Genomic DNA, 288,358 nt, shown 5'->3' with positions numbered 1-288,358 from the left:
GGCGGCCTGGCCGCGCTGGCGCCGCACTACAGGAAGTGAGTACTACTCTACACCGAAGCTCGGAAACCGGTTACATTTCCAAACCGTCATTATCTACTTAGGGCCAGTTGCACCGACCACATTTGACAGACCGATCAACGTCAGCCGGTGCGCCCCGGCGCCTTACTATGAAACTTTCCGTACATAAACATTTAGCGAACTCTTTAACGATACGAACATTTTGGTGCAACCGTCCCGACCCGACCCAGAGTAACATCGATCGAAAAAAAAATCGGTATTTTTAAAACTGACTCTGAATCCTCAGACGTTGGCAGGCGTGTCTCACTCCGCGATTTCGTCGCTTTCCACGACGAAATCGCGGACGAAATCGCACGACGCAATTTTGGGGTTTGCCATAAGCCGCGCGTGGCGCTGTCGCCACCTAGCGGCCATATCTGTACTGATCGTAACAGACGCGTTTTGTTAGAGAGTGAGTCCTCGGACTACGGACCTAGGACTATTATTTATTCTGTGACGTTGGTGACATGATTTGTGATACATTTTACTACCTACTGAACTACTTTACACTTTACTACAGTAGAATCCGCTTATAATGACAAAAGGAAGTGACAAACACGTCATACTAAGCGGATGTCATATAAAACATAGTTGTACAACTTCTTATTTTTGTTATGTTTTTCAAAATAATCTCAAATTCCTTTGTGAGACATGAGTTTTATTAAACTTGCTACAAGTATCAACTTGTCACTGAAAATCAAAACTAAAATAACTTACACGCCACGAACGCACCAAACGTCCTCGCAGGGAAAGACGTGGTGACGTGACGACCATGAAAACTAGCGAATGTGTCAGTATAACCTGACATATTTACATAGAAATAGGATTTTTAGGTCATAGTAAGCGATTTATCACAAAAAGCGAAGTCATCTTATCCGAATTTGTCACAAAGAATTTTATATGAAACCCAACTTCACAGTAATGACGTCATAGTAAGCTGTTGGTCAGTATAAGCGGAGTCATAATAAACAAATTCTACTGTACTTCAAAAATCGTGAATATAATTTAAGTTTTTCATACATTCCGGTGGCCGGGATGTCGATGTATTCTATAAAAAAACCTAATTTTTTTTCACAACCTCAGCATTGATCCCAAAATAAAAAAGCACCTCAGCTTAGCGAGCACAATCAAGCCCCGCAATGAATACCCCATAGTGGACAGCACGCTGTATATGTAATAGGTAACTTAAAAATAAGTACAATCTAAAATAAAATAATGTGTATCAAAAATTAACAAAAACCTTTGATTTCTTAACAGATACATACAAAGCGCGACCGGCTGGAACCCAATCTTGGAGTCGTGTGGACTACTAGCGGAAGCGCTAGACCCGGCGAGGACGCCCTACGCGCTCACCACACCCGTAAGTTACTCCTTAAAGTATTCATACAAAGCGCGACCAGCTGGAACCCAATCTTGGAGTCGTGTGGTCTACTAGCGGAGGCGCTTGACCCGGCGAGGACGCCCTACGCGCTCACCACACCCGTAAGTTTTATGACCACCGGTCTGGCCTAGTGGGTAGTGACAGTGACCCTGCCTGTGAAACCGATGACTCTGTGTTGGAATCCCGGTATGGGCATTTAATTGTATGAACACAAATATTTGTTCCCGAGTCATGGGTATATTTTCTATGTAAGTACGTATGTCGTCGCCTGGCAGCCATAATACAAGCTTTGCTTAGTTTGGGGCTAAGTTACATTACATTGCGATTTTAGATCGGTCGCTTGAATTTGACGTAACCAACAGTCCGCAATGTAATGTAACTAAAATCGCATGCGAGTTCACGCGCCGTCTAAATCAGCCCTAAGGCTCACGAGCCGAGATCCTACCTGTAATACTAAGTAATACGTCTGTAATACAGTGTGTATTCGATGTAGTTCCATGAAATTTAAAACTTTATCGTAATCTATAATAATTTATATAGGAATATAGGTCCAATTTTTTGTTTCGTATAATTTTTAAACAAAGTTAAATCAACTCTTGTTTCTACTTAAGTTAGGTTCGAATCTCACTAACAAATTTTGGATAATTTTCTTATATTAATAATGGCTATTATATTTCAGCTAACCCTAAGCTGCGTCTGCGCCCTGATAGAAAAGGCGTCTCTACTCGTCAACACCCCCGAGGCGACATCCAACGAGCGCCAGTGGTACAAATTCCTCAAAACCCTCGCTCGAGCTCTCAAAACCACCACTTTAACTGTCGCTAAACCGGTCACACCACTCCCTGAAAACAAACTACTTTTCCACTTAAAACAATTAGAATCTAGGACTACAATAGAGATCCTACAGAGAGGTAAAAGCGCTGAATTCGCTGATCTATCTAAAGCCGATGTGACAGAGCAGCTGATAAAACATCTCTGCTGATGGTTCGTTTTATCGTGCGTCATAGTTAGCACGTTGACACTGGGAATAAAGATGGAAAGCGCATTGATAAGCTACCGGAAAATAAATTAATATCACGGAATTACAGTCACGGAACAAATAATAAAACATCTCTGATGATGGATCATTGTATCGTACGTCATAGTTAGCACGCTGAAAACACTGCGTCATAGGAATGAAGATGAAAATAGCGTCATATCGCGGACAGAAAACAAGATACTATTCAATTTGAAACTACTAGAGTCTAGGTCTCTAGGACGAATATAGAGGTCCTACTGCTGATAATAGGTGTGTTAGCGTGCGTCACATTTAGCGCGGACGTCATCGATGATAAATAAAAGACTACGTCATGAACGCAAAATGGATAAAAAAATTGTACTGAAAATAGTTTGCGTCATAGTTACCGAACAAAACGAAGCAAAAATTGTCGAACTTACGAAAGTAAGAAATGGGTGTGAAAAGATCTTAATTTAATTATTATTGCAAAACTATACGGCTTTTAAATAACAGGCGATGGTCAAGATCTTAGACGATAGAGCGTCATATGTAGCTAAAATTATTGCTTTACTTTCACATCACGCGAGCAAAGTGAAAGAGTTCAACGACACCTGTGTGTATTGTAATTAGTTTATGCGTCATTTTTAGCTGGAATCTGTTATTTGCGTCATATTTAGCTGACAATACGTAACTTCGACATCGTTACACATTATCACTGTACTGAAATTGAAAAAAAAAAACCTTCGCATCTTAAGGAGAAAAATTTTATTTTTTCAGTGACATGTAGTGACATTTGCCAAATTTACTAGTTTTCACAATATGGGTGTTATGTTGAGATTGTGACACAACGATCTCGATTGTTTTTCTTAACGAAGTAGCCACGGGGTTTTGAATTGACAAAATGCCAACCAACAAACATCCAAACAAAAATAAACCGGACAAGTGCGAGTCGGACTCGCCCTCCGAGAGTTCCGTACTTTTTAGAGTATTTGTTGTTATAGTGGCAATAGAAACACATCATCTGTGAAAATTTCAACTGACTAGCTATCACGGTTCGTGAGATACAGCCTGGTGACAGACGGACGGATGGACAGCGGAGTCTTAGTAATAGGGTCCCGTTTTACCCTTTGGGTACGGAACCCTAAAAACTATTAAAATTACAGATCTTTGCATACTGGCCGACAGACGTGTATATTAGTTTTCACGGCGATATGTTATGTGACATTATGGTATTGCAAGTTTTTCCGGCAGATGCGTTATTTCTAATCGATAAATGTCTTACAATGCAATTTAGTTCGTTTTTGACTAATAGTTTTTACACATTTCATTTTATATCTTGTTAAAAAGACAAACGAATAACAAGACATAATTGATGCACTCATAAATATCTATACACAAATGTTGGTAACCCGGACGATACTTTACGTGCACATAATATTTGCATTTTAAATAAAGTCTGTCAAGCCATTACCGTCAGTAGAAAAAAAGCGGCAAATTTAAAAAAAATAGGCACGAAGAAGGGTAGCTGTCCCATAGAAAATTTGAATTTTGCGCCTCTTTCTACTGACAAAGTTGTTTGACCAGCCGGTCAATGTTACATTTGAGTTCTCGAAAATTAGTATAAGTTAACATTTTGAAATGTTTTTAACTCATTTCGTTTATTGGCTCAGAATAGAAACACATCAGTCCAATAAAAAACTATAATCTCCATACGAAGTTGTATTCCCACAAGTAAGTTTACCTAATTGACAAATCTCAGACCAAAACATTTTATTTAGCAACTTTTAAATTAGTATGAGTTTGGAGGTTATAATTTTTTTTTTATCTTATTCATAAAACTTTACGGGCCTGATTTAGTTAAATTATGTTTTATCCCTTTCTTACAAAAACATAAGTCAAAATGACAGATAAAGACAAACGATTATTAGCTAATTGAGGTTTGTAGCGCGTTTATGAATAAGGGGGTAAATGTTTTGCAAACATTTACAAATGACTATTTTGGTGTTACAATTTTAAAGTCTAATAGAGAGAGACCAAGCTAAGTTGGCAGCGATTTTGCGCATTGACCATATATGGGGCATTCCACGAGACTGTCGCTTACATAACGCAATTCTTCTAATACTTCTGGAAATGCTGAGTAAGCGATATTGGGTCAGGTAATATTTCATGACTTGGCTAACAAATTGGCAGTATATTCTCGAGATTCACGTATTTTATTGATGTAGCTGCCATACAAGGCAAAAGCGTTATGTAAGCGACAGTCTCGTGGAATGCCCCATATGAATCGCCCAATCAGTACACGATAGTTTTTTTATGACGTTATAGGTATATGCTCAATTTTCGCGCAATTTTATCTCTGTAAATCTTTTCCTTATCATGAATTTAGTGATATATGCAGATAATATTGCGCATAAATGATCGTATTTATACGATTCGTATATTGATACGTAGTGTGTGGCTGTACAAAGTACCAACTGTAGTTCCGGGGGATTTTAATTGTCAAAATGCCAATCTATGCTTTGTAGAGCATTACGCCTTGAAAAACAAACATCAAAAGTCAAGTCTTAGAACGTAATCTGTAAAAAATTCAGATCTTTCCTTACTAACAATTTTTATTTCTTATCCTGTATTTCTCATCAGTTGTTTAGGCGCTTTAAGGCTTGGGTTTTAGTGTTCTTCAAAGCGTCATGTACATTCATTTCCAAATGTGAGTGGTTATCATTTGTGTAATTTAAATTCCCCATGGCTACAATACTAAATACCCAATTCGACTAAACAAGAGTCAGATCTTGATCTGATATTTAAGTAATTTTGCAGTAAATATTCATGCTTTGACAAAATAAGTCAGATAAATGTTTCTCACTTAGGCTTAATCGTTGTAAGCCTTCATCCCTCTCTTTCTAACGCGTTAGAGTGAGATGAAAGACCGCTTCGACATTCGAAACGCACTGTCGAGTACGTTACACAAATCGTTACATATATTATGTTATTTAACATTTTTACGTACAATTCATGTCAATTTTCATGTAAAAATCAAGATCAATTCAACCATTTTGCCATCACAAAAAATGATTTTTCTATGTAAAAAAAAAATTGAAAATTGATATGAACAAACAGCCAATATGTAATATTAATATTAAAAAAGCCTTTAAAATCATTTATTCATTTATTTATGTAAATATTAAGAAATAAAGCAGGTAACATTAAACTTAGTTAATACATCTATATAGATCTATTTATTAGCACGGGGATTTAAATAATATTAAACAAAAATAAAAAAAATATCCATTGAATTTACCATTATGGAGGATATATGTTTTTCAGTCCATAAAAATTCATGGATTACAACTGAAATGAGGATTGATTTTTCACATATTTTTTCGCTTCAAAAAAAGGCGACGTATTTTTTTCAAATTCGCTTTTTTCGAAAAAGTCAGTCCTCAACGGCAAAATCACATTACGACATTTGTTTAACTTAATGTGACTAGCTTAAAATTAATGTAAAAAACCTTTTTTTTTTTCATGTAAAGAGCGACTCAAATATTTTAGACTAAAATTAGTCTTTACTTTATTGTATAAACATTTATTGCGATATGTAAAGGAATACCTCAATACTTTCAAAACTTTAATTACATCGCTCGCTAATATGGGGCATTATCTATGAAAAGGGACCTTATTGTCGATGGCGCCTTTCCATAGATAATGCCCCATATAAAGTATACTTACAGCATTTAGTAACTGGAGCCGTCATGGCTGTCACTTTCTGTACGAAACAGTCTGCCGATTTTTGCGGGGGAGGGGACGTCAAATGTATTGCTATTTCTACATGATCTGTACGTAACGTACAAATTCATTCATTCAAAATTCATGTCAGTCCATATAAAAGTTGCACAATTGTGCAATTTTCGCGGCAGAGGCGGGGGGGGGGGAAGCTCTTAAAGGCGACTCCAGTTATTAAATGCTCTTAAGAAAGTGTATAAACCAAATAGTACAATTATAAAATGCCTCCTGAAGGCGCCACTGCCGTGCATATAGCCAATATTATAAAATATACGTAAGTTGGTCAAAATTCTTATCTTTATAACTACTATCAAAGATTATTCGGGTTTGTAACATAATGCAAGCAGTCTAGGCAAGTCCGCCTATCTAGTCTGTATCTTTAGGTATTTAAATAAAAGTAAACAAATTCTACCCTCAAATGGCTCCTAAAGCTAGTTGAGGGTAGATGAAAACATTACACGATCAAATAATGTAGGTTAAAGTCAGGTCGTTCAGTGACAGATCCAGGCGGTTATGTATTTGGTCGGTTAATCAATGTTGTAACTACCCGAAAATGTACAAATTATTTGTTTACTTTTATTTAAGTAAGTACATAAAGATACAGAGTGGGTACAGAATGTTTTATAAATAGTGATAGAAAAACTACATATGCCGTTTGTAAAGCATTGAGGTATTTCGTTAAATTATAATTTTAAAATTGTATATATTATATAAAAAAAAATCAACTGCCAATTCGCGTCATAAGTTTTAAGAACTTTGTTAGAGCGTTTTTAACCAGCCTCCGCTGGGTGGGTAATGTGTTACCAAAGAGAATAGAGTGCATAGAGAGTTACTGTCATGGTAAATTATGTAGCCATAGTACATTTACTGCCATCCTTCGACAGAAGATTAAAACTAATAGAACGCCATTTGACTTTGATCCTTATTCTTTCACTGATATGTGTTGACTTGTTAAATATTAATATTAACGCCATCTACTCGAGCTTAGGCTGAAGGTTATGGCGCCATCGCTCGCCTAGTGTCGAGTAGATGGCGTTAATATTAATATTTAACAAGTTAATACATATCAGTGAAAGAATAAGGATCAAAGTCAAATGGCGTTCTAACAGTTTTAATCTCCTCTCGAAAGATGGCAGTAAATTTACTGTGGCTACATTAATTTACTTTGTCAAGCCGCCTCTATGTCAAATTCTCTTTGGTGTTACTTTACAGCGGGGGAGAGGAGGTGTATTCTTTTTTACTGTTGGTAGTTTTTAGTTTTTTTTTATCCGTGAAATAAATGAATAGAAAATTTGTTTATTGTAACCTGAGTATTATTCCAACTACCCTCCACCCGAACACTAGCACAGAATAAATAATTCCCTATTATATTAGCAGCTGAAGCAGGCGTGGCTCACTCCGTGATTTCGTCGCTTTGCTACAGGTAGCTAAAGGTACATCCGTTCGACCCCAGTTTTGGGGTTTGCCATAAGCCGCGCGTGGCGCTGTCGCCACCTAGCGGCCATATCTGTGCTGATCGTGACAGACCCGTTTTGTTAGAGTGAGTCTTCTGTACCTAGTACTATAGTTCGTTTTTTTTTGCATTAGAAAGAACTCCACAGAAGCAAGCGTGCAGTTTTTGTCAGGCTCTTGAATTGTTAATAATTATTGAATTATCTAATGTAGCATGGTCAATACATATAATTTACTTCAAATTACTACCGCTAAAAGTGCCTGATTTGGAACCATAAGCTTACTTCTGCGAAGTTCTTTCTAATGCTAAAAAAACGGACAATATTATTCATTCTGTGGCTGAAGATGAATTGCTTCCTTGGTATAAACTAGAAATAAACGTGGTTAAAATTTTAAAACATCCTTGTTTTTATTAGTTTTGTACTGATGAAATAAATAAAAAACAATACAATTCATAAAATATATTTCACTTAAACATAATCACGTAAAAATAAAACTTATATTTACAATTCGTTTTGTAATAATAAAATTGTAATAACAACTAAGTACATAGCTAATAACAATATTAGTAGATTAATAATACATAATTTGTGATATTTTGTAAAATCTGATCGTATTAGACTACCATTTTTAGATGTTCATAAATAAAGTTATTAATTAATAATTGTAGAAGATAAATAAGGTTGGAATCACATCTGTCAGCATCGAGCAGCTTTTTATATATGAGAAATCGCTCGTTAGTATGAAGATGCGTACGCATCGGAAAGCTGAAAGCATGCGTGCGTACGCATCTTCATACTAACGAGCAATTTCACATATATAAAATGCGGCTCGATGCTGATAGATGTGATTCCAGCCTAAGGCCAGAAAAAAATCGGCAATATAAAAATTAAATATATTTTTTTGCACTTTCGTATGTAGTTTAAAGAACCCGACTATCGGGTCACTGGCAGCGAATGTGTTACATGAATGTTTATTGTCAGTGCCATTCGACAGGTACTGGAAGGTGAAACGGTAGCCATGCTGTCTCACTCCCGCGCATACTTTATATCAGTGCCAGCCGACAGCGTCGCAGAGTAGCAGGTAACCGGTGGCGACCAGTAGGTTACCCAACATCACAGGGAAACCAATGCGCAGGTACTGGAGAAACGTGAAACGGTAACCATGTTGCTCGGCGACTCCTGCGCATACCACGTTTGCGCTTGCGCCGATTAATGTGCCGTTGCCTGAAAAAAAAATCATGTGCCATATATTTTTTATAGGTATAACATGAAGTAAAGGATATTTATCATTCAAAATCTTAATTAAATATCGCGCAGTACGATACGATATGTTATGTTGTGGTAACCAGGGTAGAGCCATCATTGTTTTCTGACCTCCAACACAGCCAGTGGAGCAAACGGCAGGGCCAGGCCCGAGGGGTCTGGTAAACCTGCCATCACTCCTCTCCTAATCATCATCATATCAGCCCTTTATCGCCCACTGCTGAGCATAGGCCTCTCTTCTAGTACGCCACTTGTCCCGGTCCTGAGCTAATAATCTCATCCAGAAGTGACCCGCAGTTTTCCGGATGTCGTCCACCCAACGAGCACTCGCTCCACTTCTCACCTCCAAGACAGGCTCCGAAGCTGAGGGCCCAGGCCAGTGGGGCCAGCGGCAGGGCCAGACCCGCTGGGTCCGCTAAACCCGCTATGACCCGGACCATCATAGTAGTCAGGGGAATGTTGTCCACAAAGGCTGACGCTAGACCCGACACCTGCAGGAGTAGAAATTTTAGAAAACGATATCAAAATGAATAAGGAATTTTATGAAAATAAATAAATTACTTAAAAAGTATCAGCAGGCGTGGCTCACTCCGCGATTTCGTCGCTTTGCTACAGGTAGCTACAAGAACATCCGTCTCACACCAATTTTGGTGGCTAGCCATAAGCCGCGCGTGGCGCTGTCGCCACCTAGCGGCCATATCTGTCCTGATCGTAACAGACGCGTTTTGTTAGAGTCTTCTGTACCTAGTACTATTCGACTGCGTGGAGTTAGTAATTTGGGTACCTTATTTTTTATCCAATCTGCTTTTTATTGATTTCCCATACAAACTTCCACCCCCCTTAAATGGTGATTTCTGTGATAAAAACTACCCTATCCTTTTGTGTCCTTCCTCGGGACTCAAACTATCTCCATACCAAATTTCAACTAAATCGGTTCAGCGGTTTAAGCGTGAAGAGGTAACAGACAGACAGACAGACAGACAGACACACTTTCGCGTATATAATATTAATCTATATATATAAATGCAAGTGTCCTGACTGACTGACTGATTCATCAACGCAGAGCCGAAACTACAAAAGCCAGAAAGTTGAAATTTGCACACCACATTGCATTTATAAAGTGTACAAGCGAACATCTCGTCTACATGCACACTCGCCCTCCTCTGAGCATCAGTCTAAAGGGAAGTTATCCTCGCCTGCGTGGGATTTTTAGCTCAATAGTGGGACCGGATTTTTGCACTAAAAGTTTTGATAATTCTAAAGTTGAAAAAGTGATACTTATCTGATATAGCTCAATAGTGGGACCGGATTTTTGCACTAAAAGTTTTGATAATTCTAAAGTTGAAAAAGTGATACTTATCTGATATAGGACATATTTTTAAGCATATATGCTATATATGATGAAAAGTTAGAACGAGCGTTAGATATAAATTAGGTATTTATATATTTTTAGTAATGATTTTTTAATATTGAATTAAAGTGCAATGTTTAAGTTCCATTGTTTATAATATGTATGACGCTTTATAATGTAAAATTATTAGAAATTTTTTTAACGTGCTTCTTTGTCAAACTACAATTAGCTTATTATTTTGTCGATATTGAATTAAAGTTTAATAAATCCACAACAACATATCTAAATTTATAAGTTAATAGGCAAGCTAAAAAGCTAGAAGAATAAGATATATGCTTTAGAATTAATGTACGTTTTTTGTCCTATAAGATCTAATATTGAATTAGAGTCTGTAAAAATAAGTCTATTACTATAAAATAATATACGCAGCCATATTATGGAAAGTAAGAAATTTCTGTGTGTAGCTTGCATTGTAATAGTAAAATCTAGTTAAAAAGGCGCGAAATTCATACATACGCCGCGCTGGTCCGTCAGTCGCCGGCGCGGCGCTCGAGAGCCTATCATAGCCTACCTATACCTCGCCCCTCGCTCAGTAACACTGTCTGTCTTTTCTTATCATTCATTTGTTTGTTTACCGTGCACATATATAAATTAGATGCGGACATTACGTGAAATTAAAATATCTTATTAAGTAAAAATATCTACAGCTGGTCAATCAGATCTTGTCAGTAGAAAGAGGCGGCAAATTTGAAAAATGTAGGTGCGAAGGGATATCGTTCCATAGAAAATTTGAATTTCGCGCCTTTTTTTAGTGACAAGATTTGCTTGACCAGCTATATTTCATTATCTTGACTAATATTGTAATAAAAATGTACAAGATATTCACAACTATTTTTTACTATACATAGTTTGTCAAAGGACTGTCTCATTTCAAACATAGACAGGGAGAATCATCATACTATCTTTGACTTACACTAGTACTAGCACCCAAAAGAAAAGGATGAATATAGTTTTTTGTTTTTATTTACTGACAAATTGGTTTGACCAACTATACCTATTTCTGGTTCCTATTGTCATGTCCTGTCCTATTCAACGTCAATATCATAATATGTATATTATAAACCAACTGATCAATATTACACGGTATACATCCTGAATATACAATAAGGTAAGTGGCCTCACTTACCTTATTGTATATTCCGTGTGGGCCGTATATGCCTATATACAGCCCACCTTAAATTAAAATGGTTTTTTTTTTTAATAAACAGGATATGAAGTATGAAAAACTCACTCAAATAGGTTTCTCATTTATTTAAGTTTCTTCATTATACCAAAATAGTTATAAAAATATTACGATACTCTTGGAAAATATACCTTTTATAAAAGTCCTATTATGGGCCTTATTGAACACTACCAGTGTATTACTTAATCCCGCAAAAAATAATCATTTTGACAGTAGGTAATAACAGATTTTATTGTTTTTAACTTAAGACTTATACATATACAAATAACAATATTTGATACTTCATAACAGGAGGATTTATTTATAATAAGTGAAAATAATTATTTTGGGTCTTAATAACTAAAGATATAAAAATTGTCTAGTTTACGCGAAAATAGTAGGTAACTAAACATAAATCTTTATTAGTTACAGTAGTCTCATCTTTTAACATCTGGGGGCACGGCAGTGCCCCCGCCAAGACGAGAAAAGCGCAAGGGCACTATCTACCTTTTCTCGAAGCGCTTCGTCGTTTTTTGGAACCCTCATAACTTGGGGTTGGATTATACCAGATAAACAAAGTTCTCGGACTTATTAAGCATATCAATTGCATAGCTCTTATACTTTAGATTTTATTCATATCTAAAAACTTCGATTTCGTCACTGACTCACTCACTTGATGATCATCAATACCGGGTACTTCCTGAAGTCCTCTAAGAAGCTGAAATTTGGTATATAAGATAGTTTTAGTACACAAACAACAAATAAATTCAAAAAAAATTTATCCCTAAGGGGATGAAGATGGGGTTTAATTTTGTATGGGAAATCAATAATCGCTGAACCGATTTAGTTGAAATTTGGTATGTAGATAGGTATTGTCATGGGGAAGGATATAGAATAGATTTCAACCTCAAAGTTTACCCTTACGGGGTGAAGGCAGATTTCAACCCCAAGGTTTACCCTTACGGGGTGAAGGGTTATATGGGGAATCAGTAAGAAGTACATTGTGTAACAGATGCCCCCAGATACTTATTTCAGGATTTTTAATAGTAAATCACCCCCAACCCTTTAAATTAGGGGATGGAAGATTGTCATAAACAACTTACAAAAAGAAGTGAAATCCCATCAAAAACATTTTGATGTACAATGTTGCCCAAACGAAACCATAAGGCTCGCACTGTCAAAAAGTTATCAGATCTCTTGCCAAGCTTCTAACTCTACAAGCCCTCTAACTTTACTAGCTCTACACCAAAAGTGTGTGGCTTGGCCGTTTCGTTTCTACAAGAACTATTGTATGTAAGTATAATACAAAAACCGCCCAAATGCGAGTCGCACTCGCGTTCCAAGGGTTCTGTACATTACACAATTTTTAACAATATATTTTTTTAAGAGAAAAGTGAGTAGTCTTTAAAAAACCCGTAGGTATCGGAAAACTAGGTACTTAAGTCCGACTCACGCTTGACTGCACATTTCTAATAGGTTTTCCTGTCATCTATAGGAAGAGAGCTAATATGTGTATTTTTTTCATAATTTTAGACCCAGTAGTTTCGGAGATAAGGGGGGAGGGGGAATGGTCATTTTTTGCGTATTTTCTTAAATAACTTCTAAACTATTTATTTTAAAATTATGAAAAAATATATCTGAGATTCTTACAATGAGCCCCTTCGTTTGATATATATATATATATATATTTTTTTTTTAATTTATTGAACAATAAGCTAAATAAAGTACATTATTATTACAAGACCCATCGTGGGCAAAACCTTGAGGAGGTTTGTATGCCGATGGGGAGTTCGAGGAAATAACATGACAATATACATATCTATCTTATACTAATTAAAATTCTAACAAAATTCTCTTATATTAATTCATATTCTAATTCTCTTATATTAATTATAACAAGATATAGTTTTTTTTTCTTCTATTTTTCATTCATCTCAAAAGTGACCCCTTTATTTGAATTTCTATTATTTACTTTACGTGTATGTCCTTGGGCTAGAGACTTACATGTGTATACCAAATTTCAACTTATTGGTGCAGTAGTTGCGGAGCAAATAGGCTGTGACAGACGGACAGCCAGACACACGAGTGATCCTATAAGGGTTCAGTATTTTTCCTTTTGAGGTACGGAACCCTAAAAATAATGAATTTAATAAATTTTTCACCTTATGCCCATGTGGCGGTAGCGAAACAGCCAAGCCACATATTTTGACTAAGGTGTAGAGTTAGTGAAGTTAGGGCTTGTAGAGTTTGAAGCTTGGCTCGACAAGAGATCTGACAACTTTTTGACAGTGCGAGTCTTATGGTTTCGTCTTAGCAACAAAATTTACATGAAAATGTGTTTGGTGGGATATTTTTTTACACTAAAAATATTTGATTCGTAACAGTAAGTATTATCTTTTAACATAATTTTTACAGTACATCTGGTGCTACATTACGACCGGTGCTATAATAAGCACGTTAAAACACTCCCTTTGACCGTGTTTTAAAATTCGTCACTCGTTGCAAAATATCTATTTTTCGCAATTCTATCGTAAAAGAAAAGAAAACTAACGAAGAGGTTTTACGCATACGAGGGCCGCACTGAAAGTTTTGCGTAACTTTTGAATAAAATCATTTATAACCATAATAATACATTTATTGCTTCTCAAAATGTTTCCCTTTACATTCTATGCACATATTCACTCGCTCAGACCATTTTTGGAAGCATGAGGCCCAATCACTTGACTGCATGTTTTCGACGTGGTGATGAAACGTAGTAACTGCCTTATTAAATGTCAAACCCCAAATTAAATCCTTAATTTTGGGAAATAGATAGAAGTCACAGGTGTGATCCTCCACAGCCGGACCACCTCGTCCGATTGCGCTCAGTTTTTAATGGCGAAATGTACCTCTAATGTACTTCATGTACCTCGTCGGAAATTGAACGTACCTCTGTAGTTTGGCAGATATATGCGTTTAAAAGGGGTCCGGCTGGGGAGTAAAATCTGCAGCCGGACCACGCCTGGATCCGATCATATCTGTTATTTTGAGATATAATTTAAATATCAGATGAATGTACCTGTTACGTACCTCCGAAGAAATCGTTTTTTTTTTCGTTTCGTTCATTCAAAGACGCAAATTTAGTGGCGATTGTGACTTCTCTAGGTATATTGGTTATAAAGATATTAATGAATTTAATGTTTTTGGTTTTCATTTTTTTTCTTCCATATTCCGCCGTAGTAGGAGCCCATATTTGTATGACAGCTTCATTTATATGTCTTCTATCCACCCTATTTTTTACAAGACCTAATTCCGTGAAACATTCAAGTAATCATCGAAACACTATATCCGGGTTATCCGGCCGCTAGGGTTGGCACTTCGGTATTTTTATTTATACGCCATTTTCTTGGGGATATCTGGTTTCGACTTCATATGGAAGAAAATGTGATCCCACTGCTTCGAGAACTGATTTAGTAAGTACCTATCAGGCAAGTGAGAGCCGGGTTCGCACACGAAGGGTCTAAAAAAATTTTACCATGTCATACAGTGTACGATGACACGGGTCCTCAATGTGCAACTCCAACTCGTACTTGACCCTAACTTTATTTAATTTAATTTTTAACATTGCATAATTGGAATTTAAATTTAGGGCATTACGTTTCAATAGTGGCACTACTAATGACGGCAATACCGCGAGAACAGTTTTGTCTGACAAACATCGTGAAGCATTTGCAAACATCCTTGGCTTAGAGAAGTGGCTTCTGGACGATCCCCACACAGTTCTAGTTGTATTGTCGAGTGGTCTTCCAATAGACGCAGAGAAGTTTGGCAATTTTTGTAACGAACTAGTCCAAAAATATGTCAATACTTACAAATGGTGTCCTATGACAGTCACCATACATAAAATTTTGGCCCATGGCGCTGCAATCATTCGAAACTCGTCTGTTCCAGTTGGTATGCTTTCCGAGCAAGCAGCAGAGTCACGGAACAAATATTGGCGTCACGATCGAGAACACCATACTCGGAAATCGGATAGGATAAAAACAATGTCTGATTTGTTTCACAGAGCACTAGTCTCATCAGATCCAGTAATTTCCGAACAACAGATGTCACATAGAATATAATATATTAAAACACGTCCCCTACCATCTGCCGCAGTAGCTTTATTGAAAGCACCGCAATCACCACAGGCACAGGAATCTCAGGAGGAAACCCCAACACCAACATCCGAGTTCTGTCCAGACGACAGTTATTACGAGGTGCAAGATGGGGCAGAGAGCCTCGAAGTAGAAAATGATGACCCGACTAAAAACAGATATATACAGCAGTGTTTCACCTTACTGTATGGTAATGAGGTCCAAAAGTGTATACGTCTCTTTGTAGTTGACTGTCATACAGCTAACGACCAAAATGTAAATATTATCTACCCTAATTATAAAGAGGAAGAATTTGTAAGTTATCTATAGCTAATAAATTACTAAATCTTAAAAAAACTTATTATTTCATATGTGTAGGTTTTTATTAACATATTAAAGTTTGTTTTTACCAACCATAAAAGTGCTATACTGTGTATACAGCGTTAATATTATATCCGGCTGAACCCGGATATTGGTAGTGGCAGCCCTGACCGAAAATTTTAATTGGCTTTAAATTCGTATAATCGAAGACGTATAAATGAAGCTGTCATACAAATATGGGCTCCTACTACGGCGGAACATGGAAGAAAAAAAATAAAAACCAAAAACAATAAATTCATTAATATCTTTGTAACCAATATACCTAGAGATGTCACAATTGCCTCTAAATTTGCGTCTTCAAACGGTTTATCCAATAATACTAAACAACGGAAAGTTCATAAAACGATTTGCAATTTTTTTTAAGTTTTTCGTTATATCCGGGTGCCTAAAACACGATTTTCAAAAAATCATTACACAAAAACTACGCAAATTGGACACGCGGGAATTTTAGTCTCGCATTTGTAATGATCTAAACTTCAGTAATTTGCAATAAAATGAGGATGTCACTTTTTTGGCTTCTATAAAACACTGAGACCTACACTTTTTTTCCAACTTGATATACTTTTCTTATTTTTTGATATATCTGGTTAATCATTTTTTAACATTATGTAAAGGATACTCACAGTCATTTGGTATGTATTTTGGACTAATCCATTCAGCCATTTTCAATTTATAGCAGTTCGAAGTCAACTGTGGTTTGTGAAATTTTTGAACGTTTTCTATAATTTGTTAGACCAAGTATTGAAAATGTTACAGTACGTTATATATTTGTACTGCCGACTTTATGACGTCACAGCAATTATCCCCACCACTTTCGCGCTTGTCATCTCATATATTTGGGTTCAAGGCATTACACTGAATGCATTGATACCATATTCACCCATATCCCGGACGACATGAGCGGAAATCGATTTCTAGAACACTTTTCTTTCGCTGGCCGGTCTACTATAAGAATGTCCGTATACTTAATATTTATTTATAAATTACGCACAAAGAGGCAAAGTAAATCACGTTTGTTGCATGGGAGCCCCACGTTAATATTTATTTTATTATTTTTTAGTATTTGTTGTTATAGCGGCAACATCTCTGCGAATTTCAACTGTGTACTGTAAAACGTTGTACAATACACGTGCGAAAAGGTAATTCGCAACTCGTGTCGGTTTAAAACACTCCCTATAACCACCCACATTTGTATCTAGTTGACACGTTAGACGACTTGCCCGAATTGAATACATTTGTTTTCTACTATGTTGCTATTATTTTTTGGCAGGCGCTTACGCGTATACTCAAAAAATGAAATGTATGAAAATTCATTTATGAGACCATTTTTTAAATAAAAGAACGATTTCTTCGGAGGTACGTAACAGGTACATTCATCTGATATTTAAATTATATCTCAAAATAACAGATATGATCGGATCCAGGCGTGGTCCGGCTGCAGATTTTACTCCCCAGCCGGACCCCTTTTAAACGCATATATCTGCCAAACTACAGAGGTACGTTCAATTTCTGACGAGGTACATGAAGTACATTAGAGGTACATTTCGCCATTAAAAACTGAGCGCAATCGGACGAGGTGGTCCGGCTGTGGAGGATCACACAAGTCACAGGGTGCAATGTCTGGATTATAATCCGTATAAGAGACATTTTCCACGTTTTCGTAATTAAAAAATGTTTTTGCCTTTATTGCGGTATCGGTGGACGCATTATTATGACGCAGGAGGATGCGGCTTCTCGGTCGTCTCTTGCGGTCTTTTTCAATGACTGCGGGCACACAAATGGTAGTGTACTACTCAGTATTTAACGTTCTTTTATTATTTAAAAGTACGGTACAAAAAAGTCGCGTTTAAAAAAAACAGACGATCAAAATGTTTGGCAACGCTTTTGGCTTGTTGAATTTCTATGGGCCTCCTGTCACCTTCGAAAGACCCATTGACTGGACTAATGCCTTTTTTCCGGATCGTAGCAGTAAATCCAGATTTCATCTCCTCTAACGATGTTATATACAGCATTTGAACTTTCTTGCTTGTACTTACGCAGCATTTCTCGGCACCAGTCAAAAAGTACCTGTTTTTGGACTGAAGTTAATTCGTGAGGAATCCAAAGACAACAAGGCTTCCCGACTTTTAAATATTCTTGTAAAATCTTTTGTATTTGTCTCATACTTATAATTGTCCTCAAATTTCGTCATAGGTGATTCGTGGGTTTTCTTCAATGAGTCGTCTCACAGTAGCCACGTTTCCTTGAATGATCGCCGTGGACGGTCGACCTTCACGAAAATCATTATCTAGAATAATACTGTCTCTACTAAATTCACCATACCAACGCCTCACGATGCTCAGATGTGGTGCTTCAATCCCAAAAGCATTTTGAAGGCAAGCACTACACTCTTGCGGAGTAAGCGAACTTTTAAAATCATAACAAAATCATAGCTCTAAAAATATTTTCGCGTTATAGCCACGTTCAACGCACTGACTTACTTTGACAAGCCATTAAAAACAAAAGACGATCGATTTGTCGCCAACATTTGTCACATTCCATAATCAAAAGCCTGTATTTTTTTTAAATATACAATTCATAATTTAAATGTTTACCAGTGGCCAGTAGTGCAAAACATTCAGTGTGGCCTATGTAGTAGGAGAGAGGAGGAGTTTGTTAAGAACTATAGACAATAGAAGAGGAAGGATGCTTGGGCACCTGATACGACACGACGAATTTATCAAAAATATCATAGAAGGGAAAGTTGAAGCAAACAGGAAGAGGGGAAGACCAAGGAGAGCGTACATGGATCAAATAAAGGAAAAGATCAAAGTCGTGTCGTATCGGGCTGTCAAAGAGAAGGCGGAGGACCGCCAAACATGGAATTTGCTCCACCGACAAGAGTCATACTCTTAAATATATGATGATGATCGTAAATACCTACCTATGTATTAACAAAAAAAAAGTCACTTGTAATTAGTTACTGCCTTTAAAAAGTATAAGTGCCTCAATGTTATTAGACTTTTTGATTCTTTAAAACGTCTTTAGGTCAATAAAGCAAGTGAAAAATTATTAGAGTTATACCAAGAAAAGTCTGCAGCAATTTTGACAGCCCACGCAGTGCAAGTGTTATTTATAAGTCATAATTTCATAGAAGTTTCTTCAAATCGACCTTATTAATAAGAGATTAAAAATATAGAAAATTATCTTAAAATATTTTAATCTAATATTTCATCTCATACGTTCAATAAGGCCCGGGACTAGACCTTTTTACCTGCACTGACAGTGGGCCTTCTTAGCAACAAGTACAAATTCAGAATAATTGGGAATAATAGGGAGCAACTGCTATTTTTGAATGCTGGGCCTTGTTACCCGCCGGGCCTCATATGCCTGCACCTCATCTACCTTATTTATTTGTTTTACAAGGGGAAAAGTTGTTGATTAACCGCTCGTGCTAATATTGATACCCAAACAAGCGAAACATTTTTTTTTATTAAATAGGAGGCAAACGAGCAGACGGATCATCTAGTGGTTAGCGATTACCGCCGCCCATGGACACCCGCAACACCAGAAGGGTTGCAAGCGCGTTGCCGACCTTTAAGATGGGGTCTTTGAAGGTTTGAAGGTCGTATCGGACAGTTCATTCCACAGTTTGGCTGTTCGAGGCATTCACAAATTCAAACATTCTAAAATTGAACCACGAGCGTAGTAAGTGGTTCGTAAAGTTGAACCTTGAGCGTAGTGAAGGTTTCAAGGGACGAAGGTTAAATAAAATTTTCACCACATCAGCTCGTAAAGGCCCTCTTGATTGTTCGTAACGGATAAGAAAAGTGGCATTTAATTTGATGCAAATTTTGAGTTGTTACCGTAGGTAAATTGGATCAGTTGGTTGGTAATATTGACTTTAAAATGATAAATATTGAATAACGTCAGTTTGAAATTGATTTTATGATAAAGTAAATATTATCGGAGATGATCGCTCTTAAAAAATATATGTCGCTAGTCATTTATAACCTAAAAGCGCCAAATTACGCAAAATTATATTGAAATGACACCTGTGTATTGAATTTGAAGAATACTTTAACAAGGGTAGTTATCTGTATGACAATGCACCTAAAATAATTTTCAAATGTATCTATTATTTCTGTACTTAACACGATAACGAATTCTACGTAAACGAAACCGCGGGCAATCCCTAGTACATATATAAATAAATAAGGGAAGGTAAGTTTCCATTAGTGTACTGTGTAAAATAACTATTTACCATTGATAATAATTTTATAAACGCTTTGCGTATTTTTAAGGGCACCGCGCTAACCGCTAGCCCGCGACCGTCGATCGCTGCCTCCTGCCACGGCGCACAGCGCGGCGCGCGCAAACGCCGCGCGTTTGAAATGTAACTTAATATAAGCTCGGAATGCATACTTACGTATCAGTATTTAGTGTCGCCGTGATTTTATATTTCTAATCTTTTGTGTGAGAAGTAAGATCTTTATTATGACCGTGTAATATTAACTCTACAAACTTTAATTCAATATTGGCTATACTGCTTAACGAGAAATCAATATCTAGACAAGCACATTGTCTACATTTCTAACTTTTTACATGTATACTAAGTTGATAGATAATATCGTAATTTTGCAATATCAGCTACTCTAATTCTGTATTTTCATAATAATTCCTGTTTTTACGTTCACCAGAAAGCAGCTGTTCCAGATTTCTAAAAACCGAATAGTGTGAATAAATTAAAGTGTTATTGAATATGTTAAAGTTTTTTGTAACTTTAATTTTATATTTACATAGTTATTTAGCAAAAATTAAAAATTTAAATATGGCCGAACGCTCCACCTAAAATTTTCTAACTTTTTACATGAATGTTATTTAACATCCTTACAATAACATATCAAAAAAGAAAAAACTTTAATGTTATCAAAACCCATTTTTGTTCCACCGCTGGTCTAAAGGCAGATCTTCGTGCGCTATATGCCGCAATCACTAATATAGATTGGGTAGAAGTACATGACTGCCAGGAGGCTGAACAGGCTACAGAGGTTTTTTACACTAAGTTAACTGAGTGTATGTTAAAGTTTGTTCCGTACAAAAACCAACAAAAAAATCGTGTAGGTAAATACAGTTACCCGGATTGGTACACGCCACAAATCATCTTAAACATACAGCTCAAGTATTACCATCTGAAAAAATTCAAAGAGACTGGTGCTGTATGCAATAAAGAACTGTACAGGTACTACAGGGGGCACGTTAAAACCTTGACTGACCAATCGTATCAACTATACCTTAAAAATATAGAAGACAATATCATGAATGAGCCGACTAAATTCTGGCAATTCGTGAAAAAAAAGCGTAAGGGGAAATTATCGTGTAAAGAATTCTTCTATAAAGATAATCTCGTAACTGGCCAAGATGCAGCTGAAGCCTTTGCCGAATACTTCAGTTCTGTTTTCCAACCAGATATACCGCGACTGGACGCGGACGATGCAGCACAGAGCGTGAAGGGGGTGGGCGGAGTTAGAAGAATCGCTGTCGATGGGGTGGAGGAGTGGGAGCTGCTTCGTGCAACTAAGAGACTAAAACCTCGATCTGCAGCCGGCCCCGATGCCGTTCCCCCATTTCTGGCCATTGACTGCATGTCAGTCCTGAAGGCACCTCTCTTACACATTTTTAACCTGTCTTTGAAACAAGCCTCCTTTCCTAGACGTTGGAAAGTGTCAAGAGTTACACCTGTGCCCAAGGGAGGTTCTGCTTCTTGTTTGGGTCCGGATGTAACAAGTTTCAGGCCAATTGCTGTTTTACCTGTTTTCGGCAAGTTATTCGAGTCGATACTTGATTACCAAATAAGTCGGCAAATAGCTGGACTGCTCGATGACTCGCAGCATGGCTTCCGTACAGGCAGATCTACTACGACTAATCACGTAGCCTTTGTGGAATACGTGCTGGGGGCCATTGATGCGCGTAGGCAAGTCGACGCAGCCTATTTTGACTTTAAAAAGGCTTTTGATTTAGTCGACAACGACATTCTATTGCAAAAGCTTGCCCAACTGGGATTTGTGCCCCAGCTTCTGCGTTTTTTTGCGAATTACCTTGGCAGTCGATCACAGTATGTAGGACTTGCAGGTCACGAATCCCAGCCATTCTATACGCGTTCTGGAGTGAGCCAAGGGAGTACTCTTGGCCCAACGTTGTTCCTCATAATGATCAACGACTTACCAAGAGTCACAAAGTATGCGAGGTGTCTCATGTTTGCCGATGACCTTAAAATATTTTTAAAGGTCGAAAATGTTAGCGACTGTGACAAATTACAGCTAGACATAAACGCTGTTGCTGAGTGGAGTAAGGCTAATCGTCTGCTTTTCAACGAAAGCAAATGTAAAGTCATTACATTCACAAGAGCCAAATCGCCGATTCACTCTTCCTACCATCTAAGTGGCGTCGAGATAGCAAGAGAGCAGGAAATACGTGACCTAGGCATAAATATGGACAGGGAGCTTAATTTCCGTTCGCATATAACTGCCATCTGTAAGCGTGCAACCAAAACTTTGGGTTTTATAATGAGAGTCAGCTCCCAGTTTAAAAGTAGACTCATACCCAAAGTTTTGTACAATGCTTACGTACGTAGCCTATTGGAATTCGGGTCCACGGTATGGGATCCAAGTGAGAAAAAGTACACTCTGATGTTAGAGAGGATCCAAAGGAAATTTGCGAGATTTCTCTACAAGAGGCAGTACGGGTACTATCCCTTTCTGTTTCCTTCTCTTTTCGTGACAGGGATGGTGGGCTTAGATACGCTCGAGTTACGGCGCAAACTCCTACTTGCGGTGCACTACTACCAACTGCTCAATAATAAGGTCGACAATCCAACTGTCTTAGAGCGTATCGGTTTGTTTGTACCGCAGGCGCGACTGATCGCGGAAGACACTGGTGAGGGTGGGGTGCGCAGACGAAGGCCTCTGTTCGCGCGCGGTGCGATTCGTACTCGTCGGGCCCAGAACGCTCCCACTGCTAGAGCTCTGGCACTTTTGAATGACTTTTTTAACATCAAACAAGATGCTGACGTATACTACGATAGTGTCGGTGTCTTCACAAGAAAATTCTTAAATTATATTAATGTGTATTTGACGAATGAATAATGGTATTTTTGTATAATAAGTACACGGCGCGTATATTACGTCGATTCCTCACTCTGCGGCCCTGACCACCGGCAGCTTGGGCCCTACCCCGCTGCCGGCGGCACCCTAGGTTAGTTTTTTTATAATGTGTTTAGTATGTATTTTTTTATTGTTTTTTATGTGCTTTTTTATGTTATAAACAACCTAACTTAAGAAGATAAATAAATAAATGAGAATTATGTATATATGTGTGTAAGTTTAAGTTTGACATCCTATCCTCTGTTGCATTTAATTTAATTTATGTGTAACTAATGTAATGTTTGTGATTTAACCTGACCGTATTTCATTGTTTATGTTTTGTTGTAATGTTTTAATCTCTAGACTGTGTTTGAATCTAATTGTATGTATTGTCCCTACCGCATAAGCGTTTTGGCATCCTTAGCTGTAAGTTTATGCATGTGATTTAAATAAAGAAATAAAATAAAAATGCGAGTTTAGAAAACAAGATATAAGAAGCGATTTTGAGAAATTCAACCCCTAAGGGGGTTAAAAAGGGGATGAAAGTTTGTATGGGGTTAAAGTCTTTTTTTTAAGCTAGGAATTTGAAACTTCGTAAAAAGATATATTATTAAAATACAAGAAAACTAATTTCAGCGTTTTTGAAAATTCATCCCCTAAGGTGGTGAAAAAGGGGTTGAAAGTTTGTATGGATATCAAAAAAAAATTCGAGTGGTGGAGTTGAATCTTTGTATTTAGAGATATTATTAGAAGACAGGAAAAGTGATTTCAGCGTTTTGTAAAATTCATCCCCTAACAGGGTTAAAAAGGGGGTGAAAATTTTAATCCATTACAAATACTTTGAAACTTCTTAGGAAAGCATAATAGCCGATTATAAAAAAAAATGATTGTAACGTTTTTGGAAATTCAACCCCTAAGGGGGTTAAAAAGGGGATGAAAGTTCGTCTTCGGGTGCAAATTTTATTTTAAGCTAGGAACTTGAAACTTTGTAAAAAAGTATCAAATTCAAATACAAGAAAAATAATTTCAGCGTTTTAGAAAATTCATCCCCCAAGGTGGTGAAAAGGGGGTTGAAAGTTTGTATAAATATCAAAAATTTTTTCGAGCGCGAGACTTGAATCTTTGTATTTAGGGATATTATTAGAAGACAATAAAAGTAATTTCAGCGTTTTGTAAAATTCATCCCTTAACAGGGTTAAAAAGGGGATGAAAGTTTGTATGGGGTTAAAGTTTTCTTTTGAGCTAGGAATTTGAAACTTCGTAAAAAGATATATTATTAAAATACAAGAAAACTGATTTCAGCGTTTTTGAAAATTCATCCCCTAAGGTGGTGAAAAAGGGGTTGAAAGTTTGTATGGAAATCAAAAAAAAATCGAGTGGTGGAGTTGAATCTTTGTATTTAGAGATATTATTAGAAAACAGGAAAAGTAATTTCAGCGTTTTGTAAAATTCATCCCCTAACAGGGTTAAAAAGGGGTTGAAAATTTTAATCCATTACAAATGCTTTGAAACTTCTTAGAAAGGCATAATAACCGATTTAAAAAAAAAAGTCATTGCAACGTTTTTGGAAATTCAACCCCTAAGGGGGTTAAAAACGGGATGAAAGTTCGTCTTCGGGTGCAAATTTTATTTTAAGCTAGGAACTTGAAACTTTGTAAAAAGGTATTAAATTAAAATACAAGAAAACTAATTCAAGCATTTTTGTAAATCATCCCCCAAGGTGGTGAGAAAAGGGTTGAAAGTTTGTATGGAAATCAGATATTTTTGTGAGTGCGGAACTTGAATCTTTGTATAAGGGCATATTCTCATAATAGGTATATACCTATTATGAGAATACAAGAAAAGTAATTTCAGCAACCAACATCAACTCAACATTCACTTGACTTAAAACTTCATATATACAACATTGCTAAAAAAGAAAAGTACTTAATTTCAACATTGCTTGGATATGAAAATTATAGGTACTAAAGATGTAGAATGTTGAAGATAAAGATTCCACGCGGACGAAGTCGCGGGCAACAGCTAGTTAATATATATATATAATATTAGTATGGATATATTATATTATATTATAAATATATTATATTAGTATGGGTATATACATTATATTATTAAAATATATATACGAGTACATATAGTAGTGTACCCTATAATGGGCGTGGAACCAGTAATGGGACAAAAAACCACAAATCCTCTAAAATAAGTGTCTAAAAGTAGTTTATAAACACTGCCTGTATATTATCATAAATAAGAGTCCTAGAGCTGTTTCAGTTTGAATTTTTATTAAATTTGGTTGTTTTTTAAGAAATTGGCGTCAACTCAAAAGTTGTCGTGTCACTGAAAAAAAAATACCACTACGAATTCTTAACAACTTCGCTAAGAGAGGTGAGTTAATTTATAAAATTTTAATTAATTAATACTTGAAGAAAACTAGAATGTGTTTTGTTAATTGCATTTACCATGAGATAAGGTATACAACATACTATGTTGTGACTCCACAGATGTAAAAAAATAGTGGTATTTGGCCCAATCCCATTATAGGAGCTGTAAAACTGCATACCTCCTATAATGGGACAATTTACATAATGATGCTTGCCATGCCATCATTTCATGTTTATACAATACAGAAGTAAAATGTAGTTACGAAATATGTCAACTAGGAGGTATGCTCGGACTTCGGATAAATTAATATCGTTTTTCCAAACTTTCATTTAACTTTGCCCTGTTAGTTAGTGTGGGTCAAATCTTGGTAGCTGAATTTGAGCCACTTTCCGATTGAGTTGAAATTTTGTATTTTTTTAATATTTTTTTTTATTTTTTTTTTAATAAAATATTTCTTTATTTGTAGGTTATGTTAGTTACGAAATTATATTTCATATTTAGCAGTGACTTTTCGTATCGTGATTGACGGCGTAATATCGTGAGATGAGAGAACCGGACATATCCCAATAAGGCCTACCTACTTATGCACTATTTTTATTCATATTCATATTTATTATTAATAATGTACACATACATTACAACTATTACAAGTCAAGTTTACAATGGGTGAAATATATCCCAGATAAAATTACAGTTCTATTGCCCAATTTCTACCCGATCTACCCGGTTTAAATAACTGTTGGAATGCACAGATTAGGCAGTACATAAATGAGACTCTATCTTGTTTGGTACTAAAATTACAGTTGTATTGGGCAGATTCTTAACTAGTTTTAGCAGTTTTGTCAATCGCAGTCACTTTTTAGTATCTGAGACATAAAAACAAGTGTCTTTTAAAAAGAAAACTAGTGCCTGCGCTAAATCAGAGGATTGAGTTGACGAGCCGACACCACCATCAGGCTCCGTTTAGTAAGCCGTGGTAAAAAACCGGAACAAAAGGGATTCAAGTATCATGACCTTTAGTGTCGTACTATAATCACGTGACCAGTGTTGTCAGCATAGCAAAAACCATAAAATAGCACTGGCGCGCCCTCGGTATTCGTAACTAAATATGCAAATCGGATGATAATGCAATATTATGATAACATGGACCAGATCTGATGACCTATTTCAATATTTTATACTGATAGAGCAGTGTCCATTACTGGGGGGCCATTACTGGAGCTTTGGTGTCCATGACTGGAGAAAAAAAGCATAGTTTTAATTTGTTAAGTATGTGGAAACTCATCGCAGTATCTTTGATACAACACGCCTGAAACATGAAAGACGGATAGGACTTTCATCTTTTAATACGCTAAGCGGTAGACCATTTACATGTATTAGGGAAATATCACAAATGCTCCAAATTCCCTCTTAAATGTCCCATGACTGGTGCTGGTACTATATACTTAAGTATGGATTTATGAGACTTACCCACAATATGAGCATGATGGCGACCGTCAGACGCGATTCTTCTCCCACTTGTAAGATGAGAGACCCTGTCAGCTTGCCGATCCAGTCGATGAGTCCCAGTTTAGATAACGCCTGAAATTATAACGCCATTATGGAAAAGAATATAATAGAATGGACTAGTAAGCACAAACACATGAGAGAAAATTATACAAAACAGAAAAACATAGGAAGGAGAAAGTGCTACGTAAGGACCACCCCACATCTGGCGTCTTTCGAGCGCCGGCGTCTACAATTCTATGGCCGCTGCTACGCAACGTCGACGCAACTGCGCAGCGACGTCATTTTCCATAGCGCTGAGTGGCGCTGACCAGACGCCGACGCTCGAGGGACGCTAGATGTGGGGTGGCCCTAATGGTCTCATCTCAGCATAGACCATTCAACCCTGGCTAGGATCGGCTCCAGGTCCTGGATGTAGACCAGCAGCAGACAGACGAGAGACAGCTCTGAATACGAGTGCAAGTGTACCTCCATTAGCACGAACAGTGCGGCGAAGAACAGCAGAGTAGACCATTCAACCCTGACCAGGATCGGCTCCAGGTCCTGGATGTAGACCAGCAGCAGACAGACGGGAGACAGCTCTGAACACGAGTGCAAGTGTACCTCCATTAGCACGAACAGTGCTGCGAAGAAGAGCAGACTAGACCATTCAACCCTGGCCAGGATCGGCTCCAAGTCCTGGATGTAGACCAGCAGCAGACAGACGGGAGACAGCTCTGAACACGAGGGCAAGTGTACCTCCATTAGCATGAACAGTGCGGCGAAGAACAGCAGAGTAGACCATTCAACCCTGGCTAGGATCGGCTCCAGGTCCTGGATGTAGACCAGCAGCAGACAGACGAGAGACGGCTCTGATCGCGTGAAGCGCTGGTGGCCTAGGTGAATCGCTGGTGGCCTAGCGGTAAGAGCGTGCGACTTTCAATCCGGAGGTCGCGGGTTCAAATTCAAACCCCGGCTCGTACCAATGAGTTTTTCGGAACTTATGTACCTACGAAATATCATTTGATATTTGCCAGTCGCTTTTTGGTGAAGGAAAACATCGTGAGGAAACCGGACTAATCCCAATAAGGCCTAGTTTCCCCTCTGGGTTGGAAGGTCAGATGGCAGTCGCTTTCGTAAAAACTAGTGCCTACGTCAAATCATGGGATTAGTTGTCAAGCGGACCCCAGGCTCCCATGAGCCGTGGCAAAACGCCGAGATATGGCCAGGAAGAAGAAGAAGAAACAGCTCTGACCACGAGTGGAAGTATACTCGTACCTCCATTAACACGAACAGTGCTGCGAAGAACAGCAGAGTAGACCATTCAACCCTGGCTAGGATCGGCTCCAGGTCCTGGATGTAGACCAGCAGCAGACAGACGGCAGACAGTTCTGAACATGAGTGCAAGTGTACCTCCATTAGCACGAACAGTGCGGCGAAGAACAGCAGAGTAGACCATTCAACCCTGGCCAGGATCGGCTCCAGGTTCTGGATGTAGACCAGCAGCAGACAGACGAGAGACAGCTCTGAACACGAGTGCAAGTGTACCTCCATTAACACGAACAGTGCGGCGAAGAACAGCAGAGTAGACCATTCAACCCTGGCCAGGATCGGCTCCAGGTTCTGGATGTAGACCAGCAGCAGACAGACGAGAGACAGCTCTGAACACGAGTGCAAGTGTACCTCCATTAACACGAACAGTGCGGCGAAGAACAGCAGAGTAGACCATTCAACCCTGGCCAGGATCGGCTCCAGGTTCTGGATGTAGACCAGCAGCAGACAGACGAGAGACAGCTCTGAACACGAGTGCAAGTGTACCTCCATTAACACGAACAGTGCGGCGAAGAACAACAGAGTAGACCATTCAACCCTGGCTAGGATCGGCTCCAGGTCTTGGATGTCAGCCAACAGGAGCAGCAGCAGAGCCCCCAGCAGCGCCGTCCAGCCAAGAGACAGCCGCTCTGGAACACGGGGATAAGTTACATTTCTTTGCACAACGGGGGAACGCGTTGTTCCCGCGGTCTCGGAGAAGACTGGCTAAAGTTGACATCAATATCTTTTATAGTTCGTTTTTTTTAGCATTAGAAAGAACTCCAGAGAAGCAAGCGTGCAGTTTTTGTCAGGCTCTTGAATTGTTAATAATTATTGAATTATCTAATGTAGCATGGTCAATACATATAATCTACTTCAAATTATTACCGCTAAAAGTGCCTGATTTGGAACCATAAGCTTACTTCTGCGAAGTTCTTTCTAATGCTAAAAAAAACGGACTATAGCCGCGCGAGTTTTTCGAACTACCCGCACTTGGTCTTGTTTATCAGTTTGAACGTCTTGCGCACTAGGGATGTTACTCTGTCGACACACAACAGTCAACACTAACGATATTCGATTTATCGACTGTCGATATTCGTTTCCGCTTACATTTAGGTACTAATGACTGGGTTCCATGTGGATGAGATCTTAAAACCCTCGACCCGATTGGAATTGTATTAGTTTATATAAATTATTTATTGTATGTAATATGTGTATTAAGTATATTATATTAATTGTATGTAGTATATGTATACCGGGTGTGGCCTGTAACACGAGCAAATAATTAAAACATAGATTGTACTCCTCAAACGGTGACACTTTTGTTCAACAACTTTTAAAAATTATGAAGTATTTAGACTTCCTATTTTTCATACCAAATAAATATTATCTTCAATAGACGCCATCGCCATGCCATATCATTTGTGATTGACGTTGCTTGTCATGCCTTAAAAATAACAAAATTCGCAATACATTGCGTCTTAGAATAAACTTTAAAGTGTATTAAAAATAAAACCACATGGTATTTTTAAAAGTTGCTGAACAAAAGATGGTCAGTATGAGGAGTACAGCCTACAGTTACACTTTTTGCTCGTATTACAGGCCACACCCGGTATATGTAGGTGTGTTAGATTTTAGATTAGCTTTAGTGATAAGTAGCACCGCCCACAATCTCTCCGCTTTGCCTTAAGGTTGACTGAGAATGCTTTTGGCATTAAGTCCGCCTTTTGTACGATAAGTTTTGTGCAATAAAGTTTAAATAAATAAATAAATAAATTGTAATGTGACATTTCTTTTTATACCACATCCCACTACGCTCCTATGAGGGCAAATTCTGGCAAAATGCTGGGACGAAGCGAGGAAGATGATGACGACTTACGTAGGAACGGGAAGGCGTGTAGGAAGAACACTATCACGACGAAAGATACGCAGACACACGATTTGACGAGGAGAGGCTTGTCTCTGATGCGGTACTGAAACATTCATTATTATTCAAACAGGGCCACTTTGTTATATCTGACCATCATAATATTAATACATATCGTGAAACAATAATTATCAAAGTCAAATGGCGTTCTAACAATTTTAATCTTCTTTCGAAAGATGGTACTAATTTTACATAGTCTATATCAGCGGTCGGCAACCTTTTAGCAGCCAAGGGCCACATAGCAGTTAACGAAGTGGACGCGGGCCGCACTTTGTTAATATTTATGACTTTATCAGACATTGTCAGTTCCGTGACGATCCCCCTCTATCCTCTATCGGCACTTTGGCACAGAATAAATAATACCTAAGTAGTACCAATTAACAAATAGTAACAATTAACAGTTCAATGTATGATTGTAAATTATTTTAATGGCATTTCAAACTGAAGTGTTTGTGAAGTCGTTTTTTTCTGCTAAAGATGTGTAGATTACCTTTTGTTTCATCTGAGCCAGGGTGGAACAGAACTTGGGGTCAGTTTTGTTCACGCCACCGCCCGCCTCTCTCTTCACTAATGCCGCGTTCAACCTTTCTACCTGTTCAAAAAAAAGGTTATGGGCATTAAGCGGGATTTACATTACGAAATTGTTATCATTTAATAACCGGAGTCGCCTTTAAGAGCTTACTCCTCTGCCGAAAACCTTGCACAGTTATGCAAATAGCCGTGTCACATAAACGTCATCAGTCCATACAAAAGTTCGCAATACTGTGTGTTTTCTGTAAAGCCCCCTCCAGACTTTACAGAAAACACACAGTATTGTGCCCCCCCGCGAACGCGAGTGTGGTGTCGATTTCGCTGTCTGCGAAAATCGACTCCACACTCGCGTTCGCGGCTTCGCCCGCGATTCACGCGCATAGTCTGGAGGGGGCTTAACAGGAGCAATAAATTAAACTGTAGGCTGTACATACTCCTCAAACTGACCAACATTTGTTCAGCAACTTTTGAAAATAACTCATGGTTTGATTTTTATTACACTTTAAAGTTTATTCTAAGACGCAATGTATTGCAAATTTTGTTATGTTAAAAGCGTGACAAATAACTTCAAACACACTGATATCAGCGTACATTGAAGGCAATATTTATTTTGTATGACAAAGACGAAGTCTAAAGGACATATAATTTTTAAAAGTTTCTGAACAAATGATGGTCAGTTTGAGGAGTACAGCCTTTAGTTTAATTTATTGCTCATGTTACAGGAAGCAACCTGTATAACTGTGCAAGGTTTTCGGCAGAGGAGTAAGCTCTTAAAGGCGACTCCGGATATTAAATGCTCTAAAGACGTGGCACTTAAAAGCCCATAACACCCCAATAATTATCAGGTATTACCTTCTTTTCTAGAGCTTTCCTCACAATATCCTCATCCCTGGAGTACAGAGACAAGGAGCCAGCTGCTCGCTTCCACACCGCTATTTCTTGACGCATTTCTGTAATTGGTGAACTAATTTATTTACATACAAGCAATATAATATATATACAGTGGTACTAAGTAACTAAACGAAATTCGTAACCAGCTTAAATCTAAAATAGGCCCCTGGGGCATTGTACCAAGGATGCTGGCGGCATTTCCTCGCTGTATCGCAATGCTAATACCTACGTTGTGCGAGGAAGCCAAACACACCCACTTTTGTCAGTAGAAAAAGGAGCAAAATTATTTTTTTCTATAGGATGTTTTTTTTTTATTGAAAATAACATGGAGATATAGAATATATTTTCACCACACCAGCTCGGAAAGGCTTACTTTGCACTTCAAAAACTGATAGCAAAGTTGCACTTAATTCACATGTGAGGCAAAGTAATCAAAAGCAAATTTTGAGTTGTTTTCTTATGTTTGCTGGTAGAATTGACTTTTAAATGATGATTTTGGATGATAAATATTTAATAACATTAATTTGTTTTTGATTTCATTTGATATCTTACAGTTAATATGTGACGTTATCTATGAAAAGGGACATTATTGTCGATGGCGCTTACGTCATTATTAACAATGCTCCGATATAAATACAATATTTAATATTTAATATTTATTTATTTCCTTTGAGTACAATTTTAACCTTACAACATGTTGTTCGTGAGAGTAGGAAACGATTCCTCCGTACTAGTAAAAACTGTATGACGGCAGGAAGCACCACCTCTCCCGGATCACATTTAATCTAACTAAGTCTAGACGCAGTATACATAGCATTTATGCATTACTAAATATAAATATATGTAGCATTATAAAAGATAAAGAAAGAAAAAAAAAACATAACAAATGATAAGGGAAGTAAGTGTTTATGTGTATGTGTGTGTGTGTGTGTGTGTGTGTGTGTGTGTGTGTGTGTGTGTGTGTGTGTGTGTGTGTGTGTTGATGTTATCACCAGTGAGATTCTAAAGACTAAGAAGGATAAATGGATGTATATATGTAATATATGAGGGAAGCACAACGTATATACAAAAATATGAAGTAAAATATATCAAGCGTTGCATGAACTGATGGTTTAAGTTTTAGGAGGAAGATAATATTTTTAAAAGTTTAGGCATTATTCAAGTCAGTGTTTTTCTATTTATGTTTTTTATTTGTAATTAATTAGGTTTAGACAGATATTTTTAGAAGTCGTTCAGTTTCCTCGTAATCATATAATTTCAAAAAAGAGGTAACGGCCACTTTACACCGGTTCACTGTTAGCTGGGTTAGGTTGATCTTTATGGAGATCTTGTTGTACAGAAATGGGCCAAGGAAAAAGGCAAAGTCATGTGCAAAGCTAGTTCTACTAGGTGGATTGATAAAAATCCGATTTCTCCTTCTCTCAGAACTGTCTCAAAACTGTCGCAGATGGCGCTTTCTTGTGTTGTTTTAATATCACGGACTTTATAAATAGTTGTCTTACCGATAGAACATTAAATTCCTTATATATAGCGGTTGTTGAGTATCTGAAATTTTTAAATGTAGCCACCTTAATAACTGCTCTTTGAGCTCTTTCAATTGCAATCATATGAGACTTTTTGGCACCTCCCCAAGCTTCAATACCGTATGATATGATGGACTGGCATAGTGCAAAATACACATTCTTGACAACACCAGGATCCCTTAAATGCCTAATGTTTTTAAATATATGCATTAGTTTTCTTACCCGAGAACATAAAGAATTAATGTGGTAGTTCCATTTTAAGTTTTGATCTATATTCACACCAAGATATTTTACAACATTAGTTGCTTCAAGTGTGTAGCAGTTACAGGGAGCTGTGTAAGTGTCTGGACAAGTGTGGGCTTGGAGACAAAAATTAGAAGGTTGCATGGAGTTCTTTATGCTAAACTTAACATATTTTGTTTTATTTAGATTGAGAGATAGGGAATTATGATTGAGCCAATTCATAACACGACACAGGCCTCTTTCCGCAGTGCACTTAACATCATGCCATGATGGTCCATCAAACATAAGCACAGTATCATCAGCAAAGGTCACAATAGCGGCATTTTGGAGTTTAAGGCGACAGAGGCCATCTATATATATTAAAAATAAAGTAGGGCCAAGAACGCTACCCTGCGGTACCCCGAATTTTACCAGCGTCTCATCACTTTTATGTTCACCTATTTTAACCACTTGAGTTCTGTCAGTAAGATAGTCAGTGAAAAGTTGGTGAGGAGTTCCTCTTATGCCTAGGTTCAGTAGTTTATCAAGAAGGATTGGGATAGAGACAGTGTCGAAGGCCTTGGCTAAGTCAAGGAATACTCCTACGCATTTGGATTTGGAATCGAGTTTATTGACAATATGTCCGACAACGTGGTTAATTGCATCTGTAGTTGAAATATTATTTCGAAAACCATATTGATTACTTGACAGTAAGTTAAAGCTTTGCAGGAAATGTATAAGACGTTTATTTATAACTTTTTCAAGGATTTTAGATACAACAGAAAGTAGTGAGATCGGCCGGTAGTTAGTGACACTGTCTTTATCCCCCGCCTTGTAGATAGGAACAACTACAGACCTTTTAAGCGCTTTGGGGAATACACCATTGGATAAGGCTAAGTTACAAATGTGAGCAATGGGTTTAGCAACGGAGGAAGTTGAGAGCTTGAGAAGTGCAGATGGTATACCATCCCAACCAGTAGAAGAACTATTTTTTAGTGTCATAATTATATTTGTTACTTCAGTTTCATCAGTAGGCAACAATACTAGTGAATTAGCTGGGGTCTCTATACAAGGTTGTTCATTAGGCACATTAGAGGGAGTGTGACAGAGACGTGTAGTAATATTCGCGGCAAGCTCTTGTCCTATATTGGTAAAATATTCGTTAATAAGGTTGACTGACTCTTTAGGATCTGATTTATTTTTAATTAGGCTAAGCGGTTCAGTTTGAGGTTTTTTAATATAACATATCTCTTTTATTACATTCCAGGTCTTTTTTAAGTCATTTTTGTGCTTATTGATCATGTCGCGTTCATAATTTCGCTTTAGTTTATTAAGTATTTGATTACAAGTGTTTCTATACCTCTTATATGAGATCTGCAGGATTTGATCTGTAGGATACTTTCGCGATTTTAAATGAAGTCTGTCTCTGTGTCTCATACAGCGAAGTAAACCAGGCGTTATCCATGGCTTGTGTCTTCTTTTCCTATTTGAAGTCCTAGTAATAGTCGTGTTTTTTTCTATAATGCTGGCGACAGTTGATAGAAAGTTGTTTGTAGACACATTAGCATCACTACAATTTAAAATAGGATTCCAGTCAGTACTTAAGAGATCCTGTGAGGCAGCTTCATAATTAATTTGGGATCTCTTATTCTGTGTCGAAGAGAGAGTATAATTTGTTGTAATGGCCGTTATAACACAGAAGTGGTCTGTTAGACTCGTTTGATACACTAATGTAGTAGTTGGGAGGTTAGTTTTAATAATTGAGTGATCAAGGCAATTGTTTTGCCGGGTAGGGAAATAGTGACTAGGCATAAGTCCATGCATGGCAACCATGTTCAGCAGGTCGGAGCATCTCTGATCAGATGAGTCATGTTTGATATCAATGTTGATATCACCCATTAATACAACATTTTTAAAATTTCGAATCGAATGCATAATTTTATCTAATGTAGTTAAAAATCGGTCAATATACCTATAGCAGGGCGGTCGGTATATACCAAAAATGGCAATATCTTGATCAATTTTAATCAGTAAACAGTTGGCATCTTCAAGGTCAGGTTCACACACTCGGAAGTTTAAGTCGGATTTAATATAAACTACCACACCACTATTTTGGTTAATTCGTTTCAAAGTAGAATAACATGTATAATTGGGTAATATGGGAAGTATCAAGTCATCACTTAACCAACATTCTGTTAAAATGATTATATCGAATTCAATTTCAAAACTAGCTAGAAAAGCCTGGAAATTGTCAAAATTGCATGATATACTTCTTATATTTTGCGTAATTAAAGTTAGGCTACGTTGATTTTTGTTAGTTTGTAATAAATGTTTACATTGGCTGGGGTTTTCGACTAGGAATGATTTACCGGCGGTAATATTTTCATCAATGTCCTCAATAACGTTATTTAGTATCATACCAAAAATAAGTACTAGTTAGATATGCAGAAAACACAGTAAGGAGTGTTTTCTGTGAGAATAGATGTATTATAAAACAAGTGAAAATACTATCGCCGCACGTAAATAATTAAGTTACCCACCCTGCCACTATAAAAAACAATAAGAAATAGTAATACATATGGGGTTTTTAATTCCATATAGGTTATCTTTTTTAGAATCTCTCTGGTGTGGTTTTTTTGGTGTGATTGTGTATAGGTTATGTTTAGCGTGATGCGAGGTCTAGTATTACTTACGACTATAAGTATAAATACGTAGTATGAGCACATATGCATGTTAATTAATAAATAAAAAGAGGCACTAGTATATTCCAAGTATAAAACTAAAAGTATTGACAGTCATGCTTGAGTGTTTTCCAACTGTTTGGAGTCCGTAATTTCAATAGCTGGCTGGCCCTCTTGCTTCCTCACGAACAGTCTTCCTCCGGAGGTCCACGAAGAGTAGAAGTCACCTTTTTTTACGCCGGATCTCGCGAGGAACCGTAGTTGACTACATTTGGGTGTGAGCCGCTCATTTATAAATACTGTGTTTATAGGTTGACAATCAAAGTGACCTGTATTGAATTTATCAGTTTTATTAGCAGCATTAAACTTCTTGTGTCCCATAAGTAGGTTATTTTTTTGTGTCACATTACAAAATTCAACCACTATAGGCCTTGGCTCATTTTGTTTGCCGCGCGCACGAAACAAAGAACGAATAAAACATTTATTATAATCCAAGTTCAGAGCCGTATGTATTTTTTCTACGACGGCGAATGCCTCTTCTGTGTTCTCAGTGGGGATATTACGTATTTCTACACTGGTTTCTAGTAGTTTTCTCTGAAGCGATTCTACTTGGCGGCCCATGTTGTTCACAACCGATGTGGTAGCTTGTTCTTTAATTTCAAGAGTTCCTACACGGTCTTGTAGCTGAGTTTGTTGTGCACGTATATCGTTCAGCATAGAGTATACACTGTCGTTTTGCTCCTTAACTTGTGCGATATTGTTTTCCATCTTAGCGAAGCTCGTAGCTTGTTCTTGTATCAAGTCTTGGAACATTGTAAGTAGTGATTCCATTTGGGAGGCGAGACAATAATCACGATCTTTTCTCTTTCTAGATGTTACACTGGATTCCGACTTTTCAGAGTCCGACATCACAGTAAGATCTGAGTTTGACTGCGTTTCCGACGGCAGGGAATTTTGTGGCGTTCGTGTCAGTCCTGACATGTCCTTCATTTATTTATTGGTTTAGTTGTAATAGTTATAGCGAAGTATGTACTTATTTCGTAGACGATACTAGACGATCGTTGATGGCGTGCGCTGCGTAGCGCCTCGTAGCAATTTCGTAGCAGCGCGTAGCCGATAGCTCCGTTGGGTGATAGTCTAACTGGATATACACTTGTCTCGTTTTGACTGCACTCACGAGGATAGATTGTGACAGGGACACTGCACTTGATAAAGAGTATGTAATTACCGCGACCAATGAGATTTAAGATAACTATTTTAGCATAAATTAAATGTGCGCGGAGTATTGGGACGCGTCCGCTAGCTACGGTATCCGAGAGATGAAGGATGAATGCCGCGCGACGCTGTGCTGCGTAAGCGCCATCGACAATAAGGTCCCTTTTCATAGATAATGCCCCATATTTTCTTCGGGTTGGTGTGGTGATAAATGTTGTGTACTCGGGGGCAAATTTTGTTTAACCCTCGTGCTTTGAAACCCTCGCAACGCTCAAGATTCGAGTTTTGGAACCACTTGCTACGCTTTTCTACTACTACTTTTCTACTGACAAAGTGATTTCCGAATATATTTCCGACGACGATGTATCCATTTAAGTAACTAGAAAGGTACTTTATATAAAAATCTATCAATTTAAAAAATACCTGACATTTTCGTGTTGCCGTCCCCATTCCTGACAAAAGGCCAAAATTCCTGACATGTCAGGAAAATTCCTGTCATCTGGTAACCCTGGGTGTCCCAGAGTATACTTTACCTTGTATCTCCCTGGGCACGTCGTGTCTCAACTTGTTCAGGTCTCGAAAAATGTACCGTAGCTGTAGATATGTCTGCACACACACCAGCAGGATGCCCACACCCATGTGCAGCGTGAACGTCGTGAAGTTTATGTTCTACAACAAAATTGACACTTTTTAAAGGCAAAATTCGGTGTAGAAAAACATCTTGAAGAAACCAAACTACCTAGTCCCCATAAGGCCTTGGGTTGCCGGGTTGGGTTGGAAGGTTCGCCGTCAGTCATTTTCGTAAGAACTACTGTCTGAGACGTCTGAGTGAATTCTTTGAATTGCAATTTTGCTGAGCAGACCCTGAGCTCCTTAAGCAAGGACGGATCCCCTGGGCTCTGGGCTGAATCTAGGACAACAGTAGATATCTTTTCTAAACTGGCGACCCCACCCCCCTGATTTTATTAGTCAGGTGCCCCCTCCCTCCTCACTACAAAACTGGACGAGCGTACCACTCTCAAATCCAATGTTATAGGTGAGACAAAGGCTCACCGTCTTCGCTGGCTCGGCCACGTTTTGAGAATGGAGAAGGATCGCGGCGCTAAAAGGGCATACCTGGGACGACCGGTAGGGCGGAGGCCGATCGGACGTCCCGATATCCCTGGGGCGATGCGGTTGAAGCGGACTTGCGCGATCTCCATGCCGATAACTGGCGGGAGATGGCACAGGATCGAGACAAATGGCGACGTGTACTCGTGTCGGAGGACAAGACTCATTTTGGGTCGCTGCGCGATTAAGTAAGCATTAGAGATGCAACGGATAGTTGTTTGACCGGATGCCGGATACCGGATATTCGGCCTGCTCATCGGCTGAATATCCGGTATCCGGCCGCCGAATATCCGGTATCCGGCCGCCGAATATCCGGTATCCGGCCGCCGAATATTCGGCCGGCGGAACTATACCTACATTTCGGTTTTTCAGGTGCGCATTGTTCAGATTTTGACCTGTTTCGTAGACCTGTAACGTTCGCGCGGACTCATTTCTAGGTTCGAAATGAGTGCGCGTGCATGTCTGTGGAATGTTTAAATTGTTTTAAAATAATAACGAGTACGATTATGACCGTGACCGTTTCTTAAATACAATTTTGTTTACTCCGAAATCAAGCAATGTTACTGGGCCATTTTATTTAAACTTGTCCCCTTCACTTTTTTTTCAAATTTGGGATTTTTTATGTTATTTCTACTCAGAATCACGAGCTCTTTCTATCCTAATAGGAGAAAAAGTGTCCCAAGGTTTTTTCCCATTCCGTTACCATTTTTTCATAGACTTTGTATGGCGGTTTCGGAATGGAAAGATCGAAAAATGTATGGAAATCTTGGGACACTTTTTTTTCCCATTAGGATCAAAAGATTTCATGATTCTGAGTAGAAATAACATAAAAAATCCCAATTTTGAAAAAAAAGGGTAGGGGACAAGTATCCGGTATCCGGCCGTATTTTAATAAGTCACAATCCGGTATCCGGCCGGATATTAAAATAATGGCCGGATACCGGATAGTAACCGAATATCCGGTGCATCTCTAGTAAGTATACCTCTCTGAGCACGGCGGGGTGGCTGGCGATGATGACGTTGGGCGGGTCCCCCACGGGCGTGGCGGCGCCCCCCACGTTGCTAAAGATGACCATCGACATCAGGACCGGCACCGGGTTCAGTTGCATCACTTCGCAGAGCCTGTAGAACGTTTTAAATAAGTTTTTGGCAAAAATTTCATTTTTGGTACAAGCTTTTATCGCTGACTGTACTTTTCTTTCCACAGGCAAGTAATGCTCATCGAGATAATTCTAAAAACCTCAAATACAATTAGGTTTCGTTGTTTTATCACATAGTTCCTATGGCCACCTCCGGTCTCCATCATCAGATCAGCTCGATGACACCATAATATTGCATTGTCACCCGACTTACGTATGTATGCAAAATTTCAGCTCAATCGGAAACTGGGAAGTGGATAAAATGTAACTTGCAAGATTTGATTACACACAGACAGACAGACAACGGTCAGGTGAAACTAAATAAAAGCTTGTAATAAAAAGTAATGAATATTTTCATTCATTCACTCATTTATTTCTCCGTTCAAACCTCCTAAGGCCCAGCCATACAAATGAAAAAACCATAATTTACCACAGAAATTTGAACCTTTAGTGCAGGGAATAGAGTTGATTTTGGTTTTGTTTAAAAATCGAATGAAATAAAACAAATGCGACTCTGATCCAATTGAATATGATTTAAATTTCATCGAACTGAATAAGTACTTTAGGTATGACCTTGGGCCTAAGCAGGTTAAAAGATGGCTCACGTTAAACCGGTTTTCTATGGAAAGTACCACGTGATCACCGATCAGCCGTCATAGAAAATAACATGTCTGATGCCTCGGCCCGGTCAAGCGTGAGTCAACCTTAAAGCGATGGCAGAAGAATATTTTCTAACATTGTTCTATCTACTCTAAGGAGTTTCCTGTAAAATACCAGTTTCCTGTAAAATACACTAGTAATACTTTCTGTTGTTGACTGTACCTGATGGTGACTGTACCTGATGCTGTCTGTACCTGATGGTGACTGTACCTGATGGTGACTGTACCTGATGCTGACTGTACCTGATGGTGACTGTACCTGATGCTGACTGTACCTGATGGTGACTGTACCTGATGCTGACTGTACCTGATGGTAACTGTACCTGATGGTGACTGTACCTGATGGTTTTAATTTTGAACAAGCAGAAACGTCTGCGAACGATGCTATTAAGCTTAGAATAAATTTAAAAGTGGAAAAATTACTGTCTTGGGTGAGACTTGAACTCACGGCCTCTGGATCGATACTCCAGCGCTCTGCCATCTGAGCCACCAAGACCTCATCCCCAGCCAGCAAATCTTTCCACCATATTATAGGTCAAGGGGACCCTTAGCGACATCTACCGTAAGAGTGTTACACTTCTTAAACGGCTACCGGAGTTCCAAGTCATATTGGAAATTCACCAGTTACGATGTGCTACCCATACTAATTTTAATTTTGAACAAGCAGAAACGTCTGCGAACGATGCTATTAAGCTTAGAATAAATTTAAAAGTGGAAAAATTACTGTCTTGGGTGAGACTTGAACTCACGGCCTCTGGATCGATACTCCAGCGCTCTGCCATCTGAGCCACCAAGACCTCATCCCCAGCCAGCAAATCTTTCCACCATATTATAGGTCAAGGGGACCCTTAGCGACATCTACCGTAAGAGTGTTACACTTCTTAAACGGCTACCGGAGTTCCAAGTCATATTGGAAATTCACCAGTTACGATGTGCTACCCATACTAATTTTAATTTTGAACAAGCAGAAACGTCTGCGAACGATGCTATTAAGCTTAGAATAAATTTAAAAGTGGAAAAATTACTGTCTTGGGTGAGACTTGAACTCACGGCCTCTGGATCGATACTCCAGCGCTCTGCCATCTGAGCCACCAAGACCTCATCCCCAGCCAGCAAACACTTTTAAATTTTTTTTTTTCCACTTTTAAATTTATTCTAAGCTTAATAGCATCGTTCGCAGACGTTTCTGCTTGTTCAAAATTAAAATTAGTATGGGTAGCACATCGTAACTGGTGAATTTCCAATATGACTTGGAACTCCGGTAGCCGTTTAAGAAGTGTAACACTCTTACGGTAGATGTCGCTAAGGGTCCCCTTGACCTATAATATGGTGGAAAGATTTGCTGGCTGGGGATGAGGTCTTGGTGGCTCAGATGGCAGAGCGCTGGAGTATCGATCCAGAGGCCGTGAGTTCAAGTCTCACCCAAGACAGTAATTTTTCCACTTTTAAATTTATTCTAAGCTTAATAGCATCGTTCGCAGACGTTTCTGCTTGTTCAAAATTAAAATTAGTATGGGTAGCACATCGTAACTGGTGAATTTCCAATATGACTTGGAACTCCGGTAGCCGTTTAAGAAGTGTAACACTCTTACGGTAGATGTCGCTAAGGGTCCCCTTGACCTATAATATGGTGGAAAGATTTGCTGGCTGGGGATGAGGTCTTGGTGGCTCAGATGGCAGAGCGCTGGAGTATCGATCCAGAGGCCGTGAGTTCAAGTCTCACCCAAGACAGTAATTTTTCCACTTTTAAATGTACCTGATGGTGACTGTACCTGATGGTGACTGTACCTGATGGTGACTGTACCTGATGGTGGCTGTACCTGATGGTGACTGTACCTGATGGTGACTGTACCTGATGGTGACTGTACCTGATGGTGACTGTACCTGATGGTGACTGTACCTGATGGTGACTGTACCTGATGGTGACTGTACCTGATGGTGACTGTACCTGATGGTGACTGTACCTGATGGTGACTGTACCTGATACTGACTGTACCTGATGGTGACTGTACCTGATGGTGACTGTACCTGATACTGACTGTACCTGATGGTGACTGTACCTGATGGTGACTGTACCTAGTGGTGACTGTACCTGATGCTGACTGTACCTGATGCTGACTGTACCTGATGGTGACTGGTGTCATGAGCAGTACGGTGGTCACGTTGTCCAGGAAGGTGGAGAAGACGGCCGTGAAGAGACACAGGCAGTTGATCAGGGGCCACATGCGGCCTCCTGTCACACTGTACCTGATGCTAACTGTACCTGATGGTGACCGGTGTCATGAGCAGCACGGTGGTCACGTTGTCCAGGAAGGTGGAGAAGACGGCCGTGAAGAGACACAGGCAGTTGATCAGGGGCCACGTGCGGCCTCCTGTCACACTGTACCTGATGCTGACTGTACCTGATTGTGACCGGTGTCATGAGCAGCACGGTGGTCACGTTGTCCAGGAAGGTGGAGAAGACGGCCGTGAAGAGACACAGGCAGTTGATCAGGGGCCACGTGCGGCCTCCTGTCACACTGTACCTGATGCTGACTGTACCTGATTGTGACCGGTGTCATGAGCAGCACGGTGGTGACGTTGTCCAGGAAGGTGGAGAAGACGGCCGTGAAGAGACACAGGCAGTTGATCCGCGGCCACGTGCGACCTCCTGTCACACTGCACCTGATGCTGACTGTACCTGATTGTGACCGGTGTCATGAGCAGCACGGTGGTGACGTTGTCCAGGAAGGTGGAGAAGACGGCCGTGAAGAGACACAGGCAGTTGATCAGGGGCCACGTGCGGCCTCCTGTCACACTGTACCTGATGCTGACTGTACCTGATTGTGACCGGTGTCATGAGCAGCACGGTGGTCACGTTGTCCAGGAAGGTGGAGAAGACGGCCGTGAAGAGACACAGGCAGTTGATCAGGGGCCACGTGCGGCTTCCTGTCACCCTGTACCTGATGCTGACTGTACCTGATGGTGACCGGTGTCATGAGCAGCACGGTGGTCACGTTGTCCAGGAAGGTGGAGAAGACGGCCGTGAAGAGACACAGGCAGTTGATCAGGGGCCACGTGCGGCCTCCTGTCACACTGTACCTGATGCTGACTGTACCTGATTGTGACCGGTGTCATGAGCAGCACGGTGGTCACGTTGTCCAGGAAGGTGGAGAAGACGGCCGTGAAGAGACACAGGCAGTTGATCAGGGGCCACGTGCGGCCTCCTGTCACACTGTACCTGATGCTGACTGTACCTGATTGTGACCGGTGTCATGAGCAGCACGGTGGTCACGTTGTCCAGGAAGGTGGAGAAGACGGCCGTGAAGAGACACAGGCAGTTGATCAGGGGCCACGTGCGGCCTCCTGTCACCCTGTACCTGATGCTGACTGTACCTGATGGTGACCGGTGTCATGAGCAGCACGGTGGTCACGTTGTCCAGGAAGGTGGAGAAGACGGCCGTGAAGAGACACAGGCAGTTGATCAGGGGCCACGTGCGGCCTCCTGTCACACTGTACCTGATGCTGACTGTACCTGATTGTGACCGGTGTCATGAGCAGCACGGTGGTCACGTTGTCCAGGAAGGTGGAGAAGACGGCCGTGAAGAGACACAGGCAGTTGATCAGGGGCCACGTGCGGCTTCCTGTCACCCTGTACCTGATGCTGACTGTACCTGATGGTGACCGGTGTCATGAGCAGCACGGTGGTCACGTTGTCCAGGAAGGTGGAGAAGACGGCCGTGAAGAGACACAGGCAGTTGATCAGGGGCCACGTGCGGCCTCCTGTCACACTGTACCTGATGCTGACTGTACCTGATTGTGACCGGTGTCATGAGCAGCACGGTGGTCACGTTGTCCAGGAAGGTGGAGAAGACGGCCGTGAAGAGACACAGGCAGTTGATCAGGGGCCACGTGCGGCCTCCTGTCACACTGTACCTGATGCTGACTGTACCTGATTGTGACCGGTGTCATGAGCAGCACGGTGGTCACGTTGTCCAGGAAGGTGGAGAAGACGGCCGTGAAGAGACACAGGCAGTTGATCAGGGGCCACGTGCGGCCTCCTGTCACCCTGTACCTGATGCTGACTGTACCTGATGGTGACCGGTGTCATGAGCAGCACGGTGGTCACGTTGTCCAGGAAGGTGGAGAAGACGGCCGTGAAGAGACACAGGCAGTTGATCAGGGGCCACGTGCGGCCTCCTGTCACCTGAAACATGGGGAAACATTACTTTAGTTAGACTACGAAATAACGCGCGTTTTGGTAAGAAAACTGTATGGCGTTACCACTCTTTCTTTACTTATATTACTCTATGATTTAGATGTACGTGTATGTGAAGCAAATGGAGTGACGAGAAAGGTATTACAAATGAATGTAGAGGGAATTGACGGGAGAGGAAAACCGAGGAGAAGGTGAATGGACTGTGTGAGATGATAATGATGCCTTGATGAGATAACGGGCGATAGAGAGAAATAGGGAGAACAAAACATGCTGCTCCGATCTCTTAAGTGAATGGGACAAGGCGAACCAAAACGGCGACCAGCGGCATTATATGCTCAGCAACAGCAGTAAGGTCTCCGTGGGATTGAAGAACAAAGCCAAATCCTATATAATAACTGTATCTCGCGAGCCCGAAGGCCCAGAGCCATTATCTTGAGCTCCCAAACGTGTCAACTTTAAGCAATTTAAAGAGAGAAGGCCGAGTGCAGGAGTGCAGTGTTTCCAATGGGATGGTTGTCGATTTGTGGAAAACACCCGGCCAAATTTACTAACTCCACGACCAGCCAGGAGCCGTTGTTTGTCTCACCTCAAAAGCCAGCAAAGCCAAGTAATCCAGCAAGCCGGTCTCAGCCAATATGGCGACCAGCAGCATCATGCTGAGTAGCAGCAGTAAGGTCTCCACGTCCAGCCAGGAGACCAGCTCGGGCAGCGAGGTTCAGGAGCCGATGTCTTACCTCAAAAGCCAGTAAAGCCAGGTAATCCAGCAGGCCGGTCTCAGCCAATATGGCGACCAGCAGCATCATGCTGAGTAGGAGCAGTAGTGTCTCCACATCCAGCCAGGAGACCAGCTCGGGCAGCGAGGGTCGGGAGCCGGTGAGGGCTAGGACGCCCACGGAGAGAGACGAGGAGAGGAGCGCGGCGATTGTGCGGTTTACAATCTGGGAAGATGATGATTAATATTATCAATTAGCGATCCGCACGGGTTATACAAAACCTTTACAAATTATAAATACACTTGAACCTTCCTCAAGAATCCCCTTTCACTCTATCGATAGGTGAAAATTGCATGAGAATCCATTCAGTAGTATTTGAGTTTATCGCGAACAAGGTACAAACAGACAGACGAGGCGGGGGACTTTGTTTTATAAGGTGTAGTGATTGGCTTTATACAATTTATAGGTACTTCAATAGTTACAAATGTTAAAAACTGATCACATTAAAAATACAATACCTACTGCCTCCAAAACTCGAATAACTGACGTAGCTGAGACTGCTGCAAACCAAGCTTAAACAGGCGTGGCTCACTCAGCGATTTCGTCGCTTTGCTACAGGTACCTACAAGCACATCCGTCCCACACCAATTTTGGTGGCTAGCCAATTTTGGCCTGATCGTAAACAGACGCGTTTTGTTAGAGAGTGAGTCTTCGGTACCTAGTACTATTATTTATTTAGTCTGTGGCTCAAATGGGATTGGGCAGGACACGTATGCCTTATGACCTGTGGGTCTAGGGTTTCTGCTCGAGAATTCCCGAGGCGAGAAATCTCGAGAAATTTGTCCTAAGTCGAGACGGGAAAAAAATATTCAATGCCTCGAGAACTCGAGAAATAAATCTCTTGTGATAAGTAAAAAGATAACACGCGTATAACACATGATGTGTCTATAACGTATTTCTTTAGGTAGTTAAATAAATATGAACAATGTTATTTTTAGGTTTTCAGGTAGGAACCTACTTAAAACCTTTATTACCAACCAAATAAAAACTACCTTGATCCGTCCCCTATCCCTAGCTAGAAAGCTTTAACCGATTATCATGTTTTGAAACTTTTGAACTATCATGATTTATGATATTCATGTAATGTCTTTTTATTGAAAAACGGTTTAAAAAAGATTGTAACGAATTATAGGACCATGTAATAAGTTTAATAATAAATATTACCGAACTAAATTACTAATTGATAAATCAAATCATCCCAATATATTCCTATTAGCAAAATATTACAATTTTAGCAGCTTTATTGTTACGTTGAGTAAGTACGAGTAATTAATATTACGTAGTAAAACTTCTGTAAGTTTTGTCACATAGAGTTAAATTTATTGACTTGAATATTGCTGCCTAATAAAATACCATATTGTAGTTTGTTTACATTTTGTTGAATACCTAAAGAAATACACTATAGCATAACATATTGCCGGTGCGCACACCTGCACCTATAGTTTTTTTTTGTTGTTGTATTTTTGATTATTGAGTGCAATTTATGGTGACTAAAAATGTACCATGTTTGATTATTGATCTCACCTACGATTCCTACGAGTCTGATTTGTAAAAAAGCAAAAATAATTAAATAACATGGTGTTTTTCGGAGCTTTCAAAATTTCTCGAGATACTCGAGAAACTCGAGAAATCTTGGTCGAGAATTCCCGTGCCTCGAGAAATTAAAAAGGTCGAGAAACCAGAAACCCTATGTGGGTCAAAACAGCCACCTGTTGAGTCCCACAAATTGTAAGGAGTCGCGGTAGACCGCAGATGACAATTTACCTCAAATATAACGAGGATATACAGGGTACACAGGAGGACGGTTGCGTATATAAGGCCGTCTCTTTCTTCCAAGGGGCTCATGATGTAGCTGACAGTGAGAGGGACTGTGGTGTTGCTGGATGACTGCATTCGGAGGGACAGCACGGAGCCTGGAATAAGCAATATCTTTATTAACTCTTTATAAAGGATGACTGACGCTAGACCGGGCCGTGTCCGGGCCCGAGCTTCCGGCACTTACTTTTCTATGACAGGCGATCACGTGATGCTTTCCATAGAAAACGATGCGCCAGAAGCTCCAGCCCGGACATAGCCCGGTCTAACGTGAGTCATCCTTGAGGCACAATTAGATATTGTGGCGTCTCCTCTAGCTGTCACTGCCAACGTCGTGCCATAATAATCTAACAGATGGCGTTAGGGAGCTTAGAACGCACAAACTACTAAGAATATACTACGTCTAGAACGCAATTAGTATGAGACCTACATCGCGCTTACTGAGTTGTAATGTCAGTTTCTATCTATATAACTTCCGACCAACTCTCAACGGACTTCGGCCCCCAGGCATAACACCCGCCTGGAGAGAGTACTCTCTATTGCCTCTCTACCTTCTATAATATTATATGGCATATGGCACTATGAGAAGCGCTGGTGGCCTAACGGTTAAAAGCGTGCCACTTCCTATTCGGAGGTCGCGGGTTCACACCCCGGCTCGTACCAATGAGTTTTTCGGAACTTATCTATCTGATATTTACCTGGTGCTTTTCGGTGAAGGAAAACATCCACATTGTGAGGAAACCATACTAATCCCAATAAGACCTAGTTTCTCCTCTGGGTTGGAACGTCAGATGGCAGTCGCATTCTTAAAAACTAGTACCTACGTCAATTCTCGGGATTAGTTGTTAAGCGGACCGCAGGCTCCCATGAGCCGTGGCAAAAATGCCGGGATAACGCGAGGAAGAAGAATAAGAAGATGGCATATATATATGGCACTAGTTTTTATGAAAGCGACTGCCATCTGACCTTCCAACCCAGAGGGGAAACTAGGTCTTTTTGGGATTAGTCCGGTTTCCTCACGATGTATTTCGTTCACCGAAAAGCGACTGGTAAATATCAAATGATATTTCGCACAGCAAACGTACTGGTGCTCGACGCGGTCCCAGTACATGCCATCTTGAATCTTAAGTCATTGTCAATAGAGGTACAGCAAGGTGTCATCTATTGGGCATTAGCATGTCGAGCACTAATACGTTTAGGTACCTTAAAACTCAATGGCACGGTCAGCCAAGAAAGTGGTCTACCACTTTTCGACTCTATCAATCAGATGATAGAGTAGAAAAGCACCATACCATCGGACTTTTAGACGCACGGCCGGTTTCCATCCTTACATGGTAGATATTCCACCAATTCGCATGAAGCGCTTTGCTTCTACTTTCCTTATGCGCACTGCCAAGGAATGGAATTCCCTGCCGGCGTCTATTTTTCCGTGTTCTTATAACCGGGCAACCTTCAAATCAAGAGTGAACAGGCACCTTCTGGGCGAGCTCGCTCCATCGTAGGCCACGTCTACGCCTCGGCTAGTCTGTGGCCATGAGTAAGCCCATTCATAATAAAAAAAAAGTGGTATACAAGCCGGGGTTTGAACCCGCGACCTCATGTTGGGTGTCTTACCATTACTGGAAAATAGATTTTCACTGTCCGACCCATTCGAATGCATCAGCACCAATGTCTTCGTGTCGGTGGCGCTTTCAGCAAAGTCGATGACGTCATCGGACCTCAGTCGCACCAACCAGGGACGGGAGCTCTGGAATGTTTAGAATGTTTCTGTCAATGTATTGCAACCTTAGAGCATACCGTAGCTAGAGTCACAGAATAAATAATAGTACTAGGTATAGAAGACTCACTCTCTAACAAAACGCGTCTGTTACGATCAGGACAGAAATGGCCGCTAGGTGGCAACAGCGCCACGCGCGGCTTATGGCTATCCACCAAAATTGGTGTGGGTCGGATGTCTCACTCCGCGATTTCGTCGCTTTGCTACAGGTAGCTATAAAGTACTTCCGCTCGACCCCAATTTTGGGGTTTACCATAAGCCGCGTGTGGCGCTGTCGCCACCTAGCGGCCATATCTGTCCTGATCGTAACAGACGTACTATTATTTATTCTGTGCTTGTGGATAAAATGCAACTTTCTCATTCGTTTTTAAAGAATATTATAGAGCCTTTACAAGCTGGTCTGGTGTTAATAATACGTTTTTAAATTTTACCTCTGTCTGATCTCCGGAGGTCCGCTCAAGCCAAACTTCCAGAATATTCTCAGTTACATTCCCCGCCGTCTGGTCGAAGGGACCCGTTAGGGTCACTTTTAGGGTCACTCGCGCTAGGGTGCAGTTTAATGGGTATACTGAAAAGGGAAATGTATGATAAACTTCTCAATTAGCCGGGATTCGTGTTTAGATTCATTTATGTTAGCTACTTATAGTGATAAAATTATGCACTCAGTTGTTTAAGGGCCAGTTGCACTAACCACATTTAACGGACTGATTAATGTCAATAATAAGCAGTGTAGTATGAAACTTCCCATACAATAAAATTTAGCGAAAGCTTTAACGGTGACAAACGGTTTGTTACTTTGTTGCAACAATAGAAGTACAATAACATTGAGATGACACGGGGGAGGGGCCAAACGACCGAACGAGATGCACTTATGGAAATTTCAGTAGGAGTAGCAGAGAAAGCGGAATTATTGCTTGTCCTTGTCACAGTCTCACGTTTTGTTTGTTCCCCACCAAAAATTTAGTATGGTTTATGGTGGGCAACAAATAACCCGACCGAATTACGTAGATTGTTTTTGGTATGTTGTCAGGAATGTAAAAACGTGTTTTTAATATTGTCGCTTTGCGTATGTTTTGTCCCTCACGGAGGCTCGCGTATAGCTCATCTATGTAATACTAGGTCTATGAGTCCAACCGATTAGTGCAACGGTTTAGTGATAATCAGGTGTTTAGGTGTACTTACATGGCAGTATAGGTATACTGCCATCAGGATTGGCACCTTGATTTTCAACAATCCACCTTGAAAATATTATAATTAGAGATGCACCGGATATTCGGTTACTATCCGGTATCCGGCCTACCCAGCCATTATTTTACTATCCGGCTGGATACCGGATATATAGTAACAATACTTGATTTTGGAGTAAATAAATTGGATTTAAGAAACAGACACGGTCATAATCGTACTTGTTTATTACATTAAAACAATTTAATCATTCCACTGACTTGCACGCGCACTCATTTCGAACCTAGAAATGCGTCCGCGCGAGCGTTCACTAGGAAACAGGTCAAACCTGCAGAATGCGCACCAGAAAAACCGAAATGTAGGTATAATTCCGCTGGCCGAATATTCGGCGGCCGGATACCGGATATTCGGCCGATGGTCAGGCTGAATATCCGGTATCCGGTATCCGGCCAAACAACTATCCGTTGCATCGCTAATTATAATTCACCTTTGACCTCTCCTTCCTTCACAGCTGTGTGCAGCACCACGTCTGTCCTTTCTCTGTTCAGCAGCAGGGATGCTGTCAGGAACACCCATCCCGCCACCAGGATTGACAGCTTGACGACTTTCAGCGTCCGGTCCACCTTGAAAATTTACAAACATACATCATATGGAGTACTGGAGTAGCCTACATGTGTATAGAAGTTAAATAAAGCACATAACATAGATAGTCACTAACATTGGTTAAGAGTAATAATAATAAGCTACTAATATATTATGGAAATTTAATTTCTGAAATAAATAATTATTTCTTTATTTATTTATTTATATGTTTATGTTTAGGGTTATGTTTATGTCTAAAGTTCGTTTTTTTAGCATTTAGAAAGAACTTGGAAGAAGGTAAAGCGATTTTGGCATGTCTTTTAATTGAAAAACGCTTATTAAAAATCAGTAACTATCATTTATGAAAGCAGAAGAATATAAATGATCGTATTTGATTCATAATTATTACATATTTGACGTAACTTATTTTTAAAATGTGTTTTTCAATTAAAAGACACATCAAGATTGTTTACCTTATTTCTAATGCTAAAAAAACGAACTATATATATAGATGGCCAAGAAAATCTTGTGAGTAGAAAAAGGCGCGAAATTCAAATATTATATGAGACGATATCCCTTTCGCGCCTACATCTTACAAATTTGCCGCCTTTTTCTACTGAAAAGATCTGCTTGATAAACTATATGTTTAATTTATATGTTTATGTTTGCCCGAGGTAGTGATAATTTCCAGCTCTTTCCTATATTTAATAATATACTTTTATACAGATATTTTAGTCACTAAATACATCTCATGTTTGGGAGAGCCGAGAGGTATCCATTTCCACGCACTGAAGTGTCTTACAAAAATCTGTAGGTACCTGCTTTTTTCTCGCTGATCTGACTTTTTTCGCCTCTTGTGTGTGTGAAGGCTCCACTAATCTGAAAGTTAAATTTAACGTTCGAATTGAACATTAACCTTAAAATAAATAAATGAATAAATAAATATTATAGGACAATTTTACACAGATCGACCTGTTCACAGTAAGCTCAATAAAGCTTGTGTTGTGAGTATTAGACGTCGATATATATAATGTACACACATATATATATATACTTTAGATGTTATTTATTTTATTGCTTATTTTACTTATTTGAGATTTTTTATTATGACCTACCTATTATCACATCCTTTTGCAGGGACATCACTTTTCGCTACGCTTTCTTTACTTTTACTGATTTCGGTGGGTTTTTTTGTAAATATTGACTTGTCGCCATCTTGAATCTCCGTGGTATCCAGTTTTCCTGAAATTATAAAGTTATATTATTATTTGTATCTCCTTGGATATCACGGGCCTATAATCCCGGTTTTTTGATAGGCTTGCGTGGGGACACAGATCCAACACGTAGAGGCCCCTTGGAGAGCTTTTATGTCATGTAGAACGCCTGCTGGAACCCGTTCACAGGTGCAACAATAGACACCCGTGAACCGGTCTCAGCAGGCATTGGGACTATTGTAGAAAAAGAGAACAGTATACCGGTCTATGGATTGAAGTTTGGGTGGACTATGAGACTGGGCTATTGTAAAAGAGGTCCGGACACCTGCCATAACAATGTTAACACCGTCATCGAGGCAGGCGGTGACTCGCCGCTGACTAGATGGGCCCCTGAAACTGCCGTCGTAAAGACGACTAGGAGCAACATCGGTGTGAGCGGCTCAGGGGTGTCGAGAGGTGTGCGCCGCTTTCTACCCAGTGGCTGTTAATAGCCACTGTGCCAACTCGCGTCTTATGCATCTTTCACTTCCACCCCTGAAGCATATAGCTCTAACGACTCCTCTCTGGACGGCCAATGAAGGCAAGCCAGAGCTGAGAGTCCTGCGGGTCCCCTTGGGGTCCACTCCGACCGACGAAGACACGCCGGAGACGGAGACCCTGACCGACTCTCGGGAGCACTCGGGTCCGTGGGGTCGTTACTCCCCAACAGCTCGCCACAAGCTGCCCTGCGGGCAAGTTATATTTATTATTATTAAAAAAATCTGAACAAACATTACAGCAAAACATAACTCATTATTGGTATCAGGCTAAACTTTATCTCTTCGCAATAAGATTTGTAAAAGAGTAGTTAGTAACTTTAACTATGTCAAAATAACATTTCACGTATTTGTTCAATAATGCATTTAAATATGTGCAGCTACATACTTTAGTCACAGTATGGCTCTAGAGGAACGTAATGACACTCGCTCATAGACTTGCAACCGGATAATTTGACAACTGAATGTAAAACTGAAATCAGATTAATTTCCTGCTACTTGACATGATAGTCATACGGTATAAACAAAATCTATAGAAGTAAACGTACTACATATTAAACCGCAAGGTTCATCTACAATCAATTTGAAATAAGACTCACAAGCTACACTCATTAAGTGATTAGAATTGTATTGCTTCTGAAGCCCCACAGATGCAAGTGATTTGAGGGAAATTAAGGACATCTCCAAAATACAGAATGGCCCAAAAATACGTTTACGAGATTTTTTTTTTGTGCACATTGGTGATAATAATAACAAACGTTTGCATTTGTGCATCAAAGCCAAGATAATGATTTAAAGATAATAAATACGTTAAATAATTAGTTAAATTATTGTAGTTTTAATTTTTGTTGAGATTTTGTAAAAATATATGTCCCACCATGGTGTTGCTCATACGGATGCTTGAACGGCGCCAGAGACGGGTCGTATTTGATGGTGTCTGGCAGCCAGCCACACTTTGAGGCTACAGAATATATGTATATGTATATGCCTCACCATGGTGCTACTCATACAGCTGCGAGCATAGTACTAGCGGCGAGTCGTACTTGATGGTATCTACCCAGACTTTCAGGCTACGGTATAGATAGTATGTATGTATGTATGGATGCCTCACCATGGTGTTGTTCATAAAGATGCTTGAACGGCGCCAGAGACGGGTCATACTTGATGGTGTCTGGCAAGTCCACCCACACCTCCAGGCTGCCCGGCGTCAGGTCACTGCAGGAGACCATGGAATAAACACTGCTGTACACACTGTGGCGGCCATCTTGTTGAGGCTTTTTGAACTTTTTGAATAGTCCAGCCATAAATTGTTATAACAGTCAGTTTTGTAAAGGCACTGTGATGTCCAGTCTTGAATTACCTAGGTACTTAAAACTTAAGCAATGATAACGGGAGTTTCTGTATGAAAATTGTCACATAGACCCGTTTAATTGCTCTTGGGTGTACTACACCCAACTTGTACGAAAGCTTTAAATTTATTATATATATGTATATAATAATTTCCTTAAGGGTTAACGGTTAAATCCATGACACGGAGGTACTTATTTACCCAACGAACCCTAAAATCGGAACCCTTCCTTGACCTAAATGAGCTAACTTCTAAATATAGATAGACCTTTACTGTTGTTTATATAGCCTTTCGTGGGTATGTAGTTAGCCTAAAAATATTACATGGCGTGTTTTTTGTGTCTGTTTATTTAGAGTTCCAGGTATTAATTAGTTGTCTGGACATATAATCATAGTCTGGATAAATAGTTTAACCATATACGGAGTAAGTCCCTATAGTTGTATCAGTTGTATGATAACAAATGTAGGTAATAAAATTCTACCAAGCTAACAGTTGCATGTTTTCAATGTCAAGGTAGCTCTCTTTTATAGCCTACGTGTACTGTTTACTAACATTTGTTAATATCCACATGTGTACCTACATAATGCTAAAACAGTTGACAACATTTACAACTCTATGTACAGGACAGGCGTAACCAGATAAGTCAATGTTTCGCCAATCTGATTAAATTGCCCGATCGAATCAGGAGTGCTCAAACGGCAATTTGGCTCGCTGATTCGATTGCCCGATCAAATCAGGAGGTGCGGACACAAAAAGCCAATTGTCGAAGCTAGTAGGATCTGTATGTGCGTTTGTTTATGGTTCTAAAATTGGTGATTAAATTGTGTACGTGTGGACGCTAGGTGAGATTGGCTCCAATTATTTTCCTGATCAAATCGGCCGATTTGACCAGGCCCGTCTGGATACCACTTGCTTTGTTATTTAATGTTATTGTATCCTAGATACAATACAATACAAATATTCTTTGTTACTCACCAATAGCCTTAGAGCATTTATAATAATAATAATAATAATAAGCGGGCGGTTCTACAAGGCCCTCATGGGACCCGATGTAGACCTACCCGCGTCGGTGAACTGGCTACGATTCGGGGACCTCTTCGGAGAAACCGAGGGCTTTGCCTGTGCAATTGCGGACGAAGTTATCATGACGAATAACTACCGGAGATATATCCTGAAGGACGGTACGGTCGACATTTGTCGGGCATGCCGCCGTCCCGGAGAGTCACTCAGGCATATTATCTCCGGTTGTTCTCATCTTGCTAACGGCGAGTACTTGCACAGACATAACCTCGTAGCCAGAATTATTCACCAGCAGCTTGCCCTCCTATACGGCCTTGTGGACCGCGAAGTGCCGTACTACAAGTACACACCTGCGCCAGTTCTCGAAAATGGTCGTGCCACGCTCTATTGGGATCGATCTATCATCACTGACAGGACTATTGTTGCCAATAAGCCTGACATCGTGCTGATAGACCGATCGCAGCGCCGGGCCGTGCTCGCCGACGTCACCATCCCTCATGATGACAATCTCGTGAAGGCTGAGAAGGACAAGTCCAGCAAGTACCTAGACTTAGCTCATGAGATTACCGCCATGTGGGATGTTGACTCGACGATCATTGTTCCGATAGTCGTGTCAGCGAACGGTCTCATAGCGAAGAGTCTCGACCAACACCTAGAGAGACTCTCGCTGGGTGGCTGGATCAAGGGTCAGATGCAGAAGGCGGTAATTTTGGACACGGCGCGTATAGTACGTCGGTTCCTCACTCTGCGGCCCTGACCACCGGCAGCTTGGGCCCTGCCCCGCTGCCGGCGGCACCCTAGGTTAGGTTTTTTATAATGTGTTTATATGTATTTTTTATTGTTTTGTAAGTGTTTTTATATTTTACTTTTATATACATATTATAAAAACCTAGCCTAAGAAAAATGATGAATAAAGGAATAATAATAATAAAATCTTTATTGCTGTAAACCTTAAACATTACTTTTTTACATTATTAAATGTATTAACATTATAAAACAGGTGTCAGGTTTGTAACACATTTAGGTAGTGGGGTTGAGCCTCTGCCTCCCGAACTAGGTCCAAGCCTGTGACTCGGGAGTCAGTGATTCCTCCTCTTCTATGTGTGAGCTCTCAATATGCTAACTAAGCAAATGTTAAAAAAAAAACAGTAACATACGAACAAAAAAAAAAAAGAGAGAAAATAAGCCAACTAATACAAGATAAGTGTATGTCTGTAATTGTGAGTAAGTCAGTGCATGCGCAGGTTCGTGTGTGTATGGTGTGTGTAGGTGTGTATGAAGTGTGTATGGGGAGGTGTGAAGTTAGAGAGAGTGTTTCTCAGAGAGAGAGTTTAGGTAATGCGGTTTTTAATTATAAGTAGCATGATATTTTTAAGGTGGAGAGCAATTCTTATTTATGGGTTATTTCAAGCACGATAAGAGATTTTCAGTTTCCTGATATGTTAGTGTTTGTAAAAAGGCACTAAGTTTTGTTTTGCATCTATAGGAGTTTAGAGGATAAATATTTAATTGTTTATTAATTTTATTATAAAGACGGGCACTCATTGATATGTATTGGTGGTTAGCAAATACTGTCCGCTGGGGAACCACCGGACAAGAGGTTTGCTTACTTCGCTTGCTTAATACTTTGGCACAGAGAGGGAGGTGACGATGTCGGCGAAGAATAGCGCGAAGAACGTATAGTTGTCTAACTGTGAGGACACTACACTCAGCGTATAATTGAGTAGTAGGGAATCTAAAGGGCTTAGAAGTTGCCACTTTTAGCACCGCTCTCTGTGCACGTTCTATTGTTATCATGGTTGTCTTACCAGCAGCTCCCCAGAGTGGTAAACAATACGTGAGGAGAGTTTGGCACAACGATTTATACACCATCATTAGGATTTTGGAGTCGGCTGAATGACGGAGTTGCTTAAAGACGTACATAAGCTTCCTGACTCGAGATGTCACAGAGTTTATATGGGTGTGCCAATTCAGATTTTGATCAAGGACAACTCCAAGGCAGTTAGTTGAAGGAGACTGACATATGTGGCTTTGTATTGTAAGTGGTTCAGAGGGTAACGATGAATTAGCAATGACGAAAGGCATGACTTTAGTTTTATCTAAATTAAGGGTGAGAAGGTTATTCTTAAGCCACTGCATTACAGTTTTTAGGCCTTTTTCGGCATGCATTTTTGTTTCAGCCCAGTCAAAGCCATAGAATAGTAAGGCCGTGTCATCGGCATATGCGAGGATTTTGCAATTTGGAAGTGACAGCTTACACAGTTCGTTCACATATATCTGAAAGAGCGTGGGACCCAGAATGCTGCCCTGGGGGACACCGTAACTAATTGGTTCTTCGTTACTTACGTATGAGCTCAGTTTTAATGACTGCGTCCGGCGTGATAAATAATCGTGGAACATATCCAAGGAGGTACCTCGGACGCCCAGGTGTTCTAATTTGTGCAAAAGGATAGGAACCGAGACTGTGTCGAAGGCCTTGGAGAGATCGAGAAAAATGCCAAGGCACCGGCGCTTTTGGTCTAGGTGATGAGTTAAGAAGGTTGTAAGCTCGGCAACAGCGTCTTCAGTTGACCTTCCTGACCGGAAGCCAAACTGATTATCTGCTATGAGATTGTAGCATTCCAAGAAGTTAACTAGGGCAGTGTTCATGATTCTCTCCAAGATCTTAGACAGAGCAGTTAGGACGGAAATCGGCCTATAATTATTAAAGTCAGCGTGATCGCCACTTTTATATATAGGGTGCACGATGGCTCTTTTAAAATTATTAGGAAAGGTCCCGGTTCGAATCGAGGTGTTACAGATATGGGTAATCGCTGGGGTAAGCGACGAAAGCGAGTTTTTCAACATTAATGCCGAAACACCATCCCAACCAATAGCGCAGTCACTACGCAGTTTTTTAATAATGTTTTCGATGTCCCTTTCGCTGACCTCAAGTATAACTAGGGAGTTGCATTGTGACACTGTAGGTCGAAGCGTAAAAGTTGAAGGGGGCACACTAGATCTAATATTAGTGGCCAATGTTGTGCCAATATTGGCGAAGAACTTATTCATGGAGTTTATTGTTTCCCTAGGTGTGCCTGAAGAATGGATGACGTCATTAGAAGATGAGAAGGGGCGTTTTGTATGGGTAATGGTTTTTATGAGGTTCCAGGTTGCTTTTGGATTATTTTTACACTTACTGAACTCATTACGTTCATACTCTAGTTTTAGTTTTCTAAGTAGTCTATTACAAAAATTACGATATCTGGTGTAGGTGACTTTAAGAGTGAAGTTGTCTGGTGACTTTCTAGCTTTTTGATGTAGATGGTCTCTATTTCTGATGCAGCGTAGCAGACCGGGGGTTATCCATGGCTTAATGTTTCTATTCTTTTTAGGAATTTTTAATAATTTTTGTGTGTCTTTTAATAATCGCACAAAGGATAGCAAGAAGTAGGTTAGTCGCAGTATTGGCATCAGTTGCTGCTAAAACAGATGAGAAGTCAGTTGCGTCAATCTCCAGACGAATTGCATTATGATCAACTCGAGTGCGTGTGTCATTGGCTTTGGGACTTAGCGCATCTGTTTCTATAGTGAGCATGACGGGAGTGTGGTCAGTTATGAAAGATTCTACAACTATAGTTGTGGCTGGTGTATCAGATCTAAGGAATACATGATCTAAGCAATTTTCATATCTAGTAGGATATAAATGGGCAGGTAGTAGTCCATGTAAGGCCATAAAATTAAGGTATTCGAATGAGCGGCTATCAGTATTGGTGAGTTTTATGTCTATGTTAAGATCGCCAATTACCGTTATTTTTTTGTAAGATGAAAGGGATGATAATACATTGTTTAGACTATTATAAAAGTTATCTAGGCATCTAATGGATGGAGATCGGTATAAAGCTATTATGGCCGTATTATTGTTTACTGTGCAGACAAGACAATTCGCGTCCACAAACACGGGTTCATAGATTTTACACTGTAAATATTCTTTTGTGTATATGACTACACCATCGTTCTGGTTTGAATTGTTAATAGTATGCACAGAAGAGTATCCTTTGATGTGTGGAATTAGTGAGTACTTACTTAGCCAACATTCAGAGAAAATGATCACGTCATAGTTTATTTTTAACAATTTTAGCAAAACTTTGAATTCATCAATATTTTTATGAATGCTTCGAATATTCATATGAATTACATTAAGCGGCTTTCGTATCAGCTTAACGTGGTTGAGGCAGGAGTCGGGTTTGCAAACATAGGAGCTCGAGATATTAAACTCGTCTATTTCGGTTGCGGTAATGTCGATATCCGTCATTTTTGTATTTAGTATATAAATGTACCTATAGGTGATTATAAGTACAATACAATATTATTAATGTTTTTTTTTTTTATATATATTATATTATATTATAATATGTATTGTAAGGATGTATTTTGAGTAAATGTGAGAAGTGTTGATGTGTTTATTTTTATTAGATAGGTATTATTAGTGGCTTATAACCAATATAACAACAAGTTTAGCAAGAAATGTGAATAAAACAATTAAGTAACTAAAAGTATATACCTACAGAGCAGTGCCAGCAAGCAAATTACAATTTAGAGCTAGAAAACAAAAAATAAAAAACAGATAAAATCAAAAGAAAAAATAATAATAATAAGAATAAATACTTAGAGCCTATTAGGTACAAGTAGGAAGTAGGTAGGTAAAACAAGGGAATATCCAATAACAATTTTTTTTGTACAAAAAAAAAAAGTAAACGGCAGGATTTCCTGGAAGAGTATTACGTAATTAAACTAAAAGTTTTTGCGTGAAGATAAGTGGTGGTGTCTTTACCGGAACTACTCAGAATGCAAGTCGTTTAAACATTGTTCAGAGTTAATTTGAATGTATTTAGATTCTTTGTTTTTGCGTAGGAAGATGTTGCCATTGCTGGTCCAGCAGAACTCGTACTCGTGCGTCTTTTTAAAATGTCGGGCCTTCAGATACAATCTTCGCTTGCTTGGTGGGAGGTAGTCACTGACGTAGATGGGCGTAGGCTCACAATTGGTGTCCAATAGTTTAGCATTTATTTTGTCATCAGCTGGTTTACCATTGTTGTACGCGCGGACTGCCCTAAGCAGGCTGTCTTTGGTTTGCACCGAGTTAAAGTCCGCAATGATGGTTTTGTTGCTGCCAGGTTTTGCAGGGAGACGGTACACGTCCCGAATTTGTGCAGGCTGGATAATAAAATCTAGTGCTGAGCCAATCTTGGTCACCACTTGTGCGAGTTCGGTTGTGGATTCATTTATTCTGTTGGGCACGTTTCTTATTTCCACCATAGACGTGCGCGAGCTCAATTGGACATCTTTTAGCTCGGTTTCCAGGCAGGCAATGCGAGTTTGGAAACATTCTCGTTCCTTTTGAATTTCGATCATCTTTTTGTTGGTGTCACCTAATTCCACTTCCATTTCATCGAACCTGGTACTCATGAAGTCCATTGAATTTTTCAGTGCCTCGATGTCCGTTTTTATTGGTTTCAATTGATCCGCGATAGTATTTCGCAACGTGCTGCTAATTTCCGTTACCGCGCGTTTCAGTTCTTGCTGTAATAGGTCTTGGACAATGGTACGTACATCATCAGCTGTGACGGCCGCGGCGGGTGCGGGAGGGGAATTCAGGGCCTGTCTCTTGTTCCCTCTGACGACGGTGACGTTTCGAACAGGAGTCGAATCGTGTCTGGCGGCTTTGGGTACGTTAGATATGCATGCCGGGCACGTCCAGTCATTTATGGTGGCAGACTCCGGCTCAAAGCCCGCGGTCCACACGCAAGTTATGTGATAAGCCAACTGACATTTGACACAGTCGACAGACCGTGTATCTTCTACGCCTTCATTGTCACAACATCCCCAAGATTCGCGTGCATCAGAAAGCATATTTATAGTTCAGTAACGGCTGCGTAGTAAAAACAAATACTTATATTGCTACTGTGCTGTATTTAAACGAGATCTTAGCAAGTTGAATCGAAACCACAATGTCACAGTTATAAGTCAAGCAACAATATAGTCATATGCCTTATGGGAATATAGTTCAGAGCCGGAAACCGCTACCAACTTTTAGTATGTTGTTGGGCATAGCATTGGGTCTCCAAAACTGCCGGGAGACGGCGGCGCCGGCCATCTACTTCAGCGGAATGACGTCATCAAAATGACTCCCGCTTCGTTGCGAATATTGCATACTGCACCCAAACTATGCATAGCACATACACGTCTGGGGTATTAAATGAAAGCCAATTAAATAAACTATATTTGATTCATACAAAGTGTATCAAAATATGCAACAGTTTAAGAAAAATTTACAAAATAATAAAAATTACGTAAAAAAATATTCGATTATTTGGGTTTTGCAACCAAACCAAAAGTCGGACGATAAAGCAATGTACTACAACATTAAAGATGACGTCTCAAGCCATACACTGATATCAATAAAATCAAAATTGAACCAAATATGTGGAAATTATGCATCAAAATGTAGATATTTGCCCATACAAATGCATAAAAGTTAAAAAAATCAAAATTGATCATTTTCAGGATAATCCGCATAAGCTTCTAGTATGTTATTAGCAATATGACCTGGATTCTAAAACTGCCGGGAGACCATCTCTGTTGTTTCTCAGTTAAAAATAATGACGTCATATAAATAATCACTGCCGAATTTCGTAAAATGTAAATTATAGCTATACCACGAGTCTCACATACACGTGAGTTACATGTAATGAAAGCATGATTCACTTAAACATTGTTTGTAAAAAAAATGTACGGTTTCAGAGCTAGTAACAACGAAATACCACTTTTTATGGAAAAAGTAGATATGTATCAATTTTATAGCTAAACTAAAACCGTCAAAATTTTTTTGCATATAATATTTGAAAAACTAGTTATTCAACTATATATCACAATTTAAATTTTACATTTCCGATAAAAACTGTGGAAGGTGTGGAAAAAAAACTAAAGCGCCCCAACAATTCTACCTTAATGCGCTCATATTATGCAAAGAATAGTTCTATTTATCGAGTATTAAATGAATGAACATTACATAAAATACATGAAAACGACATTTTCGAATGGAACCATAATTAAAAAAATAATAATTTACTTGATAAGTAAGCAATATACTGTTTCTTTAAGTACCTAATCTCCTCCTTTCAAAGTCGGTTAAAATGTAGCTTTTGTGACCTGAGCTACAAACACAAATAAATTGACACCTAATTTATCAAAATCAGTTCAGTAGTTTCATGCAAACAGTACCTACACATGCACGCATAGATAGCAAATTCTGCCTTAGTCGGACAAAAAATTAAAATTTAATAATTAGACCTTTACTATTATGGCCTGGCGTGGCTTGGCATCTAACGTTGAAACCCTCAGGCCGTAGATGTTAGCAGGCCTAGCGGGCGTCGCCTCGATGAGTTTGCAAGATGCCTTATGGAGGCTTCGAATGATCAGAGGGGTGACCTGTATTTCGGAGGATCAGAGGGAAAATTCTGCCAGCCTTCTCAGCTCAGCCTTGAAACCCTTGCACCAATCAAGATTCCACTTTTGTAAGAATACCCAACTTACCCAGAATAGGGCTGAGTGACGCTCTTTTGTGCCAGAGGCCAAGATCCTCTTTGCTTTGGGTCACTGAGCCAGTGATGTATGTATGTACGAGGCTAATCGAGGCTTAAATATATAATTATGTATCGCATTAAGTGAACTGATATGGCATTTACCTCGATAAGGCATTTTGTATTAGGCATGTACCTACTTACAGACATGTAACTTTACATTTCTCTAATAATGTAGCATTAGGCCATGACAAAGAGTCTATTTCATATTAATATTTACCGCGACTACAGCAGGAGCTGCTTTCTACGTATGTAATTATGTATTTTTTACATGAAACAACTGAACTGATTTTGATAAATGAGGTGTCAATTTATTTGTTTTTGTAGCCCAGGTCACAAAAGCTACATTTTAACCGACTTTGAAAGGAGGAGATTAGGTACTTAAAGAAACAGTATATTGCTTACTTATCAAGTAAATTATTATTTTTTTAATTATGGTTCCATTCGAAAATGTCGTTTTCATGTATTTTATGTAATGTTCATTCATTTAATACTCGATAAATAGAACTATTCCTTGCATAATATGAGCGCATTAAGGTAGAATTGTTGGGGCGCTTTAGTTTTTTTTCCACACCTACCACAGTTTTTGTCGGATGTGTAAAATTTAAATTGTGATATATAGTTGAATAACTAGTTTTTCAAATATTCTACCCAAAAAATTTTTGACGGTTTTAGTTTAGCTATAAAATTGATACATATCTACTTTTTTCCATAAAAAGTGGTATTTCGTTGTTTCTAGCTCTGAAACCGTACATTTTTTTTACAAACAATGTTTAAGTGAATCATAATACATTTAATAACCTTTCTTTACATGTAACTCACGTGTATATGAGACTCATGGTATAGCTATAATTTACATTTTACGAAATTCGGCAGTGATTATTTATATGACGTCATTATTTGTAACTGAGGAACAACAGAGATGGTCTCCCGGCAGTTTTAGAATCCAGGTCATATTGCTAATAACATACTAGAAGCTTATGCGGATTATCCTGAAAATGACCAATTTTGATTTTTTTAACTTTTATGCATTTGTATGGGCAAATATCTACATTTTGATGCATAATTTCCACATATTTGGTTCAATTTTGATTTTATTGATATCAGTGTATGGCTTGAGACGTCATCTTTAATGTTGTAGTACATTGCTTTATCGTCCGACTTTTGGTTTGGTTGCAAAACCCAAATAATCGAATATTTTTTTACGTAATTTTTATTATTTTGTAAATTTTTCTTAAACTGTTGCATATTTTGATACACTTTGTATGAATCAAATATAGTTTATTTAATTGGCTTTCATTTAATACCCCAGACGTGTATGTGCTATGCATAGTTTGGGTGCAGTATGCAATATTCGCAACGAAGCGGGAGTTATTTTGATGACGTCATTCCGCTGAAGTAGATGGCCGGCGCCGCCGTCTCCCGGCAGTTTTGGAGACCCAATGCTATGCCCAACAACATACTAAAAGTTGGTAGCGGTTTCCGGCTCTGAACTATCTCTGCGACCGTTTCCCATAAGGCATGGCACTAATACACCTTCACGTGATAGCATACGGTCTTTAGCACACGAAAAGTTAATTGGGCCGAGTTAACCAACGATATCAAACAAATCGGGACATTTAATTTCTAGCCGTAGTTGTTTCCTTTTACTTCGTAATTCGATGTAAATATCCGAATATCGTTTAACAGGCTGACACTAGTGACACTCGGTAACCGTCCAACACATATAATAGTTGTCCACTGGAAGGGCGTAAGCGCCAGGAAATTGCGTGGGCTTACGACGTTGTTCTACACAGTTTTGTTTTGTTACACAGACGACATTATATCGTTGATTGCATGTTAAAAGTTCACTTTCTATTGTTCACACCATAACAGTCTAATAGTGACGATATAAAACTACACTTTCAGCACAACAATGGTCTTAAATAGTTGTTTTAAACGCATAATATTAATTATATTTGAGGAGCTCACTTTACGAACATGTTTATTTCGCGATAGCGTAGGGTAGAATTTAGTAACTGTAGACGTCTTGGCTGTCATTTTCTGTACAAAACAGTCTGCCGATTTTTGCGGGGGAGGGGCACGTCAAATGTATGGCTATTTGTACATGATTTGTATGTAACGTACAAAGAGCCATGCCAGATAAACGTCAGTCCGTACAAAAGTTTGCACAATTGTGCACGGTTTTCGGCAGAGGGGTAAGCTCCGGTTATTAAATGCACTAAGCCATTAGCAAAATAAACGTGATACATAAATTAAAAGATGGTAGACACCAGGCGGTCTTATCGCTAAAGAGCGATAATAAAATAAATAAATAAATAAATATTATGTGACTATCTTACACAATTCTACCCAGTCTCACAGTGAGCTCAATCAGGCTTATGTGTATTGTGGGTACTATAGTCTGTATATTTAGTCATTTAAATAAAAGTAAACAAACAATTTGTAGATGTTCGGGTAGTTATAACACTTATTGAATAACCGACCAATAACAAAACCGCCTGGATCAGTCACTGAACGACCTGACTTAACCTACATTATTTAATCGTGTAATGTTTTCATCTACCCTCAACTGGCTTAGGGTCTCCCCAGATATATCGACGCGCATTCGGCAAAATCCGATAGGAAAAAGCCTTATGTCCGCGCAATAAGAGCAAATAAGCCGTCGACACTTCAGCAGGCGCCGGCCGATGCGAGCCGAGCCGAAGGACGACTTTTTCGCTCTTATTTCGCAGACATAAAGCTTTTTCCTGTCGGATTTTGCCGATTCCGCGTCGAAATATGTGGGGGAACCCTTAAGGAGCCATTTGAGGGTAAGCCACTCGGATGTATCTGATGGCGAGTGTACCTAATAATCATGTTAGAGAAGAGCTAATCTTCATAAATATTGTAGCAATATGAACCAAAAGAAACTGACGAACGTTCGACCTTATGCCGTTACAATACGGTCCACTTATTATCAGTTGCTAATCTACATAAATTAGCAATATGAACCAAAAAAAACTGACCACCGTTCGATCTTATGCCCTTACATTAAGGTCCACTTATTGTCAGTTCATATCGGTTTCAATAAACATGTTTGTTTGTATGTTCCTGACTCGTTTATTAGCAGTTTCCCGGTGTAATTGTCATTACCAGAGGCCAGTGAAAAAAGAAGACTGATAAATCCCATTCAACATTACGAGAATAGACAATTTTTAGAGTTCCGTACCCAAAGGGTATAAAAAATAAGTTCAAAAACTAAAACCCGACTACTGCAAATCGCGCTCTAAAAAGTATGAAACAAGATAGAATTCTTATCTAAAATTATCAAGCAGGAAATATTATAAATGTTACCATTTTTTTTATATAAAAATACAACGTAATATAATTTACTGACTTTTTTATATATTTACAGAGATTCAGAGGATAGCCGTGGTCGTATGCCACATTACTTTTAAGTTTATAATCGTGGCATACGACTACGGCGATCCTCTGAATCTCTGTAAATATATAAAAAATAAGTTCAAAAACTAAAACCCGACTACTGCAAATCGCGCTCTAAAAAGTATGAAACAAGATAGAATTCTTATCTAAAATTATCAAGCAGGAAATATTATAAATGTTACCATTTTTTTTATATAAAAATACAACGTAATATAATTTACTGATTTTTTTATATATTTACAGAGATTCAGAGGATAGCCGTGGTCGTATGCCACATTACTTTTAAGTTTATAATCGTGGCATACGACTACGGCGATCCTCTGAATCTCTGTAAATATATAAAAAAATCAGTAAATTATATTACGTTGTATTTTTATATAAAAAAAATGGTAACATTTATAATATTTCGTGCTTGATAATTTTAGATAAGAATTCTATATTGTTTCATACTTTTTAGAGCGCGATTTGCAGTAGTCGGGTTTTAGTTTTTGAACTTATTTTTTATTTTATTAATTTTGGGGTCATGATTTCGTTACTAACTTTTTGAACTTATTTTTTATTTAATTAATTTTGGGGTCATGATTTCGTTACTAACTTTTTGAAGTCACTTTATATTACTTTTGCGAGGGCGTCCTCAGTACAGAAATGCACGCAGAGCGCCGCCTATATCGGGCTACGCCCGACTCCTTTAGTGCCTATGAGGGCGCCGATGGCGGCCGTCTTTGGAAAGCGTACGTCGGGTTACGCTCGACACTTTTAGTATGAGGGCGCCGAAGGCGCCCGGTTTCGGAACGCGTACGTCGGGCTACGCCCGACTCTTTTAGTATGAGGGCACCGATTCGGCGCCCTGGCTTTGGAACGCGTACGTCGGGTTACGCCCGACACTTTTAGTATGAGGGCGCCGAAGGCGCCCGGCTTTGCAACGCGTACGTCAAGCTCCGCCCGACTCTTTTAGTGTGAGGGCGCCGAAGGCGCCCGGCTTTGGAACGCTTACGTCGGGCTACGCCCGACACTTTTAGTATAAGGGCGCCGAAGGCGCCCGGCTTTGGAACGCGTATGTCGGGCTACGCCCGACTCTTTTAGTATGAGGGCGCCGAAGGCGCCCGGCTTTTGAACGCGTATGTCGGGCTACGCCCGACTCTTTTAATATGAGGGCGCCGAAGGCGCCCGGCTTTGGAACGCGTAGAGCGAGCTTCGTACGGACAGCGTGCCTCGTCCGTCTCTTGTATGGCTGTTTCATACCTTTTAGCTGATCTAGACTTCTATACCTATTCACGTTATAAATAAAATATTGCAGGTCATTAAAAAAACACCATGTATAGCGGCCAAACAAATTTCTTTTGCAAAAACCTTCTTGTATCGCCGTAGTCGCGTAACACGCGGATATAATCCAGAGCGCTTGTAGATTCATAGTTCGTATCACCTAACCGATAAATTAATGTTTTATCTGGCGTATGCAAGCAAAGCCGGGTGCAAAAGCTAACAATATTTATATATTTGAAATGTGCTAATCGAGCTCTTTCCAATGATGTATAACACATCATCATTACTTCATTTTAGTTTTTTAGTTCGTGACTTTATGACCTCTAGAGGGCGCAGTGTTAATTTTTTTGTGACGCCATATAGCCTATAACCAGCAGACGATTAAGACGATTCGAATGACATATCGTTTGTTAAATTATAATAAGTACTTTAGAAGTTATGAGGGAACAGATGAACATACATACATACATACATACCCACATACATACCGGTCAAAATCATAACCCTCCTTTTGCGTTGCCGTAGTCGGGTAAAAAACGGGACCCTATTATGTACTAAGACTTCGCTGTCCGTCCGTCCATCTGTCTGTCTGTCACCAGGCTGTAACTCATGAACCGTGATAGCTAGACAGTAGAAATTTTCACAGATGATGTATATATTTCTTGTTGCCGCTATAGCAAACGAATAATAAAAACAAAATAAAATAAATATTTAAGTGGGGCTCCCATACAACAATTACGTGATTTTTTTGGCGTTTTTTGTGTAATGGCACGGAACTCTTCGTGCGCGAGTCCGACTCGCACCGGTTTTATTTGTTTAACTGTCAACCATAGGGATAGGGCAATACAGAAATTCTCGAACGTATGGAGTCTTGGTGGACTAATGGGGAGGTTGCCAGTCTTGTGTATTTACTAGTCTCTGTCATTACTAAGAACACGTTTAACTGGTCATAGTGGACCTTATCTCGTTACAGTACGGTTCAAAATTGTCAGTTACGGTAATAACGGTGTTTAAAAATAGTTTAAAGGTCGATTGTTAATGTTTAATCAGGTGGAAACCGGGTAATTAAAATATGCTCATGTAGCCTAATATACCTAAGTACCGTAAAATGGGGTGAGTTGGGCGAAATTTGACTTTCAAACCTCGATAAAATTTTATTTTTACATGTGAAAACTGAATGGTGTATATAATAAGTGGTTCGGACGTTTGTATTTTAGTTTGTATTTTATTTTGGGTAGATCCATTTCATAACTTTGACTATAAAGGGGAAAACCCACCTCACCCCGTAGTGCCTCGTATTTGGGGTGAGAGGGTTTTTCATACAAAGGTGATTTTGGAAGATTGTTGGATCGATTTTTTTTTATTATGCGTATTACTATAGCCCCATTTTAAATTGGAATACATTATACTTGTAGCTGTAGCCTTAAATCCCTTCTCACCCCCCTCTCAAACCTTCTCTCTCCATTCATAACCCAACTCTCCCCGCGAAACCTACTCACCCCGTTTTACGGTAACGAAGTAATGTCACAAAAACTTATTTTATACACACAACACTCACACAGTTGTAATAGGGTATTTGACTGTATTTATTATGCACGCACTCAAGGAAAAAAGTTCTACCTTTGGTCCCCAGCCGGCAAACTTCCAAAATGGCGCACGTAACTGGATTGAACCGGTCTGAACCAGTTAGAACCGGTCAACGAACTCTTATATGTGAGAGAATGTTATGGTGTTCTGTGACTTTGGCTTTTAAGTATTTTATTTTAACTATTGGCTAACTACTGGCTCTGAGAGCTGAAGACCTCGCGAAAAAACTGAAAAAATGTATGATACGCTTTGAAAAATTTCCAAAAACTGAACCGACAAAAAATAGTACATTTCGATGCTAGTGCGGAAGGTATGTCATTACTTCACGAGTACCGAGATATCTTGCCACGAGCCGCAGGCGAGTGGCAAGACTCGGGACGAGTGAAGAATGACATTTCCGCACGTGTATCGAACGACGTTTTTTAATACAGTTGCGAAAAAATAAGAAAAACATTGTTAATCGTACACTAAACAAAAGTGGTAACAGTGACAGCTCGGTTAGACGTCGTCTTTAAGTATATTATATCTATGGGCGTTTGGCAGCTATTCCGTTCCATTCAGTCAACTTATTAAGAACGGAATTTTCAATATTGAATATTAAAATATAAACGTGTTATAATGATGAAGAGGTAAGTAATTAAATATGAAATATGTAATATTTTTCGTATTCTTACATTAACGGTAGGTTTTTATGCTGATTACGACGTTTAAAGGAAACTAATATTAACACTCATCAATAAGTAGTCGTGAATTGGAACAAGTATAAATTTAAAAAAATTGGAAAAGTAAAAAGCACTAGTTCGAGATAACCAACTTTCCGCATGCTAAACAGCTACGTAAAGTAGCACTTTTTGAGCAACTGTATTAAAAAATATATTTGATCGTCGAACCAGCTCACAAAATTTCACGAGAAGCATTTTTGTTTTTATTATTTGCTCGAGCTGAAATGAAGACCTTCACTAACGCTCGGTCAACTAAGGGGGTTATTAGCAAACCTTTATTAACCCTTTGTAGGGTGCAATTTCTATTATCCAAAAATTACAACCCATTAACATAATCTTTTTGAAGAGAATTTTAAACATTACCTACGAGTACACTACACATAGGTATCACATATTAAACATAATTAAATTTTAAAACGGTGCATACCTACAATATATTTTGGATTTTTTTTTGCGTTGCGCCACTTGCGCCCTCGCCCTTAAAACCCTTTTTAAAGCAAGAGGGTTAAACAAAATTTGCCCCCGAAAGAAACACAAAATTTCTCACCACACCAAACCCGAAGCAAATTTACTTATTAAATGTAAAATATCGAACAAAATCAAATCCAAATGAATGTTATTAAATATTTATCATCCAAAATCATAATTTAAAAGTCAATTCTACCAGCAAACATAAGAAAACAACTCAAAATATGCATGTGGTTACTTTGCCTCACATGTGAATAAAATGCAACTTCGCTATCAGTTTTGAAGAGCAAAGTGGTGTGGTGAAATAGTTATTTGTTTTACAAGGGGGCAAAGTTGTTGTTTAACCGTTCGTGCTAATATTGATACCCGAGCAAGCGAAAGATTCCAAAATTGAACCTCGAGCGTAGCGAGTGGTTCGTAAATGGAATCTTGAGCGTTGTGAGGGTTTCAAAGCACGAGCGTTAAACAAAATTTGCCCCCGAGTGAAACACAAAATTTTTCACCACACCACCCCTAAGGGGTCTAAAATCGTCAAAAATCGATGACGTAATTTATGGACAGCCCCTAAGCAAATATTAAATATAAAATATCAAACAAAATCAAATCCAAATGAATGTCATTAAATATTTATCATCCAAACTCATCATTTAAAAGTCAATTCTACCAGCAAACATAAGAAAACAACTCAAAATTTGCATTTGTTTACTTCGCCTCCCATGTGGATAAAATGCAACTTTGCTATCAGTTTTTGAAGTGCAAACTAAGCCTTTCTGACCTGGTGTGGTGAAAATAACTATTGTCTCTGGTGTCTACTATGTGTCTGTCTGTTACGTTTTCACGGCTAAACTACAGAATTAACATATGATGAAATTTCTTGTGAAGTATTCATCTTGCCCCAATGGTTCTCTTACCCCATCTAACCTTATAATGATGCAACTAAATCCAATCGATCAGCTATCGCTATCGCACGAGTAACCAGATAAAACCGGTATTTTTCCGACACTTGACAGCTGATGTAGATAAACCATTCAATTGATAAAAAAATCCTTTTTGGTACAAGCTTTTGTCGCTGACTGTACTTTTCTTTCCACAGGCAACTAATACTTCATCTGGACAATTCTAAAAACCCCCAACACAAAGGTTTCGTTGTTTTATCACAGAGTTCATATGGCCACCTCCTGTCTCCACCATCAGATCAGCTCGATGGTACTTAGGTAAGTACCTAATATTGCATTGTCACCCGATTGAAGTAAATATGTTATGCAATTTTGCAGTTTCATTGGAAGTTGGGTACGGATACGGAACTCTAAAAACCAAAAGCAAACTGATCTCTTTTCATTGGTCCCAAGTGTACTTAAGGCAAACTATCGGCACTACTTTGAAAAAAATAAACGCGTATCTTGTTTTGTCAATCAAAAGAAAAATGTGGTATCTATGTATGGGGTGCATTGCATACAGAGGATACAGAGTTACTGCCTTTCAACTTTGAGTAGCAGCACAAAATAAATAATAGTACTAGGTACAGAAGACTCACTCTCTAACAAAACGCGTCTGTTACGATCAGGACAGACATGGCCGCTAGGTGGCGACAGCGCCACGCGCGGCTTATGGCTAGCCACCAAAATTGGTGTGGAACGGATGTACTTGTAGCTACCTGTTGCAAAGCGACGAAATCGCGGAGTGAGCCACGCCTGGTAGCAGTGGGAGATACGAGATTTTTTCAAAGTAGTGCACTACCTATGTAACTTGTTTATAACACGCTTAAGTCTTGTTTCCCGAAGACAATGGATGATTAAATTAATGGCGTACATTTATTCCGACACGGTGATTTCTTTAGCAACAAAATTATGTAGGGAGACCGAGGTGAGTTGTGACAGAGGAGAGTTGTGACATTGTCGATTTTTTGGAATCTAATAACTGTTAGCGAGCTCGCGACAGTGCGCGTTTGTTAGCTCACAACTTGAACTAACAAACGCGCGCTATTGCGACCTAGTTTTTAGTTAATAGAGTTAAAAAAATCGACAATGTCACAACTCTCCTCTGTCACAACTCACCTCGGTCTCCCCTAAGCTAGGGTAACATTCCATTTCTGACCGCAGCTGCACCACTAGTACGAAACGTGTCGGTGTTATTGTCAATTTCCATTGTAAAATGAATGGTAGTGTTGCTATGCTGTCGTTGGAAATGGACTGTCACCTTAAATCTTGTATGTGCATGCAGCCTCGTGATACGGGGTGAGACGCGCGTGCGCGATGCGCCATCTTTTTGTTGTTGCTCATCCTGTTTTTTTATAATTTTACATTTTTGATGAATATATTATATCTGCTAAGTCATAGACCACAAAGAACTCATGACTTGAATATATTTACTGTTAAGTCATAAACCACAAAGAACTCAAAATATGTAGATCCGTATCGCATTTACCTTGAGTACCTACCTACTGTCAAGAGCAACTGAAGCAAGTCACTTAATATGAATTAATCCGGACAAGTGCGAGACTCGCCCACCGAGGATTCCGCACTTTTTAGTATTTGTTGTTACTCGTATAGCGGTTCTGTTGCCGCTTTTCTGTTAATACATAAATGGCGCCTTTTAAAAGTTATATACATGTAGGTATACAATACCTACATGTATATACAGTTCTCTACAATTTCGCTAGTGCAGAGTGGAGGTCGACGGGATTTCCCAATAAGAATCTTTAGCGAATTTCCATTTCGCATGCTATTTCATGGCATCACTTTACTTTTCTAGCCGTAAAGCGAATGTTGCGAATAAATATTTTGACAAACGATTTATTGGCAAATTTTATTTGAGTAAAATGTGATGTGATATGTGAGCCTTTGAAAAATTTTCTTTGCCCATACATAAGTAAACCCATTAGGTACCTTATATTATATGTCTACTTTGTTAGGTACCTATTTAATTAAAACCATTCTTTGGATTCATAAGCAAATGAGGTAATTACTGTAATTAATTTTCCTATGATCCCATTGTTCACATTACAATTATGTATACAGGGCAAGTGTGACACATCAGACACATGGTTTATTTCCAATGATTAGCTCATGTCATCCGGTGATAGGGATATGTTTAGGTAACTTTATTATATTTAGTTTCGGTAACGGCAGGTTTCGGCAAAAAAAACATGTTTCGGCTAAAGGTTCGGTTTCGGCCAAAAAAACCCCGCAGTGTAAGCGTGCTGGGCCCATAACCTATTGAAACACAATTTGTTTTGAAATTCACGGGTCTATTAATCCCGGTCTTTTGATAGGCTTGTGTGGGGATATAGATCCGACACGTAGAGGCCCCTTGGAGGGCTCTTACTGTCATGTACAGTGGTGGGCAAACTTTCTTTATGGAGGGCTAGAAAGCTTAAGATTTTTAAGTGTGGGGCCAGAATTGTAGATAACATTTATTTTGATTTGCGATAATAGTGGGCCAATGTCATATACTAATTATTTCATAGGACCGGCGGCGGGCCGGATAAAATCCATTCGCGGGCCGGAGATGGCCCGCGGGCCGTACTTCGCCCACCACTGGTCATGTAGAACGCCTGCTGGGGCCCGTTCACAGGCGCAACAATAAACACCCATGAACTGGTCGCTAGTGCTTCTGTTTAATTATTATTATAAATACAGTTGATACACATTGGTTGTATCAAAATTTATAATCACCTTCCGAATTCTCTGAAAAACTTAGAAAATCACAAATTATTCAATAACAAGTTAAAAATCTTCCTTATTAATAAGTGCTTTTATAGTGTAAAAGATTACTTTAATGAAAAATATGATTAAAACGATCTCATAATATGTAACGAAAATTGTTAAGCCAGTAGTTTTAAGTTAACTCTATTCTAGGTATAAAGATGTTGCTGTGTCCTTACTGGGCGTCACTTAAACTAACCCAATAATATGTACCACCTTTATATATGGTTTGTGATATGCAATAAATGATTCTATTCTATTCTATTCTATTCTATTCACATTAGCCTCTCTTCCGTTCGTCAAGTAAGAAGGAGTCAATAATGTCATGCAAAACCCAGTTAATGCACATAGCTTCTCACGTTGAGTAGTTTTTACAAAACATTACGGTCATGCTTGTGATTACTTCTTATATTAACACCTTAACACCAACACGCTTATCGTCGATATCACACCAATCGTTTACAGAGAGAGTTAAAATTTTAGTTTTTAAATTTAACTAGCGAACTTATCAAATTATACACCTAAACCTCCCTCAAGAATCTCAAGAACTCTATTGACGGATGAAAACCGCAAGAAAATGCGTTCAGTAGTTCTGTTTTTGAGTTTATAACGAACATACAAACACTGCTTGGAGGAGATTTCGAGAGGCGTATGCCCAACAGTGGGCGCATACTCGCTGAGGAAGAAGAACAAACACACGGGCAGCGGGCTCGACAGAAAAAAATCACGAAAACATGTCAACGATTTCCTACAGATGTAGTGCATTAATTGTTTTCCATCGTATCTCGGAAACGTTTGCATTTGTCTTGCAAATTCAGTCAACGTCAGTACTTTTTGTACCGAGACTAACTGAAATAACGAGACACGTTCGTACGTTTCCGTGAAAATACGATGGAAAATAATTATGAACTAAATCGTACTTTATAAATCTATCTTGAAACGAGCAATTCTTGTTTATTAACATGTATATTCGATGTAAAATTTGCTATATGGGGGTTTTCAGGGACGAAAAATCGATCAAGCTAGGTCTTATCTCTGAGAAAACGCGCATTTTTGAGATTTTATATGTTTTCCAAGCAAAGCTCGGTCTCCCAGATATTTAACATTAACAGCATAAAAATACAACAATACACAATTTTTTGTTTTAAAACAATTCAAGCCGAATCATCACATGCCTTTTGTTTCACTATAACACTATACCGTATAATTAACACAATGAATATTTATAGCACACAACACACAAAAATAACAAACTTTTTTAAAAAGTAAAACGCGCGGTAAACTTTTTAAAAATGGCCGACGAGTGGCCGCGGCGGCGTCTGGCTATGGACTGGTTACTTCACTGTTAACTGTTTATCAGTTGTGTTGTAGAAAAAAATACAGCAACAGATGGAAAACTCATACATTGTAATAGGGGGAAATCATTTATTTACAAACAATATATATACAGTGGTACAACTAAACGAAATTAATAACTAGCTTAAATCTAAAATAGGCCCCTGAGGCATTGTACCAAGGATGCTGGCGGCATTTCCCCGCTGTATCGCAATACTGCCGGCCTAGCCAAGGTTACAATCGCTATCGCTTCGACAACGAAAAGCATTATGTCTCTCTATCACTCTTCCATATTAGCGCGACAGTGACAGTTGCGTTTCGATCGCTACGGAGCGTAAGCGATTGACATCTTGGCTACGCGGCCTGATACGTTGTGCGAGGTAGCCGCCAGCCCTTCGGTCACCAGTTACGTCAACCAGACGCTTCGCGATTTCTGCGAACAACTTAATTAAATAATGAAGTGAAGTTTCGAATAAGTAAGTATAGGACGTCAATACAGAAAGAGAAAACGTTTTTCCACTCCTAAATATATTCCATTCTCCATAATTTGTAGGATAGCAAAGGATAAAAACCCAATTACTAAGACTTCACTGTCCGTCTTTCCGTCTGTCTGTCACCAGGCTGTATCTCTGAACCGCGATAGCTAGGCAGTTGATATTTTCACAGATTATGTATTTCTGTTGCAGCTATAACAACACATTAAAAAGTACGGAACCCTCGGTAGGCGAGCCCGACTCACACTTGTCCAGTTTTTTAGTATGTTATTGACACAATGAAAAACTAGGTTCATAAATTTTCCTTTTTTTCGACATTTGCAATACAAAAAAAAATATTGTTTTTATTTTATTGTCTTTAAATATAGCGAAACCTATAGTAATATAATAGAATATATTATGCCGACGAAGCGATCGACATCAAATATAAAAAAATTCTACCGCTTTGCGCATTCCGGCCCGATTCGAACAATATTTATAAGATGTCACAGCGATACGATACTGATCTGTGAGTGCCATAAGTTGAAAAATTGTTACTTTTTACACTGACAGATCAGTATCGTATCGCTGCGGTACCTATGTTATAATCGACACGAGTTGCGAATTACCTTTTCGCACGTGTACTTATTGTATACGAGTACAACGCTGTACTGTACAAATGGCTCTTAAAATTTTCGACATATGGACATATTGAGCTAAGCATTGTTCGAATCGGGCCGAAAATTTAATTATTACCTATTCGTCCTATATGTTTTCGACTTTTTTAATAAAGGATACCTACTGCAATTGGTTTTGATATAATTACCAAATTTATTTTCCCTCTGACATGGACATTTTGGCGCCATTCGGTATAACTGTATAACCTTATACCTATAGCAAAGTGCTTATGTGAGGGCACCGACAGTACATACGCGTAATAATCATGCTGCTTGCGATTATTTAATTATTTAACCTCATGATTAAGTATAATTATATTAATTATCCTCACGCTTACTGTTACGGCGGAGTTTATTTAGTTAGGTAGGTATATAGGTACTTAATTAAAATAATGAGGTGTGTCCCTTGTACTTGGAGTATCTATTTATAATAGTATACTTACGATACAAGTACGAAAAGTAGAAAAAGTGCGAATTACCTTTCCGCACGTGTATTGTACAACGTTGTAGGTAAACTAGGTACAGCAGTACCTACATATGACCATTTAAATTTTTGACATATGCACGTATTGTGATAATTACCGCGCTAGGGCGGTAACGGTAAATTAAACACCATATCGCTAGCCCAATATTACAGAGTTCTATGTTTCACTTTTACTGAACTGAAATTTGAACATTGTCATAGTGACATTAAGTCGTATTTCAACCATCTTGAAAATGTAACATAGAACCCTGTAATATTGGGCCAGCGATATGTACGGTAAATAATAATAAGTATTATTTAATAACCTTAATTTGAAAAATAAATTCATTCGAATCCGACTGAAATTCGAGTCAAGAAATTGGTGTCAGAGGATAAAGTTATAAGACTAATGTCAAAACTGCTAGGATTAATTTTGACAGTTTGACCCTGGGGCCTAAGCCGCAATGACGTCAGGCCAAACTCGGAAGGTCGGCTGAAAATGACTGAAACCTTACAAATAGAGATTAATTAATCGGCCTTTTGTGACACCTTTAGGGATAAGTAGCTAATAACAATCTTGAGGCTAAAATCATGGGATACCTTGGGTCAACTCAAAACCTTTAGGCGACCTGTCTGGCCTAGCGGGTCGTGACCCTGCCTATGAAGCCGATGGTCCCGGGTTCAAATCCCAAAAAGGGCATTTATTCGTGTGATGAGTACGGATATTTGTTCCTGAGTCATGAATGTTTTTTTATGTATTTAAGTATTTAGTATACATTATTTACCTATATCGTTGTCTAAGAGGCTGTCCATAAATTACGTCATCTATTTTTGACCCCCCTCCCTAAAATCATCCAAAATTCATGCTTCGAATGACCCCGTTCCTCCTACATCATGCTATCATCATCCGGTGTCCAGACCCCCCCCCCCCCCTAATTTGGAATGACGTAATTTATGAATAGCCCCTAAGTACCTACTACCTACCTACAACAAAGTCGGACTTAGTCAATTTGTGCAATTATTAATGTTGAATGATTTCCTTCTAATATTTATTTATTTAAAACCTCAAAACGAGGTGGGTCAGTTCGTTGGTGTGCATATTCGCTTCGGCATAATACAGGGGGACATTGAAGTCGTGAACCGTAATATGTTTTTCTAATTCCATAAACAATTAGCTTTTTTTTGTCTATTACTATACTTTTATAAGTGGATTTAGGATATTACAACGGCTTATTATTTAAGATATTTAAATTAGTAAATTGAATCGCCTCTTTGAATCAGAACTGTCAATGACATCAATTTTCTCATTTGTCCCAGTTAGAAATAAAATTCACTTAATTTTTCATTTGAAATATCTTGCAAAGCTGTTTAAATGCCACATTGCCACTTGTTTAAACGGGCCTATCTTTACTTTGAAAAAGGTCCGATATTATAATCTCACCGTTCTGCGTCCAAGTTGGACACATCGGCATCGCAGCTGGACCCGGTGACGGTGACCAGCTTCAAGCCTCTCCAGCTGCTGGACACGGAGCTGGACAAGTCATCCGGCATGGCCTGCGAGATTACGTCAACTCTTAAGCAGGCTGACGAGCCTTCCAATTGGATGCCGTTACAATGGATTCTTCCAAATGGACGGCATCCTAATACTAAACGTACGTTTTTGACATTCACGGACCGATTTTGGATTGCAGCCACGCTATTTGGACTGTTGGAAGGCTCGTCAGTGGCCACCTTTAAGGATGACTCACCTTAGACCGGGCCGTATCCGGGCCGGAGCTTCCGGCGCTTACTTTTCTATGACATGACAGGTGATAACGTGATGATTTCCATAGAAAACGAAGCTCCGGAAGCTCCGGCCCGGCCACGGCCCGGTCTAACGTCAGTCATCCTTTAAGACGATAGACCGCTGCGATCTCGATTTACCTTAGTCAGAGGATATAATAACTGGAGTCGCTTTTAAGAGCTTACCCCTCTGCTGGAAAACTTGCACCATTTTGCAAACTTTTGTATGGACTGACATGGCTATTTGTTACGTACAAATCATGTAGAAATAGCAACACATTTGACGTCCCCTCCCCCGCAAAAATCGGCAGACTGTTTCGTACAGAAAATGACAGCCATGACGTCTCCAGTTACTAAATGCTCCAAGCCATTTACCTAATAATTCTTGTTTACTGCAAAATTGAGAACCGAAACGACACTTCTAACTGCACATTTTGAAAAAGACTCCAAAGAAAACTCATTTACTTTAGGTTTAGAAAGGGAAAATGCAAACTTGAACTTTGAATAAATACTAATAGTTATAGTTCGTTTTTAGGGTTCCGTACCCAAAGGGTAAAACGGGGCCCTATTACTAAGACTTCGCTGTCCGTCCGTCCGTCTGTCACCAGGCTGTCTCACGAACCGTGATAGCTAGACAGTTGAAATTTTCACAGATGATGTATTTGTGTTGCCGCTATAACAACAAATACTAAAAACAGAATAAAATAAACATTTAAATGGGGCTCCCATACAACAAAGGTGATTTTTGACCAAAGTTAAGCAATGTCGGGCGTGGTCAGTACTTGGATGTGTGACCGTTTATTTTTCATTTTTTTCCGTTTTTTTTGCATTATGGTACGGAACCCTTCGTGCGCGAGTCCGACTCTCACTTGCCCGGATTTTTAGCATTAGAAAGAACTTGGAAGAAGGTAAGCGATCTTGGCATGTCTTATACTTAATTAAAAATGCTTTTTAAAAATCAGTGACTATTACTTATGAAAGCAGAAAAATATAAATAATATTATTAGATACCTAATTGTTACATGTAACTTATTTTTAAAATGTGTTTTTCGATTAAAAGACACATCAAGATTGTTTACCTTATTACTAATGCTAAAAAAAACGAACTTATAGAGAGTGGAAAATGGGAATTGGATTTTTGTATGGAGAGGTGGTCTCGTGGTCTCTTTCCTCTCGACGCTGGTCTTCCGTTCAAGAACACATTCACACCACAAAAAGATTCAGATTCTATAACATTAATGCACTAACCTTCACTGATTATATTGATTAATTCAATCCTTTAATCACTATAACGATATTATACGTACAGACATACTACATTTAACATACAGGACACAATTAATGAAATAATTTGTCGTTATTGACATACTACCGTGTACCCTCTTTTAATGTCGACGATGAATGCCTGAAAGGTCTACCTTAATTTAATTAAGACATTTATATTACGTATAGGCAAGGAGAATAGAGTATAGGCATATAGGGATACACTACATACAAACATACACATTTTTACAATCAAATTGAGCAAGTCAGTGAATATTTAAGCTTATGCTTACACATAAAATATATTTAAGTTGTTGAGTTATTAAAATGAAAAGTAATAAAATCACGTTTTATAAATATTAATTAAAACGCCATCTTTTATGTTCTTTTTAGACTAAACTAAAGTAAAAATGGCTGTTATATTAGTTCGGCTTTTGACCACTAGATGGCACAATATATCTGAACCAAAGCAAAGTCACTTAATTCTTTTTGACTAAAGAGAATACAGTGTAATTCTCTTTGATTTTAACATATCGCAAGAAAAGCCTATAGTTTTTAGTTTTGCTATTCACCGCTAGATGGCTTGATGCACCTTTATTACAGCGCTATCGTGTCATGTTTTCAAACATGGCATATCGCAAGAAAAGCCTATAGTTTTTAGTTTTGCTATTCACCGCTAGATGGCTTGATGCACCTTTATTACAGCGCTATCGTGTCACATTTCAACAACTACAACTTTTTTATATATATATTTTACTTCCGCTATTCATCGGTAGATGGCCATGTTTTCAAAAAGTTTAGGTACGAGTCGTAGAGCGTGATGTTTCTATTAAAGGCTAGATGGCGTTTATAACAAAATTACTGAGAAGGAGGACAGAATTTTCCAGCTACTGTTTGTTTCTTGTTTCATTTCAGTAGCCTTCGATCTTTTGTTTTGGATGTACGAAAACACGTACATCGATTTCAATACTGTTTTCGCATGTGATTTCACATAAACATGCCTTAAAATGATTACATAAGTGAAATAAGTAGGAGAGTCGTGTCTTTAAGTTGTTGTTATTGTAAAATCGAGGTGTTCTTGATAAAGATTGTTAGAGTTATTGATTTGAAGATTTGTTTGTGGTTTTACCTTTATTTCGTTTGTTAATGATTATTTTGTGAATGGATAACATGTTATGAACAGTTTCTGTGATGTGCTCTATTTTTTTGTTATTGGCTCACTTTAAAGGTTGGTAATATTTAGCTTAGTGTAACAATTTTATTATTTAATTAATAGGCAAATATGTGTAATGTCACTGTTATGTTATTAACTTATTATACTTAAATTAAAAAGCAAATTAAAATATTTTTCTAATTTATTGAATGAATGTAGGTACTTTATAAGTAGGGTTGCCAGATCGAAAGGCGCTATTATCGGGAAAAAATATCAATTTTTCGGGATTTAGGGATTTAAGTCGGGAAAATAAAACATTCAAATTAAAGAATTGTATTAAATACAGCGATATTTTACATTATTGGCATTACATTATTGGTATTATTATGGGCTGCTCTGCCCATAGACGTTTTTATATGAAAATAGTATAAATTCTTTGAGATCTTGAACAACAAAAAAACGTAATAATCAACGCGGGTCGCTCGCTCGCTCGAGGACAGTTCGGAACATGAAATGAAGACGTGAAGCTGTTTTTCGGGACAGCTTTCACTTTGTCGGGAATCGGGAACACATGCTAAAAATCGGGAGAATCCCGCCAAATCCCGACCATCTGGCAACCCTATTTATAAGATAGGTACCTATTTAAAAAAGGAAAAATACCAATAATTTAGTATTTATTTCATTCATTTAACTTACGTAATCAAGTTTTGAACCAAACTTTTATGAAAAGTAAGTAGGTAGGTACCTACTTAGTTAGCTAGGTACTCAGAAGTGTATCAGCCAAGTTTTGCAGGTTTTCCGCTGAAATTTTTCTAATAGGTGTCAATCACGCGGCTAATCATTATTTTTGTACGATAAGATTTAGGACTAAATATTTTAATACCCTCGCTAATATTTGAATACTTACTATAATAATGGTAGTTTAAAATAAGTATTTCTCACTGTGTTTATAAGCCCAGCTTACAAATATAATATAAGTACATACTTACATTACATACCTACACATATATACCGTATAATAATCACTCATGCATATAGTGCCTTTGAAAGAAGATACCTTTGAAGCAAAAAATGCCTTTTAAAGAAGATACCTTTGAAGAAAGAGTAATGGGAATAAGATGAATTAAAATACAGAGTTGTAATTTCATTAAAACACATCCATTGCGTTTACATTAAGCCAATAACGTAGTCGTTAGTAGGTATCGTAGTATTCTAATTCTAACGTAGGTAGTTATGTAGATGTGCTTGATATGCGGTAATCGGATTATGTTGAAATTTAATTCAAATACCTACATCTACTTTAGGTACTACGTACTACTATTAATATGTACTAACTCTAACGACGTTTGTTTTTACGTAACCATGGCAACCTTCGATCATAGCAAAATCTATCCCTATTTTCTTTTATGCAAGGATTTCAATACTTTCACATCGACAGACAACAACCAAATCTCATTAAAGTGAAAATATAATATTAACAATAATATTATATTTAGTTTTCTACGTGCGTGAACATTATTAAGCTTACTATGGGACTGTATCGATTATGAAGATTATTATATTTATTAATATTGAATCAGTAGGTACAGTCAAGGAATTTAAATTCCGACCCATTTCGTACTTTGTCACAGTGACAATCAATATGAAAGCCGCTAGAGACCTCATACGGTTGTCACTGTGACAAAGTACGAAATGGGTCGGAATTTAAATTCCTTGACTGTACCTCAACGTTTCTGAACCATATTTACACAACTCGAAAAAGTGACAGTTAAGCGTAGTCAGACCGTAAAAGTCTGCAGCGATTTTGATAGCCCACGCAGTGCAAGTGTCATTTTAAACGTCAAACTTCTATGAAATTATGACGTATACATAACACTTAGACTGCGTGGGCTATCAAATCCGCTGCAGACTTTTATTGGTGCGACTATAGAAATATTCTTTTCATCACACTCGCTCAGTAAATGTGGAATTGCACGCAGGTTTAGCGGGAGTTATAGAAAAAGCGTTCTCCCTAGGGAGTTATGAAGTTTCTAGTGCCATAGTTAACAGTTTTTTGTCTTTATACTTAATTTTTGTATCGCAAGTGTGATGAAAAACATTGTGTGTAACTCGGGGCGTAATAATATTGCAAACTCGAGTCTATAAATCGCTCCGGCAAGCCGTCGCGATTTAACTTACTCTCGTTTGCAATATTCAACTTACGCCCCATGTTGCACAATGTACTATTACAGTACATATGGTGTTACTTTCCCGCACTAATGCGGGAATAAGCACTTTTCGTGTCTATGTCGAAAATATAAAGAGCAATATGCACTGTAAAATGTTGTACGATACACGTGCGAATAGGTAATTCGGAACTCGTGTCTGTGTCTGTGTTTTAATTTATGCGAATTTCCTACTTTCCGCACTTGTATTGTACCTAAATAACTATTTACCTAGGTATCTTTTACATAAGTTTAATAGTTTTTTTCTTTCCAGCCGAAACCTTTCATGATGCCCACTAAATAATCTAAGAGTTCTCGAAATCTGTCTAACACTACAAAACCATGAAGACTCGTTTGACAGCTGTCACGTATCTTGGCTTCACCGCCACAGACCGCCGCCTGTCAACTGTCATGCTCCCGTGGCTGTTGAAGGAAATTAGAACTTGCGGCACTAACGATAAGGTTAGTTTTTCAGCATTATCGTTTTGTAATTTTCCACTTTGAGGTTAATGTTTAAAGTTATTAGTATTTTATTAATTACTGTATATGGTAATTAATCGTAATAACATAGCCAACGTGCCAATCGTATCGTAGTCATCTCTCTATCACTCTTCCCTACTAGTGCGAGAGTGACCGTTGCGTTTCGTTCGCTACAATCGCTACGGAGCGTTAACGATTGCACGTTGGCTACGCATCCAGTTCTCCATGTACAAACTAATTAGATTAGCGTGTGCGTGACTATTTCCATCTCTATCCCCCTTATCTCGAACACTGGCGAGGGTAGGGGTAGGACGCACATTAATGAGAAGCATATTCATGAGTAAAGCAGTTTAAAATCTCTTTTAGAATCATCACTCATCAGAAAACGTTAAGAAGAGAAAGAATATACAAACTTGGCTTGTTCTCTACCGTGCACGATTCATTTTGCGACTAAAAATTGTAAACTAAAAACTTGTTCTTTCAAGGTAGCGACACGAAAACAAACACTTCGTTAGTAGTTTTATGACATTGTAGAAAAAAAAAACGTTTAAGTATACGGAAGACTTGAAAAAGCGGTCGTCCACTATCCTATGAACACATTTGTGACTGTTATACAGTATGTGTCTGACCATGGGGCTTTAATTCCAGGGCTTGATTTTACTCGCTAAACTGAGCTACTTTTACTATGGGACCAACTCTAAAATCGGGGAAAATTTTTTGGCTTTTCCATTGAAAACGTCGACATCTGATCAGCCAAAATGTATGAAAAAGTAAAAAAAAAATCGGGATTTCGGGGTCGGTGTAGTTTAGCGAGTAGAATCGAGCCCTGGATTTAAAGCCCGATGGTCAGTAACATCCTGTAGTTTATAGTATATAACCGTCAATGTGGCTAATTCCGTCATAGGGACTATTCCGTCCTATTACTTGAACTATTTATAAATAAATAATAAAGAACTTGAACTTGTTTACTAGCGTTTTTCTCGAACAACGACCAAATTGATAATTTCATTTATTTTATTTAAACTTTATTGCTAAAATAAACAGTGACAAAAGGACTTAATGCTGCATGGCATTTTCTACCATTTCATCGACAAAGCGGCAATGGGGTTGGCAACTGTCAAACGTTTGCATAGATGGCCCCATCATAGCTTGCCCCTTTTTCTATGAGATTTGGCTTAAAGGGCTGGCATCCAGGGTATTAAAAAACAAAAAATTGACACAATTCTAGGGATTGACAGGGCAAGCTATGATGGCGCCATCTGCTAAAAACTTCCGCCGGCCAACCCCATTGGTTTTAGTTTCAGCAATCAAAAGCAATCAAAAGATGGTTTATTTCCTACGATTGAAAATCAAAGAAATATACGCTCGTGGACGGAATAGTCCCTATAACGGAATTAGCCAATGATCTTATTTTTTTTTATTGTAGCTCAGCATAACGATAGAAGATGGCTGCCTTAAGGCTTACAACGAGAACTTTGAGCCAGTCATCGTTCACAGGCTGGTGGATATCATCAGGTATTAGTTTATACTTACCAATTGTAATTGTAATTACTTAATTAGCCTTTATAGTTGAAGTTAGTTGGTACATAGTATACCGGGTGTGGCCTGTAACACGAGCAAATAATTAATAAAACATAGATTGTACTCCTCAAACGGTGACACTTTTGTTCAACAACTTTTAAAAATTATGAAGTATTTAGAGTCCCTATTTTTCATACAAAATAAATATTATCTTCAATGGACGCCATCGCCACGCCATATCATTGTGATTGACGTTGCTTGTCACGTCTTAAACATAACAAAATTCGCAATACATTGCGTCTTAGAATAAACTTTAAAGTGTTTTAAAATCAAACCACAAGCTATTTTTAAAAGTCGCTGAGCAAATGTTGGCCTGTATGAGGAGTACAGCCTACAGTTAAAATTTTTGCTCATATTACAGGCCACACCCGGTATATTAATTTGTGACGTCCCACGAATAAAGGTACCTCATGGCGGTTAGCGCTAACGCTATTATTAACGTCGCTCCAATATTATTGCGGCGCTATGCGACGTAAGCGCCAGCCGCCATAAGGTACCTTTTGTCGTGGAACGTCACTTTGACTCGCCCTTTGACGTAGGCCTCCTCCATAGCTTTCCATTTGTTTCTTTCTTTTGCTGTTTGCATCCATTTACCTCCTATTCTTGTTAATATCCTATACTTGATTATTAGTATTACTTTATACATACTTCAATTTGCTTAATATATAGTAGGTGCTTTAATATAGTTATTTTTTTAGTTATTACTTACTTTTTTATGTTTTCTTTGTATATTAATTAATATCTACCTATTTAAATATACAACAAAGTTGTCTGGAAAAGATAGCTTATACTTATAGCAAAAAAAAAACCGCTAGGTACTTAATAGTATTTTTTGTCATTAAAATAAGCACCGGATTTTTCCGCTCGGGTACCTTTTATTTTAGTATAAAAAAAGTCTTACCTATCTTTTACTGCACTTAAAACTTTTTGGCAGGGCGAGCCAAGTACCAGGCAGACCTGATGAGCTGTTCTACCTACTCCTCAATGAGAAGGAGGCCCTGCTGCACTGCTACCTCTTCAAAGCGAACAGTGTCCAAGAGGTAAGTCTCACCAGTCAAGTTGGTCAAGAAAATTTGTGACGTCACTTCATCAATACCTACTTAACCGATTTTTTTAAATTTTTGTTTACTCGTTGATAGTCGTTTTTATTCGTTTAATTTTCTTTCCTAATTGATTATGTGTTATAAAATGACTAATAATTCTTTTATCAAGAATATTTTGACAAAATATTAATAATACAATAAGTCGACATTTTCAAATATGTGACCAAGTGTGACAAGGAGGGGTGGAGGATGGGTGGAGGGTTCAAAAAACCTAGAAATGGTGACGTAATTAATGAATGATCCCTTATTACTTATCTCTGCATTTACCTAATGAAATGCGCCATCGTTTTCGACGTAAGTAGATTCTGTTCTGATGATATGCATAACCTAATTAGGTCAAAAGACTTGGCCTCTTTTTTGGCGACACAATTTTGTGAAAATATCCAACTATCCGGGAGCTCGTGGCAAGATTGGGCATGTGTTTTTACAGGGTAGGTATATTTTTCAAGGTATAACTTTGTCGAAACTTAGTAAAATAAAAATAACATTAATATTGCTAAATTGTGTATCTGCAAAAAATAATAATATTAAAATGTTTTTTCATATTAAATAATCTAATTAATAGGTTACAAAAATATTTATTTCGGATCCAACTGTCTAATTATGACCTTACCTATACCTACCTTTTTATATATCTAGAGTAAGACCAAGAAAAGTTTGCAGCTTTTTTAATAGCCCACGCAGTGCAAGTGTTATTTATACGTCATAATTTCATAGAAGTTTGACGTTTAAAATAACACTTGCATTGCGTGGGCTATCAAACTATCTTCAGACTTTTTTGGTCTAACTTTATATCTCATATAATTACGAACAAAATTGGAAAATAAAGTATGTTTTGTACACCTATAATATGTTATTTTTTAATTAATTTTGTATACATAGTTACATTTTGTTATGCATTCGAGTTGTTTGTAGATGATCTATCACCGCGTGCGTCACGCCATAATAATATGTTTGATAGATCACCGATTTTATCATAGACCACAGATTAGATGAAACAGCGCTTTCTCTGTAGCAATCTGTAGTGAGAATAGTGAGATGTAGAGTAGAGATGCAACGGATAGTTGTTTGGCCGGATACCGGATATTCGGCCTGACCATCGGCCGAATATCTGGTATCCGGCCGCCGAATATTCGGCTGACGGAACTATACCTACATTTCGGTTTTTCAGGTGCGTATTCTGCAGGTTTGACCTGTTTCCTAGTAAACGTTCGCGCGGACTCATTTCTAGGTTCGAAATGAGTGTGCGTGCAAGTCAGTGGAATGATTAAATTGTTTTAAAATAATGAACAAGTACGAATATGACCGTATCTGATTCTTAAATCCAAATAATCCAATCCGTTTACTCCGAAATCAAGCAATGTTACTATCGGGTATCCGGCCGGATAGTGAAATAATGATATCGGATAGTAACCGGATATCCGGTGCATCTCTAATGTAGAGTCTGTTTGGAAAGAGAAGAGTATTGGTATCCATACATTCTACGACTCTTCTCTTTCCACACAAACTCTATTAAGGATGACTCGAGCGAAACCGGACCGGAGCCGTACCGGAGCTTCGTTTTCTATGGAAAGCACCACGTGATCACCGATCAGCTGTCATAGAAAATTACATGTCGGACGCCTGGGCCCGGGCACGGCCTGGTCTAGCGTGAGTCATCCTTTAGGTACACTACGCTACGCGTTCTCTGTGGCATAATCTATCGTGAAGTAATAATATGAAGTTAGGTACCGTAAACTCGGGTTACTTTGACCCAATTGAGGGTAACTTTGACCCACCTGAAAACCTCATTTAAAAGGGTCTAATAAAAAACATAAAAACGTCAAAGGTTAGCCAGAACCAACCTCATGGCATATTTCTATAATTATAGTGCAATAATATAACCAGGTCCAAGTAAATCTCAAATATCTCAATGGCCCTCCAGGGCTAAAGTAACCCGACTTTACAGTAGTTACCAAATTTACCAGCACATCTAAGCCTGAACGGTGCAATTTATTTTTGTCCAGTAGTGTCAGTAACCCGCAGCGCATACCCATTGTATGCAAGTTTATTCATCACCTAATATAATGCACTTTTGAATAACTATGTTTTGAATTTGAAATTGGGTAAACACAGTCTTGGTCCTGCCAAGAAAAACTAACAATATTAAAAAAAAAACTTTGGGAATTAAATTCAACTTTATGATTTTACACATATCGAAGCTGAGAGTTACAGTGGTAAACGTACTGGTGCTCGACGCGGTCCCAGTACATGTCATCTTGAAACTTAAGTCATTGTCAATAGAGGTGACAGCAAGGTGTCATCTATTGGGCATTAGCATGTCGAGCGCTAGTACGTTTACCTTTGTACATGCAGGTATACTCCGTATACTCATTAAGTATTAAGTATATTACGGTGCAGACCGTTGAAATATACTTATGTAGAGTGATGAAGGCCAAAGGATAAAATACCTAGTTTATTCAATACAAAAATATTGAATCATTATAAATAAGGAAACTTGGCCGACACAATTATGAGTAAGCACCTGCAGTCATTGTTGTTGAAAAGTTTCACAAAAAACCGGGCAAGTGCGAGTCGGACTCGCGCACGAAGGGATCCGTACTATAAAGCAAAAAAAAACGGAATAAAATGCAAAAAGAAAACGGTCACCCATCCAAGTAGGCAAGTACTGACCACGCCCGACGTTGCTTAACTTTGGTCAAAAATCATGTTTGCTGTATGGGAGCCCCACTTAAATCTTTATTTTATTCTGTTTTTAGTATTTGTTGTTATAGCGGCAACAGAAATACATCATCTGTGAAAATTTCAACTGTCTAGCTATCACGGTTCGTGAGATACAGCCTGGTGACAGACAGACGGACGGACGGACGGACGGACGGACAGCGAAGCCTTAGTAATAGGGTCCCGTTTTACCCTTTGGGTACGGAACCCTAAAAATTTGACGTTTATCAGGCGTTTCCTCATTTTGTCGCTTGTTTAGTCGGTCGGTCGGTCGGTCTTCAAGCACAGGATTAGCTTGGTCCGGCTCTATTTGAGCGTCCGCTAGTTAGCGGGCCAGCGGGTGAGAGGGTTGAGGAAACATAGTATTAGCACCGCTAACTGGGCTATAACCGCGAAAATCGAAGTTCGCAAATTGCGGGCATTTTTCTCTGTCACTCTAATTACGCCTTCATTGGAGTAAAAGAGAAAGATCCCCGCAATTTGCGAATTTCGGTTTTGGCGATAGCCCCTCTGGCGCGGACGCGTATGACGGATTTTACCTACATATAATGACACCCCTGAGGGGCTACCGCGAATACCGAAATTCGCAAATTGCGGGGATCTTTCTCTTTTACTCCAATGAAGGCGTAATTAGAGTGACAAAGAAAAATGCCCGCAATTTGCGAACTTCGTTTTTCGCGGTTATAGCCCTGTACGTATTGCCGCTCCGCCGACGCCAGCTATCGGACGCCTTTAAACTGTACTGGCTGTTTTAGAATAAGCTATGCCAGTTAGGATGATTCACTAAGCCGTGTTTACATAGTGTGGTTAAGGAACGATATTAATTATACGAGTTTTTTACGGCTTAGACCGTAAAATATTAATTTCGAGGATGTCTGGTGTTGCGGGTGTCCATGGGCGACGATATTTGCTTACCATTGGGCGATTCGTCTGCTCATTTGCCTTCTGTATAATACGAAAAAATACATCAATAAATTTGCAGAAAGTTGCAATAAGTTGACGCTGTGAAGTGCACGGTTGAGATCTAAAATTACAACGAAAATATTTTAAACTTTTATGCGTGCATTTTTATAGTTTACAAATAGTAATAATAATATTTATTTCATGAACAAACTTATATAAATGGAATTCTTAAAAATAAAACAGAAGTCTGTTTCCTAAGTGGGTTACCTATATAGGTATATTATTTGATAGATAACGACTGTCATATAGCTAATGTGTCCCATAACCTTTCGCTGGCCGCTCGACAAAAAAAACTCCTGAAAAACCTATAAAATACGCATGAATGAAAATGTTCAAAACATACGAATGCTACCAAAATAAAATGAACTACTTAGTTACTAAATTACTGACCTATCTCAACATGATCCGTATGCACATCAACGATCAAAATAATAATTCCACGCTTATTAATAGACATTGACATTCAAAAACCTGTACTATAATTATAAATATTGATTATGTAGTGTCGATCTACAATATCATATCCTTGGCTTTAAATAGTGCTCGGTATGACTTTGATTAGTCCAAACTGACCAGCGTTACTGGTGATACATTATTTTATTTTGCTAGTAAAAAAAAACAAAAACAAAATTATAATAAATATTTCTAAAAAGTGACAGTTCATTCTTGAAAATAGTGAAATTAAGTAAAAAAAAACCTTTAGCGCTATTTCTAACGTCAGCTGCAAATTAAAAAAAAGTTTAAAAGGTTTCGTAAAATCCCTTGTTTACTTTTAGTAACCACTTATAATTGTTAAAATCTTGTTACAATTTCAACATTTTCCAAACAAAAACGAAAACAACAGTGTCTGTAAATTAATTTAATAAGTGATTAATTGACTGGGAAACAGTGCCAAGACGCCATGTTGAATTCAGTGTGTTATCCGCTAGGGCACCAGACGGCCGTGTTTCGAACGGCCTCGCAAATTTCAAATTTAGAATTCTGGCTCGGAGTCGTCCTAATACTGGCGGCTTGTGAAATGGACTTAATATATTTCCACTTATGGAACAGTTTCAGTATGTTTATTTAGTGTGATTATACGCGTTTTAAAATTACATATTTTCGAAATAAAACACACATTAGAGTTGTGCACGAAGTTGTTTTTGTTATAAAATGTGTTAGTTTTAAGAGTTTTGAGTGAGCGAATCAAATGTTTTCATTATGAATGTCGTAGTGATGGTGTAAAGGATTGATAGTACAATTTTACCGCGTAAGTATTTTCCTTCAGCGAGCATTAAATTATTTTTAATCGTCACAATATATGGAACCTTATTACGAAAATAAAGATCAACTTTTACTTATTTGAGCCGATATATCTATTAACAAATAGGTAGGTAATTTGCGTATTTTTTTTTATTTCGCGCTAAAACGCACGCACTGTTGTGTTGACGTAGAACGAAACGCGCCAAGATTTGTATTATTTTAGGTTCATAGTTTAACTGCCAAAACAATGTTTTTAAACATAATTTGTACACGTAGTATTGTTTTCAAACGAAGGTCAAAGTTATTTTCTTTTATTGCGTAAATAATAGGTGTCGTTACCAAATATAACTCTGACGTATAAACATACTTATAAAATCAATATTATAATCAATTTTACAAAGATCAACCTAGTCACAGTAAGCTCATTAAGGCTTGTGTTATGGTTACGAGTATAATGGATACTAGACGATGATATAAATAACATATAACTATATATACATACAAAACATCCATAACTCAGAAACAAAAATATTATTCTTCGTAGCTACTGTCACTACCATCACTCACTTAAGCATGACATGACAAATGCGATTTGTTATTATATTGTTCACTCACTAAGTAACTACTGCACTACACTTACTTAATATGTAGTTGCTTCCCCATCAAGTAGTGCTTAGGGAACAAATCGACGTTATCAAACTGCGCGTTGTTTTCGACGCACCATCAAAACAACGCCAGGGAAATCAAATGACATTCAGTGTATCGGATGTGTTGTAGGCTTGTAGGGTCATTGAGCTGGTTTTCGTCTAAATATAGGAGTTGCTAACTTGTTAATGTGAAAAATTATTTTAGTATACCTAAATATTACACTTAGTTCTTTAATGGTCTAGAATAAAAAAATATACGATTCCAGCCTTTTTCAAGACAAAAAAAATTATTATGGTTGTCTATAAAGTCGGATTACTGACGATAATTTTGCGTGATAACGCCATAAGAAAACATTGTCGAAAAATGGCATACTTTGGCCGTAACGTTACCATGGAGATCTGTCCACAACGTGACACCTTTTCGTACATGCTACCGGCGTTCATCGATTTATAAGACGTTATCACGTCAAAAATACAAAAATAAATTAATTAAAAATTAAAAAACACGACTGCGAAAAAGCGAACTGAAAGGACAAACATAATTTTTAGTTGTGTTAGTTACTCAACTTAATGAATGTAAATTAGAATATAAGTGTTCAGTGAAGGTTATAAACAGCAAACGCAAAAGTTTAATGCTCATTTATTAGGATCGTGACTGTACCAGTGTATTTTATTTCAATTGCAGTCGGTACATTCATTAAGTTGAGTAACTAACATAACTAAAAATTATGTTTGTCCTTTCAGTTCGCTTTTTCGCAGTCGTGTTTTTTAATTTTAAATTAATTTATTTTATTTTATACTTTTTAGATTTTTGAACCGACCATATTTTTTTTCATTTAAGGCAATTTAGTTCCTTCAGGGACCTTTCATCATGTTGATCCTCGATATTTTAGCATAAAACATGCTTAAAAAGCAAACGGTTTTAGTAAGCGTACAGCATGTCATGTACTTACGTCGAGCTATGCCTGACTCTTTTAGTATGAGGGCGCCGAAGGTGCCCGGCTTTGGAACGCGTACAGCGCACCACGTACGTCAGGCTACGCCCGATCCTTTGAGTATGAGGGCGCCGAAGGCGCCCGGCTTTGGTAAGCGTACAGCGTATCACGTACGTCGGGCTACGCCCGATGCTTTGAGTATGAGGGCGCCGAAGGCGCCCGGCTTTGGTAAGCGTACAGCGTATCACGTACGTCGGGCTACGCCCGACGCTTTGAGTATGAGAAAGTCGAAGTCACTCAGCTTTGGAAAGCGTGCAGCTCGCCACGTACGTCGGGCTGCGCCCGACACTTTTAGTATTAGGGCACCGAAGGCGCCCGGCTTTGGATCACGTACAGCGTACCACGTACGTCGGGCTACGCCCGTCGCTTTGAGCATGACGGCGTCGAAGGCGCCCGGCTTTGGTAAGCGTATAGCGTGTCTCGTACATCGGCCTACGCCCGACACTTTTAGTATGAGAAAGTCGAACTTTAGAACGCGTACACTTTTAGTATGAGGGCGCCAAAGGGGCCCAGTTTTGGAACATTTACAGCGCACCACGTACGTCGGGCTACGCCCGACGTTTTGAGTATGAGGGCGCCGAAGGCGCCCGGATTTGGTAAGCGTACAGCGTGTTACGTACGAGGCACCCGGCTTCTGAACGCGTACAGCGCACCACGTACGTCGGGCTACGCCCGACGCCTTGGGTATGAGGGCGCCGAAGGCGCCCGGAATTAGTAAGCGTATAGCGTGTCACGTACGTCGGGCTACGCTCTACACTTTTAATATGAGAAAGTCGAAGTCGCCCAGCTTTGGAACGCGTGTAGCGCGCCACGTACGTCGGGCTACGCCCGACACTTTTAGTTTGAGGGCGCCGAAGGCGCCCGGCTTTGGAAAACGTACACCGCACCACGTACGTCGGGTTACGCCCGACGCTTTGAGTATGTGGGCGCCGAAGGCACCCGGATTTGGTAAGCGTCAGCGTGTCACGTACGTCGGGCTACGCCCGACACCTTTAGTATGAGGGCGCCGTTCGGCGCCCGGCTTTGAAACGCGTCCAGCGCACCACGTACGCCGGGCTATGCCCGACGCTTTGAGTAGGTGTGAGGGCGGATTTGGTAAGCGTACAGCGTGTCACGTATTACGACACTTTTAGTATGAGAAAGTCGAAGTCGCCCAGCTTTGGAACGCGTACAGCGCACCACGTACGTCAGGCTACGCCCGATCCTTTGAGTATGAGGGCGCCGAAGGCGCCCGGCTTTGGTAAGCGAACAGCGTATCACGTACGTCGGGCTACGCCCGATGCTTTGAGTATGAGGGCGCCGAAGGCGCCCGGCTTTGGTAAGCGTACAGCGTATCACGTACGTCGGGCTACGCCCGACGCTTTGAGTATGAGAAAGTCGAAGTCACTCAGCTTTGGAACGCGTGCAGCTCGCCACGTACGTCGGGCTACGCCCGACACTTTTAGTATTAGGGCACCGAAGGCGCCCGGCTTTGGATCACGTACAGCGTACCACGTACGTCGGGCTACGCCCGTCGCTTTGAGCATGACGGCGTCGAAGGCGCCCGGCTTTGGTAAGCGTATAGCGTGTCTCGTACATCGGCCTACGCCCGACACTTTTAGTATGAGAAAGTCGAACTTTAGAACGCGTACACTTTTAGTATGAGGGCGCCAAAGGGGCCCAGTTTTGGAACATTTACAGCGCACCACGTACGTCGGGCTACGCCCGACGTTTTGAGTATGAGGGCGCCGAAGGCGCCCGGATTTGGTAAGCGTACAGCGTGTTACGTACGAGGCACCCGGCTTCTGAACGCGTACAGCGCACCACGTACGTCGGGCTACGCCCGACGCTTTGGGTATGAGGGCGCCGAAGGCGCCCGGAATTAGTAAGCGTATAGCGTGTCACGTACGTCGGGCTACGCTCTACACTTTTAATATGAGAAAGTCGAAGTCGCCCAGCTTTGGAACGCGTGTAGCGACACTTTTAGTTTGAGGGCGCCGAAGGCGCCCGGCTTTGGAAAACGTACACCGCACCACGTACGTCGGGTTACGCCCGACGCTTTGAGTATGTGGGCGCCGAAGGCACCCGGATTTGGTAAGCGTCAGCGTGTCACGTACGTCGGGCTACACCCGACACCTTTAGTATGAGGGCGCCGTTTGAAACGCGTCCAGCGCACCACGTACGCCGGGCTATGCCCGACGCTTTGAGTAGGTATGAGGGCGGATTTGGTAAGCGTACAGCGTGTCACGTATTACGACACTTTTAGTATGAGAAAGTCGAAGTCGCCCAGCATTGGAACGCGTACAGCGTGCACGTATGTCGGCCTACGCCCGACGCTAATATAATTATATTATTTTATGGTCAGCGGTCAAGCTCCTTCCTTTTATAATAAGTATCCCATTTAATAATAATATTTGGTTTTATGAGATTATCTTCTCTTAACATATTTTGTCAATTTTGAATTTCTAAAAATTAAACTTAAACCCATATGTTGCATATATATTATCAATCGGCTTTCAAAGCCCTTCATTTTGATACCCCACTCGATAGGTTTGCACGATATTTTTTTCTAAAGGTTGCGTTATATCGCGTATTAAGTCCGCCATATTGTTTTTATAATGACGTCACATAGCCTATGTCACCCGGGATAACGTAAGGATTCTAATGATGTATCATACATCTAAATCGATTAAGGCATTCAGAAGTTAAGGTGGAATAAAGAAACTCACATAAATAAATATGTATATACATACAAACATGAACGCTGAAAACAATACACTCTTTTTGTTTGGGCAGTCGTGTAAAAATATGGTGCTAGGTTGGTCATTTTCAAATAATATCTAAGCATACCGTATAAACGTACCGCATATCTAGAGCTGTAAACTTATATGTACTTGTATTTATTTAAAGAATAAAGAATAAAGGGTCTCTTATAAATGTAAACACAATTACATTTATAAGGGAAGGTTTCTATTGACAGATAAATAATTAACAATCCGATATTGTTGATTTACACGGCTTGTGAAACGTAAACAAATAAATCATAATTTTCTATGTTGTTCAATGTGGACATTGAAAATCAAAATGATTTACTAGTTACGTCATAATTGTTTTGTTGTTGTTTTCAAAATCACAGTTCCGTGACCTTTATATTAACAGACAAGTTTTTGGCGTCGTTAATGGCGTCTGAGAGTTTTTTAGTTAAAAATCGCTATACGGTTTCCAAAAATTTAATTGCAAATTTGAGACCTTTCTCTCGTAACTTCATCGATTTGAAACTTAAACCGGATTTTAAGACTATCGCTCGATAGAAAAACTCACGATCATCAGGAGGGTCATAAAAGCACCTTAAACATTTGTATTTTTTTTTGCACAAAAGCTAAATTTGCATCTATAAATGCACAATTTTACTTTCGATCAAACTCATCGATTACTCTTTTTTTGTAAGTTTTAACACAAAAACTTGAAGGCAACATATTTAGACGCAAACCGAAAGAGAGACGAAAATATAAATAATAAGCTGGTTTTATTTAAATTCGTTTGTACGTATTTACGGCATAAAACCGAGAGTATAAAGCAGAGATGCCACGAATATTCGGCAACTATTCGGTATTCGGCCTATTCGGCCACTTTGCCGAATATTCGGTTTTCGGCAAAGAATGTTGCCTACTATTCGGCCGAATACCGAATATCTGTTGCACCTATTTAAAATGAAACATTTCACAAAAAAATAATCAAATATTACGTATATTTTAATATTCAAAATGTATTCTTGGAAAGTGGTTAAATACGAAGGCACGTTTTTGAGCATTTGTTGATTCCAAAATATTTTATTTTTATCATGGGTCTGATTTGATTGACTCTAACTACGTTCATTAATTCTGTTCAACATAAAAATATATCTCAGCAAACGTTGTGCTTTATTGGCGAACAGTTTTCGTAAGAATTGTGAATCTAAATGTTCGCATATCATGCCGAATATTCGGTATTCGGCCGAGAGGGGGCCGAATATTCGGTATTCGGCCAAATTCACTATTCGGGGCATCTCTAGTATAAAGTATAATGTATATAGAAATGTAAGCTACAATCTTATGGCCTTGCAAAGTAACATACATACATGCCTATGTTTGTTCATGTTATGTCATGTCATAATAACGTAAATATTCCACGGATTTGACCTTAGAAGTCAACGGAAAATACCTTTATACATTTTGCTCACCAAAATAAAAACAAAAAATTCCCAAACGAGGGAAATAATTCGTGTATAAGCGTATTCTGGTATACTTGTAGGGAATTAATGGTGTATTAAACATGTTAAAAGCACCTAAGGGTGGGGGTGAAAAAAGTTATTTACGAAAAACTATAAAATTAAAAAGCAACCTTTAATAACACAATATGGTGTTTACGTCGATGCTCCACGGTAGTGATGTAACTAGTTAACTACCTAGGTAATTACTCAACCGGTTTTGATAAACAACTTGTCAATTAATTCGCTTTTATTGCTTGTTGATAGCAGACATTCTTAAGACTGACACGAACATAGCCGCTTCCATACATTGGAAGTTACGCTCACATTTTAAAACGAGATTTTTAAAACAATTGGACATGGAGGAGATAGTAAAAGTTATAAAAATATAATATATGTACCTATAGAGTGTGGAAAGATAAGTCGGGCCCTGGAGGGAAACTACATTAAATCCTTAAGCTGGCTCATTTTAGTTAAAGGAGACATTCCTTTATTTAAAAAAAAACCGGGCAAGTGCGAGTCGGCCTCGCGCACGAAGGGTTCCGTACCATAATGCAAAAAAAAAAACAAAAAAAAAGCAAAAAAAAAAACGGTCACCCATCCAAGTACTGACCACTCCCGACGTTGCTTAACTTTGGTCAAAAATCACGTTTGTTGTATGGGAGCCCCATTTAAATCTTTATTTTTTTATTCTGTTTTTAGTATTTGTTGTTATAGCGGCAACAGAAATACATCATCTGTGAAAATTTCAACTGTCTAGCTATCACGGTTCGTGAGATACAGCCTGGTGACAGACGGACGGACGGACGGACGGACGGACAGCGAAGTCTTAGTAATAGGGTCCCGTTTTACCCTTTGGGTACGGAACCCTAAAAAATGAACAAAACTGCATTCAAAGTTTTTCTAAAATTGGCTTGCCTCGCCCGGGACTCGTACCAACTAAAAATTCCAAAAAATAAGTCCTAAAACTAAAACCCGACTACTGCAAATCGCGCTCTAAAAAGTATGAAACAAGATAGAATTCTTATCTACAATTATCAAGCAGGAAATATTATAAATGTTACCATTTTTTTTATATAAAAATACAACGTAATATAATTTACTGATTTTTTTTATATATTTACAGAGATTCAGAGGATCACCGTGGTCGTATGCCACGATTATAAACTTAAAAGTAAAGTGGCATACGACCACGGCTATCCTCTGAATCTCTGTAAATATATAAAAAAAATCAGTAAATTATATTACGTTGTATTTTTATATAAAAAAAAACCGGGCAAGTGCGTGTCGGACTCGCGCACGAAGGGTTCCGTACCATAATGCAAAAAAAAAAACGAAAAAAAAAAGCAAAAAAAAACGGTCACCCATCCAAGTACTGACCACTCCCGACGTTGCTTAACTTTGGTCAAAAATCACGTTTGTTGTATGGGAGCCCCATTTAAATCTTTATTATATTCTGTTTTTAGTATTTGTTGTTATAGCGGCAACAGAAATACATCATCTGTGAAAATTTCAACTATCTAGCTATCACGGTTCGTGAGATACAGCCTGGTGACAGACGGACGGACGGACGGACAGCGAAGTCTTAGTAATAGGGTCCCGTTTTACCCTTTGGGTACGGAACCCTAAAAATGGTAACATTTATAATATTTCCTGCTTGATAATTGTAGATAAGAATTCTATCTTGTTTCATACTTTTTAGAGCGCGATTTGCAGTAGTCGGGTTTTAGTTTTTGAACTTATTTTTTATTTAATTAATTTTGGGGTCATAATTTCGTTACTAACTTTACGTGCGTACTTTCGTTACTAACTTTACTGCGCGGGCGACCTCAGTACAGAAATGTACGCAGAGCGCCGCCTATATCGGGCTACGCCCGACTCCTTTAGTGCCTATGAGGGCGCCGATGGCGGCCGTCTTTGGAACGCGTACGTCGGGTTACGCTCGACTCTTTTAGTATGAGGGCGCCGAAGGCGCCCGGCTTTGGAACGCGTACGTCGGGCTACGCCCGACACATTTAGTATGAGGGCGCCCAAGGCGCCCGGCTTTGGAACGCGTATGTCGGGCTAAGCCCGACTCTTTTAGTATGAGGGCGCCGAAGGCGCCCGGCTTTGGAACGCGTACGTCGGGCTACGCCCGACGCTTTTAGTATGAGGGCGCCTTGGGCGCCCGGCTTTGGAACGCGTATGTCGGGCTACGCCCGACTCTTTTAGTATGAGGGCGCCGAAGGCGCCCGGCTTTCGAACGCGTACGTCGGGCTCCGCCCGACTCTTTTAGTATAAGGGCGCCGAAGGCGCCCGGCTTTCGAACGCGTACGTCGGGCTCCGCCCGACTCTTTTAGTATGAGGGCGCCGAAGGCGCCCGGCTTTGGAACGCGTACGTCGGGCTACACCCGACACTTTTAGTATGAGGGCGCCGAAGGCGCCCGGCTTTGGAACGCGTACGTCGGGCTCCGCCCGACTCTTTTAGTATGAGGACGCCGAAGGCGCCCGGCTCTGGAACGCGTACGTCGGGCTACGCCCGACAATTTTAGTACTTCGGAACACGTACACAGTATCTTGTAAAAAAATTAACTGTTTCATACATTTTGGCTGATCAGGACTTCTATACCTGTTCACGTTATAAAATGTTGCAGGACATTAAAAAAACACCATGTATAGCGGCCAAACAAATTTCTTTTGCAAAAACCTTCTTGTATCGCCGTAGTCGAGTAACACGCGGATAGAATCCAGAGCGTTTGTAGATTCATAGTTCGAATCACCTAACCGATAAATTAATGTTTTATCTGGCGCATGCAAGCAAAGCCGGGTGCAAAAGCTAACAATATTTATATATTTGAAATGTGCTAATTGAGCTCTTTCCAATGATGTATAACACATCATCATTACTTAATTTTAGTTTTTTTGGTTCGTGACTTTATGACCTCTAGAGGGCGCAATGTTCATTTTTTTGTGATGCCATATAGCCTATAACCAGCGGACGATTAAGACGATTCGAATGACACATCGTTTGTTAAATTATAATAAGTACTTTAGAAGTTATGAGGGAACAGATGAACATACATACATACATACCCACATACATACCGGTCAAAATCATAACCCTCCTTTTGCGTTGCCGTAGTCGGGTAAAAAATAAACACTCGCAATAGTCGCAATTTTATTCTAATATTAGTCGATACAGTTAATGTTAATGATAACATTTCTCCAATAAACATTAGGTCTTACACTCGTCTGTCGTACACAATATCCATAAAATCGAATATTTAAATACTCAAGATTTTTTTAGACAAGCCAAATTGAAGGAAAAAAAGAAAAATATTTGATTGCAGTTTTGTTTCTTTTTAAAAATAAAGGAATGTCTCCTTTAATTAAAATGAGCCAACTTATGGATTTAAGGTAGTTTCCCTCCAGGGCCCGACTTATCTTTCCGCATTGTATATCTTGAGGGATCTACATATAGAGACAAGTCTCTTTTTATTAAGTCGTTATTGATGCTGACTGTACATCCAATACTGTCAACGAATATTTTTGATAAGTGATCTTGACCTTGCTAAAGACGTTAACCTGATTCGTGTTTTTGGCAGCTACTTATTTAGAAAACTATACTTACCTACTCGTATTTTGTTGACTAACATTTGGACTTTTGGATGCAGGCATTATATTACTAGTTTCGACTTAAGGGGCCCACTGATTAACAGTCCGCCGGACGGTACCGGCCTGTCAGTTAGAACAAAATTTGACAGTTCTGAACAACTGACAGGCCGATACCTTTCGGCGGACTGTTAATCAGTGGGCCCCTTCATTATAGTTCGTTAAAAGTTAGGAAAGAAAAAGTTGTTCAGTATGGCCTACCTAATCACCTCGCACAATATGGCTAGTTGTTCAAAAATGCCCTGTATATGGGGCATTATCTAAGAAAAGGGACCTTATTGTCGATGGCGCTTACGCCATTATTAACGATGCTCCGATATAAATACAATGCCACGCGACGCTGTGCGGCGTAAGCGCCATCGACAATAAGGTCCCTTTTCATAGATAACGTCACATATGTTTTCCATATCTTTTCCAGGGCCCTTTAGTCTACCTTTGTTCAATTTTGATCTCTTGCCAAAGTGATTCTGAGTTACCGAAAATATAAATAATGTTTGGCGTGTCTCTTCCTTGTTCTTAAACGAATGCAAACCTTGAGAAAAACATACCTGCTTACTCTTTTTTTACACCCTAAGAAAAAATTGTTTATGTTAGAAAAAAACCCGGAAAGCATTTTCAGTGGAGGTTTTCAGATATTTTTTAATTTTTTATTTGTAAATACATGTGTTTATAGTAGTTATTACAGTTTAGCTTTAGTAGTAGTAAGTATAGTTCATTTTTTTTAGCATTAGAAAGAACTTGAAAGAAGGTAAGCGATTTTGACATATCTTTTAATTGAAAAACGCTTTTTAAAAATCAATATATATTACTTATGAAAGCAGAAGAATATAAATGATCGACTTAGATTCATAATTGTTACATATTTGCCGTAACTTATTTAAAAATGTGTTTTTCAATTAAAAGACACATCAAGATTGTTTACCTAATTTCTAATGCTAAAAAAACGAACTATATATAGTAGTAAATTCTTTATTGTACAAAAAGACATATTAAAAATAACATACACTTAGTTAAGAGGTACAAAGGCGAACTAACGCGAAAGCGAAGGCGAAGGGTACGAAGTTTTAGTTCTTATTTTGATGTTTAGTTTAATTATATTGTTAATACTTTTTTTTGTTATAAACTATAATTTGTTTGAGAAAATTCCGATGATATTATTCATTGATATTTCCCATCGATTTTGTGTCAAGGAAAAAAACGTGAAAATCCGAACTAATCCCAACGAGGCGTAGTTTCCCCTCTGGATTGAATGGTCAGCTGGCAATCGCTTTCGTAAAAACTAGTGCCTACGCTAATTCTTGTGATTAGTTGGAGAGCAGAACTCAGGTTCACATGAGCACTAACAAAAAGCTGGGACAATGCTAGGAAGATGATGATGATTCTTTTGACATTAATTGTGAACTCGACTTAAATAAAAGTAAACAAAATCTACCCTCAAATGGCTCCTTAAGTCAGTTGAGGGTAGATGAAAACATTACACGATCAAATAATGTAGGTTAAAGTCAAGTCGTTCAGTGACAGATCCTGGCCCTATTTCACCAACGTGACAAATGTCGCATTTTTCGACATCACTGTTACTGACGTCACAGGCCTCCATAGGCTACGGTAACCACTTACCATCAGACGGGCGGTGTGGCTGTTTGCCACCAACATGTTAATTAAAAAAAACTCGTATATAGGTATCGCCAGTTAATAAGTATACTTATTTTGCGAAGCTAATGACAATTGTCATAAGAAATACGACAATTGTCACGAAATTCCGACACCGAACTCATTTGCCGTCAAGAATTACCGAAAGTTCTTTGAGATCTTGTGACAATTGTCATCATTATCATCATAAACATCGCAAGAGAAATACCTGTTTATTGACGATATAATAAAGTTTTTTTAAATAATACAATGATGGTGACAAACAGGAATACGGCCCGCCTGATGGTAAGCGATAACCGTAGCCCATGGATGCCTGTGACGTCAGCAACAACGAGACTTGTCGAATTGTCGCACCTGTCACGTTGGTGAAATAGGGGCCAGGTCGTTCAGTGACAGATCCAGATGGTTTTGTATTTAGTTGGTTAACCAATTAATGTTATACGTAGGTTGTTCCATAAGTCTTGCAAAAGTGTATCTTCTTATTAAGCTTTTTCAAAATAAAAACCATCACTGTTAATACACTTATGCATGCGTTCCAACCACGTATCAAACATGATCTTCCACCGCTCCTTTGTGACGGTGGCGCAGGCTTCATCCCATGCACTCAATAGCTCGTCATCAATTGCAAACCGTCGTCCTTTTAATTGGCTCTTGATCAGCGGGAAGAGACCAAAATCGCACGGTGCAAGGTCGGGGCTGTAAGACGGGTGGTACAGTACAGTAAGCCCCGATTGCTCCAAAAACTCCCGAGTTCTGATCGCACGATGAGCAGGAGCGTTATGATGGTGGAAGTGCCAACTGCCCAGATGAGGGACCCAGAGAGAACATAACTTTTTAACTTTTAGGTCTTCGTGTAAAATTGAATTAAGTGTTGATGCACTAACGCTACGTCTTACGTAGGCGAACAACGCGCGAACGCGGCGCGGCGCGGCGCGGCGAAATCAATCCTTTGATGCCCATAGAAGTGTCCTACGTAAGCGATCTCGTTTCGAACGTGGTGCGGCGCGATTTGCACGCGAATGTCAGGCGGCGCGGACCGGCGCGGCGCGGCGGCGGCCGCTTTCGCCGCGCCGCGCCGCGCCGCGTTCGCGCGTTGTTCGCCTACGTAAGACGTAGCGTAATATGGAGAATGTCCTCAATCTGCCTGCACGTAATTTGCCTATTAATACTTATCAGTTTTCTAACATCGTCTATGTTTTCTTGGGTCCTGCTTGTAAAGGGTCGGCCCGGTTTTTCGTCGTCGTCTAAATTATATTTGCCTCTTTGAAATTCCTTGTACCACCTGAATACGGTAGAAAGGGAACGGCACTCTTTACCAAAGGCACCGAACATTTCCTCGTGGCACTCTTGGTAAGATAATCCACGTTTGAAATTATAATAGAAAATCACTCTGTACTCGCAGTTACCCTTTTCACAATTGTTTCGATCTATTTACCGACTATGACTGCTGGCAGGCTCAACAAACACATCATGTAAGAGCTTGTAATTAGTGGCAGATAACCATACGCTCAGTCATACATGTCAAAGCTTGTTAGATTCCTTCCATTGCAAGACTTATGGAACAGCCTACGTAACTACCTGATTAGTGATTACCTACGAAAATGTACTAATTGTTTGTTTACTTTCATTTAAATATCTAAAGATACAGACTATAACAACAACGACATTATGATTTTAGCGAAAACATGTCAAAATAATACACCTATGTAATTTCCTATTCATTGGGCAGATTATGTAAAACGAATGTTTTTAGTGATGACATAATAGCATATTGTTCAAATTATTTAAATACATTTGGTTAAGTAGATAGGTAAATACCTACGTGGCCGTCAGCTTGGAAACAAAACAACAAGTTTAAGGCGCCGTAAGTTCAGAGGGTCTGTAACATGAGGAAACCGAATAATTTTAAGAAGGAAAAAATGTAATATGAGAGTCTAGGTAAATTTTTCTAAGAAAATTTTTTTTTGTTTTTTTTTTTCATTTTTTGAATGTATTTGTACATAAAAAATAAATGTTATTGGTAAACTTGTCTCTTGAAATTGATTTTTACATTTCTTTTTCGTAAAACCTACTTTTTGCAAAGTGTTACTTGTCACTTTTTGACATCTATCAATAAGGATATTTAGACTACGTCCCATAGCAGCAACATCGCCATCAAAAAGGCGTTTTGCACTATGTAACAATAAAAACATGTTTTTTTTTTCATTGGTATTAACTCTGAAACTAGGCGAATTTCAAAAAAGTTTACAGGACATTTTTGTCTCTAAATGTGATCAGGAACACGCTGTTAAAATTATTCGGTTTTGTCATGTTACACCGTGTATATCTGAAGGACTGGTCTTACGGGCAATAAGAATGGGGCATGAATGGGGACAGTACAGCGGTGTGACACCGCTACACCGCGATTAATTGATGAGTTCGCATCACGCGCGCGATTGGTTGATGAGTTCGCATCACGCGCGCGATTGGTTGATGAGTTCGCAACACGCGCGCGATTGGTTGATGAGTTCGCAACACGCGCGCGATTGGTTGATGAGTTCGCATCACGCGCGCGATTGGTTGATGAGTTCGCAACACGCGCGCGATTGGTTGATGAGTTCGCAACACGCGCGCGATTGGTTGATGAGTTCGCATCACGCGCGCGATTGGTTGATGAGTTCGCAACACGCGCGCGATTGGTTGATGAGTTCGCATCACGCGCGCGATTGGTTGATGAGTTCGCATCACGCGCGCGATTGGTTGATGAGTTCGCATCACGCGCGCGATTGATGGCAACCAGTTGCGTTAGACTGCACGATTGGCTCGAATTGTTGAGTGTCTCCGCTGACCTAGCATCATATTTAGTGCCCGTAAGCCCAGTCTAGCTAAGATAACAATCGTTTGCATAAAACAAAACAGAATGATATATCTTTCGCACTAATATGGCGCCATTAATTCATTACTTAAAAAACGATTTATGCCAGGTTTTGACCCTCTCCTTCATGTAAGAAAAAATAATGGGCTGACCACCTCCCCCCATATATACTTCTTTTTTTTTAGCATTAGAAATAAGGTAAACAATCTTGATGTGTCTTTTTATTGAAAAACACGTTTAAAAAATAAGTCACGGCAAATATGTAACAATTATGAATCTAATACATATTTTCATCACACTTGCTCGGAAAAGATGTATTTACACGTAGGGCTTGCGGGCGGGAAATTGAATTTTTCGCCCTAGGGCGGAAAAAATCTTTTCCGAGCAAGTGTGATGAAAAACACTTATTTACACGTAGGGCTTGCGGGCGGGAAATTGAAATTTTCGCCCTAGGGCGGAAAAGTGTTTTATACAGAAGTTTGTTTTTATTAATTCTCCTTTTTTTCCTTACAAGTGTGATGAAAAACATTGTGTGTGCCACGGGCGGTAAAGAAATTCCGAACTCGTGAACATTTTAAGCCCTCGCTTCGCGTCGGGCTTAAAATTGACACTCGTTCGTAATTTCTTATTTCCCGCCCTTAATACACAATGTACTATTATATTCTTCTGCTTTCATAAGTAATAGTTACTGATTTTTAAAAAGCGTTTTTCAATTAATAGACATGTCAAGATCGCTTACCTTCTTGCAAGTTCTTTCTAATGCTAAAAAAAACGAACTATTATTATCGTGTATAGGTAAATTAAACAAAAGTCCTCCCCTTCACGATTTTCGTCGACATCTCTTCTAAATACCTAAAACTGGTATGGAGGTGCTCCTCGTGGTCTCTAGAATACGAAATTGACCGGTTTTAGTTTATATGTATTACCATAATTTACCATATTACGTAAGAATCTAAAGTGAAAATTGAGTAGGTACAAGTTTTGTTTATTACAAAAAAAATTTGGAATGTTTTTAATACCTACAAAGGTACTGGAGCCCGTTTAAGCTAACTGCACCGTGTTTGATAAATAGTGTGGAAGTATTATATTAAACTACATAATTTCATTTAAATAAAAAAAAACATATTTAGCGTTTATAGAAACAATTAATTTAGGTACTTATTATTTACCTCTGGTCTGTTCCTCTTTAAATTACAATTATTTACTTCTAAGTAGGGATGTTGCGGATGCAGAATTTTTGACATCCGCGGATGCGGATATTTAAAGCCTCACATCCGCGGATGCGGATGCAGATGTCAAGATTTGGTACTTAAAAAACGTCAAATATTACATTTTTAGCATTTATTATTTTAAAAACCGTTTAGTATTTGAGCAAGAATATAGATGCGTTTTATTTAATAAACAGTAACTTGACCGACTTTTCGGGATCTAGACGATTTCGTTATATATAATGACGAAATTACCTAGCACTTACGCCGCCGGTGCCGCCGCTAATACGTTCCTGTTACCGACTTGGTCGACATCCGCATCATGCGGATGCTCCGCATCGATTTTATGCGGATGCGGATGCAGATGCGGATGTTGAAAATAATGCGGATTCTCTGCGGATGCGGATGCGAATATCCGCAACATCCCTGCTTCTAAGATTGAATATGTAGTAAAAAAAATGTTTGCTCCACAGATAAACCATGAATCCGAAAGAGAAGCCACTATTCGGCTCTCACTCTGACACGTCGGCTATCAACATTAAGCACATGGTATTTGCTTTGTGCGTGTTTTTAACATTTTTTGTTTAGATTAACATCAATAACACAGTTTTTGTGTGTATTTTTAACCATTTAATAACTTCATTAGACTTTCTAATAAAAAACTAATTTGCAAGACCGACGCCTTGGCCCACAAGTCATTCGGCATGCAGCAGACATGACCAGCCCATCCCCACTTTAACTTTGCCCCCCTTGTAAAAAAAAACCTGTAAATCCAAATCACTTCTAAACCTATGACATATTTCAATTATCTAATCCTAACATAAATTGCTATTATTTTCCTGATATGTATGTATGTATGATGTATTTGCGTATCAAGAAATACCTGACGTCAAAGATTTAAAACTTGTTTATTTAATTTGTTAAAATTGCTTATGATTTCTCATTTAAATGTTAGATTCACACTTTTTGTCGCTCAATTAACTATGTTATTTTGTGAGTGTGATATAATAAATAATAATAATAATATATATATATATATATATATTTATTTAAAAAAACTTGATTTACACGTAAAACAATATTTTTTATATCGTTTCGTTGAATAGGTAGGTAAATAGGTACAATGCGATATAAAATAGTCATCATTTTCCTCGTGTTATTCCGGCATTTTGCCACGGCTTATGGGACCTTAGTCACACCCCGGACATTGGCGATCAAATGTATGAAACAAACGCGTTCCTACGCGCACAGCTAAGCTCGTGTAGGTGAACGCGTACTATGCTTGTGTGAGTGAGATAAGACGTGCGAGGGTTCTCGCCATTTTGTTGTCAAGTTCGATGACCTCAGTGACTCAAAACTCATTGCACGAATTAGGAATAAATAAGAATCGTATTATGCTGTAAGGTGGGTATCTAAGTTCGATTTATACAATAGTTTCCTATTTTGAATCAGTATAAACGAAGTAACAAAATTTTTGTAAGGAAATTAGGCCACCAAAATATTACGTAAGTTGAAAACATGATTTTTTGTTCATATAGATATTGTGTTGTTTTCAGTGTGATCTGATAGGTTTTGTAAATATTTGTTTAATATTTGAATATTTTACGTGGGCTCCGCTCTGCGCACCGCGTCGTCGCGTCCTTGCCAGCCGGTAACTGCTGTGAGGTAACCGAGAGCGGGTGGGCGGCACTTTCAACGGGAGGCAGGGAGTGTCCATACTGTACGTTAGTACTCTTTATTATACTGTGCCTTAGTGTCCGCTTGGCAACGAATCCCGAGAATTCGCGTAGTCACTAGTTTTTTACAAAAGCGACTGCCATTTGACCTTCCAACCCAGACTTTAAACTAGGCCTTATTAGGTTTAGTCCGGTTACCTCGCGAGTTTTTCCTCACGAAAAGCGACTGGTAAAATATCAAATGATATTTCGTACATAAGTTCCGAAAAACTCATTGGTACGAGCCGGGGTTTGAAGCCGTGACCTCCAGATTGAAAGTCGCACGCTCTTACCGCTAGGCCACAAGTCAATATCCAGGAAGGAAAATGGGGACTATGTTTGTATGGAATAGCGTCCATTACACTGAGAGAAAAATCATCACCAGGAATTAAAAAACAGTTGTGTAGGGGAGGGGGGGAAAAAATGAAGTTTTAGTAATAATTATGGACGTTTCACTATTTCTGTAAAGTTTATTTATTTCTACAAACAGCTCAGTAATCCCAAATATAATTTCAACAAACAGATAATAGAACTAATAAAAATTGCAAAAGTCAATTTGTTCCTATTAGTTAACTCTCCTTGTCCCCGGATTTAGTTTATTTTTGTAATTCTAAGTGTATTTTTGTTGTACCTACTTTTCCCTCAGTGTATCCTCCCGATGGATTGGTCACTAATTGGTGCCTGTATGATAAACAGTAATCCAATACTATTGATATCGCACAGTAATGGGTTTCTAAATTGGGCATTTATTGTTATTATCAGTATAAGCGACGTCAGACCCAGACAGGATATTTATGCGTAAAATATCAAATACCTATTTTTTTAGGTTTTAATTTGATTAGGGAACATAACGGGCTTATTTATGTTTCATCTAAGGGCCCCCCCACATCTGGCGTCTTTCGAGCGTCGGCGTCTACAATTCTATGGCCGACGTCGGCGCAACGTCGACGCAGCGTCGACGCAACTGCGCAGCGACGTCATTTTCCATAGCGCCGACAGACGCCGACGCTCGAAAGACGCCAGATGTGGGGGGGGCCTAATACTCAAACAGACCTTGGGTAAAACAATGATGAATGCAAAATGCAACTGCACGCTGACAAATAATAGGCTCGAGTCAACATTAGCCACATGATTTTCCTAGGGCTGCCTATTATAGTTCGTTTTTTTTTTTTTTTAATTATGAATGGGCTTACTCATGGCCACATACTAGCCGAGGCGTAGACGTGGCCTACGATGGAGCGAGCTCGCCCAGAAGGTGCCTGTTCACTCTTGATTTGAAGGTTGCCGGTTGAAGGTTTAGCATTAGAAAGAACTTGAAAGAAGGTAAGCGATCTTGACATGTCTTCATAATTGTTACATATTTGCCCTAACTTATTTTTAAAATATGTTTTTCAATTAAAAGACACATCAAGATTGTTTACCTTATTTCTAATGCTAAAAAACGAACTATAGAAGCACAAAGGTATTTATTTTTATATTTAAGGGGGCGGGTCGCTAGTAATTTATAAGTAGGTAATCTAAAAACTCAAAATCTCTCGAAATTTCATTCAGATGACGGGTCTCTATTGTTTCCCATAAAGTTTTAAGTCATAAATGTATTGTTTGTCCGAATTTTCGTTAGTAATTTGGTTTTTGGTTTTTCTCAGAAACGCGTAACTTTCCACGATTGCCACAAAATAAACCTAACCTAACCTATCTATAGGATAACCTTACGAAAATCCTTAAAAACTGTTTCAGTTTTAGGACTAATGATAATATGACAAACAATACATTATAATAATAAATGAATCAGGCTAATTGATACCGCAATTAATATGACGCCACGACATTAAAGTATCAAATTCTTTTTGATTCGGGATTAAGGTGGTGGTACTGGTGCTCAACATGCTAATAACCCAATAGATGACACCCTGCTGTCACCTCTATTGACAATGACTTAAGTTTCAAGATGACATGTACTGGGACCGCGCGTCGAGCACCAGAGCGGCTACCGCGAAAACCGAAATTCGCAAATTGCGGGGATCATTCTCTTTTACTCCAAGGAAGGCGTAATTAGAGTGACAGAGAAAAATCCCCGCAATTTGCGAACTTCGATTTTCGCGGTTATAGCCCAGTACTACCACCTTACGAGTGGTCTAAGTTATTATTTTCCTGACTGATCGCTAAGTTATTCCTTGTACCTATGTCCTATATTACTGAAGATGTAGGGAATGCCTTCAGAACATATAAAAGCTATAACTCTTAGGGGCTGATACAAAATTGTAATTTTTATATGGAATAATTACAGGTTTCTATATACAAAAGCAAATGCCATGAAAAAATCACATTGAAAGTAGATTAGGTATACCTGCTCGTATTTGCCGCGGAAGATTCCAATCGAAACCTTACTAATGCTGGATCGATAGAAAAATCTCGAAAACATGTTTAATTTTCATTGACCGGGCGCTAGCGAAAGTCTCCGTTTCAGCTTTTGCCAAAATGCGTTCGTATGTCCGGAAGTTCTCCTCTAGGTTGCAATTCTCAATCGATTCTCGTGGAATTTTGTGAGCACGTTCAATTATATATTTTTTTCCGATTTAGTTTTTGGATTTTTTGCAAAATGGCGGAGTCACTTATTTAGTTTTAATTTAAGCTCGCGAGCTCGCGAGGTCGCCAGCTCACAAAGAAACTACTAAAATTACCAGGGATGTTGCGAATATTCGCATCTGCATCCGCATCCGCGGAACATCCGCATTATTTTCAACATCCGCATCCGCATAAAATCGATGCGGAGCATCCGCATGATGCGAATGTCGACCAAGTCAGTAACAGGAACGTTAAGTGCTAGGTAATTTCGTCATTATATATAAAAACGAGATCGTCTAGATCCCGAAAAGTCGGCTCAGTTACTGTTTATTAAATAAAACGCACCTATATTCTTACTCAAATACAAAACGTTTCGTTTTTTTAAATAAAAAATGCTAAAAATGTAATATTTGACGTTTTTTAAGTACCAAATCTTGACATCCGCATCCGCATCCGCGGATGTCAAAAAATCTGCATCCGCAACATCCCTGAAAATTACAATTAGTTTTCACTATCAATTGCTTGATATTCGCTCACTCTGTTAACCCTAACTGAATTGACTGAATGAAGGCAGATGCTCATATAATGACATAGTGTAATAAATGACAGGTTTGGTGCCCGACACTGCGTCTGTGATTACTTGATGTATGGACAATAGCTGTAGTCGACGTCAAAGATATGTTTACATTTTTCGCCTTATTACAAGGGAGTAAGGTGCAAAAGTGTAAACATATCTTTGACGTCGACCCAAACGAAGTAGGTAGGTACCTAACAACAGTTGTTCTGCATCAAGCAAATGGTTTAAAAACCGGCCAAGCGCGGCATAGTATTAGGTACAGAAGGTTCTCTCTCTAACAAAACGCATCTATTACGACCTTTACGACAAATATGATATGACTGACAGCCGTATTCGAGCAATGAGATACGTCAAATACTAGATATTGAAACGATATGGTTTGGATATATCAGTGTCAAACAAGTGTCAAAAGTGACGTTTTTGTTTGAAGAAACGTCAATTTTGACACTTGTTTGACACTGACATATCTAATCCATATCGTTTCCAGATCTATTAATTGACTTATATTAAAGTTAGAATCGGGCCGTGAGAGGTGGTGCAAGCGCGAACAGACGAGCAGACGTCCGTTCTGTAGCGGCGCGCCGGGTGCGCGGCATCTGCTAGACACCAATATTGGTGTGGGCCGCATGTACTTGTAGCGACGCGACGAAGTGAGCCACACCTACTATGGCAGGCGGTCTTATTGCTAAAGAGCGATCAACAACACCGGATTCGCTTTATTTTTCCTTTAAAAAGTCATAGACCATTTTAGTTGGAATTTCAATAATTCAATCAATGTTAATGACATTAATTAATTCAAGTGATTCAAGCAATTAACTGTACTACATAGTTCAAGGTAGAACCGTAATCAAACTAGATTAGAACAGCGCGCCAAGCGGGACGGTTTAGTAATTTAAAATCCCATACAAAATGACACTTAACGCAAACGCGTATACGTCGCGACAAGTTATCGAATAAAATTTACACTATACTCTTTCACAGAAGAAATAATAGTACTACCGTACAGAAATGACACTTCCTACAAACCCGAAGTTTGACAGCGATTCAGGGTCGAATCGTGCTATCCCTTTCTAATATATAGCACTATCCCTTTCGGCTACCCTACCCTAATAATTGCTCGGAGCAATGCTGAGCCGAACGGAGCCGAGTTCGACCGAAGTCAGAAGTGTCTCCCCACACATTTTATAGCTACTTAAATAGAAGTAAACAAATAATTTGTATATTTTCGGGTAGTTATAACATTTATTGATTAACCAACCAAATACAAAACTGCCTGGATCTGTCACTGAACGGCCTGACTTTAACCTACATTATTTGATCGTGTAATATTTTCCTCTATCCTCAACTGGCATAAGGAGCCATTCGAGGGTAGATTTTGTTTATATTTATTTAAATACCTTAAGATACAGACTATAGGGGTACAATACATGATACAGAGAAATCATAAATCTAACAGAGAACACTTAACTGACATAACACATCATATGATTTTGCGATACTTTGATCAATAAAGCTTGATGAATGTTATTTGCGTGTACCATCAGCAGGGCCGGATTAACCCTAAGTCAAAGTAGGCAACTGCCTAGGGGCCCCACCTCGGCTAGGGGGCCCCGGCTCGGCTAGGGGGCCCCGCCTCGGCTAGGGGGCCCCGGCTCGGCTAGGGGGCCCCGGCTCGGCTAGGGGGCCCCGGCGGCTCAGCGCGCACCAAATAAAATTCTGTTCCATAGGGTAAAAAAAAAGTCATGAGTATATTTTTTATTCTTATAATGAGTATGCTTTGTTATTGTTTTTTTTCACTCTTTAAAAAATTAATGAAATACTGTAAACAAAATTGAAGCAATACGTTACAATTTACGGGGCGTATTATACCCCGTACCTGTTGTAAAGTTGTATTAATAGGGATTTTCAGGAAAAATAGGTTCACTTTTTTTCGAACAACCAACAACTTTTGGGTTATTTCGACTCAGAATCACGAGGACTATTGATTAAAACAAAGAAAAAGAAAGAAGACGAACTTGTCCCCAGTATTTCATAGGAATGCTTGACCTTCGGCCTCACTTTTTACCTCAAATTACCATTGGTTTGTGTTCTTTGTGAGCTTAGCCTTTGGCCTCGCTGCGCCAAGCTCGGCCTGCGGTCTCGCTTTTTAATACAATGGACATTGTCTGCGTGTCTGTGCTCAACTATTTATCCTGAAGCCTGATGAAGCACGGCTTTGACTTCGCATGAAAGCTCGCCTCACTGGGGCAGTTCGGACTTTTAGGCCCAGATGAAGATCGATACCCGGCCTTTTAACACGCTTTCACAATTTGAGATATTGTTAACAAAAAATTTCTCGCTCGCTGCGCTCGCGCTTCTTTTTGGTTCTTTAGTTGTCCCCTTTATCATCGACATATTAGCTTGACTGGTGAATGAATAGTTAGACCAAAGAATGCAATGATTTTGATAGCATACGCAGTGCAAGTATTATTTATACGTCATAATATCATAGAAGTTTGGACGTTTAAAATAACACTTGCACTACGAGTGCTATCAAAATTGTTGCAGGCTTATCTTGGTCTAACTCTAGTAATTTAAGTAATTTTAACATATGGAAATTCTTTATTATTAGATTCGGCTCGGCGTTCGGTCTTATGGTCGGACAATCGCTGTTCAGCCTCGCAAAATATTAACTATTGAGAAAATCAACTTTGCGGCACTAGTTGAGCTTAGCCTTTAGCCTCGCTTAAAATTTGTCATTAGAGGTACATAGGAAAGTTCACTGAACTGAACTTAATCCTAAAGGGCTCTCCCCTCACTTGGCGCGACGCGGAATCGACCAACACCGATAGAATAAAGCTTTAAGTCGACGCAATAAGAGCGAAAATGTCATCGTTCGATTAGGATCGGCTCGGCCGACGCTGAAGATTAAAATTAAAAACGCAAACTTATTTCCCTGTACTGAATATGCTGTGTGCAGAATTCACTGTGGGGGGGCCCCGAGCCTCGTACTGCCTAGGGGCCCCGACATGCTTAATCCGGCCCTGACCATCAGACCATCACACACTGTTAACTATACGGTCGCCATCAGATATATCGGAGCGGCCGATGTGTTCACAATATCTGAACACGCACTCTAACGCCCTGACATTAGAGGCGTGTTCAGATGATTGTGAGCACCTTGGCCGCTCCGATATATCTGATGGCGGCTGTACATCGGTGGACCTTATGCCTTTTGTAATAAGGTCCACCGTTACAGTTAGGAATAGTTAGGAATGTTTATGTTTGACGTAGATTGGATCTACACGTATGTCAACTACCAATTGCCATGATTGGTTACCTTGACATTCGCTAGAGGGCGCCTCTGACGCACTATCAATAGGTTAATTGTTAATTCTCTCTGCACATCGTCATTACCACTACTTATTTTTTATGTCCCATAGCTCTTTATTCACTATTTTATTTATATACAAAGAGTTAGATACAAATAATAAAAATAAACTAACTTATCTATAAAATAAAAGTAAATTAAAACTAAAAACTAATACTAAATAAAATTAAAATTTGTCCAACAAATTGGGCACCTTTGGCATGGTGCCGAGGACGCTGGCAGCATTTCCCCGCTGTATTGCTAAGCTAATACGTTGAGCGAGAGAGCTGCCACTACTTTATAACAGATCTACAATGATGCTTAACGCCACAGAATAAATAATAGTACTAGGTACAGAAGACTCACTCTCTAACAACGCGTCTGTTACGATCAGGACAGATATGGCCGCTAGATGGCGACAGCGCCACGCGCGGCTTATTAGCCACCAAAATTGGTGTGGAACGGATGTACTTTTAGCTACCTGTTGCAAAGCGACGAAATCGCGGAGTGAGCCACGCCTGCCTACAGGTACTAGATACAGAAGGTTCACTCTAACAAAACGCGTCTATTACGACAGATATGACCGTTGTGCGTAAACGCATACTTCTGAAACATGCGCACACACACATTACACGCCAGTTTGTAAACAAGTCATTTAAAAAAAAAGTTATTTACTGCCTAGCCTAGTCTGTAACTCAGTATAGTGACCCTGCCTGCAAAACAGGAGGTCCCGGGTTTGAATCCGGGTAAGGCATTAATTTGTCTGTATATTATCACATTTCAGTTCCTGAGTTATGGATGTTTTCTATGTGTCCAAAATATAATATATTTTAATATACATATGTATATTGTATATCGTTGTCAGGGGCCTTATTCCACTCGTGCAAATCTGACATTTCACATCCACATCAAATCAACAGTTGATTAGTATCGCATGTTCATTGACAGTTACGATCGCACGTTGTCAAATGCAACAACTTGCGATCCTAACTAGAGCTGGTAGTAGAAGAGCCGGCCGCAAATTTTTTAACCGACTTGATACCACGATGAAATGCACAATGGTTTCCCATAAAAGTGATGCTAAGTCCGAATTCGATAGTCTGCCACGGCGGAACTTGCCGAAAGTACGAAAAAGAAGGCCACTTCCGGTGCGAAAAAAGGGGGCTGATTTAACCCATCTGATACCGAAATAATAGTTATGGCAGCAGTTAGAAATTTACATGTAGACACATAAAAGCGAAGTCTGCCAGTATTTTTTTTGCCGGAAGTGCTTGGCAGACGCTCTCAAAGGTGGCCAACGGGACCCCTAATTTAACCCATCTGATACCACCATGAAACCAATTCCAGTCGGTAGGTATGAACCCTCATGTCAGGAATATATAAGTCTGCCAAGGCTTTTCCTGCCGAAACACCTTGGCAGACGAGATTATGTAAGCAAGGTCGGCATCGGTTACCCTACACTAACCCATCTGATACCACCATGAAACCAATTCCAGTCGGTAGGTACGAACCCCCATTTTAGGAATATATAAGTCTGCCAAGGTTTTTCCTGCCGAAACACCTTGGCAGACGAGATTATAAACAAGATGACCATCGGTTACCGTACACTAACCCATCTGATACCGCCATGAAACCAATTCCAGTCGGTAGGTATGAACCCTCATTTCAAGAATATATAAGTCTGCCAAGGCTTTTCCTGCCGTAACACCATGGCAGACGAGATTATGTAAGCAAGGTCGGCATCGGTTACCCTACACTAACCCATCTGATACCACCATGAAACCAATTCCAGTCGGTAGGTATGAACCCCCATTTTAGAAATATATAAGTCTGCCAAGGTTTTTCCTGCCGAAACACCTTGGCAGACGAGATAATAAGCAAGATGACCATCGGTTACCGTACACTAACCCATCTGATACCACCATGAAACCAATTCTAGTCGGTAGGTATGAACCCTCATTTCAGGAATTTATAAGTCTGCCAAGGCCTTTCCTGCCGAAACACCTTGACAGACGAGATTATGTAAGCAGCATCCACATACGAGGGATCCGTATTTTGGGATTATACAGATTACGGACATTATTAATAGCTGTAGGCTTATTTACTACTTTATGCTATATATTTGTATATAATTAGGTTACTAATAAAATATATTTATAATTTATTAAACCTAAACTTAATACATTGGGAATTCATTACCTGCTTACGGCAGTAGTAGGGATAAGTGGGTGAGTTCTGGCTCACTGAGCCAGGCCAACAGTCCCTCCCCCTTTTTTCCCTTGTTGAGGCCCTGCAACCTTGCCTTGAACCCAAACTAATGTCATTGTAGCTCGAATCTAACCTAATCTATTTTTATTGCTTTTAGAATATTTCAATTATCTACTTTTGCAAAGTTAAAGGTTGAAATCTCTGTTTCGCAAAATGGAATTTTAATGTGACTTTAACGTATGTGCAGTCTACTTAGTAATTGGGTTTAAAGATATAATAATTTGGCCAAGCCCGAGATAGCTCGAGGCATTTAGTGTTCCGTACGGCTACCATCAGTTTGGCATTGACATAAACGATATCGTGAACGTAATTTACTTCCTATAGGTATATCTCTTTCGCACTGATATGTCATTACGAGCGAGATGCATAGAAAGTAAATTACGTTCACGCTCACGGTAGCGTTTATCATCTCATCATCATCATCTCAGCCATAAGACGTCCACTGCTGAACATAGGCCTCCCCCTTTTGGGGGGTGTTTGCCATAATCGCCACGCTTGGCAGGCGGGTTGGCGATCGCAGTCGAGTACACCGAATTTGAGGGACGCTGCTGCCCGTCCACCGGTGGTCTTGGACGTAGTTTAAGGACATACCCGGGTCCGGGTCCGGGTCCGGCTTACTTTAAATATTTCGTCAATTTCACCTTTGTTTCCAAAAACTGTGATATTTAACTGTCATATACTATTAATGTCTTCCATAATTATTTTCTCGTAACAGGACTGAGGGGCTACCGCGAAATCGATATTCGCAATTTGCGGGGATCTTTCTCTTTTACTCCAACGAAGACGTAATTAGAGTGACAGAGAAAAATGCCCGCAATTTGCGAACTTCTATTTTCGTGGTTATAGCCCTGAATCATACAAACGGTTGCTCGCCCACCGATCCGTTCAAAAATATACATAAGTACCAGTGGCGGCGCGTCCATAAAAGCCGATTCCCACCGGCTTCCCTGTTTTTGGACGTTTGAGCAGAGTTGTAAAGGAAATATGTAAGCTAAATTAGCCCCAGCTTGTCTTTGGATATGTTTGACGCGCCGCCACTGATAAGTACTAAATATAATTAATACATATTATAATTATACAATTAATACATAAATGTAATGGTACTTAATGAAAAGGAATATTGTGTATATATATACAGGGTGATCAATCCAAATGGGTCAGTATGGGGAAGTCAGAAACTATGAGAGATAGCGAAATCTGTTCTTAGGAACCATGGCTTCGATTTTAGATTTAATAATAATGGCATTCAATTTTTTTTTTAATCTATCATACATAACCGGGATTCGAACATTGGTCAATATTCTTGTTGTTTGTTTGTATGGCAACTTTTAAAAGACGCGTGATAGGTGGGGGGTGCTCGACCAAATATCATAGAGAGCCCCGAGACAAAACAAACTACATTAAAAAAATCAAAATGGCCGCCTTTTTTTTTAATTTTTTAAGTTAGTCCGAGCGCACTGAGATTTGGCATGCGGCGAGCCTAAAGGCCCAAGATTACCATGTCAAAAAAAAATTTTGAAAAAATCTAAAATGGCGGCGGACACGAATTTCCAAGTAGATTAAGCGAACCCGAAGGGCGAGTTTCAGGCCGGGAGACCGAAGGCCGACCCCAGCGGAATGCCGAAGGCCCGGAGCTTCCACCCCGACTCTCAAAACGCGAGGCTGAAGGCCGAGCTGCGTGAATGGGGTGCTTCCAAGCGTTCTACCATACCAAGTCAACTGTCTTGATGAGCGAAGCGTCCAGGCTTGCGAAGGCCGAAGGCCGAGTTCCGCGTAGGGGCGAAGGCCCGAAGCGTCACACGAGAGGGGGAAGTTGGAGCTTAAACACGACCCAACACTTTTCCTATTGGGAGTCGCGTTTTGGGAGTCGGGGTGGAAACTCCGGGCCTTCGGCCCTCCGCCAGGGTCAGCCTTTGGCCTCCCGGCCTGAAGCTCGCTCTTCGGGCTCGCTTAACCTACTTGTAAATTTGACTTTGCCCGTGTCCGCCGCTATTTTGGATTTTTCCAAAAAAATTTTTGGCATGGTAATTTTGGGCCCCCAGGCTCGCCGCATGCCAAATCTCAGCGCGCTCGGACCAACTTGAAAAAATTAAAAAAAAGTCGGCCATTTTGAATTTTTTTAATGTAGTTTGTTTTGTCTCGGGGCCCTCTATGATATTTGGTCGAGCACCCCCCACCTATCAATCATCGTTTAAAAGTTGCCATACAAACAAACAACAAGAATATTGACCAGGTTCGAATCCCGGTTATGTATGACAGATTAAAAAAAAATTGAATGCCATTATTATTAAATCTAAAATCGAAGCCATGGTTCCTAAGAACAGATTTCGCTATCTCTTATAGTTTCTGACTTCTCCATACTGACCCATTTGGATTGATCACCCTGTATATTGTTTCGACGAATCAGACACTCAATAAAATCTATAGATGAGGCCATAGCTGTTAATAAATATTAAATGACTTTATTATCTCTATACGCCTTACTAACTCTATGTGCCCTAATGTGATAAAAAAAACAACGACAGTGAAGAACGGAATTCTTAATTTGAATTTTTCAGATTTTTGAGATACCTAGTCCATTGGTTGGAAAGCCCGTTCGAAATTTAAACTTATTTGCAATATAATAAGGTCGTATTTTGTAGATCTCTCTCATACTTATAGAAGGCTATTCAGATAAATTTAAATATCCCACATAAATAAGCAAGCAGAATTAAACTTTGTGTCAAAGACATAAGTCATAAATTTCAATGCCAAAGTTTTAACTAAGGATGTTTCTCGTTAAAACTACTGCCTAATATAAATGACCAGTGTAAGCATCAGTTAGCTAGCCCTACGTAACCAAAGATCAGGCTGCAGTTTAAAAACTAATAAAGATAGAGTTAACCTGATAATTTTCCCGCCGTCTCTATGCTTGTTGTAGTTGGATATTGACTGGTCAGCTGCCTGTTAGCTATAGTTTTCGCGAAAATCGCCAGGACAGAGGTGAGAATTTTTGTATGAAAACTTGCAACTTTAAATGCATTTTTTGACGAAACTATTGCAGTCTAAAATGAAGTCAAAATCAGTCCATCGACTCAATTTTTTGCAAGCTTTCTAATGGTACCCCACACGATTCTTACAAATGAAAAAAGTTTCAGCCTACCCCTCTCAACCCCCTAAATTTCCCCCTTTAATAAGAAATAAGCAGTTTTGACTTATATACAATATGAGTGGTGGTAATTGCTATAACTGTTCCAAATTTTAGGTATCTATGTCAAACGGTCTCTGAGAAAAACGTATTTAACTGATTTGCAAGACCGAAGTGATCCCATAAGTGTTCCGTGAACAAAGTTTTGTACGGAACACTAAAAACACACATTTTATTTCCTATCCTAAGTATCCTATCCTAAGTTTATTCAAATAATATTCTGAACATATATAGTAATTAGACTGGTCATATTTTTCATAAAATCGATTTCGACTGGCAAAGCATATTACTTTTTGGCAACCGGGTTTTTTAACCTAATTAGACCCCGCTGAATCCGAATTTGCCGGTTGCTCGATCGAAATCTTGACCGGAAGTGAGATATTTGACATTAAAGGTCCCTTTTTTTCGTTTTTCGTAAATAACTCTTAAACGGTGGCACATAGCAAAAAATGTTCTATTACATAAGTATTCTGCATAAAATTGCCTACAAGAAAGATTCAGTACAATTTTTCGCTAGGATCAATATTAAAAGAGATTTTAACGCGGGAAATTTAATTATAATCACTTCTAAGGTCCCGTTTTTTAGGTTTTCGTAAATAACTCATAAACGGTGGCCAATATCAAAAAATGTTGTTAGACGTTAATAATTTACACAGAATTTTGAACAAAAAGATTCAGTACACTTTTTGCAGGGATCAATATTTAAAAAGATAATAAAGAGGGAAAGTTAATTATAATAAATTCTAAGGTTCCTTGTTTTTATTTTTTCGTTAATAATTTGAAAAGTATGATTCATAGCAAAAAAAATCTTATACATAAATAATAAACGTAAAATTTCCTACAAGAAACATGCAGAACACTTTTCGCTAGGATCAATATTTAATTAATTAATTAATTATAATCAATTTTAAAGTCCCTTTTTAGTTTTTTGTAAATAACTCGTAAACGGTGTCCCATAGCGAAATAGGTTTTTAAGAATAAATTATCTACATAAAATTTCCTCCAAAAAACATCTAGAACACTTTTCTCTAGGATCAATATTTCAAGGGATATTAAAGGAAGAAAGTTAATTACAATCAGTTCACAGGTCACTTTTTTTTAGTTTTTCGTAAAGAACTCGTAAACGGTGGCCCGTTGCAAAACAATATTTTACATAAATATTAAACATAAAATTGTCCACAAAAAAGGTTCTGTACACTTTTTCGCTACGATCAATATTTAAAGAGATATTAAAGGGGGTAAGTTAATTATAATCAATTTCCAGGTCCCTATTTTTAGGATTTCGCAAATGACTCGTAAAATAAGGCTCATAGCAAAGTAAGTTCTTAATGTTCTTGTAAATAAATAATCGATATAAAATTTTCTACGAAAGACATATGGAACACTTTTCTCTTTTTAGGGTTCCGTACCTCAAAATGAATAAAAACCGGCCAAGCGCGAGTCGGACTCGCGTTGCAAGGGTTCCGTACACTACCCAATTTTTAACAGTGTATTTTATATATGTGAAACGCGAGTGAATTGCCTTTAAAAAACCTGTAGGGATCGGTTCAAAAACTATAAGTAATGTCCGACTCGCGCTTGACTGCATAATTCTAATAGGTTTTCCTGTCATCTATAGATTCTATTCTGTGTATCTTTTCAAAATTTTAGACCCAGTAGTTTCGGAGACAAAGCCCCCTTCCCCAAAATAAAACATTAAAATACAAAAAAATACTACCCCCCCCCCCTTTATCTCCGAAACTACTGGGTCTAAATTTTGAAAATAAAATAAAATGAAATAGTTCTTTACCTATATAGACGTAAACCTAAAAATAGAGACCTGGAAATTGATTATAATTAACTTACCCCCTTTAATACCTCTTTAAATATTGATCGTAGCGAAAAAGTGTACAGAACCTTTTTTGTGGACAATTTTATGTTTAATATTTATGTAGAATATTGTTTTGCAACGGGCCACCGTTTACGAGTTATTTACGAAAAACTAAAAAAAAGTGACCTGTGAACTGATTGTAATTTAACTTTCTTCCTTTAATATCGCTTGAAATATTGATCCTAGAGAATAGTGTTCTAGATGTTTTTTGGAGGAAATTTTATGTAGATAATTTATTCTTAAAAACCTATTTCGCTATGGGACACCGTTTACGAGTTATTTACAAAAAACTAAAAAGGGACTTTAAAATTGATTATAATTAATTAATTAATTAAATATTGATCCTAGCGAAAAGTGTTCTGCATGTTTCTTGTAGGAAATTTTACGTTTATTATTTATGTATAAGATTTTTTTTGCTATGAATCATACTTTTCAAATTATTAACGAAAAAATAAAAACAAGGAACCTTAGAATTTAGTATAATTAACTTTCCCTCTTTATTATCTTTTTAAATATTGATCCCTGCAAAAAGTGTACTGAATCTTTTTTGTTCAAAATTTTGTGTAGATTATAAACGTCTAATAACATTTTTTGATATTGGCCACCGTTTATGAGTTATTTACGAAAACCTAAAAAACGGGACCTTAGAAGTGATTATAATTAAATTTCCTGCGTTAAAATCTCTTTTAATATTGATCCTAGCGAAAAATTGTACTGAATCTTTCTTGTAGGCAATTTTATGCATATTACTTATGTAATAGAACATTTTTTGCTATGCACCACCGTTTAAGAGTTATTTACGAAAAACGAAAAAAACGGACCTTTAATGTCAAATATCTCACTTCCGGTCAAGATTTCGATCGAGCAACCGGCAAATTCGGATTCAGCTGGGTCTAATTAGGTTAAAAAACCCGGTTGCCAAAAAGTAATATGATTTGCCAGTCGCATCAAGAAGGAGAGCGATTTTGAATTTTTTTGTCTAGTCTAAATATCATTACTTATTCTGTGTACAGTGGAGAAAACGAATGAAATCAAGCAATTTGATTTTGCTATTTTTTAAATAAAGAGTAACTAAACAGTATTTTCCACAGTTGTTGGTAATGATACCATCTCTTACAATTTCTCTCCATGAACATTTTATGATACCTAACCTTCCAGTTTTCGCCCGAATTATTCAAAAAATTCACCAACTCCGTTTACACCAACCAAATAGAAAACGGGTCCGTGTCCGAATTCGCTATCTCGAGTCCGGGTCCGCGTCCGGGTCCAGGTTCAGGTAGAAGTCGAATTCAAAATCTTGCTTGTTTTGCCAGTGGGGTAACTTGTTTAACAATAAATTAGAATAAGACAAGTCGTCGAGGAGTTCCGTTCTGATCACCATCAGCAATACCACTTCATCAAACGCCACTGTTCTTAATGTAAATCCTTGTTTGCCTGATGAAAATACAAGAGTCACTATACAATGCCATTAAGATTTGTAGAGTTCCCTCGATTCCTTATGGATCCCATCATCAGAACTTGAGCTTCACGATAATATGACTTAAAAATCTAACGTGCTTAACAAACATAACGAAGAGGACAAATCCCCAAACATGAGCTATGCGTCGTTGAAGAGTTCCATTCTGACCATCATCAGCAGTTTCACTTTATCAAATGTCACAATTCTGAATGTAAATGCTTAGTTTGTTTAAAATACACCAGTATCACTATATGTTAGGGTGGTTCAAAAAACATTTTTTTTTCCTAAGGGGGTGCCCCTTAGGAAAAAAAAATGTTTTTATGTTGATAAAATACACCAAGTTTCTTAATTTATCTCAACTATACTTCGTTTTTTTTAGCATTAGAAATTAGGTAAACAATCTTGATGTGTCTTTTAATTGAAAAACACATTTTGAAAATAAGTTACAGCAAATACACTCGCGTGCAAAAGTATTGCATCACTTTGCATTTTTTCGTCCGCACCCAATATCTTTGTAATTCTAGAGCCGATTCTGAAAATTTTGGTATCAACTGAAAGCTTATAATCTAACGCATTAGAAAATTTAAATTTAATGAAATTTCAAATCTGAAGACTAAAAAAAATCAGAAACTGAAAGTAGCGACATAATGGTCGAGAATTAAATTTAGGAAAGTTAAGAATAAAAGTCATTTATTTAATACAAAATAAATTATTATTATTAAATTAATACCTGGTGTTGCCACCCCTAGCCCTCCTCACACAAATCAAGCGGTTTTTCATAGACCTAATTAATTTTCTAATGAAATCTTGTGGAATAGCGTCCCACTCCTCCAGCAAGGCTCCCTTCAGCTCCTCAACATTGGCCGGGGCAGGATTCCGCTTCCGAATCCTCCTTTTCAGGTAGTCCCACACGTGTTCAATGGGGTTAAGGTCATCGCTGGCCAGTCCATGGTGTCGATGCCCACTTCGAGAAGGTAGGCTGCGGTGGCCCTAGCGGTATGACACGGGCATTATCCTGCATTAGGATGAACCCCTCATCAAAAATACCGGCATAAGGAACAACATGTTCCTCCAGGATATCAGTAATGTATTTTGCAGCGGTCAATCCACCGCCACGGCCCCCGCCAGGCACGAAAACCAGCTCTGTTCGCGCGTCGTAGGAAACGCCGCCCCAGAACATCACGGTTCCACCGCCATAGGCGACCCTTTCGGAGAAGCAACATTGGGCGAACCGTTCTTCTGGCCTTCTGTATACTCTTCCTCTTCGGTCACATCCATTCAAACATATTCTGCACTCGTCCGAGAAGAGAACTGGGGTCCATTGCTCAATGGTCCAGTCCATATGATTTTCTGCAAACTATCTTCGGGCTGTACGGTGTCGCGCCAGCAATCTGGGTCCTGTTGCAGGCCTCCTGGGTGTCAAGTTCGCTTTCTTGAGTCTTCTTCTTATTGTCCACTCACTGGCAGCCACTCCTCGTATCTCACGCAGACGCTGCTGGATGGCAACGCTTGTCAGGTGTCGATCTCGGAGAGATGTTGTGACAATGAAGCGGTCGTCCCTCTCTGATGTACACTTTTTGCGGCCGCTTCTTGGTCTTGAAGTAAAGGATCCAGTCCGTTGGAACCTCTGGTAAACTCTGCAAACTGTAGATTGACTTAAATTTAGCGTGGCAGCTACTGAACGTTGGCTACGCCCCTCTTGCAGGAGCTGGACGACTTGGCGGACTTCAGCTTCAGTGGTTTCCATTTTTCACAGGTCTTCTTCACGGGAAAATATGCGGAGATGTGTACCGGTCAACTTTTGATAAGTGACTGATAACAACCCCTCCCCGACCCCCCGTTTTATAGGGGTCAAGGGTAGCGCAACTCGTGCGCGTGATAACGCGAAACCGCTCACAAATCGGGAAAATGCCGATAATTTGAAAAATACTGGGCCTTTTTCCATGTTTTTTAACTTTTCGTAAAGCTAAAACTTCAAGGGACATGATCCCATTAAAATAATTAATGGAAAATAACCGGTTTACAAAATTATTGGGTGCAGTTAAAAAAATGCAAAGTGATGCAATACTTTTGCATGCGAGTGTATGTAACAATTATTAATCTAGTACGATCATTTATATTCGTCTGCTTTCATAAGTAATAGTTTTTGAATTTTGAAAAGCGTTTTTAAAATTAAAAGACATGCTAAGATCGCTTACCTTCTTGCAAGTTCTTTCTAATGCTAAAAAAAACGAACTATACAAGGGGGTGCTTAATCACGTTGAAATTTTGTATGTTGTTTGAAACCCAACAAAAAGAGTATTTATGATTCAGAATTTTATTTAAATATCTGGTTTCACACTATTTGCACATGTGATGTATAAGTTTTGAAGTAGAAAAACATTTTCTTTCAAAATAATATCTTTTAAATCACACTTTCAAATAATGTGAAAACTACTACTTACATAAAAATAAAAAAAATAGCAACTTATTTTTTTTTTATTTCATACAATTTAAAAATTTCAAAGTGTTTGAGCACCCCCTTGTAGTTAAGATTGTAAGATTACAAACTTGGCGTATTTTGTCAACATAATAAGTGTAACAAAATGAGGGGGTGCCGCTTCTTCTAGCTAGAGTTTGAATTTTTCCCATACAAACGTGAACCACCCTTACAAGATTTGAAGAGTGCCCTCGATTCCTCATAAATCTCACCATCAGAACTGGGTTTTGACAAAGACGGAACCAATGTATGTATATACTTACAAGTTACAACTCAACTAAAAAAATAATTTTCAAAATCGATCCCGAAATGACGGAGATATCAAACATTAAAAAACCGAATTAATACCTCCTTTTTAGGGTTCCGTAGCCAAATGGCAAAAAACGGAACCCTTATAGATTCGTCATGTCTGTCTGTCTGTCTGTCCGTCCGTATGTCACAGCCACTTTTTTCCGAAACTATAAGAACTGTTGAAACTTGGTAAGTAGATGTATTCTGTGAACCGCATTAAGATTTCAACACAAAAATAGAAAAAAAAACAATAAATTTTGGGGGTCCCCCATACTTAGAACTGAAACTTAAAATGTCTTTTTCATTAAACCCATACGTGTGGGGTATCTATGGATAGGTTTTCAAAAATGATACAATACAATACAATACAATACAACACAATACAATACTCTTTATTGCACGCCTCACATACACTTAGTTTACAATAAATGGACAATAACATAAACAAAGACAATAGAGGTAACAACAGGCGGTCTTATCGCTTATGATATTGAGGTTTCTAATATCATTTATTTCTAAACTGAATAGTTTGCGCGAGAGACACTTCTAAAGTGGTAAAATGTGTGCACCCTCTCCCTTTAACTTCTAAAATAAATTTAACTTCGCACTGAATGATGACATCGTACGGGGCTTAAAGCCCCCGTAACGCAGTGAACGTGTTAAAGTCACATTAAAATTCCATTTTTCGAAATAGAGATTTCAACATTTAACTCTGCAAAAGTAGATAATTGAAATATTCTTAAAGCAATAAAAATAAATTAGGTTAGATTCGAGCTACAATGACATTCGTTTGGGTTCAAGGCAAGGTTGCAGGGCCTCAACAAGGGAAAAAAGGGGGAGGGACTGTTGGCCTGGCTCAGTGAGCCAGAACTCACCCACTTATCCCTACTACTGCCGTAAGCAGGTAATGAATTCCCAATGTATTAAGTTTAGGTTTAATAAATTATAAATATATTTTATTAATAACATAATAATATACAAATATGTATAAGCATAAAGTAATAAATAAGCCTACAGCTATAATAATGTCCGTAATACGTATAATCCCAAAATACGGATCCCTCGTATGTGGATGCTGCTTACATAATCTCGTCTGTCAAGGTGTTTCGGCAGGAAAGGCCTTGGCAGACTTATAAATTCCTGAAATGAGGGTTCATACCTACCGACTAGAATTGGTTTCATGGTGGTATCAGATGGGTTAGTGTACGGTAACCGATGGTCATCTTGCTTATAATCTCGTCTGCCAAGGTGTTTCGGCAGGAAAAACCTTGGCAGACTTATATATTTCTAAAATGGGGGTTCATACCTACCGACTGGAATTGGTTTCATGGTGGTATCAGATGGGTTAGTGTAGGGTAACCGATGCCGACCTTGCTTACATAATCTCGTCTGCCATGGTGTTACGGCAGGAAAAGCCTTGGCAGACTTATATATTCTTGAAATGAGGGTTCATACCTACCGACTGGAATTGGTTTCATGGCGGTATCAGATGGGTTAGTGTACGGTAACCGATGGTCATCTTGTTTATAATCTCGTCTGCCAAGGTGTTTCGGCAGGAAAAACCTTGGCAGACTTATATATTCCTAAAATGGGGGTTCGTACCTACCGACTGGAATTGGTTTCATGGTGGTATCAGATGGGTTAGTGTAGGGTAACCGATGCCGACCTTGCTTACATAATCTCGTCTGCCAAGGTGTTTCGGCAGGAAAAGCCTTGGCAGACTTATATATTCCTGACATGAGGGTTCATACCTACCGACTGGAATTGGTTTCATGGTGGTATCAGATGGGTTAAATTAGGGGTCCCGTTGGCCACCTTTGAGAGCGTCTGCCAAGCACTTCCGGCAAAAAAAATACTGGCAGACTTCGCTTTTATGTGTCTACATGTAAATTTCTAACTGCTGCCATAACTATTATTTCGGTATCAGATGGGTTAAATCAGCCCCCTTTTTTCGCACCGGAAGTGGCCTTCTTTTTCGTACTTTCGGCAAGTTCCGCCGTGGCAGACTATCGAATTCGGACTTAGCATCACTTTTATGGGAAACCATTGTGCATTTCATCGTGGTATCAAGTCGGTTAGAAAATTTGCAGCCGGCTCTTCTACTATGGGACACGTTGGCAAAATGCGTATCAAAAGTACGTTTCTATGAAAATACCAGTTTTACGTGTATCACCCCAAATAGGCAATTTACGTGTTTACCATACTTAAGCGTCTTAAAAATAAGGGTTATTTATGCAAAAATCGACTTTTCATTAGTAGGGTTCTGACGTAATCGTGACGTTTTGAGTCAAGGCCATTAATCAAATGACATATTAACAATGTAAAAATTATTTCCATTATTTTTTGATCCAACAGACACACAGACGACTGTCAGTTAACAAAAAATATTTTACTTAAAGTAAAGGTAAGAATGGAGGTACGAGGTGTTGGCAACTTCATATTTGTTATATTTCGAAAATTAAAGTCCTTGCTTTTAAATACTCGACAAACAAAAAGTCGTCCATTAAGAAAAACCTGTCCCAAAATTTTTTTCAGTACAACGCCCCACCTCTGGTGTGGATAGAGTTCACTGACAGGTGGCGATTGTACGCAATTCCACAAGTCACGATTTATCCGCATCAACTGGATATCCACGTGATACGTCAAATGTGCCTTCTCGAATATGCCCCAAGTACCCATAACCCTTTACCCAAACCATTTTTAATATTGAGCTGTTTCTGTGTCCCTAGATTTTTTTGGTGTAATATTTATTCATTTACCCCCTTTTCAGGTGGCGGAACTGTTCACGCAGATGCGGGAGCCCTCGCCCGGGGCCCCGAGCCCCAAGTCTTCCACCAGTTCGCTCCACGTCACCAGGAACGTGGGCTTCCAGCAGCAGACCCAGGAGCTGCCGTGGCAGACCCCCGCCATATCCCTGGCCGGGAACTGCAATACCAACTTGTACGTACATGTTTTGGCAACACACACATAATACATCAGACAGGCAGACAGAGTTACTATTAATAGGGATTTAATTACATGATGATATACTAAATCGCAGAGCTGCTGGATCACCCCAGGAGTCAAGACACGTCTGTGATCGATGCGGCAAGTAGTACCGATCGGCCATTGGTCTATACAGTTATCGCAGTCGATGTAGGCTATAGACTATAGTTCGTTTTTTTAGCATTAGAAAGAACTCCGCAGAAGCAAGCGTGCAGTTTTTATCAGGCTTGTTAATTGTTAATAATTATTGAATTATCTAATGTAGCATGGTCAATACATATAATTTACTTCAAATTGTTACCGCTAAAAGTGCCAGATTTAGAACCACAAGCGAACTTCTGCGAAGTTCTTTCTAATGCTAAAAAAAACGGACTATACCTCCTCAAAATACCTTCTTTAGTCGCAGCAACTATCATCTGCAAGACGCTGTGGCCAATATGGTACTAAGTAAATAAAACCACATGTAAGTTGTGATGTATTTATTTAATGAAGTCGGGATATGTTTTCGTAGACATGTATAAAAATACCTTCTGTTGACTGCTTCCTTCCTTATACCACTCATTTATCACATTTGTTTATTACCTACATAAATAGATATATTTAACGAAGATTCATTGCCAGGAACTCTGATGGAAAACATTTACCAATACCTATTGCATATTCCATATGGATTTTGAAATATTGTAGTAAACGTGGTTATACATCACGTGAAAGGTTGTGTCCATTTAGTTTTTGGACGATATAAACTGCGAAATAACATATATAGCGGTCCCTTTGTTTCCCATAAAGTTTTAAGTCATAATGTATTGTTTGTCATAAAACTGAAACCGTTAACTTTTCAGTATTTTCGTAAGGTTATTCTATAGATAGGTTGGTTTTATGGCAATCCTGAAAAGTTACGCGTGTCTGAGAAAAACCAATTATGACTAACGAAAATTCGGACAAATAATATAATTGTTGTTTTCTGTAATGAGCTGTGCAATAAAGAGTATTTGTATTGTATTGTATAATATTATGACTTAAAACTATTTGGGCCACAATAGAGACCCTAACATATAGCACTATGCACTAAACAAATAGGCATAAAGACAAAGTCGCATAAAAACAGTAGTCTCATAAAACCGGACCTATTTTCGCACGATTCTCGTTGTTTTGATGACACGATCCAACAATGGGTTTTGTTCGCGTTTGGTGTGAAAACAGCGGCGTCGTGGAGTCGTGATGACTTATTATAATAATTATGCTTTATTCGATAATAATGGCGTGCTAATGAACTGTAGGGTTGACTAGCAGCATGGTATAACCTCTAGCCGCCCAGAGACATATAAAAAGGTCTCCTGTTCCATTCTAATTTGAACTTGTTGTAAAAATTAGGTATTTGTAAAATAACGTAAGAAAGAGATGTTTATGACACGAGTGTTTTATTCGAAGTAAGGTAACTAAGCAATTTTAAAATATTTTAAAATAAAGCTTGAACACGCCAAAACGTGGGCACATAAAATTACAAATAAATAGAAAATAAAGGTCTAATGGAGCGAAATATATATTGAATATAATTGAAAATATTATAGTTTATCATGCTAATATACTAGACTATCATTTCAGCCTCAGGATTTGACATCCCATACAACCATTTCCAGTCGCCGTTACGACGCGGTGTAGACACATCTTGTGTCGACACCGTCTGTTTCGGTCACAATTCCAGTCGCAGAGTCGTCGCCGTGTCGACACAGTTACCAGAAATGGGGAAGGGTCGACACATGACACAAAGTGACATAAAGTGTGGTCGCCGTGTGCACACATTGTTTCGGGTTTGCGACTACTTTATGCCAAAATCATTCGTTCATTCGTTCATTTTGTTCCTGTCAAATGGAAACTGTCAGATGGAAAAATAGTTAAATAAAAATAAGTGACATTAATACGCCATCTCTAAAACGGATGACAAGACGTAATTATATATTGTTTGCATTTATATTACAATAGGACTTAAATTATTATGGGGAATTAAACTGCTCGAGTGATTTGATAAACTAAGTGTAAAATAATCAACGCGCCACCACATTGTTTTAGTTTAGCCGGAAATGAAATTGTTTACTTCTCAGTGCTTGTGTTCATAAATATATTATTTGATGCATTTTTAGTACTTCGATGCGTATACTATACTTAAATAACATAAATAACGCTTTACATACTACGAAAGTTGTTAATTATGATGTATAAATATGGTTTAAGGCTGAGAAATATTGCAGTCACAAAGTAGTCGCAAATGTTTCGACTTTGTGTCGACTCTGTGTAGACACATGACACGCGCTGTCAAAAGTAATAACAAAGTTACTGGATTTGCAAAATGGCTCCTTGTGTTCATTTGTTTTCAGATATTCTCAAAGTGTAAAAATGACGTGGTCAGAGATGGGACTTAATAGATTAACTGTTTATTCGACTAATTAATGGAATAAAAAAAGTTAATCCTCAAATTTTAATCACGATTGGTTTTGTCGACATCATAGATTGAAATTGAATTAATCTGAACATTAATCGAATAAATTATCGATTAAATCTCGGTTGGAAGTTGACAGGGGGCCATTTTTGTACGTAAAAATAATAGAAATGTCTTGCATGCAGATGGTAGCCAAACACTTTGTCATAAAAGTCGAGATGGGTGTCGATTTATAGGTTTTAGGGAGTGCCGATTTCGAAAATGATGACCATTTTGGAATCCAAAATGGCGGCCATGCACTGTGTCATAAAAGTCGTCATGGATGTCGTTTTATACGTTTTAGGGGGCCCCAATTTTGAAAATGATGACCATTTTGGAATCCAAAATGACGGAAATGCACTATGCCATAAAAGTCGTCAGGGGTGTCGTTTTATAGGTTTTAGGAGGCGCAGATTTCAAAAATGATGACCATTTTGGATTCCAAGATGGCGGCCATGCACTATGTCATAAAAGTCGTCATGGATGTCGTTTTATAGGTTTTAGGGGGCCCCGATTTAGAAAATGATGACCATTTTGAAATCCAAAATGGCGGCCATGCACTATGTAATAAAAGTCGTCATGGGTGTCGTTTTATAGGTTTTGGGGGGCGCAGATTTAGAAAATGATGACCATTTTGGATTCCAAAATGGTGGCCATTCACTATGTCATAAAAGTCGTCATGGGTGTCGTTATATAGGTTTTAAGGGGCGCAGATTTCGAAAACGATGACCAATTTGGATTCCAAGATGGCGGCCATGCACTATGTCATAAAAGTCGTCATGGATGTCGTTTTATAGGTTTTAGGGGGCCCCGCTTTCGAAAATGATGACCATTTTGGAATCCAGAATGGCGGCCATGCACTATGTCATAAAAGTCGTCATGGGTGTCGTTTTATAGGTTTTGGGGGGCGCAGATTTCGAAAACGATAACCATTTTCGATTCCAAAATGGCGGCCACGCACTATGTCATAAAAGTCGTCATGGATGTCGTTTTATGGGCTTTAGGGGGCCCCGATTTAGAAAATGATGACCATTTTGAAATCCAAAATGGCGGCCATGCACTATGTCATAAAAGTCGTCATGGGTGTCGTTTTATAGGTTTTGGGGGGCGCAGATTTCGAAAACGATAACCATTTTCGATTCCAAAATGGCGGCCATGCACTATGTCATAAAAGTCGTCATGGATGTCCTTTTATAGGTTTTGGGGGGCGCAGATTTAGAAAATGATGACCATTTTGGATTCCAAAATGGTGGCCATGCACTATGTCATAAAAGTCGTCATGGGTGTCGTTTTATAGGTTTTAGGGGGCGCAGATTTCGAAAACGATGACCATTTTGGATTCCAAAATGGCGGCCATGCACTATGTTATAAAAGTCGTCATGGATGTCGTTTTATAGGTTTTAGGGGGCCCCGCTTTCGAAAATGATGACCATTTTGGAATCCAGAATGGCGGCCATGCACTATGTCATGAAAGCTGTCATGGGTGTCGTTTTATAGGTTTTAGGGGGCCCCGATTTAGAAAATGATGACCATTTTGAAATCCAAAATGGCGGCCATGCACTGTCATAAAAGTTGTCATGGGTGTCGTTTTATAGGTTTTGGGGGGCGCAGATTTAGAAAATGATGACCATTTTGGATTCCAAAATGGTGGCCATGCACTATGTCATAAAAACCGTGACGACGCAAGTTATCTTTATTTTCAGATCTAACAAATTGCTACAGAATACAAAGGACAAAAAAAGAAGCGAGGAGGTAATGAAACAAGCAAAAATACAGATGATTCCTCGACGCAATTGGATGCTTCTTAAATTGTGTCCAGATTTTTTTGTCATAAAAGTTTTTATTTTTCACGTATTACTCTCACAAGTTCCGTGACATTTCGACCTTGTAATTTTTTAAGTAAATGTTTTTGTTTATCTGTGAGGATCTCACTAGAATAATATAATCAAGGTATGTTTATATTTGATAATTGAAATAGTAACGCAAAAAAAAATATATTTGTGTCTTATATTCCTGCCGAAGACTTTAATTTTTCCTTTTCCTTCTACACAAGTTTGGTCAAGTAATAAGAATTTAGGGCTCTCAATTTTATTTTGACTTCTACAACAGTAAAGCTACGAGGCCATGTTTGGTATCGTTTTCGTATAAATTCGCAGTACCAAATTTAGTTATGGTATCACATTGACACCATTCCAAAGTAAAAACATATAAACTTACTTTCTTTTAAACTCCTCTTCACGCTTAAACTGCTGAACGGTTTTAATTTAAATTTAGTACACATATATTTTGAGTCCCGAGACAGGACAAAATAAGTTATCTCAAAAATCATCCTTCAAAGGTGTGAAATGAGGTGTAGGGGGGAATTCAGAATTGACTTCTTGAAGTTAATACTGTTTAAGTTTAGGTTTGAAGTCATGTTTTTTTTATCATTTTTAACTAAATCAAAGATGTAGACCATCCCAAATTTAATATAAATCGGTTCAGCTGTTATTGATTTCCCGTACAAATTTCCACGCCACTTTTCACACCTTCAAAAGATGATTTTGGTTATAAGATCTATCCTATGTCCTGTTCCGGGACGCAAACTATTTCTGTACCAAATTTCAACGAAATCGGTTCAGCGGTTAAGCGTCAAGAGGAGTTTAAAAAAAACCGACCAAGTGCCAGTCGGACTCGCGTATTAAGGGTTCCGTACATTAAGTCCGACTCGCGCTTGACTGCACATTTCTAATAGGTTTTCCTGTCATCTATAGGTTAAGACAGACAGACATACAGACGCACGAGTGATCCTATAAGGATTCCGTTTTTTGCTTTTGAGGTACGGAACCCTAAAAAGATTTTTTTAATTTTGTGGAATGGTTTCAATGTGATACCTTAAATGGATTCAGCAACCCAGATTTATACGAAAACGATACCATACACGGCCTAGCACCTTCACTGATGTAGATATATCAAGATAAAATTGAGAGCCCTAAATAAACTTTCAAGAGCGGATATCTCAAAAACTATTCAACATATCGAAAAAATTGACTGAATAAACTTGTAACAAATTAAATTAACTTTCATTTTGTATAAGTGGCCATGTCGCTAAGATGCATAGTTTCCGAGATATAATCGAAAAACCGGAAAATGGGACATTCAAAGCCCCCTCTCTTCCCCCCGCTCAAGGGCTACGGCCGGGGACTTTTGATATGTTCACCTCCTAACTTGTCCAAACCAAGTTATTATTATTATTATTATAGCCTTTTATTTCTACATAAAATTTTACATTTCGTTGTTTTTATAATATGTTATGTTTATTTCATGTTTGTTTTATGTGGATCCCTTATGGGTGAAGGCCTCCTCCATATCCTTCCAGCGTTTCCTGTCCCTTCCTAGTAGCATCCAATTTTCCCCTGCTATTTTTCGTAAGTCGTCAGACCAACGTGTTTTTGGCTTACCCCTTTTCCTTTTGCTTGCTGGGCCTTTCCACTGAGTGGTTTTTAGAGTCCATCTGTCGTCTGTGACGCGTGAAATGTGCCCTGCCCATTGCCATTTCATTCTTAGAGCGTGAGTGAGTGCGTCAGTTACTTTAGTTTTCTTTCTGATTATTTTACTGTTTACTTTATCAATTTTCTTTAATTTTAAAATGCCCCGCTCCATAGCTCTTTGGCAAGTTGTTATTTTAGACTGTATGTTGGTTGTATGTACCCACGTCTGGCAAGCATACGTTAGGCAAGGTAGGAGGCAAGTATCCATTACAGTCTTTTTCAGATGGAGTCTGTAGTCACCCTTCATAATTTCTTTGTGAGCCCAGAATTTCTTCCATGTAATGGCTATGCGCCTTTCAATTTCCTCTTCATTCCTCTCTTTGCTGAAGGATACCTGCTTTCCTAAATAGATATAATTGTTTACATATTCTATGGGTTTGCACTTTACTTTTATTGGGTATCTGATGGGGCTGTTGGTCAATATTTTGGTCTTCTCAGAATTTAGCTCTAAGCCTACCTTTGCGCTTTCTTGGGCGAGAGCATTTATCATTTGCTCGAGCTCCTTGGCATTCTCAGAGAATAAGGCCACGTCGTCGGCAAATCTCAGGTGGCTTAAGTATTTATTTTCAATTTTTATTCCCGTTCTGTTCCAATTTAGCTTTTTGAATATCCAAACCAAGTTACAGAGTCAAAAATTGTGTTCCGAGCATTTCCCTCTACAACTTTTTTGAGCATTCGTTGGCTGACCTAAGTAGCCTATTGCATTTCTTTAAAAACTGTTCTGTAAAAGGTTGACGGGTGTTGGGTGTTTATATGGTTTTGGTCGATTATTATCATTTGCATCGCCCATGATGACTTACTAGAATTACTTACGAGCACACGAGACACTAATAGTAGTTTGACAAACCTTGGTTTTCAAGAGGTATTTTATATTGACATTTGCTGTCACAAATTTGCTGTCAGATTTAGTCGCAAACCGCACGCAAAGTGCACACAAATGTGTCGACACCTTGTTACGGAAAAGTGTACACACGGCGACGACACTTTGTTTCGAAACAATTCTAGACACATTGTGTGGACTCTGTTACGACACATCTGACATTTAGTTACCACTTTGATGATTCTGCGACTGGAATGGTTATATGGGATGTCACAGACTTCGTGATGACCAGGACACAGGCACTTTGCACGACATGATTACTGTATGCTTAAGTAGTCCAAGCGAGAGTTATTTGCGGATAAGTTGATAATATAACTTTAACGGGTGTCTTTTTCAAATATTCATTGATATGGGCCCAGTCCATTGCCATCCGCCTTCATTTATTACCATCCGCCAAAAGTACCCTTTTGGCATTGTCAGCATGTCCATCATGTTAATACCCCTTCGTCACTGTTATAGTGTAATGACAACACGATGAATGCTACCAAAATAGTAACTGTGAGCTGTGGCTTCTTTAAAATAGGTTTAGGTCATTTTCGCAAATGTTTCTTGCATACATTTCTATAGTCAATGTCCCTTATGCGAATCAATTAACGGCGTCGCTTGATGCAATCACAAGTAGCTGGCTCAACCAATAAATAATGGGGATACTTAGCATTATTTTTATCTTGCAATCTTCGGGAATGTATTAGCAACTCATACAAGTCAAACTTTTTATTTTGTGTATTGCTTGAAGTATGTATTTCTATAGAACCATCGTCTAACACCTAACACGCTCAAATACGTTAAAAATGATCAAACGTTTTAATATCCTACATTTTGCATACAAATTTCATTTAGCACCACTATTTTGGGAGCAGATAAGCTCTTGCTAGCTCTTAATTTAACTTGACTTCTCTTTTTGTACATAAATTTGAGATATTTGTACGTTTTTTGCAACATAAGAAAAATTTGGTTTCGGTCTTTATGTAAGAACGCTGTATTTTCCTAGTTTCTTTTTTTTTCTCATTTGTATCTCGTGTTATTCTGCTTTCTGGTTGTCTTTCCATTCATTGACGTCTCCGCAACATTTCAAAAACACAAAAACTAATCGATCCTCGATATATTAACATTTTCACAAGGTTCTTTAGCCTAATCGACTTTTCCAATTCTATTGGTGCAAAGTGATTTCGCTCAGTTATTGTTTAAAGCTCGTTATCATGAAAACGAATCATACAATTGACAACTATTGTGGTATCATATATTCCTCATACTATAGCGATTTTAATTTAAGTAAAGTAATAAAATTTAACCACCCTTTCCAAAATGTATAAGCAAAAATGTGTGCCCACGTTTTGGCGTGTTCAAGCTTTATATCAAAAATAGAAGACTTAACGTTTGTCTACACAAAGAAGGTTACAAACTACAACAGCCGCCCTTAATCGAAGTTGTGCCAGACCAAGGCCTGTTCACTTCCTAAGAAAGTTATGTCCCCAAATAATTGCGCATGTGTGCGACAAAGCTTCTATGTGTGCGTTGGCCTCCGAGAAAAAGTTGCGAGTAATAAAAATAAAAACATTTTTCTACAGCAACATTGCTCCCAACTCTGATTTAAATTATCACGAATTTTATACATAATTAATCATAAAACGGGACTTAAAACGCTTAAAACTTAATTACACGCGATTAAGTTTTATAATGAATATTTGCTTCCAACTGTCTTTATCAATATTCATAAAATATATGGAGGGTAGGTACGTCTACTCACCATAATAAAAAAATATATTTGTCAATGACTCTGTCCAACTGCTGTGGTTAAAGTTCATAACGAAAATTTTATTTATTAAATATTTAAATAATAAATACAACGTAGCGGTACAACCACTTAAGACTGTAAGTCTGTACCTACATAGATTACAGCAATGCACATAGAAAATGTGCTAAATGCGGAGCAACGGCTGTTGAAGCAGCCAGAGTGAAATTTATACAGCTTTAGTGGGTTCAGAAGGAACCGAGTCATAACGCATCTGGAAAGCGTATTAATTAACCGTGAAGAAATGTATGAATGAATACAAGTTAGAAATCTGTGTAAAATGCCGTGTAAGTGTAGTGTATCTGTGTGTAAAGTGTAATAGGTAGGCCTGCCTAATGTTATTTGTATAATACTGAAAACTTTGTGAATGCGCTTTATTAATGTCTATTTTTATTAAGTTGTCAGGGTTTAATTTTCAGTGTATATTTCTATATGTAAAACATGATACAATGCTATAAACATAAATATGCCTTTTATTTAAATCAATAGATAATACCACAAACAAGGGGTAATATTTGCATCTTTCATATATTTCGTGATATGAAGATAACAAATATGTTTATCAACATAATTACTATATACCTATAATACCAATACCCGCCAGGCTAAACCGGTTGTCAACTTTAGTTCCATTGGTACACATCGAGGGCGCCAGTAGTATAAACGTATAAACGGTTGGGGACATTTTTTTGTATGGAGTTACCGTTCTTCTCCTAGTGAGTATTATATTCTTTGTGCCAGACAAACACAAACAAACAAAAAAACTTAAGTCTCCAATCCTAAGTTAAGTATACACCGTTTATGTACTATAGGTCCTAGTGGCTTCGTTAGTACATCAGCAGGCATATCACTACTTTTAATATATTCTAATTTAACAACATTATTAGACACCTTTTCCCTAATAAAGTGAAATCTGGTATCTATATGCTTAGTCCTGTTGTGGTGTACAGGATTTCGAACGAGGTTGATGGCACTCTGACTGTCAGAAGCTAAATTAACTATATGCAATTTACCTGTTATCTCATAGATAAACCGTCGTAAGTAGCATGCTTCCTTCGTGGCAGACGCTAGTGCCATATATTCCGATTCAGCTGAAGATAAAGCCACTGTAGGCTGTTTCTTGGACTCCCAGGATACTGGACCTCCACTTAACTTGAAAGTGTATCCAGTGTACGACCTTCTGTCAATCGGACAATTTGCCCAGTCCGCGTCACTAAAACCTTTTAAAGGTTCTCCACTCTTCCTGTAAACCAAGGAGTAATTTAAAGTACCCTTCAGGTACTGCAGAACCCTTTTCGCAGCATTCCAGTGTTCCTTAGTAAAACACGTATTAAACTGGCTTAAATAGCTCGTAGCGTAAGCGATATCGGGTCGTGAGTTTACCGTAAGATACATGAGGCATCCTATTAAGTTTTGATACGGATAAGACTCACCTTCTTGACCATCAGTTTTTCTTTCCATATTCTTTTTAACTAGAGGAGTATCCACAGTCTTACAATCCTGCATGTTAAATTTTTCCAGTATGGAAAGAATGTAACTCCGCTGATTTAATTTAACACACTCGGAATCGCATTCAATTTGTAAACCTAAATAACATTTTAATATTCCGAGATCTTTCAAAGAAAAATATTTCGACAAATTCGTTTTGACAGTGTCAAACGTCGAATCAGATTTAAAGAAGACAATTATGTCATCGACAAAAATACCCAATATCACGAGTTCCTTACCAAAAAGTTTCGTATATACGCAAGGCTCGGAAGGAGTTCCTTTAAAACCTATTTTCAAAAGCGTTTCATTTAACTTTTTGTTCCATGCTCGCGGTGCCTGTTTAAGGCCGTAAAGGGATTTCTTCAGCAAACAAACCTTGTTTTCTTTGCCCTTTTCGATGAAACCAAGTGGTTGCTCCATGAAAACTTCTTCTTCTAAATCTCCGTTTAGGAACGCGGTATCGACATCCAAGTGCTTCATTTTTAACCCCATCTCTGCAGCTAAAGCAAATAAAGTGCGGACGGAAGAATGGCGAATCACAGGTGCAAACGTCTCATCGTAGTCTACTCCCTCCACTTGATGAAAGCCTTTCACGACGAGTCTCGCTTTATACTTGGTTATATTACCGTACGCGTCCTTTTTAATTTTGTAAACCCATTTACATGGTATCACCTTTTTATTAGGCTTATCTACTAGGTCCCATGTGTGGAGTTTTTTCAATGAACTATACTCATCAGCCATAGCATGCCTCCACTTATCTGCATCATCGGCTTGAGTAGCTTCAAGATATGTTGTAGGTTCTCGAGAATCAGCCGTAGACACGTTGTAAGTTAGGAAATCTGGTGGTTTCCTATCTCTTGAGGGGTATCTTGGCTCAGTATGAGATTCCTCTTCCACACTTGCTGGCTCTTCATCCGCACTAGGTAGCCGTGGTTCACTGAAGGGCTCTCGCTCTTCCATAGATACTAAATCTTCGGCACTTTCTAGATTTGTTGGCGAAGGCGGTGGTACAGGGTCGTTGCTCTCGTCACAGTCATAAAATTGACAATCTTGACAGTTTTCAGACTCGGTCTCTCTTTTATCTTCGAACAATAAAATAGAGTCTGACTGTACCTCAGGTTCTGGTGATCTCTGCTTCAGCTCTGTAAAACAATTCTCAAAAAAGGTTGCATCTCTGGACATATACATTTTTCGTGGGTTAGCAGGATCCCTAAATATATAAGTACCTGGATTTTCTGAGTAACCTACGAAAATCGCTTCCTGTGCCTTGACATCTAATTTCCTTCTATGACACGAGGGTATATGGACAAGTGCTCTACATCCGAACACTTTCAGGTGACTAAGATCACCTTTACGACCATACCACCTGTCATAAAGAATTTGTCCACCTAAGGCTCGATGAGGAGACCTATTCTTTAGGTACACGGCAACTTGGAATGCGTCTTCCCAGAATGCTTTCGACAGTGAGCTTTCAGCTAGCAATGTCCGCGCCTTCTCTGTAACCGAACGATGTGTGCGCTCCGCGACTCCAACCTGTTGAGGACTGTAAGGCGTCGTCGTTTGATGCTCGATACCTTTCGAAGCAAGATAATCTACAAACTCTTTATTAACGAACTCCTTACCTCCGTCAGTCCTAACCGCTTTTATTTTCTTGTCTAATTGATTTTCAACAAAAGTTTGAAATAGACAGAATTTATTTTTTACCTCTGTTTTGGAAGAAATGAAATAAGCAAACACCTTTCGCGTATAATCGTCTACTATCGTTAGCATGTACCTATTTCCTTGAAAAGAGGTTGTAGACACCGGTCCCATGAGATCCATATGGATCAGTTCTAACGGGGAAGTAGCCCTATTAAACGCTATCTTCTTGAAAGGTTTCCTCGCTTGTTTACCTTCCACGCAAGCGATGCAACTATTTTTATCTACTACTGAATACTTTACGCCTACCTTGTGATTCTTCAATTGGTTCATGCCTATGCGACACAAATGTCCTAGCCTCTTATGCCAAAGTTGATAACTATCCTGACAGTCAGAGTGCACATCCTGTGTCATATAATTATCTGCCACATTCTCGGGAACATTGACAGCACCGTCTAAAACGTACAGTCCACCACAGGGCGAGGCATGAGCAACAGATTCACCTCATTGGCTTTCTCCTTCTTGCCTCTCATCGGACAGTCTGGACGCTTATGTCCAGGCATTTTGCACTCGTAACAAACCAGATCCTTCTTCTTTGACTTCGGCTTCCTTTTCGCATGAAAAACCGATTCTAATGATGTAGCCGCATCCTTGGACATTTCATTTAGCAGTTTTGTCTTAACTAAGTCTGTAGTCACATCAACATTACAGTTTTCTAATGCCATAATGAGAGGTTCGTATTTTGGAGTGAGACCTCCCAAAAGTATCGCAGCAATAGACTTATCCTCTAAGACTACATCTATATCCGCCAGGTCCTGTGCGGTTGACATAACTGCGTTAATGTACAGTTCCATATTCGAAAAGTCCGACAGACTCAACCTGTACAATTTTCGCTCTAAAGTAAGTCTTCGTCCCATTCCCTTGTCCTCAAAAGCTTTCTGCAAAGATTTCCATGCTTCGGCTGCGGTTTTCGCACATCTAACATGAATGATTGCCGCACCATCTACTGTCAAACATATCTTTGCCAGGGCTTTCGAATCTTTTCGTACCTTTGTAGAGGCAGGGGTCGTGTCTCCTTCAGGGTAGCCACCGATTGTCTCCCACAGATCCTCGTGCAATAGGTAATTGCGCATCTTAAATTTCCACGCAGGGTATCCATCTTTGCTCCTCAGGCAAAACGATGGAATAGAATCTGAACGGGAATTAGAAACACTCGAAGCATCTCCCGATTCGTGTGACATATTTACAATTTGTACTATTTCCAATCACACAAACACTACAACTCAATATTTTACGAAAATACACTTTACTCTAAACTTTGCGTTATAAATTATAGCATTCGTGCTGATAACGTGTTGTAAAAATTAGGTATTTGTAAAATAACGTAAGAAAGAGATGTTTATGACACGAGTGTTTTATTCGAAGTAAGGTAACTAAGCAATTTTAAAATATTTTAAAATATATCAAAAATAGAAGACTTAACGTTTGTCTACACAAAGAAGGTTACAAACTACAACAGAACTTTGTGTTGACAAAATAAAATTTACTTTTGCTTGGCAAGGTTTGACGTATGGGCGGCTAGAGGACAATAATATACTCCATACTCCGCCTGGTACTCTCTTCCCGTCTTTTCGCGGTCACGTGACTGACACAAGTCTACGTCATCATGCGACAGCACTGTATGATAATATGCGATAGGCTTATATAAAGTGGCAATGTTATTGTGACGTACGCTTGTGTCACTCTGGGAAGAGGAGACCATGTTTTATTAGACTATGACTAGCAGGTTGAAAATTTGGTTATTATAGTCTGGCAAACCATGTTTGTCTGTAAATAAGCACGAAAAACTAAACGTATCCCTTTCTTTTGGGTGCTAGTACGAGCGTAAGACAGAGACGGTATGATTTTCTCTGTCTATGTTTGAATTGAAATGAGACAGTCCCTGGCAAACTATAACTACGGTCAACAGGCGGTCTAGCATAAGTTGCGTTGTCGCGTGCGAGTCCATTAGACTCCATACTTGAAGTCGCGTTTAATGTTGGACCTACAGGGTTGAATAGGAATTAAAAAAGGAATGACATTTACGTGGTATCTTTAAAACAACCACACAAATTGTATCACGTAAATCTTAGGGTAAGAACTTTCGTATTTGTATACTTACCTACTTTTGTCAGACACAGTCAGAAAGGAAAACCTGCCAAACCCCAGCCTAAATGCCTACGATCCTACCAAAAAGCCGTATGGCTTTTCAGCATCTAGGAAGGAATGGTGCCAACTAAACAGACTCCGTACCGAACATGGACGCTGTGCGGACTACCTGTTTAAGTGTGGTTGGCGAGACTCACCAGCATGTGACTGCGGGGCCCCAGTACAGACTATACACCACATTATACATAGCTGCCCGAAACGGAAATATGTCGGAGAGGCCCTAGACCTTCACTCGCCTAATGCACACGCTGCCCAATGGGTGAAGAATTTAGATATCGTATTGTAAATATTGTAATTGATAATTAGCGACTCTGTAAATGCCATACGAATAAATAAATAAGAAAGGAAAACCTTCGCTCCTGTTCTACCGACCTTCTAAAATATAATCTGTAAGTGAAGTACCTATGTGTAAAAGCGACAAAAGAGCTTCTAATAGACGGTCTTACCCGTTAGGTCATGAAATTAGGGCTACCTACTCTATTGTCGGCTCTGTTCCTAATTATATTTGGCTACGGACGGTTACCGGTTCCCACTTGGGATGCATTAAATTCGACCTTGAACAGAACTGTTTACCTTATTGCACGCCATCTTTACGTTACTTTTACAGATGTGGCTATGTAGCTAAAATAAAATAGGTACTATTTTATAGTATTTTTTTAGTAGTGGCTTATTCTACTTATTACATTAAAAAGCGTCCAAGTGCGAGCATCATCTGTGAAAATTTCAACTGTTTAGGTATCACGGTTCACGAGTTACAGCCTGGTGACAGACAGATAGACGGACAGACAGACAGACATACAGACAGACAGACAGAGAGACAGACAGACAGACAGACAGACAGACGGACGGACAGCGGAGCGGAGACTTTAGTAATAGGGTCCCGTTTAAAGCTGATGTTTTTTTGATAAAAACTTTTTCCAAAAGATTGTAGATCAGTTCCAGAGTGTTGAACTCATAGCCATGTAGGCATGTAGAAACTGTCAGCTGGTTCCGAACACTCTATTTTAAGTCTACACTGACATTGGCCGATTGCCAACCGCGACTTTGGACCGGCGCGTGCGCGTGTCTATAAACAAAGTATACTTTTAAAACAAGCAATATTTGTAAAGGTAATTTACAGTACGTCGGACTCGCCCACCGAGGGTTCTGTATTTTTTAGTATTTGTTGTTATAGCGGCAATAGAAATACATCATCTGCGAAAATTTCAACTGTCTATCACGGTTCATGAGATACAGCCTGGTGACAGACAGACAGACGGACAGTGGAGTCTTAGTAATAGGGTCCCGTTATACCCTTTGTGTACGGAACCCTAAAAACTAACATTAGATTTTGTTTTCACTGACTTAACTGCACTACACTTCCTACCTTTTGTAATGAAACACTTCACTTGACAACTTCTGAGTCGGCCGGAAAAATCCGGCCCTACTTATTTCTCATTACCCTAATCAAATTTACTATATCCTCTAGCCGCCCAGAGACCTATAAAAAGGTTTCCTGTTCCATTCTAATTTGAACTTTGTGTTGACAAAATAAAATTTCATTTTGCTTGGCAAGTTTTGACGTATGGGCGGCTAGAGGATATAAGGGGCTGTGGAAAAATCATAACAGCGCGAAGTAGCCGATAGAACAGCGACATCTATTGTGAAATTGAGCAACTATAAAAACTAAACATTACCACAGAATAAATAATAGTAATAGGTACAGAAGACTCACTCACTAACAAAACGCGTCTGTTACGATCAGGACAGGTATGGCCACAAGGTGGCGACAGCGCCACGCGCGGCTTATGGCTAGCCACCAAAATTGATGTGGAACGGATGTACTTTTAGCTACCTGTTGCAAAGCGACGAAATCGCGGAGTGAGCCACGCCTGACAGCGCGAAGTAGGCGATAAAACAGCGACATCTACTGTGAAATTGGGCAACTATGAAAACTAAACATTACTACATTCAACATTTTGTTTATTCCAGAGCCGGAGAGCCTGCACCTCCCCTGGTAAGGAGTGTCAGCAACGCGTCCGCTCTCACGTCGCTCTGCGCCGACCTTTCGCCTTCAGACTCACATTTCTTTGAGGTAAGCCAGCAGAGGTGACCCAGCAAACATTTTAAGTATTTTTTCCTAGGCTCGAAGAAGATTTTACCAATTTAAGTGAAAATTACGTCCTAAGTCACCAATTATTCTACGTATTGTACACTTTTACTTCCAAGTCAAAATATAGGAATAATAAAACGTAAATTTCACTTCATAAATACACCATGAAGTCAGGGACTTAGGGGTTGAAAATAAGGCGAAATATTAGGTAAAATTAACCTTAAACCCTGACCAATAGGTCAAATCTACTAATAAGGTATTTTAGGTGTATTTGCGACGTAATTATTACTTATACGGGGACTATGAAGTCCCGGACTTAATGGTTGAAAATAAGTCGAATTACTAGGTAAAATTAACTTCGTAGCCTGACCAATAGGTCAAATATACTAATAAGGCCTTTTAGTTGTATATGCGACGTAATTATTTCTTATACGGAGACCATGAAGTCAGGGACTTAATGGTTGAAAATCTGTCGAAATATTAGGTAAAATTAACTTCGAACCCTGACCAATAGGTCAAATGTACTAATAAGGCATTTTAGGTGTATATGCGACGTAATTATTTCTTATACGGGGACCATGAAGTCAGGGACTTAATGGTTGAAAATAAATCGAAATATTAGGTAAAATTAACTGCAAAGTCTGACCAATAGGTCAAATGTACTAATAAGACATTTTAGGTGTATTTGCGACGTATTTATTTATTATACGGAGACCTTTAGGTCGTCGATTTTATGTCGATTTAGCTACTAATTTTAGGTAAATGTTACTTAAAATAAAGTAAAAGAAAACCAATTTTATTAAGAATATACAGGGTACATAAATAATCATACAAAAGTAACTTAAATATATCTAAATATTAAAATATTCTAATCTAAAAGGCCTCCGCGGGCTGTACCGGGTGCAAAGGTGCCCATTATACTTGCCGCGTTACCACGTTGGATAGCGATGGCCAACCTTTGCACCAGGTACGAACCCGCGCGAGCGTCAGAGGTCCTCTCCCTGATTCTACCTCCCACCTCCCTTATAAAAGCTATGGCGTCAGACCCCCAACACCCCGTTACCTCGAAGGCGAGTGGCACAAAATAATAATTCGCCTCAAGGTCGGAGTATTTTATGCGCTTTCTTAACGCTGCCAGCTCTGCCGCAGCGCCTGCTGTCTGCACCGTCCGGTTTAGGTGCGAGGCGGCGAAAGTGCTGACGCACGTCGCGTCCCATAGTAGGCACTTTCCTTTCTGCCAGGGCACCAAAGTTAACCCGTCCGGCCGTTTGCCATCGGTGCGACAGAGGCCAGGTGGTTCCAGAACACACGGTATGTTCGCGGATATTAGGGCCCTCCGGACGATGTCGTTAAGCGCGTGGTGTCTGGGAAATCTCCCTGAACAGCGACAGCAACTCAAAGCGTGATGGCCATTAGCTTCCACCGTGGAGCCGCAGATGCATTTGTGAGGTATACAAACATCGCAGCCCAGGCGGAGAGCTACAGCCACACGCATTGAGTCACTGTCGAGAAGTGTTCCCAGATGAGGGGAAGGCAAAGCCTGTAACCACGCTCCCGCTTCTACCTTTGACACCGACCGGAGTCTTGCCAAATCCACACCCGTAGCAGCAGTCAAGAGACGGGCAAGTGTGTTTCTGGCACCCGTATCATCCCAGGCTCTCTGCAATTGCGGAGCCTCAGGCACAGTCGCAGTTGGGTAACGAGCTGACCATATTGCCAGCGCATCGCTAACAAAGGGAATTGTAGCCCTGTCTCCATGGGAATGTAACATTTTAGAGACAAGGTCAATGACCCCATGCGCTGACGCTAGAAAGGCTGGCAGGCCTACGTCCCCTGCGCGCCGTAAACCCAGGCCACCATGACGTACAGGCAGAGAAGCTTGGGTCCACTGGTCATCAGAAAGGGACACATTTAAAATGGTTTCTGCTGTATCCTTTAAGGTGTCGTCAAAAGAAGACACCTCATCAGGACACAACCACGTCGGGGTGGTTCTTAAAAGGTACGTTATTTTTGGAACCGCGAAACACATTCTAAGCAGAACAAGGGCGACGTGGGTACCTATATTATTGAGGCGCTCTCGGGCGCGCTGAAGGAGCCGTCTCCTGGTCTCTATTGCATCCGGGATGGCGTCTGGGAATATTGGACAGCCCAGAAGGTAAAACGTGGTACGTGAAAGTTCTTTGAGACCAGGAAGCAGAGTCTGAAAAGAATACAAGGAAGAAGAAGAAGTGGGGCTGCAACAGAAAAATTCACACTTTGTCGCGTTCACCTCCAAACCCATTTCCTTAAGACGGGGAAGAAGAAAATCCAAGTCTTGCTTTACGGTATCAGGTCTCCCTCCCAAGGTCCCGTCGTCCAAATACCATGTATTAAGGGGTGATTTTAAAAGCGGTATTATTTTATGAATGGCGAGGCTGAAGGTGAGCGGTCCGAGTGGATCTCCCTGTTGCGCACCCACCTGGGAAAGGATCAAAGAGTCGTTGTAGAATAGGTTAGAAGGGGAATGATAAACTTGGTACAGAAAAGGATATAGAGACGGTGAATGTTGTTCTATTTCGCTCAAGAGGACGTCTCTCTCCACAGAATTGAACGCATTTTTAACGTCTAACTTGATGACAACGCAGTCTGTGTTTGCTGGGTTTGTTACAAATGTGCGAGTGGCATGGATAGCGGCTTCACATCCTCTTTGTGTACCAAAGCCTAACTGATGTGGCTGGAGATACCTAGCCATCCGTTCCCTTACCGCACGACACCCAAGCTTTGCTACTAAACGCCTAAAAGTGCTTCCCACGGCAATTGGCCGTACGCCCCCCTCTTTTTTAGTTAAAGCGCACAGAGAGGCTCCATACAAATACGGACAAACTTCGAGGTTTAATTGTCCGCTGAGTAAAAAATTACAGAGTTTAACGAGACACTCGAGCAACCGTTGCCCGTTATCGCCAGCCGAGCTCGACGTCAACTCTTTTAAATGAGCTGGTCGAATTCCGTCCAATCCCGCGGCTGACCCATTATGAAAAGTCCCTAGCGCTTGAACCACTTCCTCTACGTTAACGGTCAAGGCTTGAGTAGTCCTATCTGGCTCACGAGGGAAAATTAAAGGGCGGGACGGAGGCGGGTGTTTTGTCTGTAGGGAGGCAAGAGTCTCCGGGCCCGGAGGTGCTATAGAGTCGTCTGACATTAAAACGCGAGCGGCGCCCCTCACATCACCTTCAAAGACTTTATATTCTATTGTCTTTAGTATAGAGGGCATACGGGGGGAAACTTCCGCGGCACTTGCGTTTTCAAGCGAAGTAGACAAATATCCGGCGTCAGTTAAGTTGTACTTCACTTTAGATGTGAGATTGCCCGGTGCCTCGACATCAGGTGCTCTTAGTGCCGTGTATGCAAAAGTAAGTAGCGCGCACCAATCGGTAGTTTCATTGGTCTCAATGCACTTATTAATAATGTTGCATAGTTTTTCGGCGGCTAGATTTCTCGCTCCCCGGGGTATGTGACGGAGCACCCGTACTGAAGTCTTAAGTGTGCTGAGGCTCCTGAGGCTGTCTCCAGACGGGTGCGAGCCCTGTGGACATGTAGTGGCGCGGTCGGGCTGGCTGGGGGCGTCAGGCTGGATGGCGCGGGGAGCCACTTGGGCAGAGTACCAAATTGCGACCATATAGTTAAAATCACTTGTAAAGTACTATCAATACTATAAGGTTGTGCCGCCATTTTCTTTCATTATAACGAGATGCTAAATATGAAATTGCATAATTTAAGTTGTTATATCTTGAATGGTGCCATCGCACAGTACTTCATTGTGCTAATATTCAAAATAAAACAATATTTTTGATCAAGTCAATACACTCACACACACAAATATTCAATTACAACACTCAATTACAAGCAAATATATGCATTTTGATTTTATAAAATGTTGAAAACTTAAATATTTCAAAAGCCCATCGATAGTTTTGTATGTAAACCTAACATACTGCACGAAAAAATTTTCTGTGCACTAGATTTCATCGTTCTTCATCAGCGTAATCGGCCTAAATTATTTTACATGACTTAGTGGCCGACATTATCATTGCACAACTTAAAGTTGTTTTCTTGTTAGACATTTTGTTTCTGAGTGAAAAGAATATACATATAAGCGTAATGTTTGTCTCTTTTTCTCTTCATCGCGTCTCATCTAAATATTGCCTCGCAGAGTAATTATATGGATAAAAATATGTCGCCATCACGTCTAAAGGTGGTAAAGATTACCAAATTAGTACATTTTAACTACGCGGCACGTCGTGGCGACGTCGAATCCACGTCGGAAACATGACCTAGTGTTGACCTAATGGTTGTAATCACTAATTTGCCGTCAATAAATACGTCGCCGGCACGTGCGTTTTTTCCCCATTTATGTCGACTCGACGTGCCCACGACGTCGATTCGACGTGCCTCATTTTGGTCTCCTAAATTTTGCGACCTAAAATAGGTGCCTTTTTCGGAATATCGACCAAAAATGTTTGCTGGGGAGGTGGCCATTGGGGCGGAAAGGTTCTCGAGTGGCGACCACATACGTACCGGAAGGGGTAGACCCCCCACAAGGTGCACTGACGACTTGGTCGCGGGAGTCCGCTGGATGCGGGTGGCGTAAGACCGGTCATTGGGGCAATCTTTGGGGGAGCCCTATGTCCAGCAGTGGACGTCCTTTGGCTGATATGATGATGATGAAGCCAACAGAAAAAGTGACAATCACATACAGTAGCTGTAACTCGACTACCATGAGTTGAGACGTCACGTTTACCTAAAGTTAGCGACTGCGTAAACTCGATCTCAGTCCATCTTGCTCGCACTAATGTACCTATTGGTGCGATGCGATGTATTAGTAGTGCCATCTACGGTAATTCCTTACCATCAGTCTGACGATTCGTCTGCTTGTTTGTCTCCTACATCATAAATAAACCGGGCAAGTGTGAGTCGGGCTCGCGCACGAAGGGTTCCGTACCATAATGCAAAAAAAAAACGGTCACCCATCCAAGTACTGACCACTCCCGACGTTGCTTAACTTTGGTCAAAAATCACGTTTGCTGTATGGGAGCCCCACTTAAATCTTTATTTTATTCTGTTTTTAGTATTTGTTGTTATAGCGGCAACAGAAATACATCATCTGTGAAAATTTCAACTGTCTAGCTATCACGGTTCGTGAGATACAGCCTGGTGACAGACAGACGGACAGACGGACGGACGGACGGACGGACAGCGAAGTCTTAGTAATATCAATAAATGCGCTAACCTACGTTTACATAGGTACTTAATTATCTAAAGAAAGTAATGAAACGCACGGATGACGGTTGACAAGTAACGGGACGGGATTTATTCAAAGATCAGACATAGAAACACGTTGCACATATTCTTAACTAGATGGCGCTAGTAACCCTATTTTAAGCTTATTTTGATATAAGTAACAACACCCCCACTATATCAAAATAACAAATAAACTAATATTTAACAGGTGTAAACCGGTGAAACTATTTTTATTTTATTATAACAGTATTTCTACAAAAAAAAACACAAGTTAATAAATGTGAAACTAAATTATGTAAAATGATTTACTAACAATAAACATTAATAAAATCATTTTTTAACCACACCAAGTGTTTTCATAAATCTGTAGTGCTTCACCTCCGGTAAACCTTTTGTTAACAGGTCAGCGGGCATGTTAGCGGTTGGCAAATACTTTGTTTCCACAATATCATTATTAATCACTTCTCTAATGAAATTATATCTAACATCAATATGCTTAGAACGCTTATGTGACTGATGATTATTTGCCAGCTTCAATGCACTCTGACTGTCATTGTATACTACAATTTTATTACTAAAACCCAACAGTTCCACTTCAAGGTTTTGCAAGTAAATGGCTTCACGGCAAGCTTCTGATAAAGCCATGTACTCACTCTCACACGAGCTCAAAGCAACAGTCCTTTGCTTTTTGCTCTCCCAAGAAATAGCAGAACCAGACTTCATAAAACAAAAACCTGTGTATGACCGTCTGTCTATGGCGTCGCTCGCCCAATCTGCATCTACAAAACCTACCAGTTCTGCTTTTCCTTTGGAATATTTCAAACAATAGTCTTTTGTTTTCAATAAATATCTTAAAATTCTTTTAGCATAGTTCCAATGAACATATGAATAACAATTATTAAATTGACTTAAGTAACTAGTAGCATAAGAAATATCAGGCCGAGTTAATACTGATAAATACATCAAGCTACCTATAAGTTTCTGATATGGCAGTTTTTCTATACAATTTGTTTTTTCAACATTCAATTTACATTCTATAGGAGTCTCGACAGGGTTGCAATCTTCCATATCAAACTTTTTCAACAACATCTCTATATAATTCTCCTGATCTATAGTAATGACATTTTTGTCCTGATTTAAATTAATTCTCATGCCTAAGTATTGTTTTCATAAATCATAAATCATAAAAGCCTTTATTGCCAAAAACTAAAACGGTATTATATATAAAAACAAGTTAACTTATAAACTAGCATATTTGATTGTCCGCATTAGTGGTCGGCGTGTCTTGTGACACATAGGCCTCTCCCAGCTGTTTCCATTCCTTTCTATTAGCGTCTTCCACTTTTGTTTTTGTTCTTAATTCTTCTGCTTTTCAGTTCTATTTGTTTCATTTTTTATTTTATTTTTATTTTTATTTTTTAATGTTTCAGTGTTGGAGCTATTTCTTATTGTTTCAGTGTTGGAGCTATCTCTTATAGGAGCTGGAAGGGATTGGTCCTAACCCCCACGGGGACCAGCCGGTTTGGGGGTTTATTGTGGATTTTCTTTGTCTGGTTAATAATTTTTCCTTTGTGTGTTGTGTCTTCCGGTTTCCGATATGTGTCTTTACAGGTTTTGTGGCTGCGCTTCTTCTCGTGGGATCTTTCTGTTTGCCATAGCGTCAAAAGGGGTAGTTTTTGATTGTTTAGCTGGCTGCTTGATTCGTTCTTGAGGTCCGGCTGGGCCAAAGCTGTTTGGAGGTGTACTAGGGGGGGAAGAAGGAACTCTTTTCCTTTTATCTTGCTTTGTATGGTTGTTTTCCTTTACAATGAGCTTGTTATATTTTATTATGGCGTACTTCCCTGATTCTCTTGCCTCTATGAGTTTTGGTATGAGAGCTTTCCTTTCTTCGAGAACTTCTTTAGGAAAATCTTCTGTTATTTTAATATTTTCTGGGTGAAATTTTTTGTTCTTAAGTAGTTCTAGTTTTCGCCATTCCAGTGTAAGAGTGATTTTTATTGGTCTGATCTTCTTTTCTGTCTTCTTCCCCAATCTTTCCGCTCGACTGATCTCCCATCGGTCCCATTCCGCACCATTATATTTCTTGTTGAAGCTATTTAAAGTTTCCAGAACTATTCTCATAAGCTCAGTATTGTTGTTTTCTGTTTCTTGCGCGCCGTGAATGATCACATTAGTTTTTCTAGAATCAACCTCAAGGTTTTGTATTTTTTGTTTTAATTTTACATTTTCTGCTTTAAGTTTCTCTGTCTCCAGTGTCAAAGGCAACAATTTTTCATCTATTGTAGAAGAGATTGTGTTTTGGACTGTTGTGTTAATGGAATCAGTTTGTTTTTTGAATTCTTTTTGCATTTTTTCCCATAATGCATTGATTATTTGGTCTTCCATGATACTATGTGACAGTTTCCGAACGTATGTTGTGAAGAACGGAACGTATTTTTTTCATGTAGGTTGTCCTTCTTGGTCATATGTCACTGACGTGGGTCGCTGGCGTTTCTTTATTTTTGTGATGACAACACTATTCTCTTGTTGTTACGTTGGCTGTCTTGTCGGCTAAACGTCGTTTATGTCGCTCGATTTTTTAGGTTATGTTCACTGATGGTTTTTACACTCGTTTTATGCTGTGATTTTATCGTGATGCACTGAACTTTTTATTTAATCGGATGAGTCGTGTTTTAGTCTATAGTTTTTTTACACTGTCCACTAAAAATGATGTATTTTGCACTGGTTTATTGATTATTTCTTCGGAGAGCACAAGAAGCCATCTTTACTTAACGAGAACCGGAACCTGAACCGCTTACTTGACCTAAAGTATTGTTTTACTTGACCTAAATTCTTTAATTTAAACTTTTGACTCAATGCCTGTACAAGATTATCTTTTTCTGTACTATGATTTGAAAATATCAAAAAATCATCAACATAAACACCAACAATAGTTTTCAAATTATTGTTATGATTTTTTATAAACACACAAGGCTCAAGTTTACTCTTAGTATATCCTAAGTTACACAAAGTTTCATTAACTTTTTTATACCAAGCGAGTGATGACTGCTTTAAGCCATAAACAGCCTTTTTTAATTTTAACACTTTATTTGAGTCAGTGACAGGAAAACCTTCTGGCAAATGCATAAAAATGCTTTATTTAAGGTGACCATTAAGAAAGGCTGTTGTGACATCCAAATGAGTGATATCCATTTCTAACTGTACACTCAAAGCAAATAGTAACCGCAAAGTTGAGTGCCTAATAACGGGAGAAAAGGTTTCTTGATAGTCCACACCAAGCTTTTGTGTAAAACCTTTAGCTACTAGCCGCGCACGATATCTCACTCTATTGTCACAATCACGTTTCTTTTTTAAGACCCACTTACACTGCACTACACTCGCGTTATCTGGAGCATCGATGTGACGTTTCACGTCACATGTAGGTAGAGATAGATAGGTTAGAAATGAAAGTTTAATTTAGAAAAGATATTTAATATTATTTATAATTACAGGAAGTTAGCTAGGGTCGTGAGTTCGTAAAACTGAGCTGACACAGATAGAAATATAGAAACAAGTCCTTAAAAGGAGGCACTTTCCTGAGGCTCTACATCGTAGGCGGGCCGTTGTAGATGGCTCCGCGGTACAGCGCAGGAGTCCCAGTTGGTCCAGAGTAGACTAGGATGGCTTCCCGCTGTGGTTCAGGATCCTCAGCTCGGAACGGAAACCTTCCGGGATACAGAGCTTGCGCATAGCGCAACCCGGGGTAGTGCAGAATAGAGGGTTTTCAGGTAGGGTGCAGGCAATTTCAATCCCAGACTTGATCCCTAGTATTATTGGTCATATTAGAATATGCACACAACAGTGACTGCTACATCCGGCCCACAAGGAAAGAAATATCAGGAAAGTTAACCTTTCAGCATTATTTTAGTGTTCACGGATGAAGCAGTCAGAAAATAACAGATTAGTTAACAGTATAAAAGAATACAACGTAAAATTATTCCTAGTAGTAACTTAAATGAAATATTCACAACACTTACCCGATCCGGGGAAATGTACACAGCATAATACCAATAAGGCACGATCTAGATAGATTAAGTTAGGTAAGTTATATTATTTTAGAGATATTTAGTATCTTATTTGCAAGAAATTGTCGTAAATGTTCATCAATTTTCTTCAAGTGACAGATTCCAGAAAACTATTTAAAAATGTTTTTAATTTTTTTTTACAACCGGCCAGCACAAAACGCTTAGCGCAAACGAGGTTTTATAGCAAACCGTTACATACCCCCCTTTTTAGGTTAGGATTTTTGCTAAGAAAATCCGCTGCTAAGTCTCTATTTTACTTAATAGAAATATAAGTTATCAATCAGGCTTCACTCACAAAATACCTCTTCATACATGCAACACGCAGACAAACAAGCAACAAACACTACACAAAAGTGTTTTTGCGTCCATACAGACTGAGTATTTTACTTATGCTAGTATAAAATACTCTCATATAACTATTAATAGATGTTAAATTCGTCTAACTCTAAACCTCAGTATCCAAGTTATTCACGCATACTATTCTTTATCATAAAACTTTGTAGAAGTTTTATATTCTAATATAATAGGCAAACAGCTCATTAACCGGTAGGGGTTAATGGCAAATTAATTTTTCGAACTTTGTAGAAGTTCGTTAACCGGTAGGGGTTAATAAAAAATTAATTTGTACCTAAGTAACTAGAAAATATAAAGAATATCATAGCGGTTTAGTTAGTATAAGTTTCATGAGGGTTGTTTTACAGAATTAGAATATAGACGTAGAGATAGCAATAACGGAAGGAATTAATTTTAAGACTTATTATAGTTCGTGATTTTAAAATCTTTGACATGCCAGTCACCTAAATTATTACCCTGCATGTCTTCAAGTTCATAAACTAAATTAGATTTTTTAGTAACAACTTTACATGGCACAAACTTTGGTGCTAGTTTCTTAGAAAATCTATTGCTTTTGTCGCTCAGATAGAAAGTCTTTTTCCAGATAACATCACCAACTTTAAAGTCAAAATCTTTCCGGCGTAAGTTATAGTGTATACTATTTCTAGAATGAGCGTTAATTAAACAAGACTGCACCTTATCAAAAATTTTACGTAAATTGCCTAAATTTTCAGCATAATCATCCCTAGGTGTAAAAATTATGTCATCAATGAGCTCTGAGTTGACATAATGTAAGCCAGAAGTGACTAATTCCCGACCAAAGACTAAAAATGCAGGACTGTATTTAGTTACCTCGTTAACGGATGTATTCATGGCAAATTGAATTTTAGGTAGGTGACAGTCCCATAATCTGTGATCATTTTCAATATATGATGACACAGCCGTCATCACAACTTTGTTGTAACGTTCAACAGTATTTACTTGCGGCGTATATTTAGGTGTGAATCTGACATTAGGAACATCATAATCCCTAAACAGCTTCTTTAAAATATTACTAGTGAACTGCTTTCCATTGTCCATAAGAACCGTACTGGGTATACCATGAACAAGAAAAACCTTCTCCTCGAGTAACTTAGCTATTATCTCGGAGGTAGCACGACGAATAGGGAATAATAGACAATATTTCGAGAAACAGCAGGTAACTACAAATATAAAAGTGTTCTGATTTCTCGAAGGCGGTAGAGGACCAATTAGATCCATACTCAACATTTGAAATGGACGTGAGCAATCTTTAGGACGGCCCATAAAGCCAAGAGTAGCATGTGTAGCATGTTTTTGAGAACAACACGTATCGCAATTTGAAACAAATTCAGACACATCACGATGCATGTCTGGCCAAAAGTAATTTAAAGAAAGACGTTTGTGAGTTTTATAAATGCCAAAATGACCGGCAGTAGGTTCAGAGTGATTTTTATCAATAATCTCAGATCTGAACTCAAGAGGAATGACTTCTTTCCACTCAAACTCTCTAGTTAAAGGATTTAGACTCTTTTTGTACCTGAACAATTTACCATCGGCCACTCTGTAGTTTAGAAATGAGGTGGGAGTATTTTGACAACCAGTGTAAACGTTTAGGTACCATGGGTCATTTGTAGTGTAAAACATAGCACTGTTCGTTGGAGTTTGATTAATAGCAGCAATAGGGACAGAGCGAGAAAGACTGTCAGGAACTACGTTTTCTGAGCCGCGACGATGCCTAATCTCGAAATTGAACGACGACATGCGAACTCCCCAACGAGCTAAACGACCAGTGGGATTATTCAGATTTAAAAACCACTTAAGAGATGAATGATCGGTATACACGATGAACTTCTTACCGTTTTCTAAGTAACACCTCCAGTGTTCAATAGCTGTTAGAACTGCGAGAGCCTCTCTCTCAGTAGCACTGTAGTTACGCTCCTTGCTAGAAAGAGACTTACTCATGTAAGCTATCACTTTCTCCTCATTATTGATGACCTGAGTCAGAACGGCACCAACTCCGTAATCACTCGCATCCGTGTGTACTTGGAAAGATTGAGAATAGTCAGGACACGATAACACGGGAGAAGACACTAAAGCTTCTTTTAACATGCGAAAGGCATTTTCAGCATCGGTAGACCATTTGAATGGAGGTGAGTTTTTAGCTTGAGAGGTTAATTTATTAAGAGGCGAAGCTATAGAGCTAAAATTTGGAATAAAACGACGATACCACGATGCAGTTCCAATGAATCGACGAACCTCTTTCCGATTGGTAGGCGTAGGATAGTTAATAATTGCCTCAACTTTTTCAGGATCTGGCTGAAGTCCATTACAGTCAACCACGTAACCTAAATATTTCAGTTTATTCCTAAAAAATTGGCATTTTTTATAGTTAATAGTTAGATTTGCCATTTTGAGCTTTTCTAGGACACGAACTAGTAGAGAGATATGTTGCTCAAAGGTTGGCGAAACAATGATAATGTCATCAATGTACACAAAAACTTTATGCTCGAATTCTGGACCATAAAATAACATATCAACCAATCTTTGTTGAGTTGCCGGAGCGTTAGTAAGCCCAAAAGGCATAGAAATAAACTGGAAAGTTCCACGAGAAGGTATATAAAAGGCGGTTTTACAACGATCTTCTTCCTTTATAGCAATTTGCCAAAAGCTTTTTGATAAATCGAGGCTAGAAAGATATTTCGCGTCGCGCAAATTGTCTATAATCTCCGAAATATAAGGAAGGCTGTAAGCGTCTTTGACAGTCACAGAGTTTAGTTTACGGCTATCTAAACAAAATCTAAGTTCGCCGTTCTTTTTAGGCGTTAGCAAAACAGGAGACGACCAAGGACTTTCACAAGGTTCTACTACGTTTTCCTCTAGCATTTCGTCAAGTTGAGTAACAAGTATTTTCTGTTTCTCGGGAGACATTCTATAGTATCGCTGACGAATAGGAACAGCATCCCCTGTGTCTATACTATGTGTAATTAGAGAAGTCCGGCCTAAACCACGTTCCTCGTAAGAAATCTCACGGAACTGTGCAGTTATGTGATCAGCCGTAACTTTTTGTTCATGAGAGAGATGATCATAATCACGTAAGTGAGTAGGTTGATCAATAGTTAGTGTTTCTAATGAGTCAACATCTTCAGATAAAATTACAGAGTCTAGATTTTTAGGAAATAATTTAAAAACTCTCCAAAAATCCATGCCTAGTATCACAGAATTCTGAATTTCAGGAACAACGTACAGTTGTAAGACATGAGATTGACCTAAGAACGTGACAAGCAAATTCATCATACCAATATTATTTAGCGCATGCCTACCAGCACCAAATAAATCAAGAGTTTCAGAACTATTTAGCACAAAACCAGCATCCAAGAAAACTTTATGATAGTTTTTACCTAAAATTGAATAGCCGCTACCAGTATCTAACAAAGCGTTAACAATATGTCCGTTGATTTGAACAGAAACATAAGGTCTACTATGAATATTTTCAGATTTAGTTTGAGAAGCGTGGATTGAAGTGACAGAATAGCAAGAAAAAAATTTCGAAATAAAGTTAAGCCAAGATTTCCAATCTGCATCATTAAAGTTTTTTCTAGATTTACTGTCAACTTCATGTGCACTGCAATCCACCAAACTTAGTTTTTTGGAACTTTAGGATTACAAGTTGTACATTCTGGGTAGCGAGTATCTTTTTTCCCACATTTAAAACAAATAGGAAAATGTGGTTGCCTACATTCTTTTAGAGAATGTGTATTAGAGCGACACCTCGGGCAGTACTTATGAGTGGTGTCAGAATTGTAAGATTTCGCTTGTACAGCATTAGTAGTACTAGGTTTTTCTTCTGTAGATTTAGATTTGTTGAAATTATTAGAACCCGAGTAGTTAGAGTATTTGTTTTGATTATAATAATTTCTCTGTCTGTCATTAGAATTGGTATTTTGATAGTTTTTATTTGTGTAGTTATTATTTTTATGTTTATTGTAGGCGAAATCTGGGGCTAGTGTTTCAGAAGTCACTTTAGGCGGTTCATGAAACAAAGACATGCGTGACTGAATGTCTTCATAGTTCGAGCAGAGGTTTTTAAGAGTTTTTAGATCCTCAATCACTGGAGAAGCCGCTAGAGTGCTTGCATAGCATGGTCGGATGTTGTGTAAAATAATTTCGAGCTTTTCTTCCTCAGGCAACGGTTTAACCAATCGCGCGAACATACCATGCATAATAGATAAGTAAATAGATATGTTTTCTTGTTCCCCTTGCGTACGTGATTTTATTTCGTTAATTAGGCGATAGTCATAATTCTTTGGGCTAAAGTCTTTTTTTAATAAGGCGACGACATCGTCCCAACTTTGAAAACTTTCTTTATTGCAACGGAACCAATGTAATGCGTCGTCAATGAAAATCTCGTACGCAAACTTCAATATACGATCTTTTGATATGTTCCTAACTTCTACGAATTCCTCAACTCTTTGTATGAAGGAAAAAACGCAGGCTTTTCCAGAGTACTTAAGCTTTGCTAAGTCAGAGGTCAGATTACGATCGCAATGAACCAATTTGGTCTCAGGTTCAGAGGTAGGCCCTGTATTAATGTTTGCAACCGAAGTAGAAGCAGGCTTCAGACCTAACATTTCTTGTGATTGGTCGTTAAATAAAGTGCATAGCGCTTTGTGCTGATCAACCAACGAAGAACCGACATTAGAAATGCGTCTTAATCTGTGGTAAATGTGATGTAGCAGATTTTCCGTCCGTAAGAAAACGGTTTTGTCAAATTTCGTTTTTAAAGATGACAGCATAGTTTGAGACTTAGAAAGGCTATCCTTGACACCATTTAGATCAATTGCAGGCTCTAAGTGAGATTCTAAAATATCTTCAGGAGGTATATTCAATTTTACAATCTGGCTCCGAAGATCTTGTACTAAGCCAGCTGAACCACCCCTTAGAATAACCTCGTATTCTAATTCGGCCTTTTGCAGAGATAGAAATTTAATAGGATACGCCATGATCAAATCAGACGAATTAGGTGAGTGTTGTGATTACTCAGGTTTTACAAAGGTTTACACAGGTAGAAAAAACAGTTTTAGTTTCGTAGTACGTGGCTTACAAATTTGTTAGGAAAGCGAAGCTACTTTATAGTAAGAAAAAACAAAAATAAACAGCTAAAGATAACCACGTACCAAGGAACTGCTCAAAACAAACTTAAACTAGGTAGATATGACTGTACAGGAACTAGAATGACTAATGATAGTAATGAACCTACATATACATGAACATCAGTGAAAACTAAAAATAAAATGCTAAGGACCTGTTTCGGTAGTGCTCAGCTCAGTTAAACCTAGTATGGGCGCCAATGTAACGTTTATAGTTCCAGTTTATCATTGTAAACTTTAGACTATTGCACGTTGGGCGCTAATGTGACGTTTAGCGTCACATGTAGGTAGAGATAGATAGGTTAGAAATGAAAGTTTAATTTAGAAAAGATATTTAATATTATTTATAATTACAGGAAGTTAGCTAGGGTCGTGAGTTCGTAAAACTGAGCTGACACAGATAGAAATATAGAAACAAGTCCTTAAAAGGAGGCACTTTCCTGAGGCTCTACATCGTAGGCGGGCCGTTGTAGATGGCTCCGCGGTACAGCGCAGGAGTCCCAGTTGGTCCAGAGTAGACTAGGATGGCTTCCCGCTGTGGTTCAGGATCCTCAGCTCGGAACGGAAACCTTCCGGGATACAGAGCTTGCGCATAGCGCAACCCGGGGTAGTGCAGAATAGAGGGTTTTCAGGTAGGGTGCAGGCAATTTCAATCCCAGACTTGATCCCTAGTATTATTGGTCATATTAGAATATGCACACAACAGTGACTGCTACATCCGGCCCACAAGGAAAGAAATATCAGGAAAGTTAACCTTTCAGCATTATTTTAGTGTTCACGGATGAAGCAGTCAGAAAATAACAGATTAGTTAACAGTATAAAAGAATACAACGTAAAATTATTCCTAGTAGTAACTTAAATGAAATATTCACAACACTTACCCGATCCGGGGAAATGTACACAGCATAATACCAATAAGGCACGATCTAGATAGATTAAGTTAGGTAAGTTATATTATTTTAGAGATATTTAGTATCTTATTTGCAAGAAATTGTCGTAAATGTTCATCAATTTTCTTCAAGTGACAGATTCCAGAAAACTATTTAAAAATGTTTTTAATTTTTTTTTACAACCGGCCAGCACAAAACGCTTAGCGCAAACGAGGTTTTATAGCAAACCGTTACATCGACAACTTCCCATACCTCATTTTCTTTGAAAGACTGCAGTTCATCTGCCATCGCCTGCAACCACTGTTGTTTCTCAGGTCCACTGATAGCGTCTGCATATGTCATCTCATCTTCTCCCACGTAGGTGCTGGTGCATGTATTTGCAAAACCATACCGCTCAGGTTTCTTCCTCTGTCGCTTCTGTCTCTCTTCATTGACTGTGGCCAAACTATCCGTGACCTCTGCTCTTCTCGGTGAAGCATCTCCTGAAGACAGTTGATTTTCTTGTTTTAACTGTGACAGAGCATCTGTTCTATCTTCTAAAAACTGCTGCTGTCCTTCCTCTTCATGCTGTTCACCTTCATTGTCCACATCAAGGTACTCTGACTCAGACTCACTGGAGTTAGACTGGTTAGTCGGCTCTAATTTAACCACAGATTCCTCTGTCAACTCCCCCACTGAATCTGTGTTTTCTATACAAACTGTGACTGTATCCTCATTCTTCTTCTTCTCTAAAATCACTACATCTCGACTTGTTGTGATCTGATTCTTTAGTAATAGTAATAGTAATAGCCTTTATTTCATGCGTTTTTTGTTATTTTTACACTTTCTTTGTTATTATACTTATTAAATTATTAATTTTTTAACTTTTATTGTTTTTCAATTTATTTTATTCATTTGCATGCCGCGTGTGCGGAAAAGGCCTCCCCCAGTTTTTCCCATTCCTTCCTATTCTGTGCTGTTCTCCACCAGAATCTATCGAAATTTCGTAGCTCATCTCTCCATCTAGTATTCGGTTTTTTCTGTTTTCTCGGTGTGTCTATTGGTAACCATTCTGTGACATGTTTGGTCCACCGGTTATCTGTAGTGCGACATACATGGCCAGCCCAGGCCCATTTACTCTTTTTTATTGCTTGTGTTACATCTTTTACTCCAGTTTTCTCTCTTATAACTTCATTTCTGATTCTGTCTTTAATTTGAATTTTTAGCATGGACCGTTCCATTGCCCTTTGACAAATCTTCAGTTTATGTGTGTGTTTCTTGGTGGGGCTCCAGGTTTGGGCACCGTAAGTTAAGGTAGGTAGGACAGCAGTATCAAATACTTTTTTCTTAATGGCCATCGACATGTCACTCTTTAGAATTGCTTTTAGAGACCAGTATTTTTTCCACGCTCTACTTATTCTGTAGTCTACTTCCTTGTCGAGTCTGTCTTTGAAGGAAACTATCTGTCCCAGGTATGTGAAATCTTCAGCATATTCCATATTGTTTCTTCCAAGCTTTATTGGTATTTTATCTCCATTAGTAATAATTTTGCATTTTTTCATGTTCATTGCTAAGCCTGCTTCCTTGCATGCTGTGTCAAATTCTAGGATCATTTCCTCCAGTATTTTTGGTTTTTCGGCCACAATTAGAACGTCATCCGCAAACCGTAGGTTATTTATGTACTTCCCATTTATATTTATACCTTTGTTTTCCCATTCTAGTACTCTAAATATGGCCTCTAGGCATGCGTTGAACAGTGTCGGAGAGATAGGGTCTCCTTGCTTTACGCCTTTTTGCAACCTGAATGGCTCACCATATTTATCTGTTTTTATTCTGGCCTTGCTATGTTGGTATATCCGTTTTAGTATGTTGACATACTTTACCTCTAGGCCCTGTTCTTCGAGTGTTTTGAATAGGAATTTATGGTCTATCGAGTCAAAGGCCTTTGTAAAATCTATAAACGCAATGTATATATCTTTATTTTGGTATTCTGTGCCTTTCTCTATAAGTTGGTTAAGCGTATGTAGGTGATCCATTGTGCTGTAATTTGACCGAAATCCAGCTTGTTCCACTGGCTGGTGTTCTTCTAGTGTATTTTGTATTCTTTTGGTCATCACTGTCATGAATAGTTTATAGATGCAGGATATGATACTTATAGGTCTGTAGTTGTCTAGATCGTCTTTGTTTCCTTTTTTATGTAGGATAGTAATGTTGGAAATATTCCATTGTTCGGGTATTATTTCGTTCCTTATTATTTCGTTGAACACGTAGGTAATGACTTTATGTAGTTCATAGCTTGAGTATTTTAGAATTTCACTGCAAATCCCATCTGGTCCTATTGCTTTCTCAGTTTTTAGTTTATTTATTGCTGCCGATATTTCATCCGTAAGGAATGGCTCCACTTCATTGCATGTTTTCCTGTTATATATTGTTGGGTCGTATTCCTTATTTAAGTATAGCTGTCTAAAGAAGTCTGTTGCAGAGTCCACTATCTCTTTCCTACTTTCAGATTTCTTACTATTATGTTTTATGCTAGAAATTAGTTCTTTTCCGAATGTCATTTTTCTTTCTGCTCCTTTTACAGCGCATTTAGAAGCCAGTAGCTCTTCTACTTCTTTCATTTTTTGATTCTCAATGTCTCTCTTTGTTAGTTTTCTTATTCTTTTATTTACTGCTTTTATTCTGTTTTTATCGGCCCTGGTTTTCTTTTCTTTTTCCTGCAGTTGTGTCTTCAGTTCTAAGAATCTTTTTGTTTCGGTGGAGTATATGTTTGTGCCTTTATTTTCTTTTCTTTTAGTAGATTGTTCTATAGCCTTCTTCAGTGTTTCTTCAATAATATTGTATTTTTTCTGTACTGTCTCGCAGTCTCTAACATCAATGTCTGTAAATAACTTTTCTGTTGTGGTGTGTACTGCGTCTGCAGAGTCGCTTTGTATGCGTTGCTGACTATGACAGATCTTTCTTCGGCTTTGCTTTGTATTTATTATTATCTCGACTGGTCTATGGTCTGATATAAAGTCTATGTTCCTTATCACTGATATGTCCTGTATATTGTGTTTGTTCTTTATTAAGAAGAAATCTATTTGGGCTTTATTTGTTTGGTTAGGGTGTGCCCAAGTCCATCTTCTGTTTGGTCTTTTGTTGAAAAGGGTATTTCCTACTTTGAGATTCAAGGTCCGTGCCAGGTTAATTAGTCCATCTCCTCTTTTATTTCTAATGCCAAAATTATATGGTCCTAGTGTATCTTCTTCACCCGGTTGTCGGAGTCCAATATGGCTGTTGAAGTCGCCCATGATGTATTTATTATTTGCTTTACTACTCCAGTAAGTAGATTCGATTTTCATCATAAAAGAGTCTACTTCCGTGTCTGAGGCACTGCTGGTGGGTGCGTATGCTTGAATGAAAGTATAGGTTCTCTTATTTATTTCCAGGTCTAGGGTTATTATTCTGTTAGTTATATGGGATATCTTTGTTATGTGTGGCTTAATTTCTTTGTTTATGAGAAATCCCACTCCGTGTAATCCTTTTTGTGCTCCATAGTAATAGAATAGATGTCCGGATTGTAATTCCATTAGATTCTCTCCTTCTCTTCTTACTTCGCTTAGTCCTATGATATGCCATTTCAAGTTTTCTAAACTAATCTCGAGTTCTTCTAGCCTGTAGTTATGCATGAGTGTACGGACATTGTACGTCCATACATGTAGTTTTAAATAGCTCTGAGCATTTGTTGGGGGGATTTGGTCGTTGCTAGTCGCCAGACTGACCGGGATACCTGGTGACTTATTTGAATTGTTTGTTTTATCTTGTGTTTTGTTGGTGAGTTTGTTCCTATTTATATCTATTGTTTGATTTTCATTTTGTTGATCTTGCTGTTGCTTGTTTGTTTTCTTAGATATATATTTATTTAATTGTGTGTTATTATGTGCATTCCGGCTGGTATTTAATTGCTAGGAGTTGCTTGTGGTTGGTTGTTCAGCAGTCTTGGTCAGTGAGTTTGTTCTGCTTCTCATTATGTCAAAGGCGTTGGCCCTGTTTGTTCTTCCGTCTGATGTAGTTAGGAGTTTCGCTGGTTGGCTTTCCTGCTGAGGTGATCCTGAAGGCATCCTTTTCCTGTTGTCTTTATTCCCTTTTATTACCACTAGCTTGTCATAGTTTATAAAAGCTATATTCCCCTTCTCTCTTTCTTCTTGAACTTTTCCTTGCAAGTCTTTTCTCTTGTTTTGAATCTCCTTGGGGTAGTCTTCGCTAGCATATATGTCTTTAAATTGTTTTCTTGACTTCATTATCTGTCGTTTCCTTGCTTCTCTAACAAATGAAACTCGAACTGGTCGTCCCTTAGCCTTATTTTCCACATTTTTTCTGCCAATCCTATGTATCTTGTTGATCTCACTAAATGAAAGTTCTATTTTTAAATCATTTTTCACTTTTTCTTTCACTTTTTCGAATAAATCTTCCGTCGAGCTTTCATCTTCTTGTAAACCGAATAGTATGATATTGTTTTCTTTCTCATTTCTTTCTAGTTCGCACAGTTTTTCTTCTAAGACTTTTATCTTGGATGTGAGTTTTTTATTTTCTTCTATTAGCGGCGAGAGTTTTTCGTCTATTTTTTCCACTAAAGTACTCGTTATGGAAGTATGGAGTTCTTGTTTGAGATCCTGCGATTGTTGTGTGAGTTGATTGTTTATTTCAATTTTTAGGTTATCAAATAACAGTTGCAGCGATGGGTTCATTTTGTGTAACGGAACGTTTTTTTTTTTTTTTTTGTGGCAACACTGATATTCCTGTCACTCGTTTGTCTGTGATTATTAACTCATATCATAAACTCTGTAGCCTTTTATATTCTCAGGAAATCCTACAAGTATGTGCTTCTTGGACTTTTTGTCCCATTTTGTCCTTTTTTCTTTCGGGATGTGTACCATGACAGGGCTTCCAAAGATGCGCAAACCATCTAAATTAGGCTTTCTCCCTGTCCACATCTCATATGGAGTTTTATCTATCCCCGACGCTGCTGACCGGTTCTTTATGTATACAGCTGTATTGGCAGCTTCCGCCCAGAATTTCTTGTCTAGGCCGGCTTCAAACAAAAGACACCTTGCTCGTTCCACGATCGTGCGGTTGCTTCGCTCGCTAAGACCATTCTGCTCAGCTGTGTAGGGGTTGGTTTTCTGGTGCACTATACCTTCATTCTTTAAGAAATCTTCAAACTCTTTACTACAGTACTCACGGCCTTGGTCCGTTCTTAAAAATTTGATTTTCTTGTTTTGACTGTTTTCCACCATTGACTTGAACTCCTTAAAATAACTTAATGCTTCACTCTTGGCTTTGAGGAAATAAATGAAAGTCATTCTGGCAAAATCATCAACAAAAATAATGAAAAATCTTGCACCACCAATTGAATTTTTCTCCATAGGACCACATATGTCACTATGAACAATTTGAAGGATCTCTGTGGCTCTTGTGCCTGGTGAGAAGGGTAACCTTGACTGTTTTCCTTCACAACACACTTCACAGTTTAATTTACTTCCCGTGAATGTTCCAGGGAAATCTATTCCGTCCACTAATCCACGCTTCATCTTGTTTAAATCACTGGCATTTATATGCCCGAGACGGCTGTGCCACGTCTGACCATCAGCTGTTGACGTAGATAGCATACACCTCGGTGTTGTTTTTAGTTTTAACTTGTAAACACCGTTGACTAGGTCTGCTTCTGCCACTAAATTCCCTAGCTTGTTGTGAATCCAACATTTCTCAGGGCCAAAATGAACAGTATTTCCATTTTTGGTTAACTGACTGTCCGATAATAGGTTAGTCGTAAGGTCTGGCACGCACAAAACATTCTTCACGTTCACTTCGTAGCCGTGACTTGTCGTAATTTCCATATCTCCGGAACACAAAACAGGAACTTTTGTACTGTTTGCTACGATTACGTCTGGAATATCCGGCGAAAACTCTTTATTTTGCAGCCAAGTTTCATTCGCCGTAAAGTGCTGACTCGCACCGGAATCCACGTAAAAATCACTTTTATTGAAGTCGCCACTAAGAAAAACAACGCTAAATGCGTTAGTCTGCTTTTTCTTGTCTGTTTTTTCATTTAACAGTGGACATTGGCTTCGATAATGACCTGCGTTTTAGTTTGACGTTTGAGAGGTTTGTTGTCTATGCTTGCTAGTGTTGCCCCACTTCTTCTTCAAGTTACTTTTTGCAAGTAATGCTGAATTGCATTCCGTTTCACTTACTTGACTTGATTCCATATCGAGTAACTTTGTTTTAATTGAATCGGCCGTTATGCTGATTCCAGAGTGCTCGATAGCCATAATCATAGGCATAAATCGTTCTGGTAAACCAGCTAGCATCAATGAACCTACCCACTCATCATCGATTTTGAAACCTGTACCGGTTAATCTCTGCGAGGTTTCAACTATTTGTGTCACATAATTCGTCATGTTTTCACAGTTTTCCAATCTGATGGATATTAAATGACGAAGCAAAGTAATTCTCCGCGAAAATCCTGAATCGTCGAACAAAGTCTTTAACGTTGCCCACAATTGCTTCGTGGTCTTTGCATTCTTTATATGCACAAATAACGACGCATCAATCGTCAAAATCAGCTTCGCTCGTGCTTTTGCGTCTGCAGTGTCTGCTGCTATTGCTGATGCAGTCCCGTCTGCTGCAGGTTCATCCTTCAGATACTTGTTCGCGCCTTCAAGTATCAGCAAATTTTCTACTGCGAACGCCCAATCGTCGTAATTTTCGCGACCCTTAAGCTTCGGCACGTTCGTCAGAAAATTCGATGTCATTTTCACGCACTAAACACGAAAAACACTAACACTTTTCTATTAAAATACGGGATTATTGCCCATAACCTCTAAAGAAAGTAATGAAACGCACGGATGACGGTTGACAAGTAACGGGACGGGATTTATTCAAAGATCAGACATAGAAACACGTTGCACATATTCTTAACTAGATGGCGCTAGTAACCCTATTTTAAGCTTATTTTGATATAAGTAACAACACTTAGGTAGTTATTTCTATCTTGGATGGAAATGAACGAATATTGAATTTCCGGCCTTATGACACTAACGGCTCGGCCACGACATTGAGCGACCTACGACAGCGGCAGAGACAACCATAGGTGGGAACGAAAGATCCGATCGCTGTGTCTTGCTCCAACCTATGGTTATCGCTGCCGCCGTCGCAAGTCGCTTAATGTCGTGGTCGAGCCTTGAAATCGCCTCGCTTCGCATTCGGCCCGTAATTTTACTTATTAAACCTCATAACTTACAGGTATTATACATCGGGAAAGTCCGGATATCGCAGCGGAAGGTTCCCGAGTCGCTCATAGATGACGCTTTAATCAAATTCGCGCAGCACGAGGCGGACAAGGCGAAGAACCAGCGACGACACAGCTTACTGTCTTCCAATGGGGTAAGATCGGAACGTCTCTCCTGCGGACTTACCCCGAGTTAAGGCTGTAAAATGAAAACTGATTACTTTATCCACATTCTTCTTTTTCTATTAATCCGTGGTAAAATTATTAGGTACAGTGAAAGTGACACAGTGAAAGTGAAGTAGAAAGTGTAAAAATATGGGTGCACAAATCATACTCAAAAATATGTCAGTGAATTAAGAACTATAGGACATATTTTTGAGTAAGTTGTCTAATGTCTACACCCATATTTTTACACTTGACTGTACTTATTAAATTAAATTAAAAAGCAAGATATTCATATTACAATTACTTACAACATAAATAAATTATAAAACAAATAAATTTACATAAATTATTTTTAACTGACTTCCAAATCTCAAAGAAGGAGGTTATCAATTCGGTTGTATGTTTTTTTGAAATTTTTTTTATGTTTGTTACTCCATATCTCCGTCATTACTGGACCGATTTTGAATTTCTGGATTGTTTTTGATTGTATCTATATGCATACAGATTAGTCCCGTTTTTGTCAAAACCCACTTCTGATGATGGGATCCATGAGAAATCGAGGGAACTCCTCAAATCTTAAAGGCATACATATAGTGATTTTTGGGTTTTTATCAACAAATTAAGCATAAGTATGTCGTAGCCAGTTTATATAGAATATTAGAATTGGTCATTTTATGATGTGGCAAATATTATTTAGGTACTTATTTTTTACTTTTTTGCAGACCTCAATCTACAGTGCTGACTCCAACGAAAACTTAACAAATGACAAAAAGACTGAATCACCGGACAAAAAAACAATATCTATATCAAACACCCCACTAGAACCGGACAAATCTGTCCCCTGGAAAAGCCAAGAAAATCTACCGGACATAGTTAAAACAGATAACGCAGATTTAGACAAAGAATTCGAGAAATTTACTAAAGAAAGGGCGAATGGGAGGAAAGCTGATATAGTACTTAATGTACCTAACTTAGGTACAGTTGCTGAAGACGAAGAAAAACATGAAGAGATTAGATCAATTCTATCTGAAACAGCTTCGTCTATAACTCAATTCTGTCAAACTAATTTCTTAACGGACGGAAATGAAGATAGAAAAATATATACTAGTGACGGAAATGAAGATAGAAAAGTATATACTAGTGACGGAAATGAAGATAGAAAAGTATATACTAGTGAATTTAATCCATTAGATGTTAAAACTAACCAGAGGAATAAATTAGATTTAAAGCTTAATTTAGAGAAAGCTGAAGTAAAGAAAGCGGACAGCTCAACTAATATAACTTTTGAGGAGTCAAAATCGGGAAGGAAAAATGAAGAAGCTAGGAATAATTCGGGAATGCCGGAGAATAAATCGTTTTTGAGAGACAGGTCTGCTTCGATAGGCACTATTAGTTTAAAAACACCAATAGCACAAGTTATAGGAGAACAAAACAGAACAATGCTGTTTCAAGTAAGTAACAGAATTTTTAAAGATAAAGATAAAGATAAAAAATAGTTTATTCAAGTAGGCATATTACAATGCGCTTATGAACGTCAAATAAACCTTTACCGGCTCCAACCGTACACCTCTGCCCCGAGAAGATTTAAATCCCCCCTCAATTGGAGGAGGGTATCCCAATATGGGACCGGCAACAAACTCGGCGGGACACATCTTTTCAAAACATTATTACATCTTATAATTAACATGCATTACGAGTAATTAATACAATTTAAATTACTATAGAATTCATGCAATTATACTCAGTGAGTACATAACTTTATAGAATTTGATATAAAAAATAAACATATATGCACATGAAATCACAAATACGTAGCTCTTTCAGAAAACAAATCAAATCTTACAAAAGGAAAAGAAAATAAAATCAATAAAAGAAATGAGAATACATATTATATGAATCTAACTGATTGTTAGGAGATGCTTTCATACAATTTGATGTGCTTTCTTACCTGAGCTGAGTCACCTTTAACTCTACACATAATACAATGTTTTTAATTGCTACTTGTCGTTATTACAGTTTCTGGTTTGGACCATGCATGTTTGTCTGTCAAGTAGTCCTCGACTCTGTAATAAGCCTTCAACATCAATGACTTTTTTAAGTAATTCTTAAGAGCTGGAAAGGGTAATCTTAAAGCATCCTCAGGTAACTTGTTATAAAAATGAATGCATTGCCCAACGAATGACTTCTGTACTTTACGAACACGAAACTTTCTGATAGCAAGCTTAAAAAATATTTAAGTGTTTAAAAAAGTATTTGTCGTAGGAACTAAATGCAAAAGTTGCGGAACGTTCTCAAAAATTACGATGTTTTTCCCTCAGGTCGGCCGCTCCGAGCTCCGCCTCATCAGTCCAGACAGAAAGCAGATCCTGCTACACCGCGCCTTCAAAGACGTCGCCAGTTGCGTAATCGGCCGCCACAATAAGGACCATTTCGGCTTCGTCTGCAGGGAAACTAATGAGAGCTATGCGGCCTATGTCTTCAAGTGTGAGAGCGATTCCGTGGCTATGGAGGTTGTCAACGGTGAGTAACTCCATCCCAATTGACCGAAGCGGGGATGGATGGGAATGATTCATCTCCATCCGTGTTCGCTAGGAACAAATGAGATTCATTCCTATCTCTGCGACAGGTGGTGCTAGAGAGTTTGGTCTCAGTACCTACAGTTTGGACTTTCTGACATCAAAATTAGAATTATAAAAAGCAAAATAACAAGGTTCCATCCCTTCCAATACCTCCTCCATTAAAAACGCTAATAATATCGTATGAAATAATCATGCCTATTCTCGTATCCAGAATAACAGTGAACTGGCAGTTGAAAGCGGTTATTTTATTACGATTACCTCATTTTGGTAAATTCGAAACTTATTATGACTTATATTTTATTTACAGGAATTCATGTTTTCGCAATTATATTGTACTAGAATAATCATAATCATTTATTCTTCAATAAACTAGCCGAACCATTTTTTTTTCTTCAAATCACTCACTGCCAGTTTAAGTACTCTTCCTATTTATGCAGATCATAGATGCAATTTGACAAATTCTATCCCTTTCCAAATCCAGTAGAATAGAAAAAAATGTAGAGTAGTCACACTTAAACACGCTAGAAATAAAAAAGCTCTCGATTCAAAGCAGATCTTGTTCCAGCGATCAAACAAGCGTTCGTGGCCCACGCGGAGCTCTTGAAGAAGTCTCGAGAGAAATCTCCCAATCTGACGTGCGAGCACTGTCCTATGCTGTGGTATCACCGGCTCTGCCACGACGTGGAAGGTAATGAATGATCCATCAAGTAAGCGTTAGCCCACGCCAAACTAATGAAGTCTCCCAATCTGACGTGCGAGTACTGTCCTATGCTGTGGTACCACCGGCTCTACCACGACGTGGAAGGTAATGATCCACGAAGTAAGCGATAGCACACGCCAAACTATTTAAGTCTCTCAATCTGACGTGCGAACACTGTCCTATGCTGTGGTATCATCACCTGTGTTATGACGTGGAAAGTAATAGATGCAAAAATATATACACTTAGAACGCAATTTGGTGGTATAGTGTGACCTGGGCGATTAAAAGTAAATATTTGGGGATTGAACTAGCCAAAACCATGATTTTGAACCCAAACTATTAAGGGCCAATAACCAAAATTGCAAGCAGCACTGATATGATATAAGAAATTTGCTTTATACAATCAAATTTAGCGAAAGTATTAACAGTTACAGATGATTTGGTGCAATTTGCGCCAAACGAGTTATAACCGTATCTTTGAAAAATGAACAGTCCATAACTGGTCCCTCTCAACTTAAGGTACCGGGCAACACTGGTTACCTCTAATCCGTTATTGAAAAAGTGAAAAATAAAGTGTCACGAAATGGCCCCATCTCAGCATGCTGCTGGCGACTTCCAGCGCTAATCTTCCGAGGAGACCATCAAGTGAGAAATAATCACGGAAGGTAACAGACAAAAAAAAGAAACATAAAGGAAAAAAACATAAAATAAGCCGAAAAATAAATTACACTTATTACTTATATTAAAATAAATTTCAATTATTGTTTTCAGGCATGAACGAGAAGAAGACGCACGCGTTCATTCTGCGGCGAATCGAGCAGTTGCCCGAGGATGAGCAGGATCTCATCATCACTAAATACCAAGGGGGGACCAACCATATGTACGAGGTAAGGTTACCGCGTACTTACGAGGACATACCGTATCTCTTTTTTAATGGATTAGGGGCTGTCCATAAATTACGTCATCGATTTTTGACGATGTTTGACCCCCCCCCCCCCTATAATCATCCAAAATCATGCTTTTAATAACCCCATTTCCTCCTACTTCATGCTACCGTCATCCGATGTCCAGACCCCCCCCCCCCTCATTTGAAATGACGTAATTTATGAATAGCCCCTTAGTTACAATTCTTATTTTATTATTCTTAAAGTGCCGGATTCTTTCAAAAGGTTAAGGGTGGAATGACATCTATTACGAGCGTTTTCTCATATATAAAATGCGGCTCGATGCTGATAAATTTTATTCCACCCCCTTACTCATAAAAGTTTACGGGCCTGATTTAGTTAAATTATGTAGTATCCCTTTCTTACAAATACATAAGGCAAAATGACAGATAAAGACAAACTATTATTAGCTAATTGAGGATTGTAGCGCGTTTATGAATAAGGGATAACCGGTTAGGTTAGGAATTGATCGCTTATATGCTAAAAGATCCCCCTTGCTATATCGTTGTACCTTTTAATATCAATACATAATAATAAATGCCTAAGTAGATCTTAAAAGCTCAAAATAAATGTTGCACATTTGTTCATTCCCTTTATTAGGTGTTTTACGAGTAATACATTTTCCAGTCCTTAAGTACACTTAAGTGCTGAACGAATTGTTTTTTCTCAGGTAAATGAACACAACGCTTTCCTAATGATGTTGTTACGGGCCCATTGCGAGGCGAAACAGACCAGGCATATCCATGACACTGCCGAAAACAGGTTAGATTCTCTCTTTCATGACATCCTATGTATGGACATATGTTCCCGATTGGGGCTACGGGACGGGGTCAGATGGGAATGATTTCATTACCATCTGCGCCCGCCCGGAATTAATGGAATTTATTCAAATCCATGTGTATTATATAATATTACAAATACAAATATACTACCTAATACATATATTTGTATAATGATTTATCTAAGTACCCATAACACAAGCCTTATTGAGCTTACTATGGAACTTAGTCAATTTGTATAATAATGTCCTACTCGTATAATATTTTTATTATTGATTTGTTGTCAGGTCGGAATTTCTGAACCAGTACCTAGGTGGCAGCACCATCTTCATGAAGGCCCGACGTTCCCTCACCAGCGGCTTCGATCATCTTCTCAAGAGGAAATCCAGCTTGTCTAAAGAAGATATCATTCCTCACATTAAAAAGGTAAGAATAATGTATTGTAGACGTATAGCCTAGTTCAGTTTAGATTCCATCTCTAAATAGTCCTTACATGGCGGATGCTGCCTCTGCGTGCGTCCCATAACACGGACCTTAATAATAGTACTACCGTACAGAAAGGACACTTCCTACAAAATCGAAGTTTGACAGCGAGGGACGCATCATGCTGTCCCTTTCTAATGTATGGCACTATCCCTTTCGGCTATACAGGGTTGTAAAAATTAAAGTCATTATCTTATATGAGGTCGTAGACGCAACGGGTCGGAAGAAAAGAACAGCGCTGGCTTTGCCAGTTTTTCAGCCATTTGGCATGCTGTTGCTGAGTTGTGACCCTTTTAATGGCATTTTATGCACTAAATGATATATGTACATTGTATATTTGTCAACATGTTTTTGTCATCTTTGTCAGGCGTGACTCACTCCGCGATTCCGTCGCTTTGCTTCAGGTAGCTAAAAGTGCATCCATTCGGCCCCAATTTTGGGGTTTGCCATAAGCCGCGCGTGGCGCTGTCGCCACCTAGCGGCCATATCTGTGCTGATCGTAACAGACGCGTTTTGTTAGAGAGTGAGTCTTCTGTACCTAGTACTATTATTTATTCTGTGTCTGTGTTTGTTTGTCATAAATAAATGTATTTCTATTCTAGTCTATTTAAGTTGTGCCAACCCTAATAATTGCTCGGAGCAATGCTAAGCCGAACGGAGCCGAGAATGCCCGAAAGGAGTGTCCCCCACTGACCTTACCAATCTTCTGACGGTTTCAGGAGCCATCCCCCCTACCAACCCCCCCAATACTAGACACGTCGTCGGAGCCCTCCGTGTCAGAGTTGTTGACCCCTGACCAGACGCGGTGCAAGTCGCTCTCACCGGCTGTTCTCAATGGAAGCGGTAAGTCTTGACTTCATTCTATAATCCGTTTTTTTAGCATTAGAAAGAACTTCGCAGAAGTAAGCTTGTGGTTCCAAATCCGGTACTTTTAGCGGTAATAATTTGAAGTAAATTATATGTAATGACCATGCTCATGCTACATTAGTTAATTCAATAATTATTAACAATTAGAGAGCCTGACAAAAACTGCACGCTTGCTTCTGTGGAGTTCTTTCTAATGCTAAAAAAACGAACTATACAAATACTAGAGATGCACCGGGTAGTGACCTACTATCCGGCCGGATACCGGATAGTGACCTACTATCCGGCCGGATACCGGATAGTGACCCACTATCCGGCCGGATACCGGATAGTGACCTACTATCCGGCCGGATACCGGATAGTCACTTTGCTTGATATTGGAGTAAACAAATTGAACTTAAGAAACAGTCACGGTCATAATCGTCGTGTGTGTTCTTTCATGTTTTATGTTTGTTTTTGTACAATAAAGTACTCGTTTATTATTTAAATCATTTTAAACATTCCTCTCACTTGCACGCGCACTCATTTCGAACTAGAAATTAGTCCGCGCGAACGTTCACTACGAAACAGGTCAAAACCTGCACAATGCGCACCTGGAAAACCGAAATGTAGGTATAGTTCCGCCAGCCGAATACTCGGCCGATGGTCAGGCCGAACTTCCCGTTATCCGGTATCCGGCCGAACAACTATCCGTTGCATCTCTAACAAATACCGATAAAACCCTCATTTTATTCGTAACGTAACGTTCACGGGAGAAAATTCCTCTGAAACCACAGTGCGCGACCATTCATTTCCTTCTTATTCTTGACAGCCGGGGACGGATGGGAATGAAACTACTCCCATTTGTCCTCCTTGCGTGCCGTCCTCTATAACCCACAACTATACAACTGTCTAATCGGGAACTGTGAGGTAGTGGAAAAACAATATATAACTAAGGTTGACTCGAAGAGATCCCTTATAGGGATAAGTTCGCTTTTGTACCTACATTGTTTATATTCTGTTTTTATTGTGTTTGTAATCTGTCTTATGCAAGTTATGGCCAATAAAGTTTTGACGTGATAACGTCTCATAAATCGATGAACGCCGGTAGCATGCACGAAAAAGTGTCACGCTGTGGACGGATCTCCATGGTAACGTTGTGGACAAATCTCCATGGGAACGTTACGTAATGTAATGGTAACGTTATCTTGTGACGTTATCACTCAAAATAAAATTATTGTCCGTAAACCGACTTTACAGACAACCATATTTTTTTTACATACATAACAACTTTGATGGTAGTTGAAAATAAATATAACAACTTTATTACCAACAGAACCGCCTCCGTCTCCTAAACCTTCGAACATGACTCCGCCAGCCGAGGAGGAGGAGGAAGAGATCAAAGAGGAACCGGTCAACTCGCCCATGATGGACATGTAAGAGTTATTTATTACCAACAGAACCGCCTCCGTCTCCTAAACCTTCGAACATGACTCCGCCAGCCGAGGAGGAGGAGGAAGAGATCAAAGAGGAACCGGTCAACTCGCCCATGATGGACATGTAAGAGTTATTTATTACCAACAGAACCGCCTCCGTCTCCTAAACCTTCGAACATGACTCCGCCAGCCGAGGAGGAGGAGGAAGAGATCAAAGAGGAACCGGTCAACTCGCCCATGATGGACATGTAAGAGTTATTTATTACCAACAGAACCGCCTCCGTCTCCTAAACCTTCGAACATGACTCTGCCAGCCGAGGAGGAGGAAGAGATCAAGGAGGAACCGGTCAACTCGCCCATGATGGACATGTAAGAGTTATTTATTACCAACAGAACCGCCTCCGTCTCCTAAACCTTCGAACATGACTCCGCCAGCCGAGGAGGAGGAGGAAGAGATCAAAGAGGAACCGGTCAACTCGCCCATGATGGACATGTAAGAGTTATTTATTACCAACAGAACCGCCTCCGTCTCCTAAACCTTCGAACATGACTCTGCCAGCCGAGGAGGAGGAAGAGATCAAGGAGGAACCGGTCAACTCGCCCATGATGGACATGTAAGAGTTATTTATTACCAACAGAACCGCCTCCGTCTCCTAAACCTTCGAACATGACTCCGCCAGCCGAGGAGGAGGAGGAAGAGATCAAAGAGGAACCGGTCAACTCGCCCATGATGGACATGTAAGAGTTATTTATTACCAACAGAACCGCCTCCGTCTCCTAAACCTTCGAACATGACTCCGCCAGCCGAGGAGGAGGAGGAGATCAAAGAGGAACCGGTCAACTCGCCCATGATGGACATGTAAGTTATTTATTTTTTCACCACACCAGCTCGTAAGAGGTTGTCCCGGTTGTCCGTCATAATTAAGGTGGGTCCACACTTGTGACATGATGACGGACCGGACTACGTGGCATCGCTACAGGACATGTTACGCTAAATGTGGACGATCTAGGTTGTACGTTAGATCACGATCGGTGGAAGTGGATTCGTACCGCTACCACTCGCTTTCATCGACACACACATACTCTCTCTCTCTCTCGCTCTCTCTCTCTCTCTCTCTCTCACACACACACACACACACACACACACACACACACACACACACACACACACACATACACACGCACACGCACACGCACACATACACATACACATACACATACACACCTTTGACAGTTGCCAACCCCATTTTTGGCTAGTTTTTAAATTGATAAAATATCAAATTAGGTTTTTTCCGAAAGTTGTATATAAGCAAGTGATTTAACACTTGTACTGTTTACAGCTTCCTGAAAGTAAGCGACAACCGCCCAGCGCCTACCGAAGCGGGCGCTGAACACGACGCTACCTGGCGACAGGCCATCTATGAAAAGGTGTTACAACCTACTGACGTCCAATGCGAAGGTAACAATAAGAATACAAGTATTTTAGAATATGGGTCAAACAGAAAACTGTGTTACGTCTTTCCTGTAGACATACACAAAAGTTAAGGGCTATAAAGGTTAATTTTCTTATTTAACCCTTATCCACGTGAAAAGGTCCTCCTTTTATTTAGAGAACCATGATAAAATCATTACTCACATGCACACAAGCTGTTAACTATTGCCCACAGGAGAGAAAATGTACAGTTCGCGCGAACACACTAGTTTTCTCTATTGCCTCCTCTATTGTTTGTTCCTAAATAATTCATGTCTAGGTTATTTATTTCCTTACCTTACTTACTACTCGTACTATGCACAAGGAAACGTACCGACGAGAACGGTAGATGGTAGCACTTGCTTTGACAATTTCCATGTGCACATATGTTTCCGGTTCAGGCCACAAGATGGCAGATCCAACGCGCACGGTCCCTATCTTACCAATGACTTATTTTTACATAGTTGTACAAGGTAGAGAGGCTATAGAGAGTACTCTCTCCAGGCAGGTGTTATGGAGGCCGAAGTCTACTGAGAGTTGGTCGGAAGTTATATATATAGCAACTGACATTTAAAACTCCGTAAGCGCGATGTAGGTCTCTTACTAACTGCGTTCTAGCTCCCTATCGCCATCTGTTAGATTATTATGGCACGATGTTGGCAGTGACAGCTAGAGGATTCGCCGCTAAGTTTTAAATGACAATCCTCTGTTTAGCCGGAGACCTAACGCCCGCTAATCTCCTGGGTCTACCGTCCCCCCGGCCCGGCAAGAGGAGTAAGGAGGAGCTACGGCAGCTGTGGAAGATGGCCATCGACCAGACTGTACTCCTGGTGAGGATGGAGAGGGAAAACGCCAAGTTGAAGAGTAAGTACAACGCTGTCTCACTCACTCTCATCAGACCAACTCGCGATGCAGAGTTTCAACTCCGTAGCCAAGGTTTCCACTCAGATCTGAGCGCCATCTGTCTTCTGTTGTGCTCAAGAGGAGCTCCGACAGCTGTGGAAGATGGCCATCGACCAGACTGTGCTCCTGGTGAGGATGGAGAGGGAAAACGCCAAGTTGAAGAGTAAGTACAACCCTGTCTCCCTCACTCATCAGACCAACTCGCGATGCAAAGTTTCAACTCCGTAGCCAAGGTTTCCACTCAGATCTCAGCGCCATCTGTCTTCTGTTGTGCTCAAGAGGAGCTCCGACAGCTGTGGAAGATGGCCATCGACCAGACTGTGCTCCTGGTCAGGATGGAGAGGGAAAACGCCAAGTTGAAGAGTAAGTACAACCCTGTCTCACTCACTCTCAACAGACCAAGTCGCGATGCCCTGCAGAGTTTCAACTCCGTAGCTAAGGTTTCCACTCAGATCTCGACGCCATCTATCTTCTGTTGTGCTCAAGAGGGACTCCGACAGCTGTGGAAGATGGCCATCGACCGGACTGTACTCCTGTGACCTATTTTATAAAGCTACAAGTTACAATTTACAAGCGGAAGTCTTGTTCTAATACATAGGGTTAGAAAGAGACTTCCGCTTGTAAATTGTAATTTGTAGCTTTATAAAATAGGCCACTGGTGAGGATGGAGAGGGAAAACGCTAAGTTGAAGAGTAAGTTCCATCCTTTTTCACAGTCTTCTCACTTCTTAGGGCTTCTGCACCAATCACGCTCGCGAGGTTCGAAAAAATCACGACAGATCACGTTGGCCCCCTCCCCAACGTGATCTGTCGTGATTTTGAAGGGTCTTATAAGGAGACCTCACTTGTATTTTTCTACAGTGAACGAAACTAAGAAAAAAATCCTTCCACATGAGTAGATACTTTTTCCCGGTTTCGTTAAACATAAATCTTCACTCCGCACTTCAAAATAGCGAGTCTATTTTACGAAATTTTGGAGCGCGTGGCCTTGACCGGTCGGATAGAATGAAACTTAAACTTAACAGACATGTAAGTCGGAATATTATAGACCGCGAGCCACGAACAGATTTCCATGACCAATCGCCTCCCGGGTGATAACTCGTAAAGTGGTTAACGGCTATGTATGATGAACCCTCGTGGACGTCAGCTGCCGCTCCGTTGGTAAACTATCATCTTACAAAGTATCATTTGTTTTTACATATTCAAGTAATCAACTGTCTTTTTGACAAAATCTATTTGTTCCTGTTACAGAAAGCGAAGAAACTTCAGCGGTGCGTCGTATAAAGCTGGAATACGTGGAGCTAGGCGCATGTGACACCGGCGTCGCGTCCATGTGGGACTCGCTCCTGGCCTCCAGAGACCGCTCACAACCTGTGGCAAAAGTTGATAGGCACATGTTGACACAGGCTGTCATACAAGGTAGGACTTTAAACCTTCACAAGATTCTATGTGGCCCTGAGCCCTTGTCTTTTGGCAACAACATTTTTTTTAATTAAGACTGCATCGAGCAAAATCAGCGAAAAAGGCAGTCACCGTTTAGTCGCTAACGTTCACATCTCTTGATAAAAAAAATTATAATAAATGTCATTATTATCCCAAAGAGTGTGTTTACAACGAATCACCCTTGAAAAACTGAAATATTTTACAATATAATAAATACACTTATGCAAAGTTGTACCTAAAACGAGATGAACGAGTGTCAGCGTTTAGTAAAATTTGTATAAAAAAATCGATGCTCATGCTATAAAATCGAGTGATTTCGAAAGCCAGATAACTGGACTACAACGAATCAGGCTTTTCCTATTTTTCCTCTTAAAGGCTACAGAGAAATTCAATCGTAAACGTAAACTTTCGTAAAATTTCCATACATCCGCCATATCTGTCAAATTCTCCTTTCAATCAGATGCCCGCTGGGCTTGGTTCAAAGCGGACGCGTACCAGGATCTCCCAGTTTGACAGTTTGAAATTCATATCCGTATACGAATGATGATACCAGTGAAAAACTGTGTTCAAAATAAATAGGGTAAATAAATAACGTCACACGGAGATCTAGAGTCATAAAAATTTCGACATCTTTTTATTCACAAGTCATAATACTTAAAAAATATAACAAATTATTTAATAAAATATATGAATACAACCAAATCAGTGTAATTAGCTTCTTCCTAATTCACTTAAAATGAAAAAAGTTTGAAGATTTGTTATTTCTTATTGGAATAAATTTTCATTGTGCTGGTATTCATGTTACGTCATTTTAAAAACATATATGACATAATGTCAATATATTAGATAAACAATTTATCAAAAAACATAAACCCCAGGTCTCATGTTCGGCTCCCGTAATATCGGTTCCCCCATCAATACCAGTTTTACAGCCACCATCCCCACCTTCCGACCCACCTTTTTGGCAAACTCTTAGTAACCTCAAAAATACCCTCCCTATTGTTAAACGCATACCCAGAGGCGCTCGCGTCGCAGTTTCGAAACGCCTCGCTGAAACGATAAAAAATACAGTGAGCGAAAATTCAAAACACGCCTGGGAAGAACTTTTGACGTTTTCATTCAAAGTTCTTCACGTTAATGCCAATAATCAGGCAGACGGCAGGAGACATATGTCCCTTACCACAAAAATTAAAGCAAATTGCCTTCATGATTCTCCTATGCATCACATTAACAACATACATCAACAATATACTAACAGTCAAAACATGTCTAAAATAATAGAGAGCAAGGTAGCCGATGGGGACATTAGGGGAGCCGCTCGCATCATATTCTCCAACGACGTAATAGCACCTAACAGTACAGACACGCTTTCAGCACTATCTAATAAGCATCCATCTCCAGCAGCCAGCTCCGTCCTGCCCGACGCTCCCCAATTAAGTGACATTCCGCTTAAGGCTACAGCAGAAGACGTCCTAGGAGCCGTCATGTCGTTCCCGAATGGATCGGCTGGCGGCCTAGATGGTCTCACACCGCAACACCTAAAGGATGTTTTAAGTAGTGAATGCAATGGAACGCGTGACGAGCTCCTTGTACAGTTAACGTCACTCGTTAACCTTATGCTTACAGGAAAAGTACCCGAGGACGTTATCGATATCCTGTACGGCGCAAACCTATGCGCCCTTCAAAAAAAAGACGGCGGTATCCGACCAATCGCTGTTGGATGCACTTTTCGTCGCCTCACTGCGAAAATAGCCTGCCGTGCCATTCTCGAAAAATTAGGCCGAGAATTTAGCCCTTTTCAACTCGGTTTTGGATCCAAAAGCGGTTGTGAAGCTGCCGTCCACGCCGTGCGTACTTACGTGGAGCGTCGGGCCGGCGAGGTGCTGCTGAAGGTGGATGTAACTAACGCTTTCAACTCCGTGGACCGAGGCGCCCTGCTGACCCAAATCAAAGAAAAAATCCCGGAAACTTACAATTTCCTATGGCAATGTTACAGCTCACCTACGAAACTTTTATATAAATCAAACCTTTTGGCCTCCTCCGTTGGTTGTCAGCAGGGTGATCCTTTAGGCCCAGCCATTTTCAGTCTCGCCATCCATTCTATCATAAAAAATCTAAATTCTAAATTAAATATCTGGTACCTGGACGACGGAACCCTTGGAGGTGAAGCCGATACTGTTTTAGACGATTTAAAAAAACTAACATCAGAGTTAAAATCTATCGGCCTTACTCTGAACTTTTCGAAATGCGAACTCTTTATTTTGAACCCTTCCTCCGATTGCAAAATTATAGAGGACAGCTTTGCTATGATAGCCCCCGGTATCAAAATTATCAGTGACAATCAGCTTCACCTTCTTGGCTGCCCTATTTTAGATCAATCTTTCGACGAATATGTCAATGCCAAAATCCAAAATTTCAATTCTGTTTCGGAACGCCTACTAAAAATTAATATGCATACCGCCTTTTCCATCATTCGATATTGCCTTTTCGTACCCAAATTTACATATGTTCTCCGCTGTAGTCACCTTTGGAAGCATCCCACCCTACTTTTAAAACTTGACTCCTTAATTCAGGATACTCTCTCATCTGTTCTCAACATACGTTTTGAAGAAAGGTCCTGGACCCAGGCCTCTCTGCCCATTCGGCACGGTGGCCTGGGTATCCGCAAAATTTCCAGTGTGTCGCTGCCTGCCTTCTTGTCCTCGGTGCATAGTGCTCAAAACCTAATTGGAGGCATTTTATCTCGCTCTCTCGGGGCCATAGAGGCAGCACATTGCACCGAGGCCAAGAATGTTTGGTCACTAACCTGCAGCAACACGGACCCGCCTGCCAATCCTTGCTCGCAGAGGCAATGGGACGAGCCGCTCTGCCGTCTAGTACGGAATAATCTCGTTGATACGTCAACTAGTACGGCGGAGCGAGCTCGTCTCCTTGCCACTGCGGAGTGGGAGTCGGGTCTGTGGCTACAAGCCCTACCCTCTCCATCCATAGGGACCCTATTAGACAACACCACCTTCAGACTGGCGACTTGTTTGCGCATAGGGACTGTAACAAACGTCCCCCATCACTGCCGTTGTGGTGCCATGGTGGACAAATTTGGACATCATGGACTTTCCTGCGGCAGAAGCGCCGGACGCATACCCAGACACGCCAGCATCAACGACATCATCCGAAGGGCCTTTGTCAGCGTCAAAGTCCCGGCCATACTCGAGCCCGTCGGTTTGGCTAGGGACGATGGCAAGAGGCCCGACGGCATGACGTTGGTGCCTTGGAAGATGGGACGGCCTCTAGTCTGGGATGCCACATGTGTTGACACCCTCGCGCCGTCCCACCTTCCGGGCACCAGCAGAGATGCTGGTCATGCCGCGTCCATGGCAGAAGACCTCAAACGCCGCAAATATGCCACCCTTGGCAGTAGTTATATTTTTGAGGCGTTTGGGGTCGAAACGCTGGGGCCGTGGGGGCCAAGCGCGCGCCGTATGTACAGGGCCTTAGCGGAGCGCCTTATAGATGCCGCAGGAGACCAGAGGGCTGGCCAGTATTTTGCTCAACGCATAAGTATTGCCATACAACGTGGCAATGCGGCCAGCCTTCTGGGCACACTGCCTATCGGCAGTGACTTGGGGGACGTTTTTTATTTATAGGCTTTTATTTTAAGTTTATTTAGTTTAGAGATAGTTTGTATTATTATTTGTAAGCTAATTTAATGTTTTATATTTACTTAATTATTCATGTATGTTACTTGTACTTAATACTAACGTAAATAAATATTTTAATTTATCAACAAAATTCTTCACATTTTAGCCTAAGCAATATAAATTATTAAAATTTTATTTATGAAGACGGAGCAATGTTGTTCACATAATTTCAGCAATAAAATTCTTAGTTTCAACTAGTTCTGTTGCTATTCTAAGAGCTATCACGAGCTCTGAAAGTTAATTCAATGATATATCATCAAGAAATTGAAATCAAGACTCGACCTGCAGTCTCAGCGAGTTTTTGTGGCTATATTATCAGTTGAAAGAACGATATTTAAAGCCAATACCAGCAGTGGTCTGTTTTACGAGTACCTATATTGGTTTCATGTGACGATGTTTATATAAATGTATCTATCAAACAACAACGTGCTTTTATTTCATTGATATTCGGTGCAAAACGATAACTCAGTAACGAAATAAAATTATGAGAAATGCCTTTGGTTTTTTTCAGTGAACGTTTATGTTTATGAGGTCGTTTATAGGTTTTAAGGTCTTATGGCTTATCAGCGTGGCTTTGGCCTTTGGACATTTTTGTAATGCTTTGTAATAAGATAGGTGAGGTATCTACTTATATCCCTAATTGTAATAACCTTTTTTGAAATGAATTACAATTTAATTATTTAAATAAAAAAGTGGTCCACAATAATATACATCCGTTCGGTCCGCTAAAATAATATAAGTGCCCTTCATAATATTAAGTAGGTATATTTAAGATTAACAATCAGTAAACATCATTAATTACAAATTGGCTGAGATATTTCCGACATAAAACCTAAAGGTAAAAGTACAATTTGCCAAGTAAACTGTCAATCTACATTAATTATTATAATAGATAGACTCTTAGAGGTCAGCTTACTGAAGATTATGAACAACATATAGGTACTTTCTAAATAAAATACAATTTGTTTTTCCATGACTCATGTAGGCCTTATTTTACTAGACCATTTAAATTAAAGATGAAATTAATTCATGATAAAAGGTAATAAGGCCCGGTAATATTCTCTGTTATTCTTGAACTTGTACTATGACTCAGACACTGACACTGACAGTGCAAGTAACAAGGCCCGGCTCCGAACCAACATGGTATGGTTTTTTTATAAAACGTGTATTTTTCAAAAGCGCCGGAATATTATTATAACTATTTTGGTATATGAAGAAACATGAACAAATGAGAAATCTATATTGAATTGAATTGGTAATAATATCCTGATTATTTATAAAACTATTTCAGTTAAAATAAAGGTGGGCCTTATATGCCTCACCTAACCCTATTCGTTCACATTTAGATCCTATAGCTATATTTGGTCACTTTGGCCGTCACTATCTATTTGATACCGATTGTACTAACAATTAAAAGTACAGCTCATATGTACTTTTTCCTGTACTGAAACTTATAAGGTATGCCCACCAAATACGCTCATAAGAACGATATATTCGATAGATATAGGCTATGAACTATCTAATGATATACAGGGTGTAATCGTTAAGTGTAGCCAGGCTATAATTCCGTAAATATAACAGATATCAGAAAACTTCAAATTGATATCAAAAGTGCGTTACCCAATGAGTAAAATTACATTAATAACTTTTTTTAAATAAAAACAGAAATATCCCAGACATTAACTCTACTCTAAGACATTAACTCACAAACCCTCCCATACATGTAGTACGACGATACGATAATTGTAGGTATAAATTTTGCATGCCAGCTACTGGTGAAATGTGTGCTTCACTTATAATTGTTGACCATCTATTGTACCATGTTTTAAGCAACATAAATGATTTATGATTAAATGATTTATGATTATGACGACTCACCCTTCAAAGAACGTTGGTGTCGTAAGAGATAAAACTGCTTGAGATTCATTATTTGCGATGATAAACTGTAATAAAATAATAAAACTACCGTTTATGAAATAATAGATTTATTATTTCATAAACGGTAGTTTTATTATTTTATTACAGTGAGGGGTGAGTCGTCGTACTAAATGTATGGGAGGGTTTGACGTTAATGTTTGGGATATTTCTGCTTTTATTTAAAAAAGTTATTAGGAATCATCCATTAATTACGTCAAATTAATTTCTAGGTTTTTTGACCCCTCCCCCCCTCCTTGTCACACTTGGTCACATTTTGCAACTCCCTCCCCACCTGGTGTGACGTCACATTTTAGGTAATTTTGTTTTCAACGAAATGGGCAGTACTAACTCGGCATTATTTAAAAAAAAATATTTTTGGTAAAATAAATATATATAATTTTATAACACAAAACCAATTAGGAACGAAAATTACCTACATACTTCCAAAACCTCATTATTTAAATGTACTGCGAATAAAAAAATATAAATTAATTTTCGGTTACTGATGAATAGTGATGAAGTTAAAGTGACGTCACAGTGTTTGTGACTCCCCCTCCCCATGTCACAACATGTCACATTTTCTTGACCCCCTTCCCCCCCCCAAACGTGTGACGTAATTAATGGATGACCCCTTAATGTAATTTTACTCATTGGGTAACGCACTTTCGATAACAATTTGAAGTTTTCTGATATCTGTTATATTTACGAAATTATAGCCTGGCTACACTTAACGATTACGCCCTGTATAAGTTACTTCGGGACGCGTCATGGTCATGGCCCAGAACCCATACTATCCGGGACACAGTTCTTTAATATTATGTGGGGCTAAAAAGGCCCTCTGTCAGTGCAGGTGACAAGGCCCGGTCCCGGGCCTTATTGAACGTATGAGATGGAATAGTAAATTTAAATATTTTAATATAGGTAATTATGAGTTTTTTGATTTCCCGATAAGTTTTAAGTAAGCATCACTTACTGGCTTACAAAAGTATAAGCGTAGTACCTGCATTCTATTAGATGTTTTTAAAGCCTTATTATCAATAGAGCTTTAAAAATTAGTTATAAGTAAAATATAATAAGCGTGTTTACTTGTAAAAAATATGTTACAAGACCTATATATAACTAATTAAGGGATAATTTTAGATATAAGTAGTTCACTTCGAGTAGGTAAAATAGACGATTTCTTATATCTTTAATAATAAAACTCCTAGTTTTAATTTGGTCTATGTCTACAAACGGCATACTTACCATCGCACACCACCACACTGTTAACTGACAGTTCGTAAACCTTATTACAAAAGGCATAAGGTCTACCGATGGACAGTTAAGAGCGTCGCCGTTTGTACCTATCTTAATACAAAAGTCAACAACGAAAATAAATAATTACCTAATACGTCACATACCTATGACATGACATGAACAAACAAGGAAAGCTATATATAAAAAGTGTTTTTTCTCTGTCTTCTCACAAAGGAAAGTTTGACAGTTTTAATTCCTCAAAGGAGGTCAGTAGTTAACACTAAACTCGAGACAGCACCTTTAAAAAAACATTAGGGGTCACTGACCTGTCCCAGTAAATTGAGGTAGTGTGCGTGAGCTGCGTTTGTGCGTGAAATGGGGTAATTTGACAGAATCTGAAAATTTACCCTCCTCTACGCCCTCTTAAGGAATAGACATAGCTGTGGTAAACATACATCAAATTGCGTAATAGTAGGTACATTGTGCAACATGGGGCGTAAGTTGAATATTGCAAACGAGAGTAAGTTAAATCGCGATGGCTTGCCGGAGCGATCTATAGACTCGAGTTTGCAATATTATTACGCCCCGAGTTACACACGATGTTTTTCATCACACTTGCGATACAAAAATGAAGTATAATAGTACATTGTGCAACATGGGGCGTAAGTTGAATATTGCAAACGAGAGTAAGTTAAATCGCGATGGCTTGCCGGAGCGATCTATAGACTCGAGTTTGCAATATTATTACGCCCCGAGTTACACACAATGTTTTTCATCACACTTGCGATACAAAAATGAAGTATAATAGTACATTGTGCAACATGGGGCGTAAGTTGAATATTGCAAACGAGACTAAGTTAAATCGCGACGGCTTACCGGAGCGATTTATAGACTCGAGTTTGCAATATTATTACGCCCCGAGTTACACACAATGTTTTTCATCACACTTGCGATACAAAAATTAAGTATAAAGACAAAAAACTGTTAATTATGGCACTAGAAACTCCATAACTCCCTAGGGAAAACGATTTTTCTATAACTCCCGCTACGCCTGTTCCACATTTACTGAGCGAGTGTGATGAAAAGACAATAAACTATTAGTTATGGTACTAGAAAACGCTTTTTCTATTACTCCCGCTAAGCCTGCGTGCAATTCCACATTTACTGAGCGAGTGTGATGAAAAATTCTATTCCATTTCCCAGGGGTCCCTCGCATGAGCCGCGGTCTAGTGTGGTACTTCCTCGCCGAGCAGGCCTGTCTGCGCTCCCCCCCTCCGGACCCTAAGCAGTACCCGCGATACCAGACCCCCTACAAGACCTTATTAGCCGGTCTGACGAAGCATCAGCACGCCATACTTATAGACCTTGGTAAGTGTAATACAGGACCCCAATCCCAGTAAACCAAAATGTAATCGCATAGGTACTTTTCACTTTGGGCTCCCAACTATACTATCCTCCTAAAACAAACATACAAATGAAAAATCCAAATTTTGAGAGTCCATCTTGAAGTAAGGACAAAATAAGAAAATTGCGGTTTTGACGGCCTTTATGTATACATGGTGTGTCTGACCATGGGGCTTTAAATCCAGGGCTTGACTTTACTCGCTAAATTGAGCTACTTTTACTATGGGACCAACCCTCAAATCGGGGAATTTTTTTTGGCTTTTCCATAGAAAACGTCGACATTTGATCGGCCAAAATGTATATAGTAAAAAATTTTTTTGGGATTTCGAGGTTGGTGCCATAGTAAAAGTAGCTCAGTTTAGCGAATAGAATCGAGCCCTGTATTTAAAGCCCCATGGCCAGACACACACTGTATAGTTGCTATACAATTTTTTGGATCAAATGTAAATAATCGAATGGTATCCTTACCTACTTATATTTTGAAACTTTTCAGGTCCTGTATTTTTGTATTATTTCCATACCTACATTATTTTAATATCCACATTATTAAGATAAATTGCTCATTTGCTATCTATTTTATTAGATTTTGTTATAAAGTTCATTATGTGTCATCAATTGAAGGGATGTTTACAAAAACAACATAACTGACGATACTGGTTGACACCTGATACGATTAACAATGTTCTTAAAAAACCGGGCAAGTGCGAGTCGGACTCTCGCACGAAGGGTTCCGTACCATAATGCAAAAAAAGGCAAAAAAAACGGACACCCATCCAAGTACTGACCCCGCCCGACGTTGCTTAACTTCGGTCAAAAATCACGTTTGTTGTATGAGCCCCACTTAAATCTTTATTTTATTCCGTTTTTAGGGTTCCGTACCCAAAGGGTAAAACGGGACCCTATTACTAAGACTTCGCTGTCCGTCCGTCCGTCCGTCCGTCCGTCCGTCTGTCACCAGGCTGTATCTCACGAACCGTGATAGCTAGACAGTTGAAATTTTCACAGATGATGTATTTCTGTTGCCGCTATAACAACAAATACCAAACTATGAATTAAACATAGGTGTAAGGTTCAAATGTGCTTAGAAATGTTAAATTAGTATCGATTTTTTACAATTTTTACACTTTTTATTTGGCTAGTGTAAAACATTCCCGCACCGAAAACTAGAGATGCAACGGATAGTTGTTTGGCCGGATATCGGATATTCGGCCGCCAAATATCCGGCCAGTTTCGGTTACATTTCGGTTTTTCAGGTGCATTCTGTAGGTTTGACCTGTTTTCTAGTGAACGTTCGCGCGGACTCATTTCTAGAATGAGTGCGCGTGCACGTCAGTGGAATGTTTAAATTGTTTTCAAATAATAAACAAGTACGATTATAACCGTGTCTGTTTCTTAAATCCAATTTGTTTACTCCAAAATCAAGCATTGTTACTATCCGGTATCCGGCCGGATAGTAGGTCAATATCCGGTATCCGGCCGCATAGTAGGTCACTATCCGGTATCCGGCCGGATAGTAAAATAATGGCCAGATACCGGATAGTAACCGAATATCCGGTGCATCTCTACCGAAAACCCCGATGTATGGTCACCATGCCTATTCCAGGGCGCACGTTCCCTCAGCACTCGTACTTCGCGTCAGCGCTCGGGCCCGGCCAGCTGGCGCTCTACAACATACTGAAGGCCTACTCCCTTGTGGACCCTGACGTCGGCTACTGCCAGGGGCTGAGCTTCGTCGCCGGAGTCCTATTATTACATGTAAGGGCCCCCCCACATCTAGCGTCTTTCTAATATATATTTTATGCCGAACAGAATTAATGAATGTAGTTAGTTAGTCTAATCAGACCCATGATAAAAATAAAATATTTTGTAATCAACAAATGTTCAAAAACGTGCCTTCGTATTTAACTACTTTCCAAGAATACATTTTAAATATTATATATACTTAGTTTTTGGTTATTTTTTTGTGTAATTTTTCTTTTTAGGTAGGTGCAACAGATATTCGGTATTCGGCCGAATAGTAGGCAACATTCGGCCGAATACCGAATATTCGGCAAAGTGGCCGAATAGGCCAAATACCGAATAGTTGCCGAATATTCGTGGCATCTTTAATATCTAACATACACTACAATCACGATTGTGTAAAATACTATATTCTTTCTCGTTGCAGACAGAGGAAGCGGATGCCTTCATTCTACTGCGGCACCTGATGTTCAGACGTGGCCTCAGGAAACAGTATTTGCCTGATATGAGCGCTCTACAAGTACAGGTAAATAGATTGTCTCACAAGGGATCAAAATGACACATTTTACGACGAAGGCGTATAGTTCGTAGTTTTGTAACAGAGCCCGGCGGCTAATCCTATTGTGTATTGTTAAGTAAAACCGCACGTGCACCTGCAAAAAAGGGTCTTCATTATTATATTTGGCACCTGAGCGCGGGCTAGTCCAACGCTCAAAAAACCAGTGTAGTTGCGCTCTCCGATAACGCGCCTTTGTTACGCATCTCGATGACACATTTTAGACTGGTTCTGTAGCGTTCGACTCGCCGGCACTCGGTAAGCGAATTATGCAGGTTTTTATGCAGGTGGTTGTGGCACGTGGCAAGAGCGGTTTTACTTAACAATAGACAATAGGATTAGCTCGGGCTCAGTTACAAAACTACGAACTATACAGTCAAGTGTAAAAATATGGGTGAACAAATCATCTCAAAAATATGTATGTTATGTCAGCGACTTAAGAACTATGGGACATATTTTTGAGAATTTTGAGTAAGTTGTCTACGCCTATATTTTGTAATTGTAACCAGAAACCATACATATTAAATGTACAGTCAACATTGAGTATATGTTATTATACCATGAACTTTAGCCAGTCTTCTCGGAGACCACGGGGATAACACCCTCCTCGAAACGTCGGAGGTAAATCTTAAAACTTAAATACACGATTACGTTGCGTTTAACAATTTAATAATATGTAATAATCGTGAAAGTTTAACCTCCCATCATCATCATCATCTCAGCCATAAGACGTCCAATGCTGAATATAGGCCTCCCCCTTGGACCTCCATTCATACCGGTTGGAAGCGACCCGCATCCAGCGTCTTCCGGCGGCCTTAACAAGGTCGTCCGTCCATCTTGTGGGTGGACGTCCTACGCTGCGCTTGCTAGTCCGAATGGGGTCCGATGGGGTCGAAAAGTGCTCGAGTGGAGAACCTCCCATACAGATAAAAAATTCAGAATTTGCCACTGAAATTAGAACCTTTAGTGTAGGGAATACAAAATAAATGCGATGCTATTCCAATTGAATATGATTAAAATTTCATCGAACTGAACAAGTACTATAGGTGGGACATTGGGCCTTAGGAGGTTAAATCAGTACAGTATATATTATTCCAGCTATACCAACTGTCCCGGCTACTCCGCGACCATGAGCCGGAGCTGCACGCCAAGCTGGAGTCTCTGGACATCTCCCCCGCCCTCTACGCCGCGCCATGGATGCTGACTCTCTTCACCAGCCAGTTCCCTCTGGGCTTCGTCGTGAGGGTGTTCGGTGAGTCTCTCTCTCTCTCTCTGTCCTCGACCATGAGCCAGAGCTGCACGCCAAGCTGGAGTCTCTGGACATCTCCCCCGCCCTCTACGCCGCGCCATGGATGCTGACTCTCTTCACCAGCCAGTTCCCTCTGGGCTTCGTCGTGAGGGTGTTCGGTGCGTCTCTCTCTCTCTCTACTCCGCGACCATGAGCCGGAGCTGCACGCCAAGCTGGAGTCTCTGGACATCTCCCCCGCCCTCTTCGCCGCGCCATGGATGCTGACTCTCTTCACCAGCCAGTTCCCTCTGGGCTTCGTCGTGAGGGTGTTCGGTGAGTCTCTCTCTCTCTCTCTCTCCTCGACCATGAGCCAGAGCTGCACGCCAAGCTGGAGTCTCTGGACATCTCCCCCGCCCTCTACGCCGCGCCATGGATGCTGACTCTCTTCACTAGCCAGTTCCCTCTGGGCTTCGTCGTGAGGGTGTTCGGTGCGTCTCTCTCTCTCTCTCTCTCTCTCTCTACTCCGCGACCATGAGCCGGAGCTGCACGCCAAGCTGGAGTCTCTGGACATCTCCCCCGCCCTCTACGCCGCGCCATGGATGCTGACTCTCTTCACCAGCCAGTTCCCTCTGGGCTTCGTCGTGAGAGTCTTTGGTATGTATCTCTAAATATATTTTTCTCTCTCTCGCTTTCTTCGCCAGTCAGTTTCCACTCCGCTTCGTCCTAAGGGTGTTCGGTAACTATTACAAGTACGACATAACTAAATTTAAAAAAATAAGGACAAATTCACCGCTTTCGGCGACATTAGAACTCGAGAGCTTTCGGAGCACCATTGTGAAGTAACGTAAATGAGTAGCTAGATCAGTGCCCCAAACGCCTTAGTTCCGCGTAGCATTATTCCCGATCGCATTTTTCCCCACTCGCGTTAGTTCCGCGTTCCGCGTAGCGTTAGTCCACAACTTCGCGGAGCTCCTATTTCTGGGCGGTTTGCCCTTCGGGCATCTGAAGCTACCTAACGAACCTAACCTATAACTTTAGTGTGACGTCCATGAAAAGTGGGGGAAAATGCGACCGGGAATAATGCTACGCACGTAAATAACAGTTCCAGATTTGAAACATCAAGTCCGATTTTGGCTAGCAATTTTTGGGAGTTGAGGGTTTGTTTGGTAAGTCTCTCTCTCTCTTTCTTTAGACATCTCTCTCTACGCCGCTTCGTGGATGCTGACACTCTTCACCAGTCAGTTCCCTCTAGGTTTCCTCTCTCTCTCTCTCTCTCTCTCTCTCTCTCTCTCTCTCTCTCTCTCTTAGACGTCTCTTTTCTCTGTAGTATTTATATTTATAAAATATAAAGGCTCCTAGAGGATGCTTCAAATTGGCATAGATCCTCATTTCGTAACTAGTTACCAAATATGGTTACGAAATGGGCCTAAAATATTTTTAGTCTATATTTATTTACTTTTCGCAACCTAGCTACGAGATATTTTTTAGCTATTAATTATTTGTATTAAACCTTTTCCAGGCCGCACCAATCTACAATGTTTTTCCAAAAAATCCAAATATATTCCAATTTCCTGGAAGTGAAATCTAATATGAACCTTAAATCGGGATGCTAAAGATGAAATTCTATTGGCGCATACAGCTTGGTAAAAAAGAGTAGAAATTAAAAAGTGGCAACACTGTAGTGTTGTCCCGTTTTCTTACATATATTGGTTTGAAAGGGACGACACTACAGTGTTGCCACTTTTTAATTTCTACTCTTTTTTGCCAAGCTATATGTGGACTATGACTGGAAAAAGGTTGTAATGTGTGTAATTTTGCTCCAGACCTAATCTTCCTGGAATCCCTCGACGTCGTGTTCTCCGTCTCCCTCGCACTGCTGGCGGCGCACAGAGACGGGCTGATGTTATGCGAGAGCTGCGAGGAAGCGGCTGAATATCTCAAACACAAGCTACCGGACATGAATAAGGCGCTGTGCGATCGAGTTATGAAGAAGGTATGATGTGCATATCAGTGGCGGCGCGTTCATAAAAGCCGATTTCCACCGGCTTGCCTGTTATTGGACGTTTGAGCAGAGTTGTAAAAGAAATATATAAGCCAAATTAGCCCCGGCTTGCCTATGGATATGTCTGCCGCCAGTGGCATATATTTACTTTTTTTTACATTTAACCTTTTGAACTTGAGAGCTCAAGCAACAACAACTCATAAGAGCTTGTTGCTAGGCCAACATGAATAAAGTATATTTTGAGTTTGAGAGTTTGGACGCCACAGACGCCAATTGACGTCAACGCAAAATCGTGACAGCGACGCCAAAGACGAATCTACTGAAAAATTCCCCACTTTTAGGTTGCCATTTTTTCACAAAACTAAATTTTACCCCCGTTGCACAAAGATATACAATTACGTACAAGTGGCGGACTTAATGCCAAAAGGCATTCTCTACCAGTCCCCGTCACCAATTCAGTCGGGTCTATACCCGAATTATTTTTACACTTTACAACAGAGAAAAAAACACAGCTTTCTCGTACATTTCGACAGATCGTTTATGTCGATGTTTTTATTAATAAATCAAATATTTTGGGGACATTTTTATTTTTACACAGATCGGCCTAGCCCCTAAACTAAGCAAAGCTTGGGTGATAGGCGACGAAATACATACTTACATAGATACTTAAAATATATTATATACAAAAAATACTCCCAAGTCTCAGGAACAAATATGTCCATCACTCAAATACGAGTAAATGCACTTACCGGGATTCGAACCCTGGACCCACTAGGCCAGAGTGCGTAGCCAACGTGCCAATCATTTACGCTCCGTAGCGAACGAAACGCAACTGGCTCGGTCGCACTAATATGGAAGAGTCATAAAGAGAGATGACTTCATGACTACATTGACTACGCTACGCCACGGAGCGTTAACAATTCGCTGGCCCAATATTACAGGGTTCTATGTTACATTTTCAAGATAGTTGAAATTCGACTTAATGTCACTATGACCATGTTCAAATTTCAGTTCGATCAAAGTGTAACATAGAACCCTGTAATATTGGGCCAGCGAATTGGCACGTTGGCTAGGCACAGACCGGTAGAAATTGACCGAAATTGTATGATTCCAGGTTCAAACTCTAGACATAAGCCGCCAGCTATGCGACTACGCGGTGGAGTATGCGGTACTGAGAGAGGAGATGCCGCGACTGGCGACTCTGACGGAGGACAACCGGCGACTAGTCGCACAGACTAATCGCATGTCCGGCGAACTGGACGTAAGTATACTGTCTCTCTCACACACATACACATGAACAGAGATGCCGCGACTCGCGACTCTGACTGAGGACAACCGGCGACTAGTCGCACAGACTAATCGCATGTCCGGCGAACTAGACGTAAGTATACTGTCTCTCTCACACACATACATATGAACAGAGATGCCGCGACTGTGACTGAGGACAACCGGCGACTGGTCGCGCAGACTAATCGCATGTCCGGCGAACTGGACGTAAGTGTACTGTCTCTCTCACACACATACATATGAACAGAGATGCCGCGACTGTGACTGAGGACAACCGGCGACTAGTCGCGCAGACTAATCGCATGTCCGGCGAGCTAGACGTAAGCATAGAATAAACAATAGTACTAAGTACAGAAGACTCACTCTCTAACAAAACGCGTCTGTTACGATCAGGACAGATATGGCCGCTAGGTGACGACGGCGCCACGCGCGGCTTATGGCCAGCCACCAAAATTGGTGTGGAACGGATATACTTTTAGCTGCCTGTTGCAAAGTGACGAAATCGCGGAGTGAGCCACGCCTGACGTAAGTATACTGTCTCTCTCACACACATACACATGAACAGAGATGCCGCGACTGGAGACGCTGACGGAGGACAACCGGCGACTGGTCGCGCAGACTAATCGCATGTCCGGCGAACTGGACGTATGTACACAAGTGCACATACTAAATAATAATTATCCGAGAAAATATTAAATGGCTATAACATTTGTCTACGTTCGTAACTAGTTACGAAAATTTTTGTTCTTGTAACTGAACCAACGTTATTTTCCTTCGTTATTAAGTAGGCAACAAGTAAGCGCTGCTGGCGGCCTAGCGGTAAGAGCGTGCGACTTTCAATCCGGAGGTCGCTGGTTCAAACCCCGGCTCGAACCAATGAGTTTTTCGGAACTTATGTACGAAATATTATTTGATATTTACCAGTTGCTTTTTGGTGATGGAAAACATCGTGAGAAAACCTCTGGGTTGGAAGGTCAGGCGGCAGTCGCTTTCGTAAAAACTAGCGCCTACATCAATTCTTGGGATTAGTTGCCAAGCGGACCCCAGGCTCTCATGAGCCGTGGCAAAATGCCGGGATAACGTGAGGAAAATTAAGCAGGCAACTAACAAAATTACGATTTACTAGTAGATATGCTCGTAATGAGCTCATTATAAATATCTGAGACGTATGAGAATGAGAATAACAGGTAGTTGCTCTAAATTATTCTTGTTCAAGTAACTATAGATGGTCAAGCAAATTTTGCCAGTAGAAAAAGGCGCGAAATTCAAATTTTCTATGGGCCGATATAGAAGGGGGAGGCCTATGTTCAGCAGTGGACGTCTTATGGCTGAGATGATGATGGGCCGATATCCTTTCGCGCCTACATTTTTCAAATTTGCCGCCTTTTTCTACTGACAAGATCTGCTTGACCAAGTATAAATATCTTTGTGAGATAGGTTTCTATCATTTTACACTCCCACGTTCTTTAAACTAATAATAATAATTGTAACTTAATTTATCTAATTTAATTTCAATTTTGACGTGTAATATGTAATTATATTATAAATAAATGAGTATGAGTAAAGAAACAAACTAACATTAACTTTCTATTCCAGTCTGCCATGGACGCCATAACTGCCTACCAGAATAGCCAAGCGCGCCTAGAATCAATAAACAAATCCATGGATCATCAGCTCACTCTGCTCAGCCGGTACATCGCCGCCCACCACAGGCAAGACATGCCTACAGAAGTCAAGAAGATAGTCCAAAACCATAACAAGAAAATATCCTTCGGATCCAAAATATTCTCATCGAAATTTACTTCGAACGAAGATGACGAAAATGATCCCAAAAAGACGTTCAAAACTGGCATTAGTGCGCCAAACCTATTCGCTAAAATATCCAGAGAAGACGTATTTAATGCTGTCAAAGAAAAATCTTCACCAGAGTCAGACAAAAAACAGTTCTTGTCGAAAAAATCGCAATCTGTGTCAGGCTTGGCTGTTAAACCTTTCCCATTGAAAGTTTTGGAAGAGAAACCGGAAAACAAGAGAACTGACAGCTTCCGAAACAGCAACGTACTTAATGAGTCTCTGAGAGAATTGGGAAAGAAAAATACAGGATTCTTCGCTAACACTCACGAACAAATAAGACAAGAAAGGCTCTTTGAACAGCAGTTAAAACACGATTTCGATGAGAATTTAAAGAAGTTGGACCAGAAACTGTCACCGAAATACGATGAAGATTTAAGTATATTCCAAAGTAGAAAGAGTATGTCTTTAAATTTGAAAGAACCGAAAGAAAATAAACAGGATAGTGGTTTCGTAACTCCCATGAGTCCAGAGGATAGAAAAGAAGATACGTCGTCGATAATATCGCATCCTTTAAGCGATTGTGACGTGGAAATCAAGTTTGATGGACAATCGACTAAACTGAAGCAAATTAGGCCTTTTAGAATATTAAGCGAATAATTATGAAGTGTTACTGTAGTACTTTCGTAACCAGTTACGAAATGGGAAATAATATTCCTAGAATGTAACCATTTAATACACGAAAAATACCACGGACACTTACTACCTTTAGATTTTACCAGTTGGTTACGGAATTCGGTTGATGCCTTACTCAAAATGGTTAAAATTTAGCAATCGGAATCGGATTTACATACCAAACAATGAAATTGTCGTAATCGTAACCAAAATGTAAGCGCCGTAAAATTCGTTTAGGTCGCGAGATTCACGCTCCGCTTGTATGGTTTGTTGTCAAAACAACATCAACTCATAGCGCAAAATACTGTTTCTCTGTGCCGGTTCTATACGTTAGGTTATATGTTTTCGCGGGCTTGGTTTCCGCATCTCGACGTCATAATATTGCGCCTATTTTGCGTGGTGGGTTGGCGGCATTATTCTTGCCAACCCAACTCTACCAAGAAGCCTAGCAGACACTTAACGTTGCTGACGACTTCTGGGAGAGACCCCGGTGAGCCGAGGTGTTGTGCCCAGTATTCTGCCACAACTTGATTAGTTGTCAAGCGGACCCCAGGCTCTCATGAGCGGTGGTGAAATGCCGGGATAACGTGAGGAAGAAGATTCTGCCACCCCTGGGCATTTGAGAATAACGTGGGCGGCTGTCCCCTCTGCCTCCATACATGCTCTGCAGATGGGGCTATCTGTATGTTCGTAATAATAGTTCAATGTAAACTGCCAACAGTTTGCATGCTTAACGATTTTAGCTTCAAGTTCAAATAGTTAAAATTTGTCATAAGGGGTTTATGATTGACTGTTAAAGCCGTTACAGACGGACGTACCGAACCGTGACCTTAGTCCGGTTAAAATATCTCCTACTTGCTCTTATAACTGCGTCCTTAGCAGACGTACGGCGGACCACGTTGTACACGATCGAACAGGCTACAGACCGGATCAAGGTCGTGGTCCGGTACGCCCGTCTGTAGCAGCTTTTAGCTGCGGGTTTTCAAGTCATAAGTGCTGCTTGGAATTTAATAAGTAGGATGTGCACTCTTCCAAAAATCGTGACATATAGAAATAAGCTCAATGTTACGAAGTAAAAGCTGTGTTATGTGAGAACGGACCCAAGAGATCTTTTACCATTTCGATTTCTTTTTATATAGATGGTCAAGCAAATCTTGTCAGTAGAATAACGCGCGAAATTCAAATTTTCTATGAGACGATATCCCTTCGCGCCTACATATTCCAAATGTGCCGCCTTTTTCTACTGACAATATCTGCTTGACCAAGTATAGTTCCGTTGATAGATAAAAGATAACAGCAGGATTCTTTATCACCAGGCTGCGTAGCCAACATGCCAATCGTTTACAGAAAACGAAACTAAACGCTATTGTCTCTCTGCCACTCTTTCCATATTAGTGCGATCGAGACAGCGTTTCGTTCCTCTGTGAACGATTGTCATCTTGGCAACAAAAAAACTTTTTTTGAAGTGAAAACTTCTTTAGCGGCGCTGTGCAGTTTTTGAGATGGGGAAAAAATGTTAAACTCGCGACAGCGTAAGACGGACACGTGACCTGATCGAAAAACTGTTACAATGTCATCGAGTTTTCACTTCTGCCGGCACTCCCGGAGTGCAACCCGTTGTTTTTTTATGCAATTAGAACTGGTTCTATCAATGGAATTGTGAATAGAGGGCGTCCATTAATTACGTGAGTTCTTCAGGGGGAGAGGGTCAAGCCGATTCTCACAGACCCTTCACGTAACCCCCTCCCCCCTCACCCTCATACCTATAAATTATAATGACGACTAAACCATTGACAATGTTTTTAGATTTCTTGCGGTTCGTGTTGTTGCACTCGCTAGTTGTTATGTTATGTATAATATGTATAGATTGATTCACGTGAGCAGCGTGAGCTGGCATGTATGGATCGAATTAGTGAAAGAAAATTGGATAAAGGCGGTAACAGTGGCTCAGCTCGAACGTGCGCCACTATCGTGTTGTCTCGGTACGAAAAGAATGATAGACTCCGCCATTTTGAAAATTTGAAATAACTGAATCGACAAAAAAGAATCTATTTAATCATCGAACCTGCTCACAAAATTTCACGAGAATCGGTCGAGAATTGCGACCTGTAGAGAACATCCGGACATACGACAGTATTTTTGCCCTATAACGGAGACCTTCGCTAACGCTTCGGTAACTAATAGTGTCAGGTTTTGTGAATCCATCTGTACGTTAATTATGTTATTGTTGCATATGTGTGTATGTGTGCGTGGGTGTATAACTGTATGTGTGACTCGCCTTATACAATAAATAGTGTGGTATAAAGTATATGATTGTTTCATTTGTCCGTTCGGAAGCTTTAACGGGAAAGGGGCTGTCCATAAATTACGTCGTTTTTTGACGAAAATCATGCTTCGAATGACCCCGTTTCCTCCTACGTCATGCTACCGTCATCCGATGTCCTGCCCATATAACCATTCCAGTCGCAGAATCATCAAAGTGGTAACTAAATGTCAGATGTGTCGTAACAGAGTCCACACAATGTGTCTAGAATTGTTTCGAAACAAAGTGTCGTCGCCGTGTGTACACTTTTCCGTAACAAGGTGTCGACACATTTGTGTGCACTTTGCGTGCGGTTTGCGACTAAATCTGACAGCAAATTTGTGACAGCAAATGTCAATATAAAATACCTCTTGAAAACCAAGGTTTGTCAAACTACTATTAGTGTCTCGTGTGCTTGTAATTCTAGTAAGTGATCATGGGCGATGCGAATGATAAAAATCGACCAAAACCATATAAACACCCAACACCCGTCAACCTTTTACAGAAAAGTGTTTAAAGAAATGCAATACGCTACTAGGTCAGGCAACGAATGCTCAATAAAGTTGTAGAGGGAAATGCTCGGAACACAATTTTTGACTCCTTAACTTGGTTTGGACAAGTTAGGAGGTGAACATATCAAAAGTCCTCGGCCGTAGCCCTTGAGCGGGGGGGGGAGAGAGGGGGCTTTGAAGGTCCCATTTTCCGGTTTTTCGATTATATCTCGGAAACTATGCATCTTAGCGACATGGCCACTTATACAAAATGAAAGTTAATTTTATTTGTTACAAGTTTATTCAGTCAATTTTTTCGATATGTTGAATAGTTTTTGAGATATCCGCTCTTGAAAGTTTATTTAGGGCTCTCAATGTTATCTTGATATATTACATCAGTGAAGGTGCTAGGCCGTGTATGGTATCGTTTTCGTATAAATCTGGGTTGCTGAATCCATCTAAGGTATCACATTGACACCATTCCACAAAATTAAAAAAAAATCTTTTTAGGGTTCCGTACCTCAAAAGCAAAAACGGAATTCTTATGGGATCACTCGTGCGTCTGAATACACAAAATAGTTCTTTACCTATAGATGACAGGAAAACCTATTAGAAATGTGCAGTCAAGCGCGAGTCGGACTTAATGTACGGAACCCTTAATACGCGAGTCCGACTCGCACTTGGCCGGTTTTTTTTAACTCCTCTTGACGCTTAACCGCTGAACCGATTTCGTTGAAATTTGGTATAGAAATAGTTTGCGTCCCGGAACAGGACATAGGATAGATCTTATAACCAAAAATATCTTATAATCATCTTTTGAAGGTGTGAAAAGTGGCGTGGAAATTTGTAAGGGAAATCAATAACCGCTGAACCGATTTACTTTAAATTTGGGATAGTCTCTACATCTTTGATTTAGTTAAAAATGATAAATAAAACATGACTTCAAACCTAAACTTAAACAGTATTAACTTCAAGAAGTCAATTCTGAAATCCCCCCTACACCTCATTTCACACCTTTAAAGGATGATTTTTGAGATAACTTATTATGTCCTGTCTCGGGACTCAAAATATATGTGTAATAAATTTAAATTAAAACTGTTCAGCAGTTTAAGCGTGAAGAGGAGTTTAAAAGAAAGTAAGTTTATATGTTTTTACTTTGGAATGGTGTCAATGTGATACCATAACTAAATTTGGTACTGCGCATTTATACGAAAACGATACCAAACATGGCCTCGTAGCTTTACTGTTGTAGAAGTCAAAATAAAATTGAGAGTCCTAAATTCTTATTACTTGACCAAACTTGTGTAGAAGCAAAAGGAAAAATAAAAGTCTTCGGCAGGAATATAAGACACAAATATATTTTTTTTTTGCGTTACTATTTCAATCATCAAATATTTAAACATACCTTGATTATATTATTCTAGTGAGATCCTCATAGATAAACAAAAACATTTACTTAAAAAATTACACGGTCGAAATGTCACGGAACTTGTGAGAGTAATATGTGAAAAATAAAAACTTTTATGACAAAAAAATCTGGACACAATTTAAGAAGCATCCAATTGCGTCGAGGAATCATCTGTATTTTTGCTTGTTTCTTCTTCTTTGCTCGCTTCTTTTTTTGTCCTTTGTATTCTGTAGCAATTTGTTAGATCTGAAAATAAAGATAACTTGCGTCGTCACGGATGTCGATTTATAGGTTTTAGGGAGTGCAGAATTCGAAAACGATGATCATTTTACAATCCAAGATGGCGGCTACGTATTTTGTCATAAAAGTCGTCATGAATATCGTTTTATAGGTTTTAGGAAGTGCCGATTTCGAAAATGATGACCAGTTTGGAATCCAAGATGTGTGCCGTGCACTTTCTAAATGGTTAAAATTTAGCAATACAATGTTCGGATTTACATACCAAACAATGAAATTGTCGTAATCGTAACCAAAATGTAAGCGCCGTAAAATTCGTTTAGGTCGCGAGATTCACGCTCCGCTTGTATGGTTTGTTGTCAAAACAACATCAACTCATAGCGCAAAATACTGTTTCTCTGTGCCGGTTCTATACGTTAGGTTATATGTTTTCGCGGGCTTGGTTTCCGCATCTCGACGTCATAATATTGCGCCTATTTTGCGTGGTGGGTTGGCGGCATTATTCTTGCCAACCCAACTCTACCAAGAAGCCTAGCAGACACTTAACGTTGCCGACGACTTCTGGGAGAGACCCCGGTGAGCCGAGGTGTTGTGCCCAGTATTCTGCCACAACTTGATTAGTTGTCAAGCGGACCCCAGGCTCTCATGAGCGGTGGTGAAATGCCGGGATAACGTGAGGAAGAAGATTCTGCCACCCCTGGGCATTTGAGAATAACGTGGGCGGCTGTCCCCTCTGCCTCCATACATGCTCTGCAGATGGGGCTATCTGTATGTTCGTAATAATAGTTCAATGTAAACTGCCAACAGTTTGCATGCTTAACGATTTTAGCTTCAAGTTCAAATAGTTAAAATTTGTCATAAGGGGTTTATGATTGACTGTTAAAGCCGTTACAGACGGACGTACCGAACCGTGACCTTAGTCCGGTTAAAATATCTCCTACTTGCTCTTATAACTGCGTCCTTAGCAGACGTACGGCGGACCACGTTGTACACGATCGAACAGGCTACAGACCGGATCAAGGTCGTGGTCCGGTACGCCCGTCTGTAGCAGCTTTTAGCTGCGGGTTTTCAAGTCATAAGTGCTGCTTGGAATTTAATAAGTAGGATGTGCACTCTTCCAAAAATCGTGACATATAGAAATAAGCTCAATGTTACGAAGTAAAAGCTGTGTTATGTGAGAACGGACCCAAGAGATCTTTTACCATTTCGATTTCTTTTTATATAGATGGTCAAGCAAATCTTGTCAGTAGAATAACGCGCGAAATTCAAATTTTCTATGAGACGATATCCCTTCGCGCCTACATATTCCAAATGTGCCGCCTTTTTCTACTGACAATATCTGCTTGACCAAGTATAGTTCCGTTGATAGATAAAAGATAACAGCAGGATTCTTTATCAGCAGGCTGCGTAGCCAACATGTCAAGCGATGCAGAAAACGAAACGAAACGCTATTGTCTCTACCACTCTTTCCATATTAGTGCGAGCTAGACAAGGTTTCGTTTCTCTGTGAACGATTGTCATCTTGGCAACAAAAAAACTTTTTTTGTAGTGAAAACTTCTTTTCCGGCGCTGTGCATTTTTTGTGATGGGGAAAAAATGTTAAACTCGCGACAGCGTAAGACGGACACGTGACCTGATCGAAAAACTGTTACAATGTCATCGAGTTTTCACTTCTGCCGGCACTCCCGGAGTGCAACCCGTTGTTTTTTTATGCAATTAGAACTGGTTCTATCAATGGAATTGTGAATAGAGGGCGTCCATTAATTACGTGAGTTCTTCAGGGGGAGAGGGTCAAGCCGATTCTCACAGACCCTTCACGTAACCCCCTCCCCCCTCACCCTCATACCTATAAATTATAATGACGACTAAACCATTGACAATGTTTTTAGATCTCTTGCGTTTCGTGTTGTTGCACTCGCTAGTTGTTATGTTATGTATAATATGTATAGATTGATTCACGTGAGCTGGCATGTATGGATCGAATTAGTGAAACAAAAGTAGAATAAAGGCGGAAACAGTGGCTCAGCTCGAACGTGCGCTATCATCGTGTTGTCTCGGTACGAAAAGAATGATAGACTCCGCCATTTTGAAAATTTGAAATAACTGAATCGACAAAAAAGAATCTATTTAATCATCGAACCTGCTCACAAAATTTCACGAGAATCGGTCGAGAATTGCGACCTGTAGAGAACATCCGGACATACGACAGTATTTTTGCCCTATAACGGAGACCTTCGCTAACGCTTCGGTAACTAATAGTGTCAGGTTTTGTGAATCCATCTGTACGTTAATTATGTTATTGTTGCATATGTGTGTATGTGTGCGTGGGTGTATAACTGTATGTGTGACTCGCCTTATACAATAAATAGTGTGGTATAAAGTATATGATTGTTTCATTTGTCCGTTCGGAAGCTTTAACGGGAAAGGGGCTGTCCATAAATTACGTCGTTTTTTGACGAAAATCATGCTTCGAATGACCCCGTTTCCTCCTACGTCATGCTACCGTCATCCGATGTCCTGACCGCTCCCTAATTTGAAATGACGTAATTTATGGACAGCCCCAAAGGAGTCAGAAATTAGGTACACAAAAGTGAACCCTTTCACTTTGCAATATATGAAGAATTAATTGAGTAATTATTATTTTATATATTTTACATATTATGTATACATGCATATGTATTAGTATTAGAATTAATTAGTATTAAAGATCTGTATAATAATACAATATTATTATGGAATAATAATAATTAACATCAATAAATTGCTCTGATTATTAGCTTAAGATATATACACGGTGGCTAAAATATAACTGCAATCCCAAAACCTCCCTGGCAACGGGAATGCAGTTATTTTTTAGCCACCCTGTATACATATGTAATACGGTAATACCTACTTGCTATTCATAAATGCTTGTTGCTAGGCCTACTACATGAATAAAGTACATATTTATATTTGAACTTTGAACTAACCAATATTTTTTGAAAGCAAGAATTTAAAAGTTTGCAAGCACGTACGATCTAAGTCACTGTCGCACTAATATGGAAGAGTGACAGAGACAGAAAGCGTTTCGTTGATGTAGCGCAAACGAGTGTCATCTTGGCTAGGCCACCTGATCGCCAAATAAAAAAAAAAATTACACACTTCGCACCCGTATGGTTTTTCCCCTTTGTGTATACGCTTAGACCTGTACAAATTCCTTAAACCGGTAAAAAAAAATACATTTGTTTATACAACGTCGGTGCCAAACAAGCCTATGTCCCGCCTGATGGTAAGCGAGCACCGTAGCCTATGGACTGCAATTTCACGGGTGTTACTTGCCGAGCCTTTAAAAACTTGCACACCCCTTTTTAACACATACGCTTTAAAATAAAGTAATTAATAAAGAAAACGCAAATTGTTTGAAAACTTTAATAGTACTTACATTATTGTCGAGGCTCCGAAGTAGCTACTTGCAGGCTGAGGATTCGTTTTAAACGGACGACCTTGGGAGTCCGTTTAATTGAATCCGAAGCCAGCAAGTAGCCTTCCAGCCGAGTCATATATAGTGCTTTTCTCAAAAATGGTGCAAGAAATATAAATATCATAGAAATATTTTACAAAACCAACGTTCTTACGTATATATTTTCACAGAAAAAAGCCCTTACCGCCTTTTTATTTTTTTAATAAAAAAATAGAAGTGTATTTTTCTGCCGAAACTATTTGAGACAACTAAATAGTCGCGGTACTAATCATCTGTTTGGCTGTTTAATGGGCCTGTGCCTTCATTTAATATGGCCATTTCAAATTTTAAAAAGTTTGGAACTCGACAAATAATGGAATTTGTATGCAACATTGCAGTCCCAAAAGCGAGACTGCAATGTTTTTAACTTTTTAATTTTTGAGTGACCATAAACTACGCGCTTCGCGACCTATTTTTTAGACGGCAAAGTCGACTTTGCCGTCCATTTTTGAGAAAATATATTTCTACAAATATTCAAAAACTTTACAATAAGTAATCACGTATATTATAACATACATTTAAACACACGAGACTTACACCTCAATTCGTTTCTATTTCACACATACTATGTGTATTAGCTAATAATACCTAGTCTATAACTAATATAGTCAATAGCCAAACAGTAGAAAAAACGAAATATAATATTTCTATGGAAAAACGGCCCTCCTGCTTTCTAATTTTTCTATGGATATTTTCTGTGAATTTGGCAGACTAAATGAATATATCTACACAAAAACGAATTGTACAGTTAACTCCATGAATAGTACCTATTACAGAACTAGATATCAGAAAATTTTACACAGGCCGCGTAGCCAACATGCCAATCGCTTACGCTCCGTAGCGATCGAAACGCAATTGTCACTGTCGCACTAATATAGAAGAGTGAAAGAGAGGCACAAAGCGTTTCGTTGTCGAAGCGATAGCGATTGTAACCTTGGCTAGGCCGGCAGGAAATTTAAAAGTTGCTAGGGTCCACGAGATTGATTTGATTTCGTACATTACCCCCCTGATCTCACAATATTTATATTACACTCACTTGTATTTTTAGTCGCTATTGGCGACATATTTCGGACCCGTCGGGGGTCCTTCCTCAGGCTCGAGTGCTCGCGGCGGCTGCACTTCTTGCACTGCGCGCCGCCTGTTCTCTTCCCATCTCTATCGCACGCGCGTAATTATATTGCTGTCCCGCCCATGAAGCCGGCGGTTGATGACACTGTGCGAGCGGAACAGCAACATAATTATGCGCGTGCAATAGAGATAGGAACAGGCGGGTATGTACAATATTCTTCGTGGTTAGCGTTTTTTTTATCAGTAATAATTTAGTTGAAGTTATTGTTTTGCTAACGAATTTTCTGTATTTTAAACGTGATACATTGTGAGCAAACACTGACTGACTACTTTCATGTATCTCTCCCAGACGCTCTTCAAATCCGCCTCTCTGCAAACAAAAAATAGTTATTTGTTTTACAAGGGGGCAAAGTTGTTGTTTAACCGCTCGTGCTAATATTGATACCCGAGCAAGCGAACGATTCCAAAATTGTACCACGAGCGTAGCGAGTGGTTCGAAAAATGGAATCTTGAGCATTGCGAGGGTTTCAAAGCACGAGGGTTAAACAAAATTTGCCCCCGAGTGTAACCCAAAATTTTTCAGCACACCAACCCGAAGAAAATATTAAATGTAAGATATCAAACAAAAACAAAGCAAATCAAATCCAAATGAATATTATTAAATACTTATCATTCAAAATCATAATTTAAAAGTAAATTCAACCAGCAGACATAAGTACTAAAAATTTGCATTTGATTACCTCAAATGCCTCAAATGTGAATAAAATGAAAATTTGCTATCAGTTTTTGAACAATCAGGAGAGCCTTTACCAGTTGGTGTGGTGATAAATATATGTATTATAGGACATTAACAAACAAATTGGCGAAGTCCTATACAGTAAGCTCAATAAGGCTTATGTTGTGGGTATTTAGACAACGATATATACTTAACGGACTAATCCCAATAGAGGCGCAATTTCCCCTCTGGGCAGGTCAGATGTCAGTCGCTTTTGTAAATACTAGTGCCTGCGCCAATTCTTAGGATTAGTAGCCAGGTGAATTCGCATCTGGCCGGAACATAGACTAGGAATCAGAGGATTCTAGAGACCTAGAGAGAGGGTCTAGAGAGACCGAGTTTAGAGCAATTATTTCATGCAACCGATCGATGATGCCAAAAATGCGGGGGTGCGCGGGACGAGGTGAGCGAAGTCCCGTGCCGTGATTGGTCCGTTCAAAGACACGGACGTCACACAAAGACACTTTTGACTCGAACGTGGAGTAAAATTACCGTATGCGTGGCAGAGGGGGTAGCGCGACTATGCTCAGTCTGGAGGATAGTTTGTCTGTGGGCCGGAAAGACTGACACACACAGGGTGCATTACCTTAGCACGTCCATCTGTAGCGCACATTGCTCGTATGCACTCAAAAACTGAGCCAAGTCTGTGCGCGGCCACCCGCCTGCGCGTAGTGGCTCCACACACCTGTCAAACAATTACTTAATCAGATATCAGAAATTATTTGAATAATTTTACGGTTTAGACTCACTCGTTTTTAGTCACTCGCGCGACATGTTTCGGAGAGGCTAGGTCTCTTTTCTCAAGCACTGACAGTGCGAGCAGCGTGCACAACGGCCGTGCATCGCGTACTGCGGCTCGCCGCGTCGCACACTGCGCGAGAAATATATATAGGCTCTCCGAAACATGTCGCGCGAGTGACTAAAAACAAGTGAGTCTAAACCGTAAAATTATTCAATGTTAGTATATCTCACAACAGTTTAAATTCAGAAATTATTTATTTGCATTGATACAATGTGGGGATGTTAGAATATATAGTGTTACAGATCATGTACCTAGCTTGCATGCAAGCGTGCAAAGACATCATCATCATCATCATCATCATCATCATCATCAGCCTACTCTCGTCCACTGCTGGACATAGGCCTCTCCTATTGCACGCCATTGAGCACGATTTGCGGCAACTCTGATCCAGCTCTTGCCAGCCGCCTTGCGAAGGTCATCGCTCCATCTAGTCTGAGGGCGTCCTACGCTACGCTTGCCGATGCGCGGTCTCCACTCGAGAACTCGTCTACCCCAACGGTTATCGGTTCTACGGCTAATATGACCGGCCCACTGCCACTTCGGTTTGCTAATCCGGTGGGCTATGTCGACGACTTTAGTTCTCTGACGGATGACTTCATTTCGAATACGATCCCTCAGAGAGACTCCGAGCATAGCCCTTTCCATAGCTCGCTGAGCGACTTTGAATTTATGAACCAGTCCTACCGTGAGTGTCCACGTTTCGGCTCCGTATGTCATCACGGGCAGGAAGACATCATCATAAAATCATAATCATAAATTTAACACATTCACTGCCCCCGACGCACATAATATGTGCGTTCACCGCCATACAAGTTTGTTCCTAGGCCACGCCCCCTGGCAGTGAACGCGTTAAATAAATATAAAATGACAAATTGAAATAATTGAAAAAATTAACATCATTTTATTGGCATATTACAATACTATTAAATACTAACACTCCTTAATTCAAAGTTCTTATTTCTTTTAAGAGGGGTCATCCATTAATTACATCACACGTTTAGGGGAGGGGGTGGGTCAAGAAAATGTGACATATTGTGACATGGGGGAGGGGGGAGACACAAACTTTGTGACGTCACTTTAACTTCATCAGTAACCGAAAATTTATTTAAATTATTTTATTCGCTGATGTATATTTAAATAACAAGTTTTTAAAACGACAATCGTTTTTATTCGTTTAATACTCTTTCCTAAGCAGTTTTGGGTTATAAAATTACTAATATTTATATCGTGAAAAATATTTTGATTTTGATAAAATATTAAGTACTAAATATAAAGTACTTTTTTAAAATTACAAATTTATTAAAATTATTTTATTCGCTGTACATTTAAATAACAAGTTTTTAAAACGATAATCGTTTTTATTCATTTAATTTTCTTTCCTAAACAGTTTTGGGTTATAAAATTACTAATATTTATATCGTCAAAAATATTTTGATAAAATATTAATAATACTTAGGTACTTACTTAATTCGATTTGGTGATTTCGTAGAAAAAATGTGACGTCACACTATGGGAGAGGGGTTTGCCAAATGTGACCAAGTGTGACAAGGAGGGGGGGAGGGGTCAAAAAACCTAGAAATTCGTGTAACGTAATTAATAGATGACCCCAGAAGGGGTTTCGTCACGCAGTGACGACGTCACCCCGTAAAGAGATCTATAGTAATAAATAATGTAGCAGTCTAAGTGTTACCACAGAATAAATAATAGTACTAGGTACAGCAGACTCACTCTCTAACAAAACGCGTCTGTTACGATCAGGACAGATATGGCCGCTATGTGGCGACAGCGCCACGCGCGGCTTACGGTTAGCCACCAAAATTGGTGTGGAACGGATGTACTTTTAGCTACCTGTTGCAAAGTGACGAAATCCCGGAGTGAGCCACGCCTGGTATTAAATAAAGTGTCATTTTATGGAACTTGCTAACAATGTAAACAAACCGCCATATTGTAATTGTCAAATATGAATGAATTTACTTTGTTTACATAGTTATCAAGTTACACTTTACATCACTACATCACTTTTAAGTACAGATTAATAACTTTAAGTATAGATTTTTAAATTATAACGCTTCATAATTTCGTTATTGCGAACCATATAATTTCTGGTAAGTTTCGATATCGTGAAAGGAAAGTAGGTATCCTAAAAGTTGTATTTATTGTACCTTTCCAGGAGGTCAATAAAGAGTGACCTCAGCTCTCTCCCTCGATGAAGGTTGCACGCCAGACCCACTAGAGCTCTCGTATATAACCTGCAAATACACAATAAGTTATAACTGGGCCAATTTTAGAAGTATTTGAACAAATTAAAATATTTTTCAGAAAAATATTTTAATTTGTTTCTATCAAGTAGAAACACTACTATATAAATTATAAACTGAAATAAATGTCATATGCTAAGAAAAAAGTGACCAAGGCCTCCAGTGCCCCAGGCTGGAATCGAACCAGCGTCCTCTGCTATCGCGGCAGGTGCCTGAACCACTCGGCCACCGGGCCACAGCGGCATAAGTCGAATTTTTCCAAGTATATGCACTTCTTACTGAAGGCTTGTGGCGCCCCCTGGCCATCCCTAAGGTAGAACAGTATGGTTCGGTTGGTGGGTGGTTTGGTTGGTTTGGCATATTTTGAAAAAAATCACATTTTAAATTTTAGATTTTTATAATCCTACACGGAATCATGAGCTCTTTTGATTCTAATAGAGGTAAAAAGCGCTCTAAATCTTTTTCTATTTCGTTTACATTTTTCGATGGGGTGGAGACCACGGACTAGCAAGCGCAGCGTAGGACGTCCCACAAGATGGACGGACGACCTTGTTAAGGTCGCCGGAAGACGCTGGATGCGGGTCGCTTCCAACCGGCACGTATGGAAGTCCAAGAGGGAGGCCTATGTTCAGCAGTGGACGTCTTATGGCTGAGATGATGATTTTGATTACATTTTTCATAAATTTTGTACGACGGTAAGAAAATAGATAGAGGGTACGTATTTTTTTCTATTATGATACTGAGTAGAAATAACATATTTGCCATCACGCTTGACAAGTAATCAGAATCACATATAAATTGATGGTATACATACATAATCATACATACAATATGGTATACATCATACATACATACAAAAAACTTAACCCTTATTTATTTAGGCAAAAACAAATGTGTAAAAACATTTTTTTAATAAAGAATCGCGATTAGCTTTTGGCGCCTAATATTATAAAAAATATTTCAATACAGATATCTATGTCTAAACGCACATGTGCGTTGCCGGCATTGAATGTATAATTTCATTGCGAGTGTTACCTGAAGTTTAGTTCTAACTCTTGGTATGATTTCTCCAACAGCTTCGGTTTCAGACGCATACATATCAAGCTGAAACAAAAGAGGTCTGAATTATATCCAAATCTATAGTTCGTTTTTTTACCATTAGAAAGAACTTGCAAGGTAAGCGATCTTGACATGTCTTTTAATTGAAAAACGCTTTTTAGAAATCAAAAACTATTACTTATGAAAGTAGAAGAATATAAATGATCGTATTAGATTCATAATTGTTACATATTTGCTGTAACTTATTTTTCAATTAAAAGACACATCAAGATTGTTAACCTTATTTCTAATGCTAAAAAAACGAGCTATAAAGAAAACATCGACAGCAAATACAAAATCGGCTCAAGGACTTTGGTTAATATCTGAGTCGCTTAACTTCAAACTCGGGTAAATCCATCTGTCAGATTATGCAAAAGAAAACAATAAAAATTTCTAGCAAATCTATTTCTATTCATAAAAAAAAACTGAAATAAAAGCAGAGGTAAACAACAGGCGGTCTTACCGCTAAAAAGCGATCTATTCAGACAACCTTTGGGTAACTAAAACCTAAACCTTGGCCTTGGGTTTTGGGGCTTACTGTTCGTACTCAGGGCCGGTGTTTTTATAGTATGAATTATCTCAAATGATTTTTTCGAGTTCGGGTGCTAATCCGTTAAACAAAAGCCTTTGTTTCTTTTAAGAGCGGGCCACGGCGGGCACGTGCCAAAGCAACCATGTCGTTTAAAAGGCAACTATCGTGATAGTATTAAGGTTCAAATTCATATGACAGCTTGTTCAGAGAACAATCGGGGTGGTCTTGTTTTTGGAGATAACAAAAACAGTGTTATCTCCGAATGGAAAGTTGAAAGATATTTGGCTAGTGCAGGGGACAGCAGGGAGGATATACGTTCACAGAGAGAGGCCATGGTTGAGCGAATGAACTTGACCCTTAGTCTCGTTTCCCAGTGGGGTGATGACAATCTGGTCACGTTCAATGCCTCCAAAACGCAGACGTGTCTATTTTCCGCAAAACGGAGTCCATTCGACCTGACTCCTTCTTTCCGGGGTGCATCTGTACCTATTGCCGACAGTCTGGAACTCCTCGGCATGGAGCTGAGTTCAGTCCTCAGCTTCGGCAGCTTCATTGAGTCTAAAGCTCAAACTGCGGCCAGAAAGCTGGGCGTCCTAAATAAGGTGAAGCGATACTTCACACCTGGACAGCTTCTAACACTTTACAAAGCTCAAGTCCGGTCGTGTATGGAGTATTGCAGCCACCTGTGGGATGGCTCAGCTAAATACCAACTCGCCGCTTTGGACTCAGTGGAGCGCAGAGCCAGGAGGATGATTGGCGACAAGAAGCTAACGGCTAAGCTTCAGTCTTTGGCCCATCGGCGGAAAGTCGCCAGCCTGTCGGTATTCTACAGGCTGCACTTCGGGGAGTGTGCCCAAGAGCTACACGAGCTTATACCACCGTCCCCATTCTACCATCGGACTTTTAGACGCACGGCCGGTTTCCATCCTTACATGGTAGATATTCCACCAATTCGCACGAAGCGCTTTGCTTCTACTTTCCTTATGCGAACTGCCAAGGAATGGAATTCCCTGCCGGCGTCTATATTTCCGTGTTCTTATAACCCGGCAACCTTCAAATCAAGAGTGAACAGGCACCTTCTGGGCAAGCTCGCTCCATCGTAGGCCACGTCTACGCCTCGGCTAGTCTGTGGCCATGAGTAAGCCCATTCATAATAAAAAAATAAAAAAAAAAACAACAACAATACCTTTCGTTTAACAGATTAGGGTTCGAGCCCGAAAAAATCACCTGAGATAATTCATACTACGTAATTATTGCGTCACGTCATTATTGACTGACGAAACATCAACTTATATAATATGCTCACTGTTTGTGCTCCTTCTCCTTGTCCAAGAGGATCCGTAGCTCCCTGAGTTCTAGAAGGAACTCGCGGTCCATCTCAGTGTCGTAGTACTCTGGGCCGGTGCAGGAATAAGTCCATGACGTCATTATTGACTGCCGACAAAATAATATCAATAGTTGTGTAAGAAGTACTAGTGCTCGACGCTGCACTAGTATTCGACATGGGCACTTTATGTCAAATGTCAAAGTGACAAGGATTAAATTTGAATACAGAAAAATCTTCACCGTTCAAATTTAACCTACATTCATCAGCCATAAGACGTCCACTGCTGAACATAGGCCTCCCCCTTGGACCTCCATTCGTACCGGTTGGAAGCGACCCGCATCCAGCGTCTTCCGGCGGCCGTAACAAACACCTATTGGGAACGTGCGAAGTCGGTGGCGCTGATCGTCACAAACACAGGTAATCTTATGGAATGTCCGACATTAGTACTAGCGGCAGCCGATTGAACTAATTTTACTCCATAAGATTTAACGTAGAAATTCCGCCAAAATGAGGGCAGCACCAGTCGTGCACACAGCGAATATTACTTTGACATAAAGTGCCCATGTCTAATACTTGTTCAGCGTCGAGCACTGGTACCTTAGTTGTACCTGATGGTGGCCTAGCGGTAATAGCGTGCGACTTACATTGATGTCACTAAAACGATGTTTGTATTATGGCGCCGTCCTGTGGCTAAACTTAGATGAAATACCTATTGTACAATTAAAGCTTATAAGGAAGCGAAAATGGGATTCAAAGCCCTTTTGAACGCCACAGACGGCAATTGACGTCAACGCAAAATCGTGACAACGACGCCAAAGACGGCTTTTGACGTCGATCGTTTTTTGATGAAAATCTACTGAAAAGCACCCCCCTTGTAGGTTGTCATTATTTAATCACAAATTTTAGCCCCGTGGCGTCAGTGGCACGGCAAATGGACGCGCCGTTTGGCGTTCAAAAGGTTAAAAAAATACAATATAGGTTAAGGTTAAAATACATATGTATGTTAGTCTGTAAGGTATTTGTAATATGGACCTTGCTGCCTGAATTAAATGAACTGTATATTTAATTATTATACAAAAGGTTAATGGTATATAAATAATCATACAAAAGTAACTTAAATATCTAAATATTAAAATATTTTAATCTAAAAGACCTCCGCGGGCTGTACCGGGTCCAAAGGTGCCCATGATACTTGCCGAATAAATATTAAATATCTAAATAAATAATAAAATAAAAAACTTCCACGCGGACGAAGTCACGGGATTAACAATAAAAATAGCATTGTATAGTGAAACTGACAACAAATAAACAATAAATTAGTAGAAAAGTAAATATTCATAATGCTCAATTCAATGGCAGCGCTATAAAATATTCATTGCCAATAACGACAGCGTGTCGTGAACGCACCTGAGCGCAGTGATAGAAGTCGTTGAAGCACAGATACTGTAGCTTGCGTTTCGTGGTCTCGAAACGCATGCACGCTATGAACACTACCGCGCCATATTTCCTATAACAAAGAAAAGCACGCACTTTAAAACACAGAGATACACTTGATAAAATCATTCTTCCATTTAGTAACAATTTTTTATTTTATAAATAGCCTATAGGTAAGGCTGTGGTATTTTAATATTGCATTATGGTTGAATCTCACGACAACGTGTCGTCATAGTAAACTTACTTATAACTCATTAGTAAAATAATTGATCTAATATTGGCAACGACGTTGCCAGACATCGCCTCGACGTACTCTGTGGACATTGTCGAACTGCCACGTGACGACAACGTATCGTCTCTGTATACTTACTTGGCCAGTGGCTCCGAGAGTAAGAACGTGGGCCTAATATTGGCGACGACGTTGCCAGGCATCTCCTCGACGCCCCGGGACACGCGGCGCACGTTGTCCAACTGCCACGTGACGACAACGTGTCGTCACTGTATACTTACTTAGCCAGTGGCTCCGAGAGTAAGAACGTGGACCTAATATTGGCGACGACGTTGCCAGGCATCTCCTCGACGCCGCTTCACTTCACGATAATGTGTCGTCATTGTAAAATTACGTAACAAAAGGCAGTAACTTTAGGAAAGCGGGCTGTATATATTGAGCAATTGAAGCTTGACCGACAACGTTGCCAGGCACCTGCACGACAACGTGTCGTCATTATAAACTTACTTGGCCAGTGGCTCTGAGAGTAAGAACGTGGATCTAATATTGGCGACAACGTTGCCAGGCATCTCCTCGACGCCCCGGAACACGCGGCGCACGTTGTCCAACTGCCACGTGACGACAACGTGTCGTCACTGTATACTTACTTGGCCAGTGGCTCCGAGAGTAAGAACGTGGACCTAATATTGGCGACGACGTTGCCAGACATCTCGACGCCGCTTCACTTCACGATAATGTGTCGTCAACGTCATTGTAAAATTACGTAACAAAAGGCAGTAACTTTAGGAAAGCAGACTGTATATATTGAGCAATTGAAGCTTGACCGACAACGTTGCCAGGCACCTGCACGACAACGTGTCGTCTTTATAAACTTACTTGGCCAGTGGCTCCGAGAGTAAGAACGTGGACCTAATATTGGCGACGACGTTGCCAGGCATCTCCTCGACGCCCCGGAACACGCGGCGCACGTTGTCGAACTGTCGCCGGCAGCAACGCAGCGGCGCGCCCGAGCGCTCCGCCACCTGACGACAACGTGTCGTCATTAGTTTTCTTTGCTTAGGGGTCATCCATTAATTACGTCACACGAATTTCTAGGTTTTTTGACCCCTCCCCCCTCCTTGTCACACTTGGTCACATTTGGCAAACCCCTCCCCCCTAGTGTGACATCACATTTTTTCTACGAAATCGCCAAATCGAATTAAGTAAGTATCTAAGTATTATTAATATTTTATCATAATATTTTTGACGATATAAATATTAGTAATTTTATAACCCAAAACTGCTTAGAAAAGAATATTAAACGAATAAAAACGAGTATCGTTTTAAAAACTTGTTATTTAAATGTACAGCGAATAAAATAAGTAATTTAAATAAATTTTCAGTTACTGATGAAGTTAAAGTGACGTCACAAAGTTTGTGTCTCCCCCCTCCGCCATGTCACAATATGTCACATTTTCTTGACCCCCTCCCACCCCCTAAACGTGTGATGTAATTAATGGATGACCCCTTATTATGATTTGTAAGTAATAAGCATTATGTTGCACTAAACAAGAGGTAAGTGAAGTCAATTAAATATCGATACGGACAAAGTGCCAAAAATATAAATACTCCATCCATTAAAGTCAATGCTAGCACAGAATAAATAATAGTACTAGGTACAGAAGACTCCACTCTCTAACAAAACGCGTCTGTTACGATCAGCACAGATATGGCCGCTAGGTGGCGAAAACGCCACGCGCGGCTTATGGCTAGCCACCAAAATTGGTGTGGAACTGATGTAATTTTAGCTACCTGTAGCAAAATGACGAAATCGCGGAGTGAGCCACGCCTGATGCTAGTACAAAAAATCTAGTATCTTAAAAATAACAGTAAATTTCATAAAAATATTTTTTGTTAATACATTAATGACTTGTTATTAAAGTATTTCGCGTAAGTAACATGATCTTATTTATACACTCACAATAATTTGTGTAATTTTCATGCAAAAGGTACCACATTGTGCCTTTCCATAAGCTTTCCATGTATTATGTATTATGAATCTTTGTTATTTGAAATAAATGATTATTGAATTGAATAAGGACGCTGTGATAGGTTATTCGTATAAAGATACAAGCAAATTTCGTCCTTATGGTAAGCAACAATGTGACAATGAAACCTTTTGCTTGAAAACGTCACATTTACAAATGTTTCTTGTTCCTACTAGAAACTGTGATGATTATAAAATACGATTTTTAGGGTTCCATACCCAAAGGGTAAAACGGGACCCTATTACTAAGACTTCGCTGTCCGTCCGTCCGTCTGTCCGTCTGTCTGTCACCAGGCTGTATCTCACGAACCGTGATAGCTAGACAGTTGAAATTTTCACAGATGATGTATTTCTGTTGCCGCTATAACAACAAATACTAAAAACAGAATAAAATAAAGATTTAAGTGGGGCTCCCATACAGCAAACGTGATTTTTGACCAAAGTTAAGCAACGTCGGGCGTGGTCAGTATCAGTACTTGGATGGGTGACCGTTTTCTTTTTGCATTTTTTCCGTTTTTTTTTTTGCTTTATGGTACGGAACCCTTCGTGCGCGAGTCCGACTCGCACTTACCCGGTTTTTTTCATTACCTCATCCAAATCTTTTCTATGCCGTGACGACAGTTTTCGCCCGAGTAGCTCCCTTATTACAGCATCGTCCAATTCATAATACCTGAACAGAACATATCATTTAATATTTACTACATTTAATAGGATAGGGATAAATGGAAAGAGTTAGGGGAGGCCTTTGCCTACAAAAGGCATACAGATGAAAATTAGATATTATATATACATATAGGTTAAGAACATAAAGAAATGTATTTACAAACTACTTGTCTGAAATAAAGGCTATTTCATACATTCACATTTAATGTAAACTTAGAATAAATAAAAAGTGGAAAAATTACTGTCTTGGGTGAAGACTTGAACTCACTCAAAAACAATCTTGGTGGAAAGACTACTATTACTTGTTCTGTGCTTATACCTTAACCCACACTTAACTGTCCATCTGTGGACCTTATTACAAAAGGCACAAGGTCCACCGATGGACAGTTAAGAGTGTTGCCGTTTGCACTCACTTCTCAATGAGCATCTGCTTGGTAGCCTCGTCTATCTGGAACACCATCTGCTCCGACAGCTTGGTGGGCACTGTGAGCAGTCGCTCCAAGAGCGCAAATGTCCTGGAAACAAGTTATTGTTATTATGGTGCAGTGAGTTCATTCCTTCTACAAACGGAGCTCGCTGTTCGTATGTGGCGTCTCCTCTAGCGGTCACTGCCAACATCGTGCCATAATAATCTAACAGATGGCGTTAGCGAGCTAGAACGCACAAACTACTAAGAAGATACTACGTCTAGAACGCAATTAGTATGAGAGACCTACATCGCGCTTACGGAGTTATAATGTCAGTTACTATATACATAACTACCGACCAACTCTCAATGGACTTCGGTCCCCAGGCATAACACCCGCCTAGAGAGAGTACTCTCTATTGCCTCTCTACCTTCTACAGTGGAATTTGTAAATTGATGTAAATAATATTGTAAATATATTTGTAAATACTCTCCGTGTCGTCTCTTGTACATGACATAGTTTCCCCTACCCTACATACCATCTACACGTAAATTGCTGCTGACAGTGCTGACTAATCAAAAATACCAGTAAGAGCATGAGACATTCAATCCGGAGATCGTGGGTTCAAACCCCGAAACTTATGTATATATCTTGATTAGGGAACTATGAAAGCACCCATGAGGCAGACATGTTCAGACATAGTTTCCCCTACCCTACATACCATCTACACGTAAATTGCTGCTGACAGTGCTGACTAATCAAAAATACCAGTAAGAGCATGAGACATTCAATCCGGAGATCGTGGGTTCAAACCCCGAAACTTATGTATATATCTTGATTAGGGAACTATGAAAGCACCCATGAGGCAGACATGTTCACCTAGAGTGTCCTAGAGTGTCCAAAGCCTCTATAAAATCAGTATAAAAAAAAACTTATGTATCAAATATCATTTGATATTTACCAGTCTCTGTTCAGTGAAGGAAAACATTGTGAGGAAACCTGACCAGAGTAATCCCAATAAAGATAGTTTACCCTCTGGGTTGGAAGGTCAGATGGCAGTCGCTTTCGTAAAAACTAATGTCTACGCCAATTTTTAGGATTAGTTGTCAAGAAGACCCCAGGCTCCCATGAGCCATGGCAAAATGCCCGGACAACACAAGGTAGATGATGAGTTGGAAGCAAATTTAGACAGCAGCAATTATCCTGCTGTTTTACCCGTATTAAAGAGATGCCTGTTTAATGTGTTATGTCTTGTATTCAATCCTACTATTTTTCATAGTTGGTGTCTAGTTGCCTACAGTAGTATTTTGGTGAGCTTGTAAATAAGTCCTGATATAATTTCCTTGGTCTGCCTTCATGTGTTCAGTTCATCACAGTATTTTTAATGTAGTTGTTTGTGAAGTTGGTTTATAGTTCGTTTTTTTAGCATTAGAAAGAACTTGGAAGAAGGGTTACATATCAGAATACCGAAAACTGATTTACCTAATGTTGAATCACCTATGCTTGATTCACCTATTTTTAAATTACCTCTCGATCATTTTACCTAAACATTGACTGACCTAAGTTTATAATACCTAAGCTCAAATAACCTAATGGACGAAACACCTAATGCACGATATACCTAATGCACGTTTTACCTACTGCATGTTTCACCTAAAGCTATTATACCTAATGCACAAATCACCTATAGCTGATATACCTAATGGACGATACACCTAAAGCTGATATACCTAATGAATGATGTACCTAAACTTGATTTACCTAATGGACGAAATACCTAAAACTCACACACACACACACATCAAGATTGTTTACCTTATTTCTAATGCTAAAAAATGAACTATAGCTTAGTGACGTGCAAGCTGTGTCAAAGTCTGATACCTGTAGTGATCTAGCACATCGCTGGCGATGAGCTCCACGGAGGCCCCCATCTGCTTGGCAACTCCACGCTGGTGCAGCGTGGACACTGCTTCGCTTGCTACCAACAAGACAGGTTTGCTGAACTCATATTCTTTTACTAATACTTGGAAAATGTTGACAAGTAGTAAGAAAACTTAATTAATCAGATTCTACTGCATATATGATGTGTAATGAGTAAACATCGGTATCAACGTTCAAATTTCGTGGCAATGTACGGTTGGCAGAAAAATAAATACAAACAAATCACTTAGTATTTTTAACCTTTATTTTGTATATGTAAATAAAAAAGCCCCTAAATAGTACATTTCCTAATTAGGGTGGTAAAACAAAGAAAGGCCGCGCAATCGCAATTGTTGCGGCCCAAGCTGCAAGCGAGGGACGTAATTATGCGATCGAGGGCTTTCTTTATTACCTCCCGTGTTGGAAAAATATGTGCACATTTGGCCAGAAAGCGGCTCTATCCGTACGCGTAGCGTGCGGAAAAAGCCACTTTATGTCCAGGTGTGGCATACAATATTTTACGAGTTAGAATAGATCACTAAAATTTGTTCCATAGATTTTGCTGTCAATCTTTGACGTCTGTTAGAATATATCCATTTTAAATGACTAAAAGATCTTTCCACGCTGACTGAGGTAATAGGAAGGTATGTCAAGCATTGAAAATTTTGCACACAGTTTTTATTTACACTTTCTGGTATTTCAGCCTCGTTGTTTTTAGATAGTTGGTTAATTATTTGTACAGTCTTATAACCAGGATTTTTCTTTAATACACTTTTTAATTTAAAATAAACTTTTCTGGCATTTTGATGTAACCTTAACGTTGATATTTTTTTTTGCAAACCATGAACAATGTTTAATGATTCTGCTAGACTCAGTTTTGGATCCTCCAATAATTTTATTGACTTAGCAATTATACTAAAGTGTGTATCGACGAATAGTAACTCAGTTTTTAAATTCCGGTTAAGGAAATTTTTTTTTGCTTTAGAAATTGCACTCGCTTCACGCGGATTTAAGGCATCGATGACAGATTTGATTTTATCATAATGCATGTGATAATATGAGGCAGCATTTAACCATGTTCCCCATCTTGTTATCACGGGTCGGGGTGGTAGAGGAATATTTACACACATTTGATGAAATAATTTTGTCCTTGAAGGAGCGTTACGAAATATTTTTTTGATACAGTCAATCAAACTGTTTATGGTCGGGTAAAGACTTCTAATTATCTCTGCGACTCGATTACATCCATGTGCTATGCATGTTACATGAGTCATATTTTTATATTTCTGAACAAGGTTTTTAGCTGCTTTTACCATGTAGGAACCGGCATCCGTTATAAAAAATAATAATTTATCCATGTTTTTTTTGTATTCATCGCCCCAAAGATCTTCAAGGGTTTCCTCAACGAGTTTGGTTATTGTCGAATGGTTAGTCGCCTCCAATACCTTAGAAGCAAATAAATGTGGCTGGGTACTAGTTCCATCTAGAGCTCCGATCAAAATATTTGCCACTTTTTTTCCCACGGAATCTGATGTTTCATCAACACTGAGGTAAATCATTTTATTTTGTAATTTCTCTTTCAATTCATTTTTTTTCTTTTCATACAATTCAGGTAAGCATTTTACTCGTATTTTTGTTTCACTCGGCACAGTAATATCGTTTCCATATTTATGATTTAAAAGGTTTTCTACAAAATTTCTAAATTTAGGATTGTCTAATTTTGACCACGGTATATTCGAACAAATCATAAACTCTGTTAAATCTTTATTAAATTTTTCTTGTGCATTATTTTTATGAATTTTGTTGTGTAAATCTGTTTTTAAATGGCGGTCGATACTAGATTTAGAGGGAAATAATTTCGAATTACACAATTTGCAATATACGATATCGTCTTTAATTTCGAAATCAGCATTATCTCGTATTATATCCTGTAAATGGCAGCGTGAATCAGATAATTTATCTTGATGAGATTTTGATTTCAAATGTTTCTCTATATTGTACCTTTTCTTTTTTATATTCATTTCGCAAATAGTACAGCAAGCACCTTCGTTAGTGAATATAAAATCAGTATACTGCGTCAAATCCATTTTCTCAAGTCTGATAGGGAGTTGGGTAAAGATTTATCAATGCTAAATTGTAGTTGTAAGTGTTTTTAAGAACTATTATCGTTGAAGATTTTACCACATATTATTTTGCATGACAATTAAATTGACATTTGTTGCCTATTTGGCATTTAGAATTTTTTTTACAAATGGATAATGAAATGAGTATTGAGGTTCTATGACGTATTAAGAATATAAACCTCTTTAAATATATGTACAGTTTACCAAAGTACGATTAAGAATAAAAATAAATTAAATGTTATTTATTACTAATAAATAAAACAATGATACCTATGTATTTCTTTTTTTGCGACCCTTACCAAGTGCCACGAAATTTGAACGTTGATACCGATGTTTAGTAATGAGTAGGGCACCCAATATCGGACGATTCTTAAATCCGATATTGGTCCTCATTACTGGATTTCAGGAATTATTATTGGTGTTTAGCTTGATCATTTAAAAATCTTTTTAAGGCATAATCATGCAAATAGACAATTAAAATGGTACGTGTTTAATATATTGCTACACATATACGAAATTTCCAAAATTTCACATGGTACAAATGTAAAACTACATCTTCCATATGCATTAAATTAATAATATTCATGAAATTGTACATGTCCTTGTCCTTGTCCAAATTTAAACATTTTTGATGGCATATCGACTTGGTTGTACTTAAATTAGACTCATTTTGACTCCCTTGTATTTTAAAAACTTATTTTATAAATAATCTACATTCTACGATACTGTCCGTGATAGCTACAAGTATTTATTAATAGATAAGACTGATCGAACTCCCTGATTAGAAATCGACCTTAATACTTACATGAGCAACCTTCTATCCATAACTGATATATTTCAGGGTCTATTAGAGTGTAATTACTAACGAATACATCCACCTCTGTGTACATTTTGTGATTATTTTAATGTTTTTATACAATAAGAAAACACGGCGACTTTGAAAGGTATCTGTCAAATGTGTTTGACGGCTTACGCAACGTTTTGATCACTCGCTAATGCACAGCACGAAATATATTTTTAAATCACGTCAAACTTAATATCAAAGCTCACAAATTGAATTTGTCCTGATTTCAAAATCATTTTATTACTAATAAAATAAAATAAGCCTTTATTGCTGTGTAACATAATAATAATATAAGTATTAAGTTGCACTATGTTTCTTTTATACTACACTATATATTTTATATCTAATTCCTTAACTAAGTGAATCGGCAACCGGTTTTCGCTTCTTCCTTTTTACAGCTTGTCTTTCGACATAGGCCTCCTCTAAACCTTTCCATTTTATCCTGTCTTTTGCAGTTCGTCTCCATGTAGGGCCAGCTATCTTTCTTATGTCGTCTTCCCAACGTTTAAAATTGTCCTCCTTCTTTTCTTGTCCCGTCCCTCGGGTACCATTCCGTTATTATTTTTGTCCACTTTTCTGTTCTTTCCCTTAACATATGCCCTGTCCATCTCCACTTTAATCGTTTGTAAACATATTGGATGTTTTTGAATTTAGTTTTATTCTTTATAATTTGTAGACTAACCTTATCTCTGCGTTTTACTCCTAGAACACTTCTCTCCATTCCGTTTTGACACACTTTTATTTTGTTTAGTTGTTGTTCGGTCAGTGCCCATGTTTGACATCCATACGATAAGCATGGGAGGATACACGTATCAAATACCTTCCTTTTCTCTTTGATGGGCATGTCTTTGTCCTTCATAATTTCGCTCAAAGACCAGAATCGTTTCCAGCTATTTGTAATCCTTCTGTTTATTTCTTTTTGCATTGTATCTTCTGGGGCTATTAGTTGACCTAGATATATGTATTCGTTCACATACTGTATTTGTCCATTATTTACTTTAATATCTACTCTAGTTGAGTTTGTCATCACCTTTGTTTTGGAGGTGTTCATTGAGAGACCTACCTTGGCACTTTCATCAGATAGCTGTTGTAACATTTCTTCTAAGTTACTTGGATCTTCAGATCTTCTTATTACTAAAACTATTATTGACACAAAGATGGTGATTTTTCCTCTTTAGGAGGGTATAGGTAAATTATTAAAAATCTTTATATAGATGGTCAAGCAAATCTTGGCAGTAGAAAAAGGCGCGAAATTCAAATTTTCTATGGGACGATATCCTTTTGCGCCTACATTTTTCAAATTTCCCGCCTTTTTCTACTGACAAGATCTGCTTGACCCAGTTATATAAAAAGAACAAACTTTTTTCAGTGTACTATCTAAACGCAGAACTCGTGACGGTGTGTTCTAAAACCAGTTTATTTATTTATAATCATTATAGTTTCAATTTTTATAATTAATAAAATATTTTATGTTAGTCCTCATTACGAATCAATACATTTAGCAATATATTTCCACAGCAATAAATTATTAGATAATGGGAAATATAAAATTAGTGAGGAATATAATAAATAAAGAGATAACTGCGTTAAAAAGAATGCAGTGTGCGGCGATATAGTTTTTTCGAACGTATTCACAAAGCAATTGATTTTTTTTCGTGAACGAGAAAAATTGTGATTTTTAATTCGGTTTATTTTGTAAATAGAAACGTAAGTACTTTATTTTCGTATTTTTCGAGCTATCTTACCAATACATAATGACTTGTTACAATAAGAACTTATGTTTATTGACAATAATATGTCTTCAAAACCCGATGTTTTTGTGCCCAAAAATAGATGATCATTAACTACAACATACATAATACAGTGTTTAAAGGCCTCGGATCTCTATAGAAACTTGATTATGGCTACTAATCACCTTTCAAAACAATATATTTGTCTTTGAAACATCTCAAAACTTCGCAGGCTCAGATTTTTTCACCGGGTTTTTTGGTCATATCGATCTTTTTTTATAATCTTGCATGAAATAGACGCGTCCTTTGTATTAAGCGCATAACATAGAATATGTTAAGTTGTATATTGGTATGTTATCAATTCCAAATCAAGATTTTTAATAAAACGGCTGAGATTTTCACGTCTACCTTACCTTACCACAAATTTTAGTGTTCATACCATTTTATTGAAACCTATGATACACGTATATTTTTCAATTTATCAATAACATTACAAAATTAAAAAACTTGACGCAAATTACAAGATTTAAATTGCCACTTACGGTTCCACATTTACCCTCGAGAATGCAGCTCTTGCAAATCTGCTCTGGACAGCCGGCAATGGCAAGCCAAAGGATCCTGTAACACCCTCCCACCTTTTGGGTGACAGAGCTCCACCAGGAGCACTTTGGTATGTTGGGTTGCTAGTCGGTACACCCGAACAGTTTGCCATAATTATCTTGTTTGTTTATTTATTTATATGTATATGTTGCAGTCAAAAGTGTGAACTAGAGATGCAACGGATAGTTGTTTGGCCGGATACCGGATACCGGATATCCGGCCTGGGCACTGGCCGAATATCCGGTATCCGGCCGCCGGATATTCGGCCGGCGGAACTATACCTACATTTCGGTTTTTCAGGTGCGCATTCTGCAGGTTTGACCTGTTTCCTAGTAAACGTTCACGCGGACTCATTCCTAGGTTCGAAATGAGTGCGCGTGCAAGTCAGTGGAATGATTAAATTGTTTTAAAATAATAAGCAAGTACGATTATGACCGTGTCTGTTTCTTAAATCCAATTTGTTTACTCCTCCGAAATCAAGCAATGTTACTATCCGGTATCCGGCCGGATAGCAGGTCACTATCCGGTATCCGGCCGGATAGTAAAATAATGGCCGGATACCGGATATCCGGTGCATCTCTAGTGTGAACTGGTCAAAAGAACTTTTAACCGACAAAAACAGTAAAACTGCTTTTGACTGAGCATGTTGGTCAAAAGTAGTTTTACCTGAAAATCAAATAAAAAAGAAATAAAAGTTCTTTTGACCAGTTCACACTTTTGACTGCAACATATATATTTCGGGGGTCTCCGAAACGGCTCTAACAATTTCGATGAAATTTGCTTTATGGGAGTTTTTGGGGGCGATAAATCGATCTAGCTAGATCTTACCTCTGGGAAAAAGCATTTTTGAGTTTTTTTATGTTCCCCAGATATTTCTTTATTAATGTTGCACTTCCTTTTTTTATTTTAGTATAATGTCAGAGTCACCCAGCCCAGAGACAGAGACAGAAGACATTATAGAGCAGGAAGAAACATCAGAAAAAGAAGAGACTATGACAGATAATGAAGAAATGTCAGAAGATTTAACTGATAATGAAGAAATGACAGAAAAGGGAGATGGGTCGGAAAATGAAGAGGAAGACGCAACAGAGAATAATATGAAGTCAGAGAATATGTTAGAGAGGGATGAAATAACGATAGAGAAGGAAGATATGATGAGCATGTTTGCCAGTGTGTGGGTCAAGGTGGAGGTGGAGGAAGCGAGAGAGGAAGAGTTACAGATAGATGAACGTCCAGAGAGGTGAGTTTTCCATAATTAGAAAATACAGAATAGTTACCCTATATTTCACTCCTGCAGCTAAGATGGATCTAATTAAATACAGCATACATTGTAAACCATAGACTACGTACACCCGAAAAACATAACCCTCCTTTGGCATTCTGGTAAAAAGTCATTTATTGTAAAACCTTCTACATACAGTGCCACTTCAGTTACAAAAAAATCTCCATCCCTCCCATCAAAGCATCCCTTTCTAAAATAAAGCACTTTTAGTCCTGGTAATGCATAGGTATTTTTGTTTACATTGATTTCAGACCGAAGCGTAAGCACCGTTCAAAGAAACACCTAAAAAACCTCGTCTGCGACCAATGTGACTACCGGACAGCCTACAAAAACTGCTTAGAACTACATATACTCAGCCATAAGCAGGGCAAAGGCTTCGCCTGCCATGCTTGCGACTACAAGTCTAAATACCCAACCGCACTACAGCGGCATATCGCCATCCGACACTATGAAATGAACGGAGACACCCCCATGGACAACGGGAAGCCTCTACCTCTACACCAGTGCCCGGACTGCGACTACAAAACCTTCTACAAATGGAATCTAGCCAGCCACAAGCGGAAACATAAGCTTATCAAACAGTTTAAATGCCCGTCCCCCGACTGCAACTTTGAAACTGCTTACCGACATAACTATATCAAGCATAGCAAGGTCCATAAAGAGTCTGTGGCTTTTAAATGTGATAAATGCCCTTTTACTACCAGATTTGAAGGGCATATAACTAGACATTTAGCGAAAATTCATAATGAGATCACGGAAAAGGCCAATAAGTGTGATCTGTGCGATTTCTCTACTAAATTTAAATGGAGATTGAAAATACATGTGAATAGAATGAAAAAGGAACAAGCATTAAAATGTAGCTTCTGCGAATTTGAAACTTTTTTTACATGCGCTTATAAAAAGCATAAAGTAGACCATTATAATGAAATATATACTAATCCTAAACGCACCAAAAACACTTTAAGCGCAGAACAGCAACATATTAAAGATATACAAGATAAAATGCAGGAGACATCGGAAATTGACTTGACGTTCCATAATTATACTGAAAAAGATATACAATATATACCGAGTGAGCCGGAGAATCATAATAAATACAACTTAGATCCGAATTGCGTGGATTGGAACAACATTCAAGTATTAGAAACAGATGATAAAGAGAAACCGTTTCAGTGTCATATGTGTGCATACACTTCGAAATTCAAAGCCTCAGTGCAGAGACATTTTCAAAGACATCATACTGGAAGTCACAATAGACCGTACAAATGTATAAACTGCGATTTTTCAACTAAAACTAAGGACCAAATCGCTTTACACAATAAAAGGAGCCTATCCGACATTAGACTTTTCTGTAACATTTGCAAATTTCAAACTTCATACAAATGTCAGTTCGTTATGCACCAAAAGTGTCATTACGCATACAAATGTACCGCTTGCAACTACTCTTGCAAACACAAGTACGAGCTACAAAGGCATTATGGTATAATGCATCTCGGGAACGGTATCAAATGTAGATTCTGCGAATACAAAGCGTCTAGAAAGGATAGCGTGCTTTGTCATGAAACTATTCACACCGGGATGAAACCGTTCAAATGTGAGTATTGTGACTATACGTCCATAAGGAAATCTCTGTTAGACAACCATGTGAAGCGCTACCATAGCGATATAAAGAAGGATATAACTATAGTGAGCGAAAGTAAGATAGAGAGTTTGAAGATACCGCTGGTTCTACGGGAGCCCATAGATTTCTGTAAGGAAAATCAGGACTATAATGAACCAAAAGAATGAAGGTTTTTTTTTATCTAAGTGTCTGACCACGCTTACTCTGCACGGATTTTGTTAAGACGATGTGTGGAACTGTCAACTGCTATAGTTTCCATGGCAAAAACGGCGCAGAGTTAGCTTAGACGAACTCTAAAGTGTCATTCTATGAAACTTGCTAACTATGTAAACAAACCGCCATATTGAAATTGTCAAAGAATGACGAATTTACTAGTGACCTTTGTTTACATAGTTCCATAGAATGACACTTTAAACTTGAGTAAACAGTTATATTTAACCTTTTGACCGCCACGATAATGTCTATAAAATAAAATTATATAATACTAAACTATAGGGACTAATTTAACCTATGTCGGCTATGGCTGACTGTGGCGGTCAAAGGGAGGCTATTCTCAAAAAAAAGTTTTGGTTACTCCTAATTGCCACGACTCTTTACCAGCGAACTGATATACATGGAAGTATTCTGTCCGCTCAGTTATGACCCAACGTAAACTATTCGATTGTAGGCGGTGCTTACAAACTATTCGATTCGCAACATCAGTTCGTCCGAGATGACAGTCAGTGACGGATGGCTAAATTGATTTATAAAAACAACGTTTTTTTGTAATTAAAAATGTCTTCATGTGTCGTGAAGTAGTGAAGAAGTTATTTTAGTTTATACCAAGGATAGTGGAATCACTTTTCACTTGTAGTAAACAGATAACTTCAGTAAAATTTGGAATAAACATGACGATTTGTTTTCAATACTACCGTGCTAAGCTAAAACGTAACAACTGCATACGACTTTCATAACAAGATACGACTTTTTAAATTGCGAGGATAATAGGGATGGTGTTATGCCAAATGAAGTAGACTATTTTATTAACTTGTGCTTGGTTTAGGTATTTTCTATATAATTATAAATGTAGTAATGAATTCTTTCTTACAGATTTGTATTTTCCTTTTTTATTTCATGAGATGGAGCTGTAAAAAAACTACCTAATTATACTGGGTCAAGCAAATCTTGTCAGTAGCAAACGGCGGCAAATTTGAAAAATCGCGGGTTAGCAACACTGTGTTCGAATAATTCGAAAATCGCGTGTCATCTGTGTTTTATCTGTGGAATGTGGATCGCGAATGACAGCCATCATCTTGTTTGTTTACAAATGGTTTACAATCTGAATCGATTCTATTTCAAGAGATATTTCTGCTGTGTCACCATTAAATACCAATATATTAAATAAGACTGCTTAATTAAAGCTAAGGTGCCTACAATGCCTACAGTGCCAACTGAGAAATATAATAAAATATGAAAATCCAGTATGACATCTACCTGCTGAAGCAATGATTTTATTCATACATTCTTGTTTAACGGCATAGTCCACTTACAATTTTATTTTGAGATCTTCAAATTAGTTAATCATTTTTATCAACATCACACACCGCTTTTAAATTGTCCGTCCATGCGTATTAATAACAATTTCAAACATTTTCAATAGAGAATCCGCGAGTGACAATTTGAATTGACGTACGTGACAAGGCGCGCTCAGCGGAAAAAAAAGTTTTGGTTCGATGTACATTGTACATTGCTGCTTTTCTTAGCGCAATACTACTCTTTGAGTGTTGCCCTACTTTAGTTTGCTTTACATTGCTACTGACAAGATTTGCTTGACGCACTATATTTCAAATTAATAATCAAATTTGATATTATCATTTTACATTACTTTCCATTCAGATTCCCACAAGATGCCATTCGCAGAGAACTATGGAAAAAAGCTGTCCAATTAGAGAGACATGAAATTAAGTGGAGGCCTGGAAAGATATCTAGAATATGTTCTATTCATGAGATATAACTCGTGAGATAATCATACCCGGTCTCCTATATGTAGATACACTTCCACTGAATTAATTTAATAAATACACACATTATCTGAAAATGTTGATCATTCGAATCCACCCTCTACCGTCACATATATGTAGGTTCTCTCTCAAGCCATTTCCGTCAGTAGAAAAGAGCGGCAAATTTAGAAAATGTAAGCGCGCGAACGGGCGTAGTCCCATACAAAATTTTAATTTTGCACCTTTTTCTACTGACAAACTTGCTTGACCGGCTATATAAAATATTTCCATTGGAACTGAAAGTGGGGATTTATTGTGACTCCGCCTATTCAAATATTTTTGACCAGATTCGTGTACCCATGTAAATTTTGCAGGCTGTATAGCCAGTCCGAATTCTAAGATCAAGTTTACCATACATTTACAATGGCGTACTTGATCTTAGAAAAACGGACAGACTATACCTGAACGTGACTTCGCACTGCCATACAAATTGATAATAAAATATACAAAATACTTATTATAGCGGAATACATTTATACAACAATGATATATTTACTTATGTTGAGTTAGTCTGTCATTTCATAACAACATTTTAACTAGTTATCTTTTAATCTGCATTAAATTATTATACGTGAATTATTTGACTGGTTCTTCAATGTATGGCATAAACCTATCCCTGTCCAAGTCATATTCTAAGCAAACTCTCAGCGGCCAGTACGTACAGCAAGAAGGTTATTAGCGGATTAATGTCGCTGATTGGTAGTTATTGACATTATATGCATTTCATCTACACTTAGCTATGTACCATTAGTGTAATAAAGATGACTATTATTTTGTTTACCAGCTTTGATTACAGGCTCTGTAAACGCGTCGTCTTATTTAAATGTAGGCGTAATTTTGTATGTGTGCTAATTTGGCCCGAGAATTTGAACGGTAATGTTCCTAAAGGCGGTTTCCATACTAAATATATGCGTTCACTGCTCTTTACATACACTTTACATGGTGTCGTGATAATTATATTACCGACATATTTTCTGGGAAGAGTCGTCAATTACCGCCATTTGATGTTAGTGATGCGCCATACTTTATTTATAATATTTTTTTTATAATTAAGAAAAACAAATGTATAAATAAATGCATTTAAACAGATTGTGCTGGCACAATAAAAACATCTAAAATTGACTTTTGAGAGTTTTGAGACTCAATGCGCCATACTAGTACCTACCTAAATATTTGAGGAATAGCTTATTTGGGTGAATCAACTTTTTACTGTCGCTAGTTGCCATGGTTACGGTCTCCTGGGTCACTCTTAAAATACTAGTTATCTCGTATTTAAATGAACCAAACTTGAATTTTTTGGTAGTTATAAGGCCTTTACATAATGGGACATCTACTAAGCACGTTTGTAGAATATGGTACAGCAGCTCTTCTAAGAAACTATGCTACTATTGTCTCCTGGCTGATGGGACAGAATAACAACAAGAAATAGTTGATCGACCTATTTCTGTTTTACGAGAACTATGAATCTATGTTACTATCGCTTTCTCCTGGACTCTTCATTTGAAATCGTCTAAAAATTCTAAGTCTATAATTAGATTTTAAATAAATCTCAAACGGAAAATCTAGCTAAGAAGTGTTTACTATCATGGCAATAGGGATGACGTTTTTTTTTGGTCCAGAGATGCATGGATTTTGTTAAATGGTGCTTAAGTAATTTTTTTGTTATCCTTATTGTTATAGGATGTTATAATATGAAACAGCAATCTCAAAAAATAGGTCTACCCTTCTAATTGCCGCCACCTCTTCATACAATTTTTGTATGTAGCCGTGGCGATTAAGCCGCAGACATTTTTAAAGAGCCGTATGCGACATGCAAATGTATTAAACGTATTATGTACCTAAATAGTAATTATTGACCGTGAAATAGATATATTTTTACATTTAGGTAGTTTAGTTATTATGCATAGATTGCATAATCAGGTATGTTTTGGAAGCTGAGTTCATGTATTTTTATTTTTTTGTTGAATTAGATTTTTACCTCATTGTAGATTTTAAGCAGGCATCTTACAACCAAATTTGCAGGCATATTAGAGCGTTTCTTTTATTTTTCCATTTTGATATATTGTGACCTTTTTTGCCACTTTTGTGTTATTTCTACTTACGTACTGGGACAAAAAATGTCCCAGAGTCTTTTTCCTATTGTGTTACCATTTCCCCATATACTTTGTATGGCGGTAACAAAAAGGAAAGTTTGTAAAATTTATGGAAATTTTAGGACACATTTTTTTCTTCTATAATGATGAAAAGGGCTCGCGACCCTGACTAGAAATAACACAAAAGCGGCAAAAAAGGTATAATAAAAATGGCAAAAAATAAAAGAAACGCTCATTAAACAGATGGTTAAACCCTTTTACCCTTTTTTATTATTATGAAATAAATTATGAATTATTTCATAATAATTACCGCTAATGACGTCTATTGACGTCAATGACAAAAATAGTACTTTCCTGTTGCACACATTTATTCTTGCTCGGTTCTGTATCTACTTCCAGCTTCGATTTTAGCAATATAAGACGTGATAGGACGTCTTGACAAAATGGTATAACCATCTATTTTAAGCTAAATGTTTGTATTTTCTGTTTATAAAAGGATGCCTCTTATGTGTTAGATACAGTATAGTAAAAATACCGAAATTATGTGATAATCCAACAAGGTTCCATCTTGCTCCAAGATCAGGTATTTTGGGAAATAGGTGGTCTATAGTACGGAACCCATATATATCTTCTTTACGAGTTGGTATGGTTGGTAGCTATAAAATCAAATTATGTTTCCAATAGTGTAAATTATACCATATTACATTAATGATAAAATGTCAATTTTGCCATAGTTATTTTTATTGTTGATTTTGTAAATAAAATCATAGTATTATTTAGAATATATTATTTATCCACCTTGATTCCTGCAATATTTTTTTTAATTTATTGAACGTCACAGACAGGTATCGTCATGAACCGACTAGAATGAGGAGAAATTATTTCGGAATACTTAAATATGTGATCGCGCGAGATATTTCCTTTTGTAACATAATATTCATAGATAAAACCGCCCACCATATATCTTCTTAGGGTAGGTAGATAAGAAAAACTGAATTTATTAGGTATATCAAGAAATACATGTAATATAAACAAAAAAAAAACTAAAATTAAAAACGGTTGATAAGATAAAGATAAAAGATTTTTATTCGTGACGATCACAAAACATGTACGAACATGTACAGACAACAACAGCAAGAAAAGAAGAGAACAATAAGTGTGCATCACGAAATGGACCCAACTCAGCATAATGCTAGCTATATACCGTGTTTTTATTGAATTCCGTTAACTTCGGGGTATGGTTAAGTATAAGTACATTTAAGATAACTAAATGGCATAGTTAATTTTCAAAAATAATAATTTTTTTTTGTCTTTTTTTTCAAAAAAATTAAGTTTAATGAGTAATTAAATGTAGCATATAGCGTTGTTATAACACGGGCATTACATTTAACTCAACCACAATTGAACCTTTGACATATCAATGTCATTTCGGTAGCAAATGTATGAACTCATTCTGAACACTAATCAATATGTAAACCAGCCCTAAGGCAAGTGTACACGCTTGTAGAGGCCTTATAGGAAAAAAATAAATTATTGATTATCTCCGAAATGGAGTTAATTAGAATATCGGTGTCTTTGAGAAAGTTACTTGATTTAAGCTCAGGGATGCACCCTTGAAATTAACGGAAAAAAAAAACACGGTGTATAGGTTGCACCAAACCGCCTGTCACCGTTAAAGCGTTCGCTAAATTTTATAGTATGGGGATTTTCATAGTTCCCTGCTGTGTGATGTTGATCAGTCTGTCAAGTATGGTTGATGCGACTGGCCCTTAATGTAGCATTTCGTATTTTCCAATACTCTAACCTTATATTTTGATACATCAGAGCGGGCACGCGATTCTTCTACACCCTCTACAGATATTTAAATGTTGCCTGTCCCTTTCGTACTCATGAAATGCCCATTGACGTGAAAGCCCTTTCGCACGCTTTAACCTTTTGACCGCCACGACTATTCTGTATAACATGCAATAGTAAACAATTAAAATGTAATGGTTCGTTCAATACCTTTCGGCGCGATTCGGAAAGTGAATTAGAGATTAACTAGATACGATATAGTAAAGATATGTTACGTCCCACGGATAAAGGTACCTTATGGCGGTTGGCACGATTATTAACATCGCTCCAATATTATTGCGGCGCTATGCGACGTACTTAAACGCCAGCCGCCATACCTTTTGCCGTGGAACGTCACATATCTTTAGTATTTCATGTCTAGTGCATCTCTTATTCATTTCCCGAATCGAGCCGTATGTCGGTTATGGTCGACTGGCCGTCAAAGGGCTTATGGCGTTATTCATAAACGCATTACTGGTCCGAATTGGCCGTTCGAATCGTTTGTCTTTATCTGTCATTTTACATGGACAAAACATGATTTAACTAAATCAGCCGGCCTAGCCAAGGTTACAATCGCTATCGCTTCGACAACGAAAAGCATTATGTCTCTCTATCACTCTTCCGTATTAGTGTGACAGTGACAGTTGCGTTTCGATCGCTACGGAGCGTAAGCGATTGGCATCTTGGCTACGCGGCCTGGCCCGTAAAGTTTTATGAATAAGGGGGTAAAACCTTTAGCATGGTATTAGATCTGTGATATTAACCTTTTTTTGGGAAATGGGTTATGAAAATAATAAACAATAAATAAAACAATAATGAAAGGACAAATTACCTTTTATTAAAATTTTATTGTGCATATTTCGGTAAATGTAAAAAAATATGGCAAAATAAAACGTTAACCGAGCGTGCGTCAATAAAAAAACCGCCCTCAGACAATACTTTAAAAAAGAGCCCTATACTTATTAACATTTTTTATACATTTGACAAAAATAATGTCTCATTTTTTAATGATAAAATTTAAGAGACGGAAGCGGCCATAGACTAGAATTGTAATGCATCGGTGTTGCCATGCCCTATTTAATATATCAAGTTAGCAAATAACAAATGCTTTTATATTGAAAATATACCCTTTTGGGTCACTTAAATATTAACACGAAATTATCTTTTCTTTTTCTGCGGCGGTAGCATGGTCGTATTTTTATCGTTTGTCACCATGCCTGTCACGTTCTAACAAGTATGTAAGTGCTTTGCGAAAATGGAACTGTGCTTCTCCCGCATGCTATAGATATGGGTATTCTAGACATTTACATGTAATATTTTGGTAAGTACTTAATTGATATAATTAATTAATTATACTTATTTAAGTCCAAATTTTTGGAACAGAATTTATATATTTACCTTTTAACCCTTTTTTATAGACCCTTTTAGTAAATAATTTGTCGTGATATTATTGAGGGTATATTAATTCACTAATTTAATATATTAAATGAGGTATAGCACAATGAACTCATCTGTAGCTGGATTCAATTTAAAATACATATCTTTTTTCCTGTGTTCCTATTAAACCAATAACTTATTAGTTATTACATCAATTACAAATTGATAAGCAATAAGGTACTAGTGCTCGACACGCTAATGCCCAATAGATGACACCTTGCTGTCACCTCTATTGACAATGACTTAAGTTTCAAGATGACATGTACTGGGACCGCGTCGAGCACCAGTACTACCATCTTACTTGACCATACTTGCAGATTTTTACATTTTGACCGCCAAGACTATTTTATTTGGTTAATTTTAACCTTTGTCGGCTATGGCCAACTGTGGCAGTCAAAGGGTTTGGTGGTTTCACACATTTTATTTTACAAGTAAATTACCCATACAAAGAAAAAGTTGAAATACATTACTTTTTTCCCCATACAGATGAGTTCAATATAAAAATAGACACCGAACGCGCTTTCAAAAGCGAATTTAAATCAGCAACATATTTCGGACCATTCCACACTGGCAACATTACTCTGTGTTGCCACTGTAAAACAATCCAGAGCTACAACCGCGAAAATCGAAGTTCGCAAATTGCGGGCATCTTTGTCAATCTAATTACGCCTTCGTTGGAGTAAAAGAGAGCGGTCAATTTGCGAACTTCGGTTTTCGCGGTAGCCCCCCAGGTGCGTCAACCTTTTCTCTCGTTTTAATATCATAATTAATTGCTAAATATTTTATGTATTAATTAATTATTACATATATATTCTCATTCTAAGACTACGCAGCGAGACTAGAATGTAATGGCATCTACGTATTATTACTATTTATCCATTTTATACATATGTATAGAATCAATAATATTAAAGTATTTAAAAACATTTCAAAGACAAATTAAAAGCAATAGGAAGTTATCATTTTCATTTCATTCGAATTATCATTTCGAAATGAGAATGATGTGAAAAGAATAGTATTAGAAATGCATCGAATATTAAGTTAAATGCTTTCATTTGAAATAAATACTTTAATATTATCTGTTTAACTTTAAAAGAATAAAAGTGCAACATCGATACCTTGAGATACATTTAAAAACCACAGTAGCGAAATCCTTTCAAAATTCCACGTTTGAAAAATATCTTTTTTTTATACATTCCTTCAAAAAGGATACACAGTACATTCCCTGCATTTTCGACCAAAATCCAACTTTCTATTAAGGAAAGTTACAATTTTCGACTTTCTCGAATCTCGAGCCACTTCAATCAGTTCATTCAAAAGCAACGCTTAATATTACTCAAGTGTTTTTTTTTTTCGATAATTCCCTAATTATATATTCACTCTTAAGCCACGATAGATATTAAGTAACAATTTGATAATAACAATTTATTTTGAACATTACACCTTGTAATTAAAAATAAATAATAACCAAAGCCGCAAAATAATCAAATAAATAATCTCCTTTTTTTTAATATTAAAGCAAACCTCTCTGTACAATTTTTTTCGTAAAAAGAATTGTCATTTCGACTGTCATGATTTTTAAATCAATAGCACCTAAAATTAAATTTAGCATACAAATATTTCTTTATTTCAAAATATGCATCTCTTTTTAACCACATAATTATTAACGTACGCGAAAGAGACAAGACTAGGGGTTAGTATGGACACCGAGTCAACAGCTGAAGGGAAATGGTCGATTTGACATTTTCTGTCAAAACTCTCGACTAAAAGTTAGGCTATACAAAACTAGCACCTGTCAAATAAATAATGAGCGATAAGTCTTAACATTTATAAGCCAATTAAATTAAATTTAAACACTATATACATTTTGAGATGAGAAAATGTACTTGCATATAAAATATATACTTCTACTATATTTATAAAAAAGTCGACGGTATATGCCGTCAGCGGCGCCAAAGCAATATCGACTCTCGTGGATTGGCAAAAGGTTAAAATTTGCAATCTGTAAGATTCGTTGCAAAAAGTTGCCTCGTATTTTCATTGTAATAAGAAGTATATAAGAAATGTATTTGTATATACAAGTACATACCAATAATAATTATAAATAATGTAATGTAATAACCATAAGCTCAACTGTGTCACTTTAGTTACTAATATTATAATTATGTATTATATTAATTACTAATATTTTACTTGTAATATTTATTATAGTTTGTAGGTTTCTAATAGAGCCCGACGGCTAATCCTATTGTCTATTGTTAAGTAAAACCGCACGTGCTACTTACCTGAAAAAAAGGGTTTTAATTATTCTATTTGGCACCTGAGCGCGGGCTAGTCCAACGCTCAAACAACTAGTGTAGGTGCGCTCTCCGATAACGCGCCTTTGTTACGCATCTCGATGACACATTATAAAATAAGACTGGATCCGTAGCGTTCGACTCGCCGGCACTCAGTATAAGTACCGAAGTACGTATTTTTTATGGAGGTGGTTGTGGCAGGTGCAGTTTTACTTAACAATAGACAATAGGATTAGCCGTCGGACTCTATTAGAAACCTACAAACTATACTAAAACGACGCAATTGAGGTTATGTGTGCACCAAAATAAGCGCCTCAATTTCATACTTCGGCTCATGGTTTTCAAATCACTAGAAAACAGTTTCATTACTATTTTGCCTGTCTGTTACATAAATGATCGCTAGCATAACTATTTGTGACGCCCACGGGAAAAGGTACCTTATGGAGGCGCTTACGTCACGTAGCATCGCATTAGTATTATGTGTCGTTATTAATATCGTAAGTGTCGACCGCCATAAGGTACCTTTAGCCGTGGAACGTCACATTTCACTGCCTTGATTCTTACAGTACTGACAGCACCTTACAATTTTACGCGCCATGACGGCAGGCTTTATGCACCGGGCTACAATAAAAATATTAAAAAGTTGGCAATACCTTACCGTTTAAAATGATTAGAACATTCAGTTGTCAAAATGTTCTTTTTTTAAATCATGGCCAATGACCATAACTACACTCTGTATCTTTAGGGATTTAAATAAAAATAAACAAATAATTTGTACATTTTCGGGTAGTTAACATTTATTGGTTAACCGACCAAATACAAAACCGCCTGGATCCGTCACTGAACAACGTGACTTTAACCTACATTATTTGATCGTGTAATGTTTTCATCTCTGGCTTAAGGAGTCATTTGAGGGTAGATTTTGTTTACTTTTATTTAAATACCTAAAGATACAGACTATAAGAAATGTAATCTTACATTGCAATGTAACATTTAGCTTGGGAAAGCGAGTCATATAGCATTACCCTATAAGGCTAATTCTCTGATAATATCTGCGGCCTAATTGCCACGACTTTTCATACATTTTGTATGGTCACGGCAATTAGGCTGCAGACATATTTAATGAGAATGACCCATAACTGAGTTACCGTATTTCATATACTAGGTATTACTAGAAGTGGTGAGAGCGCTTCTAACTATTATTACTAATATAACATTTTCGTCTTTAACCTCCCTGCGTACAATTTCTTGTACATATTCCAAAATCTATTTTGAACTTTATTGTGTAACTCTAAGGGTTCCAGTTTCAAAAACAACATAGTTGCTTCTGGGTCTCAGGAGGAAGCATTTGCGTCGATGAAAAAACATTTTTTTTTAATTTTCCAGGCGTTGAAGAAAGTTTTTATTAATACCAAAAAAAATGTTGAAAGTAATCAAATTAGACTGATAATTATGATATGTTTCTAATACGCTGCAGTACCACTTCTAGAAAATAGTATTTTTGTAGCCTTATTTTACCAAGCGCATATGCTATACTTATACAAGTTTTTTTTTCATTGTATTTTTTTTTATTGTTACCTATTTTTAAAGTAAATATAATCATATTAAAGCACTTATTGCGGTTTGGAAGCATATCCGAACAGAGAATCAAAATTGAATTCTATATTTATACTTCACTTATTTGGCTGGCAAATTTAAAACCTGTGACGGATTCATCCGTCGTTGGCGTTGGACCTGCGGGTTCGGATATATCCGTCGTTGGCGTCGAAAAGGTTAAAGTAAAATACTATTAAATATAGCATAAGCGATGGAAATCGGCTTAATTCCCTTATAAAGCTATTAAATAACATTAATAACATAAGGTTTATTCTAAGTTGAGGTTCGAGTAGATCACAATTTTATAATTTTAACATTTCAGTACCGTTTTCGGTACAGTAACTCTATAACAGTGGCCATTCAAGAATTATATAACTAATTTGTCATTCAGTGGTCTTCATAATATAATTATATTGTAAACTAAAATGAGTGAATTTTGGGGAAAGCTATTATACAGTATGTGTCTGACCATGGGGCTTTAAATCCAGGGCTTGATTTTACTCGCTAAACTGAGCTACTTTTACTATGGGACCAACCCTAAAATCGGGGAAAAAAATTGGCTTTCCCATAGAAAACGTCGACATCTGATCACCCAAAATGTATGAAATAGTAAAAAAAAAATTTAGGATTTCGGGGTTGGTGCCATAATAAAAGTAGTTCAGAATAGCGAGTAGAATCGAGCCCTGGAATTAAAGCCCCATGGTCAGTAACACCCTGTATTATCTGTGGTCGTAACTCAAACCAAAGAGATCAACCTTAACCTCGAAAGACCCACCATCTAAAGTTATCAAATTTTTAATTTGAACCTTATTCTATAGTAAATTAGAACGAATTTCCTTAGTTTAAAAAGCGATGAAACAAAAGAAATGCTACTTTATTTGGGTCATGAAAAGTTCAAATTAGATTGCACGATTATGTACATTGTAATGTATCGGAGCGGCCAAGGTGCTCACAAATATCTGAACAAGCCTCTATTGTCAGGGCGTTAGAGTGCGTGTTCAGATATTGTGAACACCTTGGCCGCTCCGATATATCTGATGGCGACTGTACATTGATTCTCAGGAGGTTATTAATTGCGCACCCGAACAATGAAATTAAAAAAACACTCAAGTTGCTTAAATCTCAAAAGTCCCACTGAAATAAAACTAGTCATATAATTCTCCGTTCGCTATACCAAAGAGAACTGATTGTAATAAAGAGGTAAAGTCTAAGAAAAAAAACGTGCCCCTTATTTCGACATCCAAAACATCTGGCGATGTACTGCCAGGGGTGCGAAACTCCTGACTTCGGTCAAACTCGGCTCCGCTCGGCTCAGCATTGCTCCGAGCTATTATTAGGGTTGGCACTACTTGACTTCCTTTTGCGTGCACGACCACAGATAAGATAATCACTTGATTTTTGACAACCCTAAATAGCCGAAAGGGATAGTGCCATATATTAGAAAGCGACAGCATGATTCGACCCTGAACCGCTGTCAAACTTCGTTTTTGTAGGAAGTTTCCTTTCTGTACGGTAGTACTATTAATTATTCTGTGGTACTGCGCCATCTGTTTTGCGGTCACTGAATTGTCAAACGTCAACTTTTGACAGTCAAGAGTTAGCGCAAAATGTATGGAGCTGTACAGCGCCATCTCGTTTACCTTTCAAGAAGCACGAAATTGTCTTAGATTTTACGCATCTTACTCAATCAAATACATCTTTGGCTATACCTTGGTATCAACATCATATACAGGTATCACAGCTTGTGTCTCCCTCGAGTACAGTCAGGCTCATAAATATCTACACTTCACCAAAAAGCACTTGGAAGTGGACACCGTAGCTTATAAACGCCTGAAATTGCGCGCTAACCCGAAAAACCACCCGTGGCAAGCAATATAGGCCTGGTAGTAATCATATACCGTAGCCTATGAATTCTTACATATGTGTTCGATAAGTGTATAGATATTTATGAGTACTTAGTCTGCGTACATGTCCTTGACTGTTCAGGACGGCGTTGACTTGTCGAATCTCATGTACAAATTCAATGTGTACAGTCAGCTGTAGAGAAAAGTGAAACCGTTGCATACAAGTTTGTATGGAAAGGTGGTAAGCGAATAGTATTGCTACATGTACATACATGTACATAACGAGTATAACGATATACTGTGTGTACATATGTTAGTGTTTATGTTTAGAAGTCCCCCGCTGTGTCACAGCTGTTTGTGGTGTCCTGAAAAGATATAATTTTCAATAAATTAAGAAATTTATATAATTAATTTTATGCGTAGGATCTAGAGTGACTACGATATGTATATAATATAAAGCTTATATGTCATGAATTTAAATAAATTATTTAATTTCAAGATCTAGTTAATGTATCGTTTCATTACTTAATTAAAAAACGATGCGGAGAAAAATTGGTAGCTTCGGAAGGAATTTAACATCCGTAGAGCATTTCAATGTAGAGCGCTCATATTATTACATAGATTTGAACCTTAAAACCATCACGATACAGTTGCTTTTTAAACGACATTGTTGCTTTGGCACGCGCCATACCCGGGAGCTGACCGCTCGCACAAAAGAAACAATGGCTTTTATTTATTTTGGTCATTTGAGAGAATTCTTACTTATAAGGGCTGATTTAGACGACGCGAGAACTCGCATGCGAATTTCATACCATTGTGGGTTTTGATCGGTCGGTGGAATCGGACGTAACCAACAGTCCGCAATGTAACTAAAATCGTATGCGAGTTCGCGCACCGTCTAAATCAGCCTTTAAGAGTCACTCGCATTATTCACTTATCCGGAGTTAACCAGTTAAACCTGGAGTTACTACGGTTACCAGTACAATTCGACACCGGGTTAACGGTTTAACTGCTTAACCCCGACGTTAACGACCGGTCTGGCCTAGTGGGTAGTGACCCTGCCTGCGAAGCGGACGGTCCCGGGTTCGAATCCCAGGAAGGGCATTTATTTGTATGTAGATACAGATATTTGTTCCCGAGTCCTGGTCGTTTTCTATGTATTTAAGTATTTGTATATTATATATATCGTCGTCTGAGTACTCACAACACAAGCTTTCTTGGACTTACTGCGGGACTTAGTCAATCTGTGTAAGAATGTCCTATAATATTTATTATTATTTATTTATTTACCCCGGGTTAGGGGGAAGGTGCAAGCGGGCCTACTCGTGTAGTTACCTATGGCGCGATGGAGAGGGGGCGGAACCTCCTGGCCCGGGCGGCGTTGTGCGCGGCGAGCGGCGCGGGGTCGGCGGGGGCGGCGGGGGGGGCCGGTGCGGGGGGTGCGGGGGGAGCAGGGGGGGCGGGCGCCGGCGGCGGCGACGCGGAGGGGGAGGACGCGCCCGAGCCCGGCGGGGACGACAGCAGCGCCACGCCGCGGGACCCGCTCCTTAAACAAACACTTTTTTCACTTGTCATGCTCAAAAAGTGCACCTTTATGTCGTGCGTAGACGACATAAAATCGCATTTTATGCTAGTTAAAACATATTGCACAATTTTACTGAACAATAAAATTGTGTAGATGACAAAACTTGTTATATTATTTTATTTTTGCTACAATTTATTCCGTATTTTCTGTCATTAAATTTAGTAAATCACATAAATTAGGAGTCGATTATCGTTCAAAAATGCTACGAAATGTTTGACTTGGCAGAATACCAAGCGTCTGAAACTCTGATCACATATTGAAAATTAAAAAAAATAATTAAAAAGTTAGTTGGCGGGAATTGGTTATGTATTATGTTCTTTCGCTTTACGACAATTTCGTGATGTAAATTGCCTTGAAAAATGTGTTTTATTTTCCTCGAAATCGAAGTGAAAAGTAGAATGTACAACAAGGGCATAAATGTCCATTTTTACCCTCGTCTACTATTTTGATCTTCGCTTCGCTCAGACCAAAAAATTGCCTCGGGTAGATATGGGTCACTTTATGCCCTTGTTGCACAATCTCCTATTTGCAAATGCCCGTTTCCATTTACGAATAAAGTATCATTCTATAGAACTTGCTAACTACGTAAACAAACCGCCATACTGAAACTGTCACTGAATGATGATTTCAGTATAGCGGTTTGTTTACATAGTTAGCAAATTCCATAGAATGACACTTTACCGCGTACGATATTGATGACGAGTACTCAAAATAAGAGTAGTTAATGCCCCAATTACCCGTTGGGGCATTCCACGAGACTGTCGCTTACATAACGCAATTCTTCTAATACTTCTGGAAATGCTGAGTAAGCGATATTGGGTCAGGTAATATTTCATGACTTGGCTAACAAATTGGCAGTATATTCTCGAGATTCACGTATTTTATTGAAGTAGCTGCCATACAATACAAGGCAAAAGCGTTATGTAAGCGACAGTCTCGTGGAATGCCCCCGTTACAGATGGATTCACGAGAGCTACCATCAAAGATAATTTAATATAGAGGCGTAATGTCAAAGTAAATTTTGTAGTCACAGTAAATTTACTGCCCTCCTTCGACACAGGATTAGTTTTTTGATGCCATTTGACTTTGATCCTTGTTCTTTCACTGATATGCCTTTTGTAATAAGGTCCACCGATGTACAGTTAGGAATATTGCTGTTTGTACATTACATACATATAATCGCACCTATTTCCCGGAGGGGTAGGCAGAGACCACGGATTTCCACTAGGGTTTCTGCTCGAGAATTCCCGAGGCGAGAAATCTCGAGAAATTTGTCCTAAGTCGAGACGGGAAAAAATATTCAATGCCTCGAGAACTCGAGAAATAAATCTCTTGTGATAAGTAAAAAGAAAACACACATGATGTGTCTATGATGTATTTCTTTAGGTAGTTAAATAAATATGAACAATGTTTTTTTTACATTTTCAGGTAGGAAACTACTTGAAACATTTATTACCAACCAAATAAAAAACTACATTGATCCGTCCCCTATCGTTCTAGCTTTAACCGATTTTCATGTTTTGAAACTTTTGAACTATCATGATTCATGACATTCATGTCATGTCTTTTTATTGAAAAACGCTTTAAAAAAATTGTAACGAATTATACGACCATTTAATAATTGTAATAACAAATATTAAAAAACTAAGTACGAGTAATTAATATTACGTAGTAAAACTTCTGTAAGTTTTGTCACATCGAGTGAAATTTATTGTCTTGAATATTGCTGCCTAATAAAATACCATATTGTGGTTTGTTTACATTTTGTTGAATACCTAAAGAAATACACTATAGCATAACCACATCGCCGGTGCGCACGCCTTCACCTATAGTTTTTTTGTTGTTGTTGTATTTTTGATTATTAAGTGCAATTTATGGTGACTAAAAATGTACCATATGTTTGATTATTGATCTCACCTACGATTTCTACGAGTCTGATTTGTAAAAAAGCAAAAAAAATTTAAATAACATGGTGTTTTTTGGAGCTTTCAAAATTTCTCGAGATACTCGAGAAACTCGAGAAATCTTCGTCGAGAATTCCCGTGCCTCGGGAAATTAAAAAGGCCGAGAAACCAGAAACCCTAATTTCCACTTGCTACGATCCTGACATACCTCTTTCGCTTCCTTCACTTTCATAACATTCCTCATACACGCTCGCCGGCTTAGGGTGCTCTTGACCTGGCCTTTCTTCAGGATTTCCCCAATCTGATCAGAGAAAGTCCGCCGAGGTCTACCCCTTCCAACTCGCACTTCCACTTCTCCCTCATACACTCTCTTTGTCACCCTGTTTGTCTTTGTTTGTACATTGTAATGCATATTGGGCCTTACAGAGATAAAACAAGTAGCGATTACAGTGAGACGCCTCATTCTTTTCTCTTAATGAATGTGTTAATTGTACAAGATTTTGACTCTTGGAGACCCTATACATCTCTAAGGATAATTTGATAAACTATATAATCTTATAGTTCTGACACCTAGAGACATTTACACATCTAAATATTATAGATTTTTTGTATCTGTATTTTTTATACAGGTTTTTTATGTAATTCGACATTTTGAGACCATATACATCTCTAAATAATTGTAATACGTTAGTTTGAATTATTAGTTTTATTTTAGAAAATTGTAGATATATTGTTATTATTTTTGCTTGTATGTTAATTTAATGTTGACGTGTAAACTTTTAAGGGCACTTGCTCTTGTGGTCTAGGGGCTGTCCATAAATTACGTCATCTATTTTTGACGTTTTTCGATCCCTAAAATCATCCAAAAATCACGCTTCGAATTATCCCGTTTCCTCCTACGTCATGCTACCATCATCCGATGTCCAGACCCTAATTTGAAATGACGTAATTTATGAAAAGCCCCCTATTTGCTGAATAAAGGCCTGTGCACACCGGCTGCGTGTGCGTGACGTGTACGTACGCGTGCGGCGTTGTAGTATACAGATCCTTATGAGAGACGACACGCCGCTTGCGTGACGTGTGCGTGTGCGGCTCCAACATTTTAGCGCACGCACACGCGCACGTCACGCACACTCAAGCCGTTGTGGCTCGGCCTTAAATGTTGAAGTTTTGAAGTTTGTAGTTACCTAGAGTGCACGGTGGGTGGCTGCCGGTGCCTGGGGCGGGCGAAGCGCAGGTTCAAATCCCGCGCGGGGTCCGCCGCATACTTCTCACTCGCGTTCTGACGGCGGCGGCGGAGCGCTAAACAAAAAAGATAAGATAATTTTTTTTTTTATTTATTTATTTAAAAACAATTATGTTTACACGGCATTACAGTAAAATTACCAATGCGCCGAGAAACGCTTACAAAATATTTCATTACAAGAAAAATATGTAAATAAGATAAGTTAACCTTTTGGACGCCAATGACCGATATATACGCACCGCAGGTTCAACGCCAAAGACTGATTAATCGGTCACAGATCACAGAGCAACATAAACCTACGTGCATATGCATAAAGTTCAATTTCAGTTTTGACACTTCGGTGACGTGGCGTCCGGGTGGCTGCTTTTGTGTTTGACACGGCGTCGAAAAGGTTAATCTTCTTCTTTCTCGCGTTATCCCGGCATTTTGCCACGGCTCATGGGAGCCTGGGGTCCGCTTGGCAACTAATGCCAAGAATTGGCGTAGGCACTAGTTTTTACGAAAGCGACTGCCATCTGAGTCGCTTAGCTTCGAACTCGATAACCACATACCTGGCGTCAGATCGTTAGGGTCCGGGGACGGACCCCTATACCCCGGACCCAGGTCGCACTTGGCCAGCCTGTTCCCCGCCATGGTCGCTACGGGATACTCGCACCTGTCCGTGACTACACACCTGGGGTCAGATCGTTAGGGTCCGGGGACAGGGGTCCGTCCCCGCTCCAGGTCGCACTTGGCCAGCCTGTTCCCCGCCATGGTCGCTACGGGATATTCGCACCTGTCTGTCTGACTACAGACCTGGGGTCAGATCGTTAGGGTCCGGGGACAGGGGTCCGTCCCCGCTCCAGGAGGCGCACTTGGCTAGCCTGTTCCCCGCCATGGTCGCTATGGGATACTCGCACCTGTCTGTCTGACTACACACCTGGGGTCAGATCGTTAGGGTCCGGGGACAGGGGTCCGTCCCCGCTCCAGGACGCACTTGGCCAGCCTGTTCCCCGCCATGGTCGCTATGGGATACTCGCACCTGTCTGTCTGACTACACACCTGGGGTCAGATCGTTAAGGTCCGGGGACAGGGGTCCGTCTCCGCGCCAGGTCGCACTTGGCCAGCCTGTTCTCAGCCATGGTCGCTATGGGACACTCGCACCTGTCTGTCTGACTACATACCTGGGGTCAGATCGTTAGGGTCCGGGGACAGGGGTCCGTCCCCGCTCCAGGAGGCGCACTTGGCTAGCCTGTTCCCCGCCATGGTCGCTATGGGATACTCGCACCTGTCTGTCTGACTACACACCTGGGGTCAGATCGTTAGGGTCCGGGGACAGGGGTCCGTCCCCGCTCCAGGACGCACTTGGCCAGCCTGTTCCCCGCCATGGTCGCTATGGGATACTCGCACCTGTCTGTCTGACTACACACCTGGGGTCAGATCGTTAGGGTCCGGGGACAGGGGTCCGTCTCCGCGCCAGGTCGCACTTGGCCAGCCTGTTCTCAGCCATGGTCGCTATGGGATACTCGCACCTGTCTGTCTGACTACACACCTGGGGTCAGATCGTTAGGGTCCGGCGACAGGGGTCCGTCGCCGCTCCAGGAGGCGCACTTGGCTAGCCTGTTCTCCGCCATGGTCGCTATGGGGATACGAGATGTGGTGGCGCTGGTGGTCGAACGCTGAAACGAACGTTCTAATAAGTTGCAAAATTCAAAATGGCGCCCAATTTTAATATGTTTTACGTTGATTATTCTCTTTATCTTGGACTAGGTTTTCATAATACGGATATAAAAGTAAAATACAGAAATAATACAAAATACATTACGTTGATTATTTATTCTTCTGTTAAAAATTTATTGCATAGCAAAAAAATATGTTGCAAAAGGCGTACTTAATGCCACACGACATTTTCTATAAAGTTAGGCTAAAGCAAAGAGCAGTAGTTAGTTGGTGCGGAATGTAAAGAATACAGAAATATCTAAATTGCCTTTTTTCTTTATAGGCATCAGTTATATAAAAGTGATATTATAACACTTACATCTCTCAAACTCTGAGATCCATCGCCACCCGCGCTGGATACTTCCCGTTTCACAATTGGAGTTCTAAAAAAAGGAGTTATTTAAATATTGATTTTCAATTAAAAAATGTATTCATCAGATCTCAACCAGCAAGCATAAGAAAACAGCTCAAAATTTGCATTTGATTACTTTGCCTGACATGTGAATAAAATGCAACTTTGCTATCAGTTTTTGAAGTGCAAAGTAAACCTTTCCGAGCTGGTGAGGTGAAAATGTATTTAACGTACCTATCTGGTATGGTGTCTAGTCTGGTCCTCTCTACAGCTGGACTTTGACTCTTCTCGCCGCTTCGGGTCAACGACCTTTCAAACAAATAAATAAATAAATAATAAATAAATAAATATTTGGGGACAATCTTACACAAATCGACCTAGTCCCAAACTAAGCAAAGCTTGTACTATGGGTACTACACGACGATATACATACGTATATAGATAAATACATACTTATATACATAGAAAACATCCATGACTCAGGAACAAATATCTATGTTCATCACACAAATAAATGCCCTTACCGGGATTCGAACCCGGGACCATCGGCTTCATAGGCAGGGTCAGTGGCGTAGCTAGCATGGGTGGCACCCGGTGCGGAAATTGTGGGTGTCACCCCAAAATTCAATCAAAATTGTAAAATATATTTAAAAAGAGTAATTTTTTGTAATTTTTGTTAAATAGCTTAGGATTTACTCCATCGCTTTCATTTTACGAATTTTTATAGGTGGCACTACTGATGTTCACGGTCGCGGACCGCCCCCGCCGCCCCCCGCTAGCTACGCCACTGATGAAATGAGCAATCTTTGTATTTTTTACTCTATGTCTGAAGCATAGAAAAATATATTTAGACTCTGCTCACTCCATACATCAGTTTTGGTACCGAAAATATTAGTATTTTCATAGTCGACAGGGTCTCTATTGTTTCCCAAATAGTTTTAAGTCATAATGTATTGTTTGACCGAATTTTCGTTAGTCATAATTGGTTTTTCTCAGAAACGCGTTACTTTTCAGGATTGCCATAAAACAAACCTAACCTAACCTTTCTACAGAATAACCTTACGAATATCCTGAAAAGATAACGGTTTCAGTTTTATGACTAACGATAATATGACAAACAATACATTATGGCTTAAAACTTTATGGGAAACAAAGGGACCCCTAGTCGACATCTAGCATCGAGAGAACGGCGGATTATTACAATTGGCCTGCGACATACAGTAGAATCCGTTTATTATGACTCCGCTTATACTGACCAACCGCTTACTATGACGTAATTAGGATTGTTCATTTTTTTTCAAATGTTCTATTTCGAAAACCATTTCGAGATATAAGGTTTTTAAACAGTTTCCGACATTTGCTGCGATATAATAATTGAGGATTGAAGATATTTCAACAAATATCCTTATGACCTTAGTTTGACCTTCTCCTGGGCTGAATGTAAAGTCATTGCATAATAAAAGTTATCGAACCATAGTAAATAAATCCGTCACTCACGTATTGTCAAGGTTGTTATCATTGTCATCGATTGTCATAACAAAATTTTTCAGTTAAACCGCTGCGCTTGTTTGTTACAATTTGATTTATAATTAATACCTAAACAGTAGATTTCATTGCTTAATAATATATCAAAAACCTTGTTCCTATGTGTGGGAATGATTCACAAAAATAATAGTTCGAATCCACGAAGACCTACGACGTGAAAGATGGTGCCGTGAATTAAACTTGGAATACCTACCTACTTCACGTGTTACACACAGTATTGCTGTGAGAATCACGTCGATGTAAGTATAAAATTAATATTAATTTACTACAATTAAGTATTTAAAAGCTCACTTTATTGGTAGGGTCGTGGTATCTATTTATTTTCTGTGGTAATGTAGCCAGAGTATCTAAAGGCAAACCGTTAAACAGAGATGGTGCCTACTAGAAAGAAGGAATATACAAGAATACATAGCCATACTCAAAATTCAGCCTGAAACTGCTTTAAAAAGATATAATTTCTAATTTCCAGGTACATGTTGCAGTTCAAGCTGCTGATATCATGGTGGACAAGACTTAATAAAGAGTTGTGAATAATAAAACATGTTTTAGTTTACCTACTTTTTTATTAATATGGGAAATAATTTATATATGTTTCCAAAAAAAAAATTGTGACTTTACATTAAATGTATGTTTATCATGTTCTGCACGAGCATCTGACAATGATGGCTTCTTGTTGACCATCCAGAAGAGAAGTGTATGGTTTGTTATTTACTCTGTTCCCAGGCATTATTTACGGTCGTAAAGTATTACGACGATTAATAATTAATATGACGTTCGTTTCAATACAAAATGCTCAACTTTGTTCTGGGCCCAAGTGCAGTTACATATCTCACAGCTGTATCTAAATAGGAATCACGATGACCTGAAATAATAGGATATAATTAGCAAAATTGGCATGTTGTTGGCAATAGTAGTATAAGTATGTAGTACAATATCCAAACAATGGTGACAAGCCGGTAGAAAGCACCCACTGGGTGCTAAGCTACCTTTAGCAATGGACGCTTGTAACGATTTTATGAATCCAATCTTCTTACAAATCGAATCAGTTAAAATATATATGATGTAGGTAACTTACATTTGTATTTTTGCTCCCTTGATTTCAGCCAAGTTATGGTTGGAGTTGGATGCTATATGGATACATACTCCAATAAAACTAAGTTATATTATATAACTTAGGCAGATTTCTGGAATCAGCTTTCTCAAATTTATAGCGTAGGTATTTTGAAATTAATGATTCAAAATAAACGAGTTTTCCATTCCAGACGATTGTTATTTATAGAAACACGTGACACTGACATTGTCGACAGGTGACATTACAATCAATTGACAATGACAACTATTTTTTTAATGCTTGTTGTTGCTTGTGCATTATCCTAATCAGCAGACGACATGTAATTTACGAGACGTCGTATCTCATATTTTCAATAAATTATAAATATTCAACCGAGCTACGAATTACTAAATCATTCAAATTGGTATCTTAAATTAACCTATATTTTCAGAAAATAAAATAAAAATGGGGGTCTAAAAAAATGAACAATCCTAATTACTGTGCGAAGTTTGGTTTTCATATAAAATTCTTTGTGACAAATTCGGATAAGATGACTTCGCTTATAGTGACAAACCGCTTACTATGACCTAAAAATCTTATTTCCATGAAATTATGTCCGGTTATACTGACACGTTCGCTGATTTTCGTGGCCGTCATCACATCTTTCCCTTCGAGGACGTTTGGTGCGTTCGTGGCGTGTAAGGTATTTTAGTTTTGACAAGTATGATATTTGTTACAAGTTTAATAAAACTCATTTCTCATAAAGGAATTTGAGATTAATTTGGAAAACAACAAAAATAAGAAGTTGTACAAGTATGTTTTATATGACATCCGCTTAGTATGACGTGTTTGTCACTTCCCTTCGATGTCATTATAAGCGGATTCTACTATACATACGCAGTGAAGCTAAGTAAAAGTGTGTAAAAAGGAGGTGATGGTAATACCAGAGTTATATAACTCCGTATAAGAAAAATAAAGTCTAAGAAAAAGAACGTGCCTCGGAAATCAAGAAAAAGTCATTCTCGAATAGATAGATAGACACACACCTTTGGCCTGTTCTGGGCTAGATGGCGTTGACGACACCGTTTCATATTTAACAATTTTAACACATATCAGTGAAAGAGCATGGGTCAGTATGGAACAATACAAATTAAAAATCATTTATCCGTAAACATATTTTGATTAATTTATACATTTTCAATTTTATTTTAAGTTTTAATCGTGTGTCGATAGATGGCACTAAATGTACCGTGACAACAAAATTTACTTTGGCAATAGCCCTCTATACTATATATATTCCCTTTGGTAATACGTACCGTTTGTCTCTATGGTCCGTGGCGTCGTAATAAATCGAAGCGTCCTCGTGGTTTCTGATCGGCTCGCCTCCACTCACGACAGAATGGATTTTCACTGCAACAATACAAATATTCATTGGCCGAGCGTTGGCGAAGGTCTCAGTTACAGCTTGGTCAATGCTTTCGTTCAAACAGGGACCCTCCTAACTGTACATCGGTGGACATTTATTCATCATCATTATCATATCAGCCCTTTATCGCCCACTGCTGAGCATAGGCCTCTCTTCTAGTACGCCGCTTGTCCCGGTCCTGAGCTAATCTCATCCAGAAGTGACCCGCAATTTTCCGGATGTCGTCCACCCAACGAGCCAACGGACGCCAGGCGATTCTTTCATTTGAAAGCGGCCACTATTCTGTTAACATTTTAGTCCACCTGCCATCACTCTGCCTAGCAACATGTCCTGCCCAATTCCATTTTAGTTTGGTAATGACGAAACCTACGTCATGCACCTTGGTGCGGGGACGGATCTCGACATTCCTTACTCGATCTTGAAGCTTGATACCGAGAATGGCGCGCTCCATGGCTCTCTGTGCTACAAATCTCAAACTTAGGGTTCCGTACCCAAAGGGTAAAAACGTGACCCTATTACTAAGACTCCTCTGTCATTCTGTCTGTCTGTCACCGGGCTGTATCTCATGAATAATAGCTAGACAGTCGAAATTTTCACAGACGATACAAAAAACAAAATAAAATAAATATTTAAGAGCCAACAACAGGAGTGGTCATTTCTCTATACAAACGTACTCGACTGTTTCCTCCTTGGGTTTTGATGCTAGAGCAATGATTTTTTCAACACAGATTAATATTGTCAATATCTGTGTCGGACCGTTTTGCTTTTTTTTATATTTTTGTTTTTTAAGGCGCTAGAGCCCTTCAAAAATGGCCAAAATGGCCTCATTGACTATGCCGCAAGAGAGGCGTCATTGAGAGGCGTAGTATTCAAAACTGATATCAATTAGCCAAAAAAGCAAAACGGTCCGACATAGATAATTTCATAATCATTTAGATTTTCCAATTTGGTGACGATTGGTTAAGTTTTGGAGGAGGAAACAGTCGAGTACGAAACCTCGATTTTTGAGATTTTTACGCAGGATTTTTCGCCTTGTCCTTATCGCACTAGTTTTAGGAGCCGCTTCCGTTACCGAGACGGGTATATTTATCTAAAATATTTAAAACTCAGCTCCTGTTTTGTCTTAAGTTTGGTTCCCATACAATAAACGTGACTTTTTTGCCTTTTTTTGCGTAATTGTACGGTACCCTTTGTGCGCGAGTCCGACTCGCAATTAGCCGGTTTTTTAAGCTTATCGCGAGGTCCACAGCTCACATTGCCACTGGTTATATTGTCTACATTCAAAACTAAAATTTTCAAGATATCTTTATCAAAATTTGCTCCACAAAAAATCGCTCTGAGAAATTGTGCGACGCTATCGCTCTTATGTGAAGTGTTGATAGAATCATACCAAGCTAAATCTGCAGCGATTTGAATAGCACAGACTGTGTAAGTGTTATTTTAAACGTTATACTTAATTTCACAGTTTTTTTTGAGCTGACGAACCTAATTGGATGGGACTATAGTTCGTTTTTTTTAGCATTAGAAAGAACTTGCAAGAAGGTAAGCGATCTTGACATGTCTTTTAATTGATAACGCTTTTTAAAAACCAAAATCTATTACTTATGAAAGCAGAAGAATATAAATGTTCGTATTAGATTCATAATTGTTACATATTTGCTGGAACTTATTTTTAAAACGTGTTTTTCAATTAAAAGACACATCAAGATTGTTTACCTAATTTCTAATGCTAAAAAAAACGAACTATAGGCCTGGACGTGGACGCAGTCCAATACGTTGGTCCGATCCGCACCGCACCGCTCTTGACTCCACAGTTCACATGGCTCTCCACACCACCGAGGACAAACTCAGATGGAGAAAGATCGTGAAAAAGAAAGCGATTCAAAAGGGAGGTCTTCTTCCTCGCGTTATCCCGGCATTTTGCCACGGCTCACATAGGAGCCTGGGGTCCGCTTGACAACTAATCCCATGATTTGACGTAGGCACTAGTTTTTACGAAAGCGACTGCCATCTGACCTTCCAAGCCAGAGGGGAAACTAGGCCTTATTGGGATTAGTCCGGTTTCCTCACGATGTTTTCCTTCACCGAAAAGCGACTAGTAAATATCAAATGATATTTCGTACATAAGTTCCGAAAAACTCATTGGTACGAGCCGGGGTCTGAACCCGCGACCTCCGGATTGCAAGTCGCACGCTCTTACCGCTAGGCCACCAGCGCTTCGATGATTGATTCAAAAGGGAGGTCACCCCTCAATATGGAGGAATGCGTTGCGAGGAGGAACCCGAGGAATCTAATTGAGTAACTCACCCGAATGGCCAGGAGAGGCAGAGTCAGGCGGCCTAACTCGTATTTCTAGCCGACTAGATACTGTGGCGCCCTCTGGCGGGTCCTGTTTCTCTGGTCTCCGAGGCGGCGCCGTGGTTGTTGACGAACTTGATAGGCTCTGCGAAAAAAAATCCATGGTAAAACGAATGCTTGTTTTAAGGGGCCCACTGATTAACAGTCCGCCGGACGGTATCGGCCTGCCAGTTAGAACAAAATTTTGACAGTTCCGAACAATTGACAGGCCGATACCGTCCGGCGGACTGTTAATCAGTGGGCCCCTTTAAAAACAAAAAGGGGGTTCCGTTGCCGGGCGTCAGACCGTCAACATCTCCTGAAGATGCCTCGTAGAGAGGCGAAACACGTGTCGAGTATTGTTCTTTTGGTGGTGGTTTGTTATATTTATTTGCGTATTTATTTTTGCGGTGGGAGGGTGGGAATATAAATTCCATGTAAAAGATACGCATGTAAGTATAACGGGTTAGCATGATTGACTAGCACGTCAACTTTTCGCGGATTTAGTAATATTTTGGTTTTAATTCAAAAGGGAGGGTTATGATAATGATATTAGCAGTATTTTTGCTGTTTCAGCGTATTGTCAAAACTACTGGAAGTGATGAGCCGATTTTAATGATTGTAATAGATGTCGACAGACTTGGCTTTTTGAGTAGGTTAATTCTTAAACTCAGGGCTCGGAAACGGTATTGAAATACCAGTTAATATCGTTCTAAAACCATCATATTATTTCGTTCATTAAAAACCGGTTAATTTATTGAACACGAACTAAAAAAAATCGTTCTCTGTCTTTACAAGGTCCTTACCGGTAAAAAAATGGGAACAAATTTAATGGTTCGCGGAGAACGATATACTTAATACCGGTTACTCTCAGGTCTCCGAGACGCTCGGTTAAACTCGTCTTCATACGTGAAAGAGATAGCATTATTTACTCGCTCTATCTTGCTTCGATATGGTCATTTTAATTAACCGGTTAATTTCGGTACCACGAAAACGAAAGACAAACTCATTTGGCGTATACCGGTATTTCAATAGAAGAGTTGTTTAACCGGTATAGAATGGAATAGAAGCGTTTATTTGCAAGAATACGTAGGTATGTATAATGTGTTACATGGTATAAAATATTGTCACAGTATTCAGCCAAAACAAAATGCAAATGTACTTAAAATCTGTTGCTGTTTGCTGTGCCCTAGAGGGTGTCATGTTGTACACAATTCTATGTAATAGGTTGAGAAACAATGTGATATGTGATATGCAATAAAGATAATGAGTATGAATGAGTATAAAATCTACTTATATAAATCCTTATTTGTTAAAATTGCACTGCAAACGAAATCCTTTTCCTCCAGATGAATGAACGAAACCGGTTCGTTTAATAAACCGGTTTCCGAGCTCTGTTTAAACTGACCGGCGCGCTGTTGGCCCTCTGAAGCGGGGTGGGGGAGGCGGGCCCCTCGTGGCGGGAGGCGACGCCCCGCATCACGTCCACCCTGTAGCGCAGGGAGCCCCCGGTGCCGCCGTCGAAGGAGGCCTGCTGGAGCAACGGTCGGAGTAGGCTAATAGTTACTGACCGGCGCGCTGTTGAGCTAGAAACCATACTGCTGCGAGCATTGCTGGCTGTTCGGTGTCCGGGTGACTGTGATACCCTTGCGTTAAATTCTTATTTGTCAAAATTGCACTGCAAACGAAATCCATTTCCCCCGGGTGCATGAACGAAACCGGTTCGTTTAATAAACCGGTTTCCGAGCTCTGTTTACTCACCGGCGCGCTGTTGGCCCTCTGCAGCGGGGTGGGGGAGGCGGGCCCCTCGTGGCGGGAGGCGACGCTCCGCATCACGTCCACCCTGTAGCGCAGGGAGCCCCCGGTGCCGCCGTCGAAGGCCTGCTGGAGTAACGGGCGGAGTAGGCTAATAGTTACTGACCGGCGCTCTTGAGCTAGAAACCATACTGCTGCGAGCATTGCTGGCTGTTCGGTGTCCGGGTGACTGTGATACCCTTGCGTTAAATTCTTATTTGTCAAAATTGCACCGCAAAAATCCTTTTCCTCCAGATGAATGAACGAAACCGGTTCGTTTAATAAACCGGTTTCCGAGCTCTGTTCACTCACCGGCGCGCTGTTGGCCCTCTGAAGCGGGGTGGGGGAGGCGGGCCCCTCGTGGCGGGAGGCGACGCCCCGCATCACGTCCACCCTGTAGCGCAGGAAGCCCCCGGTGCCGCCGTCGAAGGCCTGCTGGAGTAACGTTTGGAGTAGGCTAATAGTTACTGCCCGGCGCGGTGTTGAGCTAGAAACCATACTGCTGCGAGTATTGCTGGCTGTACGGTGCTCGGGTGACTCTGATACCTGTAGTGTTGGGAGGGTCCCACGCGTTGAGCTAAGCATTAGTGTTGGTGCGCTGTTAAGCTAGAAACCGTACTGCTGCGAGCATTGCTGGATGTTCGGTGCTCGGGTGATTGTGATACCTGTAGTGTGGGGGGGAAAAATTGCACCGCAAAAATCTTTTTCCTCCGGATAAATGAACGAAACCGGTTTCCGAGCTCTGTTTACACTCACCGGCGCGCTGTTGGCCCTCTGAAGCGGGGTGGGGGAGGCGGGCCCCTCGTGACGGGAGGCGACGCCCCGCATCACGTCCACCCTGTAGCGCAGGGAGCCCCCGGTGCCGCCGTCGAAGGAGGCCTGCTGGAGTAACGGGGGTCGGAGCTTGCGGACGTGAGCGCCTGAAAAAAAAAATTTTACGAATTTTTCAACAAAATAGGGTACTATACTGTATTTACAATAAATTATTTGACACCGTACATGAAATAAAGCACCCGATAATTATTAGAAAAACACAGATAGGAGTTACTTTTAAACACAAGTTCTATTTAATAAATCGGAAAGAACTATAAAAAGTAGGTGAGTTGACCGTGACGTCACGATGTAATGTTTCATATAATATCCATATTAGTAAATCGTTTTGACAGTTCTAAAAAAGTAACTGATTTGACTAGTAGAAAAATACCCTGTACATTGTGCAACGTGGGGGGTAAGTGGAATATTGTAATATATTCACAACAGCCGTAGGCTGGAATGAATTAAAGATTCGAGTAACAATATTCTTACTCCCGGAGTTCCACAATGATTTTCATCACATTTACGAAGAAAAAAATAATAATTTTAAGCGAAATCATTCTTAAATACGGCGACGGTTCAAGCATTCGTCCGCCATAATGATTTTTTTTGCGTACGGGTGTCCATAGGCAACGGTAATCGCTTACCATCAGGCGATTCGTCTGCTCGTTTGCCTCCTATATCATAAAAAAAAAATGTGCTTCGACATTACTACGTCCTCGTTTCACTTCGGCCGCTAACTCACCTATAGCAGGTAAACTCCAGCTGCGGGGTAAAGCGGGCCGCAATTTAGGGAAGGCCTCTATGCCGGGGATGTGTAGGCAGCGCTGCGGCCGCGGGGACAGGGGTGCTGGAGGTGCGGGCGCGGCCCGCTCCACGGGCGGCGGGACCGGCACTGGCGCGGGCTGCAAGTACAATATTATGTAGTAATTTCCGATACAAGTGCGGAAAGTAGGAAAATCGGAAAATAAATTAAAACACGACCAAAGGGAGTGTTTTGAATCGACCCGAGTTGCGACCTATTCGCATGTGTATTGTAGTTTGTACAACGTTTTACAGTATATTATGGCCCTTTAAATTTTCGACATAGGCACGAAAAGTGCTTATTCCCTCACTAGTGCGGGAAAGTAGGCTTATATGTACTGTAAATAAAATGACCCACTGACAAACAACCAAAGTTAATAATTATCTGTGATAGCGATACCTGTAGTGTTGGAGACGCGCTGTGTGGAGCGTTGGCTGAACTAGAAACCATACTGCTGCGAGCATTGCTGGCTGTTCGGTGCCGACTGTGGTACCTGTAGTGTGTGGGGAGGGTCCCTCGCGTTGACCTGAGCATTAGTATTAGCGCGCTGTGTGAGTTAGAAACCGTACTGCTGCGATGCTGGCTGTTCGGTGCCCGGGTGACTGTGATACCTGTAGTGTGGGGGGAGGGTCCCTCGCGTTGAGCTGAGCATTAGTGTTGGCGCGCTGTGTGAGCTAGAAACCGTACTGCTGCGAGCATTGCTGGCTGTTCGGTGCTCGGGGGACTGTGGTACCTGTAGTGTGTGGGGAGGGTCCCTCGCGTTGACCTGAGAATTTGTATTGGCGCGCTGTGAGCTAAAAACCGTACTGCTGCGAGCATTGCTGGCTGTTCGGTGCTCGGGGGACTGTGGTACCTGTAGTGTGTGGGGAGGGTCCCTCGCGTTGACCTGAGAATTAGTATTGGCGCGCTGTGTGTGCTAAAAACCGTACTGCTGCGAGTATTGCTGGCTGTTCGGTGCTCGAGTGACTGTGGTACCTGTAGTGTGTGGGGAGGGTCCCTCGCGTTGACCTGAGAATTAGTATTGGCGCGCTGTGTGAGCTAAAAACCGTACTGCTGCGATCATTGCTGGCTGTTCGGTGCTCAAGTGACTGTGGTACCTGTAGTGTGAGGGAGGGTCCCTGGCGTTAAGCTGAGCATTAGTGTTATCGCGCTGTGTGAGCTAAAAACCGTACTGCTGCGAGCATTGCTGGCTGTTCGTTGCTTGGGTGACTGTGATACCTGTAGTGTGGGGGGAGGGACCCTCGCGTTGAGCTGAGCATTAGTGTTGGCGCGCTGTGTGAGCTAGAAACCGTACTGCTGCGAGCATTCCTGGCTGTTCGGTGCTCGGGTGAGTGTGGTACCTGTAGTGTGTGGGGAGGGTCCCTCGCGTTGACCTGAGCATTAGTATTGGCGCGCTGTGTGAGCTAGAAAAAGTATTGCTGCGAGCATTGCTGGCTGTTTGGCGCTCGGGTGACTGTGGGTACCTGTAGTGTGGGGGGAGGGTCCCTCGCGTTGAGCTGAGCATTTGTGTTGGCACGCTGTGTGCGCGGAGCGTTGGCTGAACTAGAAACCGCACTGCTGCGAGCATTGCTGGCGCCTGTTCGATGCTCTGGGGACTGTTGACAAATATAACATTTTAAATATTTTTAAACGGGTTCTGCGTTGCTGTCACAGAGGGCTGACAGCGTAAAGGCAGATCACAGAGGAGATAGCGTGACGACTAGGAGACATCCTAAACAGGATGTTATCCTTATAATGATGAGAAAGCTATATTGGGTCTGGTAGTATTACATGATTTGAATCAGAATCTGAATTTTTTTTTTTTTTTGGCTAACAAATTGACAGTATATTCTCGAGCTTTACAAAGTTGATTGAGGTAGCCGCCATACAAAGAAAAAGCGTTACGTAAGCGACCTTACCTGTAATTGCTCCTGTTTCCATTCATTGTCTGTGGTCTCTTCTGAATCGTCGAACTGAGATTTCCATAGAGATACTAGAGTCAACGCGCCTCCCTTTGTGACCTATTAACAATTAAAATATATTTAAGACGAAAGTGGATGACCGCGCGAAATCGCCTTTCCAGTCAAACTTAGTTGAGTTTTTCGGAACTTAATACTTATTAACTCACATTATAGACGGGTCTAACGCGAATTATATTCAATTACCTTGATTTACCTTGATTTGATTTAGATTTTTGGTAAATCAAGGTAATTGAATATAATTCGCGTTAGACCCGTCTATAATGTGAGTTAATATGTATTCAAAACGCGAAAGTTTAATACTTATTTACGAAATATCATTTGATATTTACCAATCGCTTTTCGGTGAAGGAAAGCATCATGAGGGAACCGGACTAATCCCAATAAGGCCTAGTTTCCCCTCTGAGTTGGAAGATCAGATGGCAGTCGCTTTCATAAAAACTAGTGCCTACGCCAATTCTTGGGATTAGTTGCCAAGCGGACCCCAGGCTCCCATGAGTCGTGGCAAAATGACGCGAGGAAGAAGAGAGAATAAATAATACCTGTTGTAAAGCCGAGACATTTTCATCATCCATAACAGCAAATTGTGTGTAACTCTGGTCGGCCCGAGCCCTCGCCGTTCTGCGAGTACCTGTCACACAAACAACTTTATATCATAACTATTTTCTGTAAAATTTGTTAAACGTTGACCCATATGATGGAAAATTTTCCTGGCTATGGATGAAGCCTTGGTGGCTCAGATAGTAGAGCGCTAGAGTATAGATCCAGAGGCCGTGAGTTCAAGATAGTTATTTTTCCCCTTTTAAATGTATTCGAAGCTTAAATTTGTTGAACATTATTAAACATAACATACACTCATAGACAAATATCAACGCAAAAAAAAAATATTTACTAATTTTGAAAGTACTTTAGGTGCTGTAAGTGTAATGTTTTTTTGCGTTCCTCTAAATTTTTGTCCATGACTATAGTTAACCTTTTGGTAACAATATATGGTAGTTATAACACCCGAAAATGTACAAACTGTTTGTTAACTTTTATTTAAATACCTAAAGACTACAGACTATAGTGGACAATCAAGACGAACCGAATGACATTCGATTTGCCAAATTATAAACGAGCCATATTGAAAACCATACAGGGTGTTAAGAAGAAAAACTGAAGGAAATATATATAGTAGACTGTACCTCTCTTGAAATGCGTGTCCGAGTGTACGCTGTCCACGTCAGCTAAGATCCTAGGGCTGACCGCTTCAGCTGAAACAATAACGGAGTAAATTAAAAGTGGAAAAATTCCCTGTCTTGGGTGGGGCTTGAACCCACGACCACTGGATCGCTAGCCCAGCGCGCTGCCATCTGAGCTACCAAGATCTTACCTATACAGTGAATATTTCCACCTCATATGAGCCTTAGGGAGGCCCTAGCGACATCTACCATAAGAGTTTTACACTTCTTAAACTGCTACCGGAGTTCCGTCATATTGGAAATTCACCAACAACGATGTGCTGTCCAATACTAAATTAATGTTGTATCAACCAGAAAGGTCTGCGGACGTTGCTATTAAACTTAGCAATAAAATACATATGACAGTAAGTTTTCACAACACCAGCTCGGAAATGCTTACTTTGCACTTCAAAAACTGATAGCAAAGTTGCATTTTTTTCACATGTGTGGCAAAGTAATCAAATGCAAATTTTGAGTTGTTTTCTTATGTTTGGTGGTAGAATTGACTTTTAAATGATGATTTTGGATGATAAATATTTAATAACATTCATTTGGATTTGCTATTTTACATTTAATATTTGCTTCGGGTTGGTGTGGTGAAAAATGTTGTGTATCACTCGGGGGCAAATTTTGTTTAACCCTCGTGCTTTGAAACCCTCGCAACGCTCAAGATTACAATTTTAGAATCTGTCGCTTGCTCGGGTATCAATATTAGCACGAGCGGTTAAACAACAACTTTGCCTCCTTGTAAAACAAATAAGGTAGAAGTACTAGTGCTCGACGCTGCACTAGTATTCGACATGGGAACTTTATGTCAAAGTGACAAGGATTAAATTTGAATACAGAAAAAATCTTCGCCGTTCAAATTTAACCTATATTACTTTGACATAAAGTGCCCATGTCGAATACTAGTGCAGCGTCGAGCACTAGTACTTCTACCTTAACTATTTCCAGTTTTAATTTATTTTTAAGTACCTGGGTTGCTGGTGGCGGGCGTGTGATCTTGATGTGCCAATTCCTGCACACAGCACGGTGGCGCCGTCACCACGCGAAGCCGGGCCAACGTCGGCCCACCTGTACATATAAAACAATCAACATCAGTTTGGTTGATTTGAACCTTAAAGCCACCACGATAAAGCCGCTTTTTAAACGACATTGTTGCTTTGGCACGCGCTCAACGAGAGCCAGCTGCTCGCACAATAGAAATGGCTTTTGTTTAACAGATAAGGGTCTTACGCGTAAAAATCATTTGAGAAAATTCATACTATAATAACTTAGCTATAGTAGTGTTTCTATTTGAAATAACACAAATTTAAATATTTTCATAAAATACCTCGGGTAGCCCCTTAATCAATAAATGTTATAACTACCCGAAAATGTAGAATTTATTTGTTTACTTTTATTTAAGTACCTAAAGAAACAGAGTATAATGCCATGCCATGCAATTAAAATCATACAAGTACATAAACTTACCGGGGCCGACTCTCGGCTTGCACGGCGGCACGCTCTGCCGCTCGGGCCGCGTGGCTGTGGTGCCGGTCACCACTGAAGTGCTCGTTTCCTGCAACAATATAAAAAAAATCAATACCTACAACACATGCACACACGCATAGTCTAATAAAACATGGTCTTCTCTTCCCAGAGCGACACAAGCCTACGTCACAATAACATTGCCACTTTATGTAGTGCTATCGCATATTATCATAAAGCGCTGTCGCATGGTGACGTAGGCTTGTGTCAGTCACGTGACCACGAAAAGACGGGAAGAGAGTACCAGGCGGAGTATATTATTATACCATGCACACAGCTATGCCGCTATTTTAAATATATTTAGAACGGGTCACTCACGTATTTTAAGTCGAAAAACGCTCGACATGTTTCACTCCGTACCGAGGAGTGTCATCAGGAGCTTGCGTTTACGGACGGTTGCAGTGTGGACGAACCATTAGCGAATGACGTAGTGAGTGTTGTGTGCAACCCATCATTTGACAATAATGCCATAAACGAGGGTAGTTTCTCGCTCCCCCTGCCGCCACCGGCGCCTGCGCCGAGTCATCGGGCGCGGAGAGCTGCGGCGCGCAGTCTGCGCCGGTCCGTCACCGTAAACGCAAGCTCCTGATGACACTCCTCGGTACGGAGTGAAACATGTCGAGCGTTTTTCGTCTTAAAATACGTGAGTGACCCGTTCTTAATATATTTAATATGTCTGTGTCTCACGGAAGTTTTGTTATTAAAAATGCCGCTATTTTGCCCAGAAGAAAGGCATCCTTAGGGCTGATTTAGACGGCGCGCGAACTCGCATGCGGTTTTAGTTACATTGCGGACTGTTGGTTACGTCCAATTCAACCGATCGATTAAAACCCGCAATGTAATGAAACTCGCATGCGAGTTCTCGCATCGTCTAAATGAGCCCTTAGTGAAGGGGTTGTGGGGCAGCCCAAACAGCATACTAAACACCAGGAGCACTGGAACCGTTTGCATTGCTCACTCCAAGGGGCCTCTACGTGTTGGATCTATATCCACGCAGGCCTATCAACAGACCGGGATTTATAGGCCCGTGAAATCCAAAATCCCATCAAAAACATTATAGTTCGTCAAGATGCTCTGGTTTCACATAACATCAATTTTTTTTGTAGTAGAAGAATTGCATTGCGAGACTTGCATCTTTTTACATGTACAGTCCGTTTTTTTTAGCATTAGAAAGAACTCCACAGAAGCAAGCGTGCAGTTTTTATCAGGCTCTTTAATTGTTAATAATTATTGAATTATCTAATGTAGCATGGTCAATACATATAATTTACTTCCAATTATTACCGCTAAAAGTGCCGGATTTGGAACCACAAGCTTACTTCTGCGAAGTTCTTTCTAATGCTAAAAAAACGGACAGTACATGTAAAAAGATGCAAGTCTCGCAATGCAATTCTTCTACTACAAAAATTTTTTAGATGTTATGTGAAACCAGAGCATCTTGACAGATGATTGTTGCAACGACAGTTTATTAAGAAGAGGTCTGTGCGCCGTCGGAGATCTGAGGTGCGCCACACCTTTTCCTATGGCTGTAAAGTCCAATCGCAGCACGACACATTCTGTCACAAAGATCGCAGGTGAAACGCGAATCCGTTGAAACCAAGTCGGTTATTTTAGTCAGTGCCAGGGGGTGTTAAACCGTATCAATAAGATATTTTTAAATTTTAATACGTGCCGCTTTGTTTTGCTCGACTTGGCGGGGGCACTGCTGTGCCCCCAGATGGAGCTACAAATAATGGTGAAATAGGGGCCTGGTAAAAGCTAGTGGTAACCACAGACAAAACATCCTCTAGACTGAGCATAGTCGCGCTGCCCCCGCTGCCACGGATATGGTAATTTTACTCTATGTTCGAGTCGAAAGTGTCTTTGTGTGACGTCCGTGAACTCGTTCGTCGTTTGAACGGATCAATCACGGCACGGGACCTCGCTCACCTCGTCCCGCGCACCCCCGCATTTTTGGCAGCATCGGTTTCATGAAATAATTGCTCTAAACTCCGTCTAGAGGATTCCTAGTCTATGGGGCATGGTAAAAGCTAGTGGCAGGCGTGGCTCACTCCGCGATTTCGTCGCTTTGCTACAGGTAGCTAAAAGTATGTACATACGTTCGACCCCAATTTTGGGGTTTGCCATAAGCCGCGCGTGGCGTTGTCGCCACCTAGCGGCCATATCTGTGCTGATCGTGACAGACGCGTTTTGTTAGAGAGTGAGTCTTCTGTACCTAGTACTATTCCCCCTATTCCTAGTAGTATCCCTTGCAGGGATAAGCTCGCCTTTGTACCTTTATTTCTGTAAATATTATGTAAACCTGTTTTGTGTACAATAAAGTGATTACTACTACTACTACTATTATTTATTCTGTGCTAGTGGTAACAAATACCTTGGCGTGTCGGTCGGGCGACGGCGCCGGGGTGCTCCGCGCCTCGGGCTCCTTCTCCGCCGTCGGCTTGTCCGTGGTCGACTGTGGACAATCAAACATGTTATTGACCGAGCGTCAGCGAAGGTCTTCTTTTCAGCTTGGGCAAACATTTCAAATATTAATTTCTTTTATATCTCAGCATGTTCTCTGCAGGTCGCATTTCTCAACCGGTTCTCGTGAAATTCCATAATTACGTAGATATTTTTGTCTAAATAGTTTTTAGGGTTCCGTACCCCAAAAGGTACAAACGGGACTCTATTACTAAGACTCCACTGTACGTCTGTCTGTATCTCATGAACTGTGAAAGCTAGACAGTTGAAATATTCACGGTTAATGTATTTCTGTTGCCGCTATAACAACAAATACTAAATACAAAATAAAATAAATATTTAAGTAGGGCTTCCATACAACAAACGTGATTTTTTTGTCGTTTTGAAATTGAAAGTCTTTATTTCAGGTCTGTCGGCCCATACACTGTGCTTAAAATATGTTAGTTGAGTACATAAATTGTAAAATCAATTAATTAAATTAAAATTAAATTACACTAAAAATTATAAATCAATTAAATTCAATGGTACAGAACTCTTCGTGCGCGAGTCCGGCTCGCACTTGGCCGGTTTTTTTCAAAATGACGGTACCAGAGACGCCAGAGTTAGTAAAAACAACTCACGTATCCGTTGACGTGTTTGTCCGGCTCGGGCCGCTTGTTGTCCAGCTTGTGGGCCAGCAGCGCGGGCGCCGTGTCCGTGCCGGCCATCGTCGCCTCCGTCTCCAGCCGGCGTCGGGTCTGCAATCATCCAACATCATAAGTTTTCGAATTCAAACTGTTGTCAGACATACTAACGTTTATTTAAACTTTATTGAAATTATATATTTCAGGCATGGAACCCATAGTGTTAGTACAAAGTATATAATTTAACTACCTATATGTATGTTAGTGGGTTTGTATCAGGGATGTTGCGGATGTAAGTAGATTTTTTGACATCCGCGGATGCGGATGCGGATATTTTAAGCCTCACATGTCAAGATTTGGTACTTAAAAAACGTCAAATATTACGATTTTATTTAAACTTTTATTGCACAAAAGAAAACTTATCGTACAAAAGGCGGACTTAATGCCAAAAGCATTCTCTACCAGTCAGTTTTAGCATTTTTTATTAAAAAAAAACGAAACGTTTAGTATTTGAGCAAGAATATAGGTGTGTTTTATTTAATAAACAGTAACTTGGCCGACTTTTTGGGATCTAGACGATTTCGTTATATACATATTATATTATATTATATTATATTATATGTATAATGACGAAATTACCTAGCACTTACGTCGGCGGCGTCACCGCTAATACGTTCCTGTTACCGACTCGGTCGACATCCGCATCAAGCGGATGCTCCGCATCCATTTTATGCGGATGCGGATGCAGATGCGGATGTTGAAAATAATGCGGATGTTCCGCGGATGCGGATGCGAATATTCGCAACATCCCTGGTTAGTATCGTGCAGTACTCACGTTGTCGGGCACGCTGTCGGTGGGCGCGGCGTGCTCGGGCGCGGCGTGCACGGCGGCGCGCGCGCGCCCCGCCAGCCCCGCGCCCGCCTGAGGACAGGGACGAATACTCGCAACATCCCTGGTTAGTATCGTGCAGTACTCACGTTGTCGGGCACGCTGTCGGTGGGCGCGGCGTGCTCGGGCGCGGCGTGCACGGCGGCGCGCGCGCGCCCGGCTAACCCCGCGCCCGCCTGAGGACAGGGACGAATACTCGCAACATCCCTGGTTAGTATCGTGCAGTACTCACGTTGTCGGGCACGCTGTCGGTGGGCGCGGCGTGCTCGGGCGCGGCGTGCACGGCGGCGCGCGCGCGCCCCGCCAGCCCCGCGCCCGCCTGAGGACAGGGACGAATACTCGCAACATCCCTGGTTAGTATCGTGCAGTACTCACGTTGTCGGGCACGCTGTCGGTGGGCGCGGCGTGCTCGGGCGCGGCGTGCACGGCGGCGCGCGCGCGCCCGGCTAACCCCGCGCCCGCCTGAGGACAGGGACGAATACTCGCAACATCCCTGGTTAGTATCGTGCAGTACTCACGTTGTCGGGCACGCTGTCGGTGGGCGCGGCGTGCTCGGGCGCGGCGTGCACGGCGGCGCGCGCGCGCCCGGCTAACCCCGCGCCCGCCTGAGGACAGGGACGAATACTCGCAACATCCCTGGTTAGTATCGTGCAGTACTCACGTTGTCGGGCACGCTGTCGGTGGGCGCGGCGTGCTCGGGCGCGGCGTGCACGGCGGCGCGCGCGCGCCCGGCTAACCCCGCGCCCGCCTGAGGACAGGGACGAATACTCGCAACATCCCTGGTTAGTATCGTGCAGTACTCACGTTGTCGGGCACGCTGTCGGTGGGCGCGGCGTGCTCGGGCGCGGCGTGCACGGCGGCGCGCGCGCGCCCGGCTAACCCCGCGCCCGCCTGAGGACAGGGACGAATACTCGCAACATCCCTGGTTAGTATCGTGCAGTACTCACGTTGTCGGGCACGCTGTCGGTGGGCGCGGCGTGCTCGGGCGCGGCGTGCACGGCGGCGCGCGCGCGCCCGGCTAACCCCGCGCCCGCCTGAGGACAGGGACGAATACTCGCAACATCCCTGGTTAGTATCGTGCAGTACTCACGTTGTCGGGCACGCTGTCGGTGGGCGCGGCGTGCTCGGGCGCGGCGTGCACGGCGGCGCGCGCGCGCCCGGCTAACCCCGCGCCCGCCTGAGGACAGGGACGAATACTCGCAACATCCCTGGTTAGTATCGTGCAGTACTCACGTTGTCGGGCACGCTGTCGGTGGGCGCGGCGTGCTCGGGCGCGGCGTGCACGGCGGCGCGCGCGCGCCCGGCTAACCCCGCGCCCGCCTGAGGACAGGGACGAATACTCGCAACATCCCTGGTTAGTATCGTGCAGTACTCACGTTGTCGGGCACGCTGTCGGTGGGCGCGGCGTGCTCGGGCGCGGCGTGCACGGCGGCGCGCGCGCGCCCGGCTAACCCCGCGCCCGCCTGAGGACAGGGACGAATACTCGCAACATCCCTGGTTAGTATCGTGCAGTACTCACGTTGTCGGGCACGCTGTCGGTGGGCGCGGCGTGCTCGGGCGCGGCGTGCACGGCGGCGCGCGCGCGCCCGGCTAACCCCGCGCCCGCCTGAGGACAGGGACGAATACTCGCAACATCCCTGGTTAGTATCGTGCAGTACTCACGTTGTCGGGCACGCTGTCGGTGGGCGCGGCGTGCTCGGGCGCGGCGTGCACGGCGGCGCGCGCGCGCCCGGCTAACCCCGCGCCCGCCTGAGGACAGGGACGAATACTCGCAACATCCCTGGTTAGTATCGTGCAGTACTCACGTTGTCGGGCACGCTGTCGGTGGGCGCGGCGTGCTCGGGCGCGGCGTGCACGGCGGCGCGCGCGCGCCCGGCTAACCCCGCGCCCGCCTGAGGACAGGGACGAATACTCGCAACATCCCTGGTTAGTATCGTGCAGTACTCACGTTGTCGGGCACGCTGTCGGTGGGCGCGGCGTGCTCGGGCGCGGCGTGCACGGCGGCGCGCGCGCGCCCGGCTAACCCCGCGCCCGCCTGAGGACAGGGACGAATACTCGCAACATCCCTGGTTAGTATCGTGCAGTACTCACGTTGTCGGGCACGCTGTCGGTGGGCGCGGCGTGCTCGGGCGCGGCGTGCACGGCGGCGCGCGCGCGCCCGGCTAACCCCGCGCCCGCCTGAGGACAGGGACGAATACTCGCAACATCCCTGGTTAGTATCGTGCAGTACTCACGTTGTCGGGCACGCTGTCGGTGGGCGCGGCGTGCTCGGGCGCGGCGTGCACGGCGGCGCGCGCGCGCCCGGCTAACCCCGCGCCCGCCTGAGGACAGGGACGAATACTCGCAACATCCCTGGTTAGTATCGTGCAGTACTCACGTTGTCGGGCACGCTGTCGGTGGGCGCGGCGTGCTCGGGCGCGGCGTGCACGGCGGCGCGCGCGCGCCCGGCTAACCCCGCGCCCGCCTGAGGACAGGGACGAATACTCGCAACATCCCTGGTTAGTATCGTGCAGTACTCACGTTGTCGGGCACGCTGTCGGTGGGCGCGGCGTGCTCGGGCGCGGCGTGCACGGCGGCGCGCGCGCGCCCGGCTAACCCCGCGCCCGCCTGAGGACAGGGACGAATACTCGCAACATCCCTGGTTAGTATCGTGCAGTACTCACGTTGTCGGGCACGCTGTCGGTGGGCGCGGCGTGCTCGGGCGCGGCGTGCACGGCGGCGCGCGCGCGCCCGGCTAACCCCGCGCCCGCCTGAGGACAGGGACGAATACTCGCAACATCCCTGGTTAGTATCGTGCAGTACTCACGTTGTCGGGCACGCTGTCGGTGGGCGCGGCGTGCTCGGGCGCGGCGTGCACGGCGGCGCGCGCGCGCCCGGCTAACCCCGCGCCCGCCTGAGGACAGGGACGAATACTCGCAACATCCCTGGTTAGTATCGTGCAGTACTCACGTTGTCGGGCACGCTGTCGGTGGGCGCGGCGTGCTCGGGCGCGGCGTGCACGGCGGCGCGCGCGCGCCCGGCTAACCCCGCGCCCGCCTGAGGACAGGGACGAATACTCGCAACATCCCTGGTTAGTATCGTGCAGTACTCACGTTGTCGGGCACGCTGTCGGTGGGCGCGGCGTGCTCGGGCGCGGCGTGCACGGCGGCGCGCGCGCGCCCGGCTAACCCCGCGCCCGCCTGAGGACAGGGACGAATACTCGCAACATCCCTGGTTAGTATCGTGCAGTACTCACGTTGTCGGGCACGCTGTCGGTGGGCGCGGCGTGCTCGGGCGCGGCGTGCACGGCGGCGCGCGCGCGCCCGGCTAACCCCGCGCCCGCCTGAGGACAGGGACGAATACTCGCAACATCCCTGGTTAGTATCGTGCAGTACTCACGTTGTCGGGCACGCTGTCGGTGGGCGCGGCGTGCTCGGGCGCGGCGTGCACGGCGGCGCGCGCGCGCCCGGCTAACCCCGCGCCCGCCTGAGGACAGGGACGAATACTCGCAACATCCCTGGTTAGTATCGTGCAGTACTCACGTTGTCGGGCACGCTGTCGGTGGGCGCGGCGTGCTCGGGCGCGGCGTGCACGGCGGCGCGCGCGCGCCCGGCTAACCCCGCGCCCGCCTGAGGACAGGGACGAATACTCGCAACATCCCTGGTTAGTATCGTGCAGTACTCACGTTGTCGGGCACGCTGTCGGTGGGCGCGGCGTGCTCGGGCGCGGCGTGCACGGCGGCGCGCGCGCGCCCGGCTAACCCCGCGCCCGCCTGAGGACAGGGACGAATACTCGCAACATCCCTGGTTAGTATCGTGCAGTACTCACGTTGTCGGGCACGCTGTCGGTGGGCGCGGCGTGCTCGGGCGCGGCGTGCACGGCGGCGCGCGCGCGCCCGGCTAACCCCGCGCCCGCCTGAGGACAGGGACGAATACTCGCAACATCCCTGGTTAGTATCGTGCAGTACTCACGTTGTCGGGCACGCTGTCGGTGGGCGCGGCGTGCTCGGGCGCGGCGTGCACGGCGGCGCGCGCGCGCCCGGCTAACCCCGCGCCCGCCTGAGGACAGGGACGAATACTCGCAACATCCCTGGTTAGTATCGTGCAGTACTCACGTTGTCGGGCACGCTGTCGGTGGGCGCGGCGTGCTCGGGCGCGGCGTGCACGGCGGCGCGCGCGCGCCCGGCTAACCCCGCGCCCGCCTGAGGACAGGGACGAATACTCGCAACATCCCTGGTTAGTATCGTGCAGTACTCACGTTGTCGGGCACGCTGTCGGTGGGCGCGGCGTGCTCGGGCGCGGCGTGCACGGCGGCGCGCGCGCGCCCGGCTAACCCCGCGCCCGCCTGAGGACAGGGACGAATACTCGCAACATCCCTGGTTAGTATCGTGCAGTACTCACGTTGTCGGGCACGCTGTCGGTGGGCGCGGCGTGCTCGGGCGCGGCGTGCACGGCGGCGCGCGCGCGCCCGGCTAACCCCGCGCCCGCCTGAGGACAGGGACGAATACTCGCAACATCCCTGGTTAGTATCGTGCAGTACTCACGTTGTCGGGCACGCTGTCGGTGGGCGCGGCGTGCTCGGGCGCGGCGTGCACGGCGGCGCGCGCGCGCCCGGCTAACCCCGCGCCCGCCTGAGGACAGGGACGAATACTCGCAACATCCCTGGTTAGTATCGTGCAGTACTCACGTTGTCGGGCACGCTGTCGGTGGGCGCGGCGTGCTCGGGCGCGGCGTGCACGGCGGCGCGCGCGCGCCCGGCTAACCCCGCGCCCGCCTGAGGACAGGGACGAATACTCGCAACATCCCTGGTTAGTATCGTGCAGTACTCACGTTGTCGGGCACGCTGTCGGTGGGCGCGGCGTGCTCGGGCGCGGCGTGCACGGCGGCGCGCGCGCGCCCGGCTAACCCCGCGCCCGCCTGAGGACAGGGACGAATACTCGCAACATCCCTGGTTAGTATCGTGCAGTACTCACGTTGTCGGGCACGCTGTCGGTGGGCGCGGCGTGCTCGGGCGCGGCGTGCACGGCGGCGCGCGCGCGCCCGGCTAACCCCGCGCCCGCCTGAGGACAGGGACGAATACTCGCAACATCCCTGGTTAGTATCGTGCAGTACTCACGTTGTCGGGCACGCTGTCGGTGGGCGCGGCGTGCTCGGGCGCGGCGTGCACGGCGGCGCGCGCGCGCCCGGCTAACCCCGCGCCCGCCTGAGGACAGGGACGAATACTCGCAACATCCCTGGTTAGTATCGTGCAGTACTCACGTTGTCGGGCACGCTGTCGGTGGGCGCGGCGTGCTCGGGCGCGGCGTGCACGGCGGCGCGCGCGCGCCCGGCTAACCCCGCGCCCGCCTGAGGACAGGGACGAATACTCGCAACATCCCTGGTTAGTATCGTGCAGTACTCACGTTGTCGGGCACGCTGTCGGTGGGCGCGGCGTGCTCGGGCGCGGCGTGCACGGCGGCGCGCGCGCGCCCGGCTAACCCCGCGCCCGCCTGAGGACAGGGACGAATACTCGCAACATCCCTGGTTAGTATCGTGCAGTACTCACGTTGTCGGGCACGCTGTCGGTGGGCGCGGCGTGCTCGGGCGCGGCGTGCACGGCGGCGCGCGCGCGCCCGGCTAACCCCGCGCCCGCCTGAGGACAGGGACGAATACTCGCAACATCCCTGGTTAGTATCGTGCAGTACTCACGTTGTCGGGCACGCTGTCGGTGGGCGCGGCGTGCTCGGGCGCGGCGTGCACGGCGGCGCGCGCGCGCCCGGCTAACCCCGCGCCCGCCTGAGGACAGGGACGAATACTCGCAACATCCCTGGTTAGTATCGTGCAGTACTCACGTTGTCGGGCACGCTGTCGGTGGGCGCGGCGTGCTCGGGCGCGGCGTGCACGGCGGCGCGCGCGCGCCCGGCTAACCCCGCGCCCGCCTGAGGACAGGGACGAATACTCGCAACATCCCTGGTTAGTATCGTGCAGTACTCACGTTGTCGGGCACGCTGTCGGTGGGCGCGGCGTGCTCGGGCGCGGCGTGCACGGCGGCGCGCGCGCGCCCGGCTAACCCCGCGCCCGCCTGAGGACAGGGACGAATACTCGCAACATCCCTGGTTAGTATCGTGCAGTACTCACGTTGTCGGGCACGCTGTCGGTGGGCGCGGCGTGCTCGGGCGCGGCGTGCACGGCGGCGCGCGCGCGCCCGGCTAACCCCGCGCCCGCCTGAGGACAGGGACGAATACTCGCAACATCCCTGGTTAGTATCGTGCAGTACTCACGTTGTCGGGCACGCTGTCGGTGGGCGCGGCGTGCTCGGGCGCGGCGTGCACGGCGGCGCGCGCGCGCCCGGCTAACCCCGCGCCCGCCTGAGGACAGGGACGAATACTCGCAACATCCCTGGTTAGTATCGTGCAGTACTCACGTTGTCGGGCACGCTGTCGGTGGGCGCGGCGTGCTCGGGCGCGGCGTGCACGGCGGCGCGCGCGCGCCCGGCTAACCCCGCGCCCGCCTGAGGACAGGGACGAATACTCGCAACATCCCTGGTTAGTATCGTGCAGTACTCACGTTGTCGGGCACGCTGTCGGTGGGCGCGGCGTGCTCGGGCGCGGCGTGCACGGCGGCGCGCGCGCGCCCGGCTAACCCCGCGCCCGCCTGAGGACAGGGACGAATACTCGCAACATCCCTGGTTAGTATCGTGCAGTACTCACGTTGTCGGGCACGCTGTCGGTGGGCGCGGCGTGCTCGGGCGCGGCGTGCACGGCGGCGCGCGCGCGCCCGGCTAACCCCGCGCCCGCCTGAGGACAGGGACGAATACTCGCAACATCCCTGGTTAGTATCGTGCAGTACTCACGTTGTCGGGCACGCTGTCGGTGGGCGCGGCGTGCTCGGGCGCGGCGTGCACGGCGGCGCGCGCGCGCCCGGCTAACCCCGCGCCCGCCTGAGGACAGGGACGAATACTCGCAACATCCCTGGTTAGTATCGTGCAGTACTCACGTTGTCGGGCACGCTGTCGGTGGGCGCGGCGTGCTCGGGCGCGGCGTGCACGGCGGCGCGCGCGCGCCCGGCTAACCCCGCGCCCGCCTGAGGACAGGGACGAATACTCGCAACATCCCTGGTTAGTATCGTGCAGTACTCACGTTGTCGGGCACGCTGTCGGTGGGCGCGGCGTGCTCGGGCGCGGCGTGCACGGCGGCGCGCGCGCGCCCGGCTAACCCCGCGCCCGCCTGAGGACAGGGACGAATACTCGCAACATCCCTGGTTAGTATCGTGCAGTACTCACGTTGTCGGGCACGCTGTCGGTGGGCGCGGCGTGCTCGGGCGCGGCGTGCACGGCGGCGCGCGCGCGCCCGGCTAACCCCGCGCCCGCCTGAGGACAGGGACGAATACTCGCAACATCCCTGGTTAGTATCGTGCAGTACTCACGTTGTCGGGCACGCTGTCGGTGGGCGCGGCGTGCTCGGGCGCGGCGTGCACGGCGGCGCGCGCGCGCCCGGCTAACCCCGCGCCCGCCTGAGGACAGGGACGAATACTCGCAACATCCCTGGTTAGTATCGTGCAGTACTCACGTTGTCGGGCACGCTGTCGGTGGGCGCGGCGTGCTCGGGCGCGGCGTGCACGGCGGCGCGCGCGCGCCCGGCTAACCCCGCGCCCGCCTGAGGACAGGGACGAATACTCGCAACATCCCTGGTTAGTATCGTGCAGTACTCACGTTGTCGGGCACGCTGTCGGTGGGCGCGGCGTGCTCGGGCGCGGCGTGCACGGCGGCGCGCGCGCGCCCGGCTAACCCCGCGCCCGCCTGAGGACAGGGACGAATACTCGCAACATCCCTGGTTAGTATCGTGCAGTACTCACGTTGTCGGGCACGCTGTCGGTGGGCGCGGCGTGCTCGGGCGCGGCGTGCACGGCGGCGCGCGCGCGCCCGGCTAACCCCGCGCCCGCCTGAGGACAGGGACGAATACTCGCAACATCCCTGGTTAGTATCGTGCAGTACTCACGTTGTCGGGCACGCTGTCGGTGGGCGCGGCGTGCTCGGGCGCGGCGTGCACGGCGGCGCGCGCGCGCCCGGCTAACCCCGCGCCCGCCTGAGGACAGGGACGAATACTCGCAACATCCCTGGTTAGTATCGTGCAGTACTCACGTTGTCGGGCACGCTGTCGGTGGGCGCGGCGTGCTCGGGCGCGGCGTGCACGGCGGCGCGCGCGCGCCCGGCTAACCCCGCGCCCGCCTGAGGACAGGGACGAATACTCGCAACATCCCTGGTTAGTATCGTGCAGTACTCACGTTGTCGGGCACGCTGTCGGTGGGCGCGGCGTGCTCGGGCGCGGCGTGCACGGCGGCGCGCGCGCGCCCGGCTAACCCCGCGCCCGCCTGAGGACAGGGACGAATACTCGCAACATCCCTGGTTAGTATCGTGCAGTACTCACGTTGTCGGGCACGCTGTCGGTGGGCGCGGCGTGCTCGGGCGCGGCGTGCACGGCGGCGCGCGCGCGCCCGGCTAACCCCGCGCCCGCCTGAGGACAGGGACGAATACTCGCAACATCCCTGGTTAGTATCGTGCAGTACTCACGTTGTCGGGCACGCTGTCGGTGGGCGCGGCGTGCTCGGGCGCGGCGTGCACGGCGGCGCGCGCGCGCCCGGCTAACCCCGCGCCCGCCTGAGGACAGGGACGAATACTCGCAACATCCCTGGTTAGTATCGTGCAGTACTCACGTTGTCGGGCACGCTGTCGGTGGGCGCGGCGTGCTCGGGCGCGGCGTGCACGGCGGCGCGCGCGCGCCCGGCTAACCCCGCGCCCGCCTGAGGACAGGGACGAATACTCGCAACATCCCTGGTTAGTATCGTGCAGTACTCACGTTGTCGGGCACGCTGTCGGTGGGCGCGGCGTGCTCGGGCGCGGCGTGCACGGCGGCGCGCGCGCGCCCGGCTAACCCCGCGCCCGCCTGAGGACAGGGACGAATACTCGCAACATCCCTGGTTAGTATCGTGCAGTACTCACGTTGTCGGGCACGCTGTCGGTGGGCGCGGCGTGCTCGGGCGCGGCGTGCACGGCGGCGCGCGCGCGCCCGGCTAACCCCGCGCCCGCCTGAGGACAGGGACGAATACTCGCAACATCCCTGGTTAGTATCGTGCAGTACTCACGTTGTCGGGCACGCTGTCGGTGGGCGCGGCGTGCTCGGGCGCGGCGTGCACGGCGGCGCGCGCGCGCCCGGCTAACCCCGCGCCCGCCTGAGGACAGGGACGAATACTCGCAACATCCCTGGTTAGTATCGTGCAGTACTCACGTTGTCGGGCACGCTGTCGGTGGGCGCGGCGTGCTCGGGCGCGGCGTGCACGGCGGCGCGCGCGCGCCCGGCTAACCCCGCGCCCGCCTGAGGACAGGGACGAATACTCGCAACATCCCTGGTTAGTATCGTGCAGTACTCACGGTGTCGGGCACGCTGTCGGTGGGCGCGGCGTGCTCGGGCGCGGCGTGCACGGCGGCGCGCGCGCGCCCGGCTAACCCCGCGCCCGCCTGAGGACAGGGACGAATACTCGCAACATCCCTGGTTAGTATCGTGCAGTACTCACGTTGTCGGGCACGCTGTCGGTGGGCGCGGCGTGCTCGGGCGCGGCGTGCACGGCGGCGCGCGCGCGCCCGGCTAACCCCGCGCCCGCCTGAGGACAGGGACGAATACTCGCAACATCCCTGGTTAGTATCGTGCAGTACTCACGTTGTCGGGCACGCTGTCGGTGGGCGCGGCGTGCTCGGGCGCGGCGTGCACGGCGGCGCGCGCGCGCCCCGCCAGCCCCGCGCCCGCCTGAGGACAGGGACGAATACTCGCAACATCCCTGGTTAGTATCGTGCAGTACTCACGTTGTCGGGCACGCTGTCGGTGGGCGCGGCGTGCTCGGGCGCGGCGTGCACGGCGGCGCGCGCGCGCCCGGCTAACCCCGCGCCCGCCTGAGGACAGGGACGAATACTCGCAACATCCCTGGTTAGTATCGTGCAGTACTCACGTTGTCGGGCACGCTGTCGGTGGGCGCGGCGTGCTCGGGCGCGGCGTGCACGGCGGCGCGCGCGCGCCCGGCTAACCCCGCGCCCGCCTGAGGACAGGGACGAATACTCGCAACATCCCTGGTTAGTATCGTGCAGTACTCACGTTGTCGGGCACGCTGTCGGTGGGCGCGGCGTGCTCGGGCGCGGCGTGCACGGCGGCGCGCGCGCGCCCGGCTAACCCCGCGCCCGCCTGAGGACAGGGACGAATACTCGCAACATCCCTGGTTAGTATCGTGCAGTACTCACGTTGTCGGGCACGCTGTCGGTGGGCGCGGCGTGCTCGGGCGCGGCGTGCACGGCGGCGCGCGCGCGCCCGGCTAACCCCGCGCCCGCCTGAGGACAGGGACGAATACTCGCAACATCCCTGGTTAGTATCGTGCAGTACTCACGTTGTCGGGCACGCTGTCGGTGGGCGCGGCGTGCTCGGGCGCGGCGTGCACGGCGGCGCGCGCGCGCCCGGCTAACCCCGCGCCCGCCTGAGGACAGGGACGAATACTCGCAACATCCCTGGTTAGTATCGTGCAGTACTCACGTTGTCGGGCACGCTGTCGGTGGGCGCGGCGTGCTCGGGCGCGGCGTGCACGGCGGCGCGCGCGCGCCCGGCTAACCCCGCGCCCGCCTGAGGACAGGGACGAATACTCGCAACATCCCTGGTTAGTATCGTGCAGTACTCACGTTGTCGGGCACGCTGTCGGTGGGCGCGGCGTGCTCGGGCGCGGCGTGCACGGCGGCGCGCGCGCGCCCGGCTAACCCCGCGCCCGCCTGAGGACAGGGACGAATACTCGCAACATCCCTGGTTAGTATCGTGCAGTACTCACGTTGTCGGGCACGCTGTCGGTGGGCGCGGCGTGCTCGGGCGCGGCGTGCACGGCGGCGCGCGCGCGCCCGGCTAACCCCGCGCCCGCCTGAGGACAGGGACGAATACTCGCAACATCCCTGGTTAGTATCGTGCAGTACTCACGTTGTCGGGCACGCTGTCGGTGGGCGCGGCGTGCTCGGGCGCGGCGTGCACGGCGGCGCGCGCGCGCCCGGCTAACCCCGCGCCCGCCTGAGGACAGGGACGAATACTCGCAACATCCCTGGTTAGTATCGTGCAGTACTCACGTTGTCGGGCACGCTGTCGGTGGGCGCGGCGTGCTCGGGCGCGGCGTGCACGGCGGCGCGCGCGCGCCCGGCTAACCCCGCGCCCGCCTGAGGACAGGGACGAATACTCGCAACATCCCTGGTTAGTATCGTGCAGTACTCACGTTGTCGGGCACGCTGTCGGTGGGCGCGGCGTGCTCGGGCGCGGCGTGCACGGCGGCGCGCGCGCGCCCGGCTAACCCCGCGCCCGCCTGAGGACAGGGACGAATACTCGCAACATCCCTGGTTAGTATCGTGCAGTACTCACGTTGTCGGGCACGCTGTCGGTGGGCGCGGCGTGCTCGGGCGCGGCGTGCACGGCGGCGCGCGCGCGCCCGGCTAACCCCGCGCCCGCCTGAGGACAGGGACGAATACTCGCAACATCCCTGGTTAGTATCGTGCAGTACTCACGTTGTCGGGCACGCTGTCGGTGGGCGCGGCGTGCTCGGGCGCGGCGTGCACGGCGGCGCGCGCGCGCCCGGCTAACCCCGCGCCCGCCTGAGGACAGGGACGAATACTCGCAACATCCCTGGTTAGTATCGTGCAGTACTCACGTTGTCGGGCACGCTGTCGGTGGGCGCGGCGTGCTCGGGCGCGGCGTGCACGGCGGCGCGCGCGCGCCCGGCTAACCCCGCGCCCGCCTGAGGACAGGGACGAATACTCGCAACATCCCTGGTTAGTATCGTGCAGTACTCACGTTGTCGGGCACGCTGTCGGTGGGCGCGGCGTGCTCGGGCGCGGCGTGCACGGCGGCGCGCGCGCGCCCGGCTAACCCCGCGCCCGCCTGAGGACAGGGACGAATACTCGCAACATCCCTGGTTAGTATCGTGCAGTACTCACGTTGTCGGGCACGCTGTCGGTGGGCGCGGCGTGCTCGGGCGCGGCGTGCACGGCGGCGCGCGCGCGCCCGGCTAACCCCGCGCCCGCCTGAGGACAGGGACGAATACTCGCAACATCCCTGGTTAGTATCGTGCAGTACTCACGTTGTCGGGCACGCTGTCGGTGGGCGCGGCGTGCTCGGGCGCGGCGTGCACGGCGGCGCGCGCGCGCCCGGCTAACCCCGCGCCCGCCTGAGGACAGGGACGAATACTCGCAACATCCCTGGTTAGTATCGTGCAGTACTCACGTTGTCGGGCACGCTGTCGGTGGGCGCGGCGTGCTCGGGCGCGGCGTGCACGGCGGCGCGCGCGCGCCCGGCTAACCCCGCGCCCGCCTGAGGACAGGGACGAATACTCGCAACATCCCTGGTTAGTATCGTGCAGTACTCACGTTGTCGGGCACGCTGTCGGTGGGCGCGGCGTGCTCGGGCGCGGCGTGCACGGCGGCGCGCGCGCGCCCGGCTAACCCCGCGCCCGCCTGAGGACAGGGACGAATACTCGCAACATCCCTGGTTAGTATCGTGCAGTACTCACGTTGTCGGGCACGCTGTCGGTGGGCGCGGCGTGCTCGGGCGCGGCGTGCACGGCGGCGCGCGCGCGCCCGGCTAACCCCGCGCCCGCCTGAGGACAGGGACGAATACTCGCAACATCCCTGGTTAGTATCGTGCAGTACTCACGTTGTCGGGCACGCTGTCGGTGGGCGCGGCGTGCTCGGGCGCGGCGTGCACGGCGGCGCGCGCGCGCCCGGCTAACCCCGCGCCCGCCTGAGGACAGGGACGAATACTCGCAACATCCCTGGTTAGTATCGTGCAGTACTCACGTTGTCGGGCACGCTGTCGGTGGGCGCGGCGTGCTCGGGCGCGGCGTGCACGGCGGCGCGCGCGCGCCCGGCTAACCCCGCGCCCGCCTGAGGACAGGGACGAATACTCGCAACATCCCTGGTTAGTATCGTGCAGTACTCACGTTGTCGGGCACGCTGTCGGTGGGCGCGGCGTGCTCGGGCGCGGCGTGCACGGCGGCGCGCGCGCGCCCGGCTAACCCCGCGCCCGCCTGAGGACAGGGACGAATACTCGCAACATCCCTGGTTAGTATCGTGCAGTACTCACGTTGTCGGGCACGCTGTCGGTGGGCGCGGCGTGCTCGGGCGCGGCGTGCACGGCGGCGCGCGCGCGCCCGGCTAACCCCGCGCCCGCCTGAGGACAGGGACGAATACTCGCAACATCCCTGGTTAGTATCGTGCAGTACTCACGTTGTCGGGCACGCTGTCGGTGGGCGCGGCGTGCTCGGGCGCGGCGTGCACGGCGGCGCGCGCGCGCCCGGCTAACCCCGCGCCCGCCTGAGGACAGGGACGAATACTCGCAACATCCCTGGTTAGTATCGTGCAGTACTCACGTTGTCGGGCACGCTGTCGGTGGGCGCGGCGTGCTCGGGCGCGGCGTGCACGGCGGCGCGCGCGCGCCCGGCTAACCCCGCGCCCGCCTGAGGACAGGGACGAATACTCGCAACATCCCTGGTTAGTATCGTGCAGTACTCACGTTGTCGGGCACGCTGTCGGTGGGCGCGGCGTGCTCGGGCGCGGCGTGCACGGCGGCGCGCGCGCGCCCGGCTAACCCCGCGCCCGCCTGAGGACAGGGACGAATACTCGCAACATCCCTGGTTAGTATCGTGCAGTACTCACGTTGTCGGGCACGCTGTCGGTGGGCGCGGCGTGCTCGGGCGCGGCGTGCACGGCGGCGCGCGCGCGCCCGGCTAACCCCGCGCCCGCCTGAGGACAGGGACGAATACTCGCAACATCCCTGGTTAGTATCGTGCAGTACTCACGTTGTCGGGCACGCTGTCGGTGGGCGCGGCGTGCTCGGGCGCGGCGTGCACGGCGGCGCGCGCGCGCCCGGCTAACCCCGCGCCCGCCTGAGGACAGGGACGAATACTCGCAACATCCCTGGTTAGTATCGTGCAGTACTCACGTTGTCGGGCACGCTGTCGGTGGGCGCGGCGTGCTCGGGCGCGGCGTGCACGGCGGCGCGCGCGCGCCCGGCTAACCCCGCGCCCGCCTGAGGACAGGGACGAATACTCGCAACATCCCTGGTTAGTATCGTGCAGTACTCACGTTGTCGGGCACGCTGTCGGTGGGCGCGGCGTGCTCGGGCGCGGCGTGCACGGCGGCGCGCGCGCGCCCGGCTAACCCCGCGCCCGCCTGAGGACAGGGACGAATACTCGCAACATCCCTGGTTAGTATCGTGCAGTACTCACGTTGTCGGGCACGCTGTCGGTGGGCGCGGCGTGCTCGGGCGCGGCGTGCACGGCGGCGCGCGCGCGCCCCGCCAGCCCCGCGCCCGCCTGAGGACAGGGACGAATTAAATTAACCTTTTTTTTTTGTTAAGTTTTTATCACAACACAACTTAATTTCTAAGTGTTAATTGTCTTTTCTGAGCAACTGAATTGTTATTATCTATAAGTGGAAACTGTTTTGGCCAATGTAATATCTTAACTGATTTGTTAATATGTGTTATATCCGCTGTTTGTTTCCCTTTAATAAATAATAAAAAAAAAATAACGTTCCGTTTCGTCCGCTTTTCTCACACTACTTCCCAGTGGCGGCGCGTCCATAAAAGCCGATTCCCACCGGCTTGCCTGTTTTCGGACGTTCGAGTAGAGTTGTAAAGGAAATATGTAAGCCAAATTAGCCCGGGCTTGCCTATGGATATGTTTGACGCGCCGCCACTGCTACTTCCTACCACTGAAAATCCGCAACATAGGGAGCTGTGCACAAATCACACGAAGTGTTTTCGGCTACTTTTTGATCCCCCCTCCCCCTTGGTGATATTTGGTGAGGTTTTAGGCAACCCCCCCCCCCCCCTCCAACATATGTGGTATTTTTTCTAACCTCTGTATTTTTTTTTAATTTTAATTAATTTTCAATCCGACCAGTCAAAGCCACGCGTTCCAAAATTTCGTAAAATAGGCTCGCTATTTTGAAGTGCGGATTAATAATATATTTTTAACAAAACCAATTGTTTTCTAAACTCTGATCACCTAATTTATGCTGATGACACGAAAATATACAAATCTGTTACTTCGGAAGCGGATTGCCATGCATTGCAAGAAGACCTAGATCGTTTTTCCCAATATTGTTCAAATAATAATCTTTTCCTTAACCCCGACAAATGTTTTGTTATCAGCTTCAATCGTAAGCAAGACCCTATAATATATAATTATAAATTATCCCATTCAAATATTTCAAGAGTTTCCTTCATTAGAGATTTAGGAGTTACATTAGACTCGCAATTAAATTTTAATACCCACATAGATAACATTTGTAAGCGGGCATATAAAAATTTGGGCATGTTGCTTCGGGTAGGGCAGCCTTTTAAGCGACCTAGAACTTATAAGTTATTGTTTTTCTGTTTTGTCCGTAGCGTCCTCGAGTTCGGTAGTGTTATATGGTCACCGCAGTATCAGGTACATATTGATCGACTGGAGCGGATTCAAAACATTTTTATAAAATCTCTTAGTTATAGGACAGGTTTTCACTTCAATGACACCTCGACGGCTGCGAAGTACTTCAATATCCCTTCCCTCAGTAATCGTAGGATGTATTTGGATGTTATGTTTTTCTACAAAATTTGTAAGAATGCAATCCAATGCCCTAATCTTTTACAAAAAGTGCTTTTTAGTGTTCCGCACCGCCCCTTACGTTCTAGGCCCCTTTTTCACGTTACTTTTGCTCGCAAGAAATATGCGCAGCATACGTTTTTCAGACGAGTGCCCAACTATTGTAATAGACATCTAGGCAGGATTGATCCCTTTCACAAATCACTTACTACACTTAAAATCATGTTAAAGGAAAAAATATTATTGCTGTAACTACCTACTCTCTGAGATTTTATTTTGATAGCTATTGTTCCTTGATTTTTATCTATTTTACTGTACTACGCTTCCTATTTTCAGAATTCTATATTTCTTTTCTTGACCCTCGCTGTAATTATTATTATTATTCCGACTTTTTGCTGTAAGTATTAATGAGTTATTCTTGCTTCTTGTTGTATGTATCCTACCTTGGGCTTATGCTTGTACCTATTGTATACCAATTTTCAGTTACATGTATATTTTATGAACCTCCAGGTCTTTTTAGTATTAAGATTTATGTGCGTATTACGCACCTCTAACATATGTATCTTATATGACTGTATGTGTTCTGAATAAAAAAAATAAAAATAAAAAAAAAATAAAACCAAAAAAAATATCTACTCATGTGATAGGTATTTTTTCTTAGTTTCGTTCACTACAAAAAATACACATGAGATCTCCTATACCCCCCCTCTCCCAACGTGATCTGTCGTGATTTTTTTGTGACCCCACCCCCTCTATCGAACCTCGCGTGATTTGTGCACTAGCCCTGTCAGAGTAGACATTTTTTTTGTTAATTTATAGTTCTATATGAACCCCCCTAATTATTGATACCAGGGCCGAAAATTAGTCGTACAAAACGGTAAAAATATCCTCATAATAACTACCCATACAACCATTTCCAGTCGCAGAGTCGTCGCCGTGTCGACACAGTTACCAGAAATGGGGAAGGGTCGACACATGACACAAAGTGACATAAAGTGTGGTCGCCGTGTGCACACATTGTTTCGGGTTTGCGACTACTTTATGCCAAAATCATTCGTTCATTCGTTCATTTTGTTCCTGTCAAATGGAAACTGTCAGATGGAAAAATAGTTAAATAAAAATAAGTGGCATTAATACGCCATCTCTAAAACGGATTACAAGACGTAATTATATATTATTTGCATTTATATTACAATAGGACTTAAATTATTATGGGGAATTAAACTGCTCGAGTGATTTGATAAACTAAGTGTAATATAATCAACGCGCCACCACATTGTTTTAGTTTAGCCGGAAATGAAATTGTTTACTTCTCAGTGCTTGTGTTCATAAATATATTATTTGATGCATTTTTAGTACTTCGATGCGTATACTATACTTAAATAACAGAAATAACGCTTTACATACTACGAAACTTGTTAATTATGATGTATAAATATGGTTTAAGGCTGAGAAATATTGCAGTCACAAAGTAGTCGCAAATGTTTCGACTTTGTGTCGACTCTGTGTAGACACATGACACGCGCTGTCAAAAGTAATAACAAAGTTACTGTATTTGCAAAATGGCTCCTTGTGTTCATTTGTTTTCAGATATTCTCAAAGTGTAAAAATGACGTAGTCAGAGATGGGGCTTAATAGATTAACTGTTTATTCGACTAATTAATGGAATAAAAAAAGTTAATCCTCAAATTTTAATCACGATTAGTTTAGTCGACCTAACATAGATTGAAATTGAATTAATCTGAACATTAATCGAATAAATTATCGATTAAATCTCGGTTGGAAGTTGACAGGGGGCCATTTTTGTACGTAAAAATAATAAAAATGTCTTGCATGCAGATGGTAGCCAAACACTTTGTCATAAAAGTCGAGATGGGTGTCGATTTATAGGTTTTAGGGAGTGCCGATTTCGAAAATGATGACCATTTTGGAATCCAAAATGGCGGCCATGCACTGTGTCATAAAAGTCGTCATGGATGTCGTTTTATACGTTTTAGGGGGCCCCAATTTTGAAAATGATGACCATTATGGAATCCAAAATGGCGGCCATGCACTATGCCATAAAAGTCGTCAGGGGTGTCGTTTTATAGGTTTTAGGAGGCGCAGATTTCGAAAACGATGACCATTTTGAAATCCAAAATGGCGGCAATGCACTATGTAATAAAAGTCGTCATGGGTGTCGTTTTATAGGTTTTGGGGGGCGCAGATTTAGAAAATGATGACCATTTTGGATTCCAAAATGGTGGCCATGCACTATGTCATAAAAGTCGTCATGGGTGTCGTTTTATAGGTTTTAAGGGGCGCAGATTTCGAAAACGATGACCAATTTGGATTCCAAGATGGCGGCCATGCACTATGTCATTAAAGTCGTCATGGCTGTCGTTTTATAGGTTTTAGGGAGCGCAGATTTCGAAAATAATAACTATTTTGGAATCGAAGATGGCGGCCATGCACTATGTTAAAAGTCGACATGGATGTCGTTTTGTTGGTCATGGTCATCATTTTCGAAATCTGCTCTTCCTAACACCTATAAATCAAGTAAATCAACATCTATGACGGCTTATATGACAAAGTGCACGGCAGACATCTTGGAATCCAAAATGGTCATCATTTTCGAATTCTGCACTCCCTAAAACCTATAAAACGATATCCATGACGACTTTTATGACAAAGTGCACGGCACACATCTTGGATTCCAAACTGGTCATCATTTTAGAAATCGGCACTTCCTAAAACCTATAAAACGATATTCATGACGACTTTTATGACAAAATACGTAGCGGCCATCTTGGATTATAAAATGATCATCGTTTTCGAACTCTGCACTCCCTAAAACCTATAAATCGACATCCGTGACGACGCAAGTTATCTTTATTTTCAGATCTAACAAATTGCTACAGAATACAAAGGACAAAAAAAGAAGCGAGGAGGTAATGAAACAAGCAAAAATACAGATGATTCCTCGACGCAATTGGATGCTTCTTAAATTGTGTCCAGATTTTTTTGTCATAAAAGTTTTTATTTTTCACGTATTACTCTCACAAGTTCCGTGACATTTCGACCTTGTAATTTTTTAAGTAAATGTTTTTGTTTATCTGTGAGGATCTCATCATCTCACTAGAATAATATAATCAAGGTATATAAACATATTTGATAATTGAAATAGTAACGCAAAAAAAAAATTATATTTGTGTCTTATATTCCTGCCGAAGACTTTTATTTTTCCTTTTCCTTCTACACAAGTTTGGTCAAGTAATAAGAATTTAGGGCTCTCAATTTTATTTTGACTTCTACAACAGTAAAGCTACGAGGCCATGTTTGGTATCGTTTTCGTATAAATTCGCAGTACCAAATTTAGTTCTGATGGTATCACATTGACACCATTCCAAAGTAAAAACATATTTATAAACTTACTTTCTTTTAAACTCCTCTTCACGCTTAAACTGCTGAACAGTTTTAATTTAAATTTAGTACACATATATTTTGAGTCCCGAGACAGGACATAATAAGTTATCTCAAAAATCATCCTTCAAAGGTGTGAAATGAGGTGTAGGGGGGAATTCAGAATTGACTTCTTGAAGTTAATACTGTTTAAGTTTAGGTTTGAAGTCATGTTTTTTTTATCATTTTTAACTAAATCAAAGATGTAGACCATCCCAAATTTAATATAAATCGGTTCAGCGGTTATTGATTTTCCGTACAAATTTCCACGCCACTTTTCACACCTTCAAAAGATGATTTTGGTTATAAGATCTATCCTATGTCCTGTTCCGGGACGCAAACTATTTCTATACCAAATTTCAACGAAATCGGTTCAGCGGTTAAGCGTCAAGAGGAGTTAAAAAAAAACCGACCAAGTGCGAGTCGGACTCGCGTATTAAGGGTTCCGTACATTAAGTCCGACTCGCGCTTGACTGCACATTTCTAATAGGTTTTCCTGTCATCTATAGGTAAAGAACTATTTGGTGTATTCAGACAGACAGACATACAGACGCACGAGTGATCCTATAAGGATTCCGTTTTTTGCTTTTGAGGTACGGAACCCTAAAAAGATTTTTTTTATTTTGTGGAATGGTTTCAATGTGATACCTTAAATGGATTCAGCAACCCAGATTTATACGAAAACGATACCATACACGGCCTAGCACCTTCACTGATGTAGATATATCAAGATAAAATTGAGAGCCCTAAATAAACTTTTAAGGTGGTTCGCTTTTCATACAAAATTCAATCAAAGCTCATTAAGTAACTACACACTATTAGTACACAAATATTTCCGCATTTATCTTCTTTCGAATATTCGTTTGCGCGAAATTAACAGGAAAACAATGTTTCATACAGAAATCATGCAAAAATCACAGTTAAGTTTTCATCAATTTTACGTATGTGTGTGTCACAAATGTCGTGTACAGATACATTTGCGACGTTGCCATACCATTTCCGACGTTGCCGGGCTGACCACGGCTCGAATTTGGAGTGCCGTCATGTTTAGTGCAATTTTGTTGACACTGATATTTGACAGGTAGTTAATTGACCTAAGCGAAAACTTCGTCAGCTTAGCTAAGAACTATCATGGCGTGTTATGCAAACAGTCGCTTTTTTGCTTGCAAACGGAAGATTCCCGGTTCGATCCCCAGTCATTGTATGCTGGAACATAACTTTTTGTATTTTTGTTACACCTAAATTTCGTATTGTTTTTTTATTTTTATTAAATTTTTCTTATTATCATAAATCGATTATTAAGTATGGGCTACACGTATTCTTTTATTTTTACAAAGATAATTAGAAATTATACTCTTCACTGCAATAAAAACCGGGCAAGTGCGAGTCGGACTCGCGCACGAAGGGTTCCGTGCCATAATGCAAAAAAAAAAACAAAAAAAAGCAAAAAAAAAAAACGGTCACCCATCCAAGTACTGACCACTCCCGGCGTTGCTTAACTTTGGTCAAAAATCACGTTTGTTGTATGGGAGCCCCATTCAAATCTTTATTTTATTCTGTTTTTAGTATTTGTTGTTATAGCGGCAACAGAAATACATCATCTGTGAAAATTTCAACTGTCTAGCTATTACGGTTCGTGAGATACAGCCTGGTGACAGACGGACGGACGGACGGACAGCGAAGTCTTAGTAATAGGGTCCCGTTTTACCCTTTGGGTACGGAACCCTAAAAAGAAGTGTATAAAATTTCCTGTGGTTAAAAATAATGGATTTTGTCTATGAATGAAAAACACAATTATTACTATAGTTTGTTTTTTTTAGCATTAGAAATAAGGTAAACAATCTTGACGTGTCTTTTAATTGAAAAACACATTTTAAAAATAAGTTACGGCAAATATGTAACAATTATAAATCTAATACGATCATTTATATTCTTCTGCTTTCATAAGTAATCGTTTTTGATTTTTAAAAAACCTGATAACACTTAGTATGTGGGGGAAGCGCTGCTGGCCTAGCGGAAAGCAATTTGGCCTAGCGGAGGTCGCGGGTTCTAACCCCGGCTCGTACCAATGATTTTTCGAACTTTTGTACGAAATAGCATTTGATACCTACCCATTTTTATACACCGATACCTATTTTTCGGTGAAAGAAAACAATGTGAGGAAACCGGACTAATCCAAATAAGTTTACTCTCTGGGTTGGAAGGTCAGGGCAGTCGCTTTCGTAAAAACTAGTGCGCATGCCAATTCTGGGATTAGTTGCCAAGCGGAGATTGAATATCTGGGAGACCGACCAAAGCTTACAAAACATAAAAACTCAAAAATGCGCGTTTTCTCATAGACCTAGCTAAGAGATCAAACCCCTTATAGCAAATTTCATCGAAATCGTTAGAGCCGTTTCTGATACCATCCAAATATATAAATAAATAATTATATATCTAATAATTGCTCGTTTAAAGGTAAGATAACACAAAGGAGAAACAAAAAGAAATTATCTACTCGCACCAGTCTTGAACCCCAATCCTCTTGCACGTATTTCCACGAACATACCGTTACGCTATTGCAACATACTTACGTTGTGTGAAATTGTCTACTACAAGGATCACGGAAACACTGTTTGCATGTGTGAGTAATAGTAGGAAAAAGCGTGACAGCAACACTCCGTCGAATTAAAAAGGTGGTTTTTGCACAATGAAGTATTCAATGTTTATTTTAATAGTTCAATATTTACTTAAAGAGTGCGCGAAACATACTTTTAAGTATACAAATACCAAGACCATTTCACAAAAAAATTAAATCTGAAATTTAGCAAAAGTGGTGCCATCTAGCGAGAGTTAAGTTTTGAGTAACCTAGGCGAACCACCTTAAGAGCGGATATCTCAAAAACTATTCAACATATCGAAAAAATTGACTGAATAAACTTGTAACAAATTAAATTAACTTTCATTTTGTATAAGTGGCCATGTCGCTAAGATGCATAGTTTCCGAGATATAATCGAAAAACCGGAAAATGGGACATTCAAAGCCCCCTCTCTTC

General features: G+C 40.9%; 7 protein-coding genes and 1 non-coding gene across 11 annotated transcripts in view; 3 read left to right on the top strand and 5 right to left on the bottom strand.

Annotated features, from left to right (window-relative positions):
* LOC134677916 (GATA zinc finger domain-containing protein 14) overlaps positions 1-7,498 on the top strand; it is a 55,664-nt gene extending 48,166 nt beyond the window's left edge. The window contains exons 16-17 of the mRNA XM_063536362.1: positions 1,315-1,417; positions 2,118-7,498. Coding sequence (XP_063392432.1) covers positions 1,315-1,417; positions 2,118-2,420 — 406 coding nt within the window. The 3' untranslated portion in view covers positions 2,421-7,498. The remainder of the gene's footprint in view (positions 1-1,314; positions 1,418-2,117) is intronic.
* Positions 7,499-8,113: 615 nt separating this feature from the next.
* LOC134677918 (P protein) lies at positions 8,114-79,423 on the bottom strand. Its single transcript, XM_063536364.1, has 20 exons — positions 79,417-79,423; positions 77,828-77,940; positions 53,390-53,493; positions 51,644-51,770; positions 51,347-51,407; positions 50,434-50,569; positions 49,193-49,329; positions 48,599-48,731; positions 46,934-47,082; positions 45,131-45,334; positions 44,269-44,384; positions 39,384-39,522; positions 37,824-37,959; positions 31,611-31,708; positions 30,718-30,819; positions 30,180-30,273; positions 28,808-28,950; positions 26,975-27,085; positions 9,276-9,423; positions 8,114-8,893 (listed from the first exon to the last, which is right to left on the bottom strand). Exons 2-20 carry the CDS (start codon positions 77,935-77,937, stop codon positions 8,718-8,720), a joined length of 2,424 nt encoding a protein of 807 aa, XP_063392434.1. The 5' UTR covers positions 77,938-77,940; positions 79,417-79,423; the 3' UTR covers positions 8,114-8,717.
* A 3,639-nt stretch (positions 79,424-83,062) lies between these two features.
* LOC134677910 (TBC1 domain family member 1) lies at positions 83,063-204,041 on the top strand. The gene is made up of 24 exons (XM_063536356.1): positions 83,063-83,250; positions 84,695-84,783; positions 85,784-85,889; positions 128,639-128,808; positions 144,837-144,939; positions 167,956-168,096; positions 168,829-169,557; positions 170,425-170,626; positions 171,251-171,373; positions 172,157-172,272; positions 173,000-173,091; positions 173,396-173,534; positions 174,311-174,434; positions 176,633-176,729; positions 177,211-177,329; positions 178,056-178,205; positions 179,495-179,662; positions 187,741-187,905; positions 189,545-189,696; positions 190,109-190,207; positions 191,336-191,489; positions 193,289-193,458; positions 194,582-194,728; positions 196,351-204,041. The coding sequence occupies exons 1-24, from the start codon at positions 83,131-83,133 to the stop codon at positions 197,203-197,205; spliced, it is 4,530 nt and encodes a 1,509-aa protein (XP_063392426.1). The 5' UTR covers positions 83,063-83,130; the 3' UTR covers positions 197,206-204,041.
* Positions 204,042-205,052: 1,011 nt separating this feature from the next.
* On the bottom strand, positions 205,053-222,763 carry LOC134677887 (acidic fibroblast growth factor intracellular-binding protein). 2 transcript variants are annotated; one of them, XM_063536330.1, is made up of 12 exons: positions 222,625-222,763; positions 219,658-219,754; positions 217,783-217,884; positions 217,295-217,376; positions 215,590-215,702; positions 215,188-215,220; positions 214,425-214,524; positions 212,997-213,124; positions 211,096-211,164; positions 209,965-210,051; positions 207,587-207,685; positions 205,053-206,595 (listed from the first exon to the last, which is right to left on the bottom strand). In XM_063536330.1, exons 1-12 carry the CDS (start codon positions 222,707-222,709, stop codon positions 206,517-206,519), a joined length of 1,074 nt encoding a protein of 357 aa, XP_063392400.1. In that variant the 5' UTR covers positions 222,710-222,763; the 3' UTR covers positions 205,053-206,516. The 2 variants fall into 2 exon arrangements, with proteins under 2 accessions (XP_063392400.1, XP_063392399.1); XM_063536329.1 differs by lacking the exon at positions 215,188-215,220 and having other exon boundaries at positions 215,557-215,702.
* Positions 222,764-224,260: 1,497 nt separating this feature from the next.
* LOC134677765 (zinc finger protein 761-like) lies at positions 224,261-232,803 on the top strand. The gene is made up of 3 exons (XM_063536193.1): positions 224,261-224,370; positions 225,904-226,233; positions 226,527-232,803. The coding sequence occupies exons 2-3, from the start codon at positions 225,908-225,910 to the stop codon at positions 228,061-228,063; spliced, it is 1,863 nt and encodes a 620-aa protein (XP_063392263.1). The 5' UTR covers positions 224,261-224,370; positions 225,904-225,907; the 3' UTR covers positions 228,064-232,803.
* Positions 232,804-234,677: 1,874 nt separating this feature from the next.
* Positions 234,678-246,654, bottom strand: LOC134677904 (basic proline-rich protein-like). 3 transcript variants are annotated; one of them, XR_010100120.1, is made up of 4 exons: positions 246,444-246,535; positions 245,712-245,826; positions 242,371-242,581; positions 234,678-241,400 (listed from the first exon to the last, which is right to left on the bottom strand). XR_010100120.1 is itself a non-coding variant. In XM_063536348.1 (4 exons), the coding sequence occupies exons 1-3, from the start codon at positions 246,645-246,647 to the stop codon at positions 242,371-242,373; spliced, it is 408 nt and encodes a 135-aa protein (XP_063392418.1). In that variant the 5' UTR covers positions 246,648-246,654; the 3' UTR covers positions 234,678-241,400. The 3 variants fall into 3 exon arrangements, 1 of the variants encoding a protein (XP_063392418.1); XR_010100121.1 differs by lacking the exon at positions 246,444-246,535 and adding an exon at positions 246,322-246,350; XM_063536348.1 differs by lacking the exon at positions 246,444-246,535 and adding an exon at positions 246,566-246,654.
* Positions 246,655-247,293: 639 nt separating this feature from the next.
* LOC134677812 (serine/arginine repetitive matrix protein 1-like) lies at positions 247,294-265,493 on the bottom strand. Its single transcript, XM_063536240.1, has 18 exons — positions 265,383-265,493; positions 264,674-264,754; positions 262,243-262,330; positions 261,745-261,843; positions 260,734-260,802; positions 260,092-260,180; positions 259,490-259,591; positions 259,055-259,186; positions 257,532-257,691; positions 256,730-256,893; positions 256,286-256,405; positions 255,941-256,060; positions 255,588-255,815; positions 254,150-254,285; positions 251,733-251,826; positions 248,055-248,129; positions 247,788-247,851; positions 247,294-247,428 (listed from the first exon to the last, which is right to left on the bottom strand). The coding sequence occupies exons 1-18, from the start codon at positions 265,467-265,469 to the stop codon at positions 247,294-247,296; spliced, it is 2,043 nt and encodes a 680-aa protein (XP_063392310.1). The 5' UTR covers positions 265,470-265,493.
* Trnaa-agc (transfer RNA alanine (anticodon AGC)) lies at positions 260,844-260,916 on the bottom strand. Its single transcript has one exon. It is a non-coding gene; the product is annotated as a tRNA-Ala (tRNA).
* Positions 265,494-288,358: the final 22,865 nt, after the last annotated feature.

This window comes from Cydia fagiglandana, chromosome 27 (genome assembly GCF_963556715.1).
Source record: "Cydia fagiglandana chromosome 27, ilCydFagi1.1, whole genome shotgun sequence".
NCBI lineage: Eukaryota > Metazoa > Arthropoda > Insecta > Lepidoptera > Tortricidae > Cydia > Cydia fagiglandana.
Note: the sequence above shows the minus strand (reverse complement) of the source record. Positions and strands in the feature narration are given on the sequence as shown.

Coding starts and splice junctions, on each gene's coding strand:
- LOC134677887 (XM_063536329.1), bottom strand. CDS start 222,709: ATGTACACAGAGGTGGATGTATTCGTTAGTAATTACACTCTAATAGAC. Junction 214,525..215,556: donor CTCTCGGAGCCACTGGCCAA/GTAAGTTTATAA, acceptor TCTTTGTTATAG/GAAATATGGCGCGGTAGTGT. Junction 207,686..209,964: donor TTTATTGACCTCCTGGAAAG/GTACAATAAATA, acceptor ATTGTTTGACAG/GTGTGTGGAGCCACTACGCG.
- LOC134677812 (XM_063536240.1), bottom strand. CDS start 265,469: ATGGCCGGCACGGACACGGCGCCCGCGCTGCTGGCCCACAAGCTGGAC. Junction 260,181..260,733: donor GGACACGCATTTCAAGAGAG/GTACAGTCTACT, acceptor TTTGTGTGACAG/GTACTCGCAGAACGGCGAGG. Junction 247,852..248,054: donor CTAGACACCATACCAGATAG/GTACGTTAAATA, acceptor TCCTTTTTTTAG/AACTCCAATTGTGAAACGGG.
- LOC134677918 (XM_063536364.1), bottom strand. CDS start 77,937: ATGCCGGATGACTTGTCCAGCTCCGTGTCCAGCAGCTGGAGAGGCTTG. Junction 45,335..46,933: donor ATATCCTCGTTATATTTGAG/GTAAATTGTCAT, acceptor TCATCTTCCCAG/ATTGTAAACCGCACAATCGC. Junction 30,820..31,610: donor GGAAAGCTCTAGAAAAGAAG/GTAATACCTGAT, acceptor TTTTTTGAACAG/GTAGAAAGGTTGAACGCGGC.
- LOC134677765 (XM_063536193.1), top strand. CDS start 225,908: ATGTCAGAGTCACCCAGCCCAGAGACAGAGACAGAAGACATTATAGAG. Junction 226,234..226,526: donor ATAGATGAACGTCCAGAGAG/GTGAGTTTTCCA, acceptor CATTGATTTCAG/ACCGAAGCGTAAGCACCGTT.
- LOC134677904 (XM_063536348.1), bottom strand. CDS start 246,647: ATGGCGGGGAACAGGCTAGCCAAGTGCGCCTCCTGGAGCGGGGACGGA. Junction 245,827..246,565: donor CCCTAACGATCTGACCCCAG/GTCTGTAGTCAG, acceptor TTTTTTGTTTAG/CGCTCCGCCGCCGCCGTCAG. Junction 242,582..245,711: donor CCACCCACCGTGCACTCTAG/GTAACTACAAAC, acceptor TGTTTGTTTAAG/GAGCGGGTCCCGCGGCGTGG.
- LOC134677910 (XM_063536356.1), top strand. CDS start 83,131: ATGAAGACTCGTTTGACAGCTGTCACGTATCTTGGCTTCACCGCCACA. Junction 144,940..167,955: donor CAGACTCACATTTCTTTGAG/GTAAGCCAGCAG, acceptor CATAACTTACAG/GTATTATACATCGGGAAAGT. Junction 171,374..172,156: donor GCTCTGCCACGACGTGGAAG/GTAATGAATGAT, acceptor TATTGTTTTCAG/GCATGAACGAGAAGAAGACG.